This window comes from Seriola dumerili, unplaced genomic scaffold (assembly GCF_002260705.1).
Source record: "Seriola dumerili isolate Sdu_G_001 unplaced genomic scaffold, Sdu_1.0 BDQW01000003.1, whole genome shotgun sequence".
Classification (NCBI taxonomy): Eukaryota; Metazoa; Chordata; class Actinopteri; order Carangiformes; family Carangidae; genus Seriola; species Seriola dumerili.
The window spans coordinates 8,890,140-9,108,682 of NW_019174258.1; the positions used below are offsets into that span (position 1 = coordinate 8,890,140).

General features: G+C 42.2%; 2 protein-coding genes across 3 annotated transcripts; one reads left to right on the forward strand and one right to left on the reverse strand.

The window, feature by feature from the left end:
- The first annotated feature begins 5,204 nt into the window (after positions 1–5,204).
- On the forward strand, positions 5,205–7,522 carry irx3 (iroquois homeobox 3). Its single transcript, XM_022742485.1, has 2 exons — positions 5,205–5,657; positions 6,258–7,522. The coding sequence occupies exons 1-2, from the start codon at positions 5,439–5,441 to the stop codon at positions 7,317–7,319; spliced, it is 1,281 nt and encodes a 426-aa protein (XP_022598206.1). The 5' UTR covers positions 5,205–5,438; the 3' UTR covers positions 7,320–7,522.
- A 53,620-nt stretch (positions 7,523–61,142) lies between these two features.
- On the reverse strand, positions 61,143–182,031 carry fto (FTO, alpha-ketoglutarate dependent dioxygenase). Of its 2 annotated transcripts, XM_022746324.1 has the most exons (10): positions 181,967–182,031; positions 161,257–161,334; positions 160,094–161,129; positions 157,468–157,593; positions 152,016–152,095; positions 151,311–151,454; positions 144,948–145,067; positions 126,918–127,042; positions 63,339–63,479; positions 61,143–62,638 (listed from the first exon to the last, which is right to left on the reverse strand). In XM_022746324.1, the coding sequence occupies exons 1-10, from the start codon at positions 182,006–182,008 to the stop codon at positions 62,632–62,634; spliced, it is 1,899 nt and encodes a 632-aa protein (XP_022602045.1). In that variant the 5' UTR covers positions 182,009–182,031; the 3' UTR covers positions 61,143–62,631. The 2 variants fall into 2 exon arrangements, with proteins under 2 accessions (XP_022602045.1, XP_022602053.1); XM_022746332.1 differs by lacking the exon at positions 157,468–157,593.
- Positions 182,032–218,543: the final 36,512 nt, after the last annotated feature.

Here is a 218,543-nt window from a genome sequence, read left to right on the forward strand (position 1 = left end):
ATCTGTGCTGTTTAGACTGTCGCTGGAAAAATGTAGCCTATACATTAATGACATTTTACATGTTTTACACAGGCTTGCATTATTTCATACTGATCATACATATATATGCACATATATGTAGGCTGTGTGAAGCGTCATTGGATGAGAATGCTGGGTTTTTATATCCATATGAAAGTACTTGATCCTGAGAAGAATATTAGACACTTTGCTATTTTGACCTGTCCATCCTTTTTTTTCTTTGTGTGTGTGTGTGTGTGTGTGTGTGTGTGTGTGTGTGTGTGTGGTTTTGTCCCTCTAATTTTATCACTTCTCCACCAGTCTCCCAGTGCAAAAATGAACTAGTATACCAGTTATTTTTTGGATGGTAATGTCAGTATGTTAGGTGAAGTATAAAGTATATAGGTATATATAAGTATATAAAATCGTTCATGAACATGAAAGGAATAATATAGAAGGAAGTGAAAGATAAGGTATTGCTACAGCCATACTATTGAGTAAAATTGGCACAGTCTATTTAAGAATATTACATTCTATTGAGGTGTTGGTTGCAGACATTCCTTGGAGAATATTATCTAGACAGATAATAAGCACCTAAAGCTTCTATGGATAAACTGTTTTGGAGCGTATGGAGGTCTGTAATCTGAATTGTTTATATAATAGTCAACATCCCGGATACATAATATAGGCCTATAGTGCAGTATTTAAGTTAATAATGCCTATATGCAAACTGCACATTGTACAAAATTTATAAGCTTCTGGCTGTATGTTCAAAGCTCTGTTCAAGGCCTAAATCTAAAATGGATCTCTCACTCAATCCATGTCCTTAGCCTGAAAGACTGACTGTTTAAATTTAGTAGTCGCCTACACACTGAAGTTAACAAGTTAATGTAAAACATTTGCAAGGTAATGCATTAATTCACACGTTGATCCGCTGTCATAACCCAGTTTAATAAGTTGCAGTCCATTGACTATTAATTTGTTTTCAAATGGTGTGAGCAGGAGGAACGGTTCCAAAATGCTTTACTTTGCCACTAATGCAAATCAAAGTTAGTCTATCTGTTTAATATGCATGATTGGTTGGTGTAATGTAATTAAAATCATACTATTTAAATTACCCCAACAGTAAAAAAAATTAAACTTTAAATGTATTTTCAAAGTACACTTGCTTCTGCTGCAAAGAACAATTAATTTTAGGAACTAATTCATTTATTGGATTAAGCTTCACTGTTCTTTAAACACTATAAGATTTATTGGCCCTTTATTTCACCCTAATGGTACATGAGTTTGAAAGAGCATATTTGGAGATTGAATGTGTTGCACAGTTAGTTTTTTAGGTTACCCACAGATTGAAGTAGAAACCCGCTGAGGAACATTTCTGATTAACAACAACAGCTATGTATATTTCCAACAGCTAAGAATAATTGCTTTGTAACAAGATAGGATAATACCAATAGTCACTTTTATGAATTAGCCTACATTGAGACTTTTTCCTAAATGTTTTGTCATTTAGTTTCATCATTCTGACAGATGTCAAATATACTGTAGCTCATATATCTGGCTTCAGTTGACCAGTAGCTTTTCTTGATCATATTGAAAAAGCTGTAAATCACTCCACTGCACTACATCATATATCATATATCATATATCATATATCATATATCATATATCATATTTACAGCAGCAGTTTCTGCTCATGAAACTGAAGATGCCAGATTCTGGTGAATCTAAACAAACTGCTAACCGCTGACCCAGGTCCCTCTTGAAGGAATGCTTATCAAAATGAGAGCTGGTTCGTCAAGCAGGTCAAGAGATCTCTAATCGCTCTCTCTTTCTCACACTCCAAACTACCACAAGCATCCAATGATTGTTTATTGCGTTTTCTCTTCAAATCCTCATTCGTCACCGGCGTTAACCAGTGTTGATCAGCAATGGCTCCCTCAAAAGTGATTCCATGTGTGATAAGAGAAGTGTTGGGTTTTTTTTCTGTTACTGGGGCGTTATGGAAAAGATCCAAATGTGTAATTTGAAGTGCCTCCGTTTGAAGCCTTTGATCTCGCCTGTTTTGCAGTGCCTCGGTTCATCATTTGCGACGTGTCGCTGGAGCCCTGTGTATTGCATAAGAAACTACTGTTGAGCGATAGGCCGTGTATGTTTGCTTATGAGAATGTGAAATTGTGTCATCTGCATAATTACCGTCAAAGAGCTCTCTACAAAACAGCCCTCAAGTCACTCGTGTATGATTGCCCTCTTTTTACAGCACCTACAAATTAAATTGGCTCCAGCGCGCTCCCAGCATTCCTCCACAAGAATTAAGAAAAACTAATTTAAACTAGATGTAAATAGTAATAATAATAATAATAATAATGATAATAATAATGATAATAATAATAATAATAATAATAATAATTGTGGTATTTATTGCAACCAAATCAAATGACCAAATGACAGCCATGGTTTATCTGTGGCTGCAATTCTCCTGGTGTTTGCTGTTGAATTCTGGCCTATTCCGAGAGTGTGTGTGTGTTTGTGTGTGTGTGTGTGTGTGTGTGTGTGTGTGTGTGTGTGTGTGTGTGTCTGTCTGTCTGTCTGTCTGTCTGTGTGTGTGTGTGTGTCTACGGAAGTCAAGCAGAGGTGAGTTTATTGTTTACTGAGACTCTCTTTAGGACGGAGGGGAGCGGCGCCCTAATGCTTTTATGGCTACGCCAGTTTCCCGGGTCGGTGTGAAAGTGTAAAGTTAGTGCATGGTGCGTTTTTGGTTGGAGGCAGTAGCCTAAATCGGACACGGTCCTTGGCGTAGGTGGAGTGGTTGGTGGGGGAGGTGTGGGGTGAGAGGAGGGGACGTCCAAGAGACGTGGTCCCGGGGATGAGACACGTGTCCATCAGGACCCGGAGCGCTGCTTAGCGGACACCAGCAGGCAGACACCTCGCTGGACTCTCAGATTTATACTCACTTCTAACGTTTATCTACGGCCCAGCCATTCTCTCTCTCTCTCTCTCTCTCTCTCTCTCTCTCTCCCTCTCTCTCTCTCTCTCTCTCTCTCTCTCTCTCTCTCTCTCTCTCTCTCTGTCTCTCGGTCTCTCTCTCTTCTGTGACGTTTGGACGTGATTTTTTTTTTTGGCTCTTAAACTTCACTGTTTTCGTTACATTCATTATGCTGCTGCGTATCTAAATGTCAGATACCATCCACTTATCTTTAACCACCCTTCACTTCACTGTCTACCCCCCCCCACCCCCCCCCCCCCTCCACACCACACACACACACACACACCAACACACACAACACACGTGATCTGGGTGTGTACGTGTGTTGTGTGTGTGTGTGTGTGTGTGTATGTATATGTGTGTGTGCTCGAGGAAGTGTGAGCGTACTATTGACTGCTATGTAGTGATTACCATTCCGGTCGGATGGCACCAGCAAGCCGCTGTAATTAATAACCCCATAATCCGGGTTGGGTGGATGTCGGCGAAGAACACACACAGATTCAGGACAGAGTTTTACAGAAACAAGGCGTATCCGTATGGGTAGCTCCATATAAGAAATTACAGCTGCTATTATCCCTCCCAGACAATGATAACTATCTGCTTCAAAAGAAGATTAAAGGTTTATACAAGTTGAGAGTTCTTGGAAACCGAGATCGCATTATCAAAACTAAACTGAGATTGATGAGATTTCATCTCGCTGTCAATAATACAGTAAGACTTACACCATATTCAAATAAAGTGCGTGGAGTAATAATTCAACCTCTGTGGTTGTTTTGCAAACGATTAACAAAACAGATGCTGGTACAAAGTCGGGTTGAAATGCGATTATGGGTTGTCCCCTACACAATTTGATATATTGATTCATGGAATTTCAATTCTGACTCCCTTGTTTTGTTTTAATCCGCATTATTTACAAGAAACATCAGGTTGCATCAAAATTATCAAATGGATTCCTGAAGGTGCAGTCTGTCCGGATGATCGTTTTGTTTTCAGTGGATTAAGAGCCTTTATTTAACATCATGAAATTATTTGTAGACGTAAGCTTTTCCTCAAGCAATCTGTTTATTCACGCATTATTATTATTATTATTATTGTTGTTGTTATTATTATTATTATTATTGATTTATTATTTATATTTATTTGTTTTGTTTTTTTTTATTCTTGCTCCATGGAGTCAGAGTGTTTTTTTCCCAGAATAAACATCTCCTCAACCCAATCCACTAAAATGTTTATTACTTATCATTGTTGGTGCTTTACACTCACTCTTCATTAACAGTGTAATGCGCCTATCAGCAACTTTCTCTTTGATGTCAAGTGGCTACATGCGACCCCGTTTGATGTCTCAAATTAAGGAATGAATTGACTCGGATTCGCCGGCCACCAGGAGCCCATAACACCTCAGAGCCGGTGTAAGAAAACACAGCTTGCATCCAGTGATGTGGCGATAAATAAAATAAAAATAAAGGTGCGTATAATCTGTGATCCGGGGTCATTACAAAAGGCATGACCGCCGTCACTACTTAGAAACACATGCACTAATTATTTTGTGGCTTTTGATTTGGGTGATAAGATTTATTTGAATAAAGATGTGTGTCAGTTGAAAAAGGTGTGTGTAAACTCTTTCTCACTAAAAGAAAAATTGAGGAAAATGACTTGAAGTGGTCTTATGCTTAACCTTTACTTCCCGATTTACTTAAAAAAAACAAAAACAAAAAACAAAACAAATGTCCTCTTGTAGACGAGTCTCCGTATTTAGTTCGGCAAAGAAAACTTTCCTCTGCATTTGAGTATTAAAAGAAGACTGCAGACAAAAAAAAAAGTTAATCAGTCACTGACACCGAAAATGCTTACTGTTGTGCAACTGGCCAAAATTTGTGAATTAACACAAAGAAAAAAATGTGGAAGGACAGACGCGAGCAAATAACAAATGAAATAGATTGGCGAGCCATAAAATGAGATTTGAAACCCCATTCAAATAAGAGCTCGCGACGTCAGCGCACTTATCCGAGAGAGAGAGCGAGTGAGCAAGAGGGAGAGAGAGAGAGAGAGGGAGGGAGGGAAGGAGGTAGGTAGAGAGAGAGCGAGAGAGAGAGAGAGAGAGAGAGGCTGCTGTGTGGTGTGTATGAGAGGGGTGAGATTTGAGAAATAGGAGGGGCTTCTAAACGACTAGAAATGTCAATCTGAGCAAGGGAGTCCCAATAATCTAAAGCAATCTGTAAGGACCTGACCTTAGTCCATCCAGATCAATAGGGAAGTGAGGGTGGAAAGAAGAAGAAGAGGAAGAAATAAGGGGCGCAACCGGATCGTTTACACTGGCTGTTCCAGAGGAAATATAGACTTCCCTTGCTTGCACCTTTTGTTGCTCACATGCTCACACTGTAAAAGTGGATATCGAGGCAATTCCCTTGCTTTGTGAGATTGCAGCAGACTTTTTTCCCCCCCTTTTCCTACCAACATGTCTTTCCCTCAGCTGGGATATCAGTACATCCGACCGATATACCCGCCGGAGCGCCAGGGGATCGCCAGCAATGCCCGGGCCGGGACAGAGCTCAGTCCGTCCGGCGCACTCTCCAACGTCCTCTCCACTATGTATGGATCTCCTTTCGCCGCGGCAGCGCAGGGCTATGGAGCGTTTCTCCCCTACTCTAACGATATATCCATTTTCAACCAATTGGTGAGTCACTTTGCTCATTCTCAGGTCATCCACAACTTTTATGTTACATTTGAAAAAGCAAAGAAATAAGAGAAATGTTTATTGGCACTTTTTTCTTTTTTACGTGTAAACTTTTGGAGCGCCGTGCTGAACTTTGTCGTTGGATCTTTTGTGAAATTGAGTTAAAAGTGGTTAAAAAGTAACGCATTAACACAGCGTTAGCACATAATTTCCTGAAACTGATGACAAAAGAGTTAATGAAATGATGTAATGTGCTGTGGGAGGTTCACAGGTATAGTTGAGGTATAACTGTGTAAAAGTAAAGTCTTGTTCTTGCAAGTGTTTGATTTAAAAAAAGTTAAAAACGTTTTTTTTTTCCTTCACTTGTGAAGCTTGTGGGACACAAATAACATTTTATGTTGTGACAAAAAAAGACGTTAATCGTTTTGTTTGTTTACACTTCGATAATAACCCCATTGTTGTTTTATTACCGTAAATCCACATGCCACATTGTGGGGCATGGTTATATTTATCATGAAGAAGAATAAAGTAGGTTATCCCATGATATTAATATTTTAAGTCTAATAATCCCTCTGACTCTCTGATTCTTTGTCTTTGCAGGGTGCTCAGTATGAACTGAAAGACAGTCCCGGTGTCCAGCACCCAGGGTTTGCCCACCATCACCCTGCTTTTTACCCATATGGCCAGTATCAGTTCGGTGACCCGTCCAGACCCAAAAACGCCACCAGGGAGAGCACCAGCACCCTGAAGGCCTGGCTCAGTGAGCACCGCAAGAACCCCTACCCAACCAAGGGCGAGAAGATCATGCTGGCCATCATCACCAAAATGACCCTCACCCAGGTGTCCACCTGGTTCGCCAACGCCAGGAGGAGGCTAAAGAAGGAGAACAAGATGACCTGGGCCCCCCGGAACCGCACCGACGAAGAGGGAAATGTTTACAGCAGCGATCACGAGGGGGAGGAGGGGGACAAGAGGGAGGACGAGGAGGAGATCGACTTGGAGAACATCGACACGGAAAATATTGAGAACAAGGACGACTTGGACGACCAGGACGACCTGCATTCAGATATTAAACTAGACGGGAGGAGTGACTCAGAGATTTCTGACGGCTATGAGGATTTACAAGGGCCCGACCAGAGGTTTCTAAAGGCTGTGGGGAAAGATGGCAAAGACGTGGAGAGAGGAGGAGAGCACTTCCACAGCCACCACCACCACCATCACCACTCTTCATTGGACATCAAAGCGTCCCAACCAAACGGGGAACAGCTCAAACTGAACCCGGTCTCCGTTAGCTCGCCGCCCTCAGAAAACAACCCTGCGCCAGCCCAAAAGCCAAAGATCTGGTCTTTGGCAGAGACAGCCACGGCCCCTGACAATCCGCGCAAATCGCCACAAATGAACGGCAGCAACTCCGCAGGGCCGGCCGCCCAGACCATAATAGCCCCTCACAGACTCATCTCTTCTTGTCCCGTTGGGAAAATCCAGAACTGGACGAACCGAACCTTCTCGGCGCATCAGCTGGCTTTACTGAACTCAAATCATTATCTGGGACTGGCAAACCAGGCCACTGCCACCGGCCTGGCCCTCTACAGCAGCAGGCAAACGGAGGACAAGAGTCATAGTTCAGAGACTCCAGTCACAGGTACATGTCCCCGACACTGAGACGCGCATGTATAAATAGGCCTAACTACAAAACAAAGACACTAGTCCATTGCTCGTCATTCATTTCTATTATTTTAGACCTCCTTTTTGCCTTCATGGATTTTTTTTCTGTCTCTAGGCCACACAGATGAACAGTGTTACAATGTTATAGCTTACAGAGTACAGTGTATGTGTGTGTGTGTGTGCGTGTGTGTGTGTGTGTGTGTGTGTGTGTGTGTGTGTGTGTGTGTGTGTGTGTGTGTGTATGTGTGTGTATGTGTGTGTGTGTGAATCTGCTTTGAAAAATGTCCGAGAGGAGGATGGAAACCTCATCAGAAAGCATTTAAGAAAACGTGGAATTGGGTGAAAACTGTTCTTAATTTCTGTGCCCCTTCCCTTCTTTTTTTATTTGGTTATTGTTACATCCATGTGATATTAAGGCCCATGTGCTTGTATTTAATGGTTTACATAAAGCCCCTCAACACATTAAACTCAACTAGTCTTCAACACTAAATTTACTGAAACCCAGGATGGGCTCTGATCACTTAACATTTTAATTTTCATTGCCACAGTTTCAGAGAGATCTTAGTGCCTTGGATGCAGAAGAGAAGTTGTTAAAAACAGCTTTCCACCCAGTTCAAAGATAGTGAGGCTGTCAATTAATGACATTGGGAATTTTCTTTTAGATGCCATATCACATTTTCCTTTTTAAAACGCCATATTTACCCGTATTAGCTTTTATTCTACGTTTTGTTTTTTTTATCCCTGTGTGTGCGCTTGTGTTATTTCGTCAAGGCCTATGTTGTTACACTTACTTGTTTGGTCATGCAAATGAGCTCAATGCAAATTCACTACAGGCTGGTTTTTGAAAGGCAATTGTCACTTTTATATCTCTTTGTGTTTTAGCTCTTCATGAGGCTATTATTAGTGTTTTTTTAGATCACTATTTTTTTTTTTTTTTACCCCTGTATATTCCAGGCCTCAGAACCAACTAGAAGCAGCGATGGTTCTTTCGGCTCTCTCTCTCTCCATAAACCCTCACCCATCCTCTGTTTTTTTAATTTTAATTTGAATATGGAATGTAAAATAAGAATAATACATCTCTGTATACTTACGTTGTAAGCATGTCCTGTGTAAAACTGCTAATGTAATAATGTATGAACCTGTAGTCTGTGAGTTTTTTTTTTCTTTTTGTAAGTTCTGTGAGGATTTGATGTTCAAATGTTTTGTATATAAAGTTAAGAATATGTATATACTTGTGAACCAAATTGTACAAGAAAGTCTATATTTTGGCTAATAAATGAACTGCTGCAACTTTAAGAAATTGTTGCTTTTTGGCCGGGCCATTTTGACAGCTGCTTTTGATGGTGGCTGTTACTGTGCATTGCAGTTTGAATTGCACTGCTTTGGTTTTTTGTGTGTGTGATAGTGGACAGCCTGAGGCACAGACTTCATCCTCCGTGGCAGTGATAAGTAAATATTCGAAAGGGATTTATCACACTTTTATAGTGGAGGGACTTAGGGCTAATTAGCCAGTGTTGCGGCATATACATTTGGATATTCATGTTGTGGGATTATCCTTATAGAGGCGCAGCGGTCGCATTAAAATGAATAATTCCTTCATTCATTTTGGTCTGAAACTGTTTGGTCTACAACGAAAACTTTCGGTAAAGAATAACTGTTAGAGTGTCGTTGGTAGCCTGTTTGGTCAGAGTGGTTCAGCTGATCCTAAAGATGGATTCTGGCTTTGCAAAGCGTCTCCCACATCTCATCATGCTCAATTTGTAAAGCTTGTGCTCCTCACATATATCATACATTTCCCCCAACTACGGCGGCTCTTTGGTATAATTGTAATATATCGTCGCCGTATAACTAATAATAACATCATTTATTTTGTTTGCCTGTGATGTGATCATTTGCATGTGTGAGCCCTTATCACAGGAAGTTTATGTAAACTTAGTGTTGGAGCTCCCTCTACAGTCTCTTGCAGTCGGCCATGTTCTGCTGCACAGACACACACACATTCAGCTCATGCAGTCTCAGTTTTTTTTTTTTTTTTTTTTTCTGTCCCATTTCTAATTTATCCATCAGTTGTGATGTGAAATTCGATAGTAACATTTTGCTCTTATAAATCTGTCACAATATCATACCTTTTTCACCTGTTTTCAAGCCTCGATGTGGTGATTTCATGATGTACACACGCAGTACATCTTTCATTATGAGGCAGATGAATTATTTGCAATGCTTCAAAAAAAAAAACAAGCCTAGATTTTGTTTCTAAAAAAGACATACAATCTTCATTTTGACCCAAAAGTTTAAAAATATTTATTAAAAAACAAAGAGGCGTTTTGAGTTGAGGTCACAAGCAACAAACCATTTGGTATAAACATTATACATTCACCAAAAAGCGCAATAAAACAAAACTGGTAACGTAGACTAAATACATACAATTTGGCCTTTTTTAACACTCGCAGTTACTGAAGGATTTAGAAAAATCGTTTATGCTGCCATGCGTAACGTGAAGAATACAGGACTTTTCAACTATCCTTGAAAGCGCGTTGACTCGTTTCCCTTTTTTTTTTTTTTTTTTTTAAATCAGACACAATGAAAAATAAAAGAATAAAAAAAGAGAGAAAAAAAATCAGTAGTGGAAAAACGCTGTCAATATTCCTATTATTCAAATTTCGCCAAGATGATAAAACATCTCCAGCCTTAAAAGACATGAAAGTCTTACTCATGCAAATTCTTATTTTTCATCCGTCTTCTTTAAAAGCAGTCAAAATATATTTCAATGTTTAAAACATTCTCAAATGTATTTTGGCAGACAAACTTTGATTTTTTTTTTTAACTTACTCTACTCTAAACGAAAAGCATTCCTTTTTTTGTTGATATTGTAATGTTTTCATCATTATTTATTAAAATCATATTTCATTTCTTTTCATAGTTTAATTTTTAAAGGACTTGGATTTATGATTGTGTTTATATTTAACGCCGCGCACACACAGTCTGTCACACATTCCTCGACTAGACTCAGATGGTCAACGAGGACAATAGCTTTTAATGTCTGCGATCCAGGGCAGCAGAGGCAGATGAAAAGCGCTGATTCGCTCGAGCCGTATCCTCTCTAGGTTTAGGATATGCTTTAAACAAACCCCAGCTCAGCCGAGGGAGAGACTGCGGAGCCTTTTGCAGCTCCTCTCACCATGTTGCCTTCCTGTCTAATCAATTATCTTCCTTGAGAGCCCCATCTAACCGCGCGATGCATATTCATAAGTGGCATCAGCCAGCTGATTGATGTAATAGCTTTTTTTCCCCCCTTTTTGTAGATTCATGCCCACTTCCTTGAAGGAAGTAGCTTTGAATGACCAGCATTACACTAACACTTTTATAATTACACAATAGGCTACACAGGAAAATGAGGTGCTCGTATTGGATGGTACAACGAATTAAAATGTTAGAGTTTAAAAAATGCCTATTAATAAATGTAATTGTAAATCAAATAGCCACCTATAAAAACAAATTCCAGTCATTAAACGCACCACTTTGATACTACTGACCATGACTTTTATTATGAAATTCATGTTATAAAGATTTATGTCAGCCTAAAATGAATAAAAGAATATAAATAAAAGATGGACTGTAAGAGCAGCTAGCTGCATGTGAGTATCCTGGAACTTATCATAAATAAGGATGCTTATTTCCTCACTCTTCACAGGATGTTTGCTCCTGAGGGGCCCACAACAAACCCCCGCTTGATCATGAGGATTCAATTGAAATGCTACTGAAGGGCCAGTGATCGTGTCTAGAGCTCAGGGCCTCTCCTCTGATCGGTCCATGAAATTAGGGATTAAAATGCCTCGGCAGAAACAAAGTAATCATGCCTGCTTATGTCGCCATACGTGTCCAACCTGCTCCCTGTTACAAAGAGCAAATGGAATGCATTAGCTAACATTTTGCTCTGAGCTACACAGGGACCATTTCCAGTGGGGCATGGTGTGTCACTCCTTTCCTCGCACGTTAAGTGGATGTTCTCCTGGCTAATGAGCAATAATCAACACTGACTCCTCTTCTTATTTCTGAGGTCCATGCTGTGTTAAATGCTCAGAGTCTGTGGGGCACACTGTAGCGCTGTGCTACTCAACTGCCTGAAAAAGCACAGGGCAATCTACTCCACGCAGGGTTGTAAGAAAAGTAAAGATAGAATTAAAAACGTTAGGCGCATACTCGCTTCAGGCTAGAAAACAACTACAAAATAATCAAAATGTGACATCATGGATTTTTCAGATTCAGATGTACCACATTATAAAGCAATAGAATCTCAATTATACTCACTGTCTTGTAATTATTTACTAATTAATGGATAGTCCTGCAGTATTAAGAGTGTGGGAAACACAGATGCATTTGACACTGCAAATAATTTGTACTTCATTTTCCATCTAATCACATGTTGTCCCATTTTGCCCTCAATACTCTGAGACCAGGCTATATACAGCTACGTGGGTGAAAAAGCAATGCACTGTTTAAGAGCCATTTAGAAGTGGAAAAATCTGAGAAAGATGGAATCATTAAAAGGAAATTTAATCTGTCTTTCGAAGTGTTCATTGATCTGGGAGAGGGTGGACGGCAGTGCCAGGCGGCTGAAAGGGTCTGGCCAATGGAGCCATCAGAGGACCATGTGTGAATGGGGAGAAACCATGGAGTAAATAAACACTAGAGTGGCCCAATGGAGGGGGCCAGAGGTGCCCTGTGAAAGAGGAGGCCGCTGCAAATAAAGAGGGTCAGTCTTGTTTTTTCACCTCATCCACCTCTTCTGTCATTGTTGCCCCACCACCAGTGCCACCTCCTCCTCCTCCTCCTCCTCCTCCTCCTCCTCCTATCCCCAGCCTGGACCATTCTGCCACACCCCCTCCTGCCACTGAGACAGACAAATGTCATCTCCTTTGTGGACCTAGTCAGGCTTAGAAGCGGCCCACTGTCTTTGTGCGGTGGACTAATCCTTTTATGAGCCACTGTTGACCACCACCCCCCCAAACCCCACCCCCCCGTCCCAACCCATTGCTCGCCCAGGCCAAGAGAAGGGTTGCCCTTTCTTGCAAGCACTAGGCCTGTGTGTTAGCTGACCGCAGGAGGAGCTGGGATCTGCTCTCGGGAACACATGTCCCACACACCACGTACCTTCATACGCACGCTTACAGGCCGCGGCACTCCACGGCAACTTGTTACAGTGGTCGCACTCCCGACCTGAAAGAAGAGAAGGAGGAAAGCTCAATTTTACCCCTGCCAAAGATATGCGACTTCTGTGTCTCCTGCATGTTTTATGGCACATTCATTATTGAGAGTGTAAGTGAAAGTGCAGCAGCAACATGTTAAAGAATAGCCAGGGAGCAGGGAGAGAGGGGTTGTTGTGTTTCCCTGGGCTGAGCAAAGGACAAAAGGCCCCGAAGGAGTGACATTCTCTGGGGCCGAAGCGGGAGAGAGGGAGGGCACTGATTTCATGCCTTTTGTTGATGGAGGTTAGTGAGGGGGAATTCTGTCAGTGAATCCGAAAGGCAACAAGTGGGGAAGGGGGGCGACAGGCCGACAGGCCAGAGGGAGAGGCGTTGGGGCTTTTGCCGTTCACCCAGCTGAAAGATTGTGCTTTTCTCAGCCCCCTTCAGATCCTGCAGACAGGCCCGAGTTACAGGGCAATTATGGAAATGCAGCTTTGAAGCCAAGCATAGCCTCCTTCCAGTTCTTCCTCAGGACAAAGCAAAGGCAATAAGGGCTTTTTATGCACACTCTTCTATAAAACATGTTTCAGCTCCAATGTGTGTATGTTTCTAACTTTTCTTATCCAACTCACACAATATTCTAGTCAGTGTTGACATTTGCGAATATTCTTGTAAAATGAGTGTAAAAGAAAATTATAGGAACATTGTTTTTTTTTATAGAAATATTATAGGAATGTTTTAACAAGTTTCTGTGGAAAAGCTGCATTCCCTCATCTCTTTACCATGTCAATCTGCCTATAAAGTGTTTACCGAGGAGATGAACAGAGGGGTGGGTTTGTAAAGAGCGCCTGGCCTGGCCTCAGAGCTGCTTCCAACAGCTGCACGATTTTACCAGCCTGATGTCCCCTCTCCTCACCCTCTCCACTCACACGTCACTAACAGAGGCCCAGTAAACCATCAGCCCTGCGCTTTCTCAGCTTTGTACATTAGTCAGCGGTGTAGCACAGAATTTCGCCACCTCGTGTGAACTAATAAGACACATTTTCTCCGGCTTTTGAGAGGATCGCAAGAGAGTGATGTCTCTACATCACCCGACACAGCAGAGGCCTTGTACAACAGTGCCTTTACACTCCGAGCATATCTGACAAATGCCAATACTCCGGCTTTCACTCATCACTGTTAATGAGAGGACATATTTTGGAGGTTTCCAATATTTGTACAGACTTCATACATTATGAAGGCCCTTTTATTCACAGTACCAGGCGGAGAGGACAAGGGTGGGGTAGGGTTGGGGGTGTATTCATGACTCCTCAGGATTGGCTGACTGGTGAAGGGAACTTAATAAATTCTTCCTCCTTGGAACACTGTCAAACAAGTCCTTTCTTACATCTCCCATGAATACATTACCAGCCGGCTTGATTGATTAGAGACCCTCCCGAGAGGGTGAACCGATGAACCGACTCCCCTGGTGTGATTAATAGACTTTATTAAGAGAGTCCTCTCCTTTTTAATAATGGTAATGTAAAGGAAGGCGTGATGGGGGTGGCGGGGTGCGCAGGAAGTCTAACGATGATCACTGGTGCTGTCCCTCTCTTTGATCCACATCCTCTTTAGTCTGAGTTCATTTTCACAACCTCCAACCGGCAATATCCATCACCTCCCTATCAGTGCCACACACCACAGATATGAGGTTTCTTTTATATACTGTTTTGACTTTTGTGCCTGCGTACTGCCAATATGAAACTCTGTAAAAAAACTCTCTCCTGGGTAATATGAGAAGCAGGATTGATTTGGATTCCTACTCACAGTTTACAGCTAAATGAAATTGACTCAGTATCCATGAAACATCTTTAATAGGCCTTATATCAGAAAACTAAGTGATGACTCTAACTCTGCACTTCATGACTGCATTGTAATAGAGCAGTGTGTGTGAGAATATGCGATCTGTTTTTCTATAAGCATGTGTATCGCTACTTGTGGGTATTTTTTATGTTCAAGGGGAATGAAAAAAATGGCAGCTTTCCACATCCAGTTCCTCTTATTATAACACCTCGCACTCCATCTTACACAATCCTTCTAAAGTCTAGGAGTACTATGACCTTTCACTTCCTCTCGCTTTGCTGCTTTGTTGCTTGTTAAGTTTTAAGATTTAGAATTTCAAGTTGTGGATAAGACATTTCAATATAAAAAGCATGTCGAATACACAGAAAATATCCAGTCCATACATGCTCCTGTGTGCACTTGTGTTTGGGTATGGAAGGTATGTGTATCCAAACAGCTCACTAGCTAATCATTGTTCCTGAGAACTAGTGTGGTCTTAGGTAGGGGGGGTAAACCATGTACAGGAAATTGTTTAGCCACCCAGAGCTGAGCCCGCTTATCAGCACAACACAGGAACAACCGAGTCTCTTCTAGCACTGGACACGACTGCTCCAACTTATCATCATGCTGTATGTAGCAACACACACAACCACAAGTGATTTATTCAAACACGGATACCACAGATAGCACTATTCATGTCCCAGCACATTACTGCATGACCCAGACAGGTTCTGTTTGCTTTGCTGCTACAAAACCAGACACACACATACACAACTATATATGACATCACCAGACAAGCCAAGTGTTGCTCACTGCTGCTGTAAACCTGAGAGGGTGGTCGATAGCAGCAGGTGAGAGGGCTTCGCTGTGTAATGATGATGCCTACCAGTGTCTAAGTTGTAAACCCTGCTATTGATTCTCTTCAGTTCAGCCAATAGTCTCCACAGTCCTCCATGCCTGAAAGTCTGCAGTAATGTGTCTGCATAGAATCCAATATCCGCTACTATTAATGAATACTGACAAGCAGCTCAACCTTTGTATTTTTTATTTTGATTTAACGAAGTTAGTCCCACCGAGAGCACAGATCCTGTTTCCAAGGAAGACCCGGCCAAGACCACAATAGCACATTTGGTTATAGTAATTTACAGTAAATTTAATAAAAATAAACACATTTTATATTAAGAATAAAGAAAATAGAAAGTTGGGGGAACATGATAGAGAAACAGAGAAATAGAACAAGGACTAAGAAAGGCACAGTGCTAAAATAGTAAATGTATGTTTATAGAAAGTGTTTACCATGGGTTTTACCAGGGGGTATAAATAATGGATTTGCCACTCTATCACGCAGGATGAGACTGGGTGACATGCATCCTCGTACTCCACAGGGAGTTGAGAAGTATGTATGGTAAAACCAGAGGAAAGAGGAGTGAGAGAAAGTACTCTATTCTTCTCAACTTTTCTTTGTGCTTAGATAAACTTGTTGTCAGGCACATTGTCAGCCACTCCAGCGTGACACCTCACAGCCAGATAATGGCATTGCCATGCAAATGAGAGATGGTGAGAGGTATACCACCAGCGTGTGTGTGTGTGTGTGTGTGTGTGTGTGTGTGTGTGTGTGTGTGTGTGTGTGTGTGTGTGTTTGTGTGTGTATGTGTGTGTGTGTGTGCATTCATGCATACATCTGTGTTTATGAGAGAATGAAAGGTTGGGCGACAGAGGGATTCAGCGGTGGCATGAGGACAGATTGGTGCCTTGTCTATTATAAGGAAACTAAATGCATGCTGAAGGAAGATTGTTGAGCCAAATTCTGTTCTCAGTCTATTCTTTCTCATCTGTTCCTGGGAAGTCGCCCTCATCTAGTCATGACAAGTTGCCTTAAGACATTACAGAGAACAATTAAAGATGACAGTTTGCCACAAACATGCCAAGTAGAATAAATGTCCAACAATACGCCCTCATGTGACCGCACGAGTCAAACAAGACAAGTCACACCTTTACAAAACAGTGGGCCAGAACATACAATGTAAACATATGGGCAATTTAAAATACACCACTAATTACAGCAAGTCCTCTTTTTTTACTGGGGAGGAAAGTCACTGACATGTGTTCAGGGAGGAATAGGGAGTTTATAATTACCAATTACAAGATCTCCTCTAGTAGTCATCCAGAAGACTTAATCTAGACAATATAATGTAAAACTGTCAACCCCTCTTTTGTCAGTATCAGGACAGGAAGTAGGAAGTGGATTCTTGTGAAACACAGGACAGAAAAGTGTCTGAACAAGCCAAGCATTCAGTATGAATGCTCCCTGCCGTCTCCAGCTGTGTAGGCTCTCGAGGTTTTGTCCCGTAGACTGGGCACAATAAAGTGGTGATAACACAAACAGAGAGGGGTGGGCACCGTGTCACTGTCTCTCCTCGCAGAAGGGCCAGTCCAACCCACCTCCTTCTGTTGTCATGCTAAGACAGCAGCGCTCACTGGAACTGTACCCCTATTCACACATCCACCTCAAACCTACGCACACCCAGGGACAAACATGGCAGCCGTATCCAGTTTCCTCCCACTTATGTCCATGCTTCCTCTCTGAGACAAAACCCATGCAATTCTTGAAGAAATTAACTTTTCTCCTTCAGATCTGTGAATATGCTCAGTTAGCTGATGACTTAAGGGCAAGGAGTATGGACCTGGAGCTCCCATGGGCCTCATCACAGAGAAGCACAGGCTTCATCTGTAAGAGACCATGAGAACAGGCATATCTAATGTCATTTTACAGGTAGATAGAGCGGGAGATTGGGGAGTAATTGGAAGTAATAACAGATAGCTCTCTTTCAATCCCACAGGACTTCTCTCCTCCTACACCCCCAAATTCCCAGAAGACTCCTCAGCATATTTGCTGTCGCGTGAAAGAAATATACAGCAGATGAACTGTGACCTTTGTTCTCCTTTCCTGAAGGTCACCAGTCCATTTTACATACACAGATGAGGTCCTCAATTCCGGAAATGATAAGACAAACAGCAGAGAAGAGGTAAGGTCAGCAAGTTAAACCAACAGCTAGAATGACAGTTAATTGGCCGGAGGGTAGTGTAACTGTCATCCATTTCCCCTGGGCTGACTTGGGAAGACTCCCCCCGGCTGCCTCCACTCACTCTCCAGAGACCTCCACTCCACACAAGAAAGCTCACTTATCAGCTGTCTCCCACAGGTTCAACCAGTGGACATTGGCACAGGGGAAAACAAAATGATTATATTGCCTCCGATTTGATTATTACTTCATCATTATTGTTTATATTGTGGTAATACACAATAAAGACTGTGACAAGTGAGGAGATGAAATGTCAGAGTGAATTACAGGCATATGCAGAAGCTGGCTGCAAATCAGCTGGCAGAGCGAAAAGGTCTTTTTTGCTAATTGCTCATATCCTACCAGCAGTGAGAGGCGTTCAGTCGCTGTGCAATAGGCTGGCTGACTGAGAGCAGACAGATAAGAGTTTGTGTATGGATGATTCGACCCATGCTCTAATGACTTGTTTAGTCCTGTGTGTCAGAAGCAGTGACACATAGAGGATGGCATGGAAGCTCTTGGGCCTTCTGTGCATCTGCGTGTTGTGTATGTGTGCAAAGACATGGGCAGAAAAGGGAAAAGAAGTCCCTGCATAGCACTTAGAATAAATGTGTGTGTGTGTGTGTGTGTGTGTGTGTGTGTGTGTGTGTGTGTGTGTGTGTGTGTTTGTGTGTGTGTATTTGTGTGTGTGTATTTGTGTGGATATGGGTGGGTGTGTGCAGGAGGAGACCACATGCATGTACAAGGAGGAGTGATGGTTTTAGCAGAATCTGTCTTTCTGATTTCACAGGGCCAGGGTTTGGGGTGTGAAAGGCGAGGGAGAGTGTGTGCGTGTGGGAGATAATAGGCCTTTCTCCACGCCACTCAGTGTTCTGCTGGCACACAGCTGGCACACAGCTGGCCATTCAACTAAATTGTCCCGGCCCCTTTTTCCCCTTCTGCACCATGCTTCTCTTGCACCACCCAACCCCCCTACAGAATGCCAGACATGCAGGGTAAGGGAATACCAGGGAAGAGAGTTAAGACAGAAAAAAAACAAAAAAACATTAGTGTTAATGGGGAGGAGGAAGGAGGAAGTTATGATGGGGCCCACTGCTCCCTGGATCCATCTGGGGCTTGGCAGGAGGGGATCCGTCAGTGACAGACAGGTGTTCCTCAGCAGCCACACTAATCCCCATCCAGCCCCACTGCTCTAAGGCCCACAGGGACCATTTCCATGCTCCCCCTGATATAGCAGCTACTCTTTCTGTATCCTCTCAGAGTCACTCACTTTAACGGTCAGGTATAATGCAAGTAAAAAAACTGTACCAATAGATTCAATGCGACTATTGGTATAGCTTCGTATCTTATAATAAGGGTATATTGTCGGATATTAATTAAAACTATTTTCTGGGGATCTGGAGGTACTAGGTGTCTAGTTTACCATGGGATACTATTTTTAGTTAAATTAAAAAGTATGAACAAAGTAAGGAAACAAAAATCCAGACTATAGTATAGTAAGTCATAAAATGTCATAAAAATGTCATAGTATATTAAGGCATGAAAACGTCAAAAAGGTCAGAGGATAGTAAGGCATAAACTGTCATTAGAATGTCATACTGTAGTAAGGCATAAAAAAGTCAAACAACGTCATAGTTAAGGCATAGAATGTCATAAAACGTCATTGTATAATAAGGCACAAAAGGTCATAAAACATCATAGTATTGTAAGGCATAAAAAGTTATAAAAACGACATAGTATAGTAAATCATAAAAATGTCATAAAAACAACATAGTATAGTAAGGCATAAAAATCTCATAAAAAAGACATTGTATAATAAATCATAAAAATGTCATAAAAACAACATAGTATAGTAAGGCATAAAAATCTCATAAAAAAGACATTGTATAATAAATCATAAAAATGTCATAAAAACAACATAGTATAGTAAGGCATAAATTGTCATAAAAATGACATAGTATAGTAAATCATAAAAATGTCATAAAAACAACATAGTATAGTAAGGCATAAAAATGTCATAAAAATGACATATTATAGTAAATCATAAAAATGTCATAAAAACAACATAAAATAGTAAGGCATTGAAATGTCATAAAAATTACAGTATAATAAGGCATAAAAATGACATAGTATAGTAATGCATAAAAATGTCATAAAAATGACATAGTATAATAAGGTATAAAAAGGCCATAGTATAGTAAGGCATAAAAATGTCATAAAAATGACATAGTATAGTAAATCATAAAAATGTCATAAAAACACCATAGTATAGTAAGGCATAAAAATCTCATAAGAATGACATAGTATAACAAGGCATAAAAATGTCATAGTATAGTAAGGCATTTAAATTCATAAAAATGACATAGTATAGTAAATCATAAAAAGTCACAAAAACGACATAGTATAGTAATGCATAAAAATGTTGTAAAATGACAGAGTATAGTAAATCACAAAAATGTCATAAAAACAACATAGTATAGTAAGGCATAATAGGACATAAAAAGGCCATAGTATAGTAAGGCATTAAAAGTCATAAAAATTAAATGGTATAATAAGGCTTTAACATGTCATAGTATAGTACCACATTAGAGTTACAATTCAATCTAAAGTGCACATATTTGGACTATGAGAATGTTAAAACCAGGAACACCTAACCTCATCACTGTGAGACAACAGCACTAACCATTGCACCAGCAAGCCATCCCAAGAAGTGACCATAGTATAGTGAGGTATACGAAAGTCATAGTATAATAAGGCATAAAAAGTCATAAAAACACTATAGTATAGTAAGGCATAAAAATCTCATAAAAATGACATAGTATAGTAAGACGTAAAAATGTCATAAAAGCAACATAGTATAGTAAGGCATAAAAATGACATAAAAATTACAGTATAATAAGGCATAAAATGACATAGTATAGTAAATCATAAAAAATCATAAAAACAACATAGTATAGTAAGGCATAAAAATCTCATAAAAATGACATAGTATAGTAAATCATAAAAATGTCATAAAAACGACATAGTATATTAAGGTATAAAAATGTCATAAAAACGACATAGTATAGTAATGCATAAAAATGTCATAAAAGCAACATAGTATAGTAAGGTATAAAAATGTCATAAAATGACATAGTATAATAAGGCATAAAAAGGCCACAGTATGGTAAGGCATTAAAAGTCATAAAAATTAAATGGTATAATAAGGCTTAAACATGTCATAGTATAGTACCGCATTAGAGTTACAATTCAATCTAAAGTGCACATATTTGGACTATGGGAATGTTAAAACCAGGATTCGAACACCTGACCTCATCACTGTGAGACAACAGCACTAACCATTGCACCAGCAAGCCATCCCAAGAAGGGACCATAGTATAGTAAAGTATAACAAAGTCATAGTATAATAAAGCATAGAAATTCATAAAAGCCTCATAGTATAGTAAAGCATAAAAGTCATAAAACCATCATAGTATAGTAAGGCATAAAAATGTCATAAAAATGACATAGTATAGTAAGACGTAAAAATGTCATCAAAATGACATAGTATAGTAAGGCATAAAAATGTCATAAAATTAAACAGTATAGTAAGGCTTAAAAGTGTCATAAAAATTAAATAGTATAGTAAATCATAAAAAGTCATAAAAACACTATAGTATAGTAAGGCATAAAAATCTCATAAAAATGACATAGTATAGTAATGCATAAAAATGTCATAAAAGCAACATAGTATAGTAAGGCATAAAAATGTCATAAAAATTACAGTATAATAAGGCATAAAAATGACATAAGATAGTAAATCATAAAAATGTCATAAAAATGACATAGTATAATAAGGCATAAAAAGGCCATAGTATGGTAAGGCATTAAAAGTCATAAAAATTAAATGGTGTAATAAGGCTTAAACATGTCACAGTATAGTACCGCATTAGAGTTACAATTCAATCTAAAGTACACATATTTGGACTATGGGAATGTTAAAACCAGGATTCAAACACCTGACCTCATCACTGTGAGACAACAGCACTAACCATTGCACCAGCAAGCCATCCCAAGAAGGGGCCATAGTATAGGGAAGAATAACAAAGTCATAGTATACTAAAGCATAGAAATTCATAGAAGCCTCATAGTATAGTAAAGCATAAAAGTCATAAAAACATCATAGTATAGTAAGGCATAAAAATGTCATAAAAGCAACAGAGTATAGTAAGGCATAAAAATGTCATAAAAGCAACAGAGTATAGTAAGGCATAAAAATGTCATAAAAGCAACAGAGTATAGTAAGGCATAAAAATGTCATAAAAGCAACAGAGTATAGTAAGGCATAAAAATGTCATAAAAGCAACAGAGTATAGTAAGGCATAAAAATGTCATAAAAGCAACAGAGTATAGTAAGGCATAAAAATGTCATAAAAGCAACAGAGTATAGTAAGGCATAAAAATGTCATAAAAGCAACAGAGTATAGTAAGGCATAAAAATGTCATAAAAGCAACAGAGTATAGTAAGGCATAAAAATGTCATAAAAGCAACAGAGTATAGTAAGGCATAAAAATGTCATAAAAGCAACAGAGTATAGTAAGGCATAAAAATGTCATAAAAGCAACAGAGTATAGTAAGGCATAAAAATGTCATAAAAGCAACAGAGTATAGTAAGGCATAAAAATGTCATAAAAGCAACAGAGTATAGTAAGGCATAAAAATGTCATAAAAGCAACAGAGTATAGTAAGGCATAAAAATGTCATAAAAGCAACAGAGTATAGTAAGGCATAAAAATGTCATAAAAGCAACAGAGTATAGTAAGGCATAAAAATGTCATAAAAGCAACAGAGTATAGTAAGGCATAAAAATGTCATAAAAGCAACAGAGTATAGTAAGGCATAAAAATGTCATAAAAGCAACAGAGTATAGTAAGGCATAAAAATGTCATAAAAGCAACAGAGTATAGTAAGGCATAAAAATGTCATAAAAGCAACAGAGTATAGTAAGGCATAAAAATGTCATAAAAGCAACAGAGTATAGTAAGGCATAAAAATGTCATAAAAGCAACAGAGTATAGTAAGGCATAAAAATGTCATAAAAGCAACAGAGTATAGTAAGGCATAAAAATGTCATAAAAGCAACAGAGTATAGTAAGGCATAAAAATGTCATAAAAGCAACAGAGTATAGTAAGGCATAAAAATGTCATAAAAGCAACAGAGTATAGTAAGGCATAAAAATGTCATAAAAGCAACAGAGTATAGTAAGGCATAAAAATGTCATAAAAGCAACAGAGTATAGTAAGGCATAAAAATGTCATAAAAGCAACAGAGTATAGTAAGGCATAAAAATGTCATAAAAGCAACAGAGTATAGTAAGGCATAAAAATGTCATAAAAGCAACAGAGTATAGTAAGGCATAAAAATGTCATAAAAGCAACAGAGTATAGTAAGGCATAAAAATGTCATAAAAGCAACAGAGTATAGTAAGGCATAAAAATGTCATAAAAGCAACAGAGTATAGTAAGGCATAAAAATGTCATAAAAGCAACAGAGTATAGTAAGGCATAAAAATGTCATAAAAGCAACAGAGTATAGTAAGGCATAAAAATGTCATAAAAGCAACAGAGTATAGTAAGGCATAAAAATGTCATAAAAGCAACAGAGTATAGTAAGGCATAAAAATGTCATAAAAGCAACAGAGTATAGTAAGGCATAAAAATGTCATAAAAGCAACAGAGTATAGTAAGGCATAAAAATGTCATAAAAGCAACAGAGTATAGTAAGGCATAAAAATGTCATAAAAGCAACAGAGTATAGTAAGGCATAAAAATGTCATAAAAGCAACAGAGTATAGTAAGGCATAAAAATGTCATAAAAGCAACAGAGTATAGTAAGGCATAAAAATGTCATAAAAGCAACAGAGTATAGTAAGGCATAAAAATGTCATAAAAGCAACAGAGTATAGTAAGGCATAAAAATGTCATAAAAGCAACAGAGTATAGTAAGGCATAAAAATGTCATAAAAGCAACAGAGTATAGTAAGGCATAAAAATGTCATAAAAGCAACAGAGTATAGTAAGGCATAAAAATGTCATAAAAGCAACAGAGTATAGTAAGGCATAAAAATGTCATAAAAGCAACAGAGTATAGTAAGGCATAAAAATGTCATAAAAGCAACAGAGTATAGTAAGGCATAAAAATGTCATAAAAGCAACAGAGTATAGTAAGGCATAAAAATGTCATAAAAGCAACAGAGTATAGTAAGGCATAAAAATGTCATAAAAGCAACAGAGTATAGTAAGGCATAAAAATGTCATAAAAGCAACAGAGTATAGTAAGGCATAAAAATGTCATAAAAGCAACAGAGTATAGTAAGGCATAAAAATGTCATAAAAGCAACAGAGTATAGTAAGGCATAAAAATGTCATAAAAGCAACAGAGTATAGTAAGGCATAAAAATGTCATAAAAGCAACAGAGTATAGTAAGGCATAAAAATGTCATAAAAGCAACAGAGTATAGTAAGGCATAAAAATGTCATAAAAGCAACAGAGTATAGTAAGGCATAAAAATGTCATAAAAGCAACAGAGTATAGTAAGGCATAAAAATGTCATAAAAGCAACAGAGTATAGTAAGGCATAAAAATGTCATAAAAGCAACAGAGTATAGTAAGGCATAAAAATGTCATAAAAGCAACAGAGTATAGTAAGGCATAAAAATGTCATAAAAGCAACAGAGTATAGTAAGGCATAAAAATGTCATAAAAGCAACAGAGTATAGTAAGGCATAAAAATGTCATAAAAGCAACAGAGTATAGTAAGGCATAAAAATGTCATAAAAGCAACAGAGTATAGTAAGGCATAAAAATGTCATAAAAGCAACAGAGTATAGTAAGGCATAAAAATGTCATAAAAGCGACATAGTATAGTAAATCATAAAAAGTCATAAAAACACTATAGTATAGTGAGGCATAAAAATCTCATAAAAATTACATAGTACAGTAATGCATAAAAATGTCATAAAAGCAACATAGTATAGTAAGGCATAAAAATTTCATAAAATTAAACAGTATAGTAAGGCTTAAAAGTGTCATAAAATTAAACAGTATAGTAAGGCTTAAAAGTGTCATAAAAATTACATAGTATAGTAAATCATAAAAAGTCATAAAAACACTATAGTATAGTGAGGCATAAAAATCTCATAAAAATTACATAGTACAGTAATGCATAAAAATGTCATAAAAGCAACATAGTATAGTAAGGCATAAAAATGTCATAAAAGCGACATAGTATAGTAAGGCATAAAAATGTCATAAAAATGACATGGTATAGTACATCATAAAAATGTCATAAAAATGACAACGTTTAATAAGGCATAAAAAGGCCATAGTATAGTAAGGCATTAAAAGTCAGAAAAATGAAATAGTACAATAAGTCATAAACATATCATAGTATAGTATCGCATAATAGTATCATTTCAATTTAAAGTGCACATCTTTGGACTATGGCAATGTAAGAGCCAAGATTCAAACCCCTGATCTCTTCACTATGAGGCAACAGCACTAACCATTGTACTAGAAAGCCATCCCAAGAAGCGACTATAGTATAGTGAGGTACAGGAAAGTCATAGTATAATAAGGCATAAAAATTCATAAAAGCAACATAGTATAGTAAGGCATAAAAATGTCATAAAATGGCATAGTATAATAAGGCATAAAAAGGCCACAGTATGGTAAGGCATTAAAAGTCATAAAAATGAAATGGTATAATAAGGCTTAAACATGTCATAGTATAGTACCGCATTAGAGTTACAATTCAATCTAAAGTGCAAATATTTGGACTATGGGAATGTTAAAACCAAGATTTGAACACCTGACCTCATCACTGTGAGACAAAAGCATTAACCATTGCACCAGCAAGCCATCCCAAGAAAGGGCCATAGTATAGGGAAGAATAACAAAGCCTCATAGTATAGTAAAGCATAAAAGTCATAAAAACATCATAGTATAGTAAGGCATAAAAATGTCATAGTATAGTAAGGCATAAAAATGTCATAAAAATGACATGGTATAGTACATCATAAAAATGTCATAAAAATGACAACGTTTAATAAGGCATAAAAAGGCCATAGTATAGTAAGGCATTAAAAGTCAGAAAAATGAAATAGTACAATAAGTCATAAACATATCATAGTATAGTATCGCATAATAGTATCATTTCAATTTAAAGTGCACATCTTTGGACTATGGCAATGTCAGAGCCAAGATTCAAACCCCTGACCTCTTCACTATGAGGTAACAGCACTAACCATTGCACTAGCAAGCCATCCCAAGAAGGGACTATACTATGGTCCCTTCTTGGGATGGCTTGCTAGTGCAATGGTGAGGAATACGAAAGTCATAGTATAATAAGGCATAAAAAGTCATAAAAACACTATAGTATAGTAAGGCATAAAAATCTCATAAAAATGACATAGTATAGTAAATCATAAAAATGTCATAAAAACAACATAGTATAGTAAGGCATAAAAATGTCATAAAAATGACATAGTATAGTAAGACGTAAAAATGTCATAAAAATGACATAATATAGTAAGGCATAAAAAGGTATAAAAATTAAATAGTATAGTAAATCATAAAAAGTCATAAAAACACTATAGTATAGTAAGGCATAAAAATCTCATAAAAATGATATAGTATAGTAATGCATAAAAATGTCATAAAAACAACATAGTATAGTAAGGCATAAAAATGTCATAAAAATTACAGCATAATAAGGCATAAAAATGACATAGTATAGTAAATCATAAAAATGTCATAAAAATGACATAGTATAATAAGTTATAAAAAGGCCATAGTATGGTAAGGCATTAAAAGTCATAAAAATTAAATGGTATAATAAGGCTTTAACATGTCATAGTATAGTACCACATTAGAGTTACAATTCAATCTAAAGTGCACATATTTGGACTATGGGAATGTTAAAACCAGGATTTGAACACCTGACCTTATCACTGTGAGACAACAGCACTAACCATTGCACCAGCAAGCCATCCCAAGAAAGGGCCACAGTATAGGGAAGAATAACAAAGCCTCATAGTATAGTAAAGCATAAAAGTCATAAGAACATCATAGTATAGTAAGGCATAAAAATGTCATATTATAATAAGGCATAAAAAGTCATAAAGATGACATAGTATAGTACATCATAAAAATGTCATAAAAATGACAACGTTTAATAAGGCATAAAAAGGCCACAGTATAGTAAGGCATTAAAATCAGAAAAATGAAATAGTACAATAAGGCATAAACATATCATAGTATAGTATCGCATAATAGTATCATTTCAACTTAAAGTGCACATCTTTGGACTATGGCAATATCAGAGCCAAGATTCAAACCCCAAACCTCTTCACTATGAGGCAACAGCACTAACCATTGTACTAGCAAGCCATCCCAAGAAGGGACTATAGTATAGTGAGGTATAAGAAAGTCATAGTATAATAAGGCATTAAAAGTCATAAAAACACTATAGTATAGTAAGGCATAAAATTCTCATAAAAATGACATAGTATAGTCATGCATAAAAATGTCATAAAAGCAACATAGTATAGTAAGGCATAAAAATGTCATAAAAGCGACATAGTATAGTAAGGCATAAAAATGTCATAAAAATTACAGTATAATAAGGCATAAAAATGACATAGTATAGTAAATCATAAAAAGTCATTAAAACAACATGGTATAGTAAGGCATAAAAATGTCATAAAAATGACATGATATAGTACATCAGAAAAATGTCATAAAAATGACAACATTTAATAAGGCATGAAAAGGCCATAGTATAGTAAGGCATTAAAAGTCAGAAAAATGAAATAGTACAATAAGTCATAAACATATCATAGTATAGTATCGCATAATAGTATCATTTCAATTTAAAGTGCACATCTTTGGACTATGGCAATGTAAGAGCCAAGATTCAAACCCCTGATCTCTTCACTATGAGGCAACAGCACTAACCATTGTACTAGCAAGCCATCTCAAGAAGGGACTATAGTATAGTGAGGTACAGGAAAGTCATAGTATAATAAGGCATAAAAATTCATAAAAGCAACATAGTATAGTAAGGCATAAAAATGTCATAAAAATTACAGTATAATAAGGCATAACAATGACATAGTACAGTAAATCATAAAAAGTCCTAAAAATGACATAGAATAGTAAATCATAAAAATGTCATAAAAACAACATAGTATAGTAAGGCATAAAAATGTCACAAAAAAGACATAGTATAGTAAATCATAAAAATGTCATAAAAACAACATAGTATAGTAAGGCATAAAAATGTCATAAAAATGACATAGTATAGTAAATCATAAAAATGTCATAAAAACAACATAGTATAGTAAGGCATAAAAATGTCATAAAAATGACATAGTATAGTAAATCATAAAAATGTCATAAAAACAACATAGTATAGTAAGGCATAAAAATGTCATAAAAATGACATAGTATAGTAAATCATAAAAATGTCATAAAAACAACATAGTATAGTAAGGCATAAAAATGTCATAAAAATGACATAGTATAGTAAATCATAAAAATGTCATAAAAACAACATAGTATAGTAAGGCATAAAAATGTCATAAAAATGACATAGTATAGTAAATCATAAAAATGTCATAAAAACAACATAGTATAGTAAGGCATAAAAATGTCATAAAAATGACATAGTATAGTAAATCATAAAAATGTCATAAAAACAACATAGTATAGTAAGGCATAAAAATGTCATAAAAATGACATAGTATAGTAAATCATAAAAATGTCATAAAAACAACATAGTATAGTAAGGCATAAAAATGTCATAAAAATGACATAGTATAGTAAATCATAAAAATGTCATAAAAACAACATAGTATAGTAAGGCATAAAAATGTCATAAAAATGACATAGTATAGTAAATCATAAAAATGTCATAAAAACAACATAGTATAGTAAGGCATAAAAATGTCATAAAAATGACATAGTATAGTAAATCATAAAAATGTCATAAAAACAACATAGTATAGTAAGGCATAAAAATGTCATAAAAATGACATAGTATAGTAAATCATAAAAATGTCATAAAAACAACATAGTATAGTAAGGCATAAAAATGTCATAAAAATGACATAGTATAGTAAATCATAAAAATGTCATAAAAACAACATAGTATAGTAAGGCATAAAAATGTCATAAAAATGACAGTATAATAATGCATAAAAAGGCCATAGCATATTAAGGAATAAAAATGTCATAAAAATGACATAGTATAGTAAATCATAAAAATGTCATAAAAACAACATAGTATAGTAAGGCATAAAAATGTCATAAAAACGACATAGTATAGTAAATCATAAAAATGTCATAAAAACAACATAGTATAGTAAGGCATAAAAATGTCATAAAAATGACATAGTATAATAAGGCATAAAAAGGCCATAGTATGGTAAGGCATTAAAAGTCATAAAAATTAAATGGTATTATAAGGCTTAAACATATCATAGTATAGTATCGCATAATAGTAACATTTCAATTTAAAGTGCACATCTTTGGACTATGGCAATGTCAGAGCCAAGATTCAAACCCCTGACCTCTTCACTATGAGGTAACAGCACTAACCATTGCACTAGCAAGTCATCCCAAGAAGGCACCATAGTATACTAAGGTATAAGAAAGTCATAGTATAATAAGGCATAAAAAGTCATAAAGATGACATAGTATAGTAAATCATAAAAATGTCATAAAAACAACATAGTATAGTAAGGCATAAAAATGTCATAAAAATGACATAGTATAGTAAATCATAAAAATGTCATAAAAACAACATAGTATAGTAAGGCATAAAAATGTCATAAAAATGACAGTATAATAATGCATAAAAAGGCCATAGCATATTAAGGAATAAAAATGTCATAAAAATGACATAGTATAATTAGGCATAAAAAGGCCATAGTATAGTAAAGCATTAAAAGTCATATAAATTAAATAGTATAATAAGGCATAAAAATGTCATAAAAATAACATAGTATAATAAGGCATAAAAATGTCATGAGAATGACGTAGCACAGTAAGGCATAAAAATGTCATAAAAATGACATAGTATAGTAAATCATAAAAATGTCATAAAAATAACATAGTATAATAAGGCATAAAAATGTCATGAGAATGACGTAGCACAGTAAGGCATAAAAATGTCATAAAAATGACATAGTATAGTAAATCATAAAAATGTCATAAAAATAACATAGTATAATAAGGCATAAAAATGTCATGAGAATGACGTAGCACAGTAAGGCATAAAAATGTCATAAAAATGACATAGTATAGTAAATCATAAAAATGTCATAAAAATAACATAGTATAATAAGGCATAAAAATGTCATGAGAATGACGTAGCACAGTAAGGCATAAAAATGTCATAAAAATGACATAGTATAGTAAATCATAAAAAGTCATAAAAACAACATAGTATAGTAAGGCATAAAAATGTCATAAAAATGACGTAGTATAGTAAATCTTAAAAATGTCATAAAAACAACATAAAATAGTAAGGCATAAAAATGTCATAGTATTATAGTAAGGCATAAAAGTCAAAAATATTACATGGTATAATCAAACATAAAAAGTCATAAAAACAACAGTATAGTCATGCATTAAAAGACATAGTATAGTAAGGCATAAAAAGTCATAAAAAACATATAGTATAGTAATGCATAAAAAGTCATGAAAAAAATAGTATAGTAAGGCATAAAAATTCATAAAAACAAGATAGTATAAAAAGTCATAAAAAGGTCATAGTATAGTAAGGCATAAAAAGGTCATAGTATAGTAAGGCATAAAAAGGTCATAGTATAGTATGACATAAAAAGGTCATATTATAGTGAGGCATAAAATGTCATGAAAACGACATAGTATAGTAAGGTATAAAAAGTCATAAAAACATCATAGAATAGTAAGGCATAAATATTCATTAAAGTCTCATAGTATAGTAAAGTATAAAAGTCATAAAAACACCATAGTATAATAAGGCATGAAAAGGTCATAGTGCAGTAAGGCATTAAAAGGTTATAGTCTAGTAAGGCATAAAATGTCATAAAAATTACATTGTATAGTAAGGCATACAATATCATAAAAACGCTGTAGTTTAGTAAGCCATTAAAATGTCAAAAAACATCATATTATAGTAAGGCATAAAATGTCATTAAAATGACATAGTATAATAAGACAGAAAATGTCATAAAAACATTTCAGAGTATATTCATAGTATAGTAAGGCATAAAAAGTTCTTGTTTTGTATGGCAGTAGAGTGGTATTTAACCCAAAGTGCCTAACCATCACACCACCAAGCCATCCCATAACTGAGACATAGTATAGTCAGGTATAAAAAGTCATGAAGACTTCATAGTATAGTAAGGAATTAAAATTAATATAAACATCAAGGTATAGTAAGGCATAAAAACGTCAAAGAACGTATAAAACATCAAAAAACCTCATAGTATATTAAGACATAAAAATGTCAAAAACGTCAAAGTATAGAAAGGCATAAAATGTCATAAAAATGTCATATTATAGTAAGGCATAAAAATTTCAAAAAACGTCATAGTATGGTAAGGCATAAGATGTCATAAAAACTTCATAGTATAGTAAGGCATAAAAACGTAAAAAAAAGCCATATTTTGATATTATCCAAAATGACATTCGACAGATCAACCACACTCACACAGATCAGAGCAGGTCATTATATCTTTATGTGTGGCAACTAGCTTGTGTTTGCCATTGACCAATAAATGATTCACAACACATTACAAATTCAACAATACATCAATAACTGCTTTTTTTTTACTTTCTATTGCCAATTGATTTGGTGTTTAAATCATCAAGGCTTTTACATCAGCTTTTTTCAACACCTGGTGATGGCTGGGGCTTACCTGATACACACCCTTTTGTTCAAGGAATTGATGTGTTTTGTAGCAATATTTTGGCTAGTGGTTGTCACAAGCAGCAATAGCATCCATGGCTGAACAAACAAAAACACAGAGGTACCAGGAGAAATGTAACATTTCTTAATGTAAAAAACAATATCACAGTAATACAGATGGCTTGACTTTGAGAGAGAAAGAAAAAAGCTAGAACAAAGCAAGTCACAAGCACATTTTCCTCTTGTACAAATATATGTTGCAAAATGCTTGTCATGAATTAGAAGTCAGACATCAGTGAAAAACATTTTCTCCTCTCCATGATGGTTAAAAAGTGAAGCGACAGGGTGGAGTAAATTTTGTAAAAGAGAACCTACAATTGTTTTTATGCAATAAATGTGGGCGGCTTTCCAAGGTCTGCAGTAAAGAACAGTTTGAAAATAACAGAAACAGACACTCTGATGGTTAACAACATGCACTGAAGTGAACAAATCCAGGCTCAAAGTCTCAGTATTTCCATTCTGCAGATATGTGAACATATCATACAACCTTCAGCAGGTTTCTAAGTGTCCAGGTTTGGAAATGACCACTAGAGCCAAATGCCACAGAATTTGGCAGAGGATGGCAACCTTACAGCTACTGGCAGGTAACCAACCATCACATGGAGGCGCTGCTTAGTACTAACAATCTCGCTGGCTGGTAAAATAACAAAAATGGCTGGCAAAATTTGGCATGTAACCTGTGATATGGCATTAGGGTTTCACACAGCAGTTAATCCATCCAATGTCCTCAGCAAGTGCAGAGCAGAAAATATCAGATTGAATCTGTCACAGTGCAGATCAAACTAAACATTTTAGTGAGGACCTTTGTTTATATCTAGAGAGGGATGTAGAAATTCACAAGGAAAACAAATAAGCCATGATTTTGAGCTATAATACCAGTGTACATGTATACTCTGATATTCTAATAATATACTGACTCATGCACATGATCACGTGCCTTGATCACAGGTTAACACATGACTAAAGAATCTGAGATATCACACAGTTTTGCATGGATATACTTCCACCTGTGCTATCAATTGTATGCAAAAGAAGGGGAACTTCAAATTACATCTCTGCATTTGCATACAAATGGCCCACTTAGCTGTTTTTGTCATTGGGCAAAATACATGAACCACATGATCATGAGATTGTGGGTTGAGAGTGATGCAGATAAGGAGTGTACACTGTTGAGGACGGTAAAGCACATCCAGATGAATATGGACACAACACTGTTACACAATATAACCCTGAGAGACACAAGCAGCACAGTTTACACAGGGCTATAATCTAGACTGAGATGACTCCATGCAGAGCTACAAATTAAATAAAGCCAAAATCTGGATTCCATTATCATGTCTCCCAATGCCTACATTTTTGTAACATTTAAACGGTAAAATAAATATGAACGTTGCCGTATCAAACAAGGCTCCAACCAGTATTTGTTTTGTGGGAACACTCGGAGAAATGAAAAGCTAGCACAGTAAACAGCCCCTTTTTTGCCGAAAATTTGTGAGTAGCACCAAATGTTCCTGGGAGTAGTAATTGCTGGCAGATTTGTAGATGTGTGTTTTAATTAGCCTCGACAGGCTGCTGATGGCATTACACAAGTTGTTCCCGTCAACCAGGCCCCAGAGATGGAAAACCAACAGAGATCAACCATGTGGACACGCTGTAGTGACTCTGAATAAGACCCAAGTTAGTGCTAACAACCAACACCTATAGATGAATGAGCACACATCCGAACAGCTGCCCAAAAGTGTTGTTAATGAGGTCATTCGTAGAGGTTCTGCTTGAAACTGTATGCAGTTCTTGAGAATAAAAGTAAAAGTTGATCTAAAAGCAACAGTTTTCCTAAGTTACTGGATCAATTGCTCAACAACTTTTTTAACTTTTTACCTTTCTTCATTAAAGTGATTTGGAACTCCTGCCTTCCTTGCAATGAGCACACACCATCTCCATACGCCTTTGAAATTATAGATCATAACACAAATCTCAAGAGCTGCTTGCCTTACACACACACACACACACATACACACACACACACGCACATACACACATTCAACATTAGAGTTATCACTCCCTATAATCCACAAGCACTTGTATCCTCCCACCGACTCCCCTTGCACCTCATCTACCTCGTGCTAACACAAACCTCCTCTTATGTGGCTTCCCCTTTCCCCCAGCGCAGGATCCACATCACTGAGACTGCAGCCGCCATGGAGGGCCTTTTTCCACTTCTCCAGCCACATTCAGCCAAGATTTATTAGACTCTTCAACCAAAATGTAATTTTCACCATGTTGGGTTTTTGAGAGTGAGGGGAATGGGGAAGGTTTTTTTATTTTTTTTTTTTGGTGCTTTGACAGTCATGTCTACTCAGCTGGGATGGTGGGACAGCTCGCTCCAACACCAATACCCCAAACCCACAGAGAAAGCTAAGTGATTTATTGGCCTCTTTTTATTGAGAGGGTGAGAGAGAGAATGAGAGAGAAACATAAGTAAGAATAACAGTGTAATTGAGCCCGTCTGCAGTGTTGCACAGCACAAAGGTAACACAGGTGGAGGCATTTAAATGGGTTTAGGTTTTACGGTGATTTAAGGAAAGAAGTTTTGTTTTCCAACAGGATTTCCTGTAGCTTATCAAAACATGTCCTTTAATTTCTTTCATAGACTTATTTGCTTGGTTGTTATGCCTTCATTAAACCACCTTTAAACCATTTATTATGCATTAGTAGAAAATGTCAGTTCATGACAGATTTCTGTCGTACCGGAGTTACAATATCTCCTGGAAAAAGTAAGTATGATACTTTTGTCTTATCATGATATTATAATTTAAAGAACTCTGGGAAGATTTTTGACTCTCAAATCTCACATTAATCCAAGTTGCAAAATGTTACCGAGAGACAAACTTTGTAGCCTAATCTTGGCACATTCCCACACCAGATAATGGTTTCCATGAACAGGGCCGTGGTGTAAGAGACAGATACTCTGAACTCTGCTGTAGAAAAGAACAGTCTTCACCATTGTAGAGTGAGTAAATGCACCTTATAAAACCCAGGAAATTACATGTAATAGAAGTGATGTACCATTCTGTGGTTGCACTCAGGAGACACACAGACTTCAAGGAGACAGCTCACAGAGATCACAGTCAGTGAATCATAACATTTCAAAGCGAGGCAGGATAGACACATGAAGAAAGACAGAGAGAGATGGAAAGAGACAGAACGGGACAGACGGAGTGAATGACGGAGAGATAAAGGCAAATTAGATAGAGAGACAGCAGAAAGGGGAAGGTGAGAGGGCCGAGATAAAAATCACACACTGAATCCCATTCCCTTTGCCAAGACAGATGTCTATGGTGAATAAATAATGAAGGGTAACAGTTTCACAACATCATGTTAGATTGCCAGTTCTAAACCGGGGTTCTGACTGCTCCTGCCTGTTCTCTGACTATGACTCAGGCCGCCCTCTGCCCCAGGGGAACCTTCCAGACCCGTCACTTCACGTCTCCACGTAAAATCAAACCCAAAGGATAGGCCTGGCAAACACATGGGGATGTGTGACTCTTGGTGGCTGAGTTACGTGTGTCACACTCCTTTGAGAAGTTGTGTCCCTCCCTCATGACTGACCAGGCTAAATATACCCACTTCAGCAAGCACTTACACACTGTTTCCTTTCTTGGCGAGCATTAACTTAATGTTTCTGGATTGTGAGGTAATGGTGAGCGCTCTGTAGCTTAGCATAGCGTAGATCAGCTTAGCTCTAGCATCACAATGTGCAGGAGGGTGAGTGTCCTGTCCATTCAAAGTGAGGTTTGATGTGTGGAAGAAGTATATTATTTAGTCAGTATCAGTTCATGCCTTGCTTCATATCAATGCATATTTAATACACTTGCATTTATGTTTCACTTCCAAAGGATTAATAGCTGTGTAATACCACTTGAATCTTTATTTTTTATTCTTTTGTTATTTCATCGCAGTCTGCAGTTTAATAAAATGCATCATAGACATGTTATACTCAAAAGTTACTGATACTGTCTGCAGTAGGCCTATTTTTTCTGTATGATGCTGTTAGCCACTTATTTACTGAACGTGGAAACAGATCCACTTTAGGGACAATCCAATGTATGACAAGGCAATCCGTGGCCAATATTGCTACAAGGTAGATGTCAAATAATTTTTCATATTTTGTATCCAAGGCCTAATCCAAAGAGGAATGAAGTAGAAAAGCTTTGGCCTAATATCCCAGCTCTGCTGTCAACACCACTTCGCCAAAATTCAGCAGTGTTATTGTGAGAGGGAGCGTTTAAGTAACTGTAAGTGCACTGTACATCCCCTCAAAGTTAGTGGAATGACTCAGAAACTTGCTCCTGTGCAGTATAACACTAAGAAAGGGTAAAGGGACTTGAAAGCTTGCACACATACAGCCTTAATGCACATGCAAACACAATTACGTTCAGACACACAACCACACAAACATACATGTGCACTCTTACAGACTGCTCTCCGTCTTCTTATTTGTGCAAATTCAATCAAATGATTTTCTGAATAGCAATAAAGCAGTCTTTATTTTGCTTTGCTGGGCACGCATCCCGAAACCCTCTGCTCCCCACCCTCCCCGCCCCACACCCCCAATACTCCCAACCCTCCAACCGCACCACAGCAGGATCAGTTTTCCCCCCAGAATCCCACTGAAGCGCTGCCATGTCGGCTGGAGACAATCAGCTGAAATGCTCCTTAGATATTCCTGCTCCTTTTCAAAAGCCCCAAATTCAATTTATGGACACATTTATTACCATGTCTGTCAGTGACTAAAAGGGAGTTTCATAATCAGGAGCACACATCTGATCTGGTCACAGCAGGCTGCCTCGCTTGGCCAATACGCGCTCTATTACACGGTCAGAGCCAGCCGATCCACAGAGGAAAGGGAAAACATGAGCAAACAAAAGACTAGGTAGTTAGACGTGGGATGGGGCCCTTAGATGTTGCATTTTTTAAAAGCTGATCTGATTTAGGAGTGGGGCCGTGGGGAGAAAATCTGTTAACTCAGTACCCAGAGCAAGGGCCTTGACCATGTGATGAGGGATCACATAGCACCCTCCCAAAACTACACGGTATTCCCAAAGCACACTCCCTTTTTCTGATGTTATTGAAAACATAAATGGGATGTTTTTGTTGTCTAATGATGTTTCTGTCAGTCTCTAAGTGGCAGAGGGCTTGAAAACCTAAAGGGCCTCTTTGAAAGACTGAACAAGTTTTCATCATGTTGCGGTCTTGTCTCTTACATCAATAGTTTCCATTGTTTGTCATATTTTTTCAAAGTTGCCAAAAACTACATGAAATCCACTTTTAAACTCCTATAAAGTAGACAGAGAGTGGCTTGTTAGGGCCAGCTATAACAACATTGAGGCCTGAACGATTTACTATCCCTGCTCTGCTTGTGAAACATAGATTCTAATGAGTGCTCTGCAGGCAGCGCGTCACTCAACTCTGGAACATGGGGGCATGGACTGGACCAAGACCCAGTGATTGAGGGCTTTTGGTTTGCTGTGGTGTGTGTATGAGACACACACACACCGCAGACCGCAGACTCCAATCAGTGGTTCTTGGTCCAGTGGTTCGACAGAGTGTCAGTGATGTCTGAGAGCCACTGTTCACACACGCTTGTGTCCAGGCAGGCTGCATGCCCCAGGAGAGATGCACACCTCAAACCCAGGCCATAAATCAATACTTACTCACAAAGGTTCACCTAAACTCTTGCCAGTGCCCACTGTAGTAAAAACAAGAAAAATGTAGGCTAAGCTCCCCCTAGAGGCCAAAACTAGAGGGTGATTCAGTTAAGGAAACGAAGCGTGTCCTTCATTAGCCGAAAGATCACATTTTACCACAGGAGCAACACATTTACTGGTGCGGAGGGCTCTGTGAAATCTCAACGAAAAGGATTCTCTGTTTGCCTTCCAAGGTAATTAGGGAGGCTATCACCTGACACTCACACAGGTAATGTCCTGGACTGGAGCCAAAACCAAATTTCATCATGGTCAGCCTGACTGCAGCACCCTCGGAAAATATGTGCAGAAACTGAAAACTGCATTTTCCAAAATTGCCTGCTTGTCCCCTGTGTTGGTTTTGGATGAGGTCTCTGGGCCAGAGCTTAGGGGTTCCTGGAGCCTGTGCCAGGATCCTTAAAAACTAGTAACTGATATCTGCCTTTTTTTCCCCCCTACACGGCCTGAAGTGTTCTGTTATTAAAATGGGAGCAAATCCCACCGGAATGTTTTACACGTTTACTAGGTGTACGTCAAGGTGAGAGACAACACTAGTGAATTATGGTTTAGATTTGGACCTGGGGAATTGGGGCTAGGGGCAGACTGAAAGAAAGATGGGGGAGGTATTACTGCGTGTGACAGTTCTGACTGCCAGGATATAAATCCAGCACCCCCCCTTCAGCCCCAGCATGTTGCACAGAAACCACAGTGCCCCCTACAGTTAAAACCCACACATGTCAAACTTTATTGGCCTTAATAGTAAATGCCAGAATGATAAATAAAACAGTATCAAGAGTCCTGCTGTGGAGAGTTTAGTATGAAAGATCAATGAGTGGCTGTCTACAGGGAGTAGGCTAAAAGCATCCGTGCCATCTGCGGAAGCAGTGGGTTGACATGGCACACTAATCTCTTCTGGTTTGTGTGTTTGGGGTCCAGGACGTCCAACAGGCTCAGTGACAGCTGCACGTAGAAGCAAATCTGAACCATGCTCGTGAACAGAGCAACTGCAAACTGATGACATACGCTTTGTTTGGGGAAAAGATTTTTTTCTTCTCTTGCCTGTTTTAGTGGGATCACAAGTCTGGATGTACTAATGGGAGAAAAAGAGCACCAATTAGAGATGTAGACCACGCTAGCCTCAGTTATTTCCAAACCACTTAAAATGTGTAATAAATGATCAAATGAGACAACTCCTTTTTAAGCTCACAGTTGGATTTTGTTTTCCTCAAAAGCACATTGGCTCTAATAACAGAGCGGGCCTTTGATTTAGCTCTCAGTAACAGGCAAGTGGGCTACAGACACAAAACTTTCTGCTGCTTGTGGTGGATAATCAGAGAGTTGGAGGCATGTGGGTGGATCGCCCTACGTGGCTTGAGGCCGCTGGCTGGTGTGAGGTGGGTAGAAGCTGGTAGACAGATCACCTTGATCCCTGAAACTGCTTACTTTTATGGTTTCTGACCCCAACTGGGACACTAGAATTTGCTCAGCTTGTGACTGTGAGACACAAAGCAGAGCTCAACTGAACTGATGGTATAGAAAAGTCACTCATCCATCACTGCAGTGGGGTCTAATGCATATGGTTATGGCAAATTCCCAGAATCCAGGGTAACTACTGAGGGCGCCTCCTGCAGTTAAAGTGCAAAGAGGAGCAGGGATAAGAAAACATGTGTCCTATGTCAAGGCTTGAGCCAAATCTCAGTCTCTACTTCTTTCCCTATGTCTTTACATAATTTGGTACTTTGACCACCTTGATTATCCATTGGCATTATGTGTGATAAATAAAAATCCTTCCTGTGTCAACACTATGCTGGGCTCTGATAACAGCTCATCCAGCAGGACCTCCCGCCAGTCCCATTCCCTCAAGAATTCACCATCAGTTCCACTCCTGACTTCCAAATGCTATGACCGAGTCCTACAAGCGCTGCAGCAACATGCTGGAGTATCTGAAAAGCAAAGAGGATGGGAGGTGAAATGGGATAAAACAGCAAAAGTGGAAGGGATGAAGGAAAGTACCTTCATAGAAGAAAACCTATGGTTTTGCATTGTGGATTTTATCCTATTTATTTTCCAAGAATGAAGCTTTTACACAATGGTTCTACGGTAAAGACTAACAAGGACCTCTGCATGGTTCTTGTGTTGGTATATGCACGCTCACTCGCACACCCGCAAGCCTCCGCATTTATGTAATTGCGGCTGGTGTGCAGACTCGGCGCGTGCCTCTTGAAATTTGAAACATTAGGGTCCCTGGCTGTGCCAATACCGTGCAGCTCCTTTTTGATGATTGGCCTCTGCTTTGTGTGCCTAGCAGCTGGTGGTCACAAAAAAAACAGTGTTCTTTTGTCTGGGGAAAAAAAAAAGATTTCTTTCAATTAAATACCACCAAACAATTAGCATTGTATAAAGGAGTTCATGGTTCTACGCAGCTTTATGTTGACTTTGCGGATAGCTTATCGGTCTTCTTGCTACAGATCTGTCCACAGCACAAACTTAAGTTCCAAAGTGCAATGCTAACTTCTGCACACATGTGCATACATTAATGGTCGTAAACAGTGTGCAGATGCAAATGGTTGCAGAGGTTATGGTGTGCGGATTGACTTGAAGACCATGCTGAGCCCTGAAGGCATGTCCTGCAGTCAAGCCTGGTACTAATATATAAGGGTAAAGAACTCTGCTCCAACCAGCAAATATTCATGTGCTAATGAGGCTTCGAGGTTTTTAAATTGATAGTATTCAACAAAATACATGTGATTTTTTTTCCACCCAATCTCTTTATGAGTTCCCAGTGAGATTCCTTATATCCTTGGGGCACAACCAGCTCAACTCCGCCGTCCCAGCACCACACCCCCACCCCACACTCCTCATGGCATCCATCCTGAGGACAAGCACATGGTTCTACTTTCTCCCATCTAGATCAGCCAATTCATGTATGTGTTTCCAAACAGAAGACGTCACCGCCGCAGATCACTTTACAGGGATCACAGGGACATCTGTTAGGAAAATGGAATAACAAAACTGAACCAGGTTTTTGCATGTTCACTGGAATTCAATTAAAATGTGATTAGTGGGAGTATTAGGGGGACAGCTTGGTCCGCCATTACACGTTCAGTTGCCACTATCCCCTGGCCTGGTCAGGTTACCGTGGGGATTACCCCTAACAGGATGACTTCTGACCTCTAGACAGGTGCCAGTGGGAAGGATGGGAGAGCGTTCATGTCACCATACCAAGTAGGATTCACAGGCCCAGTGGCTGACAGGGGTTCCCCCATTCCATTCCAGAGGACATTCCCACTTTGTAATCACACATGCAAGCACACACATACTCCAAATACTCAATGGATTGCATGTACTGGGATCACAATAATCTGGTTAGAAATATTAGTCATTCAAATTTCACAGTTTAAAAACACTAAGACATTCAAAAAGATCTGAATCTCAGAAATGTGTGTTTGGGGGAAGAAAGGTTTAATTTATAAGATTATAAAGTATTTTTAGTGAAACAATGACAGGCAAACTCATAATCTTAATAAAGAAATCTTTGCTTTACTCCATGTAGGATAGTAAATTTAAAATAATGAACACTATAACTTCACACTTCACAACTAAATTATTGTTTATGACTTCAATTTTATGCATGTCAACACTAATCTGGACCAGATTATGATTTTAAAACAACCTCTCCAACCAGTGTGATATATAATGCACACAGTAGAAGCTGCAAACAACACATCAATATTCAAATCCAGTAAAAAGAAAAAATATGTATCTTATTGATCCTTAACATGTTGGAATCATCATGCATGCATACTAACTGTGATCCCGCAAAGAGTTTACACATGTGGTAAAGCTCAAGATCAAACTGCACTTCTTTCATTACACAATAGCAGCCTGTAAAAAAAAAAAAAAAGTGCTTTGACTGTAATATTCTCCATCACATGGAGTACAAAGAGCCTGGTCTGTTCCTACTTGTTCATCACAAAAATCCATGATATTTACCCAACCCAGAATGATTGTGCAGAAACAGGAGCATTTAAATAAAATAAAAAAAGAAAGAAAAAAAACCCCCAGAAAACAAAAATCCCCAGCTGCTTCCATTCTGTGCTGTTTACCACGGTTTTCCCCACCAGACTAAATAGGCCTGTGTTTGTCCTCACCATGCGCTACACAGCCACTCCAACCCCAAGACCTCTACTTAGGCAGCATGCGGAATAAACAGCTTTCCTCAGAGGACCTGCGAGTGGAACCGGTGGTGGATTCATGAGACGATGGGAGAGGTGAGTGGAGGACTTATTGGATGAGCCGTTATCACAGTCCAACACAGCACAGATGCTGGAACACTTCTTGTTTTTATTTATTTATATTATTTTTTCATGAGTTCTGTTGCAACATTATTGGATAATCAGAGTGGTCTACTTTCCATGCCTGGCTGAGCTCACATTACAAAATTATGTAAAGACATAGGGAGAGAAGTAGACACTGTTTTTGATCCTAATACACAGAGATTTGGTTCAAGCCTTGAGGTAGGACATACGTGGAAGCATTTCCAAACAGCATCAGCACCACCAGCTCTTAGCTGAGGCCATTTGCTGCGGAGCATGGCTGAATCTCTGCAAACGTGCGCTGAGAGAAGGAGCTGCAGAAATGTAGAAAAACAAAGTCAATCTGTACTTTCCAGCAGCTTGGAAATGCTTCTGAAGGACGGTAAATACGCTGTGACAAATACACTGGAGTGAAATTCCCTCATTTAGGGATCATGACCTGTTCTCACAAGTGCATTATCTCTGGAAGAAAGCCTCTGTGTGGCAGAATCAATTAAAAACAACGAGACAGAATGGAAGGATTAAAAAAAAAAAAAAAAAAACAACTGCAAGTGCACAGCTGATAAGACTGTTTGAAATCCTCATTTATCAGATAAAATGATTATCCTCCAAAGTAGTTGATGTGGCCATTAAAAACAATGGAGCCAGATTATGGATGTCTTATAAAGTTTACAGTTAAATGCCAATCCTCATCGATTGCCACCAGTGGAAGCTCAACATATTCTGTATGCGAAATGAAAACTGACTGACAAGTGTATTCATGCTGGATGGAGTTCAGTTGTTGTCTAACAAATTAAACATTTGTGTGTGTCTTTGTTTTTTTTCCCTTTTGTCTCATGCATTGGTCGCTCAAAGCTGCATCAAGGACAATTGTCGACCAGATTATTTGAATGAGTGAAAAAAAAAAAGTGAAGCAATCATCCATAGCCCTCTTCAAGGAAGTAAAATGTCCATATAATGAGAGGCAGATTATGTTTTAGTCTTTATCAACACAAACAGACACACTCAGGCTCAGCAGAAAATCTATATTCTCTGTACAGTACACAGTTTGATATCCTAGCCATCATGTCCTTTTGAATCCATTAATCACTTACTGACAAGGCAGTGAATGTAACTCCACTCCGAAAGAGGCATCACAGATAAAGTCTCATCAGTCAGACTTTTTCGCTGTGTGACAGACGATCGCAGTTGAAAAGCATCACGCTCACAAAGTCTGGACGCATGAGCAGGTTCCGTAATGTGTTGTGGAAATCAGCGAGCCACTTCATGCTTTCATTCTGGCAAAGAATCGTATCATCAGTGTTCAGCGGGAGAAGAAAGTCAGATTGGATCATTCTGCTCAGATTCACACTGACCCTCAGCTTGTATTAGAGGAAAACAGGCTGACTAATGGGAGTGTGTTTTCCAGCTGTGATCCTTAACTGAAGGTTGGCTGGTAGGTTGGTGACAGTTCTTATACTCATAAAAGTAAAACAGACACTGTTGGACACTGATGTTCCTGTTATCACCCTACAGTGTTGTTACTCAAACACCACAGCAACAAAACATTTAAGGGCTGGAAAGGACACAGACATTCTTCCATCCCCAGGCAGACCAGGCCTGTCATGCCGTTGCATCTCTTTAATCAACTCCAGTTAAATTCCGATACTCAAGTATAGACACGTGATAATCTGACTTCATAAAGTGTTTGACTTGCAATTCTCACAATAAACTACTACAGAAACCTCATCACAGAGAAGAGCCTGTGCTCATCCAACTGCAAGTGGAAACAAACAAAAAAAAAAACAATGTTGACACACCACCAGAAGTGGGTAACTCAAGGTTTAAAAGGTCAGTTCACCCAAACACAAAAACAGCCTTATTTACCACTTCTGGTATCATTTTTGAACTGCTAGCGTTAGATTTATGTTTAAATTTTCAGATCTTTAAAACATGTTCCACCATCCCAATAAAACATAAGTGAGTGAGTTTTGTTTGTGATGCTTAAAACATTGAAAAATGACGTTCACCAGCAACATGTCTCACCACTAACAATGTCCCCATAACTTAGGATAATCCACAAACCACACTGTCAACAGTTTTAATTGGGACTATTTCTTCTGGAGAAAGTAGTTTCAATGAAAACTGGTGAGAGCAGTGTCTGTGGATTATTCATAGACTGCGACTTATGATAGATATGTAGTAGGTTGTCTGTCACACAAACTTGTTTCTGTGTTTACAAATATTTTCTCAAAAAGAGGTTTTACCGTTGGCTCCGATTTTCTACACAAACAGATTCCGATTACCTCAAAGAACCTGAAACGTCAATTATATCATTATTGTGTGTTTTACTCTCAAGAAAAGATGCCAACTAAGTGTCTCTTCAACACCCTTTTGCAGCATATGTGATTTAAAAGTTGTTGGCACATACACATAACATCAACACCTGTCTCCTAAACGTGATATCTTTGGACAGCCCCCAGAAAACTTGCATAGGCTTGTTGCATCAAGCGGCTGGTTATACACGCACACAAAGACAGAAACAGTTGCAGTGATAGCAACATTAAGAGAGGAACTGTTATGCTGTACTGCGGTTTAACTGGTGAATTTGAAATTGGCGTTTGCCTACTGTTTGGAATTTTTCCATAAGAATAAAAAAGGTTGGAAATGCAGTTTAATGCGTAATATTCATACCACTGCTTAATAAATAGCTATCTCTCTGCGAATAGAATCATATATCTTTCTGATAAATTTACTGATCAGCACTGGATACCAACATTTCTCCAAAACAGATTTACAGCAGTTTGGAACAAGACCCTTCATATAACCATACATTTTTTATCATGGTGGATGTTGGAATTGTGATCATCTTTTGACGTTCATCTTAGTTTACCCACCTTTTGATTTACCACTGCATCACCGGCCGTCAGGGAGCTGCTGTGGGCCAGAGAGGTGAGGGGCTGCTTTGTTCTGAGGCAAGGCTGACAGTCTCTTTATCTCCTCCTGTCAGACAGAATACTGTTTGATCTGCAGCTCCTCCATGTCTTCTAGCTCTGGTCAAATGACCTCAGCCCACTAGCAGAGGCTGCTTTAACAGTCCCACCACTCCCAGTTTCATACAGTTTCTTTGGCTTGTGCTTGCACGCGTTTTGTTCTCACACACACACACACACACACACACACACACACATACACACACAGGCACGCACACACACACACACATGAACACATCTAAGACACATCCAAGCATTAAAAGGTGTGCTGTATATGTACGTGTACTGCACATGTACACGTAACACATGTGCGGACATATACACACACAATATATAGTATGCACACACTTGCGCTTGAAGTTTGGCATTGGCCCTCACTATACAACCAGCCCGCGCTGAGGAGAATATATTTCACTGCCTCGCTCTGTCTCCGTCTCCTCCTCTTTTACAGGACGGGTGTCTTTTAGTAGCTCACATCACAGAGCCTACAAACGGCAATTAAAACGGATGTGCTACACTGGCTCTGTATGGGGAGAGAGAGTAGAGAGAGAAAGAAAAGAGAAATGAGAGGGGACATGAGTGAGGGAGATGGAAAGAAAGAAAGAAAGGGAGGAAATATGCGAGGGAAAATGTACAGCACCACCTCTCCTTCAAAACCACGACTGATACCGTGTCTATTGATCTTTATTACAATAGCAGCAAGCTGTAAAATGTTTGATGGTTTTGTACAGATCTTAGTCCCCCTCATTCATAATTACTGCTACACATGTAGAACCAAGGGCAACTTCAGAAGGGGCGCTGTTTGAAAAGCTGCTGCCAGACTGTAGGGATGATGGGAAATCTCGGTGGGGCCTCACGGTAGCTAAAAGCCCTAAGGCTATCATTCCTCTTGCCGAACACCTGCAGCAACTTAAGTTTTATAAAGATCAAATTATGGAGCTGATTTTAAATAAGAAATGAGACCAACCCCGTCCCTTTACGAGCAAAGTAAATCTGCTTATTTTGATCAGTGTTGTGAGTTTCTGAGAAAAGTCAGTAGCACTCATTTTTCAGAAATTCAACACTTCATTTTTTGAGCAAAGTGACCTCAGATCTTTCAAGTTTAATGTTGACAAATGCAGCAGTTTGCATGTAGTATTACGCATATGTGGATGCCCCCCCCCCCCCCCCCCACTCTTTCTCTTGTCTCCCTTTGTAAATTGTTGACATGCACTCAAAACTACACTGAGACTAAGTTTTAGAGTTGAAAGCTACAGCAATAACTACTCTAACTCATAATGTTTTCGGCCGGTAGAAGCAGTCTCAGTGTAGCTTAAACAAACAAGCAAGCCAGAGTCCTCACAACTTATCAACCCATGCTCTGTTTTCTGGGACAAAAGTGTGCAGCAGTACACCAGGACCCCCAGGCTGGCCCTGGCTCTCCGTCTCCCCTCTCTGCTCAAATTTTAATGTTCTTCTCTGAGTGGAAGCCAGGGGAGACACAGAACAGAGAGTGACAGAGATAACAGACCCGGGATACAAGAAAATATATTTGGATCTCTTCCTCCATTCCAGTGACAGTTCACATCAACAAGAAACAAAAGCAAAGAGGCTAAATTATAGGACAGTGGTTTGAGTCTAAGAGATGTATGTGTGGAGAGGCTGAGAGGCACAACAACAGCAGAGTGCGAAATGGCGATACAAACTTTACAAAACAATTATACTGTCAAAAAATAATAACTGCCTTTTCACTGGATCGACATGTGCCTTGCAAAATGCAACAAAGAGATGAAAATATGTACTGTACAGCGTAGAGAGTAATTCCACAAGGCATTTGGATAAACATCAGTGATGAAAAATTACCACGATGCAACAGGGGTTAGGAAAGGCAAGCAGAGAAAGCAGACAGTGAAAGGAGAGGACAGAGAGTTTACAGACAGAGAACAGTGTCCTAGCGAGATGATTGTTGCTTCCAGCAGATGAGAACAGGGAGAACAGTCTTTAGCTTGGCACGCCCTGAATAATGCATCACCCTGTAGCTGTAGCTGTAGCTGGGCAGATATATGGGTGAGGGAGAGCACTGATTTTTGCCCCCTGGCATTGTTGGAGATATGAATAATGGATAGGTTAAATGCTTGTGGTAAGAATGAATTAGTATAGAGTCTGTTCAGTAGCAGTATTTATGTAATCATTTGATTTGGACTCTACAACGGGAGCAAAGACAGTGTCATGTTAAGATGCAGTGTATATTCTAGTTAGCACTGATCTCACGTGGTCCGTGTACATCTACTGCAGCTCAGTATCATCCCAGGCCCGATCCCAGTGTCCCAGCAGAAGCTGGAGCCTCTCGTGTCACCCTGCTGCCTGCCATTGATTAACATTTTACAACCAGGGAATACTTTGTCACTGAAGAGAAAAGCAAACTTTGAGCTCTTGAAAGCAACAGTAGAGGGAAAGAGAGTGAGAAAGAGGGAGGGAAGAAGGGGGTTAAAGAAGAAAAAGGGGAAAAATAGAAAAGAGCACGATACACACAGTACACAGGAAGCATTTTCACATAGCACGTCATGTATAACTCATGAAGTCCTGACAGAGCAGCGCACACATTCCACATTCCCTTTGGCTGTCTCCGGCTGGCAGTCTGCACAAGCCAGGATGAACAAGTTGTTCCGGTCTTTCTCTCTGTCCTTCTTTCTCTTTCCCTCTTTCTGTCTCTCCAGGCTCTGGCACTGCTCCCCCAGGCTAGAGGTTACAATGATGGAAACGGGGGACTGGAAGCGAAGACAGGCGGCCTGGGCCGCAGCCATGGCCAAACGCTGGAGCCGAGCTGGGCCTCCCCGCTGGTCGCGCTGGTGAAGCTGGCTGTGTGCTCAGTGCCCACTGCTGCAGAGCAGTGCTTTACAGTGGGCCCTGTGTTTAGACAGTCTGACAGATCTCAAGCTGAACACCTTGAGAACCCGGAGAATCAGCACTCCATGCATACATCACCCCCAGCCAACATCTACATCCTCTCTCTCTCTCTGCTTGTCTGTTTTGTGAAGCTATCTTGGTTGGTGTCTCTTCATCCTTCCCCACTTGGAATCTCTTTCCTTTCACTGTCTCTCTCTCTCTCTCGCCTCCCTCTTTCTCCCCCGGTCCCCCTTCAACTCTGCTCTCTCTTATTCTCTCATGTTTCTCTCTCTGTCTCTCCCTCCCTCTCCTTTTGAGATTCAATAAGAGCCCTGGAGGCAGGAGAGAGAAAACAGGGGGGTGTAAAAACATCTATGGCTTTATTTACAAAGGGCCCAGGTATTGCCCGGCGTTAAATCCGGGGGAAATGATTTATTTTCCACCCATGTGTGGCACTGATCCCCGAGGCGTAACTCAACAGTGGACTGGCTTCGTGCTTGCAATTTACGGTGGCTGCAGAGGCTCATAAAGGAAGAATGGATTAATCTGGAACACGACATAAACAATATGACTCTGACAGCCCTATTAAAACCTGTGCTACTCAGCATCAATTCTCTTTCATGCTCGCTCTCTCTCTATCTTTCTCTCTCTGGTTCTCCGCAGCCACTGCCTGTTGGTGAGAGGTTGACTGGTAGTTCCAGAGAACTGACCAGAGCTCACAGCCTTGTTATTGTGATTCCCAGAGTATCGGATTCAGAAAAGGGGGGTCCTGAGTATCTACATATAGCAACCGGACCTTTTAACTGTTTAGCCTTTGGACATCATTGGGGGTATCAGATGTACTGGGTCCAGAGAGGAGGCTCCCACAGTGCTCGTTAGGCCCGGGCCGAGAAGGCTTCCTGTCCCAGCGCCGGTGGCCTCTCATTTTCCATGAGCTGGGCTTCTTTAGGGAATGTGCTGCGTTCACTTCTGTTGGCATGGGCCTCCGTATTTGGATGTGTGCACAAATTTGTAGGGAAAACATGTTGTGCATGTGATACATGATATGGATTAGTAGCGGATGCTCGTGTACTCACGGACACACACACACACACATACATGCACACACAGACATACACAAACAGTCGTCAGCTGCTCCCTGAACCCCTTGGGAAGAGGTCACTCAACATCTTCAATGGCCTCCAATAACCAATGGCACACACACACGTACGCATACACACGCACATACACACACACACACACACACACACACACACACAGAGCCTGTCATTTCGTTAGCTCCATCTCTGTCAGGGACAGGTGTATGCTAAGCCGCACAGAAAACACCCACACAGACAGCATCCATCTAACCACAGAAGCTTTTAACACATTTAAAAACAGCATTTCCAAGATAGCGACCTGTCTCAGGGAGACAGACCCAGCCAGCAGGAGATGAGCAAAAAAAAAAAAAGAAAAAAAAAGAAAAAGTCCCCGAACAAGAGACAGAGTTACTAATTTATGTCCAGCAATGGATGAAAGCTTCAGAAGCGTCAGGCGGGGAGAGAACAGCCCTGAAATTGAAATCAATAAGTTCATTAGACTGCAGAGCCTGTTCGTGCTGCTACCTCCACTTCCCCTGCAGACAAACACAACAACACATGAAAAAAACAGGGGCAAAACAAGGCTTGACCTATGTCCACTAGCCAAGCATTCCATTTATTTAGCCCTTATCACAGGCCTGATCTGAAGAGGCAGCTACACACTGATAACGCCCCAGGATAATAGCAAGACTAGACAGGGTCTGACCAAAGAAAGACAGCCAAAAGAAAAGAGAAAGTGAAATAAAGAAAAATGCATTTGGGATCTTCTTGACATTCATTCTGTTTTTTCTTCATGTACACACACACAATGCTGAAATACAGGGCCTCTTAAGAAACTTTTACAGGGATTGTTTTTTGCTGGCGTCTCTCTTGTTTGAGCCTGTAATTTAGTGGATCCCCATCAATAAGTGAGAGAATAGCTTTGTGGATGCTTGGCCTGACAGCTAACAAGGCCCAGGCCGTATCTGCAACAAACAGACAGAATAACAAACGCTGTTTTCTGCATGCGCGCATTGAACAAACAAGTGAATACAGCTCATCATTCATGCAGCAATACGGTACTGTCAAGGCTTTTGACTAAGCGCACTGTATGGAAGTGAGTGTGTGTGGTACAGAGGCATGCTGAAGGAAAAGTTTTTTACCATCGGAGCGACCTGAATAGTGTTTCTTCTTGTACAGTAGTAATCTCCTGAGCCCTGCAGGTTAGTAAAGATCAGTGCAGCTGATGTCTTCCTCCACCTGAAACAGGGCCCATTATAGCTCCAGTCCATATCAGCAGGGCCCTGCAGCCTGTGTCACACACTTCCTATTGCTGATTTATGGCTACAAGGCTCATGGGTGTTAGAATACTGCATATTCTCACAGTGACATATGCACACACACACATACCTAAGCACACACAAAATCAACGAGGCACAAATTGTTCATGACCTGAGCTCAACACTGCTGCGCCAGAGGTAGCCAAACCTGTCTTCAAGGGCACCTTTATCACACTCACAGTCCCCTTTTCACCTGCAGATTAGCGCACAAGGCTAAATGGTCTGGCTAGACCAAGACCATATCTCCATTCACACAAATGAAATACAAATGGACTATATATATCTACAAAAGAAAATCTTTATTTCAATCCCTCTTATCCTAATGCCTATGCAACTCTGTAAGACATTTCTTTTGTCCTTTTTTCTTTTTTCAATCAAAGAGAAAAACTGTTCGCCCCTCCATCCGGAAGCTCAGGGAGTCACCATCCCAGGGGGTTTCTGGGAACGCAAACACACTGCTGCAGTTGGCAAGTCGCTGTTCGCTAAAGAGTTCAACAGAAGCCAAAACATTTGTTACAGACTCATTTCATTTCCTGGTAGAAATGTCCAACACTCCAAGGCAAATGTGAGAACACACGTTTACATAGGAAAGCTCAAAGGAAACCAAGCGTCAAGCTTTTCCCTTAACAGAAACGAGAGCAGCTTTGGAGCTTTTTTTTTTTTTGTGGGGGGTGGTTTTGGAGGGGAGTTTAAAAATATGAGGGGAGGGGTAAAGGGTCAGCTAACATTGTTGGAATGCAAAGAAAAGCAGGGCTTATAGTGACACTATTAACTAGTGGTTAATACCAAATGTCCACAAGTTCAGTTCACCTGATGAGTCAGCATACCCACCCACAGCCATTCGTGCTGTGGTAATGACAGAAGCTAAACAGCACCTGTGAATGTAAAGCACATCTAAGCCCACCTTTCAACTAGCAGTCTTGCATTTCCCAAGATGGCATAAAGATTTTACGTTTTCTATTCGAGGTCTCCCGCCGTGTGTACAGCTGAGTTTTATTCTACATTATACCGACTACATAGGAGTGTGTCCAGAGGAGTTTCACAGCTTATCCATATTTAAGGCCTGGAACTTACTGGCAGGGCTTAGCCCCAGGCACACGAACAACTCAGCCATATATATACAGGAGACGGCAGTTGAAGAGGCCACTGTTGACCATTTATTTATGAAGTCAAAGCTCCGTGGCAACAAGCTAGTCACTCTGAAACAACTTAAAGCGCTTATATCCAGGCTGAATATTTCATCTCTGGATCGCTACTTCTTTTGAGTTTTTTTCAAGGTAGGAAGTGAAAAGAACGACACAGGGCAAGTGAGAAAATAGACAGAAAGAGAGGACACTGCAGGTGAGGCAAGACCCCTCTCTAACCCAGTCAAAGTAAACAGGTGGGACTGGGAAAGCAAGGAGGAGGAGGAAGGGAAGGGAGGGAGAGTGGGTGCTGCACACAGGCCTCTTCAAGGTCAGTAGAAGGAGAAGCTTAGTATTCTCGCTCTCTCTCTGTCTTGTCTTGAGCTTGCGCCAGCTCATTGTTTTGTCTCTTACGCTTTCTCTGTCGCCCTCCTCTCCCAGCACAACCATCTCGGAAACTAAACCAGCACCTTTTATGTGCTGAGTGAAAAAAAAATAATGCTTCGGGCGAAATAAAAAAAAAAAAAAGGGCCTCAGAAAGCAAAACGTTGTTGGGCACAGATTTGACAACATCCAGGGAATCTTGCAGTCTTTTGAAAGGACTCAGTCTGTTATGAAGCCGGGATACAGAGCAGAGAGCCCCGGCTCACTGAAAATGTAAATGCACACTAGGCAGGCAGAGAGAGAAGACTCCTTCTCCCTTTCTCTCACTTCTCTCTCCACCTCCTCCTCCTCCTCCTTCACTTTGCTCTCTTTCATTTTGATCTGTCTATCCATGGTCTGTGTGTGTGAGAGGAGAGGCGGCTGGCAGGTGGCTGTGTGCAAAGGTATTGAGGCCTATGAAATATTTACCAAAGCAATAATGACTCCCTGGACGGAGTGAGCAGAGGAAGAAGGCGAGGAGAGGAGAGGGGAAAAAAGAGCAAGAAGAGAGAGATAGGAGAGTGAAGAGTGCCTGTCTTCTTTTTTTGTCAGAAGCAAGGATGAACAAAGATGAAGGAAGCGTACCTGAGACTTTCAAACTTTAGCTGTTCTCTGAATAAAGAATAAAGATTAGTACTGTCACACTATAGTGCTTAAAATATCAAAGTGCAGACAGCAGTGATAACAAATTCAAAATAAACTGCAGTGCTAACGTTAGTGCCTTCTTTTTTTTTTTATGACCTTTGCCCCAAAAAAAAAAAACTAAACAAATAAAGTAAAATAAAATACAAAACCTTGTAGGAAAAGTTTCCTCTCCCAAAACAATGTGTTGTAAGCCATCTTCAAGTGAAGAAAGTGTTAATCATGGGTTAAAGTTTTTCTGTGTTTTTATTATGTTGCTCTTACTAAGTTCACCTATGTCAAGTGCTGTGACATCTTTTTCCTCTAGGTTTTCTTCTAGGCTTTCGAGGCAGCTCTCTTTTGCTCACCGCTCAGTTCTCCTTCTTTGCTCCTGGTGGAAACAAGCACACTATTTCATGTGTGTCAGGGGATTTCTTCCAGGAAACACCTTCCCGTCGCCCAGTGCGATGAGAGAGACGTGCTTCTGTGACTTGTTTTGCACTTCTATCATCTGAAGATAAAGAGTAGAAAATTGGACAAAGAGATTATTTTTATATTATTATTTTGTGAATGAAATTACAAGGGTCTGAAAATATATGTGAACACACACTCAAGTGCATACACACGGAAACTCTCCTTGTAATATTACCCTCTCCAGGGCTCTTGGAGAGTAATATTTCTAGGACGAGTGCCCCTGTGGCGAGTCTTTAATGCATGGGCCTCCTCTTGTTTGCAGACAGGACTTGGCATCACACTGTGGGCCAGTTTGATCCGGACAGCCAGCAGAGCCTGCTTCAGATGAGACAGGGGAAGGAAACTCCACTGCGGTGCTGCTGTTTTCCCTTCATAGCACTACCAGGATGCTGGGGTGGCTCAGAACAACAGTGAGCTCTCTAACCCAAGACTCTGGATTAAGGATGGAAGGAAGGACTGCCTCGGTGCAGCAGAGGTAGGGGGTCCGTTTGGATGTGTCTACAGTGGGAGTGAGCCGCAGATAGAGAGCAAGGGTTGGGACAAACAAACATGAACCTTTGCACTGCTTAACTCTGTATGAGACCGCCACAGATGGGAGAAAAAAGGATTGGAATACTTTTAAGTTGAAACGCTTTTACTTGAGTTCACATTTTCTCAAGTTTGAGTGTGATTTTTTTTTTTCTGCTTCAAGAAATAAAGATATATTTAAATTAAATCAAATGAGACAAAAAAAGTTTAAAAAGTAGTTTGCAAAAAATGTGAATTCTTATTTTTAACGTTAAGATCATTTCCTCCAAATCTGCTAAATTCCCCTAAAATTACCAAATAAATCAGAGTGGCAGAAGATGAGGGATTTTTTGTTATAGTTATAGTTTTAGTAGTTATAGAAAGTAAAACATCCAGCTTAAATATATATAAATGGTTTCATTTCAACCATCTTACAGTAGTGTAGGAGTGAGTACATGTATTTAAGTTGTGTCAGTGGCAATTACACCATTAATCCTTGCACCGTAAACAATTATGATCACCAATTATGAGCTATAAACACCAGTCAGTAGCACAAGTCCAACAACCAGCTCTTGTACTGTTTCTTTGAGTAGTTGTAACCGACATCTTCCCACCACTTTGCTGCAGTGCACTGACTTAGCAGGGAGCTCCACTGCATGTAAGCATGGAAGATTTATGTCAGAGTGTGAGTATGTGTCCAAAACATGACACTCCCTGTGTACTCCCTGAAGCGAGAGGCTACACTTCCTGATCAGCAAGCCTGACACACTGGACAGCTGACCTTTGACCCCTCATTTCACCTGAGTCGCAGAGCGACCCCTCAGCCCATTCTCTGGCTCCTGCAGGGTCGCTGGGGTCACAGTTGACACAGCAGTACTGTGTTATGCTGAGCTCTGAGAGCCTCTGCACGTCAGCACCACCCCTTCACTCAGGAAATCAGTGTCAAACCAAATGGACTCTACGGCTGTGTGTGTAAATCTGTGTTTAAGTGTGTGAAGATGTATTTTTCTCCTTCTTCTTCTTCTAAATCTTCTTCAAATAATAATAACTATTATCATTGTTATAGGCTGCTAATAATAATCATACATTTGAGTAATCATTCAGTGTGTGTAGTTGTGTGCGTTGACGTATATCGAGCTTGCCTTGCCTTCACATGAGGAATTTCCTTCTTTCCAAATATTGATTTTTTCCTTCACATATCTTTATTAATACAAACATTAATTTCTCCCCATGTAGATGTTGCAAATCTAAGAGGGATGGGAGGAGGGAGGTGGATAGAAAAGATTGAGCACCTTTTAGAACAAATGCGTCATGGGGGCCATTCCAAACGAGTCCATCTGTATGATCTGTAATTGATCAGCGTGACAGAGTGTGGTGCAGCAGCGCTCGTGGGCCACATCTGACAAACGACTAGACACGACCTTAAGAGCTGACCTACACACAACTAGGAGAGTGGAGAGAAAAAAAAAACAGAAAGAACATACAAGCAAGCCTAGGAGAAAAATCTATGCAGCTGAAGTGAAACTGCATTTCGTCTGATGAGCGATGTTAAACAACAACTGGACCGGCGGGCAATTACCATTATTGGAGTGCTGTGCCTTGTGAGAGCCATCGAGACAGAGAGAGAGAGTTTGTGGAGAGGTAGAGTATCCCCACCTTCTCTCTCCTCCATCGGCCACAGAGGCCCAGTGCTCATTAGCATGCATGCTTTTACAGGCCTGGCCATACCAGTCAATGCTATCCACTTTATTTATTAGTAAATAGAGACAGATGGCGATGAGGAGGGGATATCGACTACCCATAGCCTTTTAAACAGGAATCAATAGCAGGGGTGGAGCACTGAGACGGGGGGCATTAACTCGCTAATATAGCCTTACGAAATGAGCCAGGGTTGTGTTGTGGCTTCTGAAGCTTTCTGGGTTTTCTCAGTCTTCAAAGCCCATTTTCAGTACAGTATACAGCTTTTTTTTTTCTTTTTTTTTTTGTCATGCCAGGGGAAAAAGATGACTTTATGACTCACACCCAGATGCAATACACCATCGATCTCATTGATTAGCCAATGCACTGTTGTTGCAGGCTTTATTTCAGTGAAAGAAAAGCATCAGCACGTAGCGGGGCCTGGCCGAGCAGTAGCTTGGATCTCAGATTGAAGTGGGCATGTGTTGTGGTTGAAGGAGACCAGGTGGGAGGGTGCCAATACAGTGTGAGATAGATAGATAGATAGATAGATAGATAGATAGATAGATAGATAGATAGATAGATAGATAGATAGATAGAGACACAGGTGTGAAACACGCAGAGATCATGTCTTGTCTCCAACGTGCAGCAGAGGCTCGCTGTAAAGCTGCTGTCAGAGGTCATCTCCATCATCTATATTAATAAGTCTTTATCATCTCCCAGCGCTGTCTGCCAGCACACACCAGCCACAATCCAACACAGAGCAACACCCCCCCCCCAATAACCCCGCAGCCCCCTGCACAGGGACTGGCTGAGCTGCAGTGAGCCAGTGCCTTAAACCACCCACTGCTGAGGCAATTAAGAGTTTAACCTGGATGCAGCCCAGGGACTCCAGAGAGAGACTCCAGTCAAATAGTGCAAGGCTCTGCAGAAAGACAGGCAGGCAGGAGGAAGAGGAAAAAGGCAAGTGAGGGATGGAAGAATTGAGAAGAGAAGAGAAGAGAAGAGAAGAGAAGAGAAGAGAAGAGAAGAGAAGAGAAGAGAAGAGAGGATGGAAAGTGATGGGAGAAAGAGGGAAGGAAACACGTCTGAGTACACAGAAAGACTGAAGAATGGCAGCGGCTGGTGGAGGCAGAGAGAGTGAATCTCGGCACAGTGTACACAGCCGTCTCCTCTATGAGAAGAAGGTCACCGGCTCTCTCTGAGGACTCCCTTAAATAAAGTCCCCTATCCTGCACTTTTCTGGGCAAACAACCTCCTCTACTCTTTATTAACTAAATATGAGGGGACTTTGACCGGGGGACAAAAATTCAATATTTTTCCCCCACCAAATATTTAAACCAAGCAAATAAACAGACAAATAAATAGATCTCCTCTGCCAGGGGAGAGGGGTCCAGCCGGTCCCCTGGATGTAATTTGACGGCCCACTTACTTGGAGGCCCAGAGCCCAGTGCTACTCAGACACTCATTTGAAGAGCTGTCAATCAAAGGGCAGCAGCGTTGGTGATGGGGACAAGTGTATGTGTGTGTGTGTGTGTGTGTGTGTGTGTGTGTGTATGCACCACTGAGTGTTTGTTTGTGTGTTTGGGAGGCCTGACCAGCAATTCATCTTCAAGGTTGGAGCAGATACGTAAGGTGAGTGTCTCTCCTGATGAATACATCACACCTTCCTGCTCTCCTTACTGCCGTTTTTAAACTACAGTGTCTCTCCACCCTCTTCATATCCACCCATTACCCCTACAATCAAATCATCTTAACACTAGCCTAATATTCAGAGGATCACTAGTTGCCCAAATGTAGAACACATTGTGAGGTATTTACTGCTGCTTTTTTCTCATTCTTTTCATATTGTGCTATGCTACCAGAAAAAACATCTTGGTCATTTGTGCAAACAGTTTAAAACAACCTAAGCAAGAAATAGTGCAATGGCTTTTGTAGCACAAAGTACTGTAAGGTAACAGGAAGGAAATTGAGCATCAAACTGACACACAAATGTCTTGTTTTACTCGACTAAGTACTCTAATGTGTGTTGTTATTGCTCAAGTAGTGATGGCTACCTTTCTAAAAAGAAGTGATGCTAGCCTAAGCCTTTTTCTCTCTCCTGCTGGGTAAGGGAGAGTGGGGGTTGGGGGGGTGGGGGGCTGAGAGGCTGGTGATATCAAAAAGTCCTTTCATCCATTTTAGATGAGATGCAGATGACTCAATTATGCTTGGCCTGACATCAAGACCACTTGGCGGAGAAGCTGCTAACGCTGGAAAACGATCCATTTAATCCCACTGATATGAATGGCAGGGCACTAACAGGGCCTGCAATGGTAAGAGAGTGAGACAGGTATGAGCGGAGATACTTCAGCGTCACTCTGGAGGAAGAGGGTTCAGTGTGTGTGAAGGGTGGGAAAGTGAGGAGGGTGGGTGAGGCCTTTGTAGCTGATGAGACTCAAGGAGGATTTAAAGATACAATGCCAAGTGTTTTGTTTTCTCAACAGTGAAAACATGATGTCACCTTTTGTCATTGATGGCAGCTATTGACTCAAGTTAGTTAAAGTATAATTAAATTATAATAATGGAAGCGACACGAAGCTGAACAATTAACTGACAAGTAAAACTGGCTTGTGTTGGTCTAGCTCAGATCACATGAGGCAATGGAACAGGTAGATTAGCCTATAAAGGGTTTTTCTTCCCAGCCCCTTTTGTTTACAGCAGTTATGAAAAATAAATTAATTAATGAAAAAATGCTACAAATAGGATGTAAGGGAGCTCCTTTAGTTTAGACTGAAAATGCAGTGGACAGAGGTGTACAAAAAGCATCAGATGGAGATTAGGAGTGAATGAGAGAAATGGGTCAGCCACTTCAGATTGGAAATGAGAGAGCTAGAGATAAAGAGAGTACGGTCCTACAGGACAGATGATATCAAGGCCACTGGTCACTAGAGCCAGGGCCACAGCAACGACCCACAAGCATGCTCCACATTTGATCAGACCGCTGTTTGATCTGCAAGGCCTCTCTCCCTCAAGACCCACTCTACATTCTCTTATCATACACACACACACACACACACACACACACACACACACTCACACACACACACACACACACACACATATACACACATAAACACACACACACACACACATCATGCCATGCCCTCCACTCATCAGAGCTGCTAAGCTGCCAAGATCTTGACAGCATCAACATCAGCATCAAGACTTCACCATCACTTTGCTCTCATCCTAGTTCTAATACTAAGTGAACTGGGGGCAGTGAGCATGTCAGTGGTGATCACCCTGCTAACAGACAGGCCAGCTGGTTTGTAGGAAAAGGTCTTGAAATTTTAGAACTCAGCAGTAATAGTGAGCAGCTTCAATGATGAAAGGAGAGGAGAGTGGAGGAGAGGAGAGTGGAGGAGAGGAGAGGAGAGTGGAGGAGAGGAGATCTATTATATGGATGAATGTTTCCATTTTTGCATTTTGGATTTTATGATTTAGTGAATTATCTGATCCACAGATGCAACTAATTAAGTACAACAGTAGTGTATATACTGCACAATAATGTCTTGGGCTATAATACAACCAAATAACATAATAAAACTTGATGAAATCAATTAATCTTGTGACCCTGTGGAGTAATCTCTGACACTTGGTTAAATAATTGTGTTAATCCAAGTAACACCTGGCTAAATCCATATTTTGTTTAAAGGAGTTATTTCTAACTTTTGCTATTGCTACATAGCTGATGTTAGCATTAACAGCTGTTTACTTACCAGTCTAGAAGAAACCTTGTGAATTCAGCATCAAAACTTTATTCCTTTACTTGCCAAGCGACAATCACCACCACCTGCTCCCAGCAAGAAAATATGCTCAGTGGCAGAAAAAACATACAAATAGCCCCTTTAAGACACCAACATCTCATCAAATCTGACACAAATAAAGGGATTAAAATAATATTTAATGAACAATATTAAGCTTTTTCGTGTAAGTTAAAAATAAGGAAAATGTTTTTTTGTAATAAATAAAAGTGCATTTTTGCATTCAATGTGACCTTAATGTCTGCATGACCTTTTGTGTAATTTACAGAGCAGTCACTGTGGATGCTGCTTTGTATTTGTGCCGATGTCAAACTTCTGCGGTTTGCCTTTTTTATGACCTTCAGTGCAATTAACAGTTGCAAAACATTAGGGCTGGTGTTGCTTCACATGTGTTCAATCAAGTCAGGGTTTGTCAGTGATGAGTGGTGTTTGTCTATGTTAGTGACAAATGAGCACGGCCCTTCCCACTGCTGACAGCCGCCCCAGAGCTGCGATCCTATCTTCAGCTCTGCACCCTGCTTCTACAATTACTACTGCCTCTCAGGCCCCAGGGCCTCTAACACCAGCCTGCACTCCTGGGAACCTGGGACACACACAAACAGTCAGATACTTTACACACACCAATTCATTTGTATAACATGCTCAAAGACAATTTTACACATGTATTCATTCTGGAAGACACACAACACAAATGTTGCAGTGTGTAATGTACGCAGAAGAATGCACCAAGACTGGTCCAAAAAACAAGCGTAGTTTATGCAATACACTACACAACATTAGCGTTGAGGTCAGACTTCCTCACTTCTAAATATAAAATAAAATTGCCCTTCACTGACATAGATAGAATCATTATTCTCCACAATAATGTAATAACTCTTAATACTCTTTTTATAAATTGGATATGAAATCATTTTCAAATTTAGATTCATATCCATTTGCTTATTTCATTAAACTGCACTACATTCAGCCCCAGCCATTAAAGCCACACACCAAAACATTTGACTGGGGTATGACCCCAAACCAGTACCTTTCCCCACCACACACCTGGTTATTTTATCTCTCCTTGCACCTATTGTTGGCCTAATTGAGGCTAGCTTGGCTGGTTGGCTGGCGGCTGACCCCGGTCAGAACAATGCATACCTGTGGCTCTCACCAGCGCTGTGTAATTGTCTCTTCAAGTGGGGCCCTTTTCCAGTCGGCCCCTGAGGGGAGAACGCTCCACACTTATCCATCACTCAGTCACTCTGCCACTACAGGAAGTAGTTAACATGGGCGACCTCTGGGATGGCGGTCCACTGTTGGCGGGGGGTGTGCAGACGAGGTTTTTGAGAGACACACAGAACATTAGCTATCACTTCATCACTGGGAGTGACATCACTCAGTCAATCAAGCCATCAATCAATTTGTCGTAGAAGCTGTTTGCTCTGCTAATCCAGCCAGTTCCTTTGAAGTTTAAAGAAAACAGATAGAAGGAAGGAGCTGACCAAAAAAAAAAACAAACAAACAAAAAAGACACAAAGGCTTCCTTGATGAGTGTAGAGCAGATGTACTACACAGACATGTTATTGTCTTGTGCAAGTCTATCATTCATTCAAAAGAGTTTTTTTTTGCTTCCATGCATTTAACAGCTTTGCCTCTAGATGTAAAGAATATGAGGAGTCTAAAGGCATGTTGGTGGTTCTATGTGGCTGTACTTTGGGACAGCATTGCTTTAGGCTAAATGCTAACATCAGCATGCTAACATACCCACAATAATGCTAGCATGCTAATGCAAAGTAGCTGTAATATTTACAATGTTTGGTTCAGCGCGTAGCACTCAAAACAAAGCACAGGGGAATGATCAAAATCATTGGACTATGAATATCTATACAAAATCTCATAGCAGCCCATTTCATAGTTGGACCAGAGCATTGGCCTGAGTGACTAACCCAATACTGCCATCTCTAGAGTCATGCTGCATGGCTAATAGAAACACTAATAGGGCGAGCTCCAACGTAATCTATGGAAAGCCTTGAATAATGCAATATTGGTCAGTATATTGTTGAATATTGAATTTGAGATGGCTGCATTCAAACTACATTTGAATTAGATTAAAGTGGTTTGTAAAAACCTGTTCTACTTATAAAGATTTGACAAGTTTTGCAAAGAAAGCACTATCATGCTAGTCATGTTTCAATTAGCATCTCTAACATTTATTTGCTTTTGTTTTAACATCCTTGGAAAATCCAATGTTTGCCCCATGGGAAATTACCAGAAATGTGTTTATATTTAAAAGTTCTGGATACATTCCTGTGATTGACAATGCCACTGTAAATCGTCCTGATACAGTGAACCTGACCCCTCTGGCACTCGCAGCAACTTCATTCAAATATTTGGAATTATATTTTTGGCCTGCTGTGCATGTGAGCTCTATCTGGCCTTGGCCTGGTGTGGATGCTACGTCACTCAATAAGGGATCTTTGTCCATTGCTGTCCTGTTTATCTTGAGCGAGGCAGAGATTCTAGGGAGAGGCTACTACAAAGCAAAATAACTCCCCTTCACCACAGTGGGAGAGGAAGGATACACATGTTTCCCGGGAATGAGTAGGTTTAAGGTCAGGTCAAAAATAATTAGGAGAAATACAATCAATCAACATTAAAACCGAAACACACGCACGCACACACACGCACGCACGCACGCACGCACGCACGCACACACGCACGTATGAAGAAACTTTTATACCTGTCATATATGTGTTATCCGCCAGGCGTAAAAGAAAAAAAAAATCCACAAAAGCACACAAAGAACAGAAAACAGATGCGGGTCGTTGGATAAAACACTGTTTTTTTTAATTACTGCCATTCCTATTGCTTCAGACAGACAAGCTGTGGCGCAGGGAGCACAGAGTGATTCAAACAAGTCAACGCTACTGCCGATCTACAAACAAATCTCTCTGACAACAACAAACAACAGAGGCGCAGCAAAAGAAGAAGCAAGAAGAACAGTGTTTGGCAACCATTAACATCTTGGAAAAAACTTCAGAAGTAAAAAAAGGAGTGCATTCTGCATTTTTAATAGTAAACAGCGTCTCTACTTCATCATGAACTAGATAGAGAAAGAAATCAAACGAGGAGGGCTGCTACACTGCTTTGACGTCGGCCCCCTTTTCCACCCTTTTTAGCTTTTTTGAAAGTGGATTTTGTCTGAAGTGCCGGATCTTTCTCTCGCTTTCTCGGATGGCCTGCAGCATTACAGGGGAATGTGGTGCTCTACACACTTTAAGAGTAATTAAAAGCGATTGAACAGCTGTAATTATGAGAAACGGCGGTTGTGTTCCGGGTCATTCTATCAGTGCTGCCTTTCATCAGAGCAAAGGCAGAGGGGCCCCGCTGCTAGTCTCTGTTTCTCCATATGCACATCTTCAAGAACAAACAACTGGCAGGCTGCCTACAGGCTCACACACACTATCACATTCATACACACGCGTCTTCATGTAGACATGTGGGCGAGTGAACGTGCACATGCACAAACACACAGGCCGATGAGTGATCGCACGTATATTCACATGGTTAAATGTACACATACAAAGCACACACGTACACACTGTCACACATCAATATGGCACAAACACACCATTGCACTGTCAACACAAAACAACACATTCTTCATGTTCTCCACTGGGTGACATTCATAACTTTTTTATCAGAATCTTTCTTTGGTCTCTTCAGGCTCATTCCACTTCTGAACACAATAAAAAGGATTACACTATACACAAGTGAAAAATGCAATACCATGTGAGCAAAGTGACTTTTCTTAACCATTGTATACTGTATTATAACACTGTGTGACAAATAGAAAGCATATATGTATGTACTGTACTGGACTACTGAGAATGAGCCAATCCATTGATAAAAGCATGACTGGGTTACATGAGATTAAGTAACAGAGTACACGGAAATAATAAATACTTGCACAATGTATGCTAACACTGAAATGTAGGTTCCACTTATGTTTCGTTAGACCGTTGTGACACTAGTAGCTTGTCGCTAAGCTTGCGTTATTAGCATGTTACTGAAGCGCTATTCTGGTTCTACTGTGGTGGTCTGGTTTTCTTCCAGCCAAATCCAAGCTGGGGTGACTGGGATGCCAGGGTCAGCTGGGGTAGTGGAGGGTGGAGTAGGGGGAATGTAGATGCTCCAATCAAAAGAAAATCAATCTTGATGTGATCACAACGGAGCTGTCGTCAGTGGTCTGTCCCCTTAGTTAACGTGGGGGCCATTCAGAAAAGCTGGTGGGTTTTTTCTTCTTGTCTTTCTTTCTCACTTCATCCCTTCACATCCTGTTCAAGGAGATAATAGAAAAAGAAAAGACTTGATGATTAAAATCTATTCAATCTTATGTTCTATCTGTGAAGTAATTATGTAATTTTAAAGCTATATATGTATATATATATACATATATATATATATGTATATATATATATATTGTTCAGCGCTATACACACTATAAAAATGTTAAATTGTAATATGAGAAGAATAAATTCATAAAGTCTATATACCAACTTAAGGGCATCAGCATAAGGGCATATTTTATGTACTTTAAGATGCCCTTGTGCTGATTTAGAACTGCTTATCAGGTGGTCGAAAGCTTTGGAAACCCTCTCCCCCCACTTCTTTCCCTTGTCTGACCTGTGGAGCTGTGTCCCACCATCTCTGTAACTTTCCAAGACCGACAAACTGATATTTGCACCTGCTTTATGCAGCGATTGGCCAGCTATGTGCAGGTGATAAAAGTGCCAAGGTGTAGACCTTTGCTCTCAAGATGTCTTTTTTTAAATTCTTTTTAAATTTTTTCCCCCCACGTTTCATGTGAGCAACCAAGTGCAACAGTAGGAGAGACTTTCTGAATTACATCTGTCTTCATGTCTGTGTGTATGAAACAAATTAAATGACTATTAAATCATGAGTGAGCAAAGCATGCTTCATGGGCTATATAAGTGTACATAAGCACATTTCTACACTTCAACATCTTGGGCACACCTCCAGAGAAGCGACTCCACTCTATTGATGATGTCAGCCAGATCAAAGGGCAGCGGCATGCTGGGGTCATCCACACCCCAGAAGGGCCGGTCCACCGGGGCCTCCTCGGGGGGTAATGTCTGGGCCAGACTCGAGTGGCACCTGAGGCGACAGGACACAGGAAACAAACGCACCCATTAACTCCTCCCTCCCATCAAAACCAACTGGTAGACACTCGTCAGCATTAGGACACGTGTCTAATCTCACTCACAAAACTTTCTGCTGGTGCTTTCAATTTTTGAAATGTCGACACTACTCTCCTGGTAACGATTACCAAGTCATATTTATATGAAACTAAAGAAAAAAAAAATCCATAATAATCCTGATGCACAATAAGCAGTGTTGGCTGAGAACAGAAGGATTGTAGTAGGTGAAGATATGTCAGTCCCAGAAATGTCAGTTTGTTAAGTCATTGAGGTGTGTGTGTGTGTGTGTGTTTGGTGTGTGTGTGTGTGTGTGTGTGTGTGTGTTTGGTGTGTGTGTGTGTGTGTGTGTGTGTGTGTGTTTGGTGTGTGTGTGTGTGTGTGTGTGTGTGTGTGTGCGTTAGCTCGTCCCTAAACACACAGTGGGTGTTGTGTGTTTGACCAGGAGGCAGTTGAGGTGTGTGTTTCCTCTCCTTTTTATGACTCCTAATAATACTGGGCCCCATTAGAACCTGCGGGATATAAGAGAGTGTGTCTGTGTGTATAAAGGAGACTTGGTACACATTTTTTCAAATAAAAGTTGTTTTTTTCCCCTGCACTTGTAGTTCAGGATATTTAAATTATTGATCTTTAAGCAACTTGTACTTCCTTGCTTTAGCAATACTGTTTCGAAACTTTCAAGCCAGTAAAGCTGATTGAGCTGAACGGAGCTGAGAGAGTGGTAGAAAATGATGTGTCAGGAAAGTGTTTCTAAAGCCATAAATGGCTGCAACAGGACCAAGCTGATGAGAAACCATGATATCATGTATCATGATTAATGCCCCATTCATCTTACACACATACACACACACATACAGCAGGTGCTTTCACAAGCATCACTCTCTGTTGCAATCATGACACAGCAGTGACACATCCAGCCTTTTCATATCACTGCGTGATTTTCTTATGATTAATAATCTGGGGTTAGTTGTCATTTCTACAGTGTTTGGAACCCCCACAGACCATAGCCACATCTTTTGTCAGACCAGTGTAAATATTTACTGCGGTGACTCTGTGTTGCTCTGTGCTGTCATTGTAAATCTGCCCTCCCTCTGCCTCTTGACAGACGAGAGTGACCCTTGACCTGGAGGTGCAAGAGGGAGAGGTGGAGGACGGTATTTGTATGTCATGTGTGTAGTGTGTGTGCTTGTGAGTGGTGGCCCAAGAATTTCCTTCTAGAGCCATGAGGCCAGTTATACTCCCCACTCAGTCATTATGCCAGGGTCTGTCCTGTCATATCTCTTTACCCCATCCATAGCCAAAAAACCTCAAACAACCCCCTCTCACACACACACACACACACACACACACACACACACACACACACACACACATACACACACACACACACACACAGACACACGACCACCACCACCTTGTGGCCAGCAGCTAAAGGAGAGGATGGAGAGGACACAGGGAGCCTTAGAGAAGGATATGGGGGTCGGTTATGGATGAGATGAGGGGATGTTAAAGTTGTCAGGGGACAGCCAGGGGCTGCCACAATTTGTGGTTATATATTTTCACCGGAGCCACTTAATGTTCGACTGGCTCTCAGCCTAAGTGCTGCATTTTGGTGCGGTTAGCCCTTTAAAGAGCTGCTGCATTACGGTAGTGAGGACCAGCATTAACATCCACTGTTCCAATATATCTTCTGCGCTCTGGATCAGGGCCTGATAATAGCATCTGTTAACATGCACTAAGTACCATTATGTAGCACATCACTTCATAAATAATACGATTAGGCGACCTTGGGGCTTTGCGACGAGCCGTGTGTTTAAATGTTCTCATCATTTATTTAGGGTGCGAATTAAAGGAAGCGCCACTTCAGCGAAGGAGGAGAAGGAGGAGGACCTGGCTGGCATACATATATACAGAGTGTGTGTGAGAGAGATAGAGAGTGCAAACCAACCCAGACAGCACACTCTCACACACAGTGTGTGGTTCTGCTGACATCAGCTTGAGGACACCATAGGCCAAGGGAACCAAGGCCTTTGATTTGGTCTGATTAAGTATTCATGCAGTAGAGCTATGAGAGAAAACACTCGCCTCTTTTCTGCTGCCCTGACTCATAATGAAAGGCTACATACTGTAAAAACCTGACCAGCCGCCTTCAACAGAGCTGCTGCATTTATCTGACGAGGGATCTTGCAACATTAGCTTGCAAATAGAAGGCTCTTGGTTTACCAGAGATATAAAAGATATCAAGACTGGAAGACTATCAAAGATAATATAGTGTAGGTAATTCAGCACACACTTTTACACAATCTACCACTGTTCACAGAGTACCGTCCCTTGACTGCTAAAATGGAACCAAACAAAAAGTCAATATCAAGCGAGGTGCCTTAAGCTCTCCAGGGCTCTTGCTAGAAATTCAGTGTAAGCCACAGTGCCGTACAAACACGGCTCACCAAAAGACTTTCCCATGGCAGAACAGCCCACCTTAAAGTTAAGGTCAAAGACAAAGAGGTGTGTGTGGGAGGCTGAGGAGGGAGAGAATGTGTTTGTGAGTCCTGGCTGTTCCAATGGATTAACCCCAGACAGATATGGGCCTAACTATCCCATCTGGCGCTCGGTCAAGAGAGATTGGCAATACAATCACTCATTTCAATTTGCCCTGAAACCTTATAGCCCGGCAGGCCCCCACTCAAATGGTATGCTAATGTGAAAGGTATCTAGGATTCTATCGCCTCTATTCCACAGAGGCCTTTCCCTCCATGCAGCACAGTGCACTTGAACTGCGGCTGGGGCGGGAGCTTCGCGGCCCTCGCTGCAATAAGGGCCGGAGCCCCCTTTGCGCTCAAACTAACCACTTTAGCTAAAGTGAGTGTTAATTATGGACAGGCAAAGCAGTCAATAAAAGGTTAATGTAAAAGTCAAAGGATAAATTCCTTTAAGCATTGCATCATTCCACCATCTCCGCGACCAACACACTGCTCGCAGGTCTCCTAATCAATACGTTTTACTGTAATGCGCTCCCCATCGATTTCCTCCCCCCCTGCTCCATGGTCCGAGCTCCATCACTTGGTTAAAGAAAGGAGAGAGAGAGGGAGAGAGAGGTAGGGGAAGGAGGGAGAGAGAGAGAGAAAAACGAGTAAATAAAATGATTAACCTCGGTTTCACTTTGTTGTTTCACTCTTCGTCTCTCTCTGAAAGGCTTGTCAGAAGAGTGCCTGATGGTCCAATATCACTGCCATCACCACCATCCAAACCATCACAATCATCAGCATCATCAGCCCACTCAATCTCAGGCCGGTGTGTAATTGTGTAGCAGCACACTCAAGCAAGGCCATACATTAAAAGGCCCTCTGCTCTTAACAGGATGGAAATCCGCCTAATAGACAACATCAGTGCTTCCGACTCATGCAATTACACTGATAAATGCACAATTGTGTCAGACCAAGTGAAAAAGAACCCCGAGAACGTAGATAGGAGACAACACTTATTGCATTATTGCTACAGGAGGTCATTTGTAACCACATGGGACTGGTCAGCTTGGCCTGCTTGACTCAGGACATCATCTCAGGACATGGGTGGAGTCACAACCCGAAGGTTTTTGGAAGGAATTTAGAGAGGCTTACTAAACTCTGTGTGGTTCAATTGTTGTATGTGAGAGCCATGCAAATTATCTTTCAGTTGGTGCATCAATGTGGAACATGTCTCCTTTGAATGTTCTCTATAAAAATCACTAAGATGCCTTAAAGTTTAAATGCTGTTACTGTTTAAGGCTTAAACAGTAACAGCATTTTATCAAATCCACTCCAGTACAAAAAAAAACACAGAATCTACCTTATAAATTTGCCTTAAAAGAATCTGTTTATACTTCAATGGTTTTAAGAAAAAACACAAATGATCAACATAATATGTAAGAAGTACAGTAAAAATAGTCTAAACCCTTCCCATGATTTTTATACTTGTGGCTATGACAACGTGGATGTTTTGTTATTTGCTAATGAAACAGACAGAAGATAAAATAACTGATAATAGATCTTATTAGACACAGTTCTTGTTTACAGTATGAATGTGGGTAGTCAGAATCATTTCCAAAATATGTGCCATGCCCTACGCATTAGCAAAACCAGACCAAAAAATAAAGCGTTGTTAAGGTACAATGACTCACAACATCAATCAATCATTCGTGTTAATTTTAAGATGTATTATGTGCCTGTGCTGATCAAGGGAAGCAAAAAATACCTCAGATCACCTGCTCCCTCATGCTCTGGCTGCGCCTCATTTGACTCTCCAGCAATCCTGTGCAGGTGTGAATTTTTATGGTTTTGGCAACTGAGTGCCTGATACTGAGAATGCAATCAAACAAGTCATGAAAAAAGTGGCATGTGTCTCATAAATCAGCCTGACCCTGGAGGTAAGGCATGCAATCACGTCCCAAGGAGAAGGAAAGAAAGAAGTATATTATCCATGTACATTCTATATCTATGCAATGTTGTGTAAGAAATGAGCGATTGAGCACATCTGTCTTTATATGTCATGCAGTTGTATAATGGGTGAAGGAGACAGACAGATAGCATTTATCTACATACTTATCTTTCTACTGTGTTGTGCAAGACATCAGTGATGTCATGCAGAGGGCAGTGTAACAGGGAGACATTCAGAACAAGGCCCAACCTGTGAAGTGTCGAGCCTTGGATCTCGACCTATAACACCACCCAAGACTCCAAAGGTCCTCTAAACTGTCGGGGCTGCCCTCGTTACAGTCTGAACAACAGTCAGATCCCCACCCACCATCCCCAACTCCCATTATCCCAATCACTGCCACATTCAGCGATAAATGTAAAGTGGTGCAGAATGTGAGCCAGCCAGCCAGCCAGAAAGCGTGGGCAGGGCCGCGACTTAACCGTTTCCTTAGGATCAATCACATGCTATTGTGTCTGCAGACAGCTGCTGACTGTACACTTTGTGAGTGTGTGAGGTGGGCAATTGTGGAGAAAGAAACAGAGAGAGAATGGGGGGAAAAAAAAAAGAGGGGGGGGGGGGGGGGGGGGGGTTGGGGCGGGCGTCATCAAATGCATGACATATGTTCCTTTCATTTTGATTCCCTCTAAGGAGCCTAAGCTAATAAAACTAACATCTGATGCACTCTTTTCCCCTTTAATTAATGGTTGTGGAAACCACGCAAAAATGCATTAGCAAGAGGGGTTGTGGGGTGGGGTGCTGCTTGGTGCTTTCAACACTCTCCCCCACGTGCCACCATGTAGCTGCTCCTTCTGGGAACAATAATTCTGCCAGGGAGCATGGGTACCTTTGGGTGGGGCAGCCCCTTCCTCAGACTCTGTGAGGTCTCCCTCTCGCCAGCTGCAGTCTGGGCTGTTCATTAAACCACATGAAACAAATAAGCCTCTTTATTGGCATCGGTTGGGAATGCAGGACCCTGAGTTTGCATCAGGCCCATGGACTGAGCGCAGAGGTAGTTGGTACCCTGTACCTGAACAGGCCCCGCCCGCTTCACACCGTGAGTGCTTGATGTGGCCCGGCCGGCTGCCCCATCTAGAGCAGGGTGAACCAGTTGTAACAGAAAAACACAAGCTAGCTAGGTAGCCTCTAAATAGCCTTCATAATTGGAGGCAATAAAACACTACTGCAGTCTGGAAGTGCAAAGGAGGCAAGCCCCTGAACTACAGCTACTGCTCTCAAAAACCAGGTGGACGTCCATTAGGTGCTTAACAGCGTAACAAATTACCGAACACCCTGGCCTGCTCCTTCTCCTCCTCAGGCTATGAGATGGAATGTGGCCTAATGTCAACACAGGCGCAAAATTTATGAGCAGACAACTATTGTTCAAATGCAATCAGGTTCTAATAAAAAGAAAAAAGAGGCAGGAAAAGGACAAACAGATAGGGCCCTCCTGGCCATTTACTCTTCCGACAAGGGGTGGAGAGACAGATCACCCCCTGAGGCTCTGGATCTGTGTGTGTTAGTGTCTGAGAGAGCAAGAGTCAGAGAGAGAGAGTGAGAGACCACGTTTGTGTGTGTGTAGTTGAGAGAGAAAGAGAGTTTACACGCGCATGCATGTGTGTGTGTGTTTGTGTGTGTATGCTCCAGGCTGACTGGGGAGGAATGAGGGTGGCTGGGGCTTTTGGCCTACTAGCCACCTGTGCCAGGCTACAGGCTAGTTCAACAGAAGCAGCTGGCTTGAAGGGAAAGTTAAAAAAAAAAAAAAAAAAAAACCCAAAAAACAAACGTTTACTCTGGACCCTGCCACTAACACCCAAAGGACAACACTAAGCAGGGACGGATGCCTAGCTCAACACAACAACCCTCTCCATCATCGTCCCAAACGATCCACACGTGGCCAAATACCAGAGTGAGACATTTTGATATATACAGGCAAAAACTAATTAGAGTTGGTTCTGAAGAGACAGTGAAGTTTTTCCTGATGACGCTGTTTATTTATAAAGCCCAGGAGAGAAAATGGAGCAATAAGAGAACTTGATGGCGAGGGGAAAGAGGTTACGAGCCTGCGAGTGATTGCACTTTTTCACGGCGCGACGTTTGAAGGCTGTAAATCTGCTGTTAGGGAATCAGGAAGAGGGTTACTGTGGCATTGGGAGCACTAACTCTTAGTTTTCCAGGGCAATGGCACGCCGTTGCTGTGAAAACTTGTTGTTCTGAGAGTGTTCTTGTAAAACGATCATTTTTAACCCTCATTCCTCCCCTCCATCGTACGCCCCCTCCCTCCTGGCCAAGCGTCAGTGCCTTGTGGGCATCATCTGAATGGTGCAATAAAGCTGGTGATGGATGAGGCTTGCCTCGACAGCTATACAGCCAAGCCATTGGACGACACCTGACCCCAGTCACATGATAAGGTCGATCCAACGTGGGCACAATTCCCACCTGTCTTCAGGTGACAATGGCGGGGTCAAGCTGGGCCAGCTAATTATAGCCTATTGTAGCTTCAACTGCCTGGTTACAAGTCACCCTTCTAGCTCCAGGGGATGTGGTGTTGGGTTCTGAAGCTTTTGTGTAAAGTTAAACTGTGAGATAGAAGCTTTAAACTGTTGCACAACAGATATAGGGTTTCAGAAACGTGTATATTAAACTGCTTTACACAAACCGAGACACTGACTTCCCTGTTCCCTTCACACAAAGCACGGAAACAAACAACTAACTTCAAGAACAGGAGACAGCAGTGATCCGCTATTCTTTGACTAGATATGAAACTGCATCCAAACAGTCACCTCATTGTTGACGTTGTTTGTCTCAATGAGATCACGTAATCGGCTCAGCAAACCAGTGATACACAACCCACTGAAAAAAAAAGTCATAAATCTTCAACCCCATAAACTGGTCTGGTCCAGGCGTAGGCTAAAATATGACCATCAACAAAGAGAAGACATTCCTGTAAAAACAAATAGTAAAAAAATGTAACACTTATTACATATTAGTCAATAAAATGTTTTCATAGCAGGTACTTATATGAATGGAAAACAAAAGAATAACTTCAAAATGTGCAATTCAAAGTTTAAAAAAAAACAAAACATAAGTGTGTGTTTAACAAAAGGTGAAGCTCACACACCTTAATTGGAATCTTTAATACAAATAATAATAATTTGCACATAGTTTATTGACCCCCTTCCCACTCCCACTGACCTTTCTCCTAGTGCCACCATCAGGAAAAATTTAGCACCTTCAGACATATCAGATCATAAAATCTAACAGGCAGTTTTGTTAACCTCTGACTGGACAAACAAAGGAGTGGCACTCAGCAACCAGAAGATGTTCACATTCCCACATAGGTATCTGTCAACAAGTGAAACTACCATCACTCATTCTGTTGCAGTCTTCTGAAAATGTCTGACTGCCTATACTGTACAGTAACTCACTGCATTAATCACACTTTCCCACATGTATTTTTTTTTTTTGCTTTTCAGTAAATAAAAAATGTCCCAAACTCAAAAGCCTCATATCCAATATGGAGTGAGGCCTACAGTATTTGTGACCCAGGATGTGAGCATGTGTGCATTCATGTGTACACATGTGTACACTGTGTGTCCATGCCAGAGGAGTGCTTTCCGCCAGGTGTTTGAACTTCTGCATCACCTGGTGCTCCTGCTGCGTGAACACGAGTTTTGTTTCACCCTATTAAGTAAATAGTGTAATTAAAGGGCCTCGGCATTTAAAACGCTGTGAACAGCCAGCAATTTGTTTGGAAGAACAGCCAGGCTAGGCCCTAAGGCGCTTTACCGAACAGGATGCAAAGAGTGCACACAGTGAGCCAGGGAACACAGTATAATGGTGTGTGTGGGTGTGGGTGTGGGTGTGTGTGTGTGTGCGTGTGTGAGTGTGTGTGTGTGTGAGTGTGTGAGTACATACGGTACTTACCTATGCAGACGAGCTGGTGTGTGTTTGTGTAGGTGTGTGTGCGTGTGTGTAAACCACTTATTAAAAGTTGTCCTGGGTATTGGAAAAAAACTGCTTGTGGTCTAACAGGTACATCATGGTATTCAGTTTATAGTGACAATATAAGGACTTGAAGTAATAACTAATACCTGCATCACTAAGGACCAACCCTTTGTCTATAGTGCCACAGGCATTGTTCATATTGATCCTGATGTGAGTAAAGTACTGGGCGGTGTTCACTGTTTAGTTAAGTAAAATAAAGTCAAAGGTGACACAGGCTTAGCTTGTTTGCCACACGGACTACAAAAGCCACAAGCCGAGCTAACCATAATAAAAACAGAGGGATTACAACTGAAATGGTAACAGAGATCAGCTCTCTGCATTAGTTCCCTCTCTTAATGATTTTTCCACTCCACAAACATCCCCACTCTGCTCTACCTATCCCAGCGAGGTTGCTTCTTACTAAATTCTCTGCCGTTACTGTTGATCCAGGGTCAGCTGTGGGGAGTAAGAGAGGGATAACCTCTTTCTGAGCCCCATAGAAGCCCAGATGGCTGTGCGGAAGCTCTGATCCAAAAACTAGCTTACAACTCAATCACTTTGGCCACATCTCCAAGTCCACAGTTTAACCCCCTCCGATGTCAGCCAAGGTCACAGATGCACACTTGAGAGGCAAAAAGAGCCAGGAGTGAAGTGCTGCCAGAGTCGAAGGAATTAGATCCGGGCTGAGTGGCCCTCATCTGGCTAAGCCTGGTAAGTAGCAAGACTAACAGGCTGAGGCACGGTGGTTTGGGTTCGTAGGCACACACTTACACACACACATCCATGCTTGTAAGCTTGCACGCAAATGTACACACACACAAATATAGAGGGAAACACACACTTATATAGTCACACACACAGTTACACACACACACACACACAAACACACACACACACACGGAAGGACTCCGAGGGCTACAGATGGTGTGCCCTGGGCCTGGTGACTGGGGCTCTGAATGAGCTAGTTTTAGATCCAGTGTGGAGGCTGCCACGATGCACAGGGCTCAGGGGTTGGGGCGGAAGACAAAGAACAGCGGAAGGAGTGCATGAGGGGAAGAGAGGAGCAGGCGGGGTCTAACTCCTTTCCCCGCACGGGGGGCTCCAAACACTTTTAGTACAACATCAATATGTCACTGTCCATTCGTCCCCCTTGCCCCAATACCCATGTCCACGTGTCTCCGCCTACCAGTGCGAGCACACACACACCCTACAGATACACAACACTACACTAACATACAAACACACACTCTGGGAGCCAGTGGCCACTTCAGCCGTAATTCTGCCTGACTTCCGCTGTCTGACTGGCAGGAGACAGGGAGGGTGAGGACAACAAGCTGTGAATACGGGAAGAGACAGAAAATCATTGAGAACCTTGCCTTTATGAATCTTTGATGAGAGAGAGTGGGGGTTGGCGGGGGCTTTGCCTCTGGTTAAATCAGAGCATAGCGTGTATGGTGTGTGTATGACTGCCAACAGAGGTTGAGATAAACAGGGCCTGGACCAGGCCCAGACAACTGCAAACCCTGCAGACGGGAACATTTGTCCCTGCAATTAGTCCCTGTCCTCCTTGTTCATGTTGCAGGTAAATAGTATTGGTAGCTAGAGAAACAGCCACAACTATGGGTGCCTACGAGCCTGGGATAAGATGGAAGGTTTAAAAGTACTCGGAGTTCTTTGTGTGCAAGTAGAAGGCATCTACTTAATTTAATTATACAGCTGGCAACAACAGATTTACCACATAATTAATCAATCAATCAATCAATCTGTACAGGCAGTAGCTACAACAACATAACCGCTTCATGAGTCACTTAAGGCCGCATGTCACGTCAGGGTGGTATGAGGCTGCTTGTCACAAAAGAGTCACACAAGGCTGCATGTCATTTCACAATATTTGACAACAACCTCTAACTGTATATGTTTATCATATCCTTGTTGGCTAGTTTTAACTTGTGACTGCTGTTCCTCCTTCTTTTCATTCGGTTTGTCTGTGTTGTCGCGTTTGATGTATTGTTTTTAATGACTGAACCCTTGATATATCAATAACTTAAAATAGAATTCAACTTGCCATGACCCACATTTAAGCTGTGTTTGCATCTATGATTCACCTACTTCAGTTTCCACAAAATGTTTAAATTATGTGGTTTATCTGCTGTATTTATGACAAGAGAAGAATCACTCAAAATGAATGGAAACCAGCTGTCAGTAAAAATGTCTTAACATTCTACTGGACCCATGACTGTGTGTGGGTTTTTTTTTTTTTTTTTGAGCTATCCCCTGATGTGATGCCATTTGACCTCTGCTTTGGTTACTTTATGTGTCTTTATGTATAAATTGTAATCTGATGAGAAACACTTAAGATGAACACTTCAATTTTTATAACTTTGTGGTAAGTATAAGAGACACTTTTCTGGACAGTGCATTGCAATCAGAAAGTTGTAAAATTATACCTCACACTGCACCACAACAGACCCTTCAAAACTATTGATATGTTTGAAGGTGCCTGATCCATTCAGTCATATTTCTGCAGGCGGCCCTAAGCATCAAAAGCATTTTGCTTCTCGTGGCTGACATTGCTGGTAATGGCCTCCATTTCTCATCTGAAGGAGGACCAGTTTAACATATACTAACAAGTCTGGCTCACTGCCATGATAAACGACATGCAACTATGTGCAAGAAGGAAAACGAACAATATGATGAGCTGGTATTATGCTATCCTACACTGCAGTTTTCTAATTAACAATGATAAAGCATGTTGCAATGTCTTGTAAATACGTACTAGCTTGCAATTAAAGCGTGAGAAGTTGTATTACACACACGCCCTTGTGGTATTCCTTTTTTCACTGTTCATTGTTTTTACCTTCACACCTGTTCTGACTTCGGACACATGAAAAGCTGATGATGACTCAGAGGAGGTTGTTTTAATTAAAAATACAAGACGTGTTACAACAACCCTCCCTTACATCTCAGAAACTGCTTTTTAATAGATGTCAAGCAGGTGCCAATTTTCTTCTCAACGTAGGTTGGGTTGTGTTACGAAACAAGCAGAGCTGCATAGTAGCTTTATCTCATCTGCCACCTGTGACAGCTCAGAATTCAGAGTCCTCCAGGAAGCTCGGCTCATGTTAATGTGTCACCGATGAGGCCTTTTGAAGACTCGATTCAACCGTCTGTCAGCGAGCACAGAGGTACTGCTGACTTCCGATCACATAAGAGCTTGGCAATGAGATGAACTGCCTGTCTTAAGCTGATCAAGAGTTGCCTTGGCTTCCATCTACATCTGTCAGGTTCAAACTTTACACTTCACTACACATGTTGATCACATATAGCAAAGTATGGGCACAATTTCAAGCTGCTGTTTGGTCTAATCTACTTTCGGCTTTAATTAACGCAGGATTTCCACTTTTTGGGATCCTGAGATGAAGGCAGAGGATTGATTGACACCTAAAGTGGCTTTTCTCACAGCTTGTAGACCTGCCACAGCTGTGAACTCATGGCTTCCTGCAGCCTCAGGAGAAGACAATGGAGAACTATGCCAGGTTTGGGTTGGGTCGTTTATAAGGTGTAAGAGTGAGTCTAACAGTGCCCCCTGATGGTTCATACATGCTTTGTGCCAGGGAAAGGAAGGCATCTGCGGGGCTAGTCGTGTGGCTGGAAAAAGTAATGCCAAGGAAACAACGTCACCTGACATCAAATGGAGCATGTGTCCTGCCTTTGTTTGCAGGCAAAGGGAGGTGAAAAGAGCAGTACTTAGCAGAGTAGCTAACCTGTGCTCTTATCTACTGGACAAATCAATAGCAGTGTCTGAGAGCAGAACAGAGTGTGCTGGGGGGAAGCTGGAGGGGCTACCCCTGGCCTGCTGCCCCCCGGGCCCCTCCTGGGTGGTACCTGCCTGTCTCTTCGCCCTCCATCTCTTCTGCGTCAGTGCTCCCATCCTGCAACTACTCGCTCACACACACACACACACACACACACACACACACACACACACACACACACACACACACACACACACAGACTCACACTCACGCCATGACATCTTGTAGCACCATCTATACTATATAACGCAACAGGGGACCCACATTCTCTAAAATGTTGCACTGCAGGTTCAGACTTGTGAAAGGTATATAAAAGCATATACAAAATAACTCAAACATGTGCATGCACACACACACACACTGAGACACATATTGATACATGTGCGCACACTGTTTGTCCCCTGATAGCAGATAGTACATGGACCACAATATGGACAAGGTACAAATGGCTTCCCATTGTAGTGGTCTTTCACACAGGAGAGCAGAGGACGTCATACCCAATGCACAACAGAACACCTTCCCCCACCTGACCCAAAAGCCCTGGAGAAAAGTATGGCTCTGAGCAACAGTAAAAGTGGTGCTCCTCCAAACTGCAGGAATCCACTTCTCTAAAAAGCTTGAGACCCTTCCCCTCATCGCTTCTCCACTCGCTGCTGCCTACTTACTTTCAATCACAGTTAACATCACAGAACAAGAAGTGGAGGGAAGGGAGGAGGCGAAACACAAGCCTGCTGCACAATGCACTTGTCTGGCAGCTGCTTGCTCTGACATTTGAGGCCATAGGGACCTTGTTGAAAGAGCAGATGCTCACTGATGTACAGGCACAGGAACATGGCAACTACACAAGTGACTGAAGCAGAAAAAAAAATCTGCACAAACATATGACAGAAAAGAACAAGGGGAAAAAGCTGAAGATGACAGGCTCACGCAGAGATGCGCTTGAGTGTAGGAACAAATACCACAACTACAAATACACAGCAGAGTGGACATGGCACACTGACATGCACAGAGATGGGAAGACAACACAATGCAAACCAAATGTAATTTAGTAAAGAAATCAGAAGTATCTTAATGAAAACAACAAATAAATATTTGCACACAAATGAGCAGAAAAAGATACAAGGAAACTACATTTACATTTGTGATGTATTTATGTATGATGTATACACACACACGGACACAATGAAACACAAACTTCCATACAAGAGTTGCACATAAGACTATACTCATGATAAAAAGAGAGACACAAATAATACAACAGAAACAGAGCAGAAGAAACAGATTCCCAATGGATAGGTAGAGTACAAGGTGCCCCAGCCTCCACACACATTAATTATACAAACACATCAACCTATACGCAACTTACTGTATACGGAGTGCACCTTGTAAACACTACCATGGGATATCTTGTTATTATGCCCACGACCTATTTCAGCTTGCTACCCCTTGAGTGACAATATGTTCCTGAAACTGGCAACAATCACTGATGTGAATTAACAGGAAAGGACCGAATTCAGTTGGAGCTGGAAGAAGGCCAAGAAAAGATGAGTGTAGAGGGAGATAGAGAGAGAAAAAAGACGCAGCAAATAAGGAGTGATGGAAAGATGAGATGGGACGAAAGCAGAGGGAAACAAAAGAGAAGAGAAGACACAGAATCCAAAGTGAGAGAGGTACAGAGCAGGCAGCATCATGGAGCATCTCCGGCAGAGAGAAATTAGTTTCCGCAGAGGACCGCAGGCAGCGTTATGGAAATGGGTGGCTGGCAGCCTCTTTGGCTGACTGTAAACAGGATCTTGGTAAGGCATATAGCCTCTGGTGAAGCCCACGGAGCCTGGCATCATCGCAGTGCTGTGTTGAGCTGCAATACTCCCACGGTCCCTCCTTCTATCTGTCTGGTTCCTTTGCTCCAACCTGCCCAAACTCCACTCGTGAGTAATTTATGAAGCGGGTGGGGGTGGTTGCGGAAGCGGTACGCGCACATCCTGACACCAAATACACGACATGTTCCATATGTCTTCCCACGAAACTACAAAGAGCCCTTTTGTCTCTACAAAGAAAAAGAAATATTAAAAAGTAGTTGAGGCGTTCAGGATGCTTGCACGTTGAGAACTACTGGGAACCAGGTATTTATTGGCAAGCCCAGTTAAGCAGCTTTCTGTGCTAAGGGTTAGCTTAAGCCCTAATTAAGCTGTTCATTCAAGGAATATGACATTATCTGGCAGCATTGTCTTGGTTATCTGGCAGTATTGTCTTCTGGTTATGCCAGGGCACTGACGTGATACAGTGCCAAGTGACTAGAAGAAAAAAAAGACAAAAAGACTAGCCAGGAGTTAAGGGACCTTGACCATACGAGAGCACAGTCAGTGCACTCGGAAATACTCTTCCAAAAATAGTATGCCACCGCATTTCTGCAAATTACTTCAGTAGGTTAACCAGGACATCCAACAAGTCCACATTACAGATGTTCGCAACACATTCTCTTACATGTAAATCTATTCCTTTGTAAGATTCCAACTCCAAGTGTCACATTTTGTGTGCCTCCGTCAGCCCTATACGTGCAAGTGTGGCTACTTGTCTACCTCTTCACAGTATCTAGTGCAGGCCTCTCGCTTTCTTCTTCCTAAGAGCTGTAGCTAGCACAATTAAGCCTGCATTATCTTTGCCGTGCTGCAAAACAAAGTGCATTGGTGTAATGCGAGGTCTTACACAAAAGTAAACAACTTCATCTTGTGTCTGAAATATGTGTCACTGCGACAGTGCAAAGCTGCCCATCGACACAGCCGTGTCGGGTTGAAGGAGCGTCTCCTAATTAATGAGAGAGCGAGACTGAGAGAGAGAGAGAGTCGAAGAAAGAGAAACTCTCTCTTCCACAGTTCTCCTTCAAACAAACACTTCCTACGGGACCCCATTGTTTGGACTGAGGCATCATGGGTAGCCTTATTTACAGATTTTAATTGCTCTGGTGATCTGTGGGTAAAACACCCTGTCGTAATCACCCCACAATAGAATTGTTACTCTTTCTGACAATTGTAATAAAATGCTCTACAGCGTCCGGGGGAAAACGAAGAGGAGGGAAACAGAGAAGGGCAGAGGAAAGGAGACAGATGGTAGACGATGTAAAGAAAAGAAAACAGGAAAAATAGAGAAAAAATAAATAAGGAAAAAATATTTTGGATGCAAATTTTCTCCGAGAGAGGAACTAATCCGAGCGGGCGGGAAGCAAGGATGAGGATGGGACTGTTGTCCAAGGAAATGATTGCTCTCCCACCTCAAAGTGACAACCATGAGAAGCTCACCATTCCTGGACCTCCAAAGCGTAACCGCAAAGGAGACATGAACCGCAACCATCACACAACACACACACACACCTACACACACAGACAGATTGGGAATGTGGAGGTAGGTCACCTACAGGAAGAGATTAGTGTCACCAGGCAGAGGTATGAACATGGGACTGTCAACTGCAGCTGTCCCTAATCTGGAAGGAGCTGGCACAACTAACTCTCACACTACTTTCACACTACTTTCAGAGAGGTGGTAAAACACAGTTTATGCTGGAGTTAAGACCAAAGGATTCCCAATATTAGAGATGAAATGTACTGAAGGGAGATAATCGCCTAATTTTAAATAGACAACCATTTACATACAGTGTGTCACCAGTGAAATGAAGCACCTGTACAATGTAAGTACAACAGCCACCATATTTAAAATGTTGCATTTTTTGTTCATTCATCACAACAGTACAGTTTGTACTATCCACAGTACAGTTACACTATCCAATCCAACTCCAATCCAATGGTTCTTAATTCAAATTAAAATATTCAGTCATGCGTCATGGTCAATCTGTCAGTGGCCCTTATGCATAGAAATATTAATCTGTCCTTTGAGTGGTACTTATCAGCTGGACAGATGAACATTTCAAACTGATATGCATTATTTTGTACAGCACTGAGAAGACACTGACACCCCACTGAGGTTCATTTATACTGAGACGAAGAGCAGCGGCTCCGCTCCTCTGTGAAAAAGCCTGTTTTACTTAAGTGTGTCAAACTTTAGCCCATTATTATGCCTGCTGATAAAGGTAATATAAACACCCTGTGCATCAAAGGTCCATGAAAAATTAAACAGCCAATCAGCTGGCAATTATTCTCTTTAATCTCCTGGAGGCAGCCAATGGGGATATGCCTCCGGTGGTGGTGGCCTGGAAGGGATTCTTGCCTTCAGTTCTGCACATTCCACAATCCAAACACTTACTTTGCATTATGCTCAGCTCAGGCTAAAATAAAGTAGAGGCAAACTTTCTAGACTGTTTCACTTCTCCGTATTTGTGAAAATACACCATCTTGAGTATTGATATATTAAAGCCAGATAAGTCAGTTGGTCTTTGTCTCTCCTAGACTATAGATTGTGTAAAGACATTTCAACTGGACATGAAGACACCTTGTTCACGTTCCAAAGGAGTTGATCAATGGCTCATTTAAAGCAGCAGCATGTGGTGCCAAGGTGTTTAGAGGAGGTAATGCTTATTGTATTACCATCAGAGATTTAGACTGTTTAATATATGCATCGTTGATCTCCAGGTGTCAGTGCTCCCTGTTAAAATATATTTGAAAGCGTTGAATACTTTATTATTTATTATGATAGATAAATAACCACAAAAAATGCTTATTAAGGCTGCAACATGAAAACAGGGAGTTGACAATCATAACAGCCTGGTGCTTCCAGAGGTGATGCCACAATTAGAGGGTCACAGGTGCCGTATTTACAAAACCAAATACAACCATTTCTGAGTCACCTTCTCCATGATATGATAAGAAACAAATCCCTCAAAAAGCTGTGTGACAAATACACCTGAGATCCCTTTAAAAACATAATGATGATGTTTTCTGGACCGTCTTACTTGGTCCGACGTCACTGTGGCCATGGCTCGACCCATGAGTTTGATTTGTGTCACTCCTGTCCACACTACCCTCACAAACACCGACTCCCTCCCTGCTCCAATCGATGGGCGTGTGGAGCCACTCAATGCCAATGATTCTCCCCTGATCTTAATTAGAGAAACACATCAGATACAAATGACATCTCAAATCAATCGACAAGTACAGGGTGAGGGGACTGGGGCCTCATACTGAGACAAGTTTCAGTCTCTTTTTCCACAACATGAATTTAAAAATCTAAGTCCCACATCCTAAATTTGAATTAAATAGCTTTCAGGCCTCATTCAAAACGTAAGCAGCCCCACGCCAAGGTTCTCTCTGGATTTCAAATTAGTCAGACACTTAATGACCAAACAGAGTTCCTAAATGTGCTACTGAAATATAGATGGAGAGAGATTCTATCCAGTCCCTTTCTGACTTCTCCACCCTATGTTCTTTACTTTACTCTTCATCTCCATTTTCCACTCCATCTCTTCCCTACTCTATGATGGTGGATGGATGGATGGTGGCGTAGAGGCAGAAACAGGCTGACAGGCTCTTTAGACGCATGGCTGAGTGTATAACTAGCAACATTAGTGAACACCTACACCCAAGGAGCCGATCAAAGACAAGGGTATTTAGTGTGGTGTCGAGGGAAACACACACATGTACACACACACACACACACACACACAAAGAGACACACCTGTGTGCTAATGCTAGCACACACATGTATATTTGTATTTGTATGTATGTTCACACGGTGTATGTATATGTATATGTTGTAAAGGTACATACATACACACACACACACACACACACACACACACACACACACACACACACACCACTAAGGAAGTCAATAGTGCTGATTTTCCTTGTCAGCTCCTCGGCAGGCACTGGTTTAAAGAGACATCAATCTGTGATGTCAGCACTTACCTAATGAACCCTCTCAGATCGATGGAAGCACTGGTCCGCTACACAGCCTGCCTTCACTGCTTTTATGTATACTCTTTTTGGATCCATGCTGGGCCAGGCCACAATGTGTCCAGATGCGTGTGTTCATGTGTGCATGCAGCTGTATAGACCTAGAAAAAAGGCTGCTGATATCCCCATTTATTCTGCGTGTCTGTGCATTTACACAAGAAAATGTGTCAGCTCTGATACCTGATCAAAGGCTTGTATGCATTTGTGGGTAAATGTAATTGCACAGCTACTGAGACCTACGTAATGTTGCACGCTTCCTATGCACCCCTTGCTTGTATCTCTGCCCTATTATTTGTTGAGGCATATATGTGTGTGTTTAGGTACGATTACTTAACTGGAGGAGGAGCTATTTCCAAGTTTTGCTATTGCTACATAGCCAATGTTAGCATTAACAGCTGTTTCTTACCAGTCAAAAGGAAATATTGCGAGTTCAGCATCAAACTTCATTTCTTTACTCACCAACAGCTGTCACCATTGGTGGAAAGCAAAAACAATGTTAACTCTTGTTTTGCTGCTATTTCTATCACTGTTTTTCTTCTACTGAAGTTAGCATGCTAACCAGCTAGCTCCAGTCTGGCTGGACCATCTCGACACTTTCCGATAGCGAGTCACTGTTGCGTCCAGGCTGCCCTGAAGAAATAGAGCTGCTCAGAGGGTGTATTATAACTTATTATATGCAATGATGGCTGAAGCTCAAGATAAGACTGGTAAGTAAACAGCTGTTTATGCTAACACTGACTATGTAGCAATAGCAAAACTAGCAAAAGTAGCTCCTTTAAGAATGTGAATATGCAAAGCACATTGTAGGCATGAGTGTTGTTGTGGGTGCAATTTGCGACAACAGTGTGTATCTGTCTTCATGCATGCACATGTGCCAGATAGAGCCTGGCCATCTCTGCACCTGTAAACCTGCGCCGTCCTTTCGTTTTTTCCAAAACGCACAAGTTTATATTCTGACTGGCAATGGCAATTTCTATGGAGGTGGCAGCAGCATGAGATGCTGTACAATTAGATTAGTTCCATTTCCTTTGATCACCCTCACCCTGTCCCATCTTGCATGTGACACTTCAAATGCAGGAGCCTTCCTGCGCCACTTAATTGACCAGAATAAACATATTATATTGTGATAAGTGTCGCGATTGTAACAAATTGTACGGCGTGACTGACACAAATCATGGCATTAGCCTTGCCTCTCTTATCGGCGGCCTCCTCGTGCCTTTTCAATAAACAATCTAGTCGACCGAAAGAGAAAAGCAGAGCAAGGGAGAGAGAGAGGAACGGAGAGAGGGAGGGATTGATGGTGGGTGAGGCGAATGGGAGCTCTGCGGCCGTGATCTAACATTTACCCACTTAACCATTCAAAAAGTCATCTTCCTCCATCAGCGCCTCACTCTGCGCTGCATGAGAAACATTATCTTTCCACAGGAGCTATCATTCACAGATGGCTTCCCCCTTCTCAGCAGCCTGCCACCATGCATTTCCAACACTGGGTACTGTGAACGTGTGTGTGTTTGTGTCTTTTTTTAGTGTGTATATGTCCGTTGTTATAGGCAGGTGAATGGTGTAGAAAGTTCGGAGAACAAAGAGAAGAAAGGTTAGAAAACAAGAGGAAGGGGATATATGTGTATATGGATTTGTTTTCATATTTATGTGTGTGGCTATGAGTGTAGAGGTTTGACAGGAGAGAGGGAAGGAATGAAGAGAACTGCTCGAGGCATGGAGGGTGGGGTAGGGGGGTGGCTGACGTGTTAATCAGTGAATCAGCGTCCATCCACTAATGTCTGCCAGTGTAAATAAGGCCCTCATCTCCTGCCGTCACATACGCTGGCTTTCCAGCCCATTAGGCCCGAGCTGGCTGGCTGAGGCGGCCCACCACTCGCTGGAGACTCATTTACGTGTCTATAGGCATCTGTGACTGGTGATAGGGAGCCCACGTGAAATTAATGGGACTATGGGTGCTGCCAGCCAGCCAGCCAGCCAGCTCTCCTGCGCCCACACACATACACACACACACACACACACACACACACACACACACACATACACACACACACACACTCTTTACACACACCAATCACCAGCATATACGCTTGAATGCATGAGCTCTTGCACACCTACATGTACGCACGCACACACACACACACACACACACACACACACACACACACACACACACACACACACACACACACACAGAGGCACGGACACACACATGCAGTGGTTTTTATGCATGCTGGGTAAACTAACCTTTGCAGTAAAGATTTAGCAGCTTTATTAGTTTAGGAAATGGCTGTAATTAAGGATAATTCATAATGGCTGCTTCTCCCCTCTCTGCGGTATTAAAAGGGGGCCGGCCTAATTTAGCATGCTTGCGTTTGTGCACTAAGGCAGTAAAATGGGTGGGGTGGGGGAGATACATAGGCATCAAGACTGAGAGAGAGGCTCAGATACACTGTATGGTCAACAGGCCAGCTGAGGGTTATTGCCTAATGGTCTTTACACATCCTTTATAAAAGTCAACAGTTTACAAAGCAACATTTTATTGGCCTGACAGTTTCCAAAACTCTCATCATTCACATACCATGAATATAAAATAACGTAAAATAAAGGCAGGGCAAGACACTGTCCCATTTCCAAAATGCAAACCTTGCAGTGACATGGAAAATATGAAAAGCTGAAGTGATATTTTTAAATTAACAGCATCAGTAGAGGACAAATCTTTTGTTATCACAGATGTTATAACACTTCAGTCAGTCTCTAAACCATGGCCAAACAGGGCACTCCAATCCAAAACAATGAGACAGTAATGTCTCAGTGCCAGGTGGCCGGCCAGCCAGGGTGGAGAAACCGGGGGCTGGGCATGTTCCCCAAGCTCCAGAGAAGAGGTGTGCGTCTGGGTTGTGCCCACCTCTTTTTCTCCTCCCCCACCGGAGGTGAGGCACGAAACCAGAGGATAGGATCAATAAGTCCACAGATGCTGCTGGCTCCTTTCACTCATTACCGCTGATAAATAATAGAGGACAGGCCACAAGCTCCTCAAGATTCTTGTCCTCTCTGAATGTGCACACAGAGACATGCATTAAACCACACATACTGTGGAGAGAAGCTAATGCAGGAATATGAGGATGGGAGGCAGATGCAGTTCAATCTCAGGTGTCAAATGCATTTCATCAATGACCTCCTGTGGGTCAAGGACAACAACTACTATACATCAGCAGTTGGTGTTGTGTCTAACAGGAGCGATATAGAATGTTGGAGCATTATGTTCAACATGCCCAACACACACAGCCCATGAAAAGCAAATTAGACTCCCTGATCTCTCAAAATAAGGGAAACACAAACTCTGAGCATTGAAAACAAAAAAAACAATTGGCCCAGTTCTGTAAGGCAGAAAATCACACTGTGAAGACATTTGGCTTAACACCATCTTTTACCTTTTGCATATTTAGTGGTACAGATATGAGCCGCAGTAAGGTACTGGCCGTCAGCCTATAAGTTTAAAAAAATAAACAGCAGCTGCTTAAAGCTACACCCAATCAATTACGGAGTAGCAACCTGTCCAAAATGTGATTTCCACACTGTTAGCTGCATCTTTCACACCATTATCGATTACCTTCGCTTGTAACGTTTTCTGTTAATTCTGTTCACCCACACAAAATCTATATGTGTGCATTTCAAAGCAGGCATCTGAGCCGAGCAGAGGCTGCCTCAGCTCTGCAGGCCAGACAATCACTGTCAATCTACCTAATGACCAAGTGTCTGCTGATGCATGCTAGTGAAGTGGGGAGAGTCCCCGGGTGCAACATGAAGCAGAATGGAGAGCATCCCCTGCTTTATAAAGTGTTGAAAGGGCATGTAAACCCCCCTGCTGGAGCCTTCCCAATGCTTCTCACTTTCCTCTGTAACTTTAGTTAGATCAAAGAGAATGGGGCCCTTAAGTAGAAGTAGTACAGATCAACTAGGGTTGGGGTAAGTCACATAAGGATGCACAGGGAAAGTTGAATGATAGCGTATTCTGTCAGAGTGCGACTCCTCAGCTAACGAAAGTGTGTTTTAACAATGTATGGCGCAAGAAAATCCTCCCTGAAGGTTCAGGTTCAGAGAGCAGGAAGCTGCAAGACACGAAGGCCTGATGTTCCTGCTGTAAAACCCTGCCCCCTCCTGCCAGGCGGTGCTGGCTCTGTTCGGTACATCAGCCTCAGGATGTAGGAGATTGAATCAGACCTGCGGGTCCGCTGGCTGTTTCAGCAGCAAAATAAATGACAAGGCAAGTGCTGGGGGAGAGAGAGCGAGGGCAGCCCAAAGGTGTGACCCCACTGATGAGATGAGAGGCAGTTCAGACCTGCCAGACGCACTATTAGAATCTGAGACAGAGATGGGAGATGGAGAGAGAGGAAGAGATAGTGGGGGCCAGTGTCACTTTATCAAATTCCTCCCTGGCACATGGTAACAGAGGTCAGGGGAAGAAAAGCATGGGGGCAGAGTGTAAAGCTGAGTGAAAACACAGTGCTGCTCTAATACCTTTCATAAAGAGAAAAGCCTCCTCATCCGCCAGCCATGATTAAATATAACCTGAGTGCTGAAAAACTAACCCCCGCTACCCCACCCAGGCCTAAGTTTGTGTGTGCTTGTGTGTGCGAGTGTACACTCATGGGGTGAGGAGGGTAAAAGCAATTTGTGGAGAACTTGTTGGGTGAGTGGAGTGTATGTTTTTGTGGCACCGGTTGTGGGGAGGAGAGGAGTGGGTGCTGGATGTGCACATCCTGGCCTGCAGCTCTCTGACACCAGCCGGCCAACAGTTAATGTGTTAGACTGCTGGTCCCCTGATATTAATGCTGTCATCCTGCAGCTGGAGAAGCAGAGTTAAGGTGAGACTGTGTAATTTTTGTGGAACAGCGGCCACTATGGCCATATGTGACACTTTCAGGTTAATGGCATTCAATTACCTTTCATATGTAAGCTTCTTCTCAGTCAGTTGCTTTAGAGGCATCATTAGGAAGCTTGAGGCCCACATCACAAATTTAGCAACATATAAGCTGCAAACTGCAACATGAGATCATTTCCTCTCCTCTCCTTCCAACAAACTCTACACTAGATACCAGTCCATGAGCATATATTTGTGACAGTCATGAATTCGTTCACTACTGTCATTATCTAGCTTATGTTTGCTAACAAATGTTAGCTACCACCATTAGCAGCTACTGGTCGTACCACACCATGTTAGGCTGTAACAGCAAAGGCCCTCAGTGTTTTAATTCCACATCTGTGCATTTATTTGCTCATTACTTCAACTTTTATTTAGAAGAAGAACAATTGTGTTATTTCTTATTTCAAAAATCACACAGCCTGGCTTTAAAGACTGGGAGCAAAGAGGGTTTGTGGTCATTGTGGAAAAATGAAAGATCACACATTCATCATCTGGTAAGCTGATGCGTACATCCATCCAAACCTTACCTGCCCCTGAATGCCCTCTGACATCTGACCTCACTGACATTACTGCCATACATGTTTGTCTGAGACAGGTACGTGTAAATTAAGAATTTCTTTCTATGTGCAATGCACCAATAGAAGGGCTTGCAAATTCAAAAAAATGGAAGACAACAGCGTTGATACTTGGATGTGAGGAGCCAATATATACAATAACCTTATTTTATATATGCCTATGTGGTCCTCAGGGATAGAGAGAAATTGGACCATCAGTGTCACTCAGAGCCCCAGTGTGGAGCCTTGTTTTCTTGATCTAATAGAAGGTAATGATCCAGAGAGTAGGGCTAGGCTTCCTCCACCACGGAGCAGGCCTCCGGGGGCTACTCCACCCCTGACAGCGGCAGTGGTCGTGGCAGTGCAATAAGAATAAACACATGCAGGCGGGGAGTCTATTTGGCTGAGAGTGATGGCTAGCTTGTTGCTTATCCCAGCCCAATAAATCTCCATACAGGGCCAAGAGATGAGCGCCGCTTATCTCATCAGGCTCGCGTCTGATGCCTCCGACCGAGTGCCGCTGCACAGACCCCTGATTTATCATGAACAGGGGAGGGGAGAAGTTCTTCGCCGCAGTAAAGCTAAAATAGAGGGGGAGAGGGATACAGCGGGAGATGCAAAGACAGGGGAGGGAGGGAGAAAATGAAATAAAAAGGGGGAGGAAAAAAAGACATATTGAAAAGCAGAGGGCAAAGGCAGATAATGCAGAAATATAGAGAGCAAACAGAAAGGTTTTCAAGGGAAAACATGGAGGCTTTGGCGTGAGGCGACGCAATAAACTAAAAATAAAAACTCCCAAACCTGAGGAGGAGGAGAGGGGAGTGTGGGGGTAAATGTCACCATCTCCGTGTCAGGGAGTGGTGGTGAGGGGAATTGCACTTGACGGCTGGATTCTGTGGGATTCAGCAGTTTTTTTTTTTTTTTTCAAGGCAGGGAAAAGGATTGAGAGGGACAACCGAGCTGTTATATTTCAAGGGAACCAAATGCACTCCGTCTTATAGGGAAACATGCCCTTTTCCTGACTGATGCTCGTAAAACACATACTGTACTGTGCTCTCAAGGGCTGCTCATTAGAAGACAAAAGACTTGTGTAACGTGAAGCTGGTTGTTAAAGGTAGCCTACTCCTAAGACAAAGTTCATTTCTGGCATTTAGGATTTCAGATCATGGATGTCATCTCATAACAACACAGCTTGTAGTCTCCTTAGTATCTTGACTCCATAAAGATAAGTTTCAATATGGCAAAACTTCAGCACTGGGGATGACAGTGTGCCCCCATCCGCCCACTGTCTCTACATTGTGATGAATAGTTTGGTCCGGTAGCATCAGCAGATTAACCCAATTAGAGGTTTTTAGCAGTGTGAGAGCTGAGGTCCAGAGGATGAAAAGTGTGTGCATGTGTGTGTGTGTGTGTGTGTGTGTGTGTGTGTGATTGTATCGATGGTAGGAGTTGGTAGTGGTATTGGATGTTGGTTTAGAGTGGGAGGGACAATAAAGAGGGACCAGGGGGGAATTATGTCAGTGTGAAAAGACAGCAAGCTAGAGGGGCAGCCTGCGTACTGCTCTCTCTCTCTCATTTTACCTCGCTCGCTCCCTCTCTCTCTCTATCTTGTGGCCGTATGAATTAGTGTGGTGAGAGGAGAGAATGAAGAAGGTGGGAGGGGAGGATGGGGAGTGACGGGAAACAGACGGGTATAATATTCTCATCACTCTTCACTCGGCAGTTGTTGGTGAGGAGCGTGGCCCAGGGCACTCAGCGGCCCAGCCAGCCGCCTCGCAGACCCTGCAAATATTCCTAAACCTCAATTTTTCATATTTCCCTGTATGCATAAGGAGATGAAAAATCATCCGATCATTTGTATTGTCTGACTGAGGTTATACACAAATATTAGTTTATCTACCGCACCTAAGATTGCCTCCCTAAGCAAGACGGATTGGTCTTTTGGAGAGGGCAATATTCCCTGGGAACATATTCAGTCCATCTTTTATGTGCTGCAATTCACAGAGCAGCAGGTATGAGTTCTATCTCCAGACAGGCTCGATAAAGCTAAACACCCAATAGAGACACCGCTTATTATACACAATACGCTTTAATTGCCAGACAATTTGCAGCCTGGTAGAATTTATACTTTTCAAAACTGATCTCATGCATAGAGGCTCAGGACCTAATATTCCTATTCATTCTCTGCACATTTACTGAACACTTACCTAAAGTGAATATTAAAGCAAAACAAGCAAAGGAATCAATTTGACTTGAGAGGGGTGAAAAAGAGGAAAAAAAAACCTCTTCAAATCACAGTCTCAATTGATTTCCGTTACCTCTTCTGTGAACTACCGAGTGTCTGGTCCTCTGCTCCAAGAGAGTGAGAAAGGGAGAAAGTGAGAAAAATGAGAGAAGGAGGGGGTGTGAAGAAGAGTTCTGGGTCAGAAATCACTGGGTGATTATTCACCACTCAGCCATGTGTAAAACTCATTAGACAATGCGTAATGCCTTTAATCAAATCAATGGCACAAGCAACTCCAAACTGATAGCTCCCATCAAAACTTACATAAAGCATGGCTAATTTCTCATTTACTTATAAAAATAAGTGAAGACAGGGGAATTATCCCCAAAATGGGCCTAATTGTTCTCTGTCTTCAAATCAATACTGTGGTGGGAAAGAAATAAATAAACAGATAAATAACAAAAGTTTAGTGTGAGAACAATGTGGGAAGAGGGATGAGCAGGAGAGAGAGAGAGAGAGAGAGAGAGAGAGAGAGAGAGAGAGAGAGAGAGAGAGAGAATGAGCATCTCCTTCAATATAAAATGTTTTCTGATCAGTAAGATATAACATTTCAGGTAAAAGTGATAGAGCTGCCATGTAAAACAATGAGAACATATACAAATGTTCACTTAGTAGTGTGTAGTACAAACCAAACATTGAGGCTAATCATCTCTGAAGCTGGAAGAAATTAAACCAGGAAAAAATAAATCATATTATACGATAAAGACTGGCAAGGAGTAACACTCTTCTCACCTTCTCCTTTTCCTCTCCAGCGAGCTTTGAGGTGGTGACAGACTAGGAAGCGGTTGGGCAGGGGTGTTGTGGGTAATTAGGCGGGTGGAGGTACAGATGTTGAGCTGTGGAGGACCCTTACCGGGACACTGAGAAGCACTGGAGCACAAATAACCCTGCATCTGCCTCCCTCTGCCAGCTCTAAGTACCTTTCTTTGTTAGGGTGTGGGTCTTCATTTTTTACTGTTGACAGGCAATGTTATTTCAGTTATTTGGTGGCATCTGGTTAGGCTGGGTGTGAGAGAAAGGGAGTGAGAAAAAAAAACAAAAAATCTGCTAAAGCGCACACACACACGCACGCACGCACACACACACACACACACACACACACACACACACACACACACACACACACACACACACACACACACACACACACACACACACAGGATGCACTTTAATTAATTGCGGGGAGATTACATGGTCTTCCAACCGTGTAGTTTGTCATCAGAGCCCATTACACACTTCTATTAGATGTTTCTTCACAGTGTCAAGTGTAATTTGAAGGACAGTCTTGGTGGAGCATCTCTGAGTACAGTGAAAGGCCTAATCGGGTGAGTAAGGTTCATCTCAACTGAGGCAAAAAATAACAAACTCTGCCAAACCTCAATTAGCTGAAAGCAATGTGTAAACAAATACGCCTTATTGAAGCGGTACCTATTTCATGGTGCGTCACTCACTCATGCTGGTGACATCGGGCTGTGGTTGTCTCCAGGCCTGGCGCTGGTCTGCCTCTGTTGCCCTACTGCAATTGCTCTTCATTTCAGTGGGAGAAGCTTTATTTTCATTGCCAAGCAATGAAGTGTCTTTGTATGACTGGGGAACACACCACAATCAATCTTACAGCAGCGGAGTTAACAGGACAGAAACCAATGCAGCCGTTACTCGGCACAGAACATTACCAGTGTATGGACTCATTATTCATCACAGGCTCCATTAGACACCGCTCACTACACTGCCACACTGGATATGAGACAGACAGACAGCAAGTCAATGCTGTGTCACACACAACACTGCCCACAGTGGAACAACACAGCACATGATACTATTGTATTTACTGCAGGTTTAACACTGAAAATCTCACAATTCACATGTTTGTTTCTCTTGTTGAATTGAAGGTTTGTACGATCCTGCGCAAAGTTCATGACTCTACAGCTACAACAAACCATTTAGCAATGTATATTTAAAAAATGCAAGAGGCCAGTTTTAAAGTAAAATTGATACTAAATTGTACTTGCTATTTTCTTTTAATTAGATGGCAGCCACATAATGTGGTCCCTGGTTTACTCTACTAAAATTCCCCAGAATACTGTCACCGTTTTGCAGGCACATTCCAGTGCCCCATGCCATGTGCCCACAGAGAAATGTGTATGACAGACTGTGTGCCTTCCTGTGCCGCTACCACATTTGGTAAAGTAACTAATGACACAGCAGTTAATGGTCAACAATCAGGGGAAGAAGGAATAATAGACTATAATCCATACATCAGCCTCATAACCCCAGCTCTAATTGGCCACACATACTGAGTAAACTGGGAGGAACGCACACAACTTCAGTCACAGCGTCACATACAAGGTTTTACAACATCAGACGGCAGTTAAAAGTGGTGAGGAGACAGACAGGGAGAGCGAGCTGCTGAGCAGGACCAAGGTGGCAGCACACAACACATGAGGAGTCCCTTATAAGCCTGTCTGCTTCTTCCTCCTCTTCGCTGTCACCGCTGCAACCGTAACTATCTCCTGCCATCACTGCCAGTGGGGCCTGGGACAGCTGCTCACCAGAACAACCCCAAAACACAAGCGCACACACACACGCACGCACGCACACACACACACGCACGCACACACACACACGCATGCAGCCCAACTACAACTGCAACCAGGCACTGGGACCCATGGTAATTGGGCTTTCTCACTCCAGCAGCCAACAACAAGCAATGGCACATTCCTGTCTTGCCACAATGGCAGTTAAAAAATGGCATAATAAAAGACAGCACAAACAAACATCCCAGAGGACCCCGGCTGCAACATTCAGATGGTTGCAAACCAGGCGATAAACACCAGCCCGGGAACAGACGACCAGAACATGGTCAGGAAAACAGGAAGCACTCCCACAAACAGGAAGTGACACGGGCCCGCTCATCTAGATCCTCTCGCTCAATAATGTGTGGGGGGAAATAAAAAGAAAAAAGCTAATGAGAACAGCAAAGACATAGGTATGGCTGTTTACAAGTGTCTGCCTTCAATTTGAGAGGGAACTGAAATGGAAATTGAGGACAAACAATCATTGCCTCATTATAATCTCACATCATGTACACAGGCTTGTTTTTATACCCCTGTCAGTTTATTGTAAGAGACTAATTTTGGCTTGTGTTTGTTATGCTACCGCTATTACAGGCTGATGTGTCCTCATTCTTAATTTCTGTCCCAGTTACTTTTTTTTTTTGCTTTCTTGTTTATCTTCTGCTCAAATGTTTACTTTGAATCTACGGTGCATCTTCAGCAGGATCCGTGTGAGTCCGCCCCAACGGTGAAGTAGTTAAGTGGATGACATATACCTCTCTCATGATTTATCTGCAGCATTATCTTTTTTATTCACATTTTCTTTCCAATGAGGAGGGTTCGCTGATGTCTGCTAACTCAACTCCTACTATCAGTCAAACCTGCAATTACTGCCATGTCTATCTCTACCTTAAACATTGCTTAACAAGAAAAATATGCCAATACACCACAAACGCTTTAATTTGGGCTCTGAAATTAAGCAAGCTGCACAGAGCCATGTTGTAAATTACCCTGAGGAATGTGCAACTGGGTGCAGACACAAAGAGACACATTGCATAGACTCCCACAATGGCAGAGCACTTATAATTTGTAACATCTTGGAGATATTTATTATTCTTTAACCTGTTCTTTTGTCCCAGTGCCCCTCTCTGGCCTCGGGGTTTAGCTCTTATCTGATTAGTGTGTCATGTCAGAGATTTCTCACAAAGCCATAACATACACCTTGGCTTTCCAGAGGAGTCGAGGCACCTCCTTGGCATGTGAAGACATGGCCACATTGTTGCTGTTTAGTGCCTATCTGTCTCTCAGTGACACTGCACAATAGAATCTTTAATAGCACTCTACAGGTGTGAATGTACGTGTAGTATGTGTGTATAGATTAGTATTTAATATTAATACATTGATTAATGAATCGATGCATTTACATTTATGGCTTGAAATTAACAATTTTTTGGGATATTAGGTTTTATACTTACAACCTAATGTTTGCAAACCAACATTATTATTTCAATTTATAACATGAATATACAAATGCATTTTAAACAATCCATAAATGTAACATATCTAATTAAATGTTGAACCTGAAAAAATATTCCATCATTATTTATCATTATTTAAACCTTTCAACTTTTCTTGTGGCACACAGTGAGTAACTGCACAGACATGATAAATGGATGGACTGAATCTTTTACTTTGAAATACTGAAAAGATTTTCAGTAGCCTATGTGCTAAAACATAAATTCAAAGGCACCATCACCTGGCAGAAGTTTTATACCCTGAGATTCATCCAATATAAGTTTCCCACAACTCCCACAACACATCTGCACTTGGACACTGCTCGAGCACCTGATTTGGCACCTTGCGCAATTCAGCCTTTGCTAGGTCGACCGCTAACTTGACAACACTACCTGCCACAATTAAGCCGCATTTGGTGGCTTGGCGGGTGTTAATTTTAAGTCCCGTGCACTCATGACCACTATAGCACCTGAGGGCAGGACTGGGCCATAAACAGGCCTTAATACCTGGCTCAGTGTCCCGCCCGAGGCTGCTGTCAGTGCATGACGGATCAGACACACCTGATGGCTCTATCTCTAACAAGCATCTCTGAATCCTCATCACAGCACTTACTGAATCGTGATTAATTCCATCCAACACCGCTGACAGACAAGGTGCTTCATCTGTCGCTGTTCACTTGCCTGGCTGGGCCCCGAGCAAAAACAGACAGGCGGAGATGGAGCGATACAGACAGAGAGAAAAAGACGGTGTAATGCAGTTTAGCTTCTGGTAAAACAAACAATATTGAGAGCAGCGTACTGTAAAGGCGTAAGAACAAAGAGCATGAGTGATCTATTGGCAAACCTTTCATTTAACAAAGGGAGTAGTGTGAGAACAGCAGAGGAGAGAGAATGATATAGCACAAGAGAGACAGAAAGATGGAGCGGTAAAGAAGAATGACAAGAACAGAGCAGCAGGCAAAATAAAGAAAATGGCAGGCAAACAACAAAGGGATTAGGGGAGAGACATGACGAAACGAGGAGATGTTCGTTATGCGGTAAGCGGGGGAGACAAAGACGATCAGCTTCTGACACCTTTACACTTTAATTGCCAAAATAAGAAATTAGTGCTGGCTCTTTGTATTTTCTCTTGAGGAAGAGGGGGCAGACAATGAGCAGTCAGGGATGTCAAAGTGGAGGCCTCTATCTTAAGCCTTATGCGTGATACACACAGTCTATGTATGAGTATTGTAAGGGAGCAACCTCCTCTTTGTCAAACTCCTACAAACTCTCTGAAGCCATAAATGCAAATCCATGATTCCTCTAAAGTTTATCATCCTCTGTTTTGACAAGGACGGGAAGAAAACACGAAGAAATAAAAGAGAGGAAGACCCCTCGTCTCTGAGTGTGGCATCAGCCCTCTCAATCGTATCCGCATGGCTTTCAAATAGCACTTCACGGAGCTTTAAGTATCCGGATGAACGCTTAAAGTTAGTTTGCATATTAGTGGTCATAACAGGTTCGTGCTTACTAATCATTTCCAGGTAGTGACGTGTATGTTGCGCTCGATTAGCAGTGAGGTTGGGAGTATCCGGTGCTTTGGTGGTTGGTCTCCAAGGCTGAAACGGAGTAAGGCCGAATCAATGCTAGCTGCTTTACCCCTGTCATCGCTGATATCATAAGAAAGTGCTAATTAACTTACTGAAACCTCTGGAACAGCTCTGACCAGAGGGCTAATGTAGCCTAATCGCGTGTGGGGCCCTGTGCTTACTTCTCCAGGACTTTCTCCCTTCCCAGTCAGAGTTAATCGATTGTAAACTGCAGCTGGGGTCACGGAAGCCCACAACTTCCCCTGGTGACCCCTCCACACCCCCGGGCTGGACCTTAATGGAGCCATGCTCCCTAGAAATCAATACTCAAACTGGCCATGGATCACTGTATGAGCCCCCTCCTGATGGGATCTGACAACAGGGCTAAGCTTTGTCTAAATACAAGAAGCAGTTACTAAAATTTATAGGCTGCTGCCTTAAATTTTTTCCCTCTCTAACCGACTTTGTAAAACCATTCCAGAAAAGGATAAATGGAGCCGCAGAACATTGGAACAGCAAAAAAAATTAGATGGCACATTTTCTCCTCTTATTAGATTTTCTCTTTTCTTCAATGCAGTAGCTTCCTTCAACTCATGTCTCAACACGGCGCGTGCAGAAGAACACATGTCAGCTACAGGCCGATCTGGTCTATTGAGAGGCCTAAGCTCAGGCGCTGAGTGAGGAGCGACCTAAAAGACAACAGCCGCAATAACCAATAGACAGGCAGCCACATTAATTCCTCCTCACCTTGGGAGGACCTGTTTGAGTGGCTGGGTCCCGTTAAGATTAATTCCCGCCTAATACTAATTGGTCCTTTGGCTGGGAGGGCCCTGGGGGAACGGTTCCCTTTGGTCCACTCTCGCTGGGGCTCGCCACCATTGGAGGGGTGCTGATGAGCTGGCGTTTTTATCAGCCGCAGCATTCCGCCAGAGCTCCCCCAGGGCTCTGCACAAGCTATAATTAAGTCTCACACAATCCATAATTGCTGTGTTTACAATTACTGTAGAAGAGGAACACAGAGGCAAAGCAATAGAAAGATAGAGGAGCGTGCACAAGGAAATGGAATAAAAGAGAGAGGATGAAAGTGAGAAAAGAAGTAGCCTGGCCCTACATTAAAAGGTGCAAAATACATATTAAAATCTCTTTTTCTGCTGCCCCATCTCCCTTCACTTTGGCTTAATAAGCTCTCAGGGCTGTTTGGCAGGGGTAAAGCCCATCACTTATTTATTTTTCCCAGATAGCCCTATTAATTTTCCCCAGGCCTGGAGTGCTCCGGCAGACAGAGATGTGGACTGGATCTGCCGTCCCTCGGGTGCTCCTCGAGGAAGAGCCGTAAATGACCCAAATAAAGGGTACTTTTGAAGGCTGCGGAGAGGCGCCGGCACCATTAAAACTAAATGAAGTGTTTATTAGCCGTGCCGACAGCACTCTAAACACTGCCAGATCAAGGGCAGTTACAGTTAATGTGTCTCTCCAAAGCATTCGCTGTTTGTTTAGCCTCGCCAATGGGCCTGAAAGAACCAAAGGACAGGCTTTTTCATGCTATTTTTCATGCTTTCTCACACCTGGTCTTCCCTCGTCTGCTTTTTCTATCTCTTACTTTTGTTCCATCACCCACCACCCAAACTCCCCAAGACTAAGTTCCCTTTCCTGTCTTTCCAGCAGGGGAAAGCCTGTATATTGTGGTTTCCTCTTGGATCTGGAAGCCACATAGCGAGGTTAATGTGAGGGAGGTGTGACAGCAGCAAAGCACACCCATTGAAGGTAGAATAAAAACAGTAAGACGTGTGTCTCCGTGGAAAAGGGGGCCCGTTACACTGTGCACTGACACTGTCTGTGGCTGGGCAGGAGACTCTCTGATGGGGGGACCAAAAGCTGCTTTTAAGGCTCTGATTGCTCGGCATTCTGAAATTCCCCTTAAAAGTTTCCCTTCCCTCTAATTACATTCTTCGTTTCATTTCAGCTTTTAGACAAACTGCCAGGGAAGCTTTAGGAGCAGGCAAAAAAAAGTGAAGCTGGGCTCAATTTCACTTTGTTATTTTTTTATAAGGTTTGAGTTTGTAATGAAAAAAACGTGCTGAAATTGGATAAAATGGGGAATAAACTGTCCATTTATCTTCTTTATATTTTCCCTCTAATAGGCAGAGTTATTACGCACATGACATAAAACAGACATTTGCATTTACAGAAATACATTTCATAGCAAACACTGTACCTGAAATGGCTCTGTGGAAGTTTTGATGATGCCTAAAAATCAGTCGCTTGAGTGTTATTTTCTCATTAACTCATATTTAACATTTTAATGTGATATTTTTCCCAAGCTCTCATATATTTTACTCCACAATAATATCATGTGTGAGTGAGAATAATGACACTCATTTAGAGCCGAATTAAAAGTTCAAACAATGAAAGCTGCAAAAACTTTCATATGCCACCTCAAAAACACATTTTTTTCCCCTTCCATACAGATCTCTAATTATTTTTCATAACCTCAAGCAGTGTACAGTAATATCACGGCTTCCTGTTCTAACTTGCTTGTCTATGGCTGACACCATTTAAAGCAACCCTCCACTTTTCCTGCACCGACTCCTCCTTAACACTCCACTTCTTAAAAACAAGCTGACTTGGAGACTCCTCCGACAGTCGCAAATGAAGTTCTTTTTCAAATTGCAGGGTTTGGTATGAAGATTGATGCTGGACAGAGTACACTTCTGAAGTCAGAGGCTTCAATTACAATCCAGGCTGATTATCCTTGCCCATTAATAGCAGCAGATAGCATGTCACAATCAGGGATGTGCATAATTAATCAGTGGTTACTCTTTGCACCCCCTCCTCTCTCTCCCCTTACCCCTTTTCCTCTGGGCTATTTTGAGTGTAAAACAGGGTTACGGACAATTCCCAGCAGTGTAACTAAATGCACCGCCCAAAGATTACAAGACGATGTGAGTCCTGCTATTGACAAAACATCACTGACTAGCAATGAACGCAGTGAGGGCTCTAGCTAATTCTTGATTCCTTAATTTGTCATCCCTACGCATTATCTCAAAACACACACTTTCACGTAAGATCATTTGACAATGGAAAAAAGAAAATACGCTCACTTCCACTTGAGCACAGCTTCCAAGAAGACATTATTTATGTTCTCTCCCTTTGTTGATGTATCTGTGCCCTTTTTAATGAGACCAGCCTGATTTTGTAATCCAGCATTATTTTTCTCATTTTCTTTTTGATATCAAAATAAAGCCCTTCAGGCAAGGCAGACAGGGAAGAAATTCACACAAATTCAGCTCCCTTTTATATATTTTTTTTTATATCTTCACCTGTCCTGGTCTAACACGCAGTTTGTAGATCACTATCAAAGCTTTCCTTTCTCTTTATTTGACCTTCCTCCCCAGAAGAAAACCTCAGGCTGATTCCCTTCGCAACAAAACAACACTGTCAAACCTAAAGCCCGCTGACTTTCAAACTTTCCCTCAGCATACACAAGACTTTCTGCTCACCAGTCCTCTGGAGAACCAGGCCTTCCATCAATGCCAAGCCCAAACCGTGGAGCTCCGGCTCAGTCACTGTGATTTATATAAGTTATTATAGCCCATTACAGAACAAAAAACAGGACAAAAACCCACTTCACAACAGAAGCCCGAGCCAAACAATGGGACCACAGTGGTGAGCGCTGGCGTACGGGCGGGTGAAGTCCAGCACATGCCTGAGCCGCCACTCACCACACATTGTCTTTAATCTAATTCTACACATGGTTTCGTTTCAATCCGAATCAAAAGCTCTCATGTTAACAAACCATAACAGATCTCCCTTAATCCGCCTGGCAACAAAAGATGGATGCAAGAGACACTCTGCCTCTCCGTCCCTGAAATCACACCTAATTTGCATACAAAACACTCGCTGGAGGTAAGGGTATATATTAAAGCCATTATTTTGCGTTGTTCTCACCGAAAAAAAAAAAAGTTTGCATAATTGTGTTTAGTATTATGTGGGATGGAGGCTCAGCTATCCAAGAGCAACTTAGCAAATCCTTCCTGTTGCTGCTGGCCATCCATACTCCTGCAGTCTCTTGATAATGCAGGAGTAGACAAATAGGGACACGTCTCTCTCGCAATAACCAAATTGGAGACACCACTGCTTCAAAGGCTTGCATGCTGCAATGTTACTATTCATGACCTTCTTAAGAGTGTGTCCTCCAAAAAAAATATATTATAATAGCTGCACAGAAAACCTCATGAAAAAACTGTTCTTTACATGGCATACAGCACATTTTCTAGGAGCATGACAACGCTCTATAAACATCAGCTGAAACAGAAATTACCCAATAAATACACAAATAACCATCCATTTTTTATCAGCGTGGCCACTAGTGACTCCTTTCTACTATGAATGTTTGACACCATGTGAATGTTTTTCCAAAAGTTTAAACAGACATCCACAGTAGCACAGACGTGTGCCCACTTCTTCCGTATGCCAAACATGGATGCCAGTCCTGTGACTGACAGCTTGGTGAGGGCATGTGCCCGACCGATGCCTCTTAAGAAAACCATGTGGGGAGGAGGGGGAGGATTCAAAGACTTAGCTCAACTCTTACAATCACAGTGTGACAGCAGGCCTTAGGAACGTGTGCTGTTTCCAAACCCACAGCCAAGGGAATTAGTCAGTGCTAATGTGGCCACTTTGCTAGATCAAACAGTGGAGAGGTTAGTCACTGGCAACAGGACTGGGTAATAAGCATCCAACGGCATGTCGGTGCAGGAGGTCTGATTTGCACAATCTTCATACTCCAACACTAACAGTAATGATAAGAACCTGACTTGTACATCTGTTCATGACAGCCACCTCGGGCGAAATATGCAAGGCCTGAATCAAAACATAATTCATTATGTTGATATGATGCTTTTTATATTTTTACAACCTCCTCCACCTCCATACACACTTCTACATACACACACACACACACACACACACACACACACACACACACACACACACACACACACACACACACACACACACACAGCGGCTCTTTTCCAGGTGATGTGACATTTGAGTTGATCTCTATCTCTGGGATACACAGTAACTCACCCAGCCTGACTTGCTGGGCCATGTTCTGTTCCAGGTGCCTCCAGGGGTTTTACCGCACACCTGTGTGTTGAACAGGACTTTGAGCCGTCCTGAGCGCTAGTTTTCAGTGTTGTCCCTGCCTCCTGGTGGCTTGGAGCAGCAGCACTGAGCATAAAAAAACATAAGCCTTAGCTCTCTTCAAACACATACATAAAGGCCTTGGTGGATGCTTTTATCATGTTGCATATTAGCCCTGCCCCATTCATACATGTGAGTGCATTACCTCAAAGGTGTGCTCATATCATATGTGTGCAGGCCTGTCATCTGCATAGGAGCGCACACACAAAAACACATACACATTAGCATGTCGTCATGGGTGTGTGAGCGGCAGCTGGGTGTAAATTGCACACGGGTCTAGTGTAATGAGGACTGATGGCTTATGCCTGCTGTATATTCCAGGAGGGTGTCTTCTGACAGCTTTGGGAGCCGATAAAGTAATAACTAATAATGTGCAGATAGCGGCGCAACTGTGTGACAACTGTGCTGAGAGAGTGTGAGGTTGTGTTTGAGTGAGTGAGCGAGAGAGAGAGAGAAAGAAAGGGAAAGGGGGGCTGTGCTATGGGGGCTTCCTTTCAAGTTTCAAACACAACCTCTGGTGATGGTTTCAAACCTAATTCACTACCTCCAATAAACACACAGGCAGAAAGAGAATACATAAACTGTTTAACAATCACTCGCTTTGAAAAAAAAAAGAGAAAAGAACAGAAAAGGGAAAAAAGAGAAGGTATCCATTCAGCATTGCTTTTTTATAATCCGTCAAAACTATAAACAGAAATTGAAATAAGAAGAGCTAAGATAGGTGTGTAAGAGAAGCACTGGGGACAGAGGAGTCTCTCTCCCCCTCTTTCTTCCTGCAGAAACGAGTGATCCTGCTCAGGTTCTTACAACATGGAGACTCCTCCATAAATCATAGTCCCCACTGCAAGAAGACTGAAGAGTGTCTAGCAGTGACAGAAGACTCTCTGTGCATACTGCTCTCTGTCTCTTCTTCTTCTTCTTCTTCTTCTCCATCCTCTCTTCCGCTGCAACTTTACAGGAGTCAAAGCCACCGTCTTACTGACAGGGTCTTGTGACTCAGTACTGAAGTCAGAACAGACAACCTCCACAGAACAAATACAGTAGAGTTCTGTGTACACTGGAGGAAGAACTGTGGAGAGCCACGGGGTTAGCAGAAGTTGGGACTGCAGCTGCCAGACTGTAGCTGCTATACAGTTCCACAAATGCACTCATAATCTAAACTCTTTGTGCTAAGATCATGATTAGTTCATGATTGCACACGTGTTGTTTCTCATGAGATGCGATGGGTTAACAGTAACAGTGCAAGGGTTCAGCCTAAAAATGTATTTTATTTTTGTGACGGCAGGCTTGCATGAAAAGTATATGGAAGAATTAGAACAGATAGAAACATGCACAGGTTTGCTGTAGGTGGTGTTAATTAGTGTAAAAACACATCCATTCAAGTTAAGAATGTTTCAATTAGAACAAAAAACCTGAAATTATCCCAAGAGTGTATGTCTCCACTGCATGACATTTACACCAGCAACAAGGAAATTGTAAATCTTCAGGGAAATAACAGAGAGACCTGGAAATCTGTTTGAGTCAGGGCTGTAGCACATATTCTGTACACAGACACACTGAACAGTCACACTCAGGGGATAGGGCATACCTAAAGCTAACTACAGCTAATATATGTTTTGTCAGTGACCTCACAGTGGAGCTCATTTCAAGAGGTTGTAACATTGGAGAGCTGAAGAGAACATTTACCTATATACATATTTATCTTGATGACAAACAAATAGCATCTTAAGAGACCACTCCAACAATCCCCTTTACCTCTAGTCTCTAAAGACCATTGTGGTTGTTTAGGCACTTTAAATTGTGAGTTACATATCTCTGCTGCTGAACGTGCCAGGAGCAGGGTGGTGATGGCGGTCACTTGCCAAGAGCTTCAGCCACCAATGTGTTTACAATACAAGAGCTTAATAATATGGCCTCTGAGCAGCGCTGCATCTATAGGACAACCTGGACGGTGTTGCGACTCGCTATCCGAAAGTCATGAGGCGGTCCAGTTGGAACAGGGCTCGCTGGTTAGCATGCTAATGTCAGTAGAAGAAAAGAAGTGATAGAAACAGAAGCAAAACACATGTTAACATTGGCGTTGCTTTCCACCGCTGGAGACAATTCTTGGCAAGTAGAGGAACAAAGTTTGATGCTGAACATTTCTTCTAGCCCGGTAAGTAAACAGCTGTCAATGCTAACATTGGCAATGTAGCAGGTATAATTAGTAGTGGACGGTACATATGTTCTACATATACATATTCTACCTATATCTACATGGCATGTTACTGCTCTTACTCACAGCTACTGTCTGGGGCTGAAGAGAAAATGCTCTCTGCCCATATGAGATGAAACTAAGTATTCTAGCACCGTGCATGTAATCCACGCGTGCTGCCAGGCACGACTTTAGCCCTGGTGTTAATGTATTTATTTACAGATCTGTGTGGAACAGTGCAGCTGCACAATCAACTTCGGTCAAGTTTGGTTATAAAAGAGAAGATTCATGACAGGAGGTGGAGGGAACGACAGAGTGGAAGAAAAAGAAAAGGGGAAAAAGAGAGAGCAAAAGGAGTGTGGTTATGTTTCAAGAGGTAAACCACAGGTTGGGTCTGGTGTAGCAGGACTGATCCGTCTTTTCCCTCTGTGTGATTGGGTCTCTCATTAGGAGCCAGGCCCTGAAACCGGAGCCCAGTCTAATGCCTTGCCGTGTTTAGAGAAGCACAGAAACCATTTGGCTATAATAGCAACCTTTTCAAAAACAAACCTCTGAAATGAAAGGCGGCCAGACTTGCAAAAACCGACAGCCGATTATTTTGAAAAGGAGGTAGGGGAGACATGACCATGAAAAATCGTAAACTGCAATTGAAAATAAAGCCAGGCGCGCTGTATGCACCACCCACTCCCCTCCTGCCATCTTTCCCATTTCCCTCTCCGCCTCTCTGCTTTCCACGGTTGTTCATCTGTGCGTCTGTGTTTCACTCACCTTCACCCTCACCATGAGATGTGTCAAAGGGTTAACTCTCTCTCTCACACACGTGCGCACACACACACACACACACACACACACACACACACACACACACACACACACACACACACACACAACAGGCCCTCATTCCACACTGATGCTGTCACACGATAAGCTGCTGTCTCTGTCACTTATCAGTAATTTACTGCTACTTCTTTTTCCCCTTCTTTCTCTCTCTTTCTTTCACACTAAATGAGCTTGTTTCGCCTGAAGCCGTTACCTAGGAATGTTCCATACATATGAACACGGTACAGATGAGGAGTCAAAAGCACCAATGCGATCGTGCCTCAACTTGCAACAATCAACATAATGAGCATGAAGCTGTGTGACCTGTGTTTTAATGTTAATCACCGATCATGCTTATGGTGGACATGCCTGTTCCCATGACTAAGGTAATAGAAAAGTCAAGGGGTAAGTGGGTTTCGGGACAGGGGTGCTGGGTGCAGACCCATTTTACGTTCAGAGCCCCATGCTCTGGGGGACAGGCCATCAAAGAGAGAAGGCCACCCTGTTCTGAGCAGCAGCCTGGGCCTCAGGGGCCCCACCAGTGACAGCTCCCATGTCACAGCCAGCCCTGTGGAACACAGGTAATGCACCCTGGGGGCCCGCTGAGAGATAAAAACGCACCAGGACACCTGCGTCTGAAGCTGTAATTTGTCTTCTCACATGTTCAAGGTGTTTTATGAGAGCAAAAGGACAAGGTGAAACAGCGAACAAAACAAGTGAGCCCAGTTACTCCTCCGGAAATCCTCCTCCTCTCCGTCTCTGCAAGCTGCTCAGAGCACATCCTTAAATAAGCTTCAGCACAAATAGAAAGATGTGCGGCATGCTGCTGATCAAACTGAGTGAGGACCTCAATAATACGTATAACTCCACTATACAGTATTTTGGGAGAGTAACATAGTTATTGCACCATCTAGCTTGAGTCATTTACAGATCCATCAACTAGTAGGCGACATAAGTAAAAGTCAAAAAGTTTACTGGAAGTACTTTTCTGTTGTTGTCTAAGTACGTGGGTGTGTGCATGTCTATGTGCATGTATGTGTGTGTGTATGGCTGGGGGTGACTGGTGATCCCTGCCTCTTGCTGTATATCTTATGCTGGGGTATTAGTGAGGGTCCCTCCCAGAGGCAGTGACTACACAGGCTCTTCTGAGAAGGCGCTCATCAACGCCCCTGCTTTCAAAGGCAGCTTTAGCCAGTGCCATTCAAAGCAATCAGCCCAGTCAGGGTCTGCCCATCCAGCCCAAATCCCTTCATGGCTATCAGAAGAACTCTGAGCTGGGCCTGCTGGGGGCAAGGCAGGGCTGGGGGTGGGATTTGCTCATAAGGGATTGTGAAAAGGCCGTGACACACGCTTATTCATGCCCCAATAACCCCCAACAAAATATATATACTGTTCATGAAATAAATAATTAAAAAGATAGGAGTTAAGAGATACCCTGCTGCAGAAGTAATGGAGCCCATCTTGAGTATTGCACATACTGATGTTGCACAGGCATGTACGCAAACGAGCACTCATACACACATGCATGCAGTCAGGCTGCCATCTGCCATGGTGGATGACTCAACCCTCGACATTCTTCAGATGCCATAGGACATTGGTTTGGAGTTAAGGAAGTGATGGCATGGCGCAGGATAAGTGGCAAAGGAGAGACTTCTGGGAGGCCAGCAAAGTCTATGTCTGTATCAAAGTTAGCAACTAATTTAGCTGTTGATAAGCTGTTGGACGTAAATGAGAAGCCAGCAGGAGCTTGTCTTTAAGACTCTCAGAGGTGGGCTACTAACTCTCCTACCTAAGCTATTGATTAACCAAGCCTGATAACTTACAGGTCTAACCTGGTAGCTCACTACATATGACCTGGCTCATCATTTGCATTCCTAGGCCACTTACAGACTCTCCCCGAATGACAATTCACACTGACTTTCGGGTAAACTGAGTTATCTACCACCACTGACGTGTCAGTGGCTAGATGATTTGCCATCTTCTGCAGAATTATTTATACATTAACACACTTAGGTGAAACATGCTACAGCAGCTCTGCGGTCTTTACAGTGCATGGAGATCATTTCAAAGATGAATGCGCTGAGAGATAATGAAAGCAATCACAAAAGTTGTAAAATAATTACAGGTAGGAAATCACCCATTATAGCCTGTTGTTTAAAGCTCCTGTCTATGGTCCCATCTGTAATCTTTTAACTGCATTTATTATGACATATATGATGTGTGGGAAAGAAAACTGCAACACTCTGAAACATTTCTCTGAAGACCGGTTTTTGGTTACGTGTGTAAGCGTGTAAGCGCATGTGTGTTTGTGAGTGTGTGAGGGTGTGTGGAGAAGGTTCACGGGGAATAACACTGGGCAGAATTTACCCATGAGAAACAACAAAAGATGTCTCAGAAGTATGTCACAGTGCCCTCATATCTCTGCGGTGGGGGCAGAGAGTGCTGGGAAGGATCAGCCAATTTTAGAGAGTGTCTTGTTTTCTATCTGCATCTAAATCCAGTGGTTGTCTTTGGGCAGCTGCAGTGAAATACATAACAAAAGCTCTTCTTGAGAAACACCGAGCCAATAAAAGCAGGCATCAGGGGCTAGATGCAGTAAATATGAGCCAGTTATTTGAAGTTTGAGGTTTTCTCCTTCCAAACAAGCTCATTTACTTTTCAAGCTTCAAGGTTTATGACAATTTCCCATAAAAGGGCAGAAAAATTGTTGCACAAAACAATTGTTTGGGTTTTGGACCAGATCATGATGAATTTCAAATATGTATGAAACACAAACATATGAACAAAGACTTAAACAGATGCAGCAAAGCTAAGCAGCATGCAACTGAATGCAAACTGAGAAGTTTGAGTGATAATGGTTTATGACTGTGAGCAACACTGATGTGTGAAATAAATGCTATCAACATACAATAGTTTTGCCAATAGCAAATCTTTGATTTTAGCCTATATTCAGTGTTATGTCCACAAATTCTGTGCTTGTTTGGGCAGAAAAGTGCCTGACACAGTGAGTTATCATGTAATGTTCCCATTGATAAATCATTACTCATTTTAAATGAAGAATCATTTTGGGAAAAAAATGAACAGTGAAATGATTTGACTACAAGTTCAATGTACAGTATGTAAAACATCTGCTGTCATGTCCAAATTACTTTAGAAAGCTAAATATTATTATAATATTTTGTTAATCACTCAGGCAAGAAGCAGTGTAACTTAACAAGGAAACCTTTGCATACTTCCCTAAAATATCCAGAGCACCATGAACTGTTAGATGGGAGTGATGATTGGGGGTCTGGGTGGGCTAAGACCATGGATGCTCCCCACAATTAGCTGCAGCTTTCCAGGGTTGATCCACCAGTATGGAACCAAGGCCCCAGCCTCATCCTGCATTTGGCAACCCACAAGTCTCAGCATAATTACCCCAGCAACTGTGCTCCTCCTCTGAGATTTGCTAATCTGTGGAGGCTGTGGCGCTACCGTCACTGCCACTCGTTCACTGGAAGGGAGGGAAGGAGGAGAAGGAGGCGCAGTACTGTATCACGTACACCCTTGCTACTATGAATCATAATGCATAAACAGAGCAAAAGAACAGAGGACATCTTGACCTAAAACAGGATGAGGGACAAGGGAAAGGGCACAGACAGGAAGGAGGTTATTGGCCCAAACTTTGAAAAACAACTATCTGCAGAGGAGTGTAAGGAGGGCTCAAAATTCACCTACTGAAAGTTGAGAGCACTGGTGCTTTCAAGCCCAGGACAGTGGGGATATTAGGAAGGTAAAGGGCCTATTGAGTGCCGAGCTATCTTGCCCTGGCACTTAATCAAAGGGATTAAAGCTTGGGAAGCCAAGCCCACAGGTTATCCTCCAGGAAGCATACCAAGTAGTTATCAAAAACACCAAAGTTCAAAGCAGCTCAATTTTCCTATATTAGAAGTGTTTTGGTCACAGCCCTCAGGCTTGTTTCTAGGTAAAAGAACTGTGTTAGAAATGTTTGTGCTTGCATGCTTGGAAGAGCAGTGGGCGGGTGCTTGTTCTTAAGTGAAGGCCTGAGTCCATCAGGCTCAACACAGTGTGATCAATCACTCCCAGACCCTGACTCCGTCCCAAGAAAACCTGATCCAACTGTCTCATATTCACATAAGTGTCTCCCACAGATTGAACAGGGTGGGGCGGTACATTTGTTACAATTAACCTGAACACTTTAGGATAGCTGTCAGTGGGGGATATTATAATTATGCAGCCTTAGTAGCTATTCCAGGAGCCATCATATCTAAAACAGGAGGAAAACACGAGTTAGCAAGCACCAAAAAAAGCGCTCTCTTTGTTCCTGCTGTATTGTAGCAGCCCAGGAAGGAACAGGATCAGACAGGAAGTAAGAAGACTACCCCATAACAGCATACAGGATTGTGGCAAAGCTGTTTACACACATGCACTAAGCATAAGGGATCAGTGTGATGTGTTTTGTGAGATTTTCTTTGACATTTATAATTGGGCAAGCATAGGGTCAGTGGTTTGAAGCTTAATGTGAGGAATTTCAAAGTGAAAGCATGTGACAAATCCCATGACTCCTCAAAAGTTGCAGTGGTCTCTGTAACATTTTGTTGCCTTTACAGTGGTCCCGCATAACTCAACCAGAATCAGGATTGCATGTCCCTCAAAATACTAACTAACATTGTCGAGTGTAGTGGTTAGAGGCCCGATTAGGACTGGGGCATTTCATGCTGAAAACGTGTCGTCATAGTACTCTGAGGTAAAAACAACAATATTAAGATAAACACCACTGCGTATGCATAATAAGCCTTCATCATCAAGCCTTTAACTGTCACTGTGGAATACCAGACAACTTTCTTTTGGTCAGTACCGTACAGATCTTGGTTTGTCAACAATAAAACCGTAACAGCACCAGTCTCAAGAGATTTAAGCATTGCATGAGTGGGACGGGTCCAAAAGGCAACTGAAACTTACACCACTGGAGAGGAATACCTGATGACACGAGTCCTGTATTTCTCCCGGTCCATCACCAAAGCTAAAGTGTGACAGCTTAACTTCATGAAAAAGAATATTTACTCATTATAGCCCATACAGGCCTTGTTATGATGAAATCAGCCTAGTCGCATGCTTAGCATGTTCATTACTGAAGCCTCTAACCTGCCAGAGTCCTGGTATGGCTTCAATAGACAGACCCCATCTGTCTGACGTTAGGACCATTGGAAACAGATGGTCCTTTAATTGTATTTTTGTCCAAATTGCAAAATAGCTACTTGGGAAAGAAGCTAAAATAACATACAAACAACAGCAACTATGATAACAACTGCGTCTGGAATGAAATGAGTACAGTAAGGGATCAAAAACATAAGGCATACAAATTCAGTTCTGCTCTTTGAAAGGGGATCCCCCCTAACATTACTGGCCCAGTATTGATTTACTCTGCAATTTCGCGTTTCTCTCCCCATGCCAGCTCCACAATCTCTGTTGAGCAGGAGGTCCAGCAAATAGCACTCATCAGATTTTTCCAAAACATAAAAGATTGATACCTTGCTTCTTTTCAGACAAAAGAATAATTGAGGAAGGGTTGAAATTGGTATTTGGAGAAAGAAGCACTGAAACCAAAAGTAGATACTCAGGCCCCAGAGGTAGTTTAATAAACCATAATGGGAAAATGCTGCAGAAAGGGCACTCGTGTGATGAAAAATCTGTACCTTGTAAAAAGCCCATTCTTACCTTTAGATCCTTCAAATAAAATCCTATGCAATGGCACTTGTGCAAGACAGAACTACTAAAATCAGGTTTGAGTGCTCATGAGTGATGACATGAAAAACTGATATGGAGCACTTCAAAATATCATGTAAACTTTTACAATAATACTTGTTGAATAATTTTCTGCCAGCTTCGGACACTAAAACAAAAGAAGATATCTTCTTTTCTCCAACCCCTGCCAGCAGTGCAGTATATCTGAATAGCCTCCCTTTCCTAAGCCCTGCAATTTTCAGACATGGACAAGAGGGAAAGAACAGATAAACAGGCTCTTTTTACATTTCAGTCCAAATCACATCAAGGTATAAACAGTGAGCCCAGAGCACATCGCCTATTCTTTTTCAAAGTAAGTTCTGCTGTTCCATTTCAAATACCTCAGGGTTATGGGTCATAATGCTGCTTTCCAGCTTCTGAACACGTTTATTCAGGCATCCTACTGTAAATAGGGGGAGATTCAACATCAAATGCCTCTATTCCCCATGCTGGCCCTTTCGTCTGTTCTGAGTGGATGTGTGCTTTTGGCTAACAAAGTAATGGTTCCTCCTCTTCTCTCACCAGACTCTGAATACCAAGTGGCAAAATAATTGAAGCAAGTGCTGAATATAGTTCTCTTTGGTGTCACAATGCATTAAGCAAGGCCCTAAATGGGACTTGGTATGAAATCAATCAAGTTGGCAAAATAACCAAAACCTAAAGATAACACGAAGCCAATATATGTCAGGAAATTAAATTAGTGTTAGCTTATGTTATGGCTCACAGCTCCTAGGCCATTAAAGAGGTAATAAATGTGTTATAAAGCTCTTACAAGCCCCTAAGGCCATTAAGGGCTGAGCTGCAGAACTGTTTACGAGATTGTTTATTACAGGCTAGGCTTATCATCATTTACCACGCAGAGGTGGCTAAAACGAACTCTATAAATAGCAGATTCACTGGTACTAAGCCAAGCTAAACAGGGCTGCTATAACAGGGATATATGAATTGTCACAAATGCATCCAGTGGCAAGGTGACGCAAAGGGAAGAGAGGAGTAGTGGAAGAGAGGAGAGCTGAGAGGAGAGGAGAGGGCAGGGTGACAAGCAGGTGGCTTCATATTGTCTCTATCCACCACATATGTCCCGTCCACTGCCGAGTTGACAGGTAGGGACACAATGTGTTGACCTGAGAGCCTGTTAGAGACCTGCAAGTGGATAAATATAGAGCAGTGGGAGAGCATAGGTGTCTTAAATGACATATCTAATGATGCTCATCCTCTGCAGTCTATGCCCTCAGTCCAGAGGAAGACTGCGGGAATATGAGAACCCGACTGCCGTGTGCTGGCAAAGCCACAGCTCTAAATGCTCGCTCTTTAAAGTAAACATTGATAGAGGCACAATTGTGTCTTTCATTGTATCTTTCATGTGATTCGACCAACACCCATCCATTCTCCTCCAGCAGACGCATACACAATATAAACATAAACAGCCCTATGCCTCATTTGGATTTGCAGTGAATGGGAGAGATTCATATTAAGCCTTTGCAGCTGTGTGTGTTCCCTTTGCATATGAGAAAACAGTTTCAAAAGGCTTGTCTATAATGCATAAGAGCCTTTTAGGCTGTGTTTACTGCAACACTCAATTCCTCCCACTGACAATCCATGCACGGGTTTGCATCATTTTGTGAGACATGCCAGTTTTGAATTATTCAGTCACTCATCTCTTCCACAGCACCTCATTTAACAAACACATATGCACATTCACATATAAAAAGACAGAGTGGCCTACAAGGATACTACAACAGCACCTCAGTCAGTCCCTTTGGAGAGGTGGGAATCCTATTACCTAGCCGTCAGAACCTGTCGGACGCCTCTCCCTATGCCAAGCCCCCTTTGTTAGAGGGGAATACGATGTACACCACCAGTCCATTTAGAGGCTGCCTGCTCTGTGTACTTTAATGGGCCTTGGGCCTTGAGCGTCATGAGCAGAAGAAAACACAGTTCAATTTCCCTTCATGAGTGCATAAAACAAGCACCTCCACTGTTCCAGCCCCATGCATAATTCACTGTCGGTGATGTGTGTCTTAAACGCTGCTGAAATATACATGGCGGCATATGCAAATTTGGCAGTGCTCTCACATGCTGTACTCGCTAAACAGACAACAAGAGAATAGCATGCCACGCAGACAGGCCCTTCTGGACACAGACAGTATGTAGTACAGAATGTAACTGTGTGTGTGCGTGTTGAACGGGTGTTAACTGTAGGTCTTGGATGTGTAGGGAATGCGACAATGCTCGCTGAACTCTTAACTCTCCTTCAACCTCACTGCAGTATTTAAATCATATGTAAGGATTTACACACTGGTGTGGAAAAACAAAGAAGTAGCATCTGTGAAACTGCACATAGGTCTCTCAAGGTTTCTGAGGGGACATTTTGACGCTAGAGTGGCTTTACCGCTTTTAGCTAACGTTGTGTTTACTGGAGCCACAAATCCAAAAGTATGCTTAGTGTGCTTATTTATGTATCTCATCAACGCAACAATGATTGTTGGAATCACTACCAAGTTACCTGCGGGTTACATGTGAGAAAAATGTATTTATTTATTTAAGCCTGTGACACCAAAGATTTTCCAAGGCAGCATCTAGTGGGCAGTAGAGGAAATGTAGCTTACAACTCCAGACTGCAGCTTGGATTTTCACTGTATGTGCATGAGCATATGTGTTTGTGTGTGTGTGTGTGTGTGTGTGTGTGTGAGATCTTTGTGAAGGGATGTTGATGAGGGAGGAGGAGAGGGCAGACTGGTGGTGTCAGATTTTATAAATGAGGGAGGAAATGTCTTTATCCCAGGTTTGGACACCCCCACCACTTTCCTTACCAATCCCTCCCAGTGTGTGTGTTGATGTGTGTGTGCATGGATCGGGCCAGGCACTGGCTCAGTCCGATTCCCAGCAGTGTATCTTTAACAGGGCCTTCCTGCCGGGCTGCCAGCCTGTTCCCCCCTGACGGGACAACAGCCCAGCTGACGCCCCTGCAGCCCTGCCAACACAACCCACGCCTTCGACCCACAATCTGCTCCCCTGATCCTGATGAAGGGAGGGTGGGAAGTGATTAAAAAGAAGATGAGAGCAAACACAATAAAGAAGAAAAAAGAAAGAAAGGTATTCTTACACACAAAACACATAAATTGCAGACCTCTGGGTGAGTATGTGATACTCAAAAAAGAGGAGCATTCCTTTAAGGTATATATGGATAAATTTTGGGTAAGGATGTGACAAAAGTACTTTATTGTGCATCCTAGTGGACATGTGTTCACAGGGAGCTCACATTCATCCTTGCACACAATGGGCAAAGACATGGGGTACATTCTGCATGGTCAATCAAACACACACACAGTGCATTCAGAAAGTATTCAGACCCCTTCACTTTTTTTTCACATTTTATTATGTTGTAGCCTAATGCTAAAATCTGTAAAATTCAGTCTCTTGATCATCTTTGAGATGTTTCCACCTAATTGCACATGATTTGGAAAGACACACACTTGTCTATATAAGGTCTCACAGCTGACAATGTATATCAGAGCAAAAGTCAAGTCATGAGCTGAAAGAACTGCCTGCAGAGCTCAGAGACAGGATTGTGTCGAGGCACAGATCTGGGGAAGGCTACAAAAACATTTCTGCTGCATTGAAGAACACAGTAGCCTCCATCATTCTTAAATGGAAGAAGTGTAGAACAACAGGACTTCACCTAAAGCTGGCCACCCAGCCAAACTGAGGAACTGGGGGAAGAAAGGCCTTGTTACAGGAGGTTAACATGAATCTGACGGTCACTCTGGCTGAGCTCCAGAGATCTGTGCAGACGGGAGAAACTTCCAGAGGGACAACCATCACTACAATACTGCACCGATCTGGGCGTCATGGCAGAGAGACCAGATGGAAGCCTCTTCTCAGTGAAAGACACATGATAACGGCTTGGAGTTTGCAAAGAAGCAACTAAAGAACTCTCAGGTCATGAAGAATAATATTCTCTGCTCTGATGAAATCAAGATCCAACTGTTTGGCCTCAATTCCAAGCGCCGTGTCCGGAGGAAACCAGGCAGTGCTCATCACCCACCCAGTACCATCCCAATGGTGAAGCATGGTGGTGGCAGGATGATACTGTGGGGTGTTTTTCAGCGGCAGGGACAGGGAGACTGGTCAGAGTTGAGGGAAAGCGGAATGGAGCAAAGTAAAGAGAGATCATTAATGAAAGCCTGGGTCACGGTGCTTGAGAGCTCAGATTGGGCTGAAGGTTCACCCTCCAATAGGACAATGAATCTAAGGGAAAAAATGAACTTTAACGATTTTAGCATAAGGCTGCAAAATAACAAAATGTAAAAATAACTGAACAGGACTGAATACTAAATGCGCTGCATATTCTTTATAGACAACCACAATCACATTCACAAGTATTCAGTTTTCTTTTCCCACAAACAAAGGTCCACACCAGCAACAATGCAAACCACTAAGCCATCATGCCACCCAAGTTCAAATAGGTCCCAGTATATTAGACTAAGGTTGTGTCTGTGTGTAAAGGGAGGAGGAATTTGAATCAAACAGTATCCTATAGAAAGAAACCCTAACTAGAGACAAAAAAATTAGAGCGCCGCAAAATATTACAGGGTAGCTATACAAAGGTATTACAGAGCATATCCAATTAGAGCAAGAAATAATGGAACTACTAATAAAAAATACGCAATAATCAAATGTTTTATAACATATAAAATAATGCAATATCTGACCAAACAAAGAGCGGATGGGAAGTTGCAGCTGTGTAGTCATTAAACTTGAACTTGACATTCACTGAGCTGCTAATGTGCTGTGGATATGCTTTGATTTGACATTTATATTGAGGCGGCTTATATTTTTATAAGCAATATTTTCTCTTGTTTTCATGTGAATCCATGTTTTCTTTTTTTCATTTTCTCAGAAGTTTATTTGATGACTCCTACTTCAACCTTTCTATAAATGAAAACAATTACTACAATTGTATTAACAGACATCACTGTAGTTGATTTCTATTATGAAATCCCACCACAGAACTGCACATTGTTTAGTTATCCTTCATTCTAAGTACATAGAACGCAGCGCCAGTCACTGATTGCACCCACAGTTGCTGCTTTGGTAAATCGCACTCAAATTTCATGCATATTGCAAGCAGACAGAATGAAAGTTGCGGTGCATATTTTTCTTTATGCCATCACATACATACACTATATCTGGCCCACGGTGTGTACATGTGCAGCTGCCAAAGCTGTGGTGTCACTGGTGTTCACTGGTGTTGAACAGTATGTTAACAGGATGTGTAATGCGGTGTGCTGGTCCTATGCTGCAGCCAGGGCTGGGTGGCAGCAGCACTGTAGGCTACAGTAGGGCAGTTATCATGAAGCAGTCATGTAGCTGCTCTGCTGGGCCAGTCTAATTACAGGAGAACAGCGTGCACCAGCCTGGGCCTCCAAATGGCACCATATGTTTTCCCAGACTAACCAGCTGAATAAATGCCATTTACCCATTCAGGATGCACTGTGCTCTGTGTCTGGGAATCAGTCACTCACACTCATATAAAACCATTCACCCCCACCCCACACCCCACCCCAAAACACCCTACCACCCACCTCCGCCATATAAAACTCAAATTCAGCTGTCGGTGATTTACCCTGCTCACCCCACCATGTACCCTCACACAGCTTCCTGTTCAGTTTAACCATTTACAAATCCTATTGTAGGTTTGTCTGTGCCTCTCTAACACACACTGACCCGTATAATGATGCTGTTGATTGTGCTGTAACCAGTTTAGTTAACGAAAGAGGTCTGGTTAATCAGAAATAGTGTTTCCAAAAAGCCAGCAGCAGTGTTAGGGTGTGGTCACATCCATTCTTCTTTTCTTTGAGGGCACGTGGTGAGCAACCCGCGCAGTGAGCATGCTCAGTAACCTGACAAAGTCACCACTGGTAAACTAGTTAGTTATTTAGTGACCCCAGATGAACAAGACATAAAAGAGTAGAATTATTTTGCACCTGGGTTATTTAACTTATAACTTTCTCAAACATGATGTGTATTGGTCACATCTGCTGTCTGGGCACTGCAGTTGTGCTGTCGAGCTAATCTTGCTGTTAGCTGCTTGTGCTGCAACCAGCCAGCAACTCTCAAACTTTTTGGCTTGTGCAAATATAACATGAAGTAATAGCAATTTTCTGTGAACAGAATAAGCGGGGAGTGATATTCAAATTTTCAGATTGTTTTATAAATGCTCAAAGAGGAAAGTTTTTCAATGGAAAAAAATAATGATTAGAAATTTAACAAAAATTAAAATAATTTTGTGTAGCTTTTTTTTCATCTTTTCTATCTTGCAAATCATCTCACATCCCTACCCCAAGTTGGGAACCTGTCACTTGGCTTATCATGGGGTGATACTACAATTCAATAAGGTTTTGATACTAAGCTAATAGGGATGCCCTTTTTCATTTGGCTTTGATGTGAACATGGAGCATTTCCCCACCAACACTCACTGGCAAATTTACAATCACAGCGACACTGATAACAAGAACATAATTCTTTGTGGTTGCAGAAAGCTGACAACATTTGTATCATGACCTCTTTCTTTGGAAAAGCTCCCTGTATCATCACTTGATAGACCTATCACACATCATCGGTCTGTTAATGAGAACAGCCGAGGCAGAGGCACTCACAGATGCCTATCGAGGGCAGAAAACAAAAAGAGAATGTAAGTAAATATGGACTGTAATTAGTATGACAAGGTTGAAAAAACAGATAACACACCGCGGCAGCCCGAAGGCCTACTCTTTCACACATGCACATGCACATGGACGCTTGCACATGCACAGGACACACACAGGCACTTCACTGTACGCTCACACACACACACTGGGAACAAATCAAATGTTTTAATCAGCTTGCTACAGCACATAATGAGGATCCACTAAGCCCCAGCTATCAGCTGCCATCGGCCACTTACTTGTGCCTTCAAAGAGCTGATTTTTCACTTCTAATACAGTAGCTATCAAGACTGAACACAGTCTGGCATGGGCAATAAAACCTGAAAAGTGCAAATGATGTTTCAGCAAGTGATATATATGCAGTAAGGCTTGGAAGCAATTACGTGCAAGTGGACAAGACAGTGCAGCCTATGGGAAAAACGTGTGGGGGCTGAATACACCCTATTTGTCACCGCTGTGATTTACAACATGGAAATACTAGAGATTGGTTGCTAAGATCTTCACTGGAAATCACAGGCATAAGATATGAAAAGTATCAACTCAAAAATCTAATTGTACATGTAATGACCTTAAATACCTCGCATAACCCAACTCCTACACTAACCGATACTGTATCAGATTTTTCTCTCACCTTGAGTGTTCACACCTTGTGATGCGGCGCAGTGTGCACCTGGCCCAGCCACACCTGCTGCATAGCACAAGGCAATCACATGAATCAGTCAAGTCAGTTACAATGCGTCTAGTTTCTACAGAACTACAGGTATGTAAGAAATATTTATCAACCGTCCAGGTGTGTGTGTGTGTGTGTGTGTGTGTGTGTGTGTGTGTCTGTGTGTCTGTGTGTCTGTGTGCGTGCATGTGTAGTTGTAAGGTGTATGTGTGGAGATGCACAGAATGTGTGCACGTGGGCCTCCTGGTGCAGTTTCTAGCCTCCTGGCATACCTCTGACCTCTGTGAGGAGGACTTACAGCTCCAATCCTCCAGCTGGAGAAGTGATGACCTGAGAACTGAACAAACTGAGAGTCCTCCTGTCCTTGTCATTTTCCTGCCTGCCTACTGCAGTGTGCCCTGATTGGGGGACATGCATCGAATTCAGTATTTTAGTCTTGATTTCTTAGCTTGACTTTATTTACTGTTACTATTTTTATATACTGTTTATATTCTTTTATTAGTTTCTAATTTACAAATGTTTATACTAATATGTGTTTGAGTTAAATTTTAATATAATAATTAAATAACTAAGCCCAGAGACAACATATCCCCCAGCAAAACTGTCCAACAAAGTGTGGCTCAAACAGACATTGAAAAGCTGGCCAATCTTTGACAGAGGTTGAAATACACGTCAAACCTAAAGCGAGCTAACTCGAGCCTCTGTAGCAACATCCGGTGCAGCCTGCTGTAAAATAAATGACGTTGTTAGCTGCAGTCTCGCAGGTGAAATGTGCTGCTGCTACAATTATTCTAATGCCAGCATGCCAGAATGCCAGTGCTACCAAATGCTGCTGTCAGCCCAGGGGTTTAATTAGTTTGGCACGTGTGCCACTTATAATCACCTGCCATTACCAGCTCTGGCTGCATCTGCTTACACGTCTGTCAGTGCCGGGCAGGCTGTGTATGTGCTAGAGGGTTGTGGGTGAGTTGGATGGTGAGTGTATATTTTGGCAACAGAACATAGACCTCAACCAACCAACGTGAAATCTAGACACAAAGGATTCATTGGCATCAGTTTTCTGTAATACCTATAAATTTTGAAGTGTATATTAAAACTGACTACAGCCAGGACAATTGTATTAGTGGTACAGACTTGTCAACAGTCCATCTGTACAGATGCATTGTGAAAACAGGGGGGAGCAGGGCTTCATAGTGTCAGACTGCATTGTGAATAGAGCTACACCTCAGGCTGAATACATCACATTGTGATTTCATGAGAGCTGGAAGAGGTGAAAGATGAAAAAAACTTCAGGGCGGCTGGTGAATCTCAACCCAAAACAGGAGAAATGGAAGTTAAAAGTGAATCGTTCACTCCCCCTGGCGTAGCATTGGCTACCTTTAGGGTTGGAGTAGAAGGAGGAGGAAGAGGAGGAGGAGGAACAGGAGGAAAAGAGAAGCCCCCTGGCTCTCACAGTCATGTGACCACTGAGCTCAATATCTGAAGGATGGACCCCAGGCTGTGTATTTAGCTATTAGGCCGTGAGCTTGTGTGTGTCTGTGTGTGTGTGTGTGTGTGTGTGTGTGTGTGTGTGTGTGTGTGTGTGTGTGTGTGTGTGTGTTTGTGTGTGTGTGTGCATGTGGCTCTATACAGGCGTTCCCACTGACAGAACAGCGACTCAGTTCTTCACATTCACCTATGTCTGCCACAATACAATAGCTCTAACTATCCCTATTATTTTCAGAAAGTTCCCATTTAGCACTAAACCATGGCTTCAATATTGTGCCGCCTCAAAAACATCTGTCGGGACTTGTGTGGCTACACTAATTACAAATATCTGCAGTAATCCGGCGCCGATAAGAGAGTCATTACTCCACCAGACATTTATCACTATGGGATTGATGACCCATTTCAGAGGCAGCCTTTGTACGGGGAAGTGAAATCGCTGATATCCCTTTTATCCTACATCGCTGCTGAAACCATCCATTCGTCAGGAGGCAAGCTAGTTAGAATTGTAATTAACAGCTATGGACTTTGGCCCTAATAGAATTTTTGCAGGAAACTGCAGATTGACGTCGGAGGGGACGATGGGGGAGTCTTTTTGTGTTTTTCTTTTCTTACTAATTGCCACTTGGAGTGTCTGTCTGTCAAGAAGAGCTGCTCTACGCTCTGTCAATAAAGTGCCCCGGTTTCGCCAATTTGTAAATATATAAGATTAGTCATTTAAAGATGTGAATGCACAAGCACAATGCTTCAGTGCAATAATCTGTCACAAACACAAATGCACATTCATAGGTCAAACATAAAATATGCGCTTCCCTGCTTCGAAATCAGAAGTTATGGTTTTTCTCTGACTCTTTTTCATTCTCAAGCTCACTTGCACACCCACCCACCTCCACACACACAGAGCGGAGCAGCAGATGATCACAGTAGGTAAGGACTAAAGGTCTGGCCACCTGCTGGCCACGTCCCGTCTCTGTAGCGGTAATGAACAGAGACAGCTTGGGGACCGCCCTGCGAGCTTGTCCCCCCTTCCCAGTCTCCCTGCTTCAGGGCAGAGCTGGGGGCCCTGGGGTGACAGAGACGCCAGAGATGTTCCCCATACTGACAGGCAGGTCTTACCTGGCCAACCCACTGTACACATTGGCCCCGGAACACACACACACACACACACACACACAAACACACACACACACACACACACACACACACAGACACACACACACACACACATGCACATGGGGACAAATGTGGAGGTACACAAAGAAGTGCCGTATACATGTGCACACTGTAACTGTTCACACGTGTTTATGTACTTACACATATGCACATACTGAAGAATACACCCACACACATACACACACACGCTGACCCCAGTGTAATTCCTCCAGCACGCGGCTGGTGACAGGAGCAGCTGCGGCCACTACGGCAGACAGATGAAATTTTCATAACTATCTCCTCCAACTTCCATCCTCACCTTCAGGATAATTTATGACCTGCCTGCCAGCCTTGAAGAGACAATATGCTAGCTATGAAATGAAGTGTTCCAGTGGTGTAGGTTATAATTAACAGAGAAGATGTGTGTATATGGGGTGGGGAGGGTGGACGTGGAGGGGGGCTGCTCAGGTGGGGTGGTTGTGGTAGATGGAGAAAAAGGCAAAGGATGGAGCATGTGGTGTGTTTGCATGTATAATGTGCATGCATATGTGTGTGTTTAATCACCACATAACATTGCTGATGTTAGATCTGTGATATCGACACCAGCATCACAACAATAGCAAAGATACCTTCCCTGAGCCCAGCACAGAAACACAATGTGAAACATTACAAGCATCCGACATGCAGATCTCTGTGTATTTACTGAGGCCTACACTTCCCATAATTCTCTGTAAAAGGCTATACTTGTGCTCAATAGCTAACTTGCTACAAACAAGCACATGTATAGTTGGTGCAGTTTAATGTTTTAAGGAGAATTGCCGTCCCAGAACAAACAGGAATTAGATGAGATAAACTGTATTGACAGTGTTTTTGGTGAGCACAACCTCCATCACTCCATAATGCTACGTTCTCACTGTTTGTTTCACATGCCTGCCACACATCCTCACCCAATCATGCTCTATCAGCTCTCTGGGATGTTGGGTTTGACCAGAAAAAATGTCCTGGTTTTCCTGACTACCAGTAAAACAGGCCCAAACCCATTCCCTCCCCCCTTGTCCTTACCACATTGTCTTTTCCAAACACAAATCTTGTTTCCATATTAAAAAAGGCAGCATTTAATGGGCAACTGTCTCTGCAACAAGTGTGTTTAAATGTCTGTGGGACTTTTAATGACATCTCTTACTCTCTCGTTCTCCCTTTCTGCGCCACACTTCGTTGCCAAGCTCTTACTGTGAAATGCATAATTATGAAATGACTGTTTCCATTAAAATCTGTAAGCAATTTAATGCAGTTGTGACTCAATCAAGGATAAGTGAAGATATTTAACAAAGAGAGTGCGATACTGATCCCTGCCAGTTGCGAACATTCCATTCCCACACCCAACCACAGAGCGAGAGAAAGCATGTATCTCAAGAGCTAATTACTGAGCCAGGCAAGATAGACCTAAGTGCATATTTACACAGGTAGAACTTGTTTGTACAGTAAGTAGAAGGTAAAGAAATAGCATCATCGGTCATTTTGCTCACAGCATATTCCTGTAAGAATAAGACATACTCCTGATGTACTTTCCAGTCTGGGAGCTACATAGGATGAGAGGCCGATTACTACGGCAACAGCAGCTGTGAGGTTCTGCTGAGGTCAGGACATGTCATGCATAACTGAGTGATTGCTAAACAGGGGCGGGTGCATGAGAGAAGAATTCATAATTTACATTTGAGCACACACAAACATACACCTCACAAACACGCAGGCCACAGGCGATCTCGCTGCACGCATGTAACCGGTCTGAGGGACCACACAGACATGTTTTAGATAAAGACAGACAAATTAGACGACAGCGTCTTAGGCTAACCACTGCGCTTGCGCTAATTACAGGCTGGCCGGCGATGAAAGAGACAGATGACATGTCCTTATTTGTTTTCTCCTCCAGTGCCCTGAACCAAGTAAACACAGCGATGCATGACGGCAAAAGTAGATGGTACAAAGAAAAAGACACACAGGCAACAAGAGTTCCACACACAGGTGTTTGCCCACCATCACAGCGAACAAGCCCCCGAGGTGAAAAAGAAACAGGGGCGCAGCCAGCAAAACTTTTGGCTGGCAATGGATGCCAAGGAAAACAGACTGAGCTTGCCCTGTCTGATCTGCTTGCAAAACAGGACTGCTGTTGTGGGGGTGATGTCGAGGCAAATGTAGGGCTGCTTGTCTGGGAGATCTGATTAACCTGTCACCTCGAGTTGCAACTTACATTACACAGGCCTGGTTGACAACATGCCCGGAAACCGACCTGCCGCCAACCAGAATGCCAGCTCACCCTTACTAATTAAACCTACTTATTTACAGCTTGATGCCACCCTCTCTTAACTGTACTCCACAAACCCTGTTTCCCAAACCCATCCACATGACAGCCAGTCAGATTCCACACGGTGAGAGAAAATCGTGAATTAACTCGCTGCCTACATGCCTGTAAAATTTCAGAAACTCCTCCCAGTCACTTGTGCAATTACAGCTGTACAGATGACGGCTTTGCTACAGATCTATGGGAACCTGTACCCAACAAACCTTTAAAAGAGAGTTAAGTTGTCAATGGCATGAGAGCAACCCCTGCAGTATGGCGCCTCCATTTCTAACACTTAAAGTAGCACATTAGACAAGGCTGTCTGTCCATCTTCATTGTGGACACGACACTAACAATCTTTCCAACTCCCATCTGGGACAGGGGACCTCCATTGTCTCCAAACTCCCTGCTCCACCCCAGTGCAGAAACTGGGGCGGGGTCTGTCAGGGACAACACAAAAGAAATGTCACAACTCCTGGAATGAAGTGCCAGCCAACGAAGGTCTCTCTCCTCCTTTATCTGTGTCACTATGCGCCTCCACAGGGGTGCAACTGGTAGCTGACAACACTACTGGGGTCATCCCTGGTTGGGCACAGCTTCAACCGAGGCTCTATGGCCCCCTTCTGGCCCCTTGTGACCCATGGTTTTGATGACAGACTGGGCCTTTTGTGTAGCAGCACCCTGTCCAGGTGAGGACAAGAGAGGACGACAATGGCAGGAAACATAAAGCTGATGGAGGCTGGGAGACGGACCTACGGGGTCACGGGTCAGGCTGGACAGCTGAGTGATGACTGCAGCTGTGGACACGTGGACCTCCTTCTCTGTTCTTTGGCTCGGCTTGCCATGTCAGCTGATGTTGCCTTTGTCTTGGGATAAAGACCTCACTAACTCTCAACAAGTCGAAGAAAAGTAATAAACACAGGCAACAGATGTACTACGCCACAGATTCTGAGTGTACAGCTATTATAGTGACACCGTAACCTGTGCAGCGAGGGTCAACTACTTGTCTTTTCAAAGGGTGACTGGAACTGAATTAGATAAAAGAGGACACTTGCCTATAATTAATTAAAAATTTTACATGGGAGCTATTTTAAATTAAAAAAATATACATATAAAAGGTTAAAACTAAATGGAAATAAGGAGAACTAGATGCTCCTCTTGGAGTGAACACTCTGAAAACAATCTGAAAATACACCATACCTTACAAGATGTCGTACTTGCAAATAAAGAGAAAAAGCTTTTATGTAACTTTATTTGTGCTGTGCAGTATCACCCCACTGCTGCCACAGTTTATTGGCTCTTCCTTGTCTCTTGGTATAAACCCAAAATGATGCAAAATTGTAGCAGTTTAAATTTTTTTTCAGCAACTACTTACAAGCTTATTAAAAAAATAAGCACATATATGCCTCCAAACTCCAGCGATCCACACATCCTGAGCTGTCCGACTGTTTCTGATGCCAAAGGTCAATGGCTGCCTACTCTCCTACTGGCCCACACTGAGACATGGGAGGACCGGGTTTGCCAAGTCAGGCACAAACCCTGCTTTGGGTCATAAACACCTCCGCCTGTCTCTCCTCCTTTTTCTCCTCCACAGAGGTGAGTTGGGTTTGCACTCTGTTAATCTTTCACTATAGGCCCGCTCGCTTTTACACTGGCCCGCTTGAGAACAGAAGAGGGGAATGAAAGAGGGGTAGTAAAGGACAAGAGTGGATAAAAGAGCAGGAAGAAAAAGCCATAGAGAGGGCCAGATGGGCACCTTCACAGTCCATTTATCAAACCCAATGTGGCCCTCCCCTCCCCTCCCCGCTGCTCTCATGTCCTAAACCCCCATGTAATTCTGTAATGATTTTCATTATCATATAATGACCTTACAAAGCCTACAGCAGTTTGCATGGTCAGTACAAAACTCACAGCTGTTCAATTCAGAGTTTGCTCACCGGCTGTGACAAAGCTTTTTTTTTTTTTTTGCTTTTTCTGTTGGTCAGAACAGTGACCTTTAGGCTCCAGAAGGTCATCATGAGGTCACCTCATCCAGTATCCAGGAGGTTCAAAGGTAGCCATACTGTAAGTATACAGATTCAAGGTAGCATCACACCAAGTAACTACTGTTAGTGCTATATTTGAACTGTTAGTTCAAATATAGCACTTTGGCAAACAAAACCACAGAGTATAATTGTGCAGGCGAGAAACGAGATATGTAAGTGTTGTAGTGCCACCAGGATGTGTCATTTCCTATCCTAAAAGGCCTGCTCCCTGGAGTTTGTGCCTTGCTCTTCAGTCTGCACTTCCTGTGTGGCATATACTCAACTTCTCTACTACGGTACAGTCACCCACCCACATAACAATCCATCTATTTCCAGGGTACTCACGGGACATTTACCAAAGGGACACGGAGGGCAGCATCTATCAAAGAATTCACCATGTGCATCGGGAAAACCCAGTTACCAGAAAAGCTCATAAGAATAAAAAAGCTCTCATAACTTTGTTGGCTCAGAGTGAATGAATGGACTGCATCTGCTAGCGGGGCGAGCAGCGGCATCACTCACTCTGAGTGCCCATAAGTCACTTGTGAAGAACCACTGGTCACCGGGTCCAATTCCTCTTTCCTTCCTTCTACCTAGTGCTAAAAATGCCCTGGAGGCAGAAAATGGCAGCTAGCAGGCCCATGTTCCAGCACAGAGTGCTGCTTTAACTGGTGTTTGAGAAACAAAAGTCAGCGAGAAACTTAATCAATCAATGCTGGTTGTTTATGTTTATGTGCCTCTCGCAAGAGTCATCAATCATGCTTTTTTTTTCTTTCTTTTTTTTTTTGCTTTTTTCCACCCTTTTGCAAGCATTATGTGCTGAATGGAAACCATGGAAACAAAAGGCTGTATTATGATAAAAGTTTGCCTGTTGCATATTGTGTGGAAACCTAATTAGGATGCCAGATGAAAAAAAAACAAAAAAAAAACAGCAGCAAAATGAATCAGTAAATTAATTTCAGAAGTCCTATTTTGGTGCATGCTTTTATGAAAATAAACAAAGGTTTGAATACATCTGACTGAAGTGAACTAAATTCACTCACTGCGTATCTGATTCTGTAATATACTGTATCTTTAATTCAAAACAATGACTTTGCCTCTAAGTAGTATGCATAAAGAAATACAAAGATTTTCTTTCTCCACGAAGAAGGAGTAAAGCAATCCTTAACTCTCATCAGACACAAATCTCTACCAGTACGTCCCACTTAACATTGCACACAGCCATGTGCTTAGGTTTGTGTAAATGCTATCTGTTGACAGCCACTTGACAGGATGACCTCTGGCTTTTTTGTAAGTGGGGGCTGTGGAGGTTAGGGGCAGACATTTAATGTGTGTAACCCTTAACACACATTAAATGTGTGTAAATGCGAGGGTGCAGCTGGAGTTCAAACATATTGTGTGGGATGCTTGCCCTTTACCAAAACTAATCTAATCAGTCTTTCGCTGCTGATAGAGTAAACGTCCTGTCTGCCCCACCGACAAGGACTGAGCATTTCCTGCCCTGGTCTGTGATACTAGTTGTCAGGATCTTTAGGGTGGGCTGGGCAGAGTCCAGGGTTAGACATGGTTAGTAGGTGGTAACGTTGCATTGTGGGTGGTGGGGGAAGAGGGATGGCGGAGGATGGTGCTGATGTTCGGTTGGGGGTGTGTGTGTGTGTGTGTGGTTTCTAGCTTTCAGCACCTGCAGCTGGAATGCACTATCAGCGCAGGCCCTACATCAGAGTTGTGAGGCGGTGGTCGTCAACACAGCAAAGCAAGGTGTGTGGAAACAGCCTGTTTACAAGGCTCATCTGGATGGGGCATGGCTAAGGGTCAACTAGAGGGGACAACTCATTATAGAGGGGCACCATGGGAAGATGAGGGCAGCAACACTGCAGGAAGTTAACACAATATTTCTCAAAAGAAAAGATGCCGTCAGGAATTTCTTGTCTGTGGATTCTGCCTCTGGCACTTCTGCTTTCTCTTGACTCTGGATCATGTCTGGTCCACAGTGTCTGGTTGTGTGTGTGTGTGTGTGTGTGTGTGTGTGCGCGCGCGTGTGTGTGTGCGCGTGTGTGTGTGTGTGTGTGTGCGACACTGAGGTCAAATCTGTCGATAGAGACAATAAGCAGTGAAACATATGCAAGTCCAGTGTTTACATGCATGCCAGTATTTGTGTGTGTGCTTGCTGGTGCTGAAGGGGAGAGCGACTAAGAGACTGAACAGCTAAAATAACACTGCACTGTGTGTGTGAGGCCCTTCTTTATCTGAATGAATGGTCAGTGTTCTAATCCCTGCGCTCTCTACTCTTATCTGGAAGGAAGGAAGTGACTGGGCTTATCCAAGACACACGTGTCGTTGTGATAGCTGTGATAGCTGCCAGGCCTGAGGACCACAAACAAACACCAACTACACCACCGTGTATCTGTGGAATTCACATCTGCTCTTCAGAGGGAATCATTGTCAAAGCACACTGAAGGAAAGTAGGACTAATGTGACGATTCCTGATTGTTTTGTTTCTTGATGTGATCACAGCTATTAGCCCCATCGGTCCCCACTGTTTCAGTAAGGCCTGCACATACCTCACTAACATTTGCACAATAGCTCTGTTGCTTAAGAGTAAAACAAACAATCACGCTTGGTTGTAACACGTCCTGGTATGGCAATGCAAGCAACATGTGTGTATCAAAGGCCTGGGTTCGAGTCATACCCGTGGCCCTTTGCTGCAGGTCATCCCTCTCCCTGTCCCTGATAAAGGCAAAAAAAAATGCCCTAAAAAATAACTTAGATAAATAGATTTAAATTAATTAAAAAATCGAATATATATATATATATATATATATATATATATATGCACATATACTGTATGTACACACATTTGCCTCTGTTGAGGTCTATGTATGTAATCTTTGTGCATTCTAGGTGTTGACCCTTCACCCCTGTGAAATTAGAAAGGTGATTCATACGATTTCACTTGAGTAAAATCAGAGTAAACTTTACTTTGAGTGAGTGTTGCTGCACATTACCATTTGTTGCCTCTTATTTATTGGTTGTGAGTCGGTTGTGAGGCCATAGTGTCTGTCAATTTCATTAACTGAAGGGGTTAATAATCACTATTAGATGTGATGGTACATGCAGCAACTCAGGCCAATCACTCTTCATGGAGAATATATATTCTATGACCTTGTTTCAGGCAAATCATGGCAACTAAAGTAGAAACATAGACACAAATTTATGAGCAGCCCACAACAAAATGTGTAAATATGTGTCTTTGTGTAAAAAAAAAAAAACAGGTCAATTTTATATAAGATTTAATTTCCAAATTAAAGGAGAACTTTATTTGTGTGTGATGGCGTTTCTATTTTGAGTATGAGACCGTGCTTGTGCTTCAGAGTGTCTTACTTTACCTGTCTCACACATCTTGTCAGAGATTTATCTTTCATAGTCCAAGAGAAGGAACAAAGTTGGCGGTACATTGTGTTACCTGTCTCTCCATGTCTGTCTCTGCTGGTGTCTGTCTGTCAAGGCAGACAGCAGGGTCTCTGCCATCTCCCTCCGTCCCTCTCCTGCTCTGCCCTCCTCCTCCACTGTAGCCAGGAAGAGCATGGTCTGAAAAAGAGAAGCAGAAGAAGAAGAAAAGAGATGCAGATGTGCAAATGACACCGACCATAAGAAAAACATGGCATTCCAAAAAACTGTAACTTCCATTTGCAATCAAACAGTGGCTCAAATGATATGGGTTGTTCTACCTCCCACTACATACTTGAGTAGGACACATCAATGCTACTTGGCTCTATGAAATCTTCCACTAAATATTAAACCAAGTGGAACTGAGGAGAAAGACAACCTGAAGCAATTCCCTCCATCCTTGAGCGTCTATGCTCAGTTTAGAAATTACACAGCTCTGAGCCAAGACTCCATTATAACATCCCTGGGACGGCGACATACAGTAAGTCTAGTATAAAGTCAGTTTCACATCAGAGGATGGGCAAATTACACCCAATATTAGAGTGTGAGTCAATTAATCACGTCCTGCACAGCACAGTGTAATGTGTGAGTATCCCCCTGTTGAACATGAATTACAGGCCGGCTTAAAGTGTGACGTGGCACATCAGTGCTAATCTGAGACATCCTGGCAAACCTTCGCCTCCAAGCCCTCCGCAGCCTCTAAGCTGGTTGAGAGGGAGTCAAATGAAAAAGGATCTGGCAGCCCAAATTAAATGCAATGCTGTCAGCCACACTCAAATCCCTCTTTCCCCTTACCGTCTCCCTCCTCTTCTCTACCCTTCACAAACTCTCTCCCTCTCTGAATATCCTTATATGTCCCCCCCCTCCTCCTTCTCCTAGCCTCTGAGATGTGATGGATCTGTAACTCTGACTGACTCTGACGTCTTGTTAAGAACAGTCTCTTCCTGTCACATCCACCAGTCAAGCATGTTCATTTCTTCCCATTAACAGTCACTCGCCTCCCCAGTCATCCAACCGTCTTTTCAAAAAAAAACCCCACAATGTAAAGGAACCTTCATTCCTTCTCCTCTCCCTCTTTTTTTAATCCCTTGCTGACAATCCACCTGTCTGTCTTAATTCATGTGAAGATACGTTTGATTGTCTGTGTGTGTGTGTGTGTTTCCAAAGGAGAGGAGTGTGATTTGCCGACAGAGTAATATGCTTACTTCCTCCACACCACACAGGACAGGTGTCAAAACATGTGGCGGTGTGTGACTGATTACACCTGACTCTGAGGAGACACCAAAGATTACGTTGACCAGGAGGAAGCAGGGCTGGCTGTACTGCCTATGGAAACTGTAAGTTTTGGTTTGGATCAAACCCCGTCCTCCTGGGATGAGTGACAGTCTCAGAAAGTGCCAGAAAGTGCATTCAGACTGTATCACCATCTCAGATGGTAGACATCATATCGCCATGCCGGCCATGTACCACAGTTTCAATGGTTCAAGCACAGCGTTGAAGAGCAAGTGACACGTAGTTGATCTGAAACCTGCGCTTATATGTGTTTGCTTCAGCTCTTCCCAAAGCTGGCTCTGAAACAGAACAAGTGGTGAGGAAATAGAGCGCAGTCCAATGAGCCTTAACTATGTTAAAAATAAAAATTAAAATGCAGCCTGCAAAATATTAATTCACTGAATAAAAAAAACAATGATGTTCAAACATCATCACCTTGTTTTGCGTTGGAGTTGATAAACTGATGACCAAAATCCATCGACAAGGTTTTTGTCACAACTCAGGGATGATGACGGAAGTCACCAAAATAGACCCTAACGCCTGCCAACACACTGAAGTCTGTTCACCTCCTCTTCCATTAAACACACAGGTGACAGCTTGTGCTTTGGGGGAGTGTGTGTGTACATTTGTAGATGTGTATGCGAAAGCCTCCTTTGATGTTTGTTCTCGGCTAATTTCTGTGAGGATAGGTGTGCCTCTGATAATGAATGTGTGTGTAGTAAATGTGTGTTACTGAACCTCCTAACCATGTGTGTGCATGTGTGTTTGTGTGCCAATGTGTGTGTGTGTGTGTGTGTGTGTGTGTGTGTGTGTGCGCGCGTGTATGATCTTGTGTTTAGAAGAGCCGGTGCTGAGAGAGGCCTTCAGGTTTAGCCCCAGGCTGATCCCCAGGCCATTTAGACACCCCACTGGTTGTTTACTGGTCAAGCCCAGTCTCAGTCAGCTACGGCCACACCACAGCCCTTTGTCTTTGGGTCTGTGTTAGCACTAATCAGCCCCCTCATTCCTCCTATTTACCCCTTGATGACAGTAGCTGTCCTCAAACCTCCACATCTCTCAGCCTGATGCTGACCACAGATGTCCCCCTGACCCAGGCCACATCCCGAGGTGAACGAGAGGACAAGGAGGACGTGGGTACCCCCATCCCTGGTCCCCATGCCCCAAACTCAACCTTGTCTATTTTACTACAGATAGGCATAAACATTTCCGGCCCTGTGCAGAAGCAGGGTGGGTAGACAAATACACAGCTAGGCTTAGGTGATAGTTTGGTTGGTGGAGAGCTGGAGTGATGATAGCGTTCCAAGCGAAGGCTGGCTGTAGGGCAGCCTGGGGCAGCTCACTAACACCTCAAGCCGGGACTGTATCTTAAAACCAACAAGCATCTGTCTATTCTATCACAAAAACAACATGTCACTCATTCAACACAGAATAGAATGGGAAGAGCGTTGCAGCACACAGTGCAATACGCTGTACATCCCTTAAAACTTCACATAACAGTCGTCACAGGTCACATAATAGCTAAGAAGCAAGTGCTCAAAGGGAGGAAGGTTAAAAAAAGATGCATGCAGAACTGAAGGTTTACACTCCATAAAACAGAGCTACTAGCTGACCACCAGAGCGTCTGAGAAACTGTTAACACCCCATGAAATGTCTTAGCTGACTTTAGACCAGTACTTTCAGGGGACCCAGAGCACTCTTAAGCTCACTGGCACTCGCTTATATAGGGAACCTTTTACATGTGCAGGCCACAAACGCTTACAAATTTACCTCCCTTATTAACTATTTCAGCTGACAGGGGTGATTTCTGGACCAGAATAGACCCAATGATGGATGGTTCCCTAAAAAAGTAGGTGGTAAACAAACTCACCAGTAACACCAAACATTCCCCAGGTTTTGGCGGGTGGCTGATGTTACACTAAGTTGGCACCACGGTGCCTCCCCTGCCACAGTAAGTGCACCTCTGTCTGTCAGACTGGCAACCTCAGCGACTGTCTCCCTGCCACTAGCACGTGCAACAGGCCCCAGCAACAGGCCAGCAGACTCCCCCTGCCTTTCTGTGCGCCAACACGTCTGTGTGGCCATATGGAGGCAGGCGTGGCCCTAACTTGTAATCCATTCTACTGTTTGTGACCGTTGAGTCTCCACTGGGGCCTTCAAACTCATAGTAACAGCATGCGAGAACTTAAAACCCCCGCAAAACTAGTTCAATATTAAAAATTACATCTACTGCATTAAGGAGCCAATCTAATCAAGCCTGACTTACTCTACAGTGAGTGAGCCATGTGTTTAAGGAAAAAATACCTTTTAGCTGCAGAAGAGGCTGTTAACCTTCTGGCCGCGGACCAACTCTAAATCCAAATGGACTTTGCTATTCAGTTACAGATATTGTGTGTAAAACCTAAACCTCACCTAAAAAGATCCTCCACTGACAACCTTCTGTGGAGCAATTTGAGATTTAATACTTCATGTGGTGAAAAAAAGAAAATGTTTCTGTTTTATTAATGGTAATCAGATAGTGGCTAAACTCTCCAAGATTTTTGGTCGCCAGGTGAATGACTGAGAGCTCTGCTGGTTTTCATTTTAGCCATCAGCTAAAACACAGATTAACACCTGAGAATAAGAGCAGCTGAATGATTTTGGGAAATCCCCTAATATCCTGGACAGACAGCAACTTTTTCAGACCGCAGCAATTACATGAGATTTGTAAAATGAATGATGCATACCTTCTCTAACACCCCCCGCCCCCTAACTTGACTTCCCTCTTGCCCACCTACATGGCGAGCACATTAGGGAGATATCTCAAGCTTTAAGGTTGAACCCTTTCCTCCACATCTCCAGATACTCCACTGACATTTGCCACAGCTTAAGCCCAGCTGCTCTGACATCTGATTTCATAGGCCTTAGGAGTGGGAGTTTGGCAGACTCTTAGCTGTCTCCATCCCCCTCTCCCCTCTAATACAAGAAACCAATATCACTTTGACCGCTGGTGGAAAAAGGCATCAGGCACCTTGCTCGGGGTAATGGATAGCTTCTGCTCACTGATATAAACAACTGGGGAGCTGTGATCCTGCCAGGGCCAGTTCCAGTCTGGACAAGGGATCTGTGTGTGTTTGCTGCATGCCACCGCTGAGTTACTTTGCTCTTGAGGGGGTGGGGGGGTGGGTGGGGGGGGGCGGGACTCTCCACCGGTGGAAAAATTATATTAGCCCAGGAAGAAATAAGCCTAGACCACATTCACTTTTCTGTGACATCACACTTTAAGTCATAAAGTGTGTGTGTATGTGTATGTGAGTGTGTGTGTGTGTGTCTGTTTTTTTTTCCCTACCGTCTGCCTGCTGTCACATGATTACAGATGGCTCAAAATTGAGGCATATCTGAAATTAAATTTGCTCAGTTTCCATTACGTAAGATTGGATGATAACGTGTGGGTTGTGTGTGTGTGTGTGTGTGTGTGTGTGTGTGTGTGTGTGTGTGTGTTGTGTGTGGTTCGTGACGCGACTGGCTGTGTGTGTGCTGTTTCTCTCGTAGTCCATGCTGCCCTGACATGTGTGTGTGTGTGTGTGTGTGTGTGTGTGTGTGTGTGTGTATAGGGGAAGAGTGAAGGGTGTCAACATTGCTAGTCAGAGTTGTCTTTCAGACTTTGAAGCCCCTTGAAGAACCTTTGATATTATGAAAGAAGAAATGGGAAAGAAAATGCGAGAAGCAAGTTCTATCAAAATAAAACTAAAAGTCTCTCAAAGATTATTCAAGGAAGTCTTTTTTTTATATGTACATGTGTCTTTATATGTGTCTTTTGTGTGGAACTTTGAACAGTTGAAACTTCAGAGCATTGACTCCAAGGGACCTTTCAAAAAGTTTTGTTGCAACACTTATTCGCAGTTACTCCAAGACATCCTTATATTCCTTATCCTATAATAATAAAGAAGTTTTCAAACAATTAAACCCGGCATATTTTACAGTTTCTTTATACATACTTATTAGTACCATTAGTGATGAGTGCTAAAACACATCCCTGTAAATTTTACAAGTAGTGGGGAAAAAGTAGATTTTAGAATTTCTGCAAAGATTCTTTTCACAGTCTATCGAGGTGTTTATACGATACAGTCAATACTTCAAATTTCTTAAAAGGAGATCTAGAGATCCCTAAGTTTACTGTGTGTGTTTGTGTGTGTGTGCGCATTTGTCTGTGTGTGTGTTAATGTGTTCTTGCGATCTCCGTGGTGATAGAAACCAAGGCCTTTCTGCCAGATTGACCCTTGCAAGGTTGCGGGCACCATCAATTATGTCAGCCAGTAAAATAGGCTTCGCTACGCACAGCAGATTATATGGAGTGTAAAACATTAGAAAAATGTGTCTGAAACATCAGAGTAACATGTTTGAAGTGACAAAAGGTTCGGGGGTGGAGGGGAACCTCCCAAAAAGGGAAGACCCCTGACAAGTGATTTTGTTTGAAGGCATTGTAACACACTCAAGTGGGCAGGGATGCTTTCTATGGCCCCTAAGGCAGTCCATCTTCTGGGCAGAATACAAGCTGGATGGAAGGACATATGCTTTCCACAGGATCAAATGAAGCAGAACTCACAGGCTTTTGTGGTGCTCCCTTTTGGTGGGTAGAAGAAAAGGGAAATCTGTTGTTGGGTCGTAGTCCAGTGGGCCCGCAAATATCACATAAAAATTCACCGGCCTGTTTTCTTACGAGGCCTTTGTCTCTCTCTCTCGTGATAAGGAGTGTGGATCCAGTTGGCCTTAATGGCTAAACCACATAGTTCTTAGTTTGAATGAGCTCTGCAGCAGGCTGGGACAGGACACACACACGCACGCACGCACGCACGCACGCACGCACGCACGCACGCACGCACACACACACACACGCACACACATGAACACACACACTCACACACATTTGTATAAACTCCTGACTGGCCTGGCCAAAAATGCACCATCCATCCATCACAAGAAAGCTTTGAGAGGCGCTTTGACTAATTCAGGACAATGAAGACAGAGCTGGACAGAGATGTTTGCGATGAGCGTGACACTAAAGCACCTTCTGCTCTGTTAAAACTCCCTTTCTCTCTTTCAGTATATGAAAACTGAGTCTAGATTCTAGCTAGATAGCAGATTGTGATCAGCACCTCACTCTCCTGCCAGTAAAAAGCTTTTTGCTGATTGGGGCCAAAGCCAGCCTTTCTAAGCCCCGGAGTTACAGTGTTACACACACTGCACCATACTTCAGGTCTTCAAAAATGCTAAACCAATAAAAAAGGGTTTCCATCCATCTAGACACGCTCACATAGAGCAGTTTTGTTTTAGAGAGGGTGGGGGGGTGGGGGTGGGGGGGGTTATGCATGCAAGGGCTGAAATGCGCCGCTAACAAAGTTTTGATTGACTACAAAAACTCTGAAGTGTAGTGATTCTCTCAATCTTTGCATCTGGCTGAAGTGTGCCGTGGTGAAACTAAACAACCCCTGTTGTGTGTCTAGTCTGACATCAAATGTGAATTACCTACAGTGGAAGAAAATGTCTAAAGTAGGAGAGATTAAGATCAACAAAACGGCAGGTTCCTTACCATAAAAACACTATATACTTTACTAAAGGCTATAATGTCTGTGCAGTATCAGCACCAGACAAACTGCGAATTGATGGAGCCAACCTCAATTCAATTTTGTTTGTTTATGAGATTTCACATTTCAATTATGTGAGCTCACTTATTTGCTAATCTAAAACTAAAGTTCAGGGATAATCAATATATTCGCTGTTGCATCATTCTACCTCAAGCCCTCATACTGATCATTCAAAGTACTATACATTGTGTGACTAAAAATAGGAGTGTGTTCTGCTGCTTCCATGTGGATATAGACGGGCAGCCCTTTTGCCTTATACGATTTTCTCCACACTACATGGCTATACAGTAGTAGACAATGGCACACACCATGAAGCAGTGACACATAACTAGATTATGGACTCACATACTCTATGAAATGCTGTCTACTTCAATCTGGCAAAGAACTCACAGACACTAGCAGTTTTTATATTTAACACTTCATGTTCAACAGAAACAGTAGATATGCTTTAAGAAGAATTCCACTGTGGAGTATATCGATATAATCTAACTAAAGAATTGGAATTAAAAGTGAATACACCACATTTCAGACTGAGTTCTATCTTGATACACCTAATAATTGTAATGGATCACACACCTATATTGCATTGTATCTTGATTCTTAACTATACTTTTTTCAATACCAATTTTATCAACTCCATTTCAACAAAAAGTAAATTACAATACATGTTATGGTACAAATTTTAATGTTACTTTTGTTTTATTTTTAAGCTCCGTCACTTAAGTCGCTCCAACATATTTGTGTAAATAAACAGCAAATCACCTTTATTAGATCTATAGCTCCAAGCATGCTTCATGCTTATTGGCTCACTGATGTTGATGAGATTTACTCGTGTACTCCTTAGGTATCGAAATTTGGTATCGAACTAGAAGCCTAACCCCAACTGTAACGCTTTGTTGTGCTGTGTGTTGAAACTTTGGCTCAGCATTTGAACACAGCCCCTGAGGATTTTTCAAATGATCTGTACTTTCAAATATGAGAAAAAAATATGATGAAAAAACAACAGGACAAAAGGAAAATACATCTAAAAATATAAAATGTATAATTTCCAGTAAACCGTCAGAAGCAACGCTGAATATCCACCATGCACAAACAATGGTTTGGACAACGGTAAAATTTTTGAATATATGATACTGATATGGTGTTATTACTGGCTGTCTGTTGGTGAAAACTAGGAAAAGAGATACAGTATGTTGAAGTTACTCAAGTCTGCGAATGTTTCTAAACACACATGATTTCCCACCCCCACCCCCCCCTCCAGGGAGGCTGATGAGAGCGGCTAAAGGGTGTTTATGAGACTGTTAGCCAGGAGAGGATGCCGCCCTGCAGCTCTCACCCAAATAAAAGAGCCATTTATTACATCCAACATGACCCTCTCATTACACACAAATAGGAATTAATGAGCGCTATATCGGGCACTCCCAGCGGAGCGAGGCGGGGCCCGCTAAAGGACTAGCGTTAATCACACTGTCCTACATCTCACCCATTTAACACCACCCATCAGATTGCTCTATCAGCATGGGAAGGATAGGAGGGTTGGAAGCATTTCACTACCTGGAAGGATGGCCACTCTCAGCATCACCAGCGTAAGGCCGATTCTGTCTTCCTGTCTGCTACAGCACACTGACATGTCCTGTGACCTGACCATGAGTAAAATGCTTTATTTGCTATGTGCAGATAAAAAAATAAAAAAAAAAACTGCTCAAGAATGAACAATAAAAATTATATGTCATGGTATTTTCTTTTCTTGTGATGACCTGGGCCTTACGTTCTTCAGTTCACCCATCATTCATGTTGGTTATGAGAAACATTTTTTCTCACCACCTTTATTGATCAAAGGTAAGGTAAGGACACAGAAACACTGGTAGGCATGGCTTTAGAACAGAGTAGACAAAGCAACATGAAGGTGAGTGGCCAGACAGGTTTTTAACAAGTCTAGTGAAAACAAAGGTGAAATTAAGGTTATTACCCAAATGGTCAGCTGTAAAAGTCAATTAGATCTTGAACAGTAACTCTGAGTTACCAGAATTACTGATCTTGCACTTTGGGTGTGTATGCTTCGAGTAAAAATTAATTGCTTTGTCTTAACACTGATGTGTCTCGTCCTGAAGTGCTCAATTACCAGTATTGGGATCTCAGAAGTGAAACTGATGAGCAAACTGTGAGTAAACCAATAGTATTCATAGTCCAAACTACAAAAACAGACACAGGTTGTAAAAAAAGAAGGGAATTTTCCTTTCACACTTCACATGGGAAAAATCAGCTTTACCAGAAAACACACATATCAGGTTTGATCTCTGTTGGGTTATCCTCTTTATACTGTACATGGCTTGTTTTGAAAGGTGCACAGACCAAGAAACAAAAAAAACAAACAAACAAACAAACAAACAAAAAAAAAGAAAAAAAAAAAAAACAAGGCATGGAACTTCCCAGAATGCTCCCAGGACTTGTACTTCCTCCTCACTGTACTCACATCCCCTTGTCTACAGCTTCAGCTTTTCATTTCTTTCTGGTTTACTTTCCCTCGCACGCTCGGAACTTAAATCTTTACCGTTATCTCTCTATTCCCCTCACCTAAGCCCGAAAAAGATCCCCCCCCCCCCCCCACCTATCCTCAACCCCACCCCACTCCACCAAATTTCTTTTCTCCATTCCACCTCCTACACCTCCCCAAAGATGTGATACAATTATCATCAACAATCTTTTCCCATATATCTCCCTTTTCTTTGCGCCTCTTCAAGCGAATCAAACAATTTTACACTGTCTTCCCATCAGTATCTCCCCATTCCCCCCACTCATTGTGTTTGAAGAAGGCTTTATGTACTTCAAAACCCCAACATGATGCCTGCTCCAGTGATTTTCAAGCATTAGAGAGGTACTGAGGTATTAAGTGGTTGCTATCTTTCTGCGCTAGTTGCGACAGTTGAACAAAAAGATGATTATTGATCAAATCTTCAACACATTAAAGACGTCATGCCTTAGCCTGAGACATGTTAAGTGTAATTTGGTATCAGTGATATTTGAATTTGTAGCTTTGGCTCTTGTTTTTGCTTTGTTTGTCTGTTGTTTGTACAGCATACGTATGTCATTTTTTAGGCTGTGGTTTCTGACCATACCTGTGTGTAATATTTCTGAACACTGCTTGCCTTTTTTCTCTGTTAGAATCGTAAGAAGATACGCTCTATTTTTATCGCTAATTAGGTTTAGGGTGGGATTTTATATTCTTCACTTTGAGGATCTATAGTTGGGGTGGGCTGTTTTCATTTTCATTAATCAGTTTCATTTATTGTTTCACTATGTGTGGGCGATATGAAGCCCTCGGAGACTGTGGCTGTGATTAGGGGCTGTACAAATAAATGTGAAATGAATTTCCGTTGATATGCAGATAAACAATAATAAGGATCTCAACCAGGACCTGATGAGGATCCAGATTCAGATTCAAATGATTTTTATTAAAAATGCGTACACATGGTTTCGAGTATGAGGGCTGTTTTTATTCACTCTGGTTTACAGAGCTCAGCACATCTCAATGTGTATATTACTATTTCTGAACATGAGACATATTGAACCAGTGACAGACAAGCTGTGGCCATGTACTCAATATTCAATAAGATTAATAATGCACTAAAACAACATAAATTGAACTCGAGTTCAAGTTACTTTCTTTGTTTTTTAGTGACAAATCAATGTGTTTTCTTGTGTCTGTGGTAATTCATTTTACTCCACCACTTTGACATGATTGCCTGCAAAAGTAAACAATTACACCTGGATCAAAGTACTGGAATAATTATATGTCAAGCTCTGGTTAGTAGTAATGTCTCTAGTCAGCTATAAGAGGGGCGGGCTTTGCCACGAGATGCTCTGAAATCTCTCTTTCATCTTTTTATACTTTCTCCCCCAACAAGGCACTTTTCAACACACACACACAAACACACACACATATACACACATACACACACACACACACACTCCTTCCTTGCATCTCTCTCTCTGTTGGTATGACACAGGAAGAAGCTGGGCCCCGCAGCCAACCCCGCCGTCCGCACTGAATGCGATTAAGCTGAGCAGTGATTAATCTGGGCTGCCCCATAATTCCTCTTTACCACTTTAATGGATGTTATCTCCCCTCCTCTGAAGGCTTATCTTGCTGATCGGGGCCAAGGATGAAGAGAGGGAGAGGAAGAGGAGGGGGTGGCCATGAGTACAGGGAGAGAAATCAAACCAAATCCATACAGAGGTAAGTAAATGAATGAGTAAGTAAATAAGTAAGTAAATAAATAAATGCAGGGATTGAGGGAGCTGCTAAGCGGATAAGGCAGATCAGTCTCTGTAAAGTGCTCATTTGTTTTCTAAGAAGACGAGACAAGCAGCCTGCAAAGCCTGCTGATACAGTAAAAATGCTGTCAACATCACAATTCACAGACAAACAAAATAAATTATCCAAACCACTGTCAATAAAACTCCCCACACCCTCACTGTAAAGATGAGGTGTACTCCGAGCATGGGTACAAAGACAAAAGAAAAAGAAGGGGGATTTTTTGATGAGATATTTTTCTTTCATAAATGCCAGTAAGTGGCATAGTTTCAGTTGCAGTTTCCACATTGAGTCAATAATGGCTAAGTTTGTCTAACACATTCCAAAATCAGCCATCCACAGCCACAAGACAGGTTTGCTCAGGTCTTAGTCTATTGTAGAAACAAAAATGCAACAGTTCTCCACACCTCAGCTTTCATGACAATGAGCTACATCCTGTTATTGAGAAATAATGACATACTTATATGAGGAGTCATTTTATTCATTTTAAATGAGAAATCGCTCCACAAGGAATTGTACTCAAGAAGAAGAAATTAACTGGTGCAGTATGAACTATGACAACGGAAGTAATTATGATTGGCAGCCCAGGGTGCATGCCTGTGTGTTTGTAATGAATGTGCCAATTTTATTCTACCAACATTTAACATTTTATTGTACTAACATTTAAAAGCAACTGAATATTGTAGTATTGCAATATAGCTTCAAAATAAATCCATGAAAGGAGAATAAAAAAATCTAATTTTCAACTGCAGCAATACTCTACATTTCAAACTCTTTCTTCCACATGTTGACTGAAAACAGCACAAACTTTCTTTTAAACTTCTGCATTGTATGTGGAAGTACGTGTGTTTATTAGTGCGTCTCTGCCAGGTTTTTGTCCTTCCGTGTCTTTGTTCGCGTATATGCATGCATGAGACGCCAGCTGAGGAGTGACAGGGTTAAACTTGTTGGTAGCTCTTTTTTCCCCGCTCTGGCTTACAGCGATGTTGCAGTGAGATTCTGTCATAGACAAACCTCTGTGGGATTCCATTCACTACTAGTGTACATCTTTAGGTACAAAGCTGCGGGCTGCATTGGCTCCAGGTAACATAAACGCTCCCTTCAAGCCACCGCATATCTGCCCATGAAAATTCTCTAAAGGGCTTTAAGCATTTACGCAGAACACTATCAGGCAGCGCCGAAAATTCAGCTTACCCTGTTGAATAGGGACTTCAAAGAGAATTGCAAATACCTTTGCACTGCTACATTTTCTCCCTTCTCTCGGTCTCCCTCTCTCTCTCTCTCTCTCTCTCTCTCCGTCTCTTCCTGCTTCTTTTCATTTTATATTTCCAAACACAAGCTGCTGCGTGATGTAAAATGTATTATCAGCCATATATTTCCTCTTTAAATGAATAATAACAATAATCTTTGAGTAATTTCTTTTTTATACAGCTCCGTCTAAATAGGGCAAAGCAAGCAAGCTAATATAGAGCCGCAGGTAAACAAGGCCATGCAATAATGAACGTGTGGATTAGGCCTCTAGTCTATGTTGTGTGATAAGGAAAAACAGCTGCTACTATCCAGGTAACAGCTCGTATTGACTGTCAATGAAGGATAAACTACTGTGCAGCTGCACATTCACTTCCTTCAATCACGCTGTGGACACACTGCGCACAGACGCACACACACAAACATGCATGGACACAAACAAACCTACATGCACGCACACGCACACACACATACACACACACACAAACATACACACACTGTACATATGCGTAAGAACCGCAAAGAATTGGGATATAATAAATGTATAAGCCTATTTGCACAGTATAGAGCTTGAAATGCAAAACAATATGTTGCATAAACACAGTGTGATTTAATGTAAGAGATAATAAATGGCTTCATAATGAGCAATAAAAATGGTCTTTAAACAGTTTACTGCTTAGTTCACACTTATAATTAATCTGGGTTCCATGTGTGCATATAAAGTGGGTATAAAACTCTGCCCGACTGTGCAAGTTAAACGGCGAGCAAGAGAGAAAAATGACTGCTGGTAAACATCTGCAACACGGTTCAGGTCTGGCCTGGCTTTCCAAATATGCTGTCTTTTTCTCTGAGCCGGACCGGCACGGCAAGCTCTCCAAATAATACATTACAAAAAATTGCTCCCTGAAATTATTTACGGTGAAACGCACAACAGAAACCATAACATTTATAATGTTTTACAAAGCCATCAAATAAGTGGAGAGGGGATTAATTGCCCCGGCCCGACCTTAAAATAATTATTTTGAGCGGTGCAACTCTAAACTCCAATGAAATTGATACACTTTGATAATTAGATTCTTGGCACTGACCCGCTGAAGTCAATAAAGGTTATTAAGGCCAATTGCTGTCTAAACGCATTACGGGCAGGGTAAACTGTCCGTCGGAGGCCCCTGCTACTCCAGCGCCAATATGATAATCCATTCTCCGTCCTGGGGGTTTCTTCCCTAGCGCCTGTGTCTCCACTCTGCCATACAAAACCAGATTGGATTCGCTTAACCTTTCCAGGACTTTGATCAAATGAGCTCACACAGCAATAACATTTACATTGACCCCCCACCCCTCCTCCACCCTACACACTCAACCCCTCTCTCTCTCTCTCTCTCTCTCTCTCTTTTTTTTTTCCTGCCTCCCCCTCTGCCTCTGTCTGTCTCTACCGACTCTCCCTACAGCTCACTTCCCTCCGTCCCTCCCTCCTCGACCGCCTCCTGAGCACCCAACCCCTCCACACACAAGGCCAATAACCTAATCAGCTATCAATGGCGACCGGGCCAGGCTGTGTACGATTGCAGTGTGACCCTCCTCAGCAGCGCAGATTGTTTCCAAAGACTGTCATTAAAGTGAGGGGAGGAAGATGAAATGGTCACCAAGCGCATCCCTGCACAGACACACACACACACACACATGCAGGTATGCATGAAAAAAGCCAGTCTCTGTTATAAATCAGAGGAGGATAATTTTGTCACACAATGAGAAAAAAAGAGAGTGTGTGCTGCATACATGTGTGTGTGACCAAACCAGTGGAAAACAGGGAGTGACAGGCTGGGTGAACGGAGTAGAGGAAGACATGGCCCCGATACCACTTCCTGTTTTGTACATCTTGAAGTATACAAATGTATTCAACTCAGTGGATCCCATTTATTATGAAAGTAGATTAATTTCCTTGATATGTGTTGAAAAGATTTCCATCTACAAGGCTCGTTCTCCTGTCAAATAACGGGGAAAGTGTGAGAAAGAGGCAGAGATATGGCGAGATAGTGCGAGCGAGAGAGGGAGAGAACAAGAGAAAGAAAGAACATAAAGAGAGAGAGGGAGAGAGTGAGTGAGAGAGAGAGAGACGGAGTGCACTGAAATCTCTTTGCATCCGCGGTGGCTTTTGAAGTTGCGAGATGAGCAGCCACAGAAGTCAGGAAAGTGACAAATTAGGGAAAAAGCTGTACTGTGCAAGCAGAGCTGCTAAATCAATTAAAGTCATGCCGAGTGCATACATTAACATCAATGGCGCACACATACACACACTCACACAAACACACACATACACACACGCGCACACAGGACAGGAAAAAAATAAATAAATAAAAGGGAGATGTGCTCATGGGCTCGACGCTGTCGCTTCTCCCCCACAGTGAAAAGAGGAAAGATAAAAAAATACCACACCGGTATTTAAAATATTCTGCATAAAGCCAAGACTCTCTGTCTATTGTCAGTCAGACGGAAGCTATTCATTGTTGCTAGTTTAAGGAAATGTCACCATTGTATGATAGCCATGATAGCAGGGTCCTAGGGGAACATACGGCTGCGAGCTAGGCAGGTCTAAACGGACCTCAGCACCCTGGATCACAGGGGAATGTAAAACCTTTAAGTTAATGTCCTTTTTCCAACCTCCAGAATCAACCTTTACCTTAAATACACTCACTCACACACACATTATACACTCGCTGGACATTCGCATACATATACCTGCGCTTGAAGTTCATTCAGAGGCCCGTCTCTTTGTTTCTGTCAGGGAACCACATGAATTCATGAGGTACCAAAAGAGGCGAGCAAGCAAGTGGACTTGTTTTGTTTCGATTCTTTATATATTTATTTATGTATTTTATCAGAATGTCATTCAAATGGAAGGATAAGCATTTGCATGACAACAGGCTGAGGAGCAGAGAGAGAGCCCCAGGGAGAGACAGTATCCATAAACAGGAGCTAGTCCCCCCACATTGCAATATTCTTCATACAGACTAACAAACGCATACATAGCCCTGCGCATCCCACAACACCGTGTGCTAAATATGACAATAAAGAGAGGAAGACTGGCTGTTTGTATTGCTATTTTAGCAGGATAAAACAATAGGCTGTTTTATTGCTACAGCACAGTGTATAAAACAACACAGTGTCATTTTATAAACCCTATTTAAAGAGACATATATTTGTTATTTTAAAAAAACCCATGGTGATATCAAATTTGACAAAAATAATGCTGTATTAAAATATACTCTGCCAGCAAGAGCAGAAAAATCCAAATAAATAAATGGCAAACAGTGTCTGCACACAGTAGGTCACTTGCATTTCACTGAATTACACCATGCTGTCAATTGCCAGCTTCATAATGTAAAATATATGCAATAAAGGAATGTACAGGGGAGCCCACATCATTTAAATAACTCAAGAGTAATTTAGAGAAATGTGTTTTAATCTAACTGCAGAAAAGCCACAGCTATCAAAACCTCCAAAAGCAAAATCTATAAGTCACATCTATAAAGTGCTTTTCATCAGCATATCACAGGTCGATGCATGTATGTAAATATTGCTTGCCAGAGCAATAACGTTGTCTTTATTCACAATAGTGAATCACTACATTTATGCGCTCACCACTGTATTATTTTTGCATAGGTTCAATACGCAGTTCTGCAGAAGACATACTTGCTTTTGTGTGATTCGACACTAAGAAATTAATAATTTAGTCAGAGAATTTTGATTGTAAATTGAAGTTGGAGTAATTTGAAATGTAAAATATATAAATACTTACACAGTTATTTATTTACAGAATTTTCAGAATTTTCAGAATTCCCATATTCTTATATTTAATCATCATATTGTATTGATTTCACTTTTTATTTCCTTAAAAATATTTCTTATTTACTGCATCGTGTAAAGTCTGATGCTAAGTTTCTACTGCAGAAATCCAGATGTGGACACAGACACACACACACACACACACACACAAATACACATAGTGGATATGGTTTGCTTATCCATTAGAGAGAGACGGAGACACAGCAACAGAGAGAGAGAAAGACCTCACATTTCACTGATGCCCTTTTCTAAATACAGGTCCAAATCACACACTTCATCGGGGCCCGGAGGTGGAGCTCTAGATGAGTTTAGACCCTGTCTACTAACTCCCCCACACCCACACCCACCCACCCTCTGCCAGGCTGTTTCACTGTGAGAGAGAGGGAGCGGGAGAGTGAGAGAGAGAGAGAGAGAGAGACTACGACTAGAGCTGGGCAGCGTCAGCAGCAGCAGTGCTGTTCTCCTCCAGCCCCTGTCTTTATCCCCGCCTGAGCATTAGATGTGATTACTGCTCAGCACTCGACACTGACAGAGACAGAGAGCTCCCAGAGACAGAGGGAGTGGGTGAGAGACATAAAGAGACAGAGAGGGAGAGAGAGAGAGAGAGAGAGAGAGAGGGAGGGAGAGAGAGCAGGGAGGAAAAAGGAGCACAGCTCTTTCGTTCCCTCCGCTCCTGCTACAGTGATACAAGAGTGCCCCCTGCTGCTTCTGGTGTCTGGGTGTTAAATACACACACATACACACATGAACACGCACACACACTCTTTGAAATCTAGCTTTGAGAGAAGGACTGCGTAGAACCTGTGGGGAGAGAGAGAGAAGGCGAGACCAAGCATGTATCTGTGTGTGTTTTTGTGCTTTATATCTACTGTGTGTGTGTGTGTGTGTGTGTGTGTGTGTGTGTGTGTGTGTGTGTGTGTGTTTGTGTGTGTGTTTGTGTGTGTGTGTGTGTGTGTGTCTATGGCTCTTATGTACAGTACAGAACTGTGCGGTGACTTAATTATGAGTCTGACATTACTAAGTGATTCCTCTCTAACTAATAGCTGTGTGCCCACGCTCCTCTCTAATAAAACTACTGTGAGGCTATGACAAACACATGACCCATCCTTAATAATGCACCGTGGTGAGAAGTTGGACAATCCATCATGTAATTTTTAAACACACCCTCCGTTGTGTGGAGCATTATTGAACAGAAGATCACATATTTAATTTGTATAAAAAGTGCAAGCAGAGGCATGTTGAGCATTTAGAAAGGTGAAAACCCTTTTTATTAAATAACAGAGTGAGACTAAACCTGAACTGAAGCTGCTCTTTTTTTGGAAGGGGTAAAAATGCTTCTTCATATTTATTATTATTTACTTTTAAGAATGTTTTTGATAGTTGATGTTTTTATTGACAGTATATTACATACAGCCTTCAGATATATTATTAAAATCAGGGTAAATAAACATGGTTTTCTATTTTCTCGTATGAAAGAGGTTTTGTATATATTAGTTTAAAAACTATTTACACCTTCTTTTTTTTTGCATGTATTTTCTAAAACAGGAACGGCATCAGTGCGAAGCCGAGGACTGGTGTGTCCTTAAAACCTAAACAAGGAAGAAAATAAGTGTCGTTCTACAGAAAGAAATACATTTCATTTAACCACTGAGGGATTAGTAAGGTAAAGTGAGCGACACTGAGTCGATGCCATACTCAGTAAACTACGTAGGCTAACACAGCAGACTGAGCGTCTGAGCGGCCTTACCATGGTCTCCATGAGCTTCCAGTCTTTCTCCAGCTGCTCCATCGGTCTCGTCCACCAGCTGCAGAAACGGGTGTAGCGCTGGCCCTGAAACCAGTACTGCCGCAGCCACTCGAACTCCACCTGCGAGCATGTGCACATGCACACAAACACACACACATAGAATAAAAACGCTAGTTCAGACAGACAATTTTCCCACAGTTTCATCTAATCTAAGTGAAAGACAATCTGAAATTTTATAAAGTCAGATATATCTATAAAAAATACATTGAGAATAGCTTCTTAGCCTCATTTGATCAATTTCATTAATTCCAAAATTATCTGTCGCTTTGGAACAATTCAATCAAGTAAAACAAAAATCTAATTCACTAAATATATATTTGAAGAATGCAATCTGTACAACAAACACACTATTTACTTATCCTCCTGTAAAGAATGAAATTATAATATTACATATTGTGAAATGCTGCTGTAAGTCTCCTATTTCGACTAGTAAATCTCTCATTTATGAAAGAAAAATATCCTTTCTGTCCAAGCACATTTATATTTGTCATAAAAATTATAATGAATTTTATAAAATGTATAATATCTGATTTCAAAAATATCTAAAAATGTCCCTGCACTCTATGAGAAACGTATTCATTGGCTTGAAATGTTGCATATGTTAAAGGTCAGAAAATTATTTAAAAGTGCATTCAATCCTTTTCACGAGGTCTCTGAAAGGAACACGACAGTTGAGACCCATTTTTTTTTAATTACGTGCATGAAAAATAGTCCAACCACAAATAAGACTCACACTGATCACACCTTTACCAAACACCTTTAAAGACACACGGACAACACACACACACAGTATATTCACACACAAATAAAAATATGTCTATTCACACACATACACACACACACACACACACCTTCCAGTCAGTACACCTGAAAACTCCGCCTTCTTCCTCCTCTCCTCATTCTCCTCCCTCCTTCCCCTCCTCTCCCGCTCCCTCGCTCCGTCTGGAGATGACAGTCTCGGCTGCCGAACTGCTCCCCTCTCCTCCGCTGGGAGTGTTTTTCTTTCCTGCTCTTTTGAAGTGCTGATTTAATCCTCGCAAGGATGCTTCATGTAGCCAGGTGTAGCCTATCTATTTCTAAGTATGTCTTTCTGTGCGCATGTTGGTGTGTTTGTACCTGCATGAGGATCAGCGTGTTTGCGCCCTTGCGTGTATCTGTCTACATAGGTGTGTTAGTGGCTTTGTTAACGTCTGTGCATACAATTGCCAATGTGAGTGTGTATGTCAAAGATTGCCCCAATTGCCGCCAAAGTAAACGCGAGATGCTGCGAGTTGCCCTCCCCCAAAACGTCCTACAAAGCATCATCCACCCAAAACAATGCACGCTCTATTACATGTTGACGCAGACAACTGTACAACACAAAATGTAGTTGCATACAAAGCGCTTGCATATCAGATGGGACTGAGAGAGCTATTGTTCTCTTTCTGAAAACTGTTCTGTTTATTGTTCTTCTAACAGAGCATTAGCCAATGTATACAGAATACCCGCTTTAGAGCTGCAAGCTTTGAGCGTATTAGCTCTCCCCAAAAGCCATCAGGACTCAGAAGGTCAATGTGGATACTTTCCTGTGTTTTTAGTTCCACTGATGCATCTTGCACCTATCATTCTATTCATGTAGCACAGGTTGTTGGATGAGCCGGTCATCAACTCTCATCTAACCCTGTCTCCTACAAATTATGTTCATATACAACTAATTTGTACTGGCTAATGAGTTCAGATCAATTTTAGCTCTGCATTAAAAAAAAAAAGAAAAAAACAGAGCCCTCTCATTCATTTCAATGAGGCCTAGTCCATTGGTGCAGAGGGGGTGACAATGGAGGAGGTCAGGGTCAAACAAGCCACAGTCATCTGGCATGTCCCAGGTGGATGACTTTATAACGCGAATGACTTTGTATGCCGACTGTTTACCTCACAATTGTCACAAGGAAAGGCAGAATAGTGGCCACTTTGATAATATTCCAGTGTTGTAAAGTCCTGTTTGATAGGATTATAAACCACAGTGCAGTGTTTTGTGCTCACAAATTTTTTACTCAAGCTGGATTGGATATTTCATGTCTCACCAGCACCTGAAGCAAAACACTCCAGCAATGTTGCATTGTTTTAGTGCACTATTAAGATATGTTAGGGGTGCGGAGGTATATAGGGTGTCACTTTCCAAAGATGTTTTCCTCAGGTGCCACGGCTGTGGTACAAAAAGCTACTACAACTACAACTGTAGGTTTGAACTCAACTCAAGTCCCAAATATCCTGGTTCATGCTAATAAAAGTATCACAGAAAAGTATGAACACTGAGCCTGAAATATTATTGTTGAAATTTCCTAGTGGTCATAGCTCTGTATTATGAGGCAGGTCTCCTTACACCCAGCACCCTGAGCAAGTTAAAACAAAGGGCAAGAAATATTTGCACAAACAACTTGAGTGAGGCCTGCCTTGTGTCGAAGCTGCGCGCAGAATCATCCTGCCATTTGCTTCCAAAAGGCTCTGATCACAGCAGGGATGACATGCAAGGACTGAGGCATGTCAGGGAGAATACACAGCCAGTGGCACTGCTCAGCAGCCTCTCAGTCACTCCATACAACCCACCCTTCAAAGAAATGTCATCCTTTATGGTCCCTTCAACACCCTCCAAATCCACTCCCCTTCGATCACTACAGCTCAAACACACAACAAAGCCTCTGAACGCTGATATCGGACGTCCTTTTCTCTCTGTCTGTCCCTCCTTCCATCTCTCTGATTGTCTGCCTGTCCTTTAGTGAGAAGAAACCAACCTGTGTCTACACTTTGAGCTGACATGGCTGCCTGTCCCCCACTGCGCAGGCCAGCGGCAGCCACAAAGCAGGCCATCTAAAGCGACTGAGGAGTGCTGGCCAATGTGGCATTTGGAGTCTGGCCACCCAGCTGAGAGTTACCAAGAGGGGAACTCTGACTAAATGCCACCTATCCAGGCAGACAGATCGAAAGTGTGTGCGAAAGAGAGAGTGGTTGTTAGGGCTAGTTTTTCTCTGAGACGGCGCAGGGGAGCGAGAGGGGAGCTAGTGGCTCCCCTGCGGCAGTTGCTGTCATCTCCCCAGGTGATGGACACACTAACTACACATTAGCCCCACATTAGTCGACCGGCCGCCCACCATAGCAACTCTGGAGTTAAAACCAACTAGCCCCCTTTTTTCCCATTTAATGAGGCACGATTTTTTCCACACCTTCACGGTATTCCCTGAGCGGGTCCAATCAATTTCCAGGCCAGGGCCCTGAGGTTGGAGCTGATGAGAGTGGGATCGATCCCACTCTGCCGTCCTCTGTTTACCTTTCCCGGCCTCCTCACACATCAGCCGGGAGAACTGGTCCACCCAGGTTTCTGAGAGCCACCAGGCACACAATTTACGAGAATCACACACTTGCCAGAGTGGTCCCACTAAAGCTAGGTTACACTGTACATCCACACGTTGCTGCATATGCATTTCCATTCCTATCTGGGCCACAGACATAGGTAGAAGCGATCCTGCTGTCTTAGCTGCCACTGGAGAAGAGCTCCTTCACACCAACGTGACTAATATCATTAAATTAGAATTGAATCAGTTCATTTAATCTTAAAAAAACAAAACAAAAAAAAAAAAAAACAAAAGGAAATCTCTGGCTAAATCATGATATTGCAGAACTCAGAACAGGGGTAGATGTGGGTAGATCTTTATTTGTGTAGCACTTTCAAAGCAAACTTACAAAGTACAAAGACATTAAAAAACCCAATAAACCTGCAGGATGAACAATAAAAATGTCTCACATGAATTAAAAACAGTGTTAAAGGGTAATAAACCTGGTAAATACAAGAGGAATAACAAGCACAGACTACAAACTGCTGGCAAAACTATTGAGAAGTGATTTATACGATTACAATGATATTGCCACTATAAGCCCCTCAGCTAAGGTGCTCCAAAGCCAGGCAGAGACCTGAGAGCCTGGGGACACACTCTGGCCTGGAAGAGGACATAAGAAGGTCACACACTCCCTGCTTCCACACAGTTTACTTTCTGCCAGAACATGTGCGGAAACCTTGTCCCACCCTTCAATATTTACTGTGGGGGGACTAGCATCATTAGAGGGGGTCCCTCAGGGCACTCTGTCACACACCCACCTGGGAAGTGACACAGTGGCTTTAAATGAGACAAGACGTTTGTGTCTGGGATTAGCATTTCAAAGCCAAACATGCACACGGGGGCCGTGTGGCGATGCTATGTTAGACTACCCCCCCAACCACCTAAGACAGGAGGTAAGATTAAAAAGAGACAGTGAAAAGGACCGTGCTTAACAAACAGGTGGGAACTTCAGTTTTCCTCATTTCTGTCTCTGTCTCCCATCAACCCTTACTACAACTCGACATCCCACCCCATCCCCAAACACTCATACTCAGATGGCAGACGCTCTGCTTCATCATCGTCAGACCCGCCCACGGCCTCTGACAAGTGTCAACCTCCACTCCCCCCTCCCGCTGCACCGCATCGCACAATATCCATGACACGTCAGCCGCTGCTCGCTTGCTGTTTAGCACTTTTTAAGGAAAGGCCCATAAGGCACTGCTCAGGTCAGGCTGCCTGCACATCTCAGGCTTGTTCGCTCCTTGGTCGTCCATGTCAAACACGACCTGCGCAATATGCACTCGCCAAGCGCCAAAGTGTGCCGCCATCATAAATAACTCCACCAACAATACATCATTTAAGTGGGTGTTCTGCTCTCGTGGGCAACTCTAAACAAATGGCCACATCGATCATTGCGAGTGCCACGTAGGGTAGGCTTGAGCCCCCGAGAGCAGCCCCCCCCCCCTTACTTAAATACTCACACATACATACACATACACCTGCTACTTTATAAATAGCATCCTGTTCTCCTAAATAAACCTGCCTTGCCCTCCTGTTGGGGGCCTACGCTCGGTAATCCTGTGGCGCTATGCGGCAAGCTAGCAGGTGCTGCTAGTTTGACTAGCGCAGCACTCCTCCTGACACAGACAGCCCTATTGTTTGGCAGTGCTGAATAATTAATATTGTCTACAACCTTTAAACAACCTTACGTCAGACTCATCTGTCATGGCGTCCCGCTGAGGGGCCTGGGTGCTCGGATGTGTGCTTTGAGCCCAGGGGTGTAAGAGGGGGAGAGGTGAAGTGCTATATTAACTGTTGGCCTGCGGCAAGCTAACACAGGAGGTTGGTGGCGCCACAGACGGCCCCTCACGTTCTTCTGTTTTTGACCTCGCTCCATCCCTCAATACCCCAAGCCAGCATCACTCATTGTTTTGTGTGAAAGGGGGTGAGGGAGGGGAGCGGGGCGTGACTCCATCTTTAGATAACATATGGAGAGGCTATTGCCTTACAATCCATCACAGGCCAGGACAAATGAGAACAACCTGGATTTCATATTGGAGGCATTTCCCTGAGTAGAAACAACAAGGTAAGTAGAAGGTGGAAAGCTGGCGAGCTCCCATTCTGTTGTTTACAGAGCTTTAACCTGTTATCAGAGGACCGCCAGCATGGCCAAGAGCTCCCATGATGCAAAGGAAATGGAAAAGGCATATCAAACCATAGCAAGCACACTTTTAATTACTTGTACAGCAGTATTGTTTGAGAGGTCAATTATTTAAGTCGTGATTTCTCTGCCTGTCTGGATCCAGAGCACAAATGCAAGTTTGTTCAAATAAATTCAATTCCCCAATTAGATATTTATCCATGTTATTCATGAGAACACCAGAGTTTTCAGTAGCTCTGAGAATGATTTCTTCATATTTCATGACAATTTCTGTGATCCTGTCCTGATGAAATCCTGGCACATTTGCAAATGGTTCTCAGACATTTTAACCTCCCTGGAGCACCAGATGGGTGAGGATTAAAGCATCAGGACAATTCAGATAGTATCAGGCAGGTTCATGATCACAGAAAAATATAGGAAAACTTTCAAAGACTGGCATATTATTCTAGAAACTTTTTTGGCACATTGGCAAACATCACTCGTCTGGTTCTCCACGAGGCCAAAACAAGCTTCAGATATTTCCTGGTACATAAATAGTGGCAGGTCAGAGGAAACCAGGGTGACGACAGGTTTCGACAAGTGAAAAAAAAGTCAACACCTATACAGACTTAACAGTGCCAGTACAAATAAATGTTAACAGTTCCACACACTCACAAATGAAATCATGCAAAAACCCAAAGACAAATGTGTGCCCAATCATCCAAAACACACACACACACACACACACACACACACACACACATATACAGACAGACATGAACACAAGCATTTGAAAACACACCGCCGTGTCCCCACCTCATTGTGAATCTCCTCACAGTGCTGAAGCGTTGTCGGCAGCAGGGCCAGCAAGCTGTGGGAGCCTGTCTCTGGGTCAGTGTGCAGGTTGGACAGGGCCTCTTGGCAGCGTGACTGGATGTAGGTCAGGGTCCCACTGGAACACTGGTAGGAAAGGGACAGTGTGATACAAATAACTGCCATGCAGGGTTTACCTAAAGCCTTGAACTTGTGTAGCAAGTGAAAATAACTACCAGGTAGGAGAGGTCGTGATGAATAACCCTCAAATTGTACTTGACTCCTCATGATCCTAATGATGCTGCTGTCGGCATCACTTTATTTTAAATCCAAAAACAAAGGGCTATATAAGCGTACTGTACATTTGAATACATTTTAGACTATGCTTGTCTTTTAAAAACTGTAAAGCTCTTATTAAACTGATCATAGCCTGTGATGTTTATGCACACTTAAATTATACATTTCTTTCCACTCATAAGATATCACTTTCCATTTCACTGAATACATCACTTTTTTTTTTGTATTTTGTCATTGTTGTTCACAAGACACAGTGTTTTCATCCATACGCAGTCTTTGCCCACAAACAGCGTGTAAGCACCTGCAGCCGTCCTTAGAGAAACCGAAGGGGACAGTGGGCACGCTTCTGCAGCGTTTTCACAACAAATTTCAAACTCTGTGTTTTCCCTTTTCGGCCTGTTTGCTTCTCACCTCGGCCACTCTGTGCGTGGAGCTGAAGCGTGCAGTGTCTCCAGCTAGGACACAGTGCTGGTGGGTACTGTTCAGGTCATCTGGCAAATACAGGGAAGAGGAAACTATCAGAGCACTCTACCAACACCACCAAGTAATCATCAAAAGAGCAGCGAAGAACAGTAAACAAGAGAAGCGTCCAGAACAGAATATTTATCCAACAGAAAATAAAACACTGGAGAACACAAAAGAGCAGCTCCAAGAATAGGATAAGAGTGAAGATTTCATATTTTGATCTAGTTTGAATTAATTGTAATAAAGAATAGAAGGAGAACATGAAAAGAAAAAGAACTGATTACAACAGAAAAACAGATGAGAAGCAGAGCATGAAGGAACATGACAACTAAATCATCTTGTTCTCTCAGACAGATTGCGCGTGGTCCAGCACCGAATCAAATAGAATGAGCAGCATTGTACTATAATTTTAATTACCAAACAAAACCAGATCGCGCTCAATCTGTCAAGATGGAAGAGCCATACCAACAAACATTTGTCCAATATCACAGGAGCTTTACAAAGAGGCCTTACTGCTGTTTCCTGTGTATCCCTCCATGTGTTTCTTTGTGTGTATAGATGTTTCTCAGCTCTGCCATTATTTGCCTCATACCAATAATTAATTTAGCCATGACAGAGCTGTCATTCACAGCACATGTGCATATTTACACCCGCCTTGAGCAAGAGTACACCGGCTAATGCCTGTGATTTGAAAGTCAAACAGCCAAATGCTTTGGGAGAAAGATATTATTGTTTGGTGGGAGAAAAAAAAGATGGTGACAAACAAAACAACTTGCCGGTGTTTTCTTCACCCTGATGAGATTGTGAAGGATTAGGTCTCTGGGCAGAATTACTCTGCGTCTTTAAAACTGTTTATATCCAATAACAAATTATCTCCATCAATCTGTTCTTTTCTTGGCGCGTCTGATGCGTCAGTGGGATCAGGAGGGAGTAGAGGCAAACTCGATAACTGTAATAAATATTTATCTTTCTTTCAACCCCTGCGCCTGCTGCCACTTGTCCTCCTTTTCCAGGAAGCAGGCTTTTAAATATATTGGGTCAACTCTTTTCTCCAGTCCCCCTGTGCATTGGGAGCTGGAAATCTGATTATTGAACAGGCCCGGTGTCAAGACTTGCATTGTTCTTTTTTAACCACTGAAATTCCATTTGGGTGGAAATGATGGTGATTCAATTTGCCTCCAGCAGCTCAGACATTAGCAGTTCAAAAGGGCCAGGCGGCGACAAATGGTGCTGAAAAGACATTATGGTGTCTGTGGTCATACACCACTGTCGTTTTCTTTTAATACCACAAAACTACTTATCATACGGTGTGTGTCACTAAAACACTGGTACAATATATTTTAACACTTGGTTTAGTGGTGATCGCTCTGTCGGTGTGTGTGCATGTGTGTGTGTGTGTGTGTGTGTTTGAAATGGGAGGGGAGGCATATCCTCCCTTCAATAAGCAGGGGGAGCGCATTCTTTGCATGTGTGAGAGCATTTATTTTTGTGCATGCGAGTTGTGCAAATTTATAGGTGCGCGCACATGTCCGCGCACCGTGCCAAGTCTTTAATGCAGGTAGACCGACAAAGCGACAGACGGCCAAGGACTGTGTGAGCCGCTATCGTTGTGCAGCAGTTGGCCTCTCAAGGGCGTACTCACCAAGTGGAGCATAAATCCCCACTGATCCGCGACAGTCAAGTCCCATTAGAATGGTCTGCACAACAGCCCATCACTCTATTATCATGGTTGGCCTGAAACTGACTGTTCTATTGTAAATCTTATCCAGCTAAAGGAGGTCGGCTTCAAGCCCTTTCAAGCTGAATATTGGGTACAGACATCACTGCTCTCAGATGAAAACATAGCAGCTTCAAAGAGTCAACTTCAGGAATTCATTAAAACCTTCCTATTCCTATTCCTTACTTGCGAAAGAAATGATTGAGATTGAAAAACACTTACTAGTGGCATATGTGAAAGCTACTCCAGCCACTCTAACATAATGTAGATACAATCGAAAGGTAATCTAATGTTCAGTTGGATACAGCGGCTTCAGGAAGTGGCTTCTCTTTTTGCACACATTATTGTGTTGCATTAAATTAGTAAATGGATAAAATTGCCATTTTTACCCATCAATCTACACTCAATAGTCCACAATGACAAAATGAAAACATGTTTTTTTGTGCTAATTTATTAAAAATCAAAAACTAAAATCTCTCATTTACAAGAGTATTTGTAGAAGATCTGCAGACAATTGGGTAAGTCTCTGCGACCTTTGCTCACATGGATTTGGGCAGTTTATCCATTTCTTCCTCGCACATCCTCTCAAGCGTCATCAGATTAGAGGGGAAGCGTCTGTGAACTGCTATCTTCAGGTCTCTACACAGATGTTCTATGGCGTTTAAGTCTGAAAGATGATCCGTCGCTCCAGGCTCAGGTGGCATGCACTCTGGAGCAGGTTTTCTTCAAGGAACTCTCTGTATTTGGCTCCAGTCTTCTTCCCTCAATTCTGACCAGTCTCCCTGTCCCTGCAGCTGAAAAGTACCCCCCCCCCCCTTAGCATGATGCTACCACCACCATGCTTCACCATAGGGATGGTGTTAGCCAGGTGATGAGCTGTGCCTGGTGTCTCATGGTGCTTGAAATTCTGCTGAAAGGATTCAGTCTCATCAGCCCAGAGAATATTTTTCCTCGTGCCCTCAGAGTCGTTTAAATGTTGTTTGACAAACTCCAAGTGAGCTGTCATATACCTTTTACTCAAAATGACTTCCGTCTACCATCTCTGCAGAGAACTTCTGTAAGAGAACCTGTTTGGTTGCCTCCCTGACCAAGGCCCTTTTTGCCCGGCCACTCAGTTTGACCAGACTCTTATAAGAGCCCTGGTGGTTCCAAACTTCTCCATTTCACAGGTATTGAAATGGAGAAGATTCTCCTGGGAACATTCAAAGCTTTAGAAATGGTTTATATACCATTGCCCTGATCTGTGCCTCACCTCAATTGTACCACAGAGGTCGACAGAGAGTTCCTTTGACTTGGTTTTTGTCCTGACACGCAATGTAAATTGTTGGACCATATATTCAAAGGTGTGTGGCTTTTTAAACTACATCCAGTCAATTCAGTCTGCTACAGGTGGACTCAAGTTAAGACACATCTCAAGGATAATTAAAGCAAAGAAGAAGCAACTGACCACAATTTGGAGTTATAGCAAAGCATCTGAATAATTTTTGAGAATCTGAGGTTTCAGTTTTCTTTAATAAATTTGCAAACATTTCTAAAAACATGTTTTCACTTTGTCATTATGAATTATTGAGTGTAGATTTATGGGCAAAAATGGCAATTTTATCCATCAAAAATTAAATCTACAAAACAATAAAGTGTCCAAAAAGGGACGGGTTTTGACTACTTTCTGAAGGCGCTACAGATGTGTTAAATGATATATAGATTCAATATTTTGTTTGCTTTGGTCTCATATATATCAATATATCGACTGTCACTATGAAAAAAGCTCCTCAAGTGGCAAACAATAACCTTTCCACTGCCAACACTTGTAACAACTAGTAACAACCTTGCAACAACTCATTAGGAATTGTTCTGTTTATCAAAGAAGTACAATGACTTCAGACACAATGTTAAAACTTGACTGTACAATTAAAGCAGCTGACTGTGTAACTGTGTAATTTAGATGTTTTCCAAATGCTAACAAAACAATTTCTCACTTGCTGTAGTTAAGCTAATGATACCAGAATCCAGTCACTTATAATACAGCAATGTATGGGGCATTTGATGCTATTCACCTTTGTGAGTACCAGGTACTGTACCCGTCCAACATCTGGACAGTCCATGTGTTTGTGCATGTCCATACAAAAAGGATACTTTTCTTTTTTGTATGGACATGCACAAATGTTGTAAAATACTGAGGTAAATATTGCACGCATTCCTAAGTACTATTACAATTTTCTTGAGGCTAATCCAAACCTCTTGTCGAGGAACTATATGTTTTGTTGTAAAAATATTATCAGAGGTTAGAATGGGCTCTATTGCTATAAAACAAAACGAAACCCAACAAAAAACAGAACAGAAAAGACTTTATATGGAGCATATTTCCTCCAAAAATGTATTTGATATTATGTCAGCTACATTGTCCCGACTCTAAACCCTTAACATCGTTTAAAAACTTCTGAAAGCTGCTGTAAATCTTAGCAGTTTATTTATGACATTTACGCAGAGAGCACAGGTAGGGGTTCAGTCGCATCATAAAAAACACTGACAGCATATGTGATTGTATACCAGATGGATACTTGCTGTTGAAGGGATCAGAACAGTGATCTTTTAATCACATGAAAGCCTCTCTAATCACAAGGTCAAATACATATGCAATATATTATCACATATGTCGATGGATAACAGATTAGATAGCATAATAAGAACATAAGTAAATAAAGGATTTTTTCTTTTTAGTTTTAGTATTGATTTTTATGTAAACATTGGGTACGGTTATGCTGTTAAAGTGTGAGGCCAGCAGGTGGAAAGACGCAGTTTTGGAACAGATTGTATATCAGAGGAGACACATGTCTGTCCACAACAGTTGGTGGTGACAAGGACTGCATTACAAGAGAACTAGAAAAAACAAATTGCAGAATAAAAGTGGTAAAGAAATGCTTTAACAACTGGGTTAAATGAAATATATCTGTTGTTTAATTTTGAAACAAAACAAAATGCAGTAATTGACTGAGCAGACAAAGGGAGGACTGACTCAAGATTTTACTCTTTGTCTATCATTATATACTTATGGAAGCAGAGTGCCCTGAAAAATAATAAATCCCCCATCCATCCATCCAACCAGGGGTCCTAACTTCTTGTACAGCTGAACACAAGCTTCTGCTGTGATGTGGATAAATGTCCTCACACTCAGAAAATATGGGAAAGCCTGGAAGGGCCCACGAGGCCAAAAAGAGGAGGGTGGAGGTGTCTGCTGCAGCCAAAAGCATTAAGCTATGATTTACACCCCTGTGGCTCGCTGTCTGTCCTCTCCATTGAGACATAGTCAGCTCTGGGTCACAGGACTTCAAAAAATAACATTTGGTTTTCCTAACCTCTCTAATGCACACAATTTCATGGAACCTTAAAGCTCCGTGTTCGGGCCAAGTAACCCCGCTCACACACATACACGCCTCAGCTCCATTTCTCCTGCAGAGAGGGTTGGAAGAAGAGGATAGAGCATGGGAGTGAGAGTGGAGTGCATCCTGCTGGCATGGGTCATTTGGGACAAAGTACAAGAAACACTAAAACACAGGGTAATAAAAGTGCTCCTTCCTCCCAAAGTCAGACATGGTGGTGAATGTGGCTGAGTTGTGTGAGCAACGTGTTTACATGCGCATGTGTGTGTGTCTGCGTGTGTGTTTATAGAGTAAGATTTAGTACCTCTCATGTAATAGCAATCTCCAGACTCCAGTGGCAGCATCAGGCCAGGTGTGTGGATGTCCCAGGCTACCTTGAGCCCAATCCTCCAGCATGCCTTCTCACCGCTGCCTCCCTCACTGCTCTCACCTGTCAGTCATACACAACCCAACTCACTGTAACATTGGCATTTTGCATTTATATTCACATTCCAGGCACTGGGCGGATAGTTTCATCCACTATGACTTAAACTAAACACTTGCACTTATATTTCCGACATTGTTATGGAAATACATGTGTCTAATCACTTTATAAATCAAATGATTTAATACAATATTAATTTTATTAATTAATTTTATTATTATTTTTCCACATCTGAAACTGAAAATATAATAAATTAAAAAAACAGTGATAACAACAAGTCAAATCTGTGTAATTCAGCACCCATTGACCATTTATCAGCAAAGATGCAGCCAGAAAAAAAAAAAGTAAAATTAAGCAAAATAAAGGACTGCCACTTTAAATACTAAGGAATGAAATGATTAAATCCATACCACCCAAACAATGGATGTAAGATGTCTGCCTCCAGAAAGTGAGAATCACTTAAAAGCCGAGCAAAGATGATATGTGTTGCTGTGATCATATTGGCTGTTAGCACAGGATCTTTATGCTATCATTATGCTGTGCAAGAGGAAATAGTTGGATAAAAGCCCTTGATGTTGTTTAGTGTGTGTGAGTGTGTTATTAGACAGCAGGTATCCTATGATATTCCTGTTTCTGAACCCATTCACTGTAACCACCTCCTCTGTTCTTCTCTCTCCTTCCATTCTTACATGGCATACTAAGAAAACAAGATTTGGCCTGGCTGGCCAACACCCTTCAGCAAAATCAATACTAAAGTCTTTCTGGTCCTCTCTGCCCCACAGCTGCCTTTTCCTTTGCTCAGCACGGATAAATAGTAACTTAATTTCCAGCCATTGTGCTCTGAGAGCCAGCTAATGACAGCACTCCCCACGGCCTCAGGAATGGTGGAAGATCATCCTCCTTGCTGGAAAACACTCAGTCGTGGCAGATTCCTTTGGATCAGCGCAGCTGGGAAAAACACGGCTCAGAACACTTTGCAGGCTGAATAAAATAAAAAAAAAAAAAAAAAACAAGGTGAGGCTGCTCAAAGATAAAAAAGTCTCTCAAAGGAAGCAGGTGCCATACAAAACATCTAGTGTCTGTAAATCTAAAGATGTCTAAGGTGCTGTGTTTCTTTCTTCTCTAAAAGTGCAACATTCCTCAAGGTAACAATTTCATTAGCTGGTCCTGGGAGCCCTCAGAACCAGCAACTGGAATATATCTCTGTGGCTCTCTGCTCAGACTTTCCTCTCTAAAGTCTGTGAGAGCTGTGGGGTCACTCACAACTAGAAAAGACACAGCTGCTGAGCACGGCAAAGTGTTACGGCGTAGTGTTTGAAGCCCGTGTTCACAGGGTCAGAGTTGAAATGGCTTAGAACAAATCATCGAAGCAGACCTCTGGAGCAGGTGTTTCTGGTTAAGAAACCCCAATGAAGAAAGCCCAGCTGTAAAATGTGCTGGGATGTCAGGGCAGTTGCCACTACACCTGTGTGACACTGTAAAATTACAGTTTTAAGACACAGATGCAGACTGTGTAGCGCTCTCACCTTTAACTGTGCAGTCCATGTACAGTGTGTTTGCTGAACTACAACAGCACTTTTACCTCCATCCACAACAGGAAATCACGTTTTGCTCTCCTTCCATCCTCTGGCGGTCTAGTGAGTGACATTAGACTTTTATTTTTGAAATCCACTAATTTGGTTTGATGGTAAAGAGCAAATCACAAAGAGAAGCTTCTTTAACCAGCAGTGTTCTGAAGATTATTTTCCTAAAAAATGAGGTTGTATTTCACATTGTATATTATGCTAACCTGATCACGATGACCTTGTTTTAAGCAAAACATTCTTCATATGGTGGTACTGTCTTCTTTAGCTGTTTTGCATATGCTCTAGAAAGCAAAGTTCTTGTCTCGCCGAGACTCTCTATCAACGCGATCAGCAAATACGATCAGCTCTTGAAAGAGAGCGCATTCCATAATTAGGAGACATCGTATTATCCATACAGTACAGTCAGGAACACTTTTCAAAGCAGGGCTCATTATTCCATATCAGATAATTGCACATCGATCATTTCTTGGGGAAATGATTTAGATGAGATGCAGTGTGTGTGATAAGGCCTGTTTGTTAGACCGCACCATTGAGCGTGTGTTAAGAGCTCAGATCCAAATGTCTGTGATCTCCCAACGCACAGTCGGCGATAAGGCTGTCAGCAGCAAGCCGGTGATGACATTTGATAATGCCCTGACACTATCACATAGATGGATCTGATGGGTGCCTCACCAGAGGCCATGTCTACAGCTGCTACAGCGCTGCTGTAGGGCCATAATACACACGGTTAGCTGCATCTGATCCACCATAAAGCAACTGAGATAAGTTGATGGGATATTGAAGTGAAAGAGAAAAAGGAATCTTAATTTCAGAAACAACATGCCAAGAACTAGCATGATGTACTTTGGATTAAAAGTGCTGAAGTCTTAAATAAAAGGGTTAAATAAGACAAAGTACTTGATTTTAGCTTTGACCCTTACCTTTGTCATCATAACAGCTGTAGCTGTAAACAGCCACTGGCGAATGAGTGACCAGGTTCTCATCGTGATGCCAGCCTACCGCCATTTTCCCCATGCCATAGTAAGGCTCTTCTTTCAGCTGGCTCATAGCTGCCGGGTCCATGTAGTTGAGTAAGGTGACATTGAACTTGACCGGACCGGTGCATACCTGTGGTGGACTGGGCTGGGAACAGCCCTGCCCGCTTGCCTTTTCCTCCTTGTCCTCAATGTGGTAATCTGACAGGCTGTGCTTTAGCTGGGCCACAGGTTTCCCGTGGGCCCCTAGTCCCACAGGTTCAGTCGGTGTGTCACTGATGGCCTTAGACCCCCAGCCAGGGCATTTCCCTTCACTTTGTTCTGACCCTGCTGCAACACTGGTTTCACTTGGTTTGACCTGGGAGGACTCTCCCTCCTCACTGCTGTGTTTGGACTCAGTCTCCCACTCCCCTTCTGGTTTTGACCCAGAGCAACCTTCTTCACTGTGTTTTGACTCAATGTCCCACTCCTCGCTGTGCTTGGACTCTGTGTCCCCCTCCTCACTCTGTCTGGACTCTGAGTCCCCTCCTTCACTGTTCTTGGAGTCTTCACTGTGTTTAGACTCTGTGTCCCCCTCTTTACCCTGTTTGGCCTCCATCTCCCCCTTCACACATTGTGTTAGCCTGTCTCCTTCCTTCAGCTGAGACACGTCAGAGCAGAAGAAGGTGTTAAGCTCCCACAATGCCTTGCAAGCAGATCTCAAGTCAGGGTCACAACAGTTTTGTCCTTTGACCTCAGTGTCCTCACTGTGCCAGGGGATGGCAAAGAGCCGTGTGTCCAGATAACGATAGGTGTGGCCCGGCTCACCCAGCAGAGCTCGTGACACGGCAGTGAACACGTCTCTGTCACGGACACGAACCAGATCCCTCAGGAGGCAGCCCTTGCTTCTCAGGGTGAGCAGAGCCGCCTGCACCTGACCATGGAGCTCGGCAGGCAGCGAGCAGGATCTCCTCAGAACCAGGCCAGTGTAACTGGAGTCCCACTGGGAAACAGATGTCATTTGAATCATAATGACAATGTGACAAAAATTCCAAAACATCCTAAATCTTACTAAGCAGAGTTAGAGGTTCAGAGATCATGAGCATTATCTGGAACTGTGGCTGGCTCACCAGTTGCTGAAAGCCCCGGTCTGAAGGTCCCAGAAAGGGGATCTTCTGGTCTCCCAACTCCTGCAATAACTTCCGCCTCTGTAGAACAGGAAACAGTAAAACAGGCTGATGAGCAGCTGCAGCTATATCCCTAGCTGCACTACTTGTACCACTGTAACTCATCCAATGTACAATATCCTCAAGTGCATCTCAGCTGCTTTTTTATTGCATTGTATTGTTCTAGATCTTATTGTTTCAGAGCAAATATATACTGTACATTTAATATTTTATTTATATATTTTTGCACTTTGAATTAGTTTAGTCTGGACTCTTTTCTACTTTTAATTGCTGTTTGTGATAAGAGAAGGCACCGTGTGGATTGCTACTCAGTGTTGTTGTACAACAAAGGAAGTTGAATCTTGGGGACCTACTGCATTTCACTATTGTGTGTTTTTTACATACTTTCTTTGATGTCTAAGCAAACAGTGGCCTTAACTTTTCTTTTCTGATCAAATACATTCAGTGTAGAGCTTTCTGGGAGGGGTAGGGGGTGGTGTGAGGAGCAAAAAGTGAGGTAAACTAGACCTTCAGCCTTCCAAACTTGAGTGCTGATGTTGAAGACACAGATTTACTTTATTTATTTATCTACTTACAACAAAGTTCCTGCCAAACAAATCCCAAATGCTTCAACATGTATGCTTTTACCTGAGCCCTTAATTTCATACATATACATACATGCATATGTTAATTCATCACAACATTGCTGTCGGCAAAAAAACATTGCTCGTTAATGAATTCATTATGAGGGAACAGCCAGAGTCTGGTTGTAATGTCTCTTCTGTTTTATCTGTTTTGCAAGTACTGAAAAGGCAAAGTTTGAGCACAAGATTGCAATATCCTGACCTGAATACATCTCCAACCATCTTAGTATATTCTTTAGAAACAAACAGTCCAACTCTAATAGCGTGAAATGTACAATAACAGACTGTACTGACTAAGGATTGATAAAAACATTTAAAAAAAATATGTGAGTAAATAACAGAACCACTCTGTATGTGAGGCTTTTATTAATGAAGGAGTTCTAACAAATGATGCATTGAAAACTGGCTGCAATATCACAGAAACCTGGTAACAAGTCACTTTCATTGACGTCTCGCATTTTTATGATATTGTGAAGGCTGCCGTGGGGTTCCTCACAACCTTATAAAAGATGCCCTGTGCCATACAGAGCTCCTCCAATAAAACCGTCAACCTGGTGGAGGGATCAAAGCACCTTTCATTGGGCCACATTCCATTCTGACCTGTAAATCCAATGGCAACTGGCATAAAAACTATATGCCCAAATAAATTTCACAACTGTTTCCCCACCCTGCCTCTTCTTCCCCTCCTGTACGTTCTGTCTGTGGACTCGTGACCTCATATCCATTCCCCGCGGGCGCACACACGCACAGGCCTCCACATGGCGTCTCAGCAGGAGAAGGAGAAATGTCACCGACATGCCACTGTCTTTTTACATCTTTTAAAGTTTTGGGCAAATGGCCTGTGGATTAACTGCCAAGTGGTTGTGGCAGTTTAAGGGAGACCAAAGCTTGTGTTTATTTCTGAGACATTTACAGCAAATATCTCACATTTCTTCTGCCTCTAATAATGCCAGCACAGCGAATATGGGGACCGGCTGCCAAAATATGTCCTGACTTTTAGAGTGAAATAAAATGTCCAGTTAATAACACTGAAGTGCAGGTATAAAAAAAAAATAAAAAAAACCTGTGTGTCCTGACTCAAAAGACAGGGCCGGATCAAAAAGAGGGCAAACGGTGAAACCATGTGCATTAAAGACAGGAGAGAGGGAAACAGATCCCGATATCAGAGGCAGAAGAAATGGGAGGGCATCACATCTGAGGCAGTTTGGTGAATATACCTTCAGGTCTGAATCTTTACCTTAGGCTAAACAACAACACACCCGCTGAAAGTTTTCTTAAAGGATGCACATGAGCGTACAAGGCCTTCCAAGTTATTCTGGAAAAAAAAAAAAAAACAGACTTGCAGACAGTTGGAATCTAAGAAACAAAACAACATGCACTATTCATGGCCAGACTGCATTCAAAGGCTGTTGGAAGAAATTGACAACCTGACACACATTCATTGGTGTCAAATTCTAACTCATGACAGAAGCTCAAGATATCAAGGTGAGGCTCTGGGCAAGTGTTGTATGTGTATGCGTCTGTGTGTATCTGTATGTGTGTTTATCTGTGTCCCGCTGTGTGCCTGTATCCTGGCATCCAACTGCTGTAGATGTGTGCGTGTGTACACACATCTACAGTAAGATCATTACAGTTGGCTTTATTCAGAGAGGGCAAAGCACTACTCTGTACAAAAGCACAAAAGTGTGCCGACACACTGTACGAGTGTGTGTGTGTGCGCGCGTATGTGTGTGTGAGTAAGGCTCCCATACAGACACACATGCATGTCCTTCCTGAAAAACACACAGCCGGGGTAGCGAGCATGATGCCTCAACCCCAAATGCACACAACCAGGGCTGTCACACACCTGTCAAATACATCAAGCTACTCAGAAATTCCACAGAAAAAAAGAAAGACAAGAAGTTACCGGAGCCCTCTGAAGCAGATGGACTCTTGCAGTGTCAGAGAACCGCCGTGTCTGTCTTCCTGTCTCTGTGTCTGCGCCTGAAAACCATGAGAGGCGCAAAAAAAAAAAAAAAAAAAAAGGTCTGCGTTTCCACTCAGACCCAAGAAACGAGATTACCAATCCCATAATAACGCGGATACTTCACGGTAGCCGTGCCAACCGCCTGCACTGAGTGATATATCTGATGCTTTTTTTAATCTCTCTCTTCCTTGATGGGATTATTTCCTCAGCCGGACTGTTTATCACAGAAAAACATATTAGGTAGAATAGAACTCAATTGGTTTGCTTTGATCTTGGCCTATAAGAGATATCAAACTGTGTACCATATATTTATTAATTTCATTTATTTCCCATCTGTGACACTTCAACGGACACTTTCTTCAAAGCGTTCTTTGCAGAGTAGATTAATGTCCAGCGCTAAGCATCAATAGCTCAAAATAGCCAGATAACTCCGCTGCTGTGGGGATAAAAGCACTTCCAGTCTCACTTGTGTCTGCCCCAGAGGTTCTATCGGAACGTACTGGAAGTGGTACGACTGTTGAAGGAGGACACAAAAATTTTAGTGGGCTTGTCTAGATTTGGTTAATGCATCACAACTGAAGATAAAAAGCTACAATGTAGAGTAAGCCCTGAGGAGGGTTTTATGAGTAAGATTCTCCCCCTGTGTAGCCGCACTTCTCGTGTTTTCCTAAGCAGACTTTTTGGTCTTTTTGGTTTTTTTCGTCCCTTAAGATGAAGAGTTGTACCTCTTATTTGTGTGATATCAGTATGTTTTCCTTACTCTACAATGTGAGACAAGAGGTACAGCATATTTTATTCAAGAGATCAGAGCAAAGAAGGGCAGCACCTCCATCAATACAGGTGCCTCAGAGTGCAGACAAGACAGAAAACCTCGGATCTCAAACGGGTCAACTCAACTGTGATGAGAGATAGCCGTGTAACAGAGCGCTGTGTTTAAACAGCAAGCCATTGGTACTTGTGTGACACCCATTTCAGAACTGGTCTTCTTCTGCTAAAGTGATGGTGAATCAACAGTTTTGACAAGCCGGCTGTAAAACGTCAGGACTCAAACAGACAGACTACCCGTGTACATCAAAGGCGCTTCCGCCATGCTCCATTTGGCACCGGATCGAAGAATGTAGGGAGCTTGTGCGAAGCGACAGAGGGTGCAGAGAAGGGCAGGGAGTGCCCACTCCACTAGAACAATTGCGTTTGGACGTATGATACATAAAAAAGTTCGTAGAAGCCTTGAGTTCGGTTTTGAACATGAACTGAGGAAAAGATCATACACACGGAGAGCAATCTGAAAAAAAACGAAATCCCAAAACCCTACAGCTAACGATATTAAAGTTTGTTCCTTAAAGGTCTATATAGGTCAAGGTCTACCTCATCTTCAGAGTATGCCACTTACTTGAACCACAGTGAGATAACACAGCACCTAGGTGCCATCACACACATACCAGACACTTACACAACCACACATGCAGGGAGAGGTTGCTGCAGAGCTGTATCATTTATACCACGTTTTCTTTTTTTTATTTAGAACATGTCTAAAATACATCCACACTCCCTTTTTCACAAACTGAAAAACAGCAGCTCCAGTAGTAGTCACAGCTTTCAACTATTTTCACCCATTATGCTTCTTAATTTCATGCATGTTGCACTAAAATAACATCCAGGGCAAAAAATTAACCACTTCTCACTTCTGACATTTTGTTTACAGCCACCTGTGGCATTCATTTATTTTAAGAATAGCAGCTAGAAGTTGTGACTCAGTGTGATGGCTAACTGGGCAGGCTGGTAAATGGCTAACTGGAATGTGTGGGAGTTGAACTCAGAGCGGGGGCGTCGGTAATGTGTAATCCCCATGTCTGAACACTCCTGCTCGGGACCAGGCCATGAATATGAATCGGACTGTGCGAGCCAGAGGTCAGTCAGAAGGATGTTGCCAGGAACATCTAAAACATTGGCTTTCAGCTACTTTTCTGTTGATATTATCCTGGGATGTATCTACAGATTCAGTTTGACATGTAGGTGTAAGCCACGTTTAATGCAAGGTAGTCCTTTCAAGCTCATGCAAACACAATGGATCAACATGTTTCTCATATAAACACATTGTAGATATACAATGCGTTCAGAAATGTTTTTTTCTTTTCTTTTCATTAATAATTGGTAAATTGGTTAAAAAAAATTACCCAGAAATAACTGAGGATGAATGCTACTTCATTAACCACTGCACATTTTTTTCAAATCGGTGAAGTGAACACTGTGTATATATCGACAGACACGTTCAGCATGTGTTCAGAGAAGGTCCACAGGTGGGGTAAGTGATGACAAATGGCAGACAGGCCGGCTCTGGCCCATTAATTGTTGTTGGAGGCTGAAGGCTGCGTTGTTCATTTCACCTCGCGACAGGTCGGCGGGGGACGTGATCATTAATATTAGAACATTCCCATCCATCTACCTGAACAAGCGGCCAGTCATTTAAAGGGCTGGCGCTGGGCAGACCTTTCACGCCCTGTTTATAACACTGATCTAAGCACATTACCAGAGCTGTGGGGGACCGCTGCCAGTCATTAATTAGATTCACACACACACTAACACACTCACAATGTGAGCACCTTTATTGGGCCCCATTCACATTTGAAAAATGTCACATATGCGAGATAAGGTAAACTAACACACACCTGGTGTGCCAGTTTAACTAAACATCAAAAGGCCTGTCCTATTCTCTCTTTGTGAGCCGTGTGTACACTGTCTCACACACATACTTATTTAAAGCTACTCTTCCAGTCAGCCCAGTAATTAAAATTTTTCTGTTCAAGGGGGGGGGTCAGAGCGTATCTCTGCATGTTAACGACTAAAGTACTATGAAGGGTGCAGCAGAGGGTGGGGGGGAGAGTATCGGACCTCATCTGTTTTTTGAACTCTCCCACTCTCCATCCCTCTCACTGCACCTGACAGGCTTACAGAGAGACGCAGGTTTCCAGATCAATCATTCAAAAGTATTTACAAATGCACAAAGCCAGACAGAGACAGGTTGGCACATGGCCACTCTGTTTAAGTGCTTTTCAATGTGTCTGTGGTGTCAACTTCTATTTCACACTTATCTACACCTCAAAGGGGAAAAAAAAAGATGTTTCTGTGACCTTTAGCAAGTGTCAAATCTGGAGAGAAAAAGAGGGAAAGACGAGAAAGAGAGGAGGGCGATTTAAGAGATCTGTCGATGTATGCCTTACATAACCTTTTTATTTATCCGGGAGGTATTGACTGAGCATGCTCTTTATCAGAAACACACTGGCTGCTTCACACTCACATACCTACAAAATTTCACACACAGGAGCTGCCCAGTACATCTGAAGATTTCTGCTAGACAATAAAAAGTTTCTCTGGGGGTCGGACATCTTCTTCAAGGGTATCTTCATTTTAACACCCTGTGCAGGATTCAAACTAGCAGCCTTGTCATCACATGACCCATTTGTATGAACTCTTGGCTACCACCACCAACATGCAAGGGCCATTTGCCGTTTTGCCTTAATTGTTAGTTTGCGGCCGGGCCATAATGTTTCCATTAAGACGATGTCGATCGAGAAAAGCTTTTTAGTTTTCTCCTTCAAATTACAACATGCTTTCATGAGGTCAGCTGTTTTCCATGTGGAATGGCCAGTTTTAATGCAGACACAGTCCCTTGGTATTCAGGCGGGGTCCAGTTCAGCGAGGGGAAAGTCAGGGGAAAGAGTGAGAAAACGAGGAAGGGAGAGAGAGAGAGATGGAGGGAGGAGAGAGAAGAGAGGAAGGAGAGCGTTGATTGAAAGACTGTGATTAGCAGTTTTCAGCAGGGCACTAGGGCCATTGAGTTGTTCTAACAGGGTTGTCGCGTCTCGAGGTGCAGTCAAGGAGAAGTCAGTGCTTTAGAAAGCTCCCTCGATTTCTCCATTTTCCCCCCTCCCTCCTTCATTCGCTCTCACCACCCAGCCACACTTCTCCTGCCCCTCCAAAAAATCAATATGGCTGTGCAAAGTGCAGCTTGGCCCAGGGGGGAGGGCCGGCTAGTCGTAGGGGCAAGATGCGGGGCTTACAGGGAGGACAAGAGGTGTCCTCCAGGCCTGTCCCACAGGCAGTGTCAAGGACAGACCTGAGGACCAGAGGACTGAGGCCACCACATTGCCCTTCCCCTCTGTATCACGCCTTCCCTCTCTCTCTCTCTCTCTCTCTCTCTCTCCCTCTTTGTAGCCCAAGCTTGGCTGGCTCAGTGGGGCAGAAGAAATCGATAAGCAGGTGGAGCGTTTAAAATCCCCAGCTCCAGAGGCTGACGTTACGCTCCTCAGAGCCCAGCAGACCAACACATCGCTCAGGGTAGAGCAGCTGGATGGATGGACGTGTGGGTGTGCGGTGGTCGCACCTGGTCATTGAAAGGTTTGTGATTTGTGACAATAAACAATTCAATAGCACTTAGCCATACACAGTGTCTGAAGGGTGTAGAGCCAGACTCTTCACACACAGTGCCATTGTCTCAACATGTCACAGATCAGTAGCATTCAGGCAGGTCAGACAGCTACGGACCAACACACCCTGGAGCTATATTTAACCCAAAGGCATTACCTGTATCACTACAGCAATGATACACCGTTAGTTATAAAATAAACCATTAGAAATGGCTTCAAAAAAAAAAAAAAATGGCACGTACTATCATTGTCAACGGCGGTGTTCCTCATTTCCATACAGTAGGCTTGACGAAGACGCCTGTACATGATGTGGATGAAGTGTGCAAGGAGGATTTCAGTCCTGCCGCGTGTCTCTGTGTGTGAGTGACTGATCACAGTAGAAGTGGCTTGTGTCTCTAATCCAGTACCACTGTTAGACAGTGCAAAGACCCGGCTCTGTGTACCGCAGCACGGGCTGATCAAACCCATCATGTGACAAGCAACCTCTTCAAATGACGATGATTTCCCAGCTCTGTGTCCTTTCGGCTCCATATTAGATCATCTCCTGACACTACCGAGTCTGGTACTTCATCTGGGATAAAGATGATGTGCAATCCGACCCGAGGGGTTGGGAGTCAAGGGTAAACGAGGGGCTAAGGCAGGGGTACTGTGCCGAACTAGCTGACAGCTATGACAATTATCGTGTGGTATATTATAACCTTATGCTAAACATAAGATTTGATACTGTATGTTGCTTGACAAAACACTTCAAGGATATTTTACCATCAGCTCGGCTATATGTCACATTCACCACCGCATGAAATGAGCCATTTTGGAGGGAAAAAACATCAGAAGATCACACAACATATCAAAAATAGAGGATCCTGTCCACTTCAATTTTTTCCAAGCGCCGGCTAAAATCCATCAAAATGTGACAAGCTGTTTTACTTTGCTGCAATCAACTCGATCGTGTGTTTTTCTGGAGACAACAAGGACAGCCTCTTGAATTATTTGTTGAGATGTATTTTCGAATACGGTATAATTAACAAGCTAGAGCAGTGGCCTTGGTTTAAATACTGACAATCAACCTAAGCCACCAGAAAACATATGGTGCAAAACAGATGTGGACTGAACATCTAGGACAGGTCCAATTCTCTGTCATGTAATTTTTGACCCAGATAAACTGGCATTATGATGTGACCTCAGATTAATATTGAATTAAGGACTGAATATCATTTGTGGCTGTTTACACGGCATCGGCCCGTCTTCCTGGAAGCCTGAAGCAGATAAGTTTGCTGTAATGGCATTAGCCAAATCCTGAAGTATAGCAGACGGCACTTGTCTTGCTTGAGAAGCCACCTCATTTCTTTATTTATTTTTCCTTCACTCATTCTGAACAAAGGAAAATATTCTACCAGGAATTGAATGGCTTAATCCTCTTTTCACTCTTCCCAGTAGCTTGAATGGTGACAGATTAACATCCTGGAGGTTTACAAACCCAGCCATTTGAAAATGTAATTGCTGGCGCCACACCGCATGCATGTGTTTAAGTTGAGGGTTAATATTAAAGCTCAAAATACACACATGTACTTGAGTCAGGAGGGATGTGGCCAGACCCACGTCCCTTAAACCAGGCCAGGATGGACCATTCTGTCACGTACGTATCAGGGAGTCGCAAGCTGTCCCAAACCCTCGCTAGACGCCATAGTTACTGTTCACTTCTGCTAATTATTACAGCCAATCAGAGGGGTTAACGGGGCGGAGCCTGGCCAGACCATGTTCTGGGGCATTTAACAGCTGGCAGGAACGGAGGTGAATGCATTACACACTGCCCTCATCCAATAAAAATAAAACACCCTGACATCTGAGGTGTACTTAGCACAGAGGGGAGGGAGGCAAGGAAGGAGGGAGGAAGACAGGGAGGGGAAGAGAGCTGGTGGTGGGGGTGAAGGGGAGAAAGCATCTGATAACATGATGTCCAAGTGCCACCTAGTGACAACTTTCCAGCTTCTCTGCTCCTTAAGGCACCAGCGCATCAGGGGTGGGCAGGGGGGTGGGGTGGTGGGGTGAACAGATGAAGTGACCCAGGATAGAGGGATTCAATATCAGTAGCATATTGTTCTGTTCGTTCAATCAAGACATCTCAGGAAGCACAAATCCTTTCCAAAGTACAGCCTGAACCATTCATGTTTCAAGTCAAGTCTCAAAAGTCTAAAACTATGACGTTCAGAAATTATGTCGATTTTAATGACTTTTACATCTTGTTTCCGAAACCCAATCAAGCACACTCTCCAGCAGGCTTCCTCAAGTGACCCCACTGTCTGTTCAGTTGGGGGAGTAAACCTGTAACACTGCACTGGTAGGCTGATGGCCCTGGGCTCCTAGGTCCCCTCCCCTCATTAGCCCAGGTATAAATCACACTCTGGCGGTGCCCAGAGGTGAGAGGGATGAGAGTCGAGGTGAGCTTGAAATAATGCTTATGTCACGGTGGGTCAGCCCTCCATTATGGCCGTTTCAAAAACTATTAATCTTGCTTGTAGTCAGTGGCCTAGAAATAATTACTTCATCTAACCCATGTAATACAGCATGACCAGCAGTCGAGCCTGGTCAATTTGAGGCTGGGGAGGCAGGATGGGGAGTGGTGGTGGTGGTTGGGGGGGGGGGACCAACAGAGAGAGAGGGGAAGAGAGAAAGAGGGAGGGGGGCAGCCACAAATTACCAGGCCCTGTCTCCTGCTACTGGGTGACTGATGTCCTGCTCACTTCAGCTGTGGCCTTTTACACTCTCAACACTGATTTAGATAGATACACACACAGACACACTCTGAGAGGCAGATCATGTACAAGCACACATATGTACACACATTAATGCATGATTAAATACACACACACACTTTGACGGAGGAACACACACAAATCACATTATTTTAAACAAGGGCTCCTACAGACTCACAAGAGATAATACAGAATTCAATTTGTTTTAGTTAGCATGCAGAACTGACCCTAATAAAATGAGACCATCCACTGGCTACTGCTAAAAACTACATGATAATACATGAAATTCATCAACAAGTTTTTATATGATATGACAAGTTGTGCCACCTGCTAGCCCACCTACACGAGCTTCGATATCTAATCTTGCCATTTAAAAAGGTAAAAATTATTAGAATCGATTAGATATCGAAGCTTGTGTAGGTGAAGAAATGTATTTGGAAATCACCTATGTTGAATTTATACTGCAAAAATATGCAAGTCAAAAATATGCAAGTAGTTATCAGTCAATAATTTGAAAGCCAAGATAAAACAAGATTAAGTGATTGCACACGTCCATCTTCCTCCCTTCCTTTGCTCCTCAACAGTGCCCTCTGCAGTGGCTCCACAGCTGCAGATACAATCACCTGCCTCCATGGCGGAGAACTAAACCAACCCCCAAACATCATGGCAGATAGAAACACAATAAAGACAGCTATTGAAGAAACCCACACTGTGAGTAAACAGATGAGCTAGTGCAAACTCAGCCTCCATGAACGTCACAGGAAGTATGTATGGAATGACATAAATAAATGCAGCCCTCCAGTGGCTGTCACAGCTGGCATTGCAGGTGCAAATTTAATTAGTCAAGGTGAAGTCTCCCTTGTTGTCTGAGAAGGGGGGGTCCTCGCCATGCACGACTGTAAACACACGCTATATCCTAATCAGGTGTCACCGCAGCGTTTGATCAGCCCGCAAAAACTTGTCACGAATCCCCGGCAGAGAGTGGGCCGAGGGGGAGAACAAAGGAAAAGAGCTGTCATGAGAGAACAGGGTGGTGGTGGAGATGGCAGAAGCGGTGGATGAAGAGAGTTTGCCCATTAGCAGTCTCTGTCGCCTATCTCTCTCCCACTCCCCTTTACGTCGCTCCTCCTCCAGTTCTCTTTCTTTCTCCATGTGGCTACCTACAGTACACACCTTACTGTGTCCCACCGCGGATCCACGCTGGAAAATCTCAACCACAGTTGTCATACTCATGCCTCACAACCACCAAACAAAGCTTCCAAAACAAAAAAAGAAAAACCCAAAGTAGTACACTACTTTTGTTTACCTCCCAAAAATCCACACATGTACAGAGATACAAGCTGTGCTCATTTTGTTTGTATCAGGTACTATTCTAAGTAGTCGGGTCCTCCTGAAAGGCCCGGAGAACCAGAGGCAGACGTGCTGTTCTTCTCCCGCCCAGCGCCACCAGGCTGCATCGAGGCAGTGCAGGAACACACACGACATTAGATACTGTTTACCTTTCAGTTTGGGTGATATTGAATACATTAGCCGATTGAACCTCATAAGAAACACAGGCGAGTGACAAGGCCCAATCGTCTTTGCGACTACCATGGTAACTGAGATTACAGGCTAACAAAGAGCAGACAGGGGGAAAAAATATTTAAAACCCGAATAGTGATACATAAATTAATTAAAGGACAAAAAAACAAGTGGAGAATTAAAGTTGGAACATCTGTCAGCGACTTAGCTTCCCAACGTAATACCAGTGTTAGAACATTTATACCCTTGAAGTTAATGATCCCCTCTTTAATTGACAGTCAAGGAAAACTGGCTGCGGCAGCATCCTGCCGAGACTCCGATAAGAGGCCCCCTTCCCCCCTCCCAAAAATAAAATAAAAAAAACAGTTTAAAGAACCTTGGCACTAATCCCTATTGTCATCCCAGTGCAGCAGAAGGACTTACAAACACAGATAACTCTGCTGAAGCTGTCTATTTCTCAGGAGTTATGGGGACAGCCGAGCCGCTGCGCGCCTCGAATCAGTCACTCAGATTAGCCCAATCCCTCTGTGCTGTCAGTCAGCCGAGACACTAGCCTGTCATCGCATTTACATGAGTCCATCTCCTATGTGACAATGCCCCCTATATATGACAATGGCTGTGGGGAAGGGGTCCACTCGCTCGCAGATAGCGGGTGTACAGTATGGCAGACAGGCTGTTGTTGGATTAAGCTCATGGTGTGTGCTGTGCTCGTGTCTTCGCTGACACTCCAACAACAAGTTTAAGGAGTCTTAACCATTGCTGTTTTTCTATATTGGAGAGAATGTGGGAGATGTATGTCAGATGAAACGCACACGTACACCTACAACGACAAACAGAGACACACACACACACACACACACACACACACACACACACACACACACACAGTGGGATAAACTTCAAAAAACTTAGAAGTACCGAATGACTGTTAAGAAAAAATACAAGCTTACCTAGTGTATGTCTCCCCAAAGTTGGCTTCAAGCATGACTTTAATCCACCTACTTCACTTAACATGATGAAGCTCAAAGAACAAAAGATAAAGCAACAGAAAAACTAAGTATGTGCTATAGAAAACATCTGGATCAGTCTCCATCTTCAATACACACAGTGGTGAAGGAGATTAAAGGGCCAACCCTGAAAAATATCTGTAAAAAGCCAAACTAGATAAGACACAAACTTTTGACTGTCAAATTAATAAGGGATTAGTTCCTGCGGAGTAGGAGTTTGTACTTTTAAATGAATGTGTGGTACTTGAAGGCACCTGAGAGCTCACACTGTGCTGACTGTTTTTTATGCTTCTGTGGCTCACTCCACTTCAAACAGTCCTGCAACAAATGACAGTGGATGCCCTCTACATAACAGGGCCAGGGCAAGCATGACACAGGGGTTGACAACTGAACCCTCAAACTCCCTAACCCCTACCCCTGCCATGGCACAAGCACACACACACACACGCAGCCCTGAAAACAGCCCTGACATGACCACTCGGCAGCCCTTCCTAACCCCTCCTTGTGTTTTTTCTCTCTCCATCTCACTGGAGACAACCCTCAATTCAGGACCGTTTTAGCAAGGCAAGTGGATGTGACCCGCTGCCCCCCAGTCAGGCTCATCTGAATAAACAGAGTTGAAGAAACAGGCAGAGGAGGGGAAATCTGCCTACATTATGATAGGAAGAGAGAAGATGGGATTCAGCCAAGGGGCTCCTTTCTTTATGCACGTTTGATCAAGTGCTTGACAGCACCAGTGGATGGAATTACGGACTGTTGAACAAAAAGTTATGGTGTGTTTGTGTTGGTGTGTGTGTGTGTGTGTGTGTGTGTGTGTGTGTGTGTGTGTGTGTGTGTGTGTGTGTGTGTGTGTGTGTGTGTGTGTGTGCGTCTGTATGTGTGCACTTCAGTGTGGACAGGTGGGTTTCCATGGCCTGACAGTGTTAGGCTTGTGACAAGCCTGCCGCACCACACCACCACCACATACAAAAGCGCAGCTCGCCCACCAGCCTTCGCAGTCCGTCACTCAGGACGGCCGAGGGAAGCGCCGTGAGAAGAGGTCAGACGTGGAGGAGAGAGGGAGGGAGGAGAGAGGAGAAGAGGATGAAGAGGAAGAGGAAGAAGGGAGGGCTGGTCAGGGGTTAAGTGTGGAGAAGACAGCGATGAAAGGCAACTGTCATGCACCAGTGCTCACCCAGGAGCACCTGTCTCGAGAAGAACATGCAAAGTGTGCCGGTCACGTCCTGACAATACCCCCACTTTTCTGCACAGACACATAGATCAACGCGCGCACACACACACACACACTCACACACACACACACACACACACACACACATACAAGCTCTGAGGAAAGGGCTGATGCTCCACCATTGAAAAGGCATCGCCTGTCTGACAGCATGCCAGTCAAGCTGTCGTTGGCTCCTTCGCATATGCAAGGAAAAGTTAGGCTGATGAAGAAAAAACACACAGGTGCCCAGAGGAAGAATCACTGAGACATGAACAGACTACCTGAAGTGAGCAGACACTTCTCAAAGACTTGATGCTGGTGAGTAAATGCTGGAACGAGCAAAGCAAAGAGCTCCATGAAAGCAAATCCAATACAACCAGGACACCTACTCCACATTGGAAGTTGACGTGGTTACGAAAATCCTTGGATGGAAGCAGTTACCCAAAACACCTGACGCCATGAGGACTAAAACTCATTTTTCAAAACACATTTGGTATATTAGTGTTCTATTAGCTAATGTTGTCCTTGAGCTGTCTTTGTTCTCCTTTTTTGCATTTGCAACCTTGGCAACGCTAACTCCTGCCAATTGAACAACATAGAAAATTGAACTCCTAAGCCTGATATATACGTGTGTGTGTACATACACACACATACGTATATATAAACATACATACATCCTAACCCTAAACCCATAACCAAACCCTAAACACTAACATTAACCCTGACCCTACCTGTAACCCTGCTTGTACATACATACACACATATGTGTGTATGTATGTATATATGTATGTATTAATGGTGTTTAGCAGGGGAGGCCAAGTGTACCTTTTAGCTGGCTATGCTGGCTAATCTAACAGCAATGCTAAAACCTGGCTCTAGCTAAGGGAGGCACTTCTTCTGTTCAGCCTCTACAAAGCACTAAGCACTGAGCTTAAAGCCAGGTATTTTAGCACATTTTCATTGCTCATGTTTATGGAAAAGAACTTATGATGTACAAATTAACAGTTACTATTTACAGCACCTTGTGAACCTGGTCTCCTGCAGCTTTTGTGAATGAAGGGTTTTGGACTTTCCATTGAAACCAGATGTTGGGCAGCACCGTAGCAGTAGGCCCTTTTATTGGAAAGGTGAGTCATTACAAAGGAAAATAAATTCACAAATAAACAGCATGAAGACGGCTCTGTCCTATGCAGGTGGCTTTGCACAGTGAAATCACTTTTATTGGAGTCAGCTAAAATTAGCAATAACCAGGGCAGTGAGGATGTGTTCTTGGTAGAACTGATTATTACTGATATTTTTTGCTTTGAAGGCTGGAACTAAATAAGTCTGAGGCAATATTGCATCTGTAACTGTTCATTTTTCCAATGTGTGGTGCTGAACATACTTATTGAAGACTTTTAACGCTTGTATGTTATATTCTCTTAGCATTTACACAACAGCAGCCTCACACACAATCGTGCATTCAAAGACAAACAAAAAACCACACCTCACACTTACACCCTTATGTCAACCTACACAATACCCAACACCTAGTGCACACACACCGCCAGAATGCCAAACAAACAGAAATGGAAAATAACGAGTCATCCGGATCATAGCCTCGAGTAGCTAATGAACTCCCTGGAGGCTCTAGCCTCTGTGTATGAGGTGAGAGGGTCATTCCCATGTTTATTCAGTACTAGTCCAATGAGCCACCACTATCTATTGATTGAACTGATTATTCTGTGTCTCTCTAGTGACGGGACACATGCATGACAGATGAACCCTACGTGGGCAGGTCACATTCGGTGTAATCTCATTGAATCTGACGGCTGATCTGGTCGGCCAGTTTGCATGATCCACATCGCTGACATCTGTGGCTAATGCCTCAACACTAATATGAGGTGCTCGGTAGGGGCTGTCAGACACGTAAGCTGTCAAGGGCTGTTTGGACAATCCTAGTGACTGCTTCCATAGGAGAAAACCAACTGCATGGTAAATGCTAAACACAGCAATATACCAAAGTATTGGTGCCTAAAGCAGTAATTCATGGGCAGAATATTTCTCCATGTTTTTAAACAATCAGGCCTCTTTTTTTTTTTTTTATTTGGGAAGAATGTTACACGGACTAAAGCTGCTAGTAGATGGCAGCTGGTGGGTGGAGGAAACCTTTGCACATGACCCTTTCACTTACAGTATGACTCACTATTGCGTTCAATCCCACAGCCACACCACACCGTAATGCCTAGCATAAGGCTATCTCTGTTATTCCATTTAAATGTACAGTAAGATCACAGGTCCAGTGTTACATCCCACATATGGGAGTCCGTGGCAGGTCATCTTAGCCATGTACTCTGAGATAATGCAGGGAGGGCCGTAAAAGTTGATATCCTTCCAGATGCAGACCAAATGTAGACACCGTGCACATTTAAAATGTCGTGTATTCGATACAGACTGCCATAAAAAAGGTGGTAGTAAATGAGGGAATGGCATACATGGTTTCTCACATCCACCATGAGAAGCTAATTTTACACTTGTATGGTTGATAACAGAATGTCATCAACAGAGAGGACCCTCTCATGGGTAATAAACACTAACTTGGTGTATCATTTAAACTTTAGGAAACAGCTGACTTACACCTAAAAGTCACTAAATAACAAATAAATGATAAAATCTGTGAATTTAATAATTACATCACATATCATACAACAATCAGTTCCATCCTTTCATCACTGACATTTTTAAGTCTAGGGCCTACCGTCCATCGTCCTACCTCCAAAAATAAACAATACAATACAGTAAATGCAACACTATAAATATCACAGCAAATGTATTGCAACTCATATCTCACATGTCAGTCTCACTCTAACGTAAGTTATGATAGTAATGCACCGAACTGGAACATAAATACGTTACAGTTTTCGTATGTTGGCTGAGTTAGTGTATAGAAAGGCTTGACTAACCATGCTGATCTATAAAACAGCTCAGTCCAAATATATATGAGCCAAAGATCAAATAGGCAAGACAAGGTAAAGACATGTAGAGGAAAAGCTCAGTAGCAGACTAATCAGCCCCCTCTAACACTCAAATAGCAGATCAATGAAAGACCCGGGGCCTTGGGCCTGCACTATATTACACACCAAAACTTCATATTCATTCATTGATTTTACTTTTCAGAATAGTATATCATTGAACTCCAATGGGAGCGAAAAATAGAGGCTGGGGCTGAGGTCAAGCCTCGTGTGGACGGATGTTTGCACAATATTGATAGCGCACGCAGAAAGAAATGACTAAATATCTGGATCAATAGCTAGTTTCCATAGCCACGACAGGTTGTTCCAGATGGAAATATATAAATACGTCTTTATGGCTGCTGGAGTGGCCCTAACGAACAGGGCTAAATGTCCCCCTTAAGGTAAACTCTTTGATTAGCCAAGGCCAAAGGTGACAAGAGGGGTCTGCTGATGCAAGGATGCCACGCTTCCAATGGCCTGACGATGCTAATGCACACAGGGGCCCACTAAAGGGGCCAAGGACATGACAGGTCACAAGCCCTGGGCAAAGTGTTCTGTGCTACCTGACCCTCTTATTCATTTGTAATGATAATGGGTCCAGGCTACACTATTCTCAGTCATGTTCAAATAAGGCATACCATGAATCATTTATAAATCTCTGTTCTTATATTTTATTTTAATATTTCATGTGAAGCCACTATTCTAATTGTATTAATCAGAACTGAAACTGGGAGGTCCACTACAGTGAGGCCCAAGGAAATACATTTGCATGTGGAATTTTTCAGTTTTCAGAGTTAAATATAATATGTAAAGCACTGTGTAATCAAATCAGACCAGTGGCCTGGTGAAAACCTCGCATCCTGCTGCTGCTGATGGCACAAGAGCCTCCTGTACTTATTTACAGTACAGCACAATTACTGAGAACAACACCCAACCTCACAGCTTCCCCTGCTCCACAGTGGCCAATGGGGCCATAAAGAGGGAGGAACCACATCATTGCCTGCTCCTTAATTAAATGAAAGCTGTTAGGTTCATTTGCCTTCTTTTTTTTTTACACATTGAACTGGCCAGCCCACCGCTGAAGACCTCCCAGACGCCATCCCTGCTTGGCCCTAAATCATGACTGCATAAACGGCCCGGCGGGTCCCTGCTGGACACACAGCGGCCGCCCAGCGGCAAGGCCAGAGCAGGGCATGCGGTGGATCGACACCTAGCCTGCGATAAGTAATTCTGTAGAGGATTAGCAGCATGATAGCCTGATCAATACTGTGTGCTCAGGCCATTAGGAATGCAGCGAGGAAATGACCCCCTCCGGTAATAAAGCAGGGCATCTGGGTTCTCCTTCATTTGCCAGCTCCATTAGTGTAATGGTATCATTATCTGCCACAGCCGTATTTTTCTGAGGCCTGGCTTTTCCACAGCTCGACTGGCGGGGGTCTGATGAAGCTGTGAGAGCCCCCATGCCGTGTTCCCCTTTCTGCCATTCTACACAGAGTCTAGGTGTAAATCTAGCTCTGTTGGAGCTTATGTGGTACCCTGCCTTAGGTATCCATACCCATGTTTTATGTCAGCACCCAACACTATTTCTCCATTATTGGCTCATTAATAGAGCAAGCAGCATGTAGCTTGGGTTAAGATGGAGAAAAAGATGGCCGGCAGAGCACAAAGCTGCTGAATGTGCTGAATCTGACACCCCCCTCTTGCTAAAACACCAGGCCTGACATGACAGGACGTCGGCATTAGTCACCATAAATCGTTTCCTTTACACTAATTCACCAGCTAACATTTTGTGGGGGAGATTGATTAACCATGTCTGGATGTGTGGCCACATAATCAGCTTTTACCTCACTAGTTGTTAATTTAACAGAATTGCCAAGGGAAGCACAAACCATTTTAATGAGTGTTCAGAAATTAAATACCCTAAACAGCTTGCACTGGGTGACACAACCAGAGCAAACCAATGAGGCTGATCTAAGCAATGGGCTGGGCTGGGCTGAGCCCAGGACCTCACAACATCTGGTGACCCTGTGTGATCATTACTTAGCCTGCCGCTCTCACACCCACACACACACACACACACACTTCCTGTTTCGACACAGCACTTTATACTTGTCATCGCTGTCCAAATGGCGAGCTTGCATCAAAGACAGCATTAGAACATCGGGTTAAGGGACAGGGTCAGTGCTGCTTTCACACTTGCCGAGGCATGAGTGGAAATTCATCCTGTGATGACAAGACTGATAAAACATAATGAAATGTTTTCAATTCATTAGGGTACAAGGCGAGTTGAATGTTGCCATGTGGAGGAAACTCATGAAAATGTGGCTACTTGAAAACATAAGGCAATGCACAAACATACAAAGAGTCTGAGATGTTTCTATTTGAAACAGCAAAGAAAACAGTTAGTATGTCAAACAATGTCTCATAGATCCATCCAACATAGCAATGTAAAAAACTTATCAGAATTATTTCAGATTTTTGAATTGAAATAAATGTAAATTACCATGGTTGGGGTGTGTGTCCTCCCCCCTGGGCAGTTAGGCCAATGTCCTATTATATTTCACCTAAAAATAGATATACTATGGCATCCCACCTGTCAGTATGTTATACTGACTTGCTGCAGTGGGATTTTCTGAGGAGATTGTGTATTCATTTGGCACTAATCAGTTGGTGCTTGCATTCTCTAACTCAGAATGACAGTGGACCCGTCATAGCATATTTCTCACTATGTGCAGACACTCACTTACTGGATAAGGCAACCATCATATCCAAGTTATTAGTTATTGTAGTAAGTGTATCATTATAAAAAACTACTGATATTATAAAAAACTGTCCAGAACGCACGGAGTTCCTTGCTTGGCTGCTCTACAATCGTACAGTCATTTTGCAATTACAATTCCTCTTGCTCATCCTTTTATTTATCTAAAGAGAAAGGAAGCTAAGCCATTAGGTCTGTGCCGTGCTGCTTGACTGCCTGAGGGCCAGCTGGAATGAGTTCTCTCTCTGAGCCACTCATCTGGCCGCCATGGCTGCTTTCATAAACAGGAGGAACCGCGTCCTACATAGTTTCACTGCTGTCTAACATGATCCAAACACATGTGCCACAGCAGACGACATCCAAGGCAGGAGATAAGAGGAGAAACAGACAGAGAGGTAGACAGACAGACACTATGACTATAGGCGAAACACAGCTCAAGATGCCTCAGGCACAGCTGAGTCCTTTCCTTCCTTTCCCCTCAGATTCTCAACAAACCACAAAAGTCAGGGTTATACAGCATGTGAAAGCCTGATTAAGCCCAGGTCAGCACGAAACACAGCTTATTGCACCAGCACACAAAACAGTTGGTCCTCACATGTTGTAGGCTCAAACACACCCTTCTCTGCTCACATCATGTGAAATATAATCCTGCACACTTCTCACTTTTATACTTTAGCCGGTTATACAGCTGGCCTATTAACTGAGGATAGCCTCTGATTAACAGTAATCACAATATTAGCCAATAGGTTATCAGTTATTTACTGTACACCAGAGCACTGCCATCCACTGTGTTTACTGTAAAGCCACAAGCAGCTGCAGGCTGCTGGCCTGGCACGTTGCCAGATCTGGCATGCACTGCACACTAACTTTACCATTTGTTTTTACTGTTGCACTGAGCTGTTCCGTTGATACTATACAATTAACACTTGATTCATTGTTCACTCTTCACAAGAGAATGACGCCCAAATTAAGCTCTGACGCTGCTCTTGATTGTTTATTTGTTTGTTTTTTGACAACTGTAAATAACTAAGCTATGGAATAGTTTATGACTTTTACTATTTTCTCACAAATAACCTACAGGCTCTAATTCATATCGTATTTCCTCTAGATGTGGGATGTTGCCAAGACGTTACTCAGCGAGCTACAGCTATTCATCAGCAGTGTATTTACGTGATAAAACACCGTTTTAATGTAACTGTAATTCTTCATTGTGGTAGACTGGGGGGAAAAATGGAAAACACAATAAAGGAAACAGGCAAGGTGAGGTATGCGCTGACATTCGCGGCTTTCTAGCCTTCAAAATGCAGCCAGCAGCATCGCATAAGGAGCATTAGATATTCAATGAGCGACAGGGCTTAGAATTATGCCAGACCTAACGGAGAAAAACGCTATCAATACCTTTCTTCTCTTCTCCCCCTCACTGTCACCCGATCTTTTCATGTTCCTGGAGTTGTGTTTACACTGCCTCGCTTTCATTGGGGGCGACGTTGGTTGTTGTAGTGCTCGAATAAACGGTGGCTCATTCTGTTTTCGTGTTAGAAAGTGAGCAGGCACGAGCAACCCCTCGTGTTATTTCAGCCGGAGCACAATTGTTGATATTTTCGGTGTGAGATTATTTTTTGTGGAGAGATTCTCGGCGTAGATGCTTAAAGCGCAGCGACGAGAACTACAAATCCCAGAGCGAACGCGTGCTCGCGGCGGAAGCAGTTTAGGGCACGCTCTAGATGTTGCACTGCGCAGGTGCAGCGCAGGTACAGATCTACAATTTCCAGATATGCGGGTCAACATGGTTTTAAATCAGTGAAGTTTTACAGCCCCTTTAAAATGGCTGTGACACATCAACAAAAAAGTATGTCCTACTACACACCGTAACAATATAATAATAATAATAATAATAATAATAATAATAATAATAATAATAATAATAATAATAATAATAATAATAATTGCAGTAAAGGAATACTTTGAAGTTTAAAATTTTTGAGGAAAAAGTTTTAAAAGAAAAACCTTCTCTTCAAAATATCCTGGTCTTCAACATGGATATTCCATATGCTTTCCCCTTTCTGTAAATCAAAAGCAGTGCCACTTTCATCTCAGACTATGTGTAAAAATAGCAATCACGCTTTGAACGTGCTCCAGCTCAAGTCCCGCCAACCTTCTTTCAACTCTTGCATGCATCTCAAATCCAGGTGCTTTTCTGCCGGTGTGGGCTTCAACCACGTCAGCCCTTTTCAACTCGCTACCCTTCATGAAAGAGCACCGTAAACGCACAGTGTGTCTATGTGGCTGCCTTTGTGTATCACCCGCAGTTAAAGTACCCCTCCGACGGTTCATCCAGATTGCTCATAACATGTTTTGAATAGTGCTGAAATGTGTTCTGTCCATTGTTCCTATCAAAGCACATGTGAAATACATGAGAGAGTTTCACGGATGGAGCAGCAGTGGTGGGAGGGTGGTGCAGCCAGGGCGGATTGCAGGGGTCTGAAACACCTGCTACATATTACCATTACAGACTTTGATCAGTGTCTTCATTAGTTTCCTTTGTAATCTCTTTTCTTTTATGGTAGAGCTGACCCAAGTGAGCCGGTTACAGTGATTTAACACACATGTTTCTTTCACCTGTCTTGTAAAATGCTCAAAAGCTCTACCACTTTCAAAGATGTTGGTGTCTCTGGCATCCCATACTAATAAACAGAGCGGGTTCTTTTGATTCTTGTTAATAACCTACATTTCCTCTCCTCTGTCCCGGTCTTCCAACGGGAGAATCCATTTGAAAAATATCCTTGGAATCGTTTAGTGAAAACTAGATCCATGTGCACGCATGTAAGTTTTTCACATGAACATATGTCGGCCTATAGTGCCTTTTTAGAGCTTGTTGTAAATAATTTCTTTTTTTTTTATCTCATAATGTCAAAATCTGCCTTCAACCACCCCAATCCATCATTACACTATGTTCCTTTTAAGCGTCAAACTATCATTCACATATTCCCACTGTCAATCATGTTTATGGGTTAACATTTCAGGGAACAGAGGGTTCTCCGGCTTACTTTCTTTGGCTGAGTTTGGCAGATTTGGAGCTCTTTGGGTGATCATAATATATAGGCCTTTATCCAAGAGTTCCTACAGGGGCTTGGTTTTTAGTGCCACCGCTGGTGGCCCGTTGGTGGAATGGTGTCTCACAACTCTCATGGCTGAAGAAATATACTGTATGTGCACATTGGGCCCTATTAAATTATTCACAATGTATATAAACCATTCAAATCATAGTTGCCAGTAATGGAGGTTTGAGGAAGTATTTCAGAGCCAAGGTCATAATTAGGTTCTTTACAAATGTATTTTAATACACTCACTAGTTACTTTATTAAAACTGTAATGCAATTCATGAGACAGGAAGTCTCATTATTTTAAAGGAATATTTAGATATTTTGGGAAATACGTATGTTCATTTAGTTTGTTGTTGAGAGTTAGATGAGGAGATCAATACCACTCTCATGTGCAATAAATGCACAGTAAGGATATGTGTGTGTGTGTGTGTGTGTGTGTGTGTGTGTGTATATAAATGTTTTTTTTGTTGTTTGGACACTAACCCTGTCTACAATATTATAAATGCTTTCTTTTTGTTCTGGTGATGTTCAAATCTTTTTTAAATCCACACCAATCCATTCAATCCATAAACCTAATCTATCGTGTTACTTTAGGGAACGCGTCAAACTATCATTCACATCTTTTCGCTGTCAGTCATTGTGATGGGGAACATGTCAGAGGGGAGAAAGTTCTCTGGATGTTTTCTGTTTGATGGTCAGCTTTAAGGCTCTGCAAACAATCATAATGTACAGGCTCTTTACATGGAGACAAGCCAATTACTTTCCCTCAACAATGCCTGTCGTTTGTCCTACAGTGAATCATGGCTCTAAAGCAGGCACCTCTCCTCTCATGTCCGACCTGTGGGGTTCAGCATAAGGAAAGGTCACCCGTGTACACACTCTGATGTGGTATCATATGGGATGGAGGGGGAAAAAAATTCACTTTGAACTTCTTCTATCATCATATAGCCCTGTCTACTGATCTGGCCAATGTGTTTGTGCTCACGATGGGGTATGTTTTCTGTTATTGTGCATTGCATCAGCTCCGGATGACCCTTTGACAAGGCTTCTTTTTGTGATATAATGGGCGACTAAAAAGCAGGGGAAGAATAAAGGATGGGGAGAGCATGGTGCCAGAATGTACTAAAGCAAAGTAAAGGAAGACAGAGACCATTGTGTTGTGTCTGTATTAAAACCAGAGCCCACAGCCCTGCAATCATCTCTCCCCATTCTTCAAACTATTGTATGGCCTGAAAAATCAGAAATACAAGAGACAGGCCTCTTTGTGAATAATGATATCTTTCCGATGCAGGAGTTTCTATTGGGCCACCTAGATTTTATTATTGCGTTATCAAGTTAAGCTGTGGTGTCTGTTTGAAAGAGAGGAAGCAAACTACTGGGAAAACTGAAAACAATACAGTCAAGCTTTGTCCTGCACCACACGGGACCTCTGGTGAAGGTAATGTTAAGAACTGTAAACAGCATTTTTTCCTCACCACAACTCCGGCCAGCACATTGTGCTGCCTAAGTGAAGACAAGCTCTTTTTTGATTTTTATTTATATCGAATGAGCATATGGAGCAAGTATGTGCCTTCTTTGCTTGCTAACCTTCAATGCTTAGCCTTAGGAAACTGTTATTTGTCAGTGCTATAAAGCAGATTGCTGCCCAGTGGTTTCAATTAACATCAAAGAGCTCTTCGCAGGCAGTAATAGTTATATCAAAACCTGAAATGCATTATTTAGGTTGTGTGCCGGAGTCCTCCAAACGATTATGTTCTCATTCAGACGAGGGTTTTCTTTTCTTGCTGACTTTTTCCATTCCATGTATTCCACCGCCTTCGCCTTTGTCTCTTTGAAGCACCGTCACATCACTCCTGTACAGTCTCTTTGTAGTGGCAGGGTACCTGTGTGGTTCACACCCGGTGGCCTATTAGTTATGGGGCATTAAAAGTGGTACTACAAAAGTGATGAAGAAGATTAAAAGTCTTGCGTCGCTATAAGTGGGTAGATTCTAGCACATTTTGCAAATTCTGCCATATGTAACTGTTCATTCCCCACTGAAAATCACATCATTTATGCACTGATGGTCCTGTTACATGCATTATATTGAAAAAAAATGACATAAATCCTTTCCAGTATTAGAGGAGAGTTGCCTTTATGAATCATTTCATAACAACAGTCTAAATGTAAATGTGAACTCACATGTGACTTCTATCCCTGTGGTCTTTTTTAAGCAACAACATGTTTGCTTACAGATTGTACCAAATAGGGTCATAAGTTTTGATTACAATGAAGAATCCATTTAAAAATAGGGTGTTTTAAATCATTAAAATAGTTAACCATTTTTGATGGGGTGAAGTATTTAGCAGCAGGTCATGTGTATAAATGCCTAAATGATCAGGCACTGGACTATTATAAAGGTGTTGAAGCAATAAGCACACTCTGGCTCTGGCTCTAAACCCTCTCAGTGTATGGGGGCAAAGTTCAGAACATCTTATCTGATGATGTGAGATTCTTCTTTTAAAAATGTCGGTTTTAGGAAATCGAAGGGAGAAAGATGAGTGAATGTACTTTATTATATTAGTTGGTTTTATTTTTATCTTGTGTCATGCCTCAGTTTTATACACAACCTTTTTTTTCCAAATTTTCCAAATGAACACTGTAACCAATGTATTTTCTGGCAGGACTTTGAAGAATGATAGCATGATGTGCAAAATGTTGCTTTGACCAGTTTAAACAAGTTGCTTTCTTTTTACATTTTCTCAGTCTTATATCTGTAACTGCATGATGACTAATCAGGATTCTTATAACAGAGGCCCAGACTGGAGCAGTGCAAGTTAGCTTGAGTCTGCTGCTCAAGCCTACAGATACAGAAAGGACTGGACTGAATATCACCTGCTGTCTAGCTAATATAAATACCTTATTTTTCAATCCTCCTGGAAAAAGAAGGATTCTTAACGACACTATGAAAGCTGTGCAAGGACAGGAGCTTTTTTTTTGCTTTTTTTGCCATGAGCCCTGAGCTGGAATATCGTTAAAACCCCTGCAACCCCATGGCCAAGGTTTAAAGTGCACAGAGGGCTCTTTAAAATGGTTCAAAAAGTACACACACTATTCAATACATGTTGATTAAGCCTCAATAAATGATCATATAGCACCGCAGGAAAGAGCTCTTTGGTTAGCGAACAGAAAGAGCGTGCAGCCTTAGTCTAAGATGTGGTACACCTCCTTGACTGGGATCACTTCCAGACACCGAAATGAGGAAGCGCTTTGCTGTTGCTGTGATTTGAATACCATGATCACTGAGCACTTTTATAAGAAGCCCATTAAAAGTGAGGTTCTGACATACAAAAGAGCCCCTGTTTAAATCTCACGCACAATGTCAGGCTGAAAGACATTATAAAACTCTATACGGAAGCATACATCCTCTGTGTGTGTCCTTGCGTGGCGCACCATCAGGGGGGAATATCTTTTGTAGAGGCAGAGATGTCCCGTTTCCTGGAGAAGCCTGTGCCCCATCGCTCAGCACCCTGCCGCAGATTAATCGCACATTTGTTCAGCATGATAAAATCACCCACTGCGGACTTAACTTTTAACAAAGACATCTGCATGAAATATGCTGATTTGTCAAAATACTCCATAATCTAAGAAAATAAGTCGCTGTGAATGGGACCAGCTGAGGTGGACACAATGGCCCAGTGTGACCCCTTTGCACCACCTGCTCTTGACAGTGTTTATAAAGTGCCAACTCCTCTCATTAGCGCTCCTATTACCCCAGAGTTATAACAGCCCTGCAGATCAAACACAGCCTGAGCGAACAATGGCTGAAATGGCATTAATATGATATGTAAGAGTTCAACAAATATTGGGAGGGATCGCTTTGATGGGGACTGTTTTATATTAGAGGCTTTTTATTAGGGCTTTTCTGGTCTTTAATGTGCATGTTTTCCCCTTGAGTCAGTGTTACCAGGTTTAGGTCTTATCGTGTGACCGGTCACTGAATTCAGTAGAAGACAGACATACAGCGCACATATGAATGTAATTGTTAGTACACACACACACAGGACATATATTGGTAGGATTCTGGGAAAGCAACAGTTAGGGGTATTTTCATTAGCAAATCAAAATCCCAATGGGTTGATAAAAATCTATTCTATTGTATTTCATTTTCACTGGCGCACTGATGCGACAAACACACATCCATTGAATTAATCTGCCCATTTGTTACTAATAAAAGTGCGACTGATGAATGTGAAACTGATTGAAGTTTGGCAAGTGATCAGGAATTCATCTGACAGCACAAACTGTACCCAAACCCACCAGTCTGACCACTGACATGAACGCTGAAATGTGTTTGTTTATCCATGCACGTTTCTCCTCTTTTCCTAATTGGTTGACATAGTGGAGCGTGCTGATGGTGACAGGTACATTTAACACTGGCTGAAAAGTTTAAGTCACACCCAGCTTCCCATATACAGAGCTTCTTACATTCTCTTTGAGGCCGCCTTCATGTCTAATTACTGTACATCCAACTGAATGGCAGGTTGGTTTATAGTAGAGCACAGGCACTTTACACTCCTCTCCCCAGCCCACCCTCAAAGGTTATATTAAGTATTTGGTGTTATGTCTTTTTCGGTTTGATTCTCATTTGGTTTCAGTGTTCCTCTTCTTTTTTTTCCCTCCTTCCTGAGAGGGATGGAGCTGCAGTTCAATGCGGAGTGAGGAGGCCGCGAGTGCAAAAAGGCATATCCTGAGAAAAAAGAAAGAAAAAAAAAAAGAAGCCGTCATCGCCACAAAATAGATGAACTGTTTTCATTCAGCAATAGAAATGCTGAACAAGGCAAGTCATTCTTCAACATTGTTAGCCGTTTTTCCATTCAGTCAACTGTCGCGACTCAGATGTTCCTCGCCGCCACCACAGGTTTGTGAAAGGAGGGGAAGACTCAGATAAGATGTAATGTAGCTATAATTGTCTGAGCAGTATTGAAAATCTTTTGGACTCAGTGCCACATGTGTTTGCATGTCTGTTTGATTTGGCCAGAAACTGACAGCAGCTTCTGGTTATCCAGAACCCATTAGATGCTTTGATCCCAAATGGGCCTTGTTTCCATTTGCTGAAAATAGTGTTCTCTATTTGTGCTGCGGTACATGGATTGGACCTCTGTGATTTGTTTCTACGTGCTAAATATGATGTCTTGCAAGATCAGTTTAAGATGCACAGGATTTCCGTCATCTTCATCATCCACCTCCTTGTTCTCATTTTCATTATTACCATCATCAGTCACTGATTCCACTGCTGAAATACAAGAAATAATGATTAGCTGTTTGGGAGCGTTACTCTCTCAGGGGCTCTCTGACAATTGTAGGATAATTTATACGGTTTGTCAATTGATAATCTCTCAGCGACTCACTACACTCTGTCTGCGTAATTACTGATGTTTTGGTGATGTCAGAGTGTCAGACTAACATCCTGACCTCTGCAAATCTGTGTAACATTCATCACAGAAGTACCACACACCTAGAAGTAATATTTTCCATGCACATCTGACACAAAAGCAGCCTCCAGTCGGAGTTTGAAGCCATTGAACTATTCTGAAAATTATTGTTTTGTGGTATATGGTTAAGGCAGATTAATAAAGAATGTGCACTGCCTTGCTATAGGTTGAGAAAAAGAAACTGACAATGTCAAGAAAAAAAACTCCACAGCTTTTTTACACATGTAGATCATATATGTCACGAAGCCAAGTCCCCATTTCAACACTGTGTCAAAGGCGGCTCTGGACCGCATCCCGAGGTCTTTGCTTGTTTGTCTTTTGTAAAAAAGGACAACTACCCCAGCAGTGCCAAAGCACCCCAGGCTCTTTGATATGTGAAAGCCTAACAGTGGGACTGCTCCCTGCTCAGCTGGTACGCAGATGTGTGTGTGTATGTGTGCGCGAGTGTGTAGGGGGAGCCCGCTGTCTGAACCGAACACAGATTAGTGACTCCTTTTTTTTATTCCTAATAAATAAACCCCAGTGCATGCTGGGGTATGTGTGAGGGGAAAATAACATGCCACTAGCCAATCAGAAGCAGGTGGTAGGGCTTGGTGGCTACAGACCCTGCAGCTCTTATCATAAAACAACTGCACTTTTAACTTTAATTGTAGTTGTGGATAGATTTTGGGGTTTGGGTTAGAAGTGTTTTATTACATCGGACTGGAATCAAAGCAGCAGAAATATAATTATGTTAAAAGCAGGCAACAATTTTGTTGTAATGGACGGTGGCCAGGTTTCAGGGTGAACTCACTGATACAGTATCGGTACTGCCACACTGTAAGTACATTTACTCAAGTACTGTAACTAAGTACAATTCTGTGGGACCTATGTTATGTCGGTATTCCCATTATGCTACTTTATACTTGTACTGTGCTTACGCTTTTGCATTTTGTACTCCACAACATTTATCTGGCAGCTGTAGTTACTGGTTACATTTTAAATACATTTGATTTTACACACAAAATATATGATCAGATTACAAAATATGTTTCACTGTTGTAGATTAAACTACCCAACAGTATATGAAGTTAATTCTACCGTCACATTTACAATAGAAAATGCTGTCCACACATTAAAACATCAATTATGATCCAATAATATCATATTTAGTACTATAATACTGATGGAAGCCATTTCACTAATAAAAACTGATAACACCTCTGTGTTTTTTCTTTAGAAAAATTTTTACTCAAGTTCAGGATCAAAGTACTGTTGTATGGCTGTATGGCAGAAAAGTCTATATGGAAGTAATGTCACACTGAGCCTAACCTGCACACTAGCCTTGTGACTTTTTAGCATGAAGTCTTGTTTTTTTTACTGTGTCTAAAGATAGACCAGCACAGCGCTCAAATTCTCATTTCAGCCAGACTTCATATTAAAAACATTTTTATTTGTTTATATAATCATAGTAAGCAGTTTGAAATTCAGCTGGATGTACTGATGTTGTTTCTGGTTGCAGCCACCGTCTAACCAGTTTCATTTGCTAAAAGCGAACGCCAACAAAATATATTAAGTAAGTGCAACAACTCCAACTTTTTGTATGTGTGGTTTTAGCATTTGAGTGTGTGTGTGTGAGTGTGTGTGAGTGTGAGCGTGTGTGCTCCTGTATGCAGTCTGTCAGTCGACGGTTAGTGCAGAAAATAACAGCTGCACGGCAGAGGTGACACTTCAGTTGGAGCGGACTCAGACTTGTTCATTAACGCAGGCACATCCACTACTGTACATCTGACTCTCCCTCCACTTCTCCAGTCTTAAGATGGTGGCTGTTAATCCATAAGCTGTCTGTGTAGTGAACAGTTCAAATAGGCCATAGGTAGATCTCTGTGTGATGTTCAAGGCTGCAGTTCGGGGCTGATGGCCTCCAGTGAGCTTTTCTCTGAACGTAGTGGGGGAGATTATGATGAAAGGAGCAGAGAATGAGATGACACACCCTGTCTCCATAATTCGCTGCTTCATCATGAACAGAGGCATTAAGCGCCCCCCCTTTTTTTTTTCTCTCCGGAGAATCGTACATGTCACACCGCACAGTGCCTCTATATGAGTCAGTCACCTCAGGTGTTTCGCACGCACATCAACCGAGGCATGGCGTGTTGTCAGATTACTTCATCCACAGCATCTGAGATCACAGAGGTAAAAAAAGTATGATTGATAATGCCAATCAGTGATGCTTCACTTTGTCACAAAGTTTCCTCCCACCACTAAAAAGGTGAGCAGGGTGCTGTGCCTTGAGGATCTTCCAACCCGTGCTATAGACGATGTCAGTTTTGAGATGTCAGTGGAGAGTTTTAGTGTTTCTTTGTTTCATTGCTAAAACAGAAGCCTTTCCCTCCCTGCCAAGAATAAAACTCTTGGGAAAAACTGCTCCACAGATGTATGATACATTTTGCTACATTCCCACATTCATACATTTGTATAATATCTCCTAATGTCATGCTTAAGGAACAATCTGGCCCCCAAGTGCTCAAATACGCACTAAAACCATACGTTTTCAGACCGGAGGGGGAATTTGTTTTTAAGTATATATAGTTCACCCATGTAAATTATTTAATTATAATGCTGCCACTACTGATCACATGCTGCTAAATGGAGAGAAAGTTTGATACACTAACAGGCTCCAACAGTGGTATCATCTCCTGTGAGTTAGTCGTACCCCACAGGTACAGTATATAACATATGGTAAAAGTAGCCTGCCATAAATATGTATACATATGTGTATTTCTTCAGTTTGATGGATTCAAGATTCTGATATATAAAGAAAAACAAGTTGACCCTATTTTGACCTGATATAACATCTGACCCCAGTTTCACACACTGTAAATCAACAGACAATTAAAAAAAAAAAAAAAAGAGCGAAGAAAAGCAGCAATCCAAATGCTGAACCACAAAAACATCAGACTGCCATTTTTGGGGCCCTTCCCATAACCCTTTGCTCTTGGTAATTAGTCAGCAATTGGAGATAAAGCATGTGATTGGGAGTGAAAACAACGTGGGGATCGCAGACTGTGGTTTGGAATGGCAAATTGTTCCGGGAGACACGAGTCTGTCACAGAAGGAAACGCTTGATTTAAAGGCGTTGATTCAGTAAATTGCGTGCTCTGAGAGACAGCACAGGAGTTTTTAATTGCAAACATTAAATTACAGACTGAGAAACTGTGGCGTGTACAGTACAGTATGCATTTAGACAGACGCGCAGTTGTAGCTTTGGTGCTGATAAGTGTCTGCATCATCGAGACGCGTGTGCTGTATCTTGATGTGTGATGCATGCATAAAGGCGACCTTTTTGAAATGACTCAGAAACAGTGTTTATCTAACAGGTTTACTTTGTGCAGATATTATCCAGGTAAACAAACGTCTACTTTCCTGAGCCTCTACAATCTGCCGGCTGCCGTCTCATTTGCCAGCTGGAATATTGTTCAATTATCACACTAAACTGTTTAGGTTACTTCGTATCTGGTACCTATTAGTTAGCGGTAACTCATTTGTATTGCACAGTTAGTATGTGGCATATGACTGACTCACCCTTCCTTTCAGCACACAGCATTGCTCTCACATATGTACAAGTTGTGATATCTGGTCCACCAAAATGTCTACATAGTGTTTTTTGGTTTACAGTGTGGTTGCACTAATCTCCCAGTGGCACCAAACAGATTTGTGTCTCTATATTGGGCTCAGCAATGGTTGCCGCTCAACTATGTTGATCACTTTGTGGACGGATGTGTGTGTGTGTGTTTTTTTTTTTTTTTTGTGTAAAACCTGCTTCTCGCATGTGTGTGTGTGTGTGTGTGTGTGTGTGTGTGTGTGTGTGTGAGTCATGTGTATTCCTGTGCATGTGTCTTCCCGTGCAGTGGTGTTACAACATGGGTGTAAATGACTTGGTCTTGATTGTATGTGTCTGGACGTGTGCGTGTGACAAGCGTGTTGCAGGGAAGGACTTTGTAATGTCAACAAACAGCAACAACAACAACAACAACAGTCACGCTGGCTGCCACTGAGCCTCAGCTATGTTGTAATTAGAAGTGGATGAAAATGTGGGGCAACAGTGCCTTTAACCCTAACCAAACATTTCTCTCAGGCGGAGGATTACACACAGAAAATGAATGCGGTCTGCTCTCCCCTCTGCGTGCCACATGTCGCCGCTCCTCTGGCCACTCAATCCTGGTCCTCTCCTTTGCCACCGGCCATTTGCGTCTGCACCCCAGATGTGTGATATGGTCACCTTCAACCGCTCAAGTGACTCACCCTCTGTGTGTAAATGCATGGAAGCGTGTGTGTGTGTGTGTGTGTGTGTGTGTGTGTGTGTGTGTGTGTGTGTGTGTGTGTGTGTATGTGCTCTGCAACCCTATTATCCTCCAGTCTGTGGTGCCTCCCACTGGCTGGGCATGATACTGACACAGTGACACTTGAGTCTCTGCAGACTCCAGCCTCTCCTGAGAGACAACTAAACTTAAGCAATAATGCAAGTAATTCATTTTGCATTCATGTGAACCTGTTTGGAGTTAACCGCATCAGCACAATTCCGACGAACTGTGAACTGTAATAAATCACTTTTACATACTTCGCATACTGAGTCTCAACCAGCTGGAAGTCCAAGAAATTAAATAAATGCTTACAAGGAGGTGCAAATCCAATGTTGCCTCACATCTGTATTTTCCACTGTCAAAAAATGAATGATTTTTCACTGCAGCTAAGTCTAAAACAAGACCACCACATGCGTGAATGAGTTTCAGGCTCTGAGCTCTACCACCATGTCCTGGCATGGGGAGCACATCTGAGAAACCTTGTAAACAGTCAACCATAATCATATGTACCCTAAACGAAGACATGATTAATCTAATCCCTGCCTGTCTGAAAATGCCAGAAAACGTCTCTCTATTGGAAAGCAATCAAGGCGGGCTTGCCCTGTGGATATACATTGCAACGGCTGTGAAAAGATAGAAGCACAAGAGTTTTATCCAATTTGCCGAGTTGATCAGGTTACAGTGAAGGCATGCTGTGTTTGACCCAGTGAAATCTGCAGCCTGGGGATTATTGAGACCTGTTAACTGCTGCCCCTTCTCTGTTTCCCTTGCACATCTCAGATTGACCTGTGTGCATCCTCTAAAAGATAGATATCGAGTTTAAGAGTTTAATTGGCTGCAATAAAAAAAAAACACAAGGCATGCTTTGTTTTCCAAACACTCCATCCAAATAAGCGAGTCTGCTGCCAGCATCCCGAGCCCTGCATGGGACCAGATCTCAGCAGGGAAGCAGGGCTGCAAGTTCAACTTTTGGCCCGACTTTCTACATTCCTGTTCCCCATGTCCGCCCTCCTTAGCCTCCTCTGGGGTTCAGTCAGGTGGGAGTGAGTCCCTTAGCCCCTACAACAACAGCAGCAAGAGAGGGGGTTTGATTGTGGACAGAATGGTTTGCTCAGCAGCCTGTTGCTTCGGTTTGTTTGGAGCTGCGGTCCTCGCTGGAATATGTAACCAAATTCCTTTCCCTGTCCCACAATCGGAGTTTGCTGCCAGCTTCCCTGGCAATGAGGCCCTGAATTAGGGCCAGTCCTCCTGCTCATCCCACAAAGCCTTTCATGTTCCCAAACCGCAGCCTGAGCGAGGCGCCTTGGTTTCAACAGCAGCAGACCAGCATATGTTTGCCTAATTCCTGAGACATGATGACAGTGGTCTCCCAGCCACGAAAAGACAGCTTCAGTTTTTTTTTTTGTTTTTTTTTTTTGCTTCATCCTGCACTTTAATTATTATTTTCTGTTGCTGATGACTTCCAATAGTTACACACCACATGTTTTCTCATTACACATGTTTTTATTCTTTCTTTTTTTTTTTTTTTTATGAGCAACCTCCCCCCACCCCCACCCCTAATCTTTTCCTCCTCCTCCTCCTCCTCCTCCTCCTCCATTCCAGTCACCCTTCTCTACCCACAATGCTTTGCTAGCATGACCCTGCAACTGGAAAAAACCAAAGAGCAGCGGGGGAGGTTTTTCATTGCCCAGCAGGAGATGGAATTATGGTTGATTATTACCCACAACTGCTAAGTGCAAGGACGTATCACAGAGCTGAGAGGTGGACACAGTCTTCCTGCCACAGGTCACAGCAGATTACCCAAAACCAGGCCTGATCTCGTAAAGACAGGGCGTCGGAGAGCAACACCCAGCGTTGCACCCAGCGATGCCCTCTTGAACTTCTAGTCACACTTACTGGCGCCTCGTACTATCAGAGCCTGTGTTTGTCGCTGTCTGGGGAGTTTCGCTGATACAGTTTTTTTTGTTTTTTTTGATGAAATAAAGAGAACTTTAATCACAGAATATAATTAGGAATATGAATTTGATATTTTTCACCACAGTGGCTGGAGGCGGCAGCCAGCTGGAGCAAGTAGGTGTTCACTGAATCTCTGCAGTGATGGATGAACTGGCTGTTGCTGGAATCAAACTTGCAACTTTACAGTATTAGAATTTTGCGCCAGACGCAAGGCGTGATAGTCATAAAAACAAGAACAACACCCAGCGACATGCCACGATCCCTTCTTGACCTTCCCTTCACATTTACTGGCGCCTGCAAAATCGCAAAGTGTTGGAGATTTTATCTTTGGTGCCGGAGGAGGCTTTATTGATGGCGTGATGATCATAAAACCCAGGAGAGGCATTGCTCTTAATGCCCACACAATCTACAGCGTAATCTCCAACCTCTGTCTTATTAAGCGCAACGTCTTTTTGCCAGCGAGGTGAAACACAGAGCGACAAATCTGTTACAGAGCCAGAGACGAGCTCTCTGCAGCCAAGAGAAATAAGCACCAGATTTGCACTGAAAATAATCAGAATTTAGTGGCGCATAATGGTTTGCTTTGAAGGGGAAGGTATTCATATTTTCTGCTCTTTATTCCACTTATCAGTAGCCCTGCTCTCTCTCCCCTCGGGTCAGTCTTTTGGGAGCTAAGACTCCTTGGCTCACATCAACTGCCTGTGGCTGTCATTGCATGTGTTTAGTTTCACCGCTAGTTTCCTACGGCTTACTGTGGCCCTGCTATCCTCTCAGATGGCGTGTGACACACACTTATCCCAGGCAAATCTGCGCATACCCTCCTGCCAAGTCAAACAACTCTGTGTATATTGCTGACGTCTAACCCAATATCTTTGGACTTTTCAAGACGTGCGCTTTTTCTGCTTTTTCATGTACAAATCTGACCATAGTTTCAAATACTCAATCATTAAATTCTCAGCACTGCTTGCTGAAACATTCAGAGTTTATTTTATTCCTGCATGTACAGACAGCCGCAATACATTTTTAGCAGCCATGGCAGGAGCCGTGTGTATTTTAACGCGCTGGCCATATGTGGCACCCTGACCTCTTTCATAAACAGAACAGTCTGCAGTGCACCATGGGTCTGTTTCACCCGTTTGGGAAAGGAAGAGAAGGGGGGGGGGGGGGGGGGGGGGGGGGGGGGGGTAAAGGGGTGCTTTGCTTTCTGTTGGGGTAGTTTGAATGGAAGTCATCTTGGAGCCATTCCCCTCTGAGGAAAGATGGGCAGCACTTGAAACTCTGCATCTATCTGAGGTCCAACTCATTCTTGTATTAGTTAAGCTAAAGACTTCATCCGTCTGTTCACCAGAAGGTTGTCAGAATTAACTTGAAAAGGATTCCCTGTCCTTAAACTGTCAGGCAAAATACAATCCTTCAGGCAAGTCCAAATATGTTGGACTATTTCAAATCCATCCCTGCATCCTTTTGTGCTTTGTATTACAGTCTTGGACGCAGAACAGTGGCTAGGTAGAACAATTAGCTTTCCACGAATAAACAGCTCTTTCTCTCCAAAACAGATGATCATCTCTGTGTTATGGGGTCTTTGATTGATGTGGGTGGCCAGAGTTGAATGCTAGTTACTCTAAGCGGGCTCTTGGGCCTTGAAGCCCTATCATTGCAAAGTCCCCCCTGTGGTTCTCTACCTGCGGGTATCAGGTGAGCTTTCTGTGGGGATGGGGTGGGGCAGGATGGGGTGTAATTACACATGCATGTGAAGGAAAGGCCTCTGAGGGTAATGAGGTTTGGAGGATGCTGCCATCTCGGCGGGTGGTCCCTCCCTCCACTCCGACACCGATCCCACTGCCTCTCTGTCTGCGGCTGCTCACGCGCGTCCCCCTGGTCCTCCCAGTCCCCTCCTCTCCCCACGCTTGGACAATCGGATGGGCTTCACTGGGGGCCATAGATGGGGCGCCCACCCCAGTCGCTCCAGCCAAGCGGGCTCCCAGAGCTGCTTCCAGGCATTTCATCACATTACATCAGATCAAAAGCAATAAGCTAATTACAAACGACTGTGGGCATGCAAGCAGTAAATACAGAATCAACATAATTGATTTAATCCTCTCAATGCTAAGTGAAAAACTTATCAATGCTGGGGCCAAAATTACAGCCCGGTTTTCCAGTGCAGCTGCGACAACCGGATGAATTAAAAGATCGCATGAAGTTCATTCAACCAAAGTAAACTCTAGTGACGGCAGCAAGATTCATACAGAAAGGCTCAGATCAATGGGAAGGCCTCGGCGTTGCACCTCGGACACGTTTAGACTCACATGTTTTGTTTGTTCGTCTGTTTTCTTTTTTGCCGTGAAGAGGTTTTTGTGTGCACGAGTTTCTTCCATCATTCATCGCGGTGGCGGAGAAGAGGGAAAGAGGATGTTTTATGCATGCCTCAATATGCATCTTAAAAGCAAAAGCATTAGGAACGATAGTGAAAATGCAAAGGGTTTTCGTCAGCATTTACTTATTCATGACGCTCTGAGAAAAGCAACGTATTTTAGAGCAAATCCATGTTATCATTGGAGAAGCTCCCCCACAGAAGTCATTTTCCACCTGAGGACATGCGCTTTAATGACAGTTTGAGGTGGTGCCGCTGGAACAGAGATACAGACTCCATGTTCACAACGCATGCAATATCAAAGCAGAGGGGAGGAGGGGAGTTATTTATATAAAACTTGTGCTCTACGATAAGGTTTTGATTCCTCTCTATCTTATCCTCTTCTTAATCATCATACTGGGATGAACTTACAAAATTGAATTTTTTTTTTGAATATTTTTTACCTGTGCAGCCTTGCTTTTCTACTTTCCTCTGTTTGTCCTGCAGGACTGCTCTTGTATTTTCCATAACTTAAAGATATATTCTTCATTTTTATTAATGCACGTTTTAAAATGATTATTCTCATATTCTTTCCTTTATCTTTTTTAAAACTTTTAAAAATTATCAATTTGCTTCTTTTCTATTTTTGGCAAATAAATACAGCGCTTTGAAACATTTTCAATTTATTGTTGTACAATTTATTGTTGTACAAATACACATCAGAAAAGTTTGTCAGTAGTAGTTACTGATCATAGTGGTTGTGTTTATTTGCTGTATAGTGCCAAACATGTGAGTGGAAAAGTGTGTGTGTGTCTGTGTGTGTGTGTGTGTGTGTGTGTGTGTGTGTGTGTGTGTGTGTGTGTGTGTGAGAGAAAGCGAGAGAGAGAGAGAGAGAAAGAGCAATAATGTGTGTCAAATTGGCTTGCCCCCTTCCTTGTCTTTTGGCTCCTGCTCTGTGGTGGCAGCCCTCTCCCTGACCTCTCATATGTCACACAGCACTCTTATCCAGCATTGTTTTCCTGGAAGATGTCGACCGTGGCCTGATCATGAACTATGAGCCCCCAACCTCACCAATATCCAGGGAGTTTGTAGTACAAGTAAGCCATCTAATGGACAACAATGGAAACAATTTTGGTTTGAGGCTTACATGTATTTTACTCTATCTATCTATCTATCTATCTATCCATCCATCCATCCATCCATCCATCCATCCATCCATCCATCCATCCATTCATTATTGTTTATAGGATTTATAAAGATTAGTGTTCTGGAGTAGAGTAATTGCAGCGGATGAATGTCCAAACAGCAACCGGTGTCCTCTGTACTGGTGTCTGGGGCTCGTTATTTTCTTATTTATCCTGCATAAATAACCTCAAATTATCCATAAAAACATAATGTCTTAGAATTCTTCCCACTTCATCTGGCTCTGATTAATGTTTTTACAGCATGGAATTAAATGTGCTGGAGAGACGACCCGTGCATGTATGGGCCCCAGAGGAGGAGAGCTGTGAGTCCTTAAGAGGGGGGAAAAAAAATCTCTTTGTTTTCTGTAAAGGGACACGTAGTTCTTAACTGCTTCCATGTGGCCTCAGTCAGTGTGGATCTGAGGAGTGAGGTGGCAACAGATAATAATGCAAATAAAACGCATGGCAGTTAAAGCAAATATACCAGCTGTGCTGTGTGGAATCGCTCGTCGTCACTCAGCCGGCTGTGTAGGCGTGTGATTGCTGGAATGGGACGGAGCGCAGTGTGATAAACTTATAGTCTCACTTATGGAAATGTTTGCATGAGCTCTTGACAGATGAGCGGCACTTGTGTTTGCTGCAGCCTAAAAAGAGTTCCCTATCTGTGTCTACCAAGACCACAGTAGCAGGTGTCTAATGTGACCATTCTGGTTATTCAACACATGAGTCCATTATGACCGCTGAGCCGTGAGAAGAACGGGGGGGAAGGAGGGCTTCTCCTTTAAAATGGAATCTTTAATTTCACAGGCCTCTTGATATCCCGCCGCAGTTGCGATTGTGTAACAGAAAAGAGGAATCAAGGCTTTTGAAAGCACATTAAGCAGAAAGCAATTAACCAACACACAGTAGTTAATTTTTGTATTAATACTTCAACAGCTGGTGCAGATTGCTTCCTCATTTTTATCTCTGCTCCAGCTGTTCTTCCACCGACAAGAACATTAAAGAGGATTTGTCCGTAATAAAGTGGCTCCATATATAGATACCTCGCTGAGAAACGGAACCCGTGGGGAACGTGGATTTACATACAGAAAAAGTTGTGGAAACGGACATCTTTTCAATACCCCGCTGGTCTTCCTTTCAGCGATCACCTCCAATGGGAGCTGTTTCAAAGCCCCCTTTTCTTGTCTACCGAATGTTGGTATTGGTGTACATTTCAAAGCCCTTTATTGACATCCTCTACAGATGTGCTGCCTGGAGGAACATTAGCTATATTGTGAATTGGGTACTAAGGCAGGGCCCAGCAACATTTGATTAATGCTCATACATATGGTGTGCAAGGCTGAACTGTCTGTGTGTGAGTATCTCCATTCTATTCTAAAAAAGCCAGAAGGCAGGAGGAAAAAAAATTAAATGACTTTTTTTTTTTTTTTTTGTTTCTCTGGGCAACAGCTTTCCATATTTGAAGGATAATGTGGCTTCTATTTCTGTCTCCGAAAACCAAATGTATTATGTTTTTGGATCAGCCGGGGTGAGGAGGGCCTGCCCATGGGGTCTTAGCTGACTGTCAAAACGAACATACCAGGAACAAGTTGAGACAGGCTGCCACTAGTGCCACATCCGTCCTGTCTTAAACCAGCATAAACCACAAGACATGTACTTATGCACCCAGGCAGCTGCCACACCATGCCACATGCCTGCTTGATTAAGTGAGTGCTGGGTACGGCTGAGTGACAAGCCTCGGGCAGGGGAAGAACTCCTCTCCTCTCCTCTGCTCTCCTCCATGTCCCGTTCCTTCTTCTCTCTCAGATGTCAAGTTCTTGTAATAAAGAGGTGAAGCAGGTCTGATTGTCAAGTGGTCTGACAGATTTTTTTTCTTGAGAAGACAGACTATCAGGGTCATACACACTCCTGGGTAAATTATATATTTTGTTTGAAGTGAAAAGAAGTAAATACAACCTCTGCGGCAAACTGTCATTCAATATGAGCGTTTCTTCAAATGTTAATGCACTGTTACTTTTTATTTCATGAACTGAAAAAATAGGGGAGAAAAAATTAAACAGCAATTGCGGCATGTTGCAAAGTTTGAACATCCTTCTACTCGTAAAGTCTCAGAACGTCATAATATCATTAGACGGTAATTTACCTGATAGGACTTGTAAGGCAGGTCAATAACTGTCACTAGGAGTTGTCACATGAGCATTATTCCAGAGCTGATAAATTCTGACTCAACTCAACAACCATGGGCTCCTCTATGCAACTGAATGATCTGAAAAAGAATTGATGTCTACATTGTCATAAAAAGATATCAAAGCACTTCCAGCTTGAAATTTCCACTGTTCAAAGTGTCATCAAGAAATTGAAATTACTGTGGAAGTCAAGGTAAAGTAGGCAAAGTAAAACCCCCATATTACTGCAAAATAGTTTTAGCTGACACAGGAGTGGTGGTGCACAATGTCACTGTGCAGCGTTGATGCACAAACAAGGTCGTCAGATGGAAACCTTACTATGCGACCTCATGTGAAGTCAACGACTCAACATCTGGATAAGCCAGAGTCATTCTGGGAACAAGTGTTGTGGACAGATGAAGTTAAGAGAAGTTAAAATTGAGTGCTTGGGGAGAATATTTGATGAAAACAACACCTTGCCAAATGTGAAGCATCAGGGGTTGTGTTGCAGCCAGTGGCAAAGGAAACAATACGCAGATAGAGAGAAGAACCGATTCCTCGAAATATCAGCAAATTCTGGATTCAAATGTCCTGCAGTCAGTCGAGAATTTGAAAACGAAAAGAGGCTGGCGTCTACAACAGGACAGTGATCCAAAACAGATCTCAATATCCACGATGAACTACTTCAAGAGACACAAGCTGACCTGAACATCACTGAAAAGACAGCCTAAAAATATCTCCGAACTTGAAGTGATCTGCAGGGGAGAGAGGGTGAAAATTCCCAAATCAAGAATAGAAAGACTCTCAGCTGGATACACAAAGCTGCGATATCTGCCAAAGTGGGATTACCAAGAACTGACTTGCCCAGAATTGTCCAAACTTTTCCAACCAACTGCAGGTCGAGACTCACTCTGCTAGCCAATCAGGAGAAGCTCCGTTGACGGTGAACCTTCTCTTTTACAGCAGTTTGTATACGTCATGACATGAGCACAGCTGGTATAACAGGGAGATTTGAAGGATTTATGTAATTGAACAGAATTGAGAAAGTGCTTGACACTTGATATGGATTTATAGTGCCACTTACCCAAAGAAATGTTTTTTTCTGTTGGCTGGTTTTCGCAATGCTCAAGTCTTAAGTGAGACGACCAACTTTGGCTATTTGTGTGTGAAGATTCCCAATACTAATTATCACGATATTGCATGGGTAACTGTGTCTTTCATTTAATTGCCTCACAGAAAATGATTTATAAAGGGTAAACTAATGTTTTTTTGTTTCTTTTTCGACACACGTCATATTTGCTTTGTTGTTTAGTGTTAATAAAAGTGATGCACAGGGAAGAAAAGTGCACTGTTGTGACTTTTTGCAGCACAGAATTAGTGGCAAACATTATGAGAGTGCAAGCCATTAAAGTAAGAAATAAGTCTTAATTTATAGCACTGGTCTGTTTGTCATTTGGCTTGGCTACTGCTTTGTTGCATAAAGCATGTGTGGAATAATTACGGACACAGTGAGATGGGATTTATAGTGGGGTATGAGGATGATGAGAACTGTGGAGGAGGGGACTGCGGCCTTCTGCAGCAGCGCCTCCAGATGTGCAGACGGGGGCCGCAACGCTGTGTGGTTCCACTTTAAACGCAGTGGGAGAGGAACATGTCCTGTGAAGTTGATGCGCCAAGTCCAGAGTGTGCTTGGGTGTGTTTGCATGTGTGTGTGTGCGTGTGTGTGTGTGTGTGTGTGTGTGTGTGTGTGTGTGTGTGAGTGTGTGTGGTGGTACCAACTTCATGATCAAATATTTCAACTTGCATGTCATATGTGCGTGTTTCAGAGAACGTGTTGGCTGGACTTTTCTTCTTGGACTTTAGTTTTACAGCAACAGCCAGAGAAAGATGGGCTGTCTGTAAAACATATGCTAGGGACACAAAGATTTATTAGTGACAGGTAACCTGATTTCACCCTGCTAGTCCTGACACACAATCAAAACACATTCTTTCAGTCACTCACACTCACACACACGCACACACACACACACACACACACACACACACACACACACATACGCACCCATTTCCCCCCTGTTGACCCACCTCTCACCTAGATGTTTAAATGTCATTGCTAAGTGCCTCTTGCCTCAGATCAGCTGCTCAGCTGGTTGTTCTGGTAACACTCGTCAACATCCTTCATGTTGCAGCTGAGCCCGGGCCCTCAGAGTGGCACCGCACAGGCTCTCTCTATCCAGGGGCCTCAATGGGGCTCCAGGGAACCAGGTGTTACTTCCTTCAGCTCTTTCTCTTCTTCTCCTGGATGATGGAGGCTGCACCGCTGGCTGAAGGGATGGAAGGCATTATGGGTCAGCTCCACAACTTAGAGTCAACTGATTTGCTCAGCTGCTCGACATGAGAACTCGGCAAGACTTAGAAAACCAGAAGTGGTATCAAAAGCAAAGCAGCACATTTATTACACTATTTCAGTCAGAGTTGTTTGTGTCAAGGTTGCTATACTTTGCCTGGGAGGCCAACAAAATTGTAGCCACAAATGGAACTCTTCCAATTCTGTCACCTTTAGCTCTTTTTGTTTTATTTTTGGTACATTTTAGTGTTTAATAAATGGTTTTATTGGGTCCCGTGTACCAGCTGGTGTTCTCACATGTTAGCTCTGCTGCTGATAATAATAGAAATTCACGTAGTGTGTTGTCTGCCTCTGGGAAATGTCTTTGACACTGGTTACAAGGTCCGCCACCGCACACACACCCAAGCATGTTGGCTATTGACAGCACCATAGCTGTATATTTCTGTGCTCTGGCTCTGACAAGCACGTCGGATAAATCCAATGTCAGTGTGGGTGCTGTCGCCACTGTTTCAGCCACCCACACAGCTGTGGACAGCTGTTAGGACATGGTGGCCCTCTGTCTCTAACTATAGGCCATGCACCAACTTTTTCCATAACTCCCAAGTGTTGTATTAAGGCTTTATAGCCCTATATTCACATGTATGTGAGCGTAGGCTTTACATGCCAAAACAATCTGCCCTCTTTGTACTCTGTCAGCAGCTCAGACTGTACTTTTTCCTGGGCTGCTTTTATTCACAGAGCATGTCTCCTGACTTTCTTGTGATCACCTGTGATATAGTAATCGAGCGCAGATCCTTTGATGGCCTGAACCAACAGCTGAAATGATGATTACATACCATGCCTGGTCATAAAGAGACAGCAAGAAAGTTCACATTTTGTTCTAAAAAGCCTTCCTTTGATTTCTCCATTTCAAAGTCTGGTATCATACAAATATGCCGGGCAGAGATTATGCCCCCCCCCACCCCCCCACCCCTTCCATTTTATACATGCTGCTCTCATCACTGAGAATGGAGTGTATCCATAATAACTTGCACATGTCCCACTTTTGTCTTTGCGGTTTTCATTCGGCTATAAATTGAAGGTAGACACTTTTTTCTGTGCCTCTTTGGGTGATGTGTAAGACAGGTTTAAATGGATGTAATTTCACTTTGAAGCAATTGTGTGACTCATTAAATGGTGCCAGTTTGCGTGTACATTGCTGGTGGTTTTTGGAGCAGCACGAGGGCCCTCCGAGTCACCGTGCTTCAGGTCCTCGGCTCCGAAAAAAAAAAAAAAAAAGACATCTGGCATCCATTCTGGTGGGAAGGCGAGTGCCAACATGAACACATTAGGCGACGGACCAAATGCTCTCAACCCCAGTCTAACACGGAGCGCATGACAACCAAAATCGAAACCTTTCGGCGAGCTTCAGCATTTGCACTTCATTCTGTGTTGTGTTTCTCTAAAGATTTCCCTTCCCTGACGCCAGCGCTCTCTGTAGTGAAACTGATCCTTATTGAATTATGAAGAAAGCATTGCACAACCGTGTAGCCCAGCCACTCTCAAATCCGCTGTGGTCGGCATAAAGGGGATGGTTAATTTTTACATTAGAGAGACTAGAGATGATTTGGTGAGTGGCATGTTGTCACTACTCCCCAAATGACCCCTAAGCCTTCTGGTTCTTATTGGTACATCCTATCCCACCCCTTCACAGCTTAGCTGACAACCCACATCTTCTAGGAACACAGGCAGCATGTCCTTTGACAAAACAGACAAAATAAATATTCATATTAGCTGATATTCCCAACAGCACGGTCAGTGTTTTGTTTTTGTTTTGTTTGCACTTCCTCCTTGCAACATTTGCTGTGGTTTTCATTGGAAAACAATTGTATAATAGTTTTAGTTTCCAACTTTTCCATAGCGACATGCTTTCACTCCTTCCAAAAAAATTGTTTGTGGTTTGAATTTTGCAATGTATGTGAACATTGTTTATGTAAAATATTATTATCTGTCATGGTTTTGGCTTCCAGCCTGCTCATTCATTCAGTGCAGTTGTTGGTGCATACATGTTCTAACTCCACTGTCATTTCAGACCCTGTCACTGTATGCCATTAGAATCACCTGACCTGCTCCCCATTCCCTCATCAGCTCCCTACTATATATAACAGTCCATTTCCACTTCCGTGGTGTGCTCTACCAGGTTGTCGTTGTGTCATGTGCTTTAGCGCTTCAGTACGCTGTTCTTTACCTGCTTGTTTTGATCCTGATTGAGTTTTGGACCATGACTGGGTTTTTTTTTTGGATGTTACCTCAGCCTGACCTTTTGTACTTTGTTTCCCTGCTTGGACTTTTGTGTCCTTGTTTTGTTCTCATCAAAGACTCTATACTTTCACATCTGTCCCCTGAGTTGTGCCTTTTCTCAGAACCATGACAGTATCCCTCATAATAGCTAGCTTCAAATGTTCATGCTATGAGGTCCTTTACGCTTTATTGGATTTAAAAATGCAATATTAAAACACTGGACTGTGTGACTCTAAACTTACAGAATTGAAGACATTTAATAATTTTTTCTTTATGTTTGGGTTAAGAATGTTTAATTAAGACACTACAGAAACATGTCTTGTGCCCATTTTCCTTCACCTCCACTTTTTACAAGCAGTGTCAAACTTGCTAAAATTGATGTATCAGAACTTCTCCCTAAACAATTTTATGAATACTGCCTGTCAGCCAGGTTTGTGGTATTTGAATTGATATGCTATCTGGAAAACCTACGCCCAGCAGATTTATAGTACATCATTTGAATCAGCAGGTCTGGTACGGTTTGCCAGTAATGGCCTGGAAAAGTGATCATGCTGTTTTTCAGTTATTTTTCAAAACTGCTGAAGATATACCCTTTGAAGTCTTGAAGTGATAAGTTGTAAATCAGCGAGAAATACACACTCTTAACCTGGGATCTATTACATTTGAAAGCAAGCTCACAGAAGGGGAATATTACATATTTAAGAAATAAAGTCAACACCAGGCTATGGACAACATATTCCATTCATTGTCAGTCTATCATCTCATCTTGTGTAAAAATAAAAGGCAAGAAAACAACAACACGAAAAACATGTTTTTTTTTTCAATCCAAATAGTTAGTGTCTTGATTGTTTTCTTTGTAATCATTCTTTTCCCCATCCATCCATCCATCCATCCATCCTATTGTCAGAGCTGTGGGCAGAAGATCAAGGTTAGGCATCATTTCATTCAAATATCTCATTTCAGGATAAAACTGCAACATCTTGAATGTGACTGTATGGAAAACTCTGGAGCGGTGGTGCACATCTGACCTTGGGGATATGCTAACGCTGTGGCTTTGCGGAGATTTAACAATTGTCATGAAAACATTAAATTGAGACCGCTGCATCTGGCAGTCAGACAATAATGCTGGTACATCACAGTGCTGCTTTTTAGTGCCAAGAAACGGTGACTCATTTCTGATAAACATCTGCATCATAAAATAAAAGCGTGGCCTTGCTTGCGTCTCGGTAATGGTACAGTGAATATCAGTAATGCGAGAAAGCACTTTTTTTTCACTGAATTATAGTTTATTCAAAGCATACATCTGCATCTGATACAAAATACTGGGCACAGATTGAGTGAGCTCTGTCATGGTTTCCACCTTTTACAAGAGATGATTAGTAAATTATCAGTATAATTACAGTATTCCTCTGTAACACAGTCCCATAAACACTATTGCCATTTTTTAGATTTGCAATGAATGTGTTTTTTTTTCTTTCTTTTTTTCACAATCTCTTTATTGATATTTTCCAAATCGAACAGATTGATAATACAATGACATATGGTCAATACGGTAGTGATAAAGCAGAGGTGCAAGTCGTAACCAAGATAGAAGCAATGCAAAACCAAGACAGGACAGATATTACAAATCAAAAACAGGACCCAAGACTAAGACTAAAGGCATAAAATGCATTAATAATAAAATCTAAATATATAAAAATAGTTGAGGAGTCCAGCTCTTGTATATACTTAAAAAAGTGGTCCAACATCTTGCAAAACTTTCTCACGGAGCCCTTCATTAGGCACCTGTTTCTTTTCCTTTTGACAAACTTAAGGACTTCTCTTATGCACAGGTTATACGAAGGAGGTGTTGGAGATTTCCCTGTGAGCAGTACCAAGTAACTAGCTAATAGGGTAGCAACGGCTCTAAAGCCTGAGAGTTACACTGACCATTGCAATGATAGCATTAGGTTCAATCAAGTTTCCAGTTACCTTTGACAATGATGTAAAGATTTCCCCCCAGTAGGACAGTGAAGTGGGACAAGACCAGAACATGTGTTCACTGATGCTTGGCGACACCTGACGCAAGTTGGGTCCACATCTTTATACATTCTAGAAAACCTTACTTTTGTCAGGTGTATGGTTTACAATTTTCCACTGGATGACTCCATGTTTTTCACAGATAGATGTTTTGTGTACTTTAACAAGGGTATCCTCCCAAAGCTCCTCAGAGAGCTCCTCTCCCAGAGTTTATGGAAATTAGTGAATCTGAGCATAGATATATGACATCATTCCTCTCAGATCAGGAACTGGCTTGAGGAATGTGTACAGTGTTTAATCAATACGTAGGTTAGGAAACTGAGGGAATCTACTACTAACATAACTGAAGTTAGCTGGAGAAGTGTTCTTTAGGAAGGGCATTTTTTCAGACAACTTTTGGAAAGATGCTGAAGATCAATATGTAGGCCGACATTTTAAAGGATTTGATGCTTAGGTTGGACCAAATGGTAAATACATCATGTACCAAAGATGGAGGAAAATCATGATTTGCAGTTATTGGGTATGTTGTCTGAGCAAAACAACTGTTGGGATTGATTCCAGATTCTCAAGGATGTTTCACAATTACATTTTCCATGTAGCCAGAAGACGGTCTCTCAATGGGACAATGAGCCAATGCTGTAGTGACACTGGCCCACAGAAATAAGCCTCCAATTTACGACAGAGGGTCTCAATGGCTAAAGCAAATAAGAGGAGGCTCAGGGGAAAACCCTGGGTGGAGCAATGAAGGGGAAAAATATACTAGCTGGGTGTTATTTGTCCTCACTCAGGCTGGGTGGTTTGAATACAGTACCTTCACCCATGAGATAAAGTTCTTACCAAGCCCAAACTTGTCAAAGGTATAAAATAAAATACATCCACTCCATACAATCAAAGGGCTTTTCTGTATCTAAGGATATCAAAGCTTCTGGCTCAGAGGTTGTGGGGGTGATAATATTAAAAAGTTATCTTAGAAAGAGTGCCTATTTTTAATGAAGACAGTTTGTTCAGGAGAGATAATGGTTGGTGGCACAGTTTCCAAACGGAGGGCGAGCATTTTTGACAGCAATTTGAATGATCCACTTAACAGATCTAAAGGGGTGCTAATTTGTGTTGAAACTTCCTGTAAAACCTCATAGCCGCCTGGCCCTAGACATTTGCCACCTTGCATAGACGTAACAACAACAGACAGTTCAGAAGTAGTTATTGGAATTTCCAACTCTTTGACCATATCAGGGTGAACCAGAGGCACTTCAGGCATAGTGAAAAAGTTGTCAAAGTCCTGTGTGTTTTCTGATGTGTATAAAGAGGCAATCAGACAGTAATCATTCTGTCTTTTGGGCTCTATTGTAATATCTGAAGATGTTCAAATTTGGGGGATTTGGTGAGAAGAAGTGGTGTGACGTAATTGGTGGGCCAGTAATCTGCCAGCTTTGTCACCATGTTCATAATAATTACTTCTTGACTTAAGGATTAATTCAGCAGCATGGTCTGCTATCAACGTGTTGAATTTTGATTGCAGAGAGAGGCATTCTCCAAACACATCTGGGGTTGGTGAAGTGGCATATGGGCTATCCAGCTGAGCAATACCCTTTGTTAGATCAGTTAATTTTTCCCTTTTCTGTTCTTTTCTCATGACTTACATAACTGATTATCTGCCCTCCAATATAAACTTTAAATGTTTCCCACAAGACAGATGCGGAGATGTCAGGTGTCTTATAAACATACCAATTTGGCTGGAAATCAATTCTACAGAGTTTTCATCTGAAAGTAAACGAGTGTTGGACAGAACCTTAAGACTGGATACTAAAAAAAACAGACTGACATCTGAGATTGCAAACTCATTCATGAAGGCTATAAAAGGGAGTTTTGCTATTGCTATATAGGCATAGGCGTTACCCTTAACAGCTGTTTACTTACCAGTCTAGAAGAGACATTGCAAGCATCAAACTGCATTCCCTTACTCGCCAAGAGCTGAAGAGCCCTCTTGTTTTACTTCTGTTTCTATTATTTCTTCTACTGCAGTTAGCATGCAATCCAGGCAGCTCTGGCCCAGCAGGGCCGTCTCAACACATTCTGATACGAAGTCACTGTAGCATCCAGGCTGCCCTGAAGAAGTAGCCCTGCTCAGAGGGTGTATTATAACCTCTTGTCTTTTAAATGCAATGATGGCTGAAACTCTTTGGAAGACTGGTAAGTAAAAAGCTGTAAATGCCATCACTGGCTATGTAGCAATAGCAAAAATTTACAAATAGCTCCTTTAATTCTCTTATCACATCTTGAATTCGTAGTGACCTTCATGGAACAGTGATTCAGCTAAGCCAACAACTTTAGTCTCCTCCTAAAATGAAGAAGCGCGAGGAGATATCAGGAAGTTTAGAGAAGAGCTGCCTAAAGAATTCTGCTATTATTCCAATTGGCATACTGTACATTCACTAGTGGTGTGTATCATACTGGGGTACTGGGGTATCATACATCCTGCCAGTAACAATTAAATATCTGCCACTTAGATTGGAGACCACACCAAAACATATAAAGGGAAGTGATTTATCTAACAAAATTGCAATCCCTTTGGGTCAAAAATCCCTTGCTATGAAATGATGAATAATAGGCGTGACACAATTCATCCATTCTTAATTATTTGATGCGTACATACATACAGAATTGATACATAAACCTTGGTAAAATATTCTTAATTCAGTTTTACTGCATGCATTATACACATTTGATAATATTCTTTGGGTTTGGTTCCATTAAGGGGACAGCAAAGTATAAATAAATCCCCATTTCACTTGCTGTAAAAGGACAAAGATGGATTTCCCAGAGGAAATTAATGGGGCTTAGAGCATTAAAGGGACCCCTGGTGATTTTTTCCAAATCAATTCTGGATACAAAAAAAAAAAGTTAACTTAGATTGACTGCATCTGTAAAAGTCAATAAGATCACTTAAACACTGCTTGCTAGATGAGGACTGAGCTGCAGAAGACATCAACTTAATCTCAAGTTTTCCCTCCTCGCGCCAATGTCTGTTCTGTTAAGTGGTAAACACAATTTAAAAAACTTCTGCAAGCCAAGTGATAATCAATAGCTTTCTCTCTCCTGTTTAATCAGACGGTGATATTTTTAATTTGTTTGTTTGTTTGTTGCTCAGATACATGGCTTTATCTAGAATATTTATTTGCCCCAGAGCTTTCTCTTGCTTTGGTTTGAGTCAGCATTTTGTTAGCAGTCCTTGTGGAATTCTCTAATGACAGTCCCAATTTGGAGCTTTAATTCAGCACTGAACAGAAAACACTCTTCTCCTCAGCTGGCTGGTATGAAAAGCTGCCTCCATCGCTGGCCAAAGCCATTGTTTTACAAGTGGAAACCCCAACGACAATTATGCCTTACTGGTTACGGTTTGGCCGAGTGAGATTGCAGAAGCCTTCTCCTCATGCTCCTACTCAGAATGTGGCTTTCCACAGTTAAGGCGAAACAAACAAACAAAAACAAACAAACAGACAAAGAGACCGAAAGCTGAACAAACCAGAGGGGATAACATCGCCAAAGACACAACGACATGGCTGAGAGTTTCCAGAGCTGTCACTCCACTGAGTTCTAGAGACCCAGTAATGCACATAAATGGAGGATTAGTGGTCAACCTTGGAAACACATGTGCTGAAAGCAAAGGAAGTGGAGCAGAGAAGGAAGCTTGGCACGTGCAGCAGCTGTGCGGTTGTAGGCACTGCAGGACTCTTTGATCTTCTGTACTCAGGTGTGACAGGGCTTTGGCAGACAGCGAGCCTGGTGCAGACTGAGACTGAGGCTGGACGGGCCCATATGGTCTCAGTGAGAGCGTGAGAAAGGGCACCTGCCATGGGGCAAAGAACAACTCAACAAAGTGCTGAAACATTTCCCAAAAACTTCTGAAGTGTGCAGGCCCGGTCAGCTAGGATCTGAAAATTATTTTTAGAGTTTGTCTGAAACTCTTTGGTGCTCCAGATGGATTTATTTGACAAAACTGGAAAGTATGAAAATGATTTGAAAGTAAATTTTGGATATTGGGTGGGATTGACAACTCATCTGACACTATCTAAATTATCCTGATGTGGTGAGCTCCACCCGTGGCTTGTCAAAGTTGATTGAATTCACAGCAATCGTTTTGCACAGTCTGCTATTATTGCTGTGTACATCTTTTATAAACCGATACCACTATAAAGGATGATTACCCCAGCATTAATGGTCCCAGGGCTGATTGCATCTCATATAGCAACTGTCATTGTGTTGACCCTTTCATGAGCAGTGTTCAGCTAAGCTCCAAAGGAGCCTAATAGGCTGTGGTATAAAAACATGGTGCCATCATCAACTCAGCAAATTCACAGTTCGTCTGGTAACCCGTCTTAAGGTCTTTCAATAAATCAGTCCAAGCAAGGATTTATGAAAATGACTGAGTGAACCCAGAGGTCACAGGCGGTTTAATTTGATACTTGGCAGTAAATTCTCTAATTGTTTTTCAATGCGCCTTTACAGTTGTACAATAATACCACAAGAATACTAGCTTGCATATCTGGATACATAAAAGGAAACAAAATATCATTTTTTATGAGCTGTCTGCAGGACACACCTATGTTTAATAAAATTTTGCATTTGATTTTGCTCTATAAACCTTGTCTGAAAAATGGGAAATTAGCCTGTTACCCTGATGCTTAATGTATTGCATGTTTTTTAGGAAGCCAAGTGAACCATTACTGCCATTTTGTCATGATTTGGCGGGCTGTGCTTCAGTCCTGGGCTCTATTATTTCTTATAGGCTAATTAAGACATTAGCCATTATAGAAATTCCTCCACACTCTTTGTGGAGTTAAACCGTGTCCTTTCGACTTGTTCCAACTCCCTCGGTGCCTGGGCAGAGCGTAGGCCTGAGGTTTTCCCCTTCTGCAGTTGTTATTTCTGGAGCAGAGACAGGAGTTAGTGACCACTGTGACCTTCCTGACCCCGTCAGCGTCCATCCAACACAACAACCTGAGGATTCAGACGGATAAAATGTTGAGTTCTTCCATTGTATCCTGAGCAGCAAAGCCCTCTCCCTCTGTTCCAGTTTTCACTGTGCCCTGACTGGAGTTTGTTAACTCCGTCATTTGCAGGGAGACTTTACAAAGGTCACTGTCTGTGTATTTTTCATTAACAACCTAGCGCCGCACACTCCTCAGCTGGATAATGAGAACCATCGCCTCGGCAGATCGGGAGAAACATTTTTGGTGTCAGCAAATGTCGCAGCTTGATGGCATATAAATGTAATTTATCAGCGTGTTTATGTTGCCGGTTTAGTAGGACATTTTTATGCCCCACTAGAGCAGGGATGCTGTGTCAGTGCATAATGACAATGTCACTTGCAATAACAGACAGATTTGGTATTTGTGGCGTCATCTCATAAAGCAGCACTGCACAGTTTGTGAACTGTGACAACTTTATGATTGTATTTTTTTCTCTTTAGGATAACTTTTCTACATGAGAATAATACACTGTCACATGCGAAAGAACTGAGAATAAACTGGAATTTTGACAAGACTAGTATAACCTTTTGTTCTTTAACTATTCTTGTACTATGTATATATACTATCTTCATGGAAAAAAAAAACTATGTATAAAGACGTAATCTTCACAGAGCCAACAGTGAATGTGTTGGACTAAAATTCACAGGAGCCAGGTTCAAATGCCATTTGGCCATTTTAATATGAAGGCTGTGTTACTCCAAGCGCACATTTGGTAGATACGCATGAAGATACTGTAATCTTCAAACAATATGAGGGATTGAACTTCTCCAGCTCTCACATCATGTCTGCAATGGAAGGGACACATTTATGGCAGCACTAAAAGAAGCTGGCTGAACTTCCATGTTTGATCCTCCCAGGGAGTAGAAAAAAAGGGTAACACTAATCAGTTCAATGCCTTTTGTTTTCTGCATGGACTTAACAGCACCGTCACGAAGTAATTGTCAGTAATTTTGCCTTTTAACCCAATTCCCTTGCAGATTCAGAATTTTCCAAAGCCTTGTCTTCATCACATTTTGTAGGCATGTCCCAAGTGTCGTGGGCCAAACTGTGTTGTCAATGACAATTACACATACTGACAGCTACAAAGGAGGAGGAGGCTCCTTAATAACTTGTAAACAAGTTGCAAAATGGAAAAGAATAGTACGAGCTTCAGTTAGGCCCATGACGCTGTTACAGTACTGGTTATTATTGATCAAAGCGTTTGTGCTATTGGATAATGGCCATGCTAGCAGTCCAGCCATTGGCAAGCCATCATGGAGGAGCTTGATAACAGAGCTCATTTGAATTTAGCCTTTTTGCATGCCAGCTTATTCATGAGGTGTGCATTCCCCATTTCTGCTGTCATTGCTGGTGAGATGGATTTCATATGGATGACTGCCACTATATCAGAACCAGACCAGCCGATCAATTATCACTTCTTCAAACTGATGGCTTGTGCTTTCTTTCAAGTGAAAGGCACCAAATAGTAAAATATATATATATATATATATATATAATAAAAAAAGAACAGTTAAAAAAAATCATAAGGAAGAGAAAAAACATGAACCCAGAAACAGAGCGTGTGCAATGGCAGGCAGAAGACTCATAAATCCTTACTTGGGTTTGAGACTAATCAACAGGCCTTTTTTCATTTACTTGCTGTTGCCATTTTTCATGGATCATTTCACCTCCACTAAATATGTGCACAATCACGCTGCCTCTCTGAAATGAGAAAAAGAAACATGATTTCTCTTTGTCTTCAATCTTGTAAACCACAACATTTGTATGTTGTCCAGTAATGACAATGTCAGACAGAACAAGCCCCAGAGGGCTTTCTGGGCTTGAGTTCTGAAGGCCACAGGCTGACAGATACATGTAGGAGAACAAGGCAGAGAGGAAGCCTCATCATGCATTTGTGCAACCACCACCCCAGCCCCTCATGGCCAAGACTTCTTCAGTGACCGGGATAGGATAACCGCAAGTGGATGACATATTCTGATGGCAGACGCTCACAGGAAAACAATATTTTTGTACAAGGGTGTAACTGCTATTTTTTTTAACAACTGCAATTCCACAGTGTGTACAATCAATCAATCTTCAAATCTTTGGTGTGAGTTCAGACTGATGAAGCATGGTGGAATGCATAACCTTGTGTCCACTGGTTGAATTGGATACTTTAAATGGTTATTTTAGATTTGCTACCATTACTTCAGCACAGATATATATGGGCCATCACGGTCCAACTTCATTTCTGTACTACAAAGGTATTATTATTTAAAGTAATGCATAGATTTACATTTTGATCCTTGACTATCTGTGTTAAAGGCTATTGGATTGTTATAGACCTTGTTCAATTTAGTGGTCTGAAATACAGTATATGAAGTTGTAACCAACACAGGTTGGCTAAGGATATTCATGTATGATACGTTGTAAAGGGCAATTCCACTATGACCATGGCTGGGAGGCACACAAAAAAAAAATTGAAAGGACGCAAGTCTTGCATTTTAAAAAGTAACACATGCATTTAAAATCCACAATTTAAATGGAATATATGGCTTTGCAGATTTCTACGATTTCTACACGTTTGTTTCGTGAAATAAATGCATGGACTAAGTATCTGCAGAGACTCTGAGAAAACACAGCAATCCACTCCGGCCCAGTGCGGATTATACCTGTGTCAAAATGCTCGACACATCTTCACAAGTCCTTAACAAGTGCAAGTTCTGCATGACAGTGAGATTTCAAAGAGTTACACCACGAGCTGTGATAATACACACGACTGCCTGTGTAAGTGAGGAATCTTTACAAAGAGGCCTTCAGCGTCCCAGGAGATGTCCTCATCTTCACGGAGAAAGGTAACACAGAGGACAAACCATACCAGATACTGTAACTATCTCTCTAATGTATATTTATAGCACTTCACTTGCATTTAAAAAGTTTAAAAACCTATCTTACAATGCTAAATATCTTTGATCTCCTTCTGAGTGTAATGCAAACGGATAATTATGTTTACTTTTTTCTGCCTATTGATATATACACAGTTTTCCTTATGAATATAACAGACAGTATCAAAGACAAGCCTGTTCCTACAAGGAAGCTTTGTGACTGCTCTCTAGTCTGCAATTTGTCAGCATGATATTTATATTCGCTTTCATATCTCCACTGGCACTAATGGTTTGTGGTCTGATAAACAAGAGAGAAAACTCCAATATGAATTCAGCTATTGATATCACTATTCATTTCTTTTTCATTGTCCCTGTTTATTTATTTATCTTTTTCTCATATAGTCATGGTCTAACAGTTGGAAATGGTCCACAGGTGGGTTCACATCCAGGTTAGCTACAGCCCATTTTCCCTTATTGAACTCAAAGCTGAGGATGATTGATCTATTAACTCTTTAAACGCTTGGCTCTCAGGTATAACCAGCCTTCAGTGGTGTGGACGCTCCTCCTGTTTGAAGATAAAATCAACTTGAGCTTATTTCAAGTACATTCCATGTCATAATACATTTTACACAGACATTAAAATTTGACAAAGAAAAGCAAGCTAGGAGGTTAAAGTCATAATAGCCATTAAAATTTAATAGAGGACAGTATGGAGTCGCTTTACCTCTGACAGCTGATCAGTCGCGCTCCTTCTCTTGCGTTGGATCGGCTCTCAGCTCCATGCTAGTCAATCATCAGGAACAATAAACCACGTCGCTGCAGGCATGACGGCGTGGAGAGCGGAGAGGAGCTTGGTGGCTATTCGTCAGACTAATTAACCATACAGACAGGGCCCGGCACCATAACCCAAGACAATTCCAATCTGAGAGGCTGTAATTGAAGTGACAAGTTAATTACAGGCTGATATTATCGTACGTTCCTTGTAACACCCCTCTCGAACCCCCCTCCCCACTTCTCCCTTTCCTCCTGTCTCAGTCTCTTTCCTGTTCTCTCGGACCTGCTCTACCTCCCATCCTCAGATGTGTTAATTATCAATGGAAGCCCAACAGGTTTTGAGCTTGCGCAGGTGCCCTCCTGTACCCCTGACCTTTTCACCTGTGCTGGATGTATAATTAAATGGAAATAAGTCCACTTTGTCTCATTTTCATTTACAACATTTATGAGCTGCACTTTGTAGACTCGAAACTCCCACCAGCTATGGCGACAGCACTGCCACCACAAGCTGCTAGGCTCAGCCCTCTCCACCCAATCCCACCCAACACCTCTGTGCACCTCTGTAATTAGCGTTAGCATCTTCTTTAAACAAGCTACATAAAGTTTAGTGGCAGGATTAAATCAGATCATTACCATAATATGGCTGTGCAATTTGCCCCTATCTCTCTGCTTTTCCGCCACATCAAAGCCCGGCGGAGCACTGGTGTAATTGGGCCATGCCGCCTTGTCAAGATGATTCAGCCTGATGGCTGCTCCTCTCCCTGAAAAACCTCCTGGGCATGATAATTAATGGAGAAGAAAGTCAAGTCAACATGAAGAGGAGAAGAAGGAGGAGAGAAAGGGAATAAAAAAAAAAAACTTTGGACAGCTCCACATGAATATTTCACACCTTTGACTTATTCAAAATTAACATTATCAATTTGATGTATAATGGATATTAACTTTGCCAGTGTTGTTTCCTTTTAATCCAGCTATGTTTTTCATGATGTTCCTCAATCTGATTCCTTATGCTGTGACCTTATGAGTGGTTCTAATGATGTAAGTGAAGTGAAATCAAAGTTTGTTTGGCTCATTGTATCCCTCTTAGATCAATGTTGTCATTTCTGATGAGGTGTCGACACGAGGACAGCTGTCATTCAATGAGTTCACATTCAGATGATTTTGAGGCTGATTTCCCTTTGGAGTTAAGGTAACAAACAGTGCCTTGTGTATCTATTATAATTTCCTTTTTCAAATAGTCTCGTGAGACCAACGCCAATGGCATTACAACAACCTCAGTGTCTTACACAAAATCAGTTTTCTTTGATAATTTACATCATTATGTCACCTTGTAGGAAGAATGCAAATTATAGGCCTGCTGTGCCTCTGTTGACACTCCTTGCCAACACACTTTGGTAATGAATAAGGCAAGGCTTCAAACACAGACAGGTGCTGGGCGTCTACTAACTCTCACTATGAATATCTGGAGTAGAAAGTCAGCCTGGGTCACTGTTGATTTGTTGCAAATTAGCACCATATGTTTTATCTCTGCGTTTACATATGAATGACTCAAAACACAGAAAGGGAGGCTGGAGGTGGGCGAGGGGATGAATATCGATGATTCCTCTGTATGCCGTGTTTGGGGGGGGTTGTGGGGGGGGCAGAATGGTGCCTGCCATTCAAATGTCCGTCATCTGTTCAGCCAGTGAGGGAGGAGAGACAATGCCGGTGACAGTTGGTGACAGAGACAGCTGGTTGTCCCACTAGCCCCTGCCTGTGATCCAGTGTGAGGTGACACTTCGCCCAAAAAAAGAAAAGGAAATTGGAAAAAAAAACCCATCTTTGACTAATCAAAACAGCAGGCCAGACGCCCTGCCTGCGCCAACAGGAGACCAGTGCCACGAGGACGCCCGGCTGGCACGTCTGACAATGCCTTCTCTGTCACAGTGCCCCACTACTCCTTCTTCCTCCTTCCATCTGCCCTTCCTCAAGTCTTCACCCACCAGCGTTGGGGCACTGGGGGTTGTCAGCTAAACCAAGTAACCTTTCCGCTCTTTCATTTCTTCCAGCCCAAATTTGAATATGAAAAGGGTCTCTCTCTTACCCAGT

What these genes read in the sequence shown, in the direction of transcription:
- irx3 (XM_022742485.1), top strand. Translation starts at nt 5,439, where the DNA reads ATGTCTTTCCCTCAGCTGGGATATCAGTACATCCGACCGATATACCCG. An exon ending in TATCCATTTTCAACCAATTG is followed by an intron (nt 5,658 to 6,257) that starts GTGAGTCACTTT and finishes TTGTCTTTGCAG; the next exon opens with GGTGCTCAGTATGAACTGAA.
- fto (XM_022746324.1), bottom strand. Translation starts at nt 182,008, where the DNA reads ATGAAAAGATCGGGTGACAGTGAGGGGGAGAAGAGAAGAAAG. An exon ending in ACCGGGGCTTTCAGCAACTG is followed by an intron (nt 161,130 to 161,256) that starts GTGAGCCAGCCA and finishes TCTGTTTCCCAG; the next exon opens with TGGGACTCCAGTTACACTGG. An exon ending in AGATTGCTATTACATGAGAG is followed by an intron (nt 152,096 to 157,467) that starts GTACTAAATCTT and finishes TGTATTTGCCAG; the next exon opens with ATGACCTGAACAGTACCCAC.